A 288,358-nucleotide genomic window follows, 5' to 3' on the forward strand; every position below is an offset into this window, starting at 1 on the left:
TGAACTGCTGTGGCTTAAATTCACGTAGAATACAACTTTATAATTTATAAGTGTTGTTGATAGCGTTTTCTGTTATCCTTAATGACGGAACTCATGCAGCTAGCACTTTATTCAATTTTATCTAAGTAGAAGTAAATTAAAGACGACAATATATAGTTTGTTTAATTAAAATTATAGGAGTTGTTATGGTAGCTACGCATGCGTTTCTGCTTTTTCATAGAAAGCAAAAAAATGTTTTTGTCATTTTTGTGCTTTACTGCATAACGAATAAACACTAGGTAATATATCCAAAGTTTAACTTTAAGTATGAAAAAGAAAAAAGCAAAAAAATCAATTTTCTAGTCAGTCAAGCTGTAGTATGAACTAAAGATTTTGGGAAGTAGAGGGTTTTATTAAGATATTCACAACCAACAACTTGGAGGAATAATTTATCTTTATCCAAGTGAAGATAACAAGGACCAGAAATAAATTTGGTGAATCATTTTCATAAAAAATAAAAATTATGAAGTGGAAGCGAGTGCCAGCTACATATGACCCTTCGAACTAAACAGAGATGCTGTCTAAGCACTCCAGTTGTGCACCATTTCATATTATTAATTTTCAATGAGGGCAAAGATGTAAATATACCCTTTAACTTTACGATTTAGAGCAGATATATCCCTCGTTACAAAAGTGATGTGTATATTTACACAATTTTGTAATGGGAGGGGTATATTTGCACCATTCTGTAACAATGGGGTATATATACATTACTTCTGTAATGAGGATATATCTGCACTAAATTGCAGAATTAAGGGGTATATTTGCACCTTTGCCCTTTCAATAATGTGAACTCTTCTAGAAGATTGGATAGCTCTTAGTCTTTCAGTCTACTCAAAAGTATACAACAACAACAATATACAGTAAAAACTTATCCACATCGGATGTTTACACCAAATCAATTGATTGATGTATGACATGCGTTTGAATATATACATCTATCACTTAATCATGATTAATTAATGTATATAATCACTTTATTAAACCACTTAACCACGATAAGTTACATTATTTTAGTAGAGTGTACGCAATCTCACAGAGTGGATCTAGTCAGGATAGAAGGTACGCAATCTATTCAAGAATGTATTTTAACATATTGTGACATATAAAGACCATTTGAATTAGTTACGTGTTTGGGTAGAAGAGCGTTGTAATTGTTAATACATAGTTATTGTGTTTGGTAAAAATATATTGATAAGCACTTTTTCAGTTAAAGTGACTGAAATATCTTTTAGGGAAAAGGGTCAAAAATGCCCCTTTATTTTGGGAAAAGGGCTAAAAATACCCTTTCATTACAAATTTGGGCCAAAAATACCCCTCCCGTCATTAAAGTCTTCAAATATACCCCTTCCGTCATTAAGTTTTCAAATATACCCTTGTTTTAACGGAAATCCCCAACATAACCCGATTTCATTTTTAAACCCGCTCCATTTAAACCCGACTCAACTACATAAAAACCATATGTGACCAACTTGTTCCTGAATACTACATCTGGAGCCACTACGCACAAGAGCGGGTAACCCATATGGGTTTTTTATTTAGTTGGATCGGGTTTAAATGGAGCGACTTTAAAAATAAAATCGGGTTATTTTGGGGATTTCTGTTAAGACAGGAGTATATTTGAAAACTTTAATGACGGGAGGGGTATTTTTGATCCAAATTTGTAATGGAGGATATTTTTAGTCCTTTTACCAAAGTAGAGGGGTATTTTTGATCCTTTTCCCTATCTTTTAAGCTCTTCATAAATATTCATTGAAAGTTAAAACATATTTTTATAAGAAAAATAATGAATGACGAAATACAATAGAGAACTAATTAGGAGTGACATTTTAGCAAGTTTGACCAGCTTAATTATAAACTTAGTTAAACTTTATCATAGTCTATTTTATATTTTCCTATTTCACTTCTTAAATATTTGTAGAGTAAATAACTAATAACTTTGCAAAACCACGAGCTTAGCATAATATATTAATGCAACTTGTGAGAATCATCAATCAATATCAATATATAATATAAAGTTAGGCATAGACAATCCTATGTAGCACCTCTCTATGGCCTCCATTGACATTTATCTTTTTTCTCCTTTTTTTTTTTGACATTTTTCTTTTATTAAAGACTTAACTATATTCTACCATATTTATTAAGTTTCATTAAATTCTTTAACAACCATATTAATTCATTGTGTATAAGTTATTATATTAATTATTATAATTATTAGTGGAGACTTGACAAGCCACCATCAGCTTTCAAGTACTTCAATCATGCCTTCTCCTTTCTTATTCCTTTTAGTTACTCTTTTTTAATTTTCCACTCTATTTTTTGTGAATTTAATATTTGTTGAATGTGGTATTTATTTGACAAGTGAAATTATTGTGCCTAGAGGTATCTATTAAATTCTCTAAACATTATGGTTATAATGTCCTAAAGGCAGAAGATAAAAAACGTTAGTTCAAAAGATAAAAAACGTTAGTTCTTCTCCTTTCCCTTTCATTAATTCTTATTAATGTGCAGTAATGTGCTAATTAAGATAGGAGATAAAAAGATAATGAACTAATTTAACATATTCATATATGGTTCATTCATTTTAGCTCCACAAATGCTGCATTAGAAAATTCTCTAGTATGAGATCCAGGTATATTTCTTTTTACTTTGTATAGTAACAATTTATCTTGTGAAATTTATGTGTTAGTGAATATTTTATCTCAGTTGAATTTATTTATATGTGCTATCTTGCCTACAAATTCAAATAGACTCACTTTTTAATAGCAAAAGATTTGACAACGTTATTTACGAATATTTTGGTTGAAAACTTTACACTTTTACGTTTCATATTTATTTCTTACTCAGTATTTGCTAAATTTTGGTGTTTTATGTTATGTCATCAACATCAAATAGCCTCGCACACTCGGTGATATTTACTTCAATGTTGGATGCATTTCTTTTAAGGTAAAATTATATACACCCTCTAAATTCATAAACTTTCGTCAACTAAATTCATAAACTTTCGTCAACTCCTATTAATTTTAATTTAATTTCTTTTACAATGCATAGTTTTTTTTATTAGATTTGTTTTAGAAATTGACACGGAACGTTGGAAACTATTTGAAACTTAACGATCAAAAAAATAGAGGCAAAATCTAGAATTGATGATTTGCTTCGCATTTCTTTGTGAAATCGGACATAAGCTGTAGAACAGGACTTTTCTTTGATTGATGTAAATAAGACATTTCTTTGGTTGATGTAAATAAACTTAATTTTTAACTATATATATTTACTATTTTTTATTGATAAAAGGATGAACTTTTGATGAAAGAGGAACTTGAAATTATGTTTTTTAAGTAGGAGGATGATCTTATGGTGTAAAGAAAAAAAGTTGATTAGGAGAAAAATATTGATTTGAAGGAATCTTAAAGATAAACATGTTAGTTTGGAGGAATCTTGAAGTGTGTTTTGTCTTAAAGCTTATTTCAACTTGAAAAACTAAAATGAGTTCTTTTTTGCATTATTTCTACCCAATTGCTCTACTTATTTAGGTTCTTTAATACTATAATTTTCTTTAGCAAACAAAAACTATATATAATTATTTCTTGATTTTATGTTTTAGTTTACATCGGAGGCCAAAAAGATTGTTTTGTTGAAATTTCTACAACAATTAAGATAGTAAAGAAAATGTTTTGTCTGCAAAGAAAAGTTTCTTTTTATTTGTTTCTTATCCTTTTCTTTTTGTTGACAAAGATTGTTTATATGTACATAATTATACGTAAGAAAAGTGGGGAAAGGGAAATGACAGACATAAGAGAATCGAATCCTTACCAATAAGGTGAAAGTTCAGTTAGCCAATAATTAAACCTCTAAGATTTTCGAGATTGAGATCTAGCTAATATTAAGTTATGCTGTTTTTCATCTTCTTATTTTTTTAAAAATCTTTTGCATCGCTTTACTTGATAATTATTTTGGTGACCAATCAAAAAATATTGTGTTCATGAAAAGCTTAATCCGATGGTCTTTCACAAAATATTAAATTGCGACCAATCGTTTTAAAAGATTTATCTTCACTATTATACACCCTAAAACTACCAAACACAACATTCAATATGCGTAATTATAGGGACCAAAAGCTTATAGTAAAACAAAAACTTAAAAAAAAGTAAGTGACTACCGGTACGAAAAGAATAGGCTACGGATTAATGTTAGGAATTTTAAAAAATTGGTTAAATTTAAATATTTCAAGATCCAAAAAAGAAAAATTATTAAATTGATTTATAATTTTTTTTTGTTCTTTAATTTTCGTATTCCTAATAATTTGTTCACTTTTTTTTTTTTTATCATGTTCTGAACTATATTGATTCTTTACATATTCTCAAAGTAAATTTAATAATTAATTGATAATAATATATATACTTCTTTGTATTCTATAATTAGTTCTTATTCACTATTTCTTTATGATCTTCTTTTATATATATTTATTTATGTTGTCACTTGAGAATGTTATCTTTTGGTTACTTATTTTTATATTAGGAAGTTAAGGAAGAAAGAAAAATAAGATTTGATATGTTTTTTAAAAAGAAAATGTGCAATTGATATCGGGAAGTAAGAAATTAAGAAAAAGAATAAAAAGGATAAAACATAAAGATGTTAAAAGGGAAAAGAGAAGGAAAATACAAGACAAAATATACAAAATTAGTTAATAAAAAGCATATATTTTTTCCTATTATACGCATATATTAAATGTACAATGACATAACCATGTTGTTTTAAGATTATTTTTTATAAGAGGGAAAAAAATATTGTTTCCCTTGCATAGATTATACTACAAGTTTTTTTAGAAGACTAAAAACTCCCTTAAGTAACGAAAAATCATAGAAAACTATATAAACTAAGTGTTAATAATACAATTGGTTTAAACTTGAAATATTTAAAAAAAATAATAGAAAATTTAATATTCGAAAGTCTAATCCGTGCGAAGCGCGGTAGATTTCACTAGTCTGTAATAAATTATGTGCTTGTTATCTAATTAAGTTGCTGGAGCAAATCCTGCGGTCTCCAGTGGGTGCTTCGAATTCTAACTTCTAAGATTGTATTTCACTAGGAGCCTGTTTGGATGGGCTTAAAAAAAGCAATTTATAAAGTAAAATAAAATTTAAATCGACCAATTATTTTTTTTTGGATTTATTTTAAGACAAAATACTTTAAACTGGTCAAACACTATAAAATTTGTTTTGTAGAATTATAAGTCAATCCAAACGGGCTCTAGGATGTAACATATATTCACTGGATGGTGCAGAAAGTTTAGCAGGAAATTTGCATTATTTTTCAGTAATTAATTTCACTTTTTATGAACATGTATCTTTAATGTTTTTGTTAAATAACAAGATTCGGTAGAAATATTTCAATATTAGCTGTATACAAAAAATAAACTCATTCGAATAAACTCTTTTTTCAAGAATCTAGGATGGTGCGAATCTAGGCTGGCAATGTGACTTTCGAAGCTACTTCCCATTTGTTGTCAGCATCATCAATGATTCACTGAGTCAAGTTGATTTAGCGGAAACATGAAAATGATACTCGTACTATTAATATCAACGACACAATGACTGATACTCCTTCCGTTCCATAATAAGTGACTTTTTAGGCTTATGTATATCTCTTAAAAAAGTACTTACTCCTAAAAAATTAAAAGTGTTTTTACTAACTTATCCCTAATTAAATTCCTAGAAAAAGAAAAGCTTAATGATTCTTGATTATGTAAATAAAAATCATTTTGAAAGAAGAAGATCAATTTATGCTTAAAATCATAAAACACCACTTATTTTGAAACAAAATAAAAAATCTAAAAGTTTATGAAATGAAGGGAGTAATAGATAAGAATTTATCCATCTAGATTGTAGGGTGTTTACCCTGATATTAGTACCTCCACAATTATAAAATCAGAGAAATGTTTATAACGGTCATTATACGCAAACTTTTACCTAATCACTAGGCCAGAAAATGTTTTTTCACAAACTAATTCATAAAGTTTTCGACTTCGACCTAAATTATCTTTTCAAACCATAATAAATCTGCAAATTATCGGACTTAGATAACAAGTACATAAAAAGATAAACATTAAATAAATTACTATCAGAATAGGAAGTACTAATAATAATTGGACTTAACAGTGGTTGAAACAAAAGAATTTTGAGGCCAATTGGCTCAAATGACTGGGCCTAGATCGATAAGATCAGAGTCTCTATTTTGACTGGCTTGTAAGTTCACTCCATTCAAAAGCTCTAACCATTTTGAAGTCCAGTCAACAAACAAAACATTATCACTTCTGTGAAACATTTTCCGATCCAAATTTATCAACTATTACTTGCATCACAAGTGGAAATATTAATTACCAACAAATGTCTTGATGGGCAGTAAGTATCCATTCATTTTTAACTAGTAATTTTAAATTCTAAGAATAAAATTATCTTTATTAAGGAGCATTTTACCTCCAAAATGTGATTTTTTAAATAAATTTAAAAGAGTTAAAGACCCAAAACGAGCACTAAATATCGAGTGTGAAATAAAATAAGTAGAAATATTAATTAGGCCCTTGCCTTAACCCACCAATGTCGACACCCCAAGAAAAACGTGGGTTTGAAGGGGGGGTTGTTCTTTTCTTGTGCTATAAATACCACATCACTCTGCTTACTGCTTCACAACCATAGTGAAAGCCAGCTCAGATTTCAGAGTTCTCAGATTTCTCCTTCATACCCCATTTCATTTTCTTTTGTAAAAGAATGGCATTCCAAAAGACATTTGCAGCTTTGCTCATTGCATCAATTGCGCTTGTCCATTTCACTCATGCCCTTCAAGAGGTGAAGCCACCAGCACCAAGCCCTCAACTTCCAAAGCCACTAGGTACTGTAATATTATCATAAATAATTTTTCCATGACAAGAAGTGCTACTCCATCCGTCCTAATTTGTGTGAGGAAAGTTTTAAGTTAAATTATTTTTAGATATAGAAATGTATCTTTTTTTTTTGACAAATTAAAAAGAAAAATGTATCACATAAATTGAGACAGAGAAAGTATTGCTTTCTATATATAATTGATCACATTCGGTCTTAAGGACTAACTTTAAATTTTGAATTGGCCTCTTTTACAGATTGTGGTGGAGCTTGTAAATATAGGTGCAGCGAAACGAAACGTCCAAATCTGTGCAACAGAGCATGTGGAAGTTGCTGCCGTACCTGCCACTGCGTGCCACCAGGCACTTCTGGCAATTATGAAGCATGCCCTTGCTATTTCAACCTTACCACTCACAACAACACCCGCAAATGTCCTTAAAATTGATCGCCTTATGTTTTTCAAAATTTGTTGTTCCATAAATTAAATGTACCTGTTATGGAATTTGTTGTGTACCGATAAGTATGCCAGCTGTTGATTTTACTAGTATTCAATTTCTTCTATGTACGATTGAAGGTTCAGAGTTTTAAATGCAATATTAATGGATATTATTAATTTGATTGATGCTATTGACTCTGGTCGTCCCTTTTCCCGTACACAAAAAAGTGGGTCATTCTTTGGAGATGTTGTTAATTTGTTATGGATACTACTGTGTATGGAATGGTTCCAAGTTCCAAATCAGAGAGATATTTCTCAATACTCAGTAATAGTAGCTGACACAACCATTGGAGCAATCGATAACATAACTATTTTACATGATCAATATATTATGCATTATACTATATAGCCCATTTGTCTGGTAAACAATCTCGACCAACGAGAACCAAATGTTGATTGACATACATTTATGTCTTTTTCTTGTTTGTGTAGAAAGCGAAAAATAAATAGTCATCGAAAACTTTATTATAAAACAAAGCTGTTCTAGATGTACTAGTACAATTTGTGAGTATATAGCTTTACTTACCATTTTCCTTTCAGGCTCTACCAATTCACGTTCTTTCAGAAAAGTAGTTTTAGTACTCACTTCTAAATGACCTGATGTGAAGTATATTTGTACATTATTATCAGTACATAATAATTGAACCCAAAAGTGCGCTTCCTCCCTTCCCATTTACATGTCCGCATTGCATTTTGGACTTCCTTTTATAAAACATTAATTAATTTACTTTTATTGATCGCACTTTGAAGATTTAAAATTAAGTACTAGTACTCCAATTAGTTTGAGAAAAATTTAATAATATTGGTGAAGTTAGGAAAAAATAATTAATTCTCTCTTAATTTGCTAAAATGAACAAGTAAAAGAAAAAAATTATTTTGAAGATACTAAACAGGTAAAAGCAAGGAAACTGAGTAATGTACAGCCAACCAAAAGCTTCACAAAATAATACTATGCTTTTTGATCCTATAAAGATGACAGGGAATAGCGATTAGTAAAGTTTATGACGTCCATTTCCTCAAGAATTTGAAATGAAGTAAAGTTGACAAGTGCCAACCATATATGTCCCTTGCTGTACAAGCATTGAAGCAAAGTACATTTGGACATATTATGAATGCTCTTTTCTTCTTCTTTGTTTAATTTTTATCTTTTATGTTTGGATAAACATAGTATTGTTTAATTTAGTGTAGCTTCGGTTCATAACTTAAAAAACTCCGGTCTTTGTGACCAGGGGCGGAGCTAGAAGCCGGGATACTGGATCGTCTAACTCACTAGCTTTTGCTCAAATAATATATTCGTATTAAAATTCATTAAATATGGACAAATATTAAATATAGAATTCAGTTATTATCATTTGAATTCATTGTTTAAAATTCCAGAATTCATAGAGTTGAAATCCTGATTCCGCCTCTACTTGTAACTTCACTCACATTCATATTAATAATCTGAATAAACTGACTTTTTGGCCTTGTTCCTTATATTTATATAGTGGCTAAATCCTATATCATATCCTAGTCGAAATTGTAAAGAATCTAATTAATATCATTTGAAGTCATGTGTTATTTTTCGCACTTTGAGAGCCCATAAGTGTGTGTGTGTTTTTTTTTTTTTAATAAAAGAACAAAAAGTCAAAACTAGTGCTGGAACATCAGAGTTTGAGAATTATTTTGAATCTCTTTGGGAGACAATTATGGATGGATTGTAGTAAAGGAATAAATAAACTACTAGTTGAAGGAAAGAAGCTTGATAAGTCAAAATGATTAGCTTCATAGTAATGTGAGTTAGGTGAGAGAAGGCATCCAAGTTGGGCTCACTCCAATCAATGCATATCGCATTGAACCTACTTGCTTGCTTTGTGCAAGTACAGATCAAAAGCCTACTCACCCACAGCTGGCTGGCTGCTTTGTAACGGCGGTACTTTTCTTTAACGGGTTTAATATATACCGTCAGATCTCTTTATAACAGCATCCGTATATAATCTTTATATAATAGTCAAGATTTTTTTAAACTAATTTTTTATATTATATTTTACTTCTTTATAACAATATTTTACTTATAATAGCAACAATCAACTTTATAACAGTATACTTTTTATTAAATAACCCCCATATAACGACAATCTTTTTTTTTTTGGTAACATAATAATTAACCATCTTTATAAAAACAGAATAACTATGATTATCAATAATAAGTGTAGAGATTTAACTAAATATTTGATCTTTTAATAAACTATTTATGGCAAAGAATATCATATGAAAAAATATAATTCCATCATTAAAAGATTTTTCTAATGTGATTAAGCTTAGAATTTTGCAATTTAAAAAGAAAAATTAAATTTTATGCATTTTTTTTTGCCTATAACAGCTAAATATTATTTAAATGTCAATGTTATTATAGGTGTATAACAACCAAAAAATTCAGGACCCAACGATGTTATTATAGAGATATTTGACTGTACAAGTAAAGAATTTTTATATTATTAATATAATTTAAAATAATCGTTAATGCTCCATTTCATATTATTATATCAAATTTATTATGAAATGCTACATGTTTTTACAAGTTAATTTAGTTTGATAATATAAACAACGTTTGAGGTGCACAAAACTTAGCTGTGATCCCACCAAAGCTACTCAAAACCAAGAGAAACTATGAAAGTGGGGAATATCAACTAGCTCGTCGTAATTCAGACTCCATGTACATGCATGAACCAACTGGAAACTTTAATTGACAGCTGTAACTCCACTGCCCCACAAAGTGACCATAAGAAATCAGTCGGCTCCAGATTCTACGAGTCAAAGCGAGTTTAGTTAAAGTGCAACCTATGACTAATCCAAGGTCCTTCTATTTGGATGAATCAGCATTAATTGGATCCAATGTGTGTTGTGTGTTGTGTGTTGTGTGTTGTGTGTAAAAACATAAGTCCTCTACGGTAAGACTAGTACATCTAGTGACAATTAGGTCAGAATTTCTTATTATTTTTAATATTTTAGTTAGACAATTGATTAGTTTATAATTGAGTACTTTAATGTAGACGCTCAAACAGTGGATGAAAAATCATCTTGGTGGTCACTGTCTTTACACACACTCCAAAACTTTGATGGATCATTCTGTGTCCAATCTATAGGCCCTTTAGTAATTTCTAGCATTTTTTCACTGTGAAAATGCAATAAAATCCTATCTGCCGGATTATTTTATCACACTCTCTATATGAGATAGTAATCTCACTCCCACCATTTTAGTACAAATGGTGGGATAAAATAGTTTCGAAATTTGCTAATATCTCAAATCAAACATGGAATAAAATTAATCCCAAATTTTATCCTTGGATTATTATCCTTATCCTACATAACAAACGATCCAATATGATATGCTGATAAATGGAAATGAATGTTACGATCATTTCCTCAATGAAATTCAAGGCACGTCTCAAAAGGTAAAGAATGTCATATAAATTTTCAGAAATAATCACTTTCCCAAATAACAGTGCAATTACTTGGATAGTATAACCAAGCCATGCAAATTTTTTTGTGCGGATTACCCTTCAAAGGCACTGGTCTTTAATTTTTGTCCCTCAAATTGTTGGTCTATAATTTTTGTCCTTCACCTAATACCATGAGGTTTGAAGTTTAAAAACTGGCTCAGTTAAAAAAAAAAAAAAACGCAAGGCAGAGTTTTGTAAAATTTCAACTGAGTAAAAAAAAAATTGTCTTAAGGTATAGTTTGCCTTATGCCTGAATGCAAAACTCTGCCTTAAGTAGAGTTTGCAATCAAACTCTGTCTAATCAGGTAGAGTTTGGCTGCAAACTCTACTTAAGGCAGAGTTTGAAACTTTGCTTGAAGGTAGTAAAACTCCGCCTTGCGATTTTTTTTTTTTTTTTTAAATTTTTGACTGAGCTGGAGTTCGAACCTACAACCTCGGGTGTTAGGCGAAGGGCAAAACTTAAAGACCACCAATTTGAAGACCAAAAATTAAAGGCCAGCCCAAATGAAGGACAATCCGTGCAAAAAAAAAAAAAGATCATTTTTTTGCCCGGATTGCCCTTCTTTTGGGGTGGTCTTTAAATTTTGCCCCTCATATTTGTGGTCTTTAAATTATGCCCCTCATATTGCTGGTCTTTAATTTTTGCCCTTTGTATTGCAACTCTGAGCGCTCACGCAGAAATCATGAGGTTCTGAGTTCGAACCCCTGCTCAAGCATAAATTAAAAAAAAATTGCAAGGCAAGGTTTGGGTCGCGTGTATGTCGGACCCGGCATACTCTTGTTAAGGAATTACCAAAATTATGCCGGACCTGGCATACTCATGCCTTATGAGCGTACTTGGCATAAGTATGTCGGGTCCAACATAACTTTGTAATTCTAACAAGTTTACGTGGGGGCATACTTTTAATGGGCAAACTTTTATGCGGATCCGCATAAACTTGTGAAGGAATTACCAAAGTTATGCGGACCGGCATACTTATGCTAAGTCCGCCCATAAGGCATAAGTATGCGGTCGGGTCCGTATAACTTTGTAATTCCTTCACAAGTGTGTATCTTAGGTGGGGGCATAGCAAAATTTAAACTCGTCTTGCGATTTTTTTAAAATTTTTCGTGTGTGGGGGTTTGAACCTGGAACTCATGGGTTCTAGCCAAAGGGCAAAATTTAAAGATTTCAAATATGAGGGTCAAAATTTAAAGATCACCCCGGTTTTTTTTTTTTTTTTGTTGGCTTATAAGCTGTTTTTTTTAAGCCCATCCAAACAGGCTCTAAAGCATTTTTTTGGTCTTTCTAGAGGAGCTCTAGGATAAGTTTATGCCGTCAACTATACACAGTATATTATTGAGATATCTCACCTTATCCTAAATACCTTAATGATTCACGAACTGTCCATCTGCTATGGACTTTCAGTATGATGTTTTAACTTCCAAGTATTTCGAGGCCTTAATTACCTACAGACTTCACACTTTTTTATTTTTTATAACTTTGTTTGGTATTACTCTCCGTTCATTACGCGATATGCTATTTTTTTAGTCCTCTTAAAAAGATTTGTCACATTTATATATTACTAAAAAAATAGTTTATTTTTATCATCGAATCCTTATTTTACCTTTAGTGACATGACTTGCACTACAAGAAAGTATAGAAATGACAATAAAAATTTAATATTTGACAATAACTTAATTTTATTGTTAGTAAAGAACTTTTAATGGGCAAACTTTTATGCCGGACCCGGCATAAACTTGTAAAGGAATTACCAAAATTATGCCGGACTCGGCATACTTATGCCAAGTCTGCCCATAAGGCATACGTATCGGTCCAAGCATAATTTTGGTAATTGATTCACCAAGCATGCGGTGGGGGCATAGCGAAATTTAAACTCGCCTTGCGAATTTTTTTAAAATTTTTTAACGTGTGGGGTTCGAACCTGAACCCATAAATTTTAAATTTGCCAAGAAAAATTTAAAGATTTTAAATATGAGGGGCAAAATTTAAAGACCACCCCAAAAGAAGCATAATTGCCCAAAAAAGATAAAACAGGGGCTAATCACTTGGACCAATGAGAACTTTGAAACCGGGCTGATCCCCTAGACCTAGTCCAGATATAGAACGAATGGGGCTCAATTAAACAGACAATAGAAGCCGAAATCCCTGTTTCAAATCCTAACGGCTAGTTAGCTAACACGCTGCATACACAGAACGCTCTATAACGGTCACTTTATGTTTGCCCCTCCTGAAAACCCTATTTCACTATTATAAATTCTTCCTTTCTTTGAACAAATTTCATCTCATGTGTATTACGTACTCTTTCTGTGAGTTTCTTCTCTCTACATTTAACAAGGAAATCCTAATAATCCAACAATCAAACTTACTGCAATTTTCTTGAATGGAGACTCCATCATCAACAAGAAGAGTGACTAGATCACAAGCCTTGGCTCTTGCCAACAGTGCAAATAAGATCCCTGTCTCAACAACAAGTAAGGTTTTCTATTACCCTTTCATTTCTCAAAATTTATTTGATTTAATTTCTCCTTCAACCAACATTCATTTTTCTGTTTCTCTTTTCTTGTTCAGAGAAAAATGAAGAATCTGGAAAGAAAACAGTGGCAAAATCAAGACAAAGAACTGGGAAACAATCAGCTTTAATCGATATAACGAATGATTCCCCTATTGTTGGTCTTGCTATGGGTAATTTGGAAACCCCATCATCAGAAATGTCCAAGAAAAGGACTAATATTCAAGGCAAACACTTGAATACTCCTGGATCTGGTGAGGCATTATTGAGAGGCCAAGTTAAGACTTTGTTGCAAAAAGTTGAAGAAGAAGCCGTGCTCTCAAAAATTTCACTTGAAAATAGGCCTGTCCTTCATCTCAAAGGCATTGTTAATTCTCCTATGGGTCTTCTTGCCCCAACTCCTGCAAATACACCTATGATGGATCTGTCTGTTAATGAGTTGCCTGTTGTCACTGCATCCCCTGTTGAAGACAAGTTTGTCATTTCTCAGGTATTAATTCCATCCCCCTTAATTTTTTTCAAGAAAAGATTGATTCTTGATTTAATTTGGTTTTCATTTGATTATAGATGTTAAAGATATCTTGCTCCATTTTGTCAAGAAAGATTCTTTCTTTACTACTTTGGTTTTTCTTGTTTGATTATAGAAATTGATTCTTGCTTTGTGTTACAGATAATCAATGAGATGTTTGAAGGGGAAAAGCAGGGGAATCTTGAATCTGATAAGAGTTACGTTACAAGATCTCTGCTTATGGATTTTTATGATAAGTCAGAAGGGTCAGAATCATCATCAGTGTGTTCCTCAGTGCTGACATGCCAAGGAGCAGAGGTTGAAAGTAAAGAGAAGACACCTTCAGATGATGATAACGCGTCTATGTGGTCAATTCAAGTGAATGCTAGTACTAAAGATGACGAAGAAGACGAGGAAGAAGAAGTACTTGATGATGAAGACGAAGAATATGATGACAACTATGATGAAATTGAAGAAGATGGAGGAGATGCTGTTGATGAACTTTGTGAAGCAATTAGCAAGATTGATGTGAATGAAGGACAGAAAAAAGTGATGGCGAAATTTGAGGGAAAGCATACGCGTTTTGTGTACAACAGTGATGATGAGTTAGAAAGAGCTGAAGAGAGCAGTGTTGAGACTGAATCATCACCAGGTGTTTTGCACTTGAAGGGATTGCCAACTCCAAAAGGGAAGCATCTTCGCTTCCCCGAAGAAACTGAAGAACACACTGACTGATGAAATTTTAGCTTTGTATTTTGCTGTTTTGGTTATTGACAGACACCTACCTGCTCTGTGGTGTTATACTACTCATGAATATTTTGTTCTTTTAGTTCTCTATCGTGTTGCTGCTATGCTGTACTATTCTTTTGGTTCATATCTGATTTGGACCATTGAAAGTTAGCTGTCAAATTGAAGTAATTCAAAATCATCTCTTTCCAAAGTCACTGATTCTCTATTGCTGTTGCGCTATATTGTGAGCATTTCTTTTGGTTTATATCTGATTTTGGACCATTGAAAGTTAGCTGTCGAAGTTTACTTTTCAAAATCATCTCATTCCAATTCTCTACACTCCATTCACTGGATCGTGGTTGTCTCCACATTTATTAGCACAATTCTATATGATATTATTTGATTATTTTTTGAGTTTTTGGCATACGGCAAAAGTAGAATTGGCGGCATTACTGTCATTTGTTATGTATTCTGCTTAGCTGCACAGAGTTTTTTTTACCTCAAATAAAATTAAAAAACATGCAAGTACAGTAATTTCTTTGGCTAGATCAGTAATGTTGGACAGTAAGAAGCTGCTATATATATAACTTATCTCAAAGGATCAACTGAAGAAAGAAAAAGTTGGACGATAAAATCACAAATGCCTCATTATAACTAGTACCACCACCACAACATTCTGCATCTGCATTGTGTCAAATATGCAAGTATATTTGGACAACAGTATTTGAGTTGACGTTGAAGTTAGAACAAAGTGTGTGGAAGTTAAACCCAGTATCAATCAATTTGAGTTAACAATTATCAATCAATTAACTTATTTATATATATATAAAACAGTGAAATCCGGAATCTATGAAGGACCACCACAAGCAAAGAGCCCCTAGTGACGCTGAGGTGCAGGTTAGATACCCTGGTAGTCCAGCCGTACAGGATGAGTGTTCAATTGTTCGCCCTTGGTCTACGTGAATCAGAGGCCAGCTAACGCGTGAAACACTCCGCCCGGAGAGTACGATCGCAAGATTGAAACTAAAAGGAATTGACGGGGATTTGCACAAGCGATGGAGCATAGGTGGTTTAATTTGATACAATGCGCAAAACCTTACCATCCCTTGATAGTATTCTATAAGTTCTTAGGTTCGATATAAGTAGTATAATCACTACCTGTAATGCAAGCCCCATAGACACCTTACTACTTTCTAAGCTTTCTCGCTTGTCTTGTAATCTAGTAATTGATAGGAGAACTGCCTTTATGGATAGAGTATCTTTGGAAAGGTATCTTTCCCTTCTTTCACTAGGCCCTTTCACTCATCTAGTAATTGATAGGAGAACTGCCTTTATGGATAGAATATCTTTGGAAAGGCATCTTTCCCTTCTTTCACTAGGCCCTTTCACTCTTGAACTACTTGAACAAGGAGGGGCAGGGATATATATATAACGAGAGAATCAAGATCAAATCTGACATATTTTCAGTTTCAATTCATAATGAAATTAAACTATGCACTTCCTTTATTGTTTTCCTTAATTTTTGAAGCACAACGTGCTGGGTCTTTATGTCACCGAAAAATTAAGGACTACCACGAAATAGGGGCAGTTGCGCGAATGACCCATTTACAGACTCTTTCAGCTTTGTACAACCGACAATTCTCATTCTACATTCAATCGTGACCTTCCCAATTACTGAGCGCCGGCACTCCTGACAGATTGTCTTGCGCTACTTTAAGCTAGAACGATCACAGAAATATCATCAAAAGAACATTCAAAACCTGCTAATACTACAGCGCTGATCAAACGTCGTCGAAAGTAGCTACAAAAAAAAAGCTACACACATTCGGCTGCACTGAATAAACTAATTCCACTATTGCTGACTAAGGGACATTGCCTCTATAAGCGCCTGGAAAGAACCGGCAGCAAAAGGGATAATTTATATACACGAGCAATTAGCAATAATATTTACAGTACTATCTAGCTTGCATCACCTAAAGGTAAATACAAGGAGACTATACAGTCACTAATAATGTTAGATTACTACTAGACACCCAAAACTTGGCTTACGACTAGAAAAACTAAATTAGAAAAAGATAAATCAGAACCAAGGATGCCATGTCGGATCCATCATGCACAAGTTCCTTGGAGTAAGGGCAGCTTCAACTAACTCCGCTACACCCCTCTGCACAGATTGTGGGGGATCCATGCCATTCTCCTCCTATACAAGTAGAAAGAAGCCAAACACCACAACGTCAAAATGCAGGCATTTAGATATTAACTGAAGCTAAACTTATCTAAGCCTATGATTTCAGTTAACACACAGATATGCGGGGACATAATTAAAGAAAAGAAGTGGATGGATACCTCTTCTGAGATGTACTGTGGGGCTATTCCATTGATCCGCCCAATGACATTCTCAACATTTGTAGCGACTTTTTGTTTGAAGTCCACAGGGTTCAGACTACCTGCCCCTACAACAGGGGCCAGAGGCATCCCAAGAGGTCGTCTCCAAGACCAAGATAACAACTCATCTCGGAAAAACATAGCCAGATGATACCATAAGTGCTGGCTTTGCTGCATATGGGAATTTAAGTAAAGTTATCAGCATTGAGGAATTAAAGAAAGTGGAAAATATGATGTGTGCAGAAATAAATCTTACTTTAGGAGAGACCACAGCCTGGGCAGCCGCGCACATGGCAGAAACAACTAAGCCTTCCACTCCAAAATGAGAAAAAAACGCTTGCAAATTTCTAGTCAAGCGGAAGGGCACCGGTTCATTAAACTCAATCATTCCATTTGCATCATAAGCAGGGTGGAAATCAGTCTGGAAAATTTTTCCAGTGTTTTTAGCAAATAATATCTTGTTTGGGGACCTTCCACCAATTTGGAGCATGAATGACATAAAACTAGAAAGAGCCAACTGGATAGCAAATTGCTTTTTGAAAGCCCACATGTGATTGCCACTCGAGAGTGTTTTGTACATATACTGTGAGAAAATGCTCTCTGTGACGAAACTTTTTGTAATCTCATTATATGCTTGAAGACGGAGATCAACAACAGCATCTGGCGAAATCTGGCCAGATATTGCTTGGTTGAGTTGCTCCTTGAAAAATGTGATTGGTAAGTCCGCTTCTCGGTCATTTCTCGCACAATGGTTCTCATAAACCTCAAGGAAAGTGCTGTACATCAGATCGTCCTCTACCATGCGAACCTATTTCATGAATTCATATGGAGTTATTCCAAAGAAAAAAGCTCAGTGCTGGAAAGTTGTGAGAATCAAACATCTACAACTAGATATCAAAGCAGTTTCAGTGAAGAATGCAATTTATATCACTACATCAATTATACTACAACTCAATAAAAAATGACTGCCTTATTTCAGGCTAATAGAGCAAAAAAGGGAAAACATAACACTAATTTATGAGGTGAAGAGGATTAGTAATTACCTGTGACCACACGGGTATAATAATAGGGGTGTGAATGCAGATGTTCCGCCGTCGCGATTCCTTGTGCTTGTCAAACATCCGATTCATCACACGGAAAAGCTGCAGGATCCGCTCATCACTTCTGGCATTTGGTGTTAAAGATGTCTGAACAATAAAATGGCGCTGAGAGCCATCCGATCCAATCAGCGTCAAACGGCGGAAGCTGCTACCATGCCTCCGCACTATTGGAATATCAGCTGCCACCCTGTCTAACTTCACAGTATGATCTGGCGCAACTTCCTGAAGGAAAGGCCATAGATCAGGGAAAAGCACTATGATATCTGCTAAAGCAAGAAACAGAATAACAAGGGAAACCAAGAAACAAGTCCCATTGATTATCACGACAAGACTATTTTGTCATTCTATAACTAACTAAATCCTTGTGAATACATTTAGCATCTGGAAATTCATGTCCCAGTTCGGCCACGGGCTTTTATTGCATCACTTTTGTCCTTACACTCTACTTACATTTGAAACAGAATAGACTAAGATACTTGCCTGATCAGTGAAATATTGTCCTGGAACTTCCACATCAACAACATGAAAATCTCTCAACACCCTACTTTCATCTTCCAACTTAAGCACAGCTGGAAACCGGTCCTCCACATTGCTTTGCAGGACATTTTTCCAGTGCTTCAGTCTTTCAGTAAGATCCGAAAGAGTGGCCGGAAATGTTGCAGCACTGTCAGGATCGAGATCACGTTCAAAATCTTGCTTGTATTCTCTTACAAAATCGACATGTTTGTTCACTGCATCTGCTGAGAAACATGCTCTACACACACCAGAAAGCTCCTTCTTCAGAGACTGAGGAACTTCAGCTGTAGTTGCAGTTGGGTACTTGTAGCAACGGTGAAGTAAAGCATTAACAACTGCCAACAATCTCTCCTCTGGCAAAGTGACAAATCTGGATCCAATCTCGGTGAGCAAGATCTGATATATTTTATCAGAAGACGAATTAGCAACTCTACTTATGCATAGCTGAAAAATTAGATTTACAATGTAGGTTATCCTTTTCAATAAATCAACAAAAGGTTTATTACTACCCAAGTTGGTATTGTCTGTATGTAATAAAAAGTATTTATTAAGCCTCCCAAGAATCAAACCAATCATCCATATAAGTTTGGTATTTTCTGTTTTCACTAAAAGTACAATACAGACAAAAGATAAATCTTAACTCTGAGCCCCTACAAATGCTTCTTTTTTTAATTTTCCTTCTCTCCATATAATCCAAAATACTCCTTCATAACCTTTACAAAAAGAGAACCCAGAATTTGTTTCTCTTTCATATGGTATCAACAGAAAGGCGCACAAGATAAAAGGTTCTGAAAAAAAATGTAACATCCAATCCTTTTCCGTATCTGATAATGGATATAACATCCAATCCTTGCTACAGTATTAAAGTTTCAGAACCATATAAAGTGAAAAATGGAAGTGTCTCATCTAACCAGACATTTATTTGTGAAAAAATAAACATTACCAGTCACCCACCTCAAGTTCACTGGCCAGATTAGCGTGTTTGCTGCGTAAAGTTTCCATTATATCTTTGGCTGCATCAAAAGCACTGGCAGCAGATGCAACTAGACTCAGAGCACTATTACGACGTAATGCAGCTTGACCACCATCACTGCCTGATGAACTCTGGTGCAAGGACTGGTCATTCCCAGAGGGCATACTACTGTCTGGCCTTTCAGGTTCCTGAATTTGAGAACTACTACCATCATGTGACCCAACACCTCCTCCAGACTGAGCTCCCTGGGGAATATGATTGTCAGCAGCTGATGATCCCCCACTCTGGCCAGCCATTCTAGTATTCCCGTCCCCAAGGCCCATAGGTCCAGCTGCATTGGCACCAGAAGCATTTTGCTGCATCCTTTGCTGTGCCATTGCCATTCTACCATATTCAGACTTATTTGCGACATCACGGCGCTCAAGCAAATATGTTCGCAACCAGTAATACAATGCCTACAATTACATGCAAGATGGGATCAGATCTAGAGGTCACTAAGCATATCAAATGCCCAAAACACCAACAAACACAACATTACCTGTGGATAAACAGTAGCAACTTTCAATAGCACAAGCTTGCAATGTGGAGCTTCTGTCCTCTGCAAGGAAAGTAATAACTGCGGAATCCAAGAAAGCCAAACCCAGTGGGGTATCTGCTCCAGGTACTTATCAAATGCCCTCCCTACGGGTTCATTTGGAGTATCAAAACTGAGAAGATATAAAACCCGTGCGAGGTGGCTTCTTGAATTAGGAATACCAAATTTGATGCCTTGCAAGAAGCAGCTAACAGCATACTCTAACCAAATCTCTTCGTGTGTTTCCTTGTAAGCCTGTCATAGGCCAAAATTTTATAGCATCTTAAAGAAAAAAAAAATATTAACCAAAGAAACGAACCTGCAATAAGCAAATACATACCATATCACAATAGTTTCCCCAACTAACCCACCCCTTCGGCAGATTCTTGAAAAGGCTGATAGCATTTGAATAAGCAAGATTAGCCCCTTCGCAATCATTAAGCTTCAGCAGAAAGTCTCCCTTGAGGCGAAAGATTTCAGCTTTGTGCTTAACAGAAAAGTACTCCAGATTAGTACTGTTTATCAAATTAAGGCCACTAGTCAGCTCTCCCTTCATTTCTAAATAAGCCTTTGCTTGTTCTCTTATTTTCACAAAAGCTTCCTGCAAACACAAGAAAGAAAAATACATCAAACCATGCAGCATATCAAACAAATCAAATTTGCTTCATTTTTCCTTTTTGGGTTTTCAGTTTTTTCTTTGGGCATAAGCATTTAGAATTGTAGGAAAAGAACCAAAGTAGACAAAATGGAGAGTACGTAGTACCTGAACTTCCATGGTCGAATGTCCATACATTTTCTCCAATACAGACACACACACCTCATAAAGTCCCTGCTTACGAGCAATATGAGCAAGCTTATTGACATTCCAAGCCTTGTCACGATATCCAAGGTGATGCAACTGTGAATTTGTACTACCAAAATCCTTAAAAGCATCAATCACGCCATTATACATTTCATTCCTCCATTGAAGCAAATCATACCAAACAGACGAGCTGTCCCATTCATTTGGTATCCTCAGCCTCCATGTCTCAAGGATGTCCTTAAGATCCGCATATAGGCCACCATGAACCCCAACAGCAGAATTTCCAGAAAATTTATTTCCATTGGCAATGTCCACAATTATCCTAGCTGATTCTTGAACTTCAACTAGTTGTTGAAATTGCTGTAGAAGGGGAATTTTGGCATGAATGGACATTTCAGGTAATTGCCACCACTGTTCCAAAGCAAGATCAACACCTTTTCCAACAGTGTTTTCAGCCTCTGCCACGCCATTTGTACTCTTCTCATGAAGGGAAAAATAGGCCTGAATAATACGAAGTTTTGGACTATCCTCCACTTGAGCCTTTAGGATAACATGGTCTTTCAAATATGCCCAATCAGGCTGTTTCCACAGACTATCAAGCAATATCTCATGATTTTCAACCATCTTGCCAAAGTCGGCCAATACATCCCATTGACTAAGTTGGCTAGCACAACATAGCCACTGCTCCTCCCAGAGACACATTTCAGCTTTTGGTACTGTATTGTTATAGGTGCCCTGGGTTGCTTTAACCATGGCTTGGTAGAAGAGACTTTGAGCCCGCTGCCAATAGCCATGCTGAACCAGTGAAAGTCCAGCCCGTGTCTCAGCAGTAATTGACCGTTTCTTCCACAATCCACACCTCATATCTTCTTCATTGAGTAATCGGTAAAGCTCAGCCAGAGACTCCGAGCATTTCGTGTCATTCAAAAAAAGCATAACATGACTTTCCAGCAGGGCTAACGCAATGTACCATGCATTGTAAGTCTTTCCAATGTACTTGATTAGTTCACTAGGCATTCTAGGCTGAGGATGACTGAGCTGAAGTCCTTCCAGAAGAGCTTGCACAACATTTGGGCGATGGGTTGCCTGCTTCTTATGATAGTCCTTTGATAACAGAGTTATCATTGGCTTTGCAAGTGCTACCTGTTCTTCCTTTTGCAAAGTCACCCACACAATAGGAAACACCAGAACCCAGAGGTGATATGCAACGTTTGCATCCGTGTGTGCTAGTTCTCTCAGTGGAATGACAAGATCAGCAACCTTAAACAAAGGTGAAATCTCAATATACAAGAATGACTTAAAAATAAAAAGTGTAATGCAGACATCAGGATGTGTAAAAATTGCTGTAATACAGATCTCACAAGGATGCTAAAATTGACATTCAACTATGCAAGAGGCACAATCACCATATTAGAACAAATGACCAAGTCCGTTAAGTGTATATGACTAAAACATGCATAAACAAATCTAAACAGGAACGCAGCCCAACGATAGGAGACCCGAGTTCCAAATATGCAAGAAGAGTCACAATCACCATATTAGAACAAATGACCAAGTCCGTTAAGTATATGACTAAAACATGCATAAACAAATCTAAAAGGGAACTCTACCCAACAATAGGAGAGCCGAGTTTCAAGCAATAAGGGTAGAAATTATTAAAGCCCAGTTACAAAAGTAAGGAATAACAGGAATTTGACAAAAATGGGTTATCAAAGAAATAAATAAACAATTAACAAGGACCTGAGACAACACACCGACTGTAATTATGATCATGAGTGCTTGCGCCAGAGAGGTATATGGTTCTCTCATGGAACAATCGAGACAAATGTTTGTAATCTAAAAGAAAATGCCATTACCTGGAGCTTGCTCATTTCATTCAGAAACTGTGCATGTTTTGCTACAAAACTATCAAAGGTTAGAGGAGCCTCTTCCGAACCTTCTGGAACATCCAAGACCATTGGTTGTGGCCCTGTAGAATCACCAACAGAACCCGACACTACAAGTGGAGGCACCTTGGCAGAATTTGGAGCCAGGGTTATGGACTTATCCTCAACCAAAATAGCTAAAAGAAGATCAAGCCCTTGCTTCAGCCAAAATACATCACTCAAAGCTTCCCAGTCCTGAATTTGGATGATGTACTGCAATCTTGTGAACAACATTCTCCCAAGGGATTCATGATAAAGAGAAAAAAACTTCATTCTCGTTTCAGGATCTTTTGCCCGTAAACCAAGCAAATATTGCCTCTCTACCTTCTGAAAAACTTCTTGACGCAAAGAAAGAGCATACCTGGAAATCAACAAGGTCGTTCCATCACATGCCATGGTTAAAGCAAGCTGACATCCCTCTCAATTTGAAAAATAAATGAGTAAAAGTAAAAATGAAGATCGCTTACTTGTTTGAATCTGCACAAAGACCATAGAGAAGCTCAAGATACTTTTTGTCCCACTCTTCTGCAACACTGGGCGTGAAGTTCTGTTTATCCACTTGTGAAAGCCTCTGGAGGAAAGAAACAACATCTTTTGGAGAAAGAAAGGTACTTGATGCAATAGCAACTCCAGGTTTTGTCATGTCCTCTTCAATCCATCCCTTTATTACATCTAGTATGCTAAGCAACACAGAAGGGTCAGTACCCTTCTCAGAAAGCAGGGAGTTGAGTATTTGGGTTACAGATCGTTTACAATCTGGGATGGCCATGACCCTTCCGCTAATAAGGCCCAACACAGATTTCAGGTTGGTAATGACAACTCCAACATCAGCACCTTGACGAGAAGAAGTGACAGCAGAATCGGGATCTGATCTCTGACCCTGTAAGTGAGAGCACACCATGATTTTGTTGTCAACAAAATGAACTACTTCAAAAGAATCCCGCCTCACATACAGTTTAGACTTTAGAGAAGAATTGGGCGAGCTCAAACTCAAGAAAAATGTAGAAGATCGACTCTAGCTTATACCAAAAGACACTCAAGAATTACTAAATAAATATATCTCATATGAATCAGCAGAAACTAAATGATAATAAATATAGCATCCTGAAACATTATGCAATACCTGCCGCACATGGGAACCAATGGATGACCCCATATCTCGAGCCAGGCGCTGAAGAAGACGGACCAGATTTGCTGGCTCAATAAAGTTTCTGTGCACCTCGGCCAAGGTTTTGATTACATAAAGCACAAAGCTCACCATGCTACCTGAATTGTCTTCACCAGAAGTCTGAGGAGTTGCAACAGCAGCAAGGTGCTTCTGTATAAGCTCTTCTACCTTTTGATACAACACCTTCACATCTTGTGTTGTATTAGCTGCTTCAGGCGGAAAAGCAACGGAAACCATTTTCAACAGGGAGCACATTGACTTCCCAGCATCTAGCACTTTGTACTTGAAGCACGGTTCTAGAATCTTTAAAAAATGTAATGTTTGAGATATGGTGCACTGATCGGAAGCAGGGTCATAGTAAATGGTTCTGCCTAGGGACATACCTGAGATATCTGGTTGATATTGTTGCGGATGAACAGATGAGGTTGCTTCTCCAGAACCTTGTTCATCACATCTAGACCCTGTGCCAGTGCTGTGGAAGGGTCCTTTGACTGAGAAGGTGGAATACTGCTGAGCAGCTTCTCCAAATAATTAAATTTGACATTAGCATTTGGCCACACCTCCAAAGCTTGTGATAACAGATCCAAAGCTTGTTTGTACATCAAACTTGCTTCCTTATCTTTGGGCTCTATCACCAAGGCTACCTAATGCCAGAGCTCAAACAAGTTAACATCCGAGGACAAAGAAACCTCAAATCATTAAAAAAAAAAAAGCTTCCACTAGAATGGCATTGTAAAATGGAAAAAACAAATTGAAAAAAGAAACACAATATCCTCAACATTATGAAAAGAAAACAAAGCAAGACTTCCACATGCTCAAAATGATTCACCCCAAACCACCACCACACAAAAAACAGAGCTAGTGATTGAATTTGAACATTAAACTGTAGCTTCACACAATAAATTGTATTATATGCTATGTTCTTTCGAGGCAAGTGAATAAAGAAAAGTCCAGACAGAACAGAACTGCATCAAAGACTTGGAAAAGAAGCATCTCAGGAAACTCAGCTTGGAGACCCACACAAGCATTTAACAGAAAAACTAAAGGTTCATGACCTATCTTCTTTTAAGGAAGTGGATACAATATCCAATTCCATGTTCACCAAACAGAAGAAGCAGGCAAAGACAGGATAAAATAGAATGAAGTATGCTCCTGCCTAGAGTTTCACAAACAAATTCAGGAAAATCCATACTCTGATAAGAAAATTAATAATCATTTCCTCCATAGCAGCATTTGGCTTAAACTCTTCATCAGGTTGCCCACCAGATCCCGGAGTTTCAATATTAGGAATTGATGAAGCACCGCCAGGCGACATAACACAAAGGGATTGAAGACCAGGTTCAACCTTCACACGCTTACTAGGGTCTTCTGAGAATGAAGATCCATCTGTTGGATGCTTGGGATCAACACTACCAGCAGAAGCATGACTCAGTCCATCAGCATTTTGACCAGTCCCATCATTAGCAGGTACTATTTTCATTTCGCTTTGTCTTTGCCGTTCCCAGTTCACAACCAACCCAGCAAGTTCAATTGCAAGTCGTCTATTTTCTGCCGTGGTATTATATGGCAATCCAAGGCGACTCAGAGAGTTCACCATCTGAGGTACAAACTGTGCTCTACAACTGTAGAATAGATCTGAATGGCGAACTATGAGCTGGAATATATGGATGAGATTAGGGATGGAATGGCCCTCCTCCACGAGAATCTTTTTGGTGTAACGAATCCAGATAGGCATACGGGAATCACCAAGAGGTAATCTTCTTGGAAGTGCTGGCATAAGTATATCAAGTGCTTGTTTAACCAACATTTTATTCTCCGGCTGGCAAGTCCTAAGGAGAGCGACAAATACCTGCAGCAACTAATTTCCTCTAAGATTAGATTGCACTAAGAATATAGCACACGATATAATTCAGAGATAGAATTTAAGTTGTGTCAACCATCAATAAGAAAACCACGAGTTCTTCCATGATCCTCATAATGAGATAAGTAGAAAAGTAACAGGCATCACAAACTCATGCAAACACAACCTATAGCCTATTCTATAAACACTTACAAGCATTAGTTCAAACATTTTTATCCAATTCGTAAGCATAAAAAATATAATCTTCAACAAAAAAAGCATTTTTTGTAGCCTCACAAACTATTGCACATATGGAAAACCTGTAACCAAAGTTAGCTAAATTACAAACAGCGTTGTACTGGTTGGAGGCAATGGAATAGAAGCAGATATCTCCCAAACAGGACAAAAACATAAGAACTAATGCTTGTTTCATACAGTTTTAGCACAAATGGATTGAACAGAGAAAACACCAAAAAGCTCTCTACACAGATAGTAAGGCTACAACATATGCTTCAGAAGGCTAGCATAGAAACATATCACTGACGAGAGTACACCAAAGCAATGAAATACTATGTGTATTGATATAATGAGGTGATTGAATCTGATATGTATATATAGAAGTCGATATGCACTACAATAAAATTTCAGGTGAGATAAGGGGATTTATCTGGGAGAGATCAAGTGAAATATATAACAAATAGAACTTTACGCCAGTGACGTATTGCCTGCAGATGGCAGCGTGGAACCACCACAAATAGTGGTACCTGAAGTATAATTTTCTCTGGAGCTTGATAAGCCTCCAAGAAATGGCAGACATTAACAAATGCCCACTGTTTACTAGCACTATCTTCACGCTTCAGATGATTCCAACCGAACTTTATAAGTTCCTTCCGATGATGAACAAGGTCTGTCTGCAGATACTTGAGAAGCAGAGTAGCAAGTTGCAGAAGCTCTATCCTCAAAGGCTCATCATAATCAGCAGAGACCTACAAAGATAAATCAGGGAAGAAAATGAAATATGCCCAAAATCAGCACAAGATTAACAGTAAAAGAAAATGAACTCCATACGAACAAAAAGAGATGCAATCATTTACCTCTTCTGGAGGATCAAGAAGCTTGTCAACAATAGTTTTAATTATCGCAGAGTCGACTACATCCCAAGTCTGACCATTCTGAAATGCATGAGCTAGCATTGGAAGAATAAGCATTTGCATTACAACAACCAAATGATCGTGACCAAGTTGTCTTGATTGGAAAAGGTTCAAAAAATGCAGGAGCAGGGTTCTCTTCATGTTGGGTGGATAGCCTTCAGCAACCTTAATGGCAAGCCAACAATAAGATATCAAAATAAAGACACTTCCGTCTAGAGAAAAAACTTGATAGACAGATAGCAGACTAACAAACATACCTCAATGATATAGAACTCCTTCAAGAAGGTAAAATCTATACGAGTACGAAAGAGGAAGATGGAAAGGATATCAAACAGAACATTGATTTCAGTTTTATCATGTCGCAAATAATTCAGGAAACATTTGACAAGCCATTTGCTCTCTTTGACCTGCAAATTTGTATTCCATAAGAAAGCAGGAAATTCGTGTGATAGAGAAAAATCAAAAAACATTTGCCTGGATAATACGCCAAACCAAAAGCATCATTAGAACATCTTGGCAATATAATGAAGAAAAGCAATACTTTTGGAACCTCAGAAATAATGCAATTATCTGATCTGCTCATTAAGCAATTATTGTCTCTAGACTATTTTAAGTGGCGTGACAACAAAAAGTAAACCATCATCCTTTCCCCAATAGACTGAGGAATCCAATTATTAATTCACCAAAAAACAGCATGAGAGGGAATAAAATACGACCATAAGACAGGTAAAAACAGAATTCACTGAGTTATAGGTTTCAATACTATGAAGCAATCAAAGAGATAAAGCTTTCATGTATGTGAACCAGCACACCTTGGAAACAAACAATTATCCGGTGACGATTACGTAATGAAGAACAAAAATACCAGTTTGCACGAAAATGCAATGTAACTTGCCTGAACTAAGTTTAATTCCTGTTCATTCTGCAGACGGGAGATTCTTGCTGGTGATTTCCACATCAGTACCAGAGTATCAAAGATAACACGATTGTTCTGTAACCAGTTGGGCATCAACTTGACCAAAGTTTTCACCAAGGCAAGACCCTGGAAATAAGCATCTTGAGGTGCCACATTGGCTGAAGCTGAAGGAATAGAAGCCTCGGCTTGAGGAGTACCAAGGCCTTCATCACCAGTTGAAGTGCTTGGCCGACTCAAAGATTCTTGTCCAGCAGATGCATCAGACTTGGAAATAAATTCAGGGAAAGCACTTGCAATTATCTTTTCCGGTGATTTTGCCAGTTCTTCTCTTAAAGGCTGCCCAGCATCTGACCTTATGATGTACATAAAGCTGCGAATATATTAAACATATCAGAGAACCGTGGATGCAAAAAAGCAACGTAACTGCTCGTAACGCAACCCAGGGAATGCAATTTCAACAAGCATGCTGCTTACCGCCTGAAGTATTTAGGTTGACACAGCCGAGCAAGAAAGTAATCTACAGCAGCCGTTGGATATCGATTCAGGAACTTGGTCAATGGCAGCCTATATGGACTGTTAATCTCACTGTAAAACTGCCCAGGTGGAAGGGCTGCTTCCAAATCGATAGTCAATGTCACAAGCTCATCCAGAAACTTCCCAGCCGCAGAGGGAAGCAGGTGGAAGAGTTCGATAATAGCTGCAACCATAAGGAAAAATACGTGTCAAATACAGAAGTATATCCGCATAGAAGATACCCATGTGATTATTAGGAGCAAAGCTGTATCCTACCAGCAGCTATTTTTGGTTCTTCTCCAGCCTTCCACGCCTTCTGACACTGTGCTAGCTTTTCAGGTTCCAGCCATTTCCTAAGATGCTCCAGTAACTTGCCACCTAAGGTCACATTAAACCAATTGGACAGTAGTTCAAGCAGGCGGGCCAAACCTTGAAGAAGAGGCATGCTGAGATTTTTAGTATGGGCCAAGTTAACCAATATAGGCCTAAGGCTGCTTTGTAGAAGTTCTTTTGGCATCCTTTGCTGTTGTATGACCTACATAACAAAGACACCATGAAGGAAAGAAGAAACTAAAACTATTGAAGCAAAGTGTACATAATCCAAATCATCTGTGTGCCTTAGCGAGTAGAAGATGAGAGTCTAATGTCAAAATATGCTCGAAAATGCCTTTAAATACAACACCCAATGTTATAAATTGGCAGACAAATATCGATTTACTGTCAAAGCCCTAACTGCATTTCCGTTTTGTCAATTTGTACTTACAGTCCAGCAAACTAAAACAAGTTTTTCTCCCAACTTCACCAGTAAAGGATTGTCCAAAGGAACACAACTGTAACCAAATCACATTTCTAGCAGATCCACTAATAAGCCATAAGCATGGAAGAATAGACAAAATCAGTAAGTGACGATGGAATAAAAAAAATCCTGATGTCAGAGAGCTAAAACCAACCTGTCTCAACCCTTCCTTTGCAACAGCTACAATTTCTGAATTTCTGCTTGTCAGAGACTTGAAGAACATCGAAATAATTTTTGAGCGCAGTTCAGATTGATTTTGGGTTTTAAAATCAGCCCACGCCATAGCAGTACAGAGTAATTCAATGCAGGCTGTGCGCAGTTTGTTCAATGAGGTTGCAACCTTAGGATTCATAAATTTCATAACCCACACTGTTTCATCAGCCTCAGCTATTTGCAATGCTTCTTGCAGGAAATTGATTAGCTCCTGAGTCAACTTTAGAAGAGGAGGTCTCAAGGCCAAGCAAAAGTTCAAAGCTGTAACAGTACCCACCTGAAGATACAAGATATTAGTTCAGATGCAACAATATCACAAAAACAACTCTAGCAACAAAATTTTACCTGTTGATCAACAGTCTTCGACCGTAATGGACGCAGTATAAGAGGCTGAAGCAAAGGTTGATATAGGGGTTCAAGCAACTCAGAAACCTCACTACCTGTCCTGCTTGCCAAAAGTGCTAAACAAGACTGCACAATCTTCCTCACATTAATAGACACATTAGGATTAAACAATTCTGATGCGAAGTAGTCAACTACTCCTTGGAAGCTTTGCTTCCGCGCTTCACTATTTGCTTCATCAACATTATTCACCACACGAAGAACTTGTGTAAGCACCTGGCTGGTCTCCTCCTGCTCTTTAGTGGCATAAACAGGAAGTCTTTTGAGAACAAAAACGAGTCCACGCACAATACGCACTTGAAAAGCACACAGAGTTTCAACAGTGACTTTCCCAACCAAAGCACCAAGCCCCATGACTCCCCCCATTTGTGATTGCCATGTACATCCAAAGCAACAATGCAGAAGACGGGGCAGAAGCTGCTCAAAAACAGGGACACGAACACTAGGAGGTGGAGAATATACAGGACTCATTGATGGGCTAGAGACCATCATAGGTGTGGCAGGGCCTCCTCTTGACATCAATACATCTGAATGTTTTGAGCGAGCAAGGAATAGAAGTGTCTCAGCAAACACATTTAGTGCATTTAAAGCTGCCTTGGCATGCAGTCTATTTTCATCAGCCAGGACATCCACCAAAGCATCCAAAAAGATAAGAGGGTCCAATTCTTTCAGGTTGGAAGAAGTACTATATCTCAACTTTGCACTAATGCTGGTGCTAGATGAAAGCACAGAAGCACCAACCGGAGCGGCTGAAAGAGTACCATGGGCAGCAGAACTTTCTATATGAAATATGATGGCAAAATGACGACAGACGTTGACGACATACTCATCCTTGGAATCATGCAGATCTGGTTCAGCACTTGCTGCGATAATGGTCATAAGGAGAATTTTGAAAACAGATCTTTCAGCAAGGAGTTGAGTCTTTGTCTTGACACCCAGGTCAGCCTAGAAGCACGACAGTTTCAATCATTACTATTTAAATCAAAATGGAAATAAGATAAGAGGTTAACCTGAAATCTTTCTTACTCTCAGGCAACTACTAGATCAAATAAATATCTGATATTGCAGCCAGTAACACAAGATAAAGGAATTACCACCAACGAAGTAATCAACAGGTTTTTAGGAATAAACACAACTACTAAGTTATATCACAAACCTTTATATCAGATGTCTCTGATCTTCTCCAAGATGGATCAACTGAGGAAACTAACAATGTCGATAGCATCCTAGAAGTAAATCCATCATCAGTAGCACTACCTGGAAGATTAAGTTGAGACGACAAGCATACGCGAAGAAATTTCAGAGCTTGTTTTCTGTAGAAAGCCTCAACACTAACGCTTCTTTGCATGACAGCAGCCACCGCAAGATTTATACAACGATCTAAAGGCACCAAAAATGGAGTGGATGGTTCAAATGTAAGGATCGTACGAAGCCCATGCTCCGGATTTTCCTTGCATTCAAGAGCAAGAGGTTCTTTGAGAAAGCGCCTGTTACGTCCACCTAACTTGCCAAGGAGCTGCAGAGACTTCCCACCCCAAGGATAAGGTGCAGGCCTCAAATGAGACCATAATGCCAAAATCACCTCAGACATGACATTTGCCATGCTTGGTTCCAAAAAATCAGGATTCAGACTATCAATCCAGAATTCAAGTGTTCTTAAACCGAGACTCACTAGGTCATCACTTCCTTTGAGACACATAACTAGAGGCTTCATCAGGCGAGGAAGGTGAGGTAACAGTGAACTTAATCGGGCAGGCAGTGTCAGGCAAAGCTCCAGGAGAAGCTCCCTCATATCTTCACCATTAGGCCCCTCAAGCAAGGACAACAGCATATTCAAACAAGGTTGCAGCATAGGAATCAAGTCGCGCAATAGAAGTTCAAATTTTCCTCCAGCAAGGGCGCGGAACATTGTACGGAGGAGTTGCAAATAACCAATGGGTTTTTCAACCTCGGTTGCATTTTTCATGCACGTTTCCATAATAACGTGCACATGAGGCTGCAGAATGCGCTCACAGTCTGAAGGAGCCTTTGCAACAGCACCAAACAAAAACCGAAAAAGATGCAAAACCAGCTTTGCGGCAGGTGAATCTGGATGCTTCAGGACATCAAGTTTGCTGCTTACAAGAAAGTTAACCAGGACATCTGCAAATGGTCTAAAGACCTTTGGTGCTTGCAATAGGGTGGAAAAGATGTGGACCAACTGTGTGTTAGAAATCATGCACTCAAACAATTCAGGCATGCACAAGGAGAACATGTCCATTAAATCCCGTGGTTCCATAATAGCCAAAATCTGGGAAAAAAGGTGGATCATTTCTCTCTCTTCCTCTTTCTCCTTGAACAATGCCAAGCAATGAACACCACTTTTAAGCACACCAGAAGCTTTCCAAACCTACCAAGAGTTAAAACATAAATTGAATTAACAACACTCCTTGGCCACAAGCATCCCACAACAGAGATTAAAGTGATGCAATTGAGGCCACTAGGCAAGATAAAATGCTGCATTAGCATAATACCTCATCTTCTCTCATTCCTTTAAAAGGTTGAGGTACTGATGAACTAGATGAGGCTGAGGCAAGAACTTGAGGAGGTGTCCCCTGGGTGGAAGCCGAAACCTAAAACCAGCTGGACCACATAAGAAAAAGTAGAAATATGAAGGTGGAACTCCTGGAACAGTTAATTTTATATACCTGAGATCGGGGCAAATGTGCATGGGTGATGCTCCATATTATGGTTTTCATTCCTGAAAGACGTAAAGGTAACTAGTTACAAAGAAAAAGAGCAAACTAACTCAAATTAAAATAGAGCAAGACGGTTCAACCGGCCATGATGAATAGGGTAATGTTAGCAAATTGTTACCCATAACCAAAGTTTTAATCAGATGCTTGCAATCACTGACTTCCTTAGAGTGCTCCACAGGGACTTGCAAATTGAGTACCGCCTGGAAAAACGCAATTCACAGTCAAGAGAGAAGACCAAATACAACAATGACATTTAGTCACAGAACAATACTACTTAAGTAAACTTTCCGGCGTTCAAACTTCACCTCTAATCTATGAGCGTTCTTTCAAGCAAAGAGTAGCAACGACAGCCAAGCAAGAAAATAACCCAGTAACAGTATCACCCCAGTGTAAAATCTTTATACTAGCGGATTCTCATTCTGGGTTCAGGAGATTCATCATCTAATATATACTAGAAAGACAATGCCCACCACTCAGGATGAAGTTTAAATTATAAATACAAAGGCCGTGCACATAAAGGAGTTTTTGGTAGTAAGAAGCTTATTGTTAACAATTAGTGGTGGAAAGAGATTTTACTTTATTCTACTTAAGGCTCCCAAAATGTCTTACTCATCAGAAAAATGGAATAAAAATCAAACAATAATGTAAGTATAACTATCACATTTACACAATTTATTCAGCTTGTGCCATTGAATATGCAAATTATCAATACATATTAAAAAAAAAAGACATTAGAACTAGAAGAGTTACATAAACATCTCAATTTTTTTTTATCAAGTACATAAACACCTCAATTTTGGAGCTACGCTCAAAAGAGCTTGACAACTTAGGAAAGCACTGAATTGAGGAAAGCAAAGATATTCACCAAAATTACCTGTACTGGAAGTTCTAGTTTTGACCTCAATGTAGATCGACCTTTCACATCCTCCCCCTCTTCTAGTAGCTACATTCCAAATATACAGAGGAATTATTAGTCTGAACATAGCTGATTGGTTTATAAACGGGGAAAACTGGGAATATCCGGCACGTAAGCACATTTGATGCCATTGTATTCAGGAAGTCACTGTGAATGTTATTGAGCACACATGTATAAACGAAACTCTAAAGACAATATTAGAGAGTACTTCATAATATTCCCAAGGATACCATAGAATATTTTGTCTTTGTAGACTACTTAATTGCTTTTTTTTATTGAAGAGAATGTTTAATTACTTAATTAGAAGTAAAGAATATCTATTTACAATATTGTGCATAACCTAATACTCCTACATTGTGAGCTGTCTTGCACATTCTTTTATTAAATAATGGGCAGTACCAAGCTGATACTACAGCATTACGGAGATTAAACTGGACATAGATTGCATAAAGCTGAAGCGAATCCAAAATATCGAGCAAAACAAGAACTACGAAGTTCTTGGACATCGTTACTCAACAATTTCAAAACATGTTCTTACTTATTTATTTATTTTCTATTTGCGCACTTGATATCTGTAAGTTTCTAATGAGTTGGTTGGAAAAGGGAAGTGAATCATAACACGCAGATTAAAAATTGGATTTCATATGGTTAGCTTGAACAACCGATACTGGCGGGAATTAGGATAACAAAAAGGGAGAGCTGAACTGGAAATATTATTATTTGTGAGTTTAATAATATCCAACTTACAACCATGAAGCTATACAGGATATCAAACAAACGACTGCAACAAAGTTCAACGCTACTTTGTACATAGAGAACGAAGGAGCGATAAGTTATATGATGTTTAATGCAGGCTTTTTGTCCTGCATCTAAGCACCTAAACTTGATAAGTTAATAGAGTTAATAGAGCTAATGATCTTTCTCAAAAAGATAAGTTAACAGAGTAACAGGAAGTTCAAAGACCCTACAGAATTCCACATCATCTAACTGAAAGTTTAAATCGATTGACTACCTGCGGAATTGTACGCTTAAACGTGTTGAATTTGCCGACAAAAGCGTCCAAGATCCGACCCTAACACAAATATAATGACATGAGTACCGGTACACAAATATCTGGAGAAAAAAAAGTGGCTTTTCAAGAAACAAATAAAGTCTTGAAATATGCAATAGTAGTCCCAGACCAACAAAATCCTTGCTTCATCCATGGATTGCTGGTCGACACCTTTCTCAAAAATCGGTTCCACCTGTCAAAGGAAGATGAAGGTATCTGTCAAATTGAACATTAACCACTAGCCACCATCCAAAGGTCCAAAAAATCTAGTTACACTACAGCTGCAATGACGGAGAGCAGATATATGTAACTCTTTCAAGGAGAGAATACAGTCCTTACCAGATTTAACATCAGACGAGCACACGTGGTATGGATGCTGAGCGACAAAGAAGCATCATGCATGTTGCTTGAGAACAGGTAAATTATTCGTGATAACTGCACACAAATAAATCAAGATATACCCTTTTCAGTATTAGCAGAGGAAACGAAAACATATGCAGACGGAATCATCAGTCCAAAGATGGGGAGAAAATATAAATCACAGAAGAAATTTGATAAATAAATATTAGCCAAGGGGAAGGGTGAAGAAAAAGAAAAATCCAACTACTAATGTTCATTTGCTCAACCACAACATTCCAAGCATTAATTAATTGAAAGAAGCAACTATCAGGCAATTCGACCCCTCCCGTTCCTTATCATAAGCTTCTTTTTCTCAACTAGTCCCGTTTATCCATTAAAGTCGTTCCTTGGGTAAGGCCTTTATCCAAAGAAAACAACTGCCATAATTATAACAGAATTGAAATCATACAACCTTCCACTATGTTGAGGAACTAGGGAGGAGGTGCAAAGGCATTTCATCACATTCATTCACTTTAAATCATTTCACCAAGACTTATCTCTCAGGAAGCAATAAGAACAACAGACTACCACGGAAATCACCATGTTCTTACAGAAAAGGACGAAAGTATCAAAGCATGCAATACCTGGGACAAAGAAAGATCCCCCCTGACATGGTGAACAATCTCCGCCAATAGGCTGTAAGCCAAAGGCCTCAATGTCTCAAAGCATGCACGGCCAGTTCCAACAAGGACCCTGATGGAGTTTATTTCAAACATCAAATCGCAACATCTAACTAAAGAGAGACTTAATTGACTAATCCTAATTCATTCCTAAATTCTCACAAACAAAACAAGATAAAGTACAGTCCACAATTGCAAAAATCATGCACCAAGAAGTTATTCAAACATGCATACTTTAACGCGACTTAGTGGATTTGTTTTCTTGCGTGAGTGCTATCGGCAACCAATTTTATTTAATATTGTTGGTTATTCTCCTAATCTTGTTTCCTATCTACCCTTTCCCATTGGTTGCCAGCAAAAGGCACAGTGCTATAACCACACTTCAATAAACCTAGTTCCAAAAATTGCCCATAAGGCCCATCGCAATCCACAAATTAGATTCTACATGCTGATCAGAAACCTCCTAACAAGGAATGTATTCCCAGAAATGCCAGACTGGGTCAAAAGGCCAGTAAAGTGGTACTAATCTAGGGACAAGTCAAATGCAGTAACACTTTTACAGGTAATGGTGAGTGGGGGAACACTTCACAAACAGCTTTTATCACTAAGAATGCTAAACAGTTTATATCAACCTGATACAAGAAACTAAATTTCTGCAGTCACAAGAAAGCATGAGTTTTTTCCCAGCCAACTTCTGATTGACAGTTTACCTCTCTTCCAAAAGCGTGTCAATAAGAGGGAACAAACCCCTCTTGAAATCTGTCCCAAGAACATGTTTCAGGGCCACCAGCAGTTCCTGAAACAACAAAGTTCAGTTTTTAACTATATGCAAAAGCAAAGAAAAATCAAGTTTGCAAGGTGCATCTGAAGGAGTTTACCTTTCGGATAGACACCGAGTCTGAACATGTGACAAGCAGATTCACAATGCTTTTACATATACTCTCTTCATGCGGCTTGATGTATTCAGCAAAACTCTTCAACAGGTAAGTCAAGAAAGAAACTGTCTGCAGATTTGAAGAAAAGAAGTCTACTTAGTCTTCCCCCTCAAAATGAAAGGGAAAAGATAAGTTATCTAGAAAAGAAGTAGATAAAGTTGAACAGGAAACAACAAAATAAGCACAAACGAACCCATCTTCCAATTTATAGACCTTAAAATAATATTGAAAAATCTGGGACATCATTTTTTTGGGTGAAGTGATTAATAAGAATCTGGGGAATTTACTCAAACATAACCGCTTGTTCTTGGACAAAATTTTAGTTAATAACCATGGTGTTCATGCCAACTTGTGTTCAGTGTTATCAAAGGCGCCCGCGCACTTAAGCCCTGAAGCGAGGCTCAAAGCATGTTGAGCGCTTCGCCTCGCTTTATGTGCGCTTCAGTGTCATCATCAAGCCTCTAAGACATACTTTTCCTTGCCAATGAGCCTCTCTTGGAGAGGTGACACTAGATGATTAATATTTCACTTTATCGTAATATTTTTACAATTTCTTTGTCCATACATGTGTTACTCATGCTTATTATTATTAATCTTGGACTAAACATATATATATTTGTATTTTTGCACCATTGCGCTTTTTTTCATTAAAGCCCACGCTTTATTTGCGCTTTGCGCTTAAAGCCCCAGCTGACCTTAGAGCTTTTTTGCGCTTTTCTCTTTTGATAACACTGCTTGTGTGTACCTCAACTAATTCACCAAGCACCTCCAACCTCCCGCTAGTCCACGTACAAGATATTTCTACCCACCAAAGCTTAGAAATATAGGAAATCTTCACCTAGCGTCACTCTGATGACATTCGAACCATGGTACCAAGGTTGTCACTGCAACTCTTCAACCACTCGGCCACTTCTTTTGTGGTGTTTACCCATGGACACACTATTAGAAATCACGAGAACAATCCACCCTTGAACTCTTTTTAAATTCTTTTGGTTGGTGGGTGGTGAGGTTGAGTGGTGGAAAGACTTCTGTTTAAAATATTGTTTGTGCCAACAATAAAGGGGGAAAAGTGGTTATAGTGTAATGGTTAAAACTTTCACAAGTTACTCCCGATATTACCTTTATAACCACAAACTAACAAGAATAAAGGAGATTTAGAGGGTCACTCTATGGATCCTGTACTAATTTCCTCATTGATTCACACTCTCCCACCTCCTATCCTCGCTATTTTGTCTTTGTGTTTATCCTCAATTCATGTTTCGTCTTCATTCAGTTGTAACAGAATTTGAAGTTATTTACACAAAAACGGGCTTCCAACTTGTTTGGGACTAAGGCGTGGTGGTTGTAATTGTTGTAGGAGTTAAAATAAGTCTAATGAATCAAGTTAGGATTTTCTACCTTTCATTTCTACGTGTGTTGTGCTCAACTGAGGTAACCTGATTTGACTCGAGAGGGAGGGAGAAAAAGATGAATTGCCAAAATGCAGGAAAGCAGCAAGATATGGAGCCTGTTTGGATGGGCTTTTGGCTTATGACCTATAAGCCAAAAGCCATAAGTTAGGAATTGTAACTTATGGGTTTTGGCTTATTTTTGTTATTTTGGCTTAAAAACAAGTGCTTAAAAGCACTTCTTTATTTTACCCAAACACTATAAAAGTGCTTAAAAGCTATTTTGGCTTAAAAGCATCTAAAATAAGCCAATTCAAACTGGCTCATGATCATAAACTTATCCCGCTCAAGAGACACAAAATAAGGTAAGTGTAAAGCAAAAAAAAAGACAGACAAAAAAAAAAAGGAGAATAAGACTTTACCCAGACCCCACTATGTGGGATTTCACTGGGTATGTTGACACAAACTTTACCAACCAAGGTGATGAAGAATGAGGACTACTATTTGTTTTCCATAAGTAGTATGAGGACTACTAAATAAGCTTATGCTTTCTCTTTTTCCTATATTCTTCCTCGGGAAAGGAAACGACAGCTATATATCCAAATATGCCTATGATAAAATACTAAAATAGTACATAGCTAACCAGTAATCCTACAATAATGGCCATCTTAGGGACAATTGTAGCATGAACTACTTCAACAGTTGATGGGCTAACACTCTCCCATCTTATTACAATAACAAAGAGTAAAATGGTCCATGCATTCTACTCCTTGCCAGTTTCCAGGGAGTAAGGACAGCCAAACAGGCAGAAGAATATCCACTAAACATTGCACATCAGAATGTACAGAAGCATAAGTAGGTAATGTCAAATAAAGTAAAGGCAAAAGATCAAGAATAATAATAAAATTAGCTTCTTTTCTCCATTGGCAAACTCAGATAACTATCATGAGCAATTGTCAAACAACTTGATTATCAGAATTGGCCTAAAAAAGAGGTGACTTGTACCAATTTGCACAAAAACCAAAGAGCTCAAGTAAAAAGAGTATTTTCAAGAGATCAAAATCTCACCTTAACCTGCGCACCCTTCAGTTCGATAAAGTGAGTCTTCAAATGAGGAGGCACCTTTTCAGGACCCGGCACTGATATGGCGGAAACCATCAACGGCAACAAATGAGGTATATTTGTCTGAACCAGCCGGCTATATAACTGAAACAGGAACATCACTACCAACGGACTCTCAGTAACAATCTTAAACGATCTCGTACTGGGATTAAGCTGACCAGCACCAAAATACCCATTAGAAGTAGTCATTTGATCCGACACATCCATTGGCTTCACATCTGAATCACCCAAAGACGACACAGACGACGTGGGCATGGGCGGTGGAGGCACCGCCATAGCACCACTCTCAAAGAAATAACTTACAGTAGCCCTAAAATTCTGATAGATTTTACAAACAAAGTCCAAAAAGGGTTGAACTTCGTTTTCTAAAGTAGGCCTAAAGTTCCTCAGCAAATCAAAGATAATACGAATGCAAATTAAGCCATTTTCTTCATTATCCGTCGTAAGAACATGCATTGCCACCTTTAAAAGCTCTTGTACAAATGGCCTTAGAACTTCACTATGAGGAAGCCTATTCAGTATCTCAACCACAATATTCCTCAGCTTATGTTCAGGATTATCCACAAACTGTGGCTTTGTAATTTGATATAAAACACCGGAAAACGATCGAAAATAACATTTAAGGAAATTCAAATACTCCCCTGTGTGTGTTATCTCCAAACTATCCCGTACCTCCATTGCCATCTGTAGCCTTGTTTGAATTGCTGTTACACAACAACAACAACAAAAAAAAAACATATAATTATACACAAATAGTTAAAAAAAAAAACACAGTGAAGTGTAAAGGTAAGTGAAGTTACGGAGGTCAGGTTCTAGAAGGTGCCGAGAATGTTGATCGAAATTCTGAATTGGACTCATCTTGAATAAACCCTAAAATAAATACTTTGAACTAGGGTTTAACAAAAACGAGAAATTGAGAGAGTGATTTTATGTTTATGTATCTATAATTAGAATTGGGAGTGAAATTTGCTGTTTTTGTAGATGAATTGTAGTGAATTTTGAAAGGGGAAATTAAACTAGGGTTTTGAGAAAAAAGAAGTGAAGGGGTTTAATTGAACAGAAGGGGGAAAGTAAGAATCCCTCTCACTCCCAGTATGGAGGGTGTTGCTCCGCTCGGTTCGCGGTGGACGAGCTATTTATTTAACGTGAAAGACCAAGACTATTTTTGAGTGAAACACTCCCTGGTGTTTGTCATAATTGAAGATTATCCCCTAATGTCTTTGGTAATTCAACTTTAACTACGATTATAATTCTTTTATGTGTCAACTTCCTTCTTTGCTTGCTCTAAGTGCCTCTAACTTCCCATTGAGAAAGAATAGACGAGAAATTCACTGTGTTTTATCTTTTTATTTTTTGTTGATTTTTATTGTTAGTACTCCTATTATTGATTTTTTTATATTGAGTCAGTGATTTATATATGTTTGACCGCATTAGTTTGTAATTTATGTTGCATTTTGATTTATGAGATTCAATTTTCACATATTCAAGGTAAAACAAATGAAATTGATCGAATTAAATGATTGATATACATATTATAAGTAATCAAGACCCAACATTCAAATCAAACAAGAATAAAATAAAATAAATTTTGTCGACGAGGTTATATATCCACTAGCAGTGACCTTTCTTAAAATTATGGCATATGACGCACCTTCAATTGTATGATTGTAAATACCCGTGGCGAATGGTTGTAAATCTTGATAGATATATAAAGGAAAGGTTACTCTACAAAATAAAATTAATCCTCATTTTATTTATTCGAGGGGCTTTCTATTACCTTAAAAATAAATAGGGCATAGTGTTTTGGTCCCTGCGTTATTGCTATATTCCAATTTTGATCATTGTGTTGGTTGACTAAGCACATCAGGCCTTCACTTAACCTATGGTGTGACTTTGGTCCTTTAAACTAATAGTTAACGTAGTGTGTTTGGAAAAGTAACAGAAAGAGGGAGTTGATACGAGTCCTTTTTTCCCACTTTGTGTTGGACATTATTGAAAAGATATAATCCGTTAATTATTTAACATCTGTTAGTTTAAAAGAGCAAAATGAATCGCTTAGATTAATTGGAGGTCTAATGTGTTTAGTTAAATAACACAATGATCAAAATTGAAATGCAGCGATAACTAAGAGACCAAAAATGTTATTTGCCTAAATAATTATTAAATCAAGAACCAACATAAGCCTCTACAAAATCTTAAAATCGCTTTTGCTACTTACATTATTATTAAGAAGAATTAAGAGAGAGGATATATCTCATGTAGGGATCATCCAAATAGAAAGTATAGCCACTAGTTCAAAATGTCTATACAACAACAATGTGCCCAAGAGTATAATCCCACCAGTAATGTGGTGAGTAACAGAGTTAGAGACCTAACCCCCACCTTGAAAGGTAGGCGCTTTCCGAAAGACCCCGCTTAAAGAGAGAAAGAAGGAAAACGACACAAAAGCATCGGATAGGCCAAGCATACCGAAAACAATATGAAAACAAGAAATTAACAAAAGCGAGAAAGTCATGGAAGAAAAATCAGAAAAGAAAGGAAAGATTAACTACTATAGATAAATAAGATAAACAAAGACACGGCCCAACGAATATAAGCGATCAAATGCAGAAATCAAATGGCAATAAACAAATGAGCAAAACTGCACCTCCTATGGTGGAAGGATAAGCCACCTAGCCTTCTATCCTAATCTGAGTCCTTCACAGCCTCCTATCTTCATTTTTTATTCTTCTGTAGACATTTTGAACTAGTGGCTATACTTTCTATTTGATATAAAATAAAGACTAATCTTCAAATTAAAAGGCAAAAAAATATATGGAGAGAGAGATAGGAAACGGTAGTACCATATCAATTGTTTCTTCTAACTTTTGTTTTGTGTATTCCTTTTTCTACTTTCCAATACAGACAAGCTCCTCTATATATAGAAAAGGAAAAAGGCTTCTAGGACAAGCCATAGTTGAAAAAGGCTTCTAAGACAAGCCATAAAAACTTAATGACCAAACTAACTTTGTGGCCAAGTAAAATGGACATATAATATAATATTTACAACACTCCATCTGGATGTCCATTAATAGACGATGTGCCTCATTAAAACCTTATTAGGAAAAAGTCCTAATGAAGGAAAAAGAGTACACAAATCTAGTAATACGCTTTGAGAGTTGCCTCATTAAAAGCCTTATCAAGAAAACCCAATGGGACAAAACTTGGTTAAGGAAAAAAGAGTACAATGCGTATTTCACTCCCCCGATTGAAGACCAAGATTTCGATGTCTATGCTTCGCATTCCAATCTTGAATATCATCTTCAAAGAGTTGAAGTTGGCAAAGATTTGGTGAACAATCTAGGATTGTCACTTGAACGGACTTGTTGCATCAATATCACCATTCTTCCGGAGATCATTGTGTGAAAAATAACTTTGGTGAAACGTGCTTCGTTCTATCTCCTTTTATGAAACCTCCTTTTAATTGAGCTATGCATGCAGCATTATCTTCATATAATCTTTTGTGGGTATTTTTGTGTCACACTTCAAGCCACATCTTTCTCTGATGAAATGTATCACTCATCTCAACCACACACATTCTCTACTTGCTTCATGAATAGCGATTATCTCGGCATGATTTGAAGAAGTAGCAACAATGGACTGCTTTGTAGATCGCCATGATATAGCAGTACCTCTGCATGTAAATAGATAGCCTGTTTGAGATCGAGCTTTATGTGGATCATATAAATAACCTACATCTACATAACCAACAAGATTTGTACTACCTTTATTAGTATAAAACAGACCCATATCGCTAGTTCCTTCAGATATCACAATATATACTTAACTCCGTTCTAACGTCTTCGTGTAGGGGAAGAGCTATATCTTGCTAGCAAATTAACAGAAAACTCTATGTCAGGTCTTGTAGCGTTAGCAAGATACATAAGTGCACCAATTGCACTAAGATATGGTACTTGAGAACCAAGCTTTCATTTTTTTTCCGAGGTCGAACGGATCTTTACTCACTTCTGCCGAGCGAACAACCATTGGAGTACTTAAAGGATGCGCATTGTCCATGTAAAATCATTTTAAAACTTTTTCGGTATAAGCAGATTGATGGATAATGATCCCGTCTGCTAAATGTTCAACCTGCAAACCAAGATAAAGTTTTGTTTTTCCGAGATCTTTCATCTCAAATTCTTTCTTTAAATATTCAATTGCCTTTTGGAGCTCTTCTGGAGTTCCAATTAGGTTTGTGTCATCAACATAAACAACAATTATAACGAACTCTGATTTTGTTTTCTTAATAAAAACACATGGACAAATGGCATCATTTATATAACCTTCATTTACCAAGTACTCACTGAGGCGATTGTACCACGTTCGCCCTGATTGTTTTAGACCATACAACGATCTTTGTAATCTGATTGAATACATCTCCCGAGACTTTAAGCTAATTGCTTCGGGCATTTTAAGTTCTTCAGGAATTTTCATATAAATTTCATCAAGTAAGCCATATAGGCTGTGACAGCATCCATCAGTATAAATAATGTGACATCTTCTGATGTTTGGACTGCTGGCCCAATAAACGTTACATTTACCAAGATGCATCATTTTGCTTGGTAATTATTTCTACGTCAACATGCTTTAAGGGATGTAGAATTCAAATCCTCACAACCTTATACAATATTGCACGCTATATTGTGTCAAAATATTGTCGACAAGATATCATTTTGTATCGGTTCGCAATTTGACATAACTTACTGAGATCTCATCACTTCATTATTTTTAGGTACCTAAACCTCGCATAAGGTTTCTGGCGAAGTGTTATCTCGTCAGCTCTTCAAGAGCAATTTGCCTCCTTATTATGATTACTTGCTCCTCCCTTTTTTTTTCAAGGATTATTACATTTGGGAACCGATTTGTTATATCCCGTGTTTTTAAGACATCGGGACAATCCGATTAATTGTGATAAATTGGGGACAAAACTATTTCGGGATACAAAGTCGGGACTTTTGACCTTTGATTTTATTTTAAGTCATAATTTGTTCATGAATTTGTTGGCATGGAACATTTGAGAAAATTTGGGACCAAAAGTGGAATATGTGAAAGTTAAAAATCATGAAAATGAGCCATGTTGGCCATGTGTCTTGGAGTAGTGCCCACACATTTTGGTGGCCAAATTTAATTGGTCCAACCCACGCCATGGGCCATGGACACTGTGCATAATAATATAAGCTCAAAAGATGACTATAGTCATCTTTTCATTCCCACTTAAAAAAAAAAATGTTGAAGAACACCACGAGGGTGCTTCTAGAAGAGGCGGAAAAAAAAAACCAACTTCAATTCTAGCCATCCTAAAAATATTTTGTTGATGCAAATCCACTAATTTGAGGTCCCTAAGTAACGTGAAGCGTTGTTTGATCATCAAACCATTCGTTTTGTAGATCGTAAACCCTAGACAAATTGTGGAGTCAAGAAGAAAGAAGTAGATTTAGTTATGTTTTATGTGTTATAAATGTTGCATGCATGTTGTAGTATGTTAAAATGAAGGAAATTCATGAAATATGGCATGTCGATGATAGGTTAATGTAGTGTGTAGCGTGTAGGTGTATGTGTGTTGTGTTGTATAAATTAATTGAAGTCTAGTTAGCATTGTGATCATTGTAGAGTAAGAAATGAACGAGAAACATCTATACGCAGATGCTGGGTATATGGCGAATATGTGGTCATGTAGCATGGCAAAGAATGAATTAATATCGCTTCTTGTTTAGTTGTTGTCGTTATTAATCCTATGTTGACGATAATAGTTTAACGACTCAAATTGACATCGTAAGTGTTGTGCTGAATTGGAGACTATTGTGCAACCGATGTAATTTGTATATTTATGAGAATGATATTGTTAGAATGTGAATTGTTGTGTACAAATCATGATTTGGAAACGAGAAGTGTGTTATAGTGTGTCTCGGGTTTGGGCCGTTTTTGGACAAACCGAGCCTTGTCGATTGTCGGGAAATATTGTATAAATTATTTGAAATGTTCTTAATTGACGTTAGTATGGATTCGGGTTGTTAATTGAATGTAAAAGCCGATATTGGCTTGAACGTAAGCCATTGAATTGAATATGTTGAAAGTTGTTGAATGATGTAAAAAGAGAGTTGTTAATGTATATATTGCCTTTCTGATTGGTTATAAATGTTGCTAGGTTGGTTGTTGTTGTTGTTGTTGATTTTGGCCGAGTTAAATTTCTCGGGGGCCTATTTATTTGGGGAAATGCCGCCCAAAATTTCGTAGAATTATGGCGAAATTGAATTAAATGCCCAAAATGCCTATAGCTAATGTTTGGCATATTATGACTTATTTGTAGACTGGAGAGCCCGAGGCGTAGGGCCGGGCTTTAGCTTGAGTTTGGATTAGCGTTAAGTGCGTGCATTTATATGTAAAGCTTACCTTCCTTCTTTTTTGGCATGTCTTAGATACGACTAAGTTATGATTTGTTATGAACTTCGGGGAAATTCCATTCCTAAAATCCGAGTACGTTTACGAGTCGTATTTGCTTTTCGATGTTGGCATCCTTATGTGGACAAATTATGGTTTATATGTTTTGTATGATTGATTTTCAAAAGTTGCATAAAAATTGGTTTTAAGAGAGTGTTGTTCCTAAATGATTCCGAAAACTACGAAAGCCCGTAATTTCCCGGCATTTAACCGGATCGCTTCGATATGTTCAAAAATGATTCCGTGATGTATGAAGGTTATGTTTTCCATAGGCGGGCTTACGGTCGACACCCGTCCGTGGGTCCCGCAACTTTTTCTTATGCACTTCTGACGACTTTTGAAAGAATATGATACGACGATGATCCCGATTGCAAGTACGATCATTTTACTTACCTTTTGAGATTATGATAATGATTTTATGTATATGATTTGATGAATAGCTGTGGTTCGGAAATTCGGATTAATATGTTCCCGAGTAGTATTCTAAAGAAAATTCGATTTGACTATTGTCTCGTTACGGGAAATAATAGTTCGCTTTAGACTATTTTATTAAGTTTGTAATGACGACTATGTTTTTGATTCCCACAAGTATGTCATATGATCTTGACACGTACCTACAATTTCTAAAGTGATACTTGACATGTACTCGAAGGATTTTCGGAAGAAACTTGACTTGACTGTTATTTAGTTTGAAAATGAGATTTCGTTTGATTATGTTGTTGAGTCTGTGATGATGATTTGTGTATGTGGTTTCTCACTACTCTACCCGTGCGAGTCGTTATGATCTCTTTTTCGCGTCCCGGCCGGGCATGTATTCGTGCACGATTCTACGCATGATTCACGCGCGCCTCACTAGAGGGCGGGCACGTTATATGATACGATTATGATATGGATGATATGGGGAGGTGGCCAGATGGCAGATGATGGCCCCCATTCACCGCGTCCCTCACTAGAGGGCCGGGCACGTTATATGTACACGATATGATGATTTTACTTATCGCGTCCCTCGTTAAAGGGCCGGGCACGTTATACGTATACGTATCTCGATGGCTTTACTTACCGCGCCTCTCACTAGAGGGCCGGGCACGTATATATCTATGCGTGTACGAGATGATTTTCTCGACTCGTTTTACCGATCTTTGACGAGTCGTATACGAAATGGATACGTATGATTTATGTTTAGTGCAAGTGTTATAATTTTCTCGGTTATTATGCTACTTTTTCTGTCTCTCGTTTCTAAGACGATTTGTTTATGTATTCCATGCTTTACGATGCTCGTACATATTTCGCATCGACCCCCTTTCTTCGGGTCGCGTTTAAGCCCATGCCCGCAGTACGTACACAGTATTTTGGCGATCCGCCGGCCAGGATTTCCATCGGGCCGGTCTTGGAGTGCTCCTTTGTTCGGAGTCACATTTTGGTACATATTCGTTCGTTGTATATGTATTTGTTTGTTCGGGGGGGGGGGGGTACGGCGGGGCCCCGTCCCGTCATATGATTCCCCGTTGGTCATTCCAGAGGTCCGTCAGACGTATATGTGGGTTAGTGCCTATCCCGCATGTGCGTGTTTGTATGTTATATGTTCTCGGGGCGACCCTGTCGCCGTGGCAGCCTTTTGTCGGCTTGCATTTGTATATGTTTGGGGTCGACGCGCCATTTGATAGCCTGGCTGGCTTCGATATATATGTTTGTGTTCAAAAATGTGTTTGCGACAACTCGAGATAATCCGAAATGCGATCCGATATTTGTATACAGTAAAAAGTTCTATTTGTTTGTGAATCGGACTAATGAATGTGTTTGGGTGCTTGGGCCGGCACTAGTCACGCCACGGGTCGGGTCGTGACACGATTGGTCTACCACGCTCCTACGCATGGTGTAGACTCTGCATTCTTCGTGGACATTCAGGAGTATTTTGCATACGAAATATGAAACGGTTGGATCGCAAATGCTTCCAGCATTTTACTCAAATTATTTGAGGATCATACTGATAATAATTCACAACATATTTCCTACTTGCATATTCTTTCCCCTTATGTTAGAAAAACTGACACATATTCCTATTTTCTTTGGGAAATCCATCTGTGTGCATTTATAGTATATCCATTAATCATATAATGCACATCAAAAAGCTATGAGATGGAAATATTTTGTTCCCCAGAACCATTATGAGGGGAGAATTTAGCATAATTTATCGTCCGAAGAATACAAGTGTCGTTTGTATGCAATATATCATATCTCAGACCAACATCCGAAGTTTTGTTCTCATAAGCAATGGTTTAGCTATATAATGGAGGCATCCAACACCAAACCAGCTTAGATATAAACCAGCTTATCAAGATGAAGTGTCTTGATTACATATTCTGAAATTGTGCTTCCAACTCAATTATTTTCGAGTAAGCAACTTTGTAAATGTCAAACCGTTGTCACACATAAACATACATGTGACCGTCTTGTAAACGCATCTACTTAAGACATCATATAAGTAAAGGCCTACATTCACCTTTATATTTTTCTAATTTAGGGGATTCAATCCTAACATTAGCTGGTGTAATCAACTTATCATGAGAACAAGCAACACAAACAAATTCTTGAAGAATCTTCTAGTTCTTCAATATATTTCGAATACTCAATTAGCACATCAAATTTAAATCAGGACAATCAAAATGGCCTTGTCAACTGATAAAATTATCTGTACCCGTAAACTTCAAGTTTACCATGACAAGTGCTATTTATTTTAGTAACCTTCGAATTTACAATTGCACGAGATTTTATGTCAAAATTTCTGGTTTATTGTGACATGTGATCTCATCATGCTCGGGTAACACTTTACACATGTGTTTCCTACCCGTAATAACTTGGAGATATTCAATCTTCCAATCATTTGTAGTCTCAATATGATGACCATTTTTCTCACTAGTAAACTTCAGGTTTACTACAATTTATTTTTCGATCGTAATAATTATGATCTAGGATGAATGGTACTATCACATATAACCTCTTCGAGAGACTTCAATTTATCTATCATAATCAGATATTATTTGGACACTGCTATTGTCATGATACTTGTAAATAAATAATTAGCTCTTCTGGAACCTTTGATCATTTATTTCTATTACCAAATATTTCTTAAATACTTCTGGTACCATGAAAGCACATTTTGACATTACTGGTGTCACGAAATAAACATTGAATTCTAAACTTCAATATTTCAAAATCTCCTTCAGGGAGATTCATCATTAACTGAATATTTGTATCTAAGCGTCAACTACATAATAATCACATCCTCCAAGAACAGATACATTAATGTTTGTTTCCTTCAAAGAAAGCAATAACAACCAACCATAATATATTAATGTGGTTATAGGAGAAAGCATTCTACTCTGCTTTCTTTTGCCTTAGAATGATACTTTAATATGTTTCGACGTACGACAGGTACGTGTTGCAATGTCTTAATTTCATACCACAAAAAATAACATGTACATTCCTTGTATTTTATCTCTCCAGGAGATAAGTTGTGGTATTTGTTCATTCACTTCGGGGAACGAAACCTGATTATTTAAATGTGCTTGAAATATGACGTTCATCAATAGCTAGTTATTTTGCTCAAACAGAAGAAGAAATTGCTTCAGAGTATTTCTCAGATATTTACTAATTCTTTCTGCTTCAGGAGTAAAGCTTAAAGTTTTACTACTTCGGGAGTAAAATTTAAAGGTTTACTACTTCGAGAGTAAATTTCAAAGTCTTACTACTTCAGGAGTAAATTTCAAGGTCTCACTATTTCATGAGTAAATTTAAAATTTCAAGGTCTCACTATTTTATGAGTAAATTTAAAGTTCTATTACTTCAGGAGTAGGATCCAAAGTTCGTTACTCGAGGAGCAAATTATGGGAGTAAAGCATATAATATTCAGAATATTTCTTCTCAATTATTCTACCTCTTCTGGAGATGAATCATGATATTTTCACAATCAAGTGCACGTCTGTATTGATAAGCTTTACTAAATATTATCACATCCACTTCAGGGAATGGATCTATATTTATAGCTTTTATAAAAAATTCTCATTCTTTGGGAATGGACCACAATCATCTGAACGTGCCCTACGCATATCAAATCGTGATAGCTTAGAACCTCTTTTAGGATATTGCTGCTTCAGGAGCAAATCGAGACATATATATGACGTAGAGACTTTTTAATTTCTCTCTAACACATTACAGTTGTATGCTATAGGCGTTGATATAATTTAGCCATAACATAACTTAATTATGAAAGATCGCCACTACTGGAGGCTTGTATATCGCCTGCTAACTCTACAGGAGTTCAAGTATATCCACAATGTTTAATCATAACTAATAAGAGAGGATGAATGCCATTTTTATTCAGGCCACATGGTCAGAATGTCAAAGAACTCAACAAAGAGAACCTGATGCAGCTCTTACTTTCTTCATCTTTTAAAATATTTGCTAAATAAGGCAGAGTCTCGTGCTGATAACGTGTTATAAAATAAAGACTAACTTCAAATTAAAAAGCAAAAGATACACGGAGAGAGAGATATAGGAAACAGTAGCACTATATCAATTGTTTCTTCTAACTTTTGTTTTGTGTATTCCTTTTTCTATTTTCCAATACAAACAAGCTCCTCTATATATAGAAAAGGCAAAAAGCTTCTAGGAGAAGCCATAGTTAAAAAAGGCTTCTAAGACAAGCCATAAAAACTTAATGACCAAACTAACTTTGTGGCCAAGTAAAATAGACACACAATATAATATTTACAACACTATCAAGATTTTTGCACATCTCTTATCCCTCACTTTGAAACGCTCGTATATGTATATACTCAAATACGACCACAATGAATAAACTCTTCCCTCATTAAAAGATATTTAAATTAAATATTTAATTAAAATCATTTAATATATAACTCTAACACTACATTCACTGCACTTTCCAGTTTACAATACTAGAAACCTTTGGACGAGGTAGAAATAATATTGGTTAATAGGTTTTGGGCTGAGTTGGTAGCATTACATTAAGGGTCAGAGATAGCCCTTACTAATAGCTTCAATTCATAATGGATTAATGTTGATTCGATGTAATCACATTTTTACACCCTTATAATGAAACGTACCACAAAAAAATTAGAAATTAGCATCAGACAACTTTTGCTATTAAACAATTAAAAGCCGTCGATAATCATATTCTAACGACGGATGATCATCGAGAAATCATCTTAGCAGAGGACTATTAGCAACAATTTAATACACTACTAGAAGGCCTTTCTAAAAAATACATCGATTGATCCTTTAGTTAAATAAAAAGGAAAATTGAACATGAAGTAGTGTAACTACTCTTTAATATAATCCTCCCACATGATATGGACGATCTCTTAATATACTACCAACTTGCAGATCTTTTAATATTTGATATGAATGGTTGGTAAATATATCTACCAACTTATGAATCTTTTTTTACAAAATATAAACTTACGGGTCAAGTTTTACGTTTAAAAAATTAAAATCATGATTTGGAATCCCAAATCAAACATTTTTGGAGAATTTAGCATTTGAAATCATGATATGAAGTTATAGTTCAAGTTGAAATTTTGTACAAATTACATAAAAATGTTAATTTAAAATTAAAATATGAAATCATGATTTCATAGCCAAACGCCCACTTAGTGTCTTATGAATCCGACTGACATGTAAGAGAGAGAAAAAAACACACAAATGATTCTTCTTTTACTTAGATTATTATTAGAAATAATATGATCACCTTTTTAAGCTTGTGAGGTTTGGTTTCATGTGATTTTCTTTAAGACGTTTCATGAAAAAAATATAGAATTAAGTCTTTTTTCAGAAAGTGATGGAAAGAGAAATGGGGAAGGTAGTCTAGTTCGACAAGGTATGGAAGATCAAACCCATTAGTGCAAGGTATTTGTTTTGAGTTAATTTTCTGAATGGTCATTCAAGTTTTGAGAATTGCCTATAAAAATTATTTTGTTTCTCTTAAAATAATGAAATCACTCAACTATTACTATTTTTCTAAAAAAATATTAAACACCTCAAAACCATCCTTATCTCCTAATTGACATACCATCCCACCCCACCCCGCATTTTTCTATTTTTTTATTTTATTTTTATGGATGTATGGGCATACTAGGAGAGATAGGATTAGAAATGAAGATATCCGGGACAAAGTGAGAGTAGTCTCGGTGGATGATAAGATGCGGGAAATGAGGCTGAGATGGTTTGGTCATGTGCAGAGGAGATGCATGGATGCCCCAGTGCGAGGTGTGAGAGGTTGGCAATGAACGGTTTCAGGAGAGGGAGAGGTAGGTCGAAGAAGTATTGGGGAGAGGTGATTAGACAAGACATGGCGAAGGTACAACTTACTGAGGACATGACCTTAGATAGGAGGCTATGGAAGATGTAGATTAAGATAGAAGGGTAGTAGGTAGACGTGTGTTGCACTACTTAGTAGGTCCATAGTAGTAGTTGTAGTATTACTTATATGGTTTCTTGTCCTTCAATTTCTGTTTACATTTTGTTATTTCTTGGATTGCGACTAGTTCATTTGTATATCGACTGTAGTTGCTCCTTTTTTTCATAATGCTATATCATGCTTTTTACCTTATTTATATGTGGTAGTTACTTTCTCTTTTTTCATGTTTGCTTTATCATGGCTTTTTCGCTCTCGTTATTTTCATTTTAATACTGCTTTGATCTATTTATTTGTATCTAACCTTTTTTTGTCAAGTTTTCTCGTGAGCCGAGGGTCTTTCGGAAACAAACTCTCTACCTCCCAAGATAGAGGTAAGGTCTGCGTATAATCTACCCTCCCCAGACCCCACATTGTGAGATTTCACTGGATATGTTATTGTTGTAATAGACCTATTTAACACAGCAAGCTCATTTAACCAAGCTCATGCTTTACACTAAATAAAAGGGGCAAAGGAATTGACCTTTTTTTTGGTAACACAAAGATTACTTTGGTATCAGTTTGACTTTGAGAAATCTAATTGAATAGTATATCTAAGTAAATAAAGGTAGTGTAATAAGTAAATAAAGGTAGGGTAATTTTTTTCTTTCCATTTTGAGTTATTTGTCCTTGAATATGCAGTGTATAATTGTTTGATATTTGTCCTTGAATCTGCAAAAGGTATAGAATTTTCATCAGCATAATATTTATTTAAATATATTAATATTACTATTCTTACATTTTATTACTCCCTCCGGATAAAAAAAAATGTCCAATTAACCTATTTTTCTGGAGTCAAAAAAGTGTCCGCTTATTAAATCAAAAAATAATTAACATTATCTTTCCAGATTTGCTCCTATTAAGTACTATGTGATTAAATCCCAATACCTATTTAATTAAGGGTATCTTAGTCAATTACATATTTTTTTCTTGGAGTAAGTAGTTTCTTCAGGGGTGTACAAATGGCTAAGTGAACTCTTTTTTTTGATCCGGAGGGAGTATTATATTGTTACTCTTATATGAATTATAACATATTTTTGGTCCATTTCATGTTAAGATATAAATATTCCAACTTGTCATGTTAATATCTAGCAATATATTAAAGTAAAGCCCTAAAGTAACTCAAATTCAAATTTTTTTATAGTTTAATTTTAAAACTCTATCTATAGATCAAAATACTCCATCTTTTGATTCAAATTCATTTAGATTTCATGCTAGTTCGTTGCTTTGCCTCTTTTTTAACAGGTCATGTTTGATCGTATAAGACATGAGTTTGGGTAAATGAATTTAATGAGTTATATAAATTTGTTATTAAAAAAAAAATGGGGCTTCAACGATACTCCCTCTGTCTCAAAATATTTTTTCGTCCTTACTAAAAATACTTATCTCAAAATATTTGTTGTTTTATTTAATCAAGACGAGATTAAGTAACTTTTTCCCATTTCACCCTTGTATTAATTAGCAACATTTAAGAGGTTCTCACCATTGATGGAGTAGATATTTATTGAGGAGAGATTACATGAAATATGATGAAATATGTTAAGAGGGTAAACTAGTCAAAATACCATCCTTATAAATGTTTTGTTAAGGGGCTTGTAAATGTAAAATGCGACAAATATTTTGAGATGGAGGGAGTATGGTATGTCAACTAAGAGAGAAGGAAGTTTTTTAGGTGTTTAGTATTTTTTTGAAAAAAATAGTGATAGTTAAGTGATTTTATTGTCCTAAAGAAACGAGAGTAATTTTTATAAGCAATTCGCAAAATTTGGGTGATCATCCAGAAAATTAACTACTTTGTTTCTAAACATTAAATTTCGCAATCATGGGGAAGGACTCCGATATTGGAGTCACACATAAGATAAATTAATGTCAAATATCCTTTCCTTTACTTCTAAACGTTGCGACAAATACGATAAAATGTTAAGAGATGTAGATTAAAGTCAAGAAGAAGGTATACGTAGATACATATTTCCTTTTTATTCGTTTCATTTTCTTTTGATTTTTTTTAGTGAAAGGAGACCCTTGCCTCTTGGCATGAATGTCTATATACTTTTTTATTCGATCCCAATTATGTGCCATTTTCCACCCTTACTTGATAATTACACTTCTATTTCAATACGATCAAGATTGTTTTTGTTCTAATCAATTCAATCTGGACAACCAATATATAATCATAAGAGTATTTTCTTGATGTCCTTGAGCTTTAGTAAACTCCTATGATTTTGATCGAGACTTTAACATGAAAACAGACCCCAACGTGTGTGCATTTTCTTCTGTCAAATTAAAGTGATCTCTGTCAACTACTACTACTATGTAGTTATACAGGAAAAAAGACTGAAAAATATACATGTACTTAAGTGGGCTCCCCTGAAATGGATCAGGAGGGAGGTCCATTTCAAAACAACGAAGTTTGGGTCCCTTTTAAGGTTCACTTCTGGTGAGTGTGGCGGCACCAACACTTGCAAAATCTCTTTCACAACTATACAGTATATTGTTTTTTTCCTTTTCCAATACTTATCTCTTTGTTTTGGGAAATTGTTATTGCTGTAAGATTTAAATGGGATGGTTCAACCACCAAACAGACCAAATATAAACAGTAAATATATCGCCATCAAATAACAAACAATGATTTACATATATATCTTCTTGTGAAGTGAACGTGAAGAAATGAATTCCCTCCCACCTAGCTCCAATAACACCCTTAGTTCCTTCCTAAAAATGATTATCATGACATTCTTTATTAGGTAATCCTAGAATTATCCTACCAATTTGTAACAAACAACCTCTTCCTTCGTCGTCTCATATATAAACCCAAATTGGACAAACCAAAATGCGACAAGACAAAATTTCGTCGTCATCTTCATTAATGCAGTTAAGGTGGAGTTTTTAGCTAGTCTCCTTTTGATCATTATTACTGCACAAATATAATAGAGAGAGGAAACTGAGTTATTTTCCTTGCATAGTGACAACTGGAAAATGGAAAGGGAAGAAGGAGTGGTGGTGCGGGGACGTGTGGAGATTGACACGCGGCAGCCTTTTCGGTCGGTGAAGGAAGCAGTCATGTTGTTTGGGGAAAAGGTGTTGGCTGGAGAAATTCATGCCAAGCAGCTTAAAGAGGTTTTTTTATCTTTTCTCTAAGAGCCCGTTTGGCTTAGCTTATAAGCTGTTTTTAGTTTTTTTGAGTGTTTGACTGGTCAACTTATAAGTCATTTTGTGCTTAAAATAAGCTCAAAAAAAATAATTGAGCTCATTTGGCTTAGCTTATCTAAAGCAGCTTATAAGCTAAAAACAGTTTATAAGCCAAAAAAATAAGTTGGGTTACCCCAATTTTTTTTTTTTTTTTTTTTTTGGTTTATAAGTTGTTTTTAGCTTATAAGCTGCTTTAGATAAGCAAACGAGCTCAATTATTTTTTGGACTTTCTGGAGCTCTAGGATAAGTTTATACCGTCAACTATATACAGTATATTATTGAGGTATCTCACCTTATCCTGAATACCTTTATGATTCACGAACTGTCCATCTGCTATGGACTTTCATTATGATGTTTTAACTTCCAAGTATTTCTAGGCCTTAGTTACCTGCAGACTTCACACTTTTTTATTTTTTATAACTTTGTTTGGTATTACTCTCCGTTCCATCACGCGATATGCTATTTTTTTAGTCCTCTTAAAAAGGATCTGTCACATTTATATATTACTAAAAAATAGTTTATTTTTATCATCGAATCCTCATTTTACCTTTAGTGACATGACTTGCACTACAAGAAAGTATAGAAATGACAACAAAAAATTTAATATTTGGCAATAACTTAGTTTTATTGTTGGCAAAGAATTTAATTTTGTTGCCATAGTATTGATTATTGTTGTAAAAAGTATTTTTGGCAACAAAAAAAAAAAATTGTTGCACGTTGTTGCAATAACAGCCGTTGGGAAAAGTCTATGCAACAAAAAAAAAATTGTTGTCAAAAGTACTTTTTGCAACAATAATCAATCTATGGCAACAAAAATAATTTTGTTGCCACATATATTTTTTCTTGTAGTGTTGTTGGAACTCACTTATATAACAGGTTCACCTTTTTTCAGTTTTTTTTTTTTTTAAAGAAGATCAATCATATGAAAGAACGCGTGAAACTTTCAATCATACATATATATTTCATTTTATTGCATGTTAATAGTAAAGGTAATATAATTTTGATATAACATTGCTTATGTGTTAGTAAAAGTCTTCCGTTGCATCTTAAATTTTTTGTCTGGTCAAACATTGTACACAATTAAATTGGGATGAAAGGAGTAAAACTGAACTCGAGTATTAACACTATAGGCACTAAAATATACTGTAACTGTATTTTGCATAGAATTTTGTGGCATACTTCTGGCGGCATGACAAGCAAACTTTCTGCTCTTTGCATTTTAGCAGTATATTAAATTATATACTATAGTAGTACTCCGTAATTAAGGTGGTGTTGTGCTTGGTTCATCAGCATTCAGTGCAGACCAAGGCAAGTGATCGACAAAAGCAGCACAAATTTGGGGCACCAAGAGTTGAGCTTGAAGAGACAAAGCAAAGTCTCCAGAAAGCTAAAGAAGAAGGAGATTTCATGGCCCATTGCCTTCAATCTCTTAGAGAAGAGTTGGAACTAACAAGAAGAGAGATACAGCAGTTGAAGACAAGAGATGTACCCCAGCAGAAAGTACCGTCAGCGGATCCCGATGAGATTGAAGAGCTAAAATTCATTGAGCAACCATCATCAAAAGTTGAAGTCAAAACACAGACCGGAGAAGATGATGATGATGAGATCGAGTTCCAGAAGAAGAGGTCAGTCAAGTTTGCTAGTCCCCCACTGCTTACTAAGGTCATTGACAACAAGGAAGATGTTAAGAATGAATATGAGACAAGTCCTTCACAGCTCAAGAAGAAATTGAAGAAGAAGCCATTAATCCCTTTAATTGGTGCATTGTTCTCCAAGAAGAAGGGAAATCAGGAAAATTGATCTTAACTTGTCTCCCTAAACATGTGTTGAGGTGATAGGAAACTAGCTATGTTACTCTACCAGTAAAATTCAGCTTCTGGCCTTGTTTTGAATAAGAAAATGATAGAGGTCTTAAATAAAAGATCTGTACCATTTTATTTCTAAGCTATTAAGTCTGTTACTCAATGGTGTTTCCTCTTTATTAGTCAATCTTTTTGATTTATTCGTTCAATTTAGAAGCGATCAACAAGAAGTTGACTAATTTCTATATATAGTACTAAGTACCTATAGTATCTTCATGACTTTATATAAGTGAGAAGCTGGTGCACAGGATTCCAAGGAATCATATGATCTTGTTCATTCTTTTGGTTTTTGGGTTCATAGATTTAATTTGCAAAAATAATTCTCTTCAACTTCTCCATCATCAGATACACGAGACTAGAGGGCAAGGAGCATCATATGTAGAATTAACTTACTCTTATTGACTGCAAAGTTGACCAGACATCTTATACTATATCAATCGAGACTCTAAAAAGATAACGGGCTTTTTTTTTGGGCTGTCAATCTGAGAAGCCCCTAAAGTGCTCTTAAATGGGGCAATTTGCACGATTTTTTGGGGATGGTTTTAATTTTTGTCCCTCAAATTGCTGGTCTTTAATTTTTGGCCTTCGCCTAAAAATCTACGGGTTCCGGGTTCAAACCCTGCTCACTCATAAATTTTAAAAAAAAAAATCACAAGATAAAGTTTGGATTCACAAGGAAGAATTTGCCTGCAAAACTTTACCTTAACGCAGAGTTTGCTACCTTATAACGCAGAGTTGCCTTAATGTAGAGTTTGCTGCAAACTCTACCTTAATACCTTATAAGGCTACCTTAAGGCAGAGTTTGCCTTCAGGCATAAGACACCTCCAAAACTCTACCTTCGTTTTTTTTTTTTTTTTAAAAATTGCGAGCGGGAGTTTGAACATGATGCCTTGGACTGCCTAATTCTATCACGATACCATCAAGCCTAGACAACTCAAAGAATACCTCTGGACTAACAAAAACACAATCCGCCACTATGTTATTTCTTAATCTCACCCCCAAATCTTTACTACCAGTTCCGCTCTTACCAATGACAACCTCTGCAGAGTGTCTTGCGAACTCTCCACTCCGACCCACCAAAAATCGGCCTTAAAAGATGACCCAACAAACATAATCAAACCAGATCTGTGGCGTGAAGAAAAAGGGGAAGGGAAGGGCTTTTCCAAATCTGTGGCGTAAAGGAGAAGGGGAAGGGCTGCTCCTTTTATTTTCCAGAGGCGGCTCTGTTCTGGATGAAACAGAGAAGGGGGGAAAGGGCTGTCCTTTTAAATTTTCAGATATGGTATATTTTGTACTTTTATACTTATATTTTGTAAATAAAGAAGAGTATCCCTATGTTTTGTAATATAGGGTATTAACTAGTATTATTAAGTCATTTTCTCTTCAGTTAATTCTTAATTTATGCAACTGTCAATAACTCAATAGGGAGTAATATGTGATGTAATGCTATTTCACCCACCCAACTAAAAATACTAAATTTTCATTTTGAGTTGATAATCTCGTGGTTGTTGAGATGCAAGGTCTGAAAATCGTATATATCCGTGTATGATTTCTTGACATTGTGCTAGAACTAGAAATTCGTGTATATATATTTGGGAACCCTGAACGTGCATGATTTGATCGAGCAATTGACATATATTATATCTGGAAGATTTTATCTCATATCTTTGTTTGATCTCACAAAACACTGACGCTTCCTTGATTCAGAGCAACTATTTGCCATGTTCATTGAATGTTTCTAAGTGAAACACAAAAGTAAAGCTGCAACTTCAAAATTATCCCACTTTTATATATATTCTCGGGTCTAATCACAAAACAATTACTCCATAAAATTAGCACTCCTTTCTGCGAGAACATGTACTACAATTAATTATTGTAAAAGTCCGACATGAAATCCAATTCAGAAACAAATGAAGATTTTCGTTCATTGGTGTACAAATCTTGTGTAATTTTCAAATTCTCATTTTTCAAGAGCTACACATTACAAAGTTTTCTAATCCTTAATTTTTTTTTGTTTTTGTTATTTCGTCACCATCTTGGTTTTACGTAAGAGAATGGTGGAAGAACATTGAATGTCGATTAGTGATGGGATGGAACAAAAACCAAGGGAATAGTGTTATATGGTCGGTAAGTCGGTTATATTGAATTGAATATGGACGTAATGGTGAAGGCATGAATATTTATTTTCGTTTATAAGAAAATACTGCAACCATTCTCCTATCTAACTAGCCTCACATGTATACATGTGAAACTCTTCCACACAAGACAAGGATTTTATTAGCTCCCATTCTTGTCTCAATATTTTAAAACCATGAAAAAGTTGGAAAATTTTAATTAGTCAATGAGTGAGTGGACCAGTAGTTTAATTAGTTGTCATTTCGTTAATAAATTCTACACAATTTAAAGTTTAAGTTGCTAGATTTCTGGAGTAGCCTGTGGCTTTTGAGTGTTGACTTCAATGTGGTTCACAGCATTTCCAGCAAGATTTTCGGCCTTAATAGTGGCCCTTTCGTATATTTTTCATAACCAGTTCTTTTTGCCCACAAATAAGCATATAAAATTGTTCTATTTACGTTTTTTATGTAAGAGTATAAATATAATTAAACAATTCATTAGCAGTGTCGACACTACACATGAGTTGATGACCTGAAAAACATAAGTATCTATTCGATATGTTTTAATTAATATTGTTAGTACATTAACTATACTCTTTTGATAAGGTTAATAAACGGTACTATCTAAGTATCAATTGCAGTATTTCAATTTGTGATAGAAGTAATGAAGGAAATAACGTCTACTTTATGTGACAATGCATACACTACCATTTAATATTTTTGTGATTTTTGTCACGTTTATGAAAATTAAAATTTCTCTTTCTACCTTCCTTTTCCAAAAAGAATTTGTAGGTCTATCACGCCACGTAACGATTCCTTAATTATTATGTATTTAAAAAGCTCTAACTGATCTCTTTCTTCATTTTAATTTAATTTTGTGAGGTAAATACTTATTCAAATTGAGTGTAGATACTAAACTAATAAATACAAGACACGTGTTTTTTTTTATGTATATACATTTTTTCCTTAACTACTTTTAAGTAATACTATAAATTTTCGCTTGAATTTTTAATTCACATGATTACATTACTTGATTTAGTATAAATTTACCATTTTGTGCCATCGTGAAATTGAAGAAAAATCTTTTAGATTATTGCCTTTTGAGTTAATAAAAGTTTGAGCAGTTATTTCACTTGGTGGCTGCGCCTTAATGATTATGCAACTTTGTCGTGAAGCAAAGTGCAAAGTGCAAATTGGGCAAATTAGGTACTGCCACTAATTAATTGAACAATCATGTCTTGGAAAAGTAAAAAACGGAACATATCATGTTAACCCCAATTTCATATTCACACCATCTTTTTAAACTAAGCAATCATCGTTTTCTTCATAATGATGCGGCACTTGCCCATTTGCCAAACTTTCAAATATTTGCCTTAACAATATTTTAAAACCACAAAAGAAAGATTCTCCTTTTCTTTTTTCATCTTTAATTTAAAATTAAAATGCTCTGACTCTAAAAAAATGTGACCAAGTGATCAATAAAATGAATTGAGATTCCAACTTTCAACGAAGGTAAAAACACTTGGATGATTTCTTCTTATATGTCCAAGCTTTATTTGTCTTTGGTGAGAACTACCAGATATTCTATAAAATTAATTGAAATGCGCAAAATAAACTCAAATAGTTAAAATTATACCAGCCCATCAATCTTTCTTCGTACTATAATATAAACAGCATGTGCTGGGAACTTTGCTAATAGATTCCCACACATTATATTATTTTATACACAAGAAGAAAACCTTTGACCATCCAAAAAAAGCCTTGATCATTATAACTCATTTTGATGGAGAAATCAAAAGGAAGAAGATCAAGAAGAATGAAGAACCCATTTTGCATGCCAAAACTCAGAGGCAACAACTGCACCCGAAAAAGTAACCAAATATCATTGCTGGATCGATTCCGACAAGCTGTTTTCCGATTAATCATGTTATCTGCTATGTCCAAGACCACACAACAAGAGCAACGATCCAATTCATCACCTATTTCTTCACATAGGTCTTATTATTCACATGAACATCATCATAGTGAAGCTGTTGCTGACTGTATAGAGTTCATTAAAAAGTCTGCCACCAATGATGAAGGCGCTGACGGTGACTCCTCCGAGGTTATCTTTCCTGTGCCTGTTATGTGAAAAAGATTAGTATTATTATTACTGTATCAATTAGGGACTTCTTTTTTTTCTTTTTCTTTTTTTCTTTTCACCATTTTTTGGGGGGTTTGTGTTTAAAAGTTGGAGGCTTGATTTGAGTCTTGAGACATAGATTGTAAATTGTTGTGTAATGGAAAGATACAGCAGAGCGAAATGTAGGGATCCTTTTGTTCCATCTTCTTTGCCTTTTTCTTTTAAAGCCATCCGAAGTCCAGCATGACTTTCTTTTCCTGTGGATTAAACTTGTAAAAAATAATAAGAATCTGTACGATCAATTCTTACGAAACAAAAGTGTAATTTACCATACATATATAAATATGTAATTCTTCTTTTGATCAAATATGTAAAGCGTTTAAGTTCTATCTATGAATAATTTAAAAAAATATTTATAAAATCTTATTAGTTGAAATTCAACTAAAAATTAAAAATCTACGTTAACCACAAGATGATTAATTTAAAAAGACGGTGAAATACTCTTACTAAACATGTAAATATTTGTAAGTGGCTAAGATTCAAATTCATGTCTAGTGTCTAAACTATGAACATCTAATTTCATACCTTTTTTTTGTTCGGATTGCCCTTCTTTTGGGGTGGTCTTTAATTTCTCTCCCTCAAATTGGTGGCCTTTAATATTTGTCCTTCGCTTAACACCTAGAGGTCCTCGGTTTAAATTCAGACTCAGTAAAAAAAAAAATCGCAAGGTATAAGTTGGGATTCGCAAGGCATAAGTTTGTCTTAAGGCAAACTTTTACCCAAAATAAAGTTAGGCCTTAAGGTAGATGTTTGCAAAATTCCAGCGCTTTTTTCCTTAAGGCAGAGTTTGAAATCCAACTCATGCCTTAGCCATAAGCTGGAAGTTGGGGTCCAACTTATGCCCTGCGAATCCCATCTTATGTCTTGTGAAATTTTTTTGATTTTTGACTGAGCGGGGAGTTCGAACCCACACTACAAGAAGGTATAGAAATCGCAACAAAATTTTTTTATATTTGGCAATAACTTAGTTTTATTATTGGCAAATGGTTTTTTTGTTGCCAAAAAATTTAATTTTGTTGCCATAGTATTGATTATTGTTGCAAAAAGTACTTTTGGCAACTAAAAAAAAAAGTTGTTGCAATAACAGCCGTTGGGAAAAGTTCATGCAACAAAATAAATTTTTTTTGTTGCCAAAAGTACTTTTTGCAACAATAATCAATCTATGGCAACAAAATTTTATATTTTTTCTTGTAGTGCCAGAACTAAGGGGCTTTTAGCCAAGGCCAAAAATTAAAGACCATTGATTTGATGATTTGAGGGTAAAAATTAAAGGTCACTCCCAGCGAAGGGCAATCTTGCAAATTGCCCCCATTAAAGCTACACAAACTACCCATAAACACCAAAATAATTACCCTTCGAAAACTAATTACACGAATGCCTATTCAACCCTAAACCTAAGGGAGAATTGGATTTTTGGTCCTTTACAAACTTTATTTAGTTTTATGACCTTTTTACAAGCGATCTTCATTTTTTACACATAAAAAATCTGGAGAAAAACACATAAGAGATTGGAAAAAAAATATTTTCTTCTATTCAAATTGTAAGAGTGCAAGAGATCCTATTTTCACCTAAATTAATACCCGCATATCCATGCACACATTTTTTTTTTATATTATTATAAACATAAGCTTTGTCTTTATGCAGTGAGGTGAGGATAAAGCCACAACTTTGCCTTTATCCTTTAGCTTTTACTCAGGAGTGCTATATTTTTTTTTTTCTTCATTGTTTTCCGTTTTATCTTTTTTTATTTGTTTTTTCTTTTCTTTTTAATAGGGGTGGGCATAAACACCGAAAACTGAAAAACCGGACCGAACCGAATTAATTCGGTTTTTCGGTTCGGTTTTGGGTTTTTTTAAATAACAATTTCGGTGTTCGGTTCCGGTTCACCGGTTTTTCGGTTAAACCGATTTTTTTTTTTTTTTTTTTTTTTTTTTTTTGAAAATTTACTACATGAATACAATTTTTTTTTTGGGAAAAAAACATAAGTAGACAATAATATTACAATATTTACATACTCTTAGCAACTAAATGTTATTAAACATTACATGACAAGTTAAATGTTTTATAGTAAATCAAATTGCTATATATAACGAAACCCTTCAGACGTGAATAACTCCAATACCTATTTGTTGTTCATAGTATAACTGCTTTTATACAATTTCATACTTTCTCCTTATTCTGCAAGATTTTTTTCCAGCGTTTTTTTCTTACCTTTTCTACTTCCTCCTTATTCTCAACTTCTTTCATTGTTCCATAAAAAATAAAATCTCAGTTTTCATTTAACACTATAGGATATTGAATACAAGTATACTAATAATTTGAGTGTTGATTTTTATTATATATAGTATAATAAAAATGTTATACATAGAATAATATTCATATAATTTGTTTCACCTATTATAATAAATTAGATATAACTCACATAATTTAATTATACACTATATAAAATTTTATATACCTCGTATGATTTTATTATACGTTGTATAATACATTATATTTTGTATATAGAAGATATTATCTTGTATGTGTGGATGATCACTATGGTTGGATTCTAAAGTCATTAAACCTTCAAACATTTAGTCTAGCGTAAACCTCCGTAACTCGAAGCAATCAAGAAGGAAAAATGAAAATAAATGGAGAGATGTGTAATTGCTAAAAAAACCGAATTAAAAAACCGAAACCGAACCGAACCGAACTTCAAAAAACCGAACCGAACCGAACTAATTCGGTGCGGTGTTCGGTGTCCACTTTCAAAAAACCGAAACCGAAAAACCGAACCGAACTTTGAAAAAACCGAACCAAAAAACCGAACGCCCACCCCTACTTTTTAAAGATAAGAATATTAGCTAATTATTTTTAGGCTAATAAAATATAGAAAAACTAAATAATTAGACTACAACAAGAAGTAATTAAGAAAATACTGAAGTTACTAATTTATTAAGATTTTAATTAACAGAAAATATATTTTTATGAAAGTAATTCTTTTACAAATGAAAACAAAACTTTTATTTAAATATGAACCTACCTTTTTTAGTTTTTCTCAAAATTAAAATTTGCTCAAAATGATATAAAAACTAAAATATTAAATTAATTTTTTTTTTTGTTGAACGAATGAACTTGTCCTCTATGAAACCATGTCAAATATGATACATATCATGTTAGTGTCACAGAGGACTAATGGGTTTTTTAAGGAATGAATTAGTTCAGTGTGATACGCTATTAGTATATGATATATACCACGTGAGTATCATAGAAGACTGAAAAGTGTTTTTGTTTTTGTTTTTATTTTTATTTTTACTTTTAAGGAATGAATCAATCTTTGTGATACCCTGTCAGTATATGATATATACTGTGTGGGTATCATATATGATTGAGCTCTTTTTTTGAAGGAACGAATCAGTCATCTATGATATCTCGCGAGTATATGATATATCATGTGGGCCAGTCATTCATGATACTGTCGATGTCGATATGTATATATACCATGTGTCAGATCATAGAAGGTCAGCGATGTTGGAATGAATCTGTCATCTATGATATCCTATCAGTGTATAATATATTTCAGGTTGGTATCATAGAGGACTGGGTATTTTTCTTAATGGAACAAACAATCAGTCTTATGATACCATGTCAGTATATGATATACCATTTGAGTATCATAGAGGACTGAGTAGTATTTTTTGAAAGAATGAATCAGTCTTCTATGATACCTTTCAGTATATGATATATACCGTGTGGTATCATAGATGATTGAGTTGTTTTTTTCTTGAAGGGATGAATCAGTCCTATATGATATCCTATTAGTATATGATATATATCAAACCGGTATCATAGAGGACCGAGTGTTTTTCTTGAAGGAATGAACCGCCAAGCTGGTATCATAGTATATTGCAACAATATACTTCAACTGCTACTGATTTGATATACTCTGTATGCCAGAACAAATTATTTTTTGAGAAAAAAAAAACATAATATATTAGTTATTCTTCTTATTGATATACAAAAAATAAAGAAGCCAAATGATAATAGAATTAGATTATGAAAATCACCATAAATTAAAAAGAAGAATAAACAAAAAACAATAAAATAGGTGAATGAAATTAGATTATGGAGACAAAAGAAAAAAAAGAAATAAAAATTTAAAAAGAGACAAGAAATGAAGAAATTAAAAAAAGAAAAGAAAAGAAGATTGGAAAAAAAAGGAGCTAGAATTAACGATGAAATCAGATTATGGTGAAAATGAAAATAAAAGTTAGTATGATTAGGGGGAAAAAATATATGAACAAAAAGGAAGAAAAAAACGAGAAAAAAGAAGAAGAAGAAGAAGAAAAGAAGATGAGAAGTAGAGAAATACAAAAGAAAATAAGAAAAAGGGGACCATTACCTATAAAAGCTACAATAGGTATAAAGGATAAATAATTTTGGGGGTATGAAAATAAGGAGGGCATGGAAGGGTAATTAATTTGTGCGCAATGGGTATTGGTGTTCTTTTCCCAACTTAGGAGGAATTAACCTAAATAAATGACCACTCACTCAATCACTTAAATTAAAGCATAACTTTACCCCGAATAGACATAATTTGCTACAATATCATGCCTTGTGAAATTATTATTTTTTCACTTTGTTGGGATTTGAACCCGAATCTCTAATTTCGTAGACGAAGCGAATAAAAATACTTCAGCTCGCAAATTTTCATTAAATGAGAAGTAGGGATAAAAATTAAAGTCCACCGATTTGTGGGACAAAAATTCAAGACCTCCGCGCAATTTTTGCTTTAATCCCTAGTTGGGTCAATAAAATTTGAGATCAAATGGTCCGAGCGGCCCAATTCTAACGGGTCGGGAGTTATCCTAGAGAGAAGCCCGGCATCTCCCCGGTCGAGTTGTCAATTGTAAACTTCCGTCAATCAAAAAGAATCCACAACTCGCTAGTCACCATGGCAGGTACAGTAGAATTTGTGAAGCAAATTGACTTCTCTTTCAGTTAATTCTGTTGTTTGTTAACGATGCTAATTAATTCTCAGGTGGACAATCTGAGAGAGAAGACAAGGTCTCACTAGAAACCACTGAAGAAATCCTACAAAGCATGGAAGTCGGCATGACATTTCGCGACTACGTTAGTTTTGCAACTTTGCACAATTCTTTGTTTCACTATTCATAAGCTTACACCAAACTGATATTTTAAAAGCTGGAAAAACAAATATTGTGTCCCTAACTTTGTATTATTGTTCATACTGGTGCTCGTTGATTACTTCAAAGATGATATTAGGTCCAGAAAGAGAATGTGGTTGCATTATGTGTTATGTAACTGCTAAATCCAATAGGACAACCCTAGCCCAATAGCTGCTTGACCTTTAAATTGGGAAAATCCTCTTATCTATTTAGTTTAAAGCTGTTGTGTTATCATCATTTATGATTTTGATGAGTACTAATACATAACAGCAGTATACCACAAATGGGGTCTGGGGAGGATAGAGTGTACGCAGACCTTACCCCTACCTTGGGAGGTAGAGAGGCTGTTTTTGATAGACCCTCGGCTCAAGTAAAGCAGAAGCAACATCAGGATAGCAAGAAAGACTAAAGCAGAAGAGCCAACAAGTAGTAGTAGAGACTAAGAACAAGAAATATGTGAAACATAACAGCAGTATACGCCTTCTAATTTGAAGTTTTGCATTTGTGGCTGTTAAAGTAGTTCAAGAATTTGGTTGTGAACAACAACCTTCTCTTACTCGCTCCATTTCCTGAAAAAAGAGAATGTACATAGGCATGCATTATAGATGCATAAATGTTTGCTTCGATTTGATTAGAGTTCTAAGGGCCTTTCAATTCTTACATTGAGGGTCGTTTGGTTCATGGACGAGTTATGCAATGATTGTAATATAAGATTGTCGTGTGTGTTCCCATATAAATTGTGTAAATGTTAACTATACGTAGAATTTATTCCAGAAACTAAATACTGTATTACCAATTTAGAGTTGTATTAGTAATACAAAGTTCTATACTGAAAACCGATCATTGTTGTACTAATAATTTAGAATTGTGCCAGGGATTATTTTTTCTTATATGACAAATAGAATGAGGCCTAACAGAATATTTTAGTCATTTGATCATTTGTTAATTAACGTATATTCTGGTCAATACATTGCGTCTAGTGAGGTAGAATAACGGTTTTATGAACTATCAAGAGGTATGGTGTGATCAACTTGCAACTTTTTCTAGTTAGAATCTGTAGAATCTGTATGACGTATTTACAGCTGCCTACAAATTTATTATCTCCTGTTTGTTGGATCCGTGAGTGAGAAAATTCTGTTTGCTAAAACAGCTGCTGTTCCTCTTCACTAAAGTGTCTAGGCTGTCTAAGCAATTAATAGTGACATAGATTTTGCCTACATGCAGAGTGGTAGAATCAGTTCGATGGATTTCCATAAGACATCAAATTATCTGGTGACTGCCAGTGATGATGAGTCCATACGTCTATATGATGTTGCAAATGCAACGTAAGCATCTTTGCTTTGGCTTTGTTGGCAGCATATATGCTTAAACTTTCATACTTTCTGTATCATTGCTCCTTGGTTCTTTTGGTAGGATGTGCTACAGTTCTTTTAGTCTCTGAATAAGTGATACGTTAGAAAAGTTAAAAGTTTTCTCTTTCAAGATCTCAACTTACAATATATTTTTATATTCCTTCCCTGCCCAAAAAGAGCAATTTTTTTAATAAAATGGCGTATTGGTTGTCAAAAAATGATATGCTGCACCCAGTAACCATTTAAATTCCTTTCACATCTATTAATCATTTCCGTTTGGGGATTGAAGTCAGCCTCTTTTTACTATTTACAGATATGAGCTAAGATCCTTATTGCCTTCTTATTCATCACGTGTTAGACTGGCTGGGCTCATAAAAATTAACTTATACATTTTATAATTATAAGTTAGGGTGGCTTCTCATAGGAACTTCTTGTTATAAAAAAGGGCTTCTCTTAGGAACTTGGGCAAAATGCTCTTCTTCTGTCTTCTTTTTTGTTGGATATGTTTTCTTTTTGTTAAAATGTCATCTTGCTGTTTCCTTCTTCCAATGTTGCTGGAGATGCTATGTAATTTGTCCGTCGCTGCAGATGTTTGAAGACTATTAATAGCAAAAAGTACGGGGTCGATCTGGTTAGCTTCACTTCTCATCCTACGACTGTGATATACTCATCCAAGAATGGGTGGGATGGTATGCACCTTATTCTAAGATGATAAAATTCCTGTGAACAATAGTTGCAAAGCAGAACAAGTGACTTACTAATTTGTCTGATGGACTGTTTCAGAATCTCTGCGACTTCTTTCATTGCATGACAACAAGTACTTGCGGTATTTCAAGGGTCATCGTGACAGGCACAGTGCTAAACAGTATCAACTTTTATCTGGCTTTCAATGAATATCAATCCTCAGTATGAAGTCTGTATTTGTCTTGCAGGGTCGTCTCTCTTAGCTTATGCTCTAGAAAAGAGTATTTCATCTCTGGCTCGCTTGATCGAACTGTTCTACTTTGGGATCAAAGAGCTGAGAAATGCCAGGTAAAGACCTCATTGACATTATTTATCCATACCAAATGTTTTCTTCATTTATCTGATTAATGGATAAGTTTACTGTTCTTAGGGCCTTCTTCGAGTGCAAGCAAGACCAGCTACTGCTTATGATGAGCAAGGCCTTGTATTTGCTATTGCCTTTGGAGGATATATAAGGATGTTTGACGCACGCTATTATGAGAAGGTTTTGCATTTGATACATGAAATTGAATTACTGGTTTGATATGCATAATATTTGTCCATTGCATCTTTAGCTTTCATTAATTTGTCGAAAGTTAACTCTTTGAAGGGACCTTTTGAAATTTTCTCTGTTGGTGGAGATGTATCTGATGCTAACACCGTTAAGTTCAGTAATGATGGGAGACTTGTGCTTTTGACAACTATGGACGGGCATATTCATGTGCTTGATTCGTTCCGTGGCACACTTGTGAGTTGTTTCCATCCTTAAGTTCCAAAAGCATTTGGATTTTTGTTCAATAGTGTTGTGACTAAATAGGCTGTGCATTTACTCTGATACTTCGTGCAGTTATCAACGTATAATGTACAGCCTGTTCCAAGTAGTTCAACGCTGGAGGCATCTTTCAGTCCAGAAGGAATGTTTGTTATATCAGGTAATAGATTCGTCATGATATTCATGCTGGGCTCTCGTAATCTAACACTTCTCTGGCTTGTCCTTTTTGAACTTTCCAAATATTTGGTGTATTGGCCATTCTTCTATTAGCCGGAATGCAATTTTGTGTACTAGTGTTGGGTCCTGATAATAAGCTTTGCTTCTATTGGGTGAGGTTCTGTTTGTAAGTGGTGGGTCCGCATGGCTGGGGTTGCGTAAATGGAGAATATTGCTTGAATTTGACTGACTGCTTGGTTGATATCTGGAGATCTCCTATAATAAGAGTTAACATTGTGTGTTGCAGACTTAATAAAATAATAAATATAAGTGTCCTCTTTCCAATAGTTTAAGCTTTTAGATGAGATTGTCCCGTAAGCCACCATGGACAAGAGCAGAAAGAGGTTTTGTGTTCAAGTCTCATTGCCAATCATTAAGAATTTTTTTCCTGAATGTTTGACCAAAGAAAAAGAATGATGTGTTGCATGCCTAAAATATATAAATAGAAGTATCCCCTCTCTAACAGTTTAATTTTTTTGATGAGATGGACGCATAATTCAACATTTTTCATGAAAGATGGATAATGTTAGGAGTGATCTTATTCAACAGAGGGAGCACGTAGCACGCACAGGATATAATGAGAAAAAATAACTTAAAATGGTTGTCATGTTCTCCATAGACCTCAAGTATAGTATATGTAGACCTCAAATGCAGTAGTCCTAAGCGTAACAATGTGATGATTGAAGTTGATAAAAGTACATTTGGTAGACCTAAAGTCACATGAAAGGTAATTGTCTCAAAAGACCTACAATCTCTGAGAACCACTTCAAATTTAGCTAAGAGCAGAATATAACAAAAACAAAGGATCCATATAGGTGATAAAACTATTGGGAGGGATAAGTGTAGCATACGCCAACAGATTTGTGATTGAGGCTTAGTTGATTGATTGACAAAACTGTGAATGCTCGTTGACTTGCATGTAATGAGTTCTTACCGGCAGAGCATATAATTTGCTTAAAATTTCCTCCTCTTTTCCTGCATTAAATTAAGATCACCTTTATCTTGTATCTTTTGAACTATGTTAGTACATTAGTGAGTCTCTTCACAAGCACATTCACAGAAAGTACCCCTAATCGAAGTGGTGCACTAAAAATAACGAAAATTTTGTGCGCAGTAGTTAGTCTGAGATGATCTTAAGCCTCAACTAGGAAATTAGTTAAATTTTTCTAGAAGAACTTCATTCAACTTATGATAGGAAGGAGGAGAAAGAAGGAAGCTTATTCAAGAAGGAAGCTTATTCATTTATTGCTTTAGTTAGCAACTTGTCTTTTGGTTGGGTAAGTAGTCTAAGAGCCCGTTTGGATTGGCTTATAAGTTGGCTTATAAGCTGTTTTCAGCTTTTTTGAGTGTTTGGCTGGCCAGCTTAAAGTCATTTTGTGCTTAAAATAAGCTCAAAAAAATAATATTAACTAGTTTATCTAAAGCAGCTTATGCTGAAAACAGCTTATAAGCCAAAAAAAATAAGTTGGACTACCCCAACTTATTTTTTTCAGCTTATAAGCTGCAAACAGCTTTAAGCTATAAGCCAATCCAAACGGGCTCTAACAGCAAGAATCACTTCATATATTATAACCTGTGAACTCGTGAAGCTGCTTAATCCTACACCAATGAGTTAGGGCAGAATCCAAACACAGAAGGGTATGTGGATGTCAGATTCTTTTGTCCTATAAATGCTTTAGATGAATAAGGCCAGTTTGTCTATAGCCAATTAGACTCATTTTGTTTTTCTTTACTTTATCCGCAGATGCATATCCTAATGAAATGAGGTCATGTTAAGAGTTTTATAATTATAGAGTTGTTTTTTTCAAGCAAATTTATTTGTTTATGCCATTTATCTCCCAAAAGAAAGAGAAGGTAAAATTCAAAATATAACATGTTGCTTTGAATTATTTTGCAGGATCAGGTGATGGTAGTGTCTATGCTTGGAGTGTCCGGAGTGGCAAAGAAGTATGAACATAACCTTGTTCTGCTACTATCGAAAGATTTATATTTGCATGCGATAAGAAGTGTATAGCCACCTATAATTTAATTATTTCTGAGGGAGACTCACGATCAGTAATCTTAGAGGAGGTTAATGGTGGTATTCTCTGGCAGGAAACTTTAATTGTAACTAAGAAAAGGAATTGAGAAGGAAATAGAATGCTTATGGACCAGTTTTTTATTTTTGCTAGTTTTTGGATCAGTCGAGCACTGCCTCCTTTCCTCACCCCCTCACTTCTCTATTGCTTCTCTTGCCTGTTTGTGTTTCCTGTTTACAATTAGTAAGTTCACTTCTCTTGGTATCATGCCACATTTGCGAGAATGGGATGACCAATATGTTGTTAGAATAAATTTTAAAGTTGAATCACTTGTTAATTATCAGTTATAAATAGCTTGAGAGAGCAAACATGATGTGAAAATAAGTGGAGATTCATAGCTAATAGTGAAAGGGTGAATGCATCACTTAAATTTAGAATTGGAAAAATAAAAAAAGATTTCAAGCAGTTGCTTCCATACAGAAGCAGTGAAGAGTCTTAGTTAGAAGAGATCTTCGTATGTTCATTAATTTTGCTTGTATTGACTAATCTAATTCTTCTATTTGCATCTCTTAGGTAGCCAGTTGGATGAGTACAGATACTGAACCACCTATGATCAAGTGGGCTCCAGGAAGCTTAATGTTTGTGACCGGCTCTTCTGAGCTCTCATTTTGGATCCCAGACTTGTCAAAACTGGCATCTTTTGTGGGAAGAAACTAGAGGAGTTTCATTCTGTTGTCCATGAGTTGGGAAGTGATAGAACAAGGCCACCAAAACCCGTTGGATTGTGCCTCCTGCGCATTGTCTGCATGATGTTAAGGTTTTGACAGATCATAATGCATGCTCCTCAGAGTGCTTTCTGAAGTAGAACACTGGACGATCAGGTACTCAAATGTTCTTTTATGTGGAGCTCAAAATTTCTTTTCTACGTGTAGTTTTCCACAAGTTAGTTGTTGCACGCTGTCAATTGTTTTATGTTGAGACACTGCCATGTAGTGATGCCCCTGATTCTTACTGCTTAAAGACGTCTGATCATCCAATCCTCTATTTTGGTCTTCTTTACAGTGGCGTGGAGTTGACAGGTTTTGCTCTCTCAGTTGTGTTTATAGCATTAGGTGGTGCTCTGAAAATATATGCGAAATGCTTTGAGCCATAACCATACCTCCAAAATATGAACCAACTTGCTGACAAGAAATTGTTCAGTGCTATATATTGGTGACAATTATGGATGATACCTCTGCTCTAAGTAGTTGTCATAAGTTCATCATTGTGGTGATCTATTTTTGTCAGGATCCCTCTCTCTATCTCTTTTCTAACCCCATCATTCTCTGAAACGTGCTATTGCAGCCTATACGGATATTTTGATGTCCATAGTTGCTGAATGAAATGGTTGTATAATACAACAACATCATACCAGTGTCGTCCCACAAGTGGGTTTTGGGAGGGTAGAGTGTACACAGACCTTACCCCTACCTTGTGTGAGGTAGAGAATAAATGGTTGTTAGAACTGGCGAAAGAAAATGAAATCTTTTAAGAACACTTGCCCCAGTTATTGGCCTGACAGGGCAAATGGTAAAGTCTTTAGGTGTTTCAGATAAGTTCTTGAGTTTGAGCAATACTTTAGCCTGATCATGTTTACTTTATCTGGATAAGGGTAGAACCCTTGGCTCATCTAAGCAAGCCAAGCCTATGTCATTGAAATCTGTAGTTTATAAAGCAAATTGGGGAGTCTAGATTCCATAGAAGGTAGGACAGCTTTTGGTAGTTTGTTCTTAAGCACGTAGCTATAATATATGTATGTGCTATTATCCAAGGTTGTAACCTAGTGATCAATGAAGTGGGAGAAGAGTCATAAGGTCTCAGTTTCAAATCGCAGCAGAGGCAAAAAACACTAGGTGATTTTCTTACATCTGCCTAAGTCTTGGTGGGCACTGGGCAGAGCTAACTGGTGGAATATCGACGTAAAGTATTGGTGGGCACTGTGCAGAATTAACCGGTGGAATATCGAGGTACATACAAGCTAAACTGGGCAGCACCGTCATCCAATAAGGAATTCTATGTGCAATTAGTTCAGGAACTGGCAAGATATTATGTGTTTAGAACATTAACAAGCACTGCAGTAGTTGAAATGTCAGAGAGCTAACGTCTGCATTTTCTTCCTTTCTTTTGCTTACAAGTCCGCTTGTGAATGCTGCATAATGCCCTGGGTCTATCATAGTACCATAATGACAATAGTTCGTTGAAAGCTCACCCTTATCTTTCTCTCGCCGAGGCAGGCTCGTGAAAGATAAAGATACCTCCCTTTTTTGCCGAATGATGCAACTTAGAGAATAAAAGTCCCCTTATGAATGCTGCATAGTGTAATGGTTCTGTAATAGTATAAATATGAAAATAGCTCGTCGAAAATATATCCTAGTTGATATCATTGACTTCTGCTGTTCTGCACTGTATTGATGTTCTGTCTAACATAATTGCAGTGTCGGCTACAAGAAAAATCAGTAGTTGGGAGGTGGAAGGATTGGTCAAGCTGAGAACTATGGTGGTATAGTCTTATTATTTAATGATTTATCATGAAACTTTGTTTGATTGTTTGAAGATCACATAGTGTTTTGTCACGAATGGAACTTTTAACACTTTTGAGTGCTCTCATATGATTAATGAGATTGCACTTTTGGGTGCTCCGCCTCCTAGTAAGTCTCGATTCATCCTGCTGTGTCTGGATATGCACGCAGCACCTGCAGAGATGTTCTGATGCTGTACTGCCGATGTCTTTAGCTGACTATCCTCTACCATTTCTAGATAAAGGAAAAGAAAAGAGGAACTTGATATTATTGATAGCAGGTGTAGTGCTGTAGATAAATCAGATGGTATTTCGATATTTGCTTCTTGTAAAATACTTTATCTGACTCAATTATTTTCCTGATGTTCCGTGCCTATACTTGAGTTTTACTGTTTCCTGCTCTATTGTGAGTTTCAATAGCTTTGTTCACTTACATTTCAGTTGGCTATAACATAGGAGAAGTTTATCAAAGTTAGTTTTTATGGTCCGTGATTCTTTTTTGTTTGGAGTATGTCGTAATGCTGATTTCTTCGGATGAATACTTCTTGTTAGGTCAATTTCTTTGTGTGGAAATTGACCGACCATGTTAGTGAGTTTGAATTATGTCAAGACGGTTATTGATTGGCTTAGAGTTGGTAGCTCCATACTTGATGAAGCATAGCAGAGGTGAAATTGAAACAATAAGTGAACGAAACTGAAATCTGGCCAAATTACAAGTATGTTAGCAAGTGAAAACTGATGCTGGTTCTTGCCTCATCTTACTTGTAAAGGACATTACGTACAAGTGGATTCAAAAAGTTCTAAAGATCATACTGGATCCACAACTAAATCTCCAAGTATCCATGAACTAGGAATAGAAGCATTGTCCATAATTTTCTCCAAACACATGCTCAGTAGAAGTTCAAGAGGACAGTGCTCCAAAGGGAATGAGGGTCATCAAAACCCGTAAAGCATGAAAAATTTGTCAAACCATATATGGGAAAGCATCCCACCAAAATCTTTGTGATTGGGACTGGCTTCATAATTATTGAGTGAGAAAAAAAGCTTTTGAAGGCAGTGGGGGCCAAGGGAGATGGAAGAAAATTCACTACAATGTGAATGAAGTGTTATGTGTGCCCATCACCGTAACTGGCCTGGACCATCGACGTCAGTGGCCCACATGTCAGTTAGATAGCTTTGTCTGTTTTTCTTTCGAGTCTGGTGACTTGCTTCTTCAAGACTCAGTTTCTTTACCTGTCATAATTATCTCCATTTTTCGGGTCGGACCAGGGCTGCTTGCGTGGGATTGAGTTTGTGGGTAATTTCATCTAATTGCTAAAATAAAAAAAGAAAATAAAAGATATATAAACCAAGGTTAGAGTAATAGAGTAGATAGAGATAAAAAACGTGGGAGGATATTTTTCTTTTAATGCAACTGGAAGGAAATATTTAAGCGGTAAAAGACAGATTCAAGTTATATGAAGTTAGTAGAAAATGAAATAATTTTTTTTTTCTTCACAAGTATGATCTGAGAACTTGATGGGTTCTTCCGAATGGCGTAGGCCACTAAATAGCTAGGATCCAAAATTCAGTTTCTTGTTGAGAGATCGCAATTATTTATCTATTCTTTTAACAGATCAAACTTTAGACATTGCCTTTGCATTTTTAAGTGGTAAACTTTATTGCCTGATCCTATTTACCTCTGAAAGGAAGACTTCACTGTTAGAAGGGATATATCAAATTATAGATATTGTACAAGATCAGTTTCTAGGGGAATAAAGGACTTTGCCTTTACATACGTAATGTAGAGCAGAACACTTGCATTATCCGATCATACGTTATCGGCTCAGTTGTCAAGGGGATATATAATTCAGATTACCCTTTATTGTATGGTACTGCAGCATTTCGAATTTCAGTAGTCACACTCCAATTGAATTTTCTTTTTCCCATAAACTATTTCCTATAGAAAATAAAGGGAAGAATAGCTGTGGAGCCTGCTGGCATTGGAAAACACAGAGCTATTAGAGAGTGAAAAGGAGCATGTGTGTATGAAGAGACAGGCCAAGAATTTTCTGATGATATTTACGATGAAAAAAATATACTACTAGGGGGTTCAAACCTCAAAAAATATACTACTAGTCACTCTATATTTTTCTTTCTGCTCCAAAATAACGGCCGCATTATATTGGGGGCAGGACCAGGGAGTCACTCAAAATCACAAATTTTCTAACAGCTCATCATTTTGCCATTGCAGTTCACGATAAAAAAGAGCAGTCTTATTAAATCATGATCATTGGAAAATCTTTTATAAAGTGTACTATTTGGATTGGATGAGATTGGATATCAAGAAGCCAGCCCTGACTAATTCACTCACTGTCACTGACAGCCTTTTTACTCTATAGCCTCATTAGCACTTAGGATTTCAGAGCTAGGCACCGCCCCAGGGTGGGGGACCCCATTGGTATGTCTGTCGCCTAGGCTTGTGCACGAATCGGGGTTAGATTTTGGCTATCATCGCGTTAAAATTTCGAATTTCGGCTTTATAAAATTCTCAACCAAACTCGATCCATTCTAGGTTCAATTCGATTCATTTTTATTATTTCGGTTCGATTACACAAATCAATTTGCTCTGTTTATTCGAAATTTAAACAAGTAACTATTTCATTTCAATTTTAGAGTAAACATAACAAAAAAAATGAGATCCTAAATTTGCAGCCTTATAACCAAGACATTAATCAAGAAAAAATCATAAACTTGCAAGCATAATAGCATATAAATAGCAAAATAAGAGCTTGACAACTTGTGCAAGCATACAAATCCGCCAACACCACATTACATATACTAAATTAATAATCCAACATCTTGTAATTTGCAAGCAAACAAGCATAATAACTCAGTTTCCATCCTAAAAAAAAAAAAAAAAAAAAATCTAATTTGTACACGCTAAGATCAAAGAACAAACAAAGCCATAGGTGGAGGCAATGGCCAAAAGGCAAAGATGGCTCGTGAGAAGAATGCTAAAAAGTTGAAAGGCCAAAAGGGAAGTCAGCTTGAGGCCAACAAGAAGGCCATGAATATTCAGTGCAAGGTGTGCAAGCAGACATTCATTTGTACCACTTCTGAAGTTAAATAAATATTACTTCACTATTAAGTATTTTGCGTATATATAGTTAGACTATTAGCGTATTAGTCACTAGTGGCATATAAATTCGGTTTGTTCGGATCGATTCGGTTGATAATTGAAGCCAACCGTATCCGAACCGTTAAACCGTAATACTTTACAATTGCATTTGTAAATCGAAATTGAATTATATTATCCAAATTGAATTATCCAAATTGTTTTGAATCGATTCGAAAATTCGGATTGAACCGATTTGTGCACAGGCCTACTGTCGCCTGTAAAAATCCTTGGAGATCACTGCTTCCACGCGCCCGCCCTTGTCTGTGGTCGAACCAAAAAATAAAAAATAAAATTCTCTTGCTGTTTGGCACAAAATCAATGAATAATAATATAAAAGTTATTATGTGATAAATTATAATCATGTAATGTTAATGGTATAAGTAGTTACTCTGTTTGAACTGCTTGATAAAAGAACATACTTACTTCGTCCCATAATCAGTGCCATCTTAGCTAAAAATACGCATATTAAAAAAATCAATAATGCAATCTGAAGTTTACTAAATTGCCTCTATATAATAAAAACAAATTACTTTTTTCTCTTAATTAGAGCATGCACAAGTAGTGATCCTTTTGACATTGGGAATCCAACAATACCAAGTTACTATATAGTTTTTCCAATCATCATTTAGATGTTACTTTTAATTTATCAGTTTCTGTTTAAGGATAGAGTTAGAAAAAGCTAGTCAATTATGTCTTGATTTACTAAGATGACACTTACTATGGGACAAATTTCTTTAGCTAAAGTGACATTTATTATGAGACGGAGGGAGTATTTGTTTTTAGATACTCTTATCCATATTCTATTTAGCAGATTTAATGCGTATTGTTATGAATAAGATAAACGGCCTGGTCATGGAAGTTTTGATGCAACAACATGTCTGTGATGCTCTTAGATGTTCAAGGTTGTACACCCGCTACACCGACTGTTTAACTATTCCGATAGGCTCAGATAATCTTTGGGATTTCATCACGATAGCGGTAGGTCATTGTAATTATTGGTCTTTAACGAGGAATTCCTAATAAGCATGAGTCATCAGCTCGTGTTGATTACATCTTGCCCTTCATCCACACTGTCCGTTCCTACCAATTGATGGCCCGTGAACTGTTCGGATGCGACGACGTGCACGATTCGCTGTCTGCAATGTCGTGACAAATCCACTGTACCTTATTTTAGAGGAAGGAGATTCGTAACTAGGTTTCCATGGGTGAACATGCGAAAAAATCATTGTTGAAACCTACAAATCAAAACGCAAACTTGTTTAACCAATGGGGAGGGGCGTAGTTGGGTGCTTCGTCCCCCTCTATACATCTTCATCCTATTCCTGGCACGTGTTCACGTGAATGCTGGGTGACCCTAGCACGAAAAACAACGAGAATACTAAATTGATAGCTAGCCTCTCGCGCCTTATTCACGCAGTGTGTATGGGAGGACGTGTGCTTCTTTTTTGTTCTCAATATTAAATTTCAGAGACTATATGTTAATTGTCATGCAGCTTTTATCTAATAACAACCAAATGCTGTACAAGTATAATATATCACAATTATATACGGAGAAATAATTTTGTTGTATTTCAAACTAAATTTTGTATAAGTATAATATTCACAATTATATACGGAGAAATAATTTTCTTGTACTTCAAACCAAATGATCCCTTATAGTGCTCCTTATTACATCTTGTAACGCAATTCTTTAAGTTAAAGACAAGATAATATGAAGTTTTAAATATAGAAAATGTGTTTTATCTTTATAGAATGTAAAATATGTCATATAAAATGAAACCAAATGAAATGATAAAGTAGTACGATTTGTTCGATTAGTAAACATCATGGCATGTTGCAAAATCTTCTAGGAAAGGGAAAGGCAAGGCAACTATTGGTAACCTAAAGTTTGGAAACGTCATTTCAAAGTCTCGTGAACGTCCATTTTAAACACAATCCTAATTCCTTTCTAACGTAGTTTGTGCTTGTTTACCTCTTTATTTTTCTTTCTTAGTATAATATTTTTCCCCATGGATTTAAGTTATACACATTGGCAGTGTAAAGATTTTTTATACTAATAGTGAATTTTAATTTGTTGTATAGCAAGTTATGTACCATTTTTACGGGGTACTAATTAATAAACAACAAAGAATCTACTTGTAGTTACCGAATCAATATAAATACATTTTTTTTTTATCGTCAATGCGTACTTAAACTCTTTTTCCATTAGTTAAAAGGGGAAGGAGAATTCACTTTTAAGTAAAATGGTCAATGGTCATCCAGCCAAGGCCAACATCAAAACCCTACTATAGATTATTGACTACTACTATAACAATAAAAATACCAAAAGTCATTTCAGAAAAGAATACCACAATCTGGTATTCCATATGAGAGAGATGTAAAACAGACATATTCAAGGCACGCATAAGATGATTACTTCAATGATATAGACACTTTGTTGACCAAATTCTAAGAGCAACAAATATGTAGACTAAATAAGACAATTCTATAAGTTATGCTCCGTATGGTATATGCGATAACCAATAGTTGCACATATATTGCTTCTTATGATATTGAGTGATTTAATTATCCGCTATCATAAAAATTTCTTCTCCGAGATTTTCTTCAAGTTAGATTCATTCTGTCCTATTCTCCTCTTCCTCCTTAAAATTATGGATGACCAAATCCAATTTGGTGAAATCAGCTACTTGATACTAACAGTAATTAGGGTAATTGTTAAGTACCTAGGGATTAGAATAGTATATATTAACATTTCCCTCCATGGGCTACCATAATTAACAAGAAAAAGCTGATACAAGTGAAAAGAGATTGAGGAGAAATTAAGAAACAAAATCAGCAATGCTGCAAAGATTAATAGCAAAAGGTATTCAGCAGTTCAGCAATAATTTATTACTATTAATTTTTAAACACAACCCAGTGTTCGTGGCCTGGCTTGAGCGCGTATGAGTTTAGCTTTTATATCCGGATAATATAAAGATTTTTTACGTTTTGTATGAATTTTGAGTCATATAGATCGTTTGTGTATCGAAATTTTATACTATTATTTGTTAGAGTAAATCCCACTTTACCCCCCTAACATTTAAAGGTTGAGAAAAGATACCCCCCTCACATATTGAATGGGAATGATAACCCCCCTATCCAATAATTTTCGGTGAGGATCTTTTATTTTTAATAAAGATCTTTTTTTCTTTTTCTTTCTAGAATTAAATACAATATATAACTCTTGTTATTGTCCCATTCACCTATTCTTCTGAAAATAATGAATAACAACTGCTTGAAAAATTCTATTAATAAATTTCAAGCTATATTTCCTTCATTATTATTATTATTATTATTATTATTATTATTATTATTATTATTTTTATTTATTTTTTTTTGGTTTGGGGGACTAGAGGGCCAAGATCTTAATTATTCAATAATCTAAATACAGCCTAGTATTAGTACCCCCGCGAGCGGATGATATTACAAGACACTAATATATGTTACATTGTGATGTCGCTTGTTTGAGTGCATTGTATCATAACAAAATGTCAAGTATCATCTAATTTTCAATATAATATACTCAAATTAACGATATTTCTGTGAAATTAAAGGAAACAAATTAAATATTTTTAAATATTATTTGATTTAATCTTTAGATTTAATACATAATGAATTTCTCTAACCCTTTTCTCATTTCTTACCGTCTAGCCGTTGGTACTCCGCATCTTCACGGAGAATTCAGTTTCACCGGGTCCATGTCGAAAATCTGCCTATGGTATGTCCAAAAAGTTGGGATGTTGTACATCGACTAAAAGAGAGGGGGGAGGTTCCTAGATCGCTATCAGATATTACTGGTGGTTATTTTTGTTTTTCTTACTATGATATTTTAATTATTTTCTTTTTCATTTAGTATCTTACGTTTAATCAAAATAATATCATATATGATTTTAGTCGTGATTTTGAATTCGTCCAAAATATAAATAGAAACTTTCTCTTGTTACTTGTCGTAAGATATATTAATAAATTTAATAATTACTACTTAGCACTATTTTACATAAGCAATTGAATTATCTTCTCTTTGGTTTCCAGTCCACCAAATTTTGTGTTTTAATTTTAATTGTTAATATATATATAGACGAAAGATTCAAAACTTGGATATATAGAGAAAAATATAAGTAAGATTTAACAAAGATTAAATCTCGTTTCAATGGCTAGTTTAGTGACTTTTTATTATTTTTTTGAAATTAATTATTTATTCTCATCGGAAAATATTGGATAGGGGGGTTATCGCTCCCATTCAATATGTGAGAGGGTATCGTTTCCCAAACCTTAATTATAGCATGTAATATGTCTTGTTTCCAAGATTATAAATCTCACATTTGAAGAATATTTACTGTAGGCTATAAATATTCTCTGGATGGCCTGATAGTGTAATTTGCTTTACACCAACCATGTAGATAATTTAAACTCAACTGGTGTTTTAATTTAAGATGCTATGACAGGTTATTTACTTTATTTCCTGGGTTCACATTAAGCTTAACATACACATTAAGCTTAACATAAACAATTACCTGATGTTATAAGTTACTACTTTTATTTGATGGTGCAAAAAAAAAAAAAAAATTACATTGTGATCGAGTGCACAAAAATTAAATTCTTCCATTACTGATCATCTTGAATTCACAGTCTCAATTAATGTTTAGGCTTAGAATATGAGGGTACCATAAAGGCTAGAAACCCATGGCATGTTTGTCCTATATTGCCGTAGGTGTAGGTACAAACAGTACAGTATTGCCTTCGTACTGTCTGCAAGTACTAACTCAAAACTAAAATTCCTCCATCCATAGTAACAGCAAAAACTCATAAAATTGCAAGTTGGTGCCGAGAACTTCGAATCACATAATAAACTTTCCGTACTTTAATTAACAACATTAGTACAAAGTAAGTACCAACTAAGATTAATACTACTAATTAACATTACCATATGGTCCATAGCTAGGCACACCAAATTAGTGCTAGTGCTAACATAAGACTAAATTAAAGAAACCAAATACCGATCCTAAATTTAGGGGAAATTAGAAGGTGTGCCAATGAACGAGTTGAGACTGAGTTCAAGAGCAGCCAAGTTATTGTGATGATCATCTGAAGTACGGTGGTAGCATTCTGTGTAGCTGCTACAGAAACTAGAGATCATGTTCTCTTCATGCATGGGAAATAGTGGCAGTGTTTCTAAAGCAGAGGCTCTTTGGTAATTTTCTTCTTCTTGCTTCAGTTGTTCCTCATCATCTAGGGTTTCTTCATAATGTTTCTTTTCAAGAAAAGGGTAAGCTGCTGGACAAGATGTCATGTACGGATCAACCCCAACCCATGTAAAATTTTGATGACTCATTGATCCGTCTGGTGATATTGAACAGTCCTGTTTGAACCATGAAGAACAATTAGAAATTTTGAATTCTAGTCCAAGATCTTGTTTTTACTAGTTTAAAAGTTACTAATTTAATACTCAAGGAGGTAGAATAGGAATTTTTTTTTTGCATATGATAAGCTCAGAATTGTGGAACATCCGAAAAAATTGTTCCTTTTAGTTTTTTTTGTGTCCAAAAGAAAGTATTACTCCAAACTTGAAATATGTTTTTCATTTGTGTTATTAGAGTTGGTTTAAGGTGAAAAGAGGAAGTAGAGAAAAGGGTATTTAATTTTTTTTATAGAGGATTAACCGGCAAGTCTGGGAAAAATGTTGTCTTGATTATGGGGCTAGCTATGTCCTTATATTTTTTTCTCCATTTCATGTGTACAAGAACGAAACATGGTGAAAAAAAGAGTAAATATAAACAACAAAGAATATTTACACCAACATTGGTGGATTGTCATCATAGCTTGAAACTAGTTTAAAGGGGTTTCTTTTGGGGTGGGGGGTGGGGTGTTAATTATTTTCCTGATTAAGTTATTGATAAGCACCAAACTTACCCTAAAGCTCTTCTCCATAGCCAAAGTTCCATAACCATAGTTGCCATTCTGCCCAACTGCTAGTACACCATGAGAAGAAGCTGATGGACAGTGAACACCTGCTTATGAAACATGCCCTTAGAATCATCCACAATATTACAAAGACTTTAACTTATATACATGTCTTTTAACATGTTATACCAAGTAGTATGTTTTATTTTCCAACACAGAGAGAGTGAATCTTCATCATAATGCTAAAAGTGAGAATCTTTTTTTTTTTTTTTTTTTGACAATATGTTGATGACCAATAAATTATGTACCTGGATGAGTAGTAGTGTTGTTATACTTGTGGTCATCAGCAGTAGATCTCCAAACAGGTCTCATTTGCATGGGGATATTATTATTATTATTGATATCAGTGGCAGAGGCAGCAGCAATGAGCCTCTTCTTTTGCCTTTCACGAGCTTTATGGTTCTGAAACCAATAAAACACATTCTTGCCTTCAATCTTTCCGTACTGTCTCAACTTAGCAGAGATCCTCTGAATCTGCTCAGCAGTTGGTGACCTAACTCCATTGTTGTAGTAAAGATCCTTCAATATTCTTATCTGGTCACTTGTAGGTGTCCACCTAGTACTGCTTTGCCTGCACATGAAACTGCTGCTGCTGCTGTTGTTGTTTTTGCTGCCACCATCTTCTATGTTGTTGTTTGTCATATGTTGTTGGTGAAGATAGTTTTGTTGTTGTTGGTGTTCCATGATAGGTAGAGCTACTACTAGTACAACAACAAGAAGAGAACAAAGGGATGTAGACAAAAGAAACAGATAAAAAGTGAAGAATGTGGCTATTAGGCTAGGTAGGTGAAGAATGAAGACTGAAGAGTGAGTTACATGGAAAGAATAAGAGAATTATAAAGAGAGTTTTTTGGAAGTGTTGTGGGGAGGAGGGGGCGTGGGTGGAGAGGGGATGGGGGGTGGGATGGGGCACATGGAGGGTGATAAGGAGAGGAAATCAGAGGGATATCTGGGAGAGAAGGACTGAAATCGACAGAGCAAAGGGTAAGAAGGGGAAAAAAAAAAAAAACGTATGGGACAAAAGAGGGGCTAGAAAAAGGTAGGATTCAGAGGAGTTTGCTTGGATGAAAAGGCAATGACAATAAGTTATGATGATTATTAAGTTGGAAAGAAAAAAGTATGCTTTATGAAAAGACAGAAGAGAGTATTAGAGCTTCTTCTCAATGAATGAATGAATGTATAATATGTTCTTGTGATTTTAGACTTCATTTGGGGGAATTCTTCTTTATGTGGAGATATATGGTCTCTTTGTCTCTGGTTAAATTGTGCCAGAAATTTAGGATATTTTTTGTACTCTAGCTAGTACTTACAAAAAGGTTAGTAGGGCAAAGTTGTAAATTTGTATATGCGGATTGCTAGCAATTAAAAGCATGAGGAGGACAACAAATATTCCCATTTATAAATACAGAGCAAAGATTCAAAAGTTTACTAATTTGCAAATGATGTGTGCTTGTTTGCATATAAATGCAGCTGCTATTGAGAGGAAGCTATTATTAAAGCCACATTCTCAGAAGTAGCATTAATGTCAGAGTTTTCTGCTAGTTGAAGCACTTGCAAATATCCAACTGATCATTCGTGAACTTCTTCAGCAATTGGAATATATATATTATCTTCCCCATTTTTAAGTTTTTGCTTTCTTTTCTTCTCTATTTTGATATAATACAATGCATCTTCCTCTTTTTTTTTTTTTTTAACTTCCCCATCCTTCATTTACCCATCGGTACGTACTGCCCCAAAAGAAATCCTATACAACAGCTACTAAAATGTACAATGCGTAGTAAACAATTTTGCTCTCAAAAAGTGTGGCCTCTCAGTAAATGAAATGGATGAAAATAACTGGAGACTAGAGTTCATATTTACTAGAGACAAAATACTAGGGGAGTAATATATTTATATCTGCTTAAACTTTGATAAATAGAATTATACAATATATGTACGGTGGAAGATAGCACGTATTCTGTGAAATAACGGGATGCGGGTAAACTAACCCAATCACCATTGTTATACCAAAAAAGAAAAAAAAAATGTAAATCGATTTTATAAGTATCATCATATTCTTAATTATGAGTCTTACCAAATTTTCAAACCGAGCTTTGTGGGTTTTCTTTCTCTAATTAATTTGGATAGGACCATGCAAGTATATTCATATTGACGTGCATCATTACATTTTTTTAACACTGAATATATATCATCATTCGTCGCCTAATATATTCAATTGGGATAATAAATAGGTTACGAAAAGTATACACACGAAAATACCAGCCACAGTATGTATTGATGAACTTTTTAGGGAAAGAACAAGTACAAAGGTAGTAGTGAAGAGAGAGAGAGAGAGAGCGAGAAGGTGAATGGGGTGGAAAGAGAATGGAATTAGAAGTGATGGCAGAAAGAAAGACCGGACATTGAAAGCCATGGCATATATCACATCTACATAATTCATAATCTGCAGCTATGGAACAGTAGAGCACGCTACCCAATATTAATTGCCACAACATTTAGGGTGGTTTGGTAGCTGGTTAGGATTATTCAGATATTAGTAATGCATATATTAGTTATGCAGGTATTAGTAATACAGGTATTAGTTACGAAGGTATTAGTAATTCAGGTATTAGTTATGCTAGTTATGCATAAATTATTTCTTTGGACGTTGGTTTGTTATATTAAAAGTTAATAAATATTATATACTTCTTAAAATTAAAATTAAAATATTATTTATTTAAAAAAATATTAAAATATTATAGTAAACATTATATTAAAAAATTATATAAAAATATGGTTTAGAAAAGGAAAGTATTTAAGTAGGATATGATAAGGTTAATATTGTCTTTTCAACTTCTTATCCATGTATTAATTATTCCGTCCTCTACCCCGCATAAAATAATATATAGATTCCCTCATAACTTATACATGTATTAGTTATGCGGGTTTCTAAATTGCAAACCAAATGTCGTACTAATTTTATACATGAATAATTTATTTCCGAAGTAGCTATCAAACGTGTTATAAGCATGCATAAATTAATACATGAATAAGGTGTCTCCTTACTAGCTACCAAACATTGTGTAACACCTCGTACCTCTTAACTAAGTTAGAACCAAGATAGAAATGTTGGGATTAGAAATTTGTCTCAGAATGGTAAAAGTACATCTACGGTAAAATGTACGGGATGTACTTCTTGAACGTACCTCACATGGGAAAATCAGAAGCCACTAGAATTTGGCATTCTTGGTACGATCTGAATGTACGGGCTGTACTTTTTGGCAGTACAATTATACGGGATGTACTTTAAGGTACGGGCCGTACTTTTCATCACATACCTCACAGACTAAAAATCGTAGTTTATGAAATTTGGCCCATGAGGTACGCCCAGATTGTACGGGATGTACAATATTGTACGGGCGTACATTGTGCCTGTACTTTTATTAGACGGGCGAACATTGTACCTGTACTTTCCCCGCTTCAGCAAATAGCATAAATTCGGGATTTCAGTTTTTAATCCCACTTTTCATATTCCCAAGCCCTAGCACAAAGTTCTTTTGCTCTCACCATTAGAGCACATCAAAGTAAGTCTATTCTAAGCATCCCAAGTGAATTCCAACATATATTCTTGAGTATTAAATAGGAATTCATTGTTCTAAACCTAAGGTTTTCAAGAAAACCAATCATAAGTATTCTAGACTAAGGCCTTTGGATTTCTTCTTCAAGTTCAGACCTTTTTACAAGTTTTGGAGCGATTAAGGTATGTAAGGTTTCTATCTACGTGCGAAAAAATCATTGTTCTTCCCCACGCCACGTTCTTCCATATTATACGAAAGTTTACCAAAATTAGTGTTCTAGACATGTTCATGATAACCTTAAGTACATGTACCATAATATACCATACTTGTATTAATAGTTCGTCATTGTGTTCTTAATATTCTCTTTTGGTTATTGAGAATCTGTCTGTAATCCACGAAAACCCATACTTTGCATTTCATGGGTTCTTAAATGCAAGATATGAAATTATATGTTTATTTTCATGAACTTTCTACGTGCTTCCATGTTTTCATACAAGTTATACTATATGTCTATCTTCATATTACAATACAGTCACGAATCATGTTTACAATCATGTTTATATAATTCATGGGCTACTAAGCCAATTATATCTATATTCATATTTTGGGAGTTGCACAGATTACCGAGAAGGTTTCATACCTGAATCTACGTATGCCAGCGTACAATAAGGATCGCTCCGCCCAGTTAGGACGATTCCTTTATGTTTACCTGTTGCGGGTTATTGAATCTATTCATGTCATGTTCATGTCTTGTACTCCGACAAGGTACAAGAGGGCTTAGCTGATCGGGCAGAGATCAGATGCCACGTGCTTACGTGGTGGTTACATGTCGGTTATATTAATGCTCTCTCACAGATATCTTTACAGACTTAAAATATCTTATTCATGTTATACATATTCATGTCAGATGATATTCATATTCATGTTCAGCTTACAGATACAGTTTCAATTTCAGTTATGTTAATTCATGTGCCATGCTTATTTCATTTAGTTACTTTACATACCAGTACAATTAGAATGTACTGACGTCCCCTTTTATGGCCCTGCATTTCACGATGCAGATTTTCAGGACGACGGATCAGCTCGTTAGGACTTTGCACGTACCAGCTATTGGTGAGCTCCATGTCATTCAGGGTTTTATCTTTATTTATTTATTGTCAGTTATGCAGTAAAGGTATGTCGAGGGCCTTGTCCCGGTAAACAGTTTAGCAATCAGACTCATGTCGGAGGTTTCATAGACTAGACTAGATCAATTATGTCATGTCAGATGTTTAGAGTCGTATAGCCAGTATTGACTCAATACTCATTATATTTTCAGACAATTTTCGCATCAAGTTTGAGCAATATTTTCATTAGTATTGTGATGACTCATGTTATTCATACTATTCATGTTTTAAAGGGTATTCTGCACTAGTACATGCCCCATGTTGATTCAGTAAGCCATGTGGTTCGCTCGGTCACATACAGCAAGGCACCGAGTGCCGTGTTACGCCCAAGACATGGTTTGAGGCGTGACACATTGTATAAATAATGCAAAAATTAATACATGAATAACTGTGTAGCTACCAAATGAATCCTTATATATTTATACTACTCATGCACAAAGGGTACCTAATCAAGTATTATGGTGGGATGAATAAAATTTCACTTTCTTCAATCAAAGGTTTCATGTTTAAATTACGAGAATATAATAACTTTAACAGGGAGTGTTTTACCCCTTTAATGAGCTTTATACAGTACAATTGTGAGAACCCTAAAATGGATACTCACCATGGGGATGAAAATAATAATAACAAGAACTAAGAAGCATACATAGAGAGATCCAAGTACATCTGCACCAAATAAAATACTTACCTTAATTAATTTGTGTGATGTATTTTTATTTTTAGTCTGTCCCAAAAAAATGATATATTTTTATATTTATTTAACTTTAAACATCTCATTTTATCTTAAGATAATTCACACTAATATATATGTACCTAAGATAATTTCCCCCCCCAAATAGAAAAAAGCAACGATTTTCTTTTTACTAGTTCTGACTAGATTTGAACCCTAGTCCTTTATGATTTTGATCTCACATCATTGATCAACGATTTTCATAATTCTGGTTTAAATATGCAGGTCTTGTATTTATCGGTTTGATATAAATATCATATGTTATAAAAATTTGGGTAAAGAAAGAAAAATACTTATACCAAGTAAAATAATTAACCTTGAGGGTTTTTGTTATGTTTGGTCCAAATGACAATGAAAGATGAAGCATAAGAGAGCGGAGGAAAGAGCATGAGTTCAAAACAATGGATGTTTAATTAGTGTACACGTGTCATCCATACACTAATCATATAATTTATATGATAAAATATAATAATATAATAAAGGGAAAGGGTCAAATATACCCCTTTACTTTAGTTTATTGGCTAACTTTGCCCTCCGTTAGCTAAAGTAGTCAAAGATACCCCTCCCATTACAAGTTGGGGCCAAATATACCCCTACCGCTAGCAAAGTTTCAAAAATCCCCTGATTTCTAACATATTTCCACATAAACAAGTCTAGTGATTGGAATTGGGTACATGGACGCCACATGGCATTTAACTTATTCGATGTGATGCATACGTGCCAATTTTTTAAAAACAAATTTGTTAAAAATGGCTTTTATTAAAAATCTGATTTTTTTAATTTTATAAAACCCGCTTCTTAAAAAAAAATATTCTGGAAAATTAGATTTTTTATTAAAAAATCTGGAAAATAATTTTTTTTAAAATCAAATTTTCATATTTTTTAAAATTAATCCAGATTTAAATAAAAATTTGGACACTTTGTTTTTAAAAAAATACTTTACAGTTTTCCAGATTTAAAAAAATCATTTTTCAGATTTTTTAACTAAAATATCCAATTTTCGAGAATATATTTTAATTTTTTTATTAAAACAAAAAAGTTTCAGATTTTTAATAAAAGCCATTTTTTAAGATTTTTTTTTTAAAAAAAAAAATCAATTTTCTAGACTGTTTTTTAAAAAATTGTCACGTAGGCACCACATAGAATAAGTTAAATGCCATGTGGCGTCCATATCACCCAATTCCAATGACTAGACTTGCTTATGTGGGAATATGTTAGAAATGAGGGGTATTTTTGAAACTTTGCTAACGGTAGGAGTATATTTGGCCCCAACTTGTAACGGAGGGGTATATTTGACTACTTTGGCTAACAAAGGGCAAAGTTGGCCAATAAATTAAAGTAGAGGGGTATATTTGACCCTTTTCCCTATAATAAAACTCATAACTAACTTATTATTACTCCCTCCGTCCCATAATAAGTGTCACCTCAGAAAAAACACGCATATTAAGAAACCAATGATGAAGTGTAAAGTTTACTAAATTACCCTTATGTAAAAAAAAAAATACTTTTTCCTCTTGATGATTAAAGCATGCACAAGTAATTCATCTTTTGACATTGGGAATCTAACCATCATTATTTAGAGTATTACTACTTCTTTTGCCTCTTACTAATCCTATCTTCCATAGGCCAAAACTTTCATTTTCACGTGAAACTCAAAATTTAACATTGTGAATCCAACTTTTGGCCTTGAATAAAGAAACTTGTCATTTTTTGTCCAAGGGCAAAGATGGAAAAAATTAGTCAATATATGCATTGGTATCCTAAGGTGATACTTATTATGGGATAAATAAATTTGGTTAAGGTGACACTTATTATGAGACGGAAGAAGTACATGTTTAAATAACAACACCAAATGTACATTAATTAAATCCTTGAAAGAATCCGTCACTTTCAGCGTATCGCCGCATATTATTAATTTTATGTTCATTTCACCAATAGACTGCAACTAGACCCGCAACTTCTTTCTCCCATTACCTGATTGGAGTCTAAAAATAGCAGGTTCTTCTCTTTTTCTTTTTACCCACAAAAGCCGTATCACTCTTCCTTTTTTTTAAAAAAAAATTGACATTAAATTTTAATAAGGTTTGATGTGATTTTTTTTTTATATAGAAATAAGTTTAGTTTTAGACTATATTACTTTAACAAATTTCATTACTAGTAATATATGATATAATTTAATTTAGCATATTAAGTATGAAAAATATCCATATAAATACCACTGTATAAAACATAGCTGAGCGATTAGTTTTAGAACATATTTATCAAGGGAATTGGGTACTGTCTCTTAGAGTTGATATATTAAATCTCAGTTTTGTTGTTCTCGGCTCTTGATTTGTAGGATAGTCTTTTCATTTTGCAAAAGTTCATTTTAAAAAAAAAAAATTTTTTTTGCATGTCCCATACTTGAAAGTTGAAACCATATCGTTTCTATTATTTTATTTTATCTTATACAACATTTAATATTTCCAATAATTCAAACTAACTTAACATATTTAAATTGATTTTTATATATGTAATGTTTTCTATATCAAACATGAGGTGAGTTCGAGGGTTGTTGTTGGGTGGAGTAGCGGGTTGGGGGGTGAGGGTGAATATGAGGTGTGTTCGAGGGTTGTGGTTGAGAGGGTGGTTGGCGTGGGGTTAAACGGGGAGGGGGGTGTTGTGGGTTTGAGGTTGGGGAAGAAACAATTAATATAGAATACAACTTGTGGGACTTGTTTTATCTATTTCTATTAGAAAAGTTATTTTTCTCATTTTTAAGGAAGGAATTAAAAGGTTCCCGAAACTTTTGACCAACAACATGAGTAAATTTTTACTGTATAATCTACAATTTTTTCTTTTCGTACGCTGTCTAATTATACTCTTTTGGCCTCCATAAAATTTCCTTTTTTCTCTTGTTCCGCTAGACCCAGAAAATGGAGCGTAAATTTGGAGTTTTTGTTAAAAGAATTCCTCAAGAAAAATATTTTCTTTTTCAAAACTACGTGTTTGGTAAAAATTTTGCAAAGAAAAATTTACCCTTTTAGAAGTTTCAAGAACTTCATACATTAATCTGACGAGAAGTAATGCACTGCGGTTAACAGATATGCGAATAAATAGAGAGAAGGAAATTAAATTTAGATGTTCCTCTAAAAGAACTTAGAGGAAATTAAATTAATTGGGTCTAATAAATAGGGAGGGAATATATATACTCTCACCTCGAATTCATCGTGTTGCAGTCTCATTCCATTTTTCCTTCGATTCTGATTGTTAACAGACCCACTCTTTCTTGGGAGTTCAACTTTTGAGATTGCACTATTTACGTGTTCTTCCTTTTTCTGATTTTGAAGCTTACCATCATTACATTTTCCTTTCCTTACCATGCATTTATATATTGTTTCTTTCTCTCAGCTCTAAGAAAGGAAAATATAAAAAAGAAAGAAGAGAAGGAACTAATGCAATAAGGATTTATATGAAGAATTATACCTTGATTGACTAAGCTTTTCGGAAGTCAAAAGTATTTTTAAAAAAATATTTTATTTAGACTTTAAGATGTTTGATCAAGCTTTTAGAGAAAAAGATAATATTAGTATTTTTGAATAGTAATGAAAACTGTTTTTCAAAAGATGAAAAAAGTACTAATTTTTTAAAACAAGCACTTTTAGAACCTTGTCAAGCACAAAATGTTGCTCTAACATTGGTAATTTTTTTTTTTTTAAAAAAAAATTGATTACACAAACTACTTCTTTCAATAATTTTGAATAAAGTCTCCTTTAAAAAGTATATAAACCTTGTTTTTTGTGTGTGCATACTACATATGAACATATTATTAAAATTAATTCTCGAATTTAGTAAGAACCTGGTATTACCACTCCTACAATCTTTGTATAATATTTTTTAATACGATCTTTGTGTATCTGGTCCGTAAACCAACGTCTCCTGATAGTAAAGAGTGATGCCTATTCCCTTGGCCAGATTTTCTTTCAAAGTACATGAGACATTGATTTGCTAGTAAAGCTCAAAATCAGTACTCTTTGATCTTTCTTTATATTATTATTTTTTAAACGAACCGAGCCTCTTACCTCATCACTAGCCTTAGCAATTCTTGACAAGTACGTGTATTCCCTTTTCTTGCGGGTAATCATAATGTATCCTAGTATTAGTCGATAAATAAAATATACTACTATAATTTTGCCATAGCCTTTTGCAATATCTTTAAAGATTTTCCTAACATCATCTTCAGATCTCTCTCTACCTTCTTTTTCTACATATTATTATGCTACAAGTCTCAATTTTCTTTCTAGCTTTCTTGTCAATTAATTCATGGAAAGAGCAAACCAAATGCAGAAAAAAAAAAGGGCAAAAAACATATATGTACATGGTAAGGGGATATATTTACAGAACATGACGGTATTTTTCAGCTTACAAAATATATCAATAGACTTGTTACAAAATCTATACGAATTAGGTAAACTAAAAAGAAGCAAATAAAACACATTAAATAAGGTAAGGAAATCGTTTTACTTATTTTATCCACTTTTCTCTTTCCATTCAAAATTTAGAGATATAGTTCCCTAATTTTCTCCAACTTTTGCTTCCTTATTTCATCCACTTTTCTCTCCCCATTCAAAATTAAGAGATATTGTTACCTAATTTTCTCCAACTTTTACTTAAAAAGTCCATTATAATTGGTAATTTTTATATACAAAGTTCATACACCAAAAAACATATATGTCTAATTTTCGTATGCAATATGTATAACTGTATAGATTCTTATAATTTTTATATATGAAATATGTATAAAAATTATATGAGTATTTTGATTATTATAAAGTACATATAAATTGTATAAAATCTAATCAAAGTATGTATAAATTTTGAGAAAAATATGTATAATAAACTTGTAATTGATACAAACCAGATTCCATACAAAGTTCATACACCAGAAAATAAATATATATTAATTTTTGTATGCAATATGTATAAATGTATAAATTCGTTATAATTTTTACGTATGAAATATGTATAAAAATTGTATGTATATTGTGATAAAGTATATATAAATTGTATAGAATCTGATCAAAGTATGTATAGATTATGAGAATGTATATATGTATAATAAGTTTTCTGATAGATAACCAAATTCCATCCACATTTCATATACATATCAGTTTTCAACATTTTTAAGACTAATTGATATCGAATTTGTTCGCATTTCATACACATTATGCCGCATATATCTAAAAAATGACATATAGCAGACTCCATACACATTTCATACATATATTAGTTTTCAACATTTTTTAAAACTACAGTTTATATAATTTATACAGATTTTCAAAACACACAATGATCATATATATCTCAAAACGATAAAAATCAATTTTTATGTACAATTAATACACAAGTTAGTAATCAAAAATACTTTGTAATATTGGTTTGAAAATTTATACTAGGAGAGAAGATGGACTTTAGGTGAAAATGGTGTCTATTGTAGAGGGAGAGGGAGAGAGAGAGAGAGAGAAATATTTTAAAAAAGAAGAAGAAGTTGAATGGTAACTATTATAGAATTAAGTTAACATTTAAAATCAGATTTTTTTTTCCTTAAAAAAAGCCTAAAATCGTGGGTATCCCATTAAGCCCAAATTGGATATACTTTGTAATTTTGTTGGTATGTTTTGTAAATAAGGAAAAGTATCCTTATATTTTGTAATATAAAGTCTTAAATAGGTATTATTAGGTCATTTTCCCAAAAAAAAACCTAGCCGCTAACTTTAAATTCACTATTTGAATAAGCATTTTTTTTTATCTTAAGAAAAGAAGCAAATATTAGGGCACTGCAAATTTTGATGCGCGTGAAGGAAGTATAACTTACTATGATTAGATATTCCCACGTACTATAATATATGGCCACATATAGTGGTCCATTGAAGGAGAAATGTTTGATGGAAATAGTTGCTTTTGATGTACTTTTTTCTTAAAGTTTTCTCTCTTTTGTTGAGTTTTACTGTGGAGTGTTCTAGGTAGGTGGCTACGAGTTTAATGCACACTCTAAAGTTTTACCAATACATGTAGTATTACTATTATATAGAACCCAGACCAGCAGTTGGAGTTTGGACCACTACCAAATATGATTCTTTCTTTTAGTTCTATATGAATTTACCATTTAAAATATGTTGTTCTAATTAATGCTTTAAGTTGACTGAAAGTTCTTGCAACAGAGGACCACATGACATTTGTTCCTAGCTAGTTCTATCTCCTGTCCATATTATATCGTGTTTCTAACTTTTATATTTAGTCCAAGATAAGCAATTCTTCACATAATCGAGAATATATTAAATGTTATTTCCTTTCAAATTTAACCTCATTTAGATAAGTAAATTTTAACCTAACCAAGAAACCATATTTAATAAGTACTATTTAATTAAGAATAATTTAGTGAAAACATGTCTTACTTTGTAGGCGTGAGTGAATTTCTTAAATGGTGTACCCAAGCTAAAAACATCATGTAATATGGATCCGAGGGAGTATCTCTTTTACTTCGCAACTAGTGATTTATCGAAGAGTTTAATTTCAATACCGTGAAAGAATTTTCATAATGTCCTGCCGTAATCGGCTATAATAGTAAGAACACTAACCTGAGTATCTGCAACAATAATTTTTTATTTACATGATCTACATATTATTGTGAAATTTTGTTTTAATTTATGTATTGCGTTGGGTACTTGTATGGTTAAATATATACTGATTCTTAGGTGATTGAAAGCACTCCGTCCGTTCTAAATAGATTATTCCATTAGTTTCGGCATAATCAATTGAAGTCTTGTTAATCTAACTAGAAGTAATCCGAAAATGAAGATGAGATAACCTTTTGAATATTTTTAAATTCGAGTTATCTCTTTATTATAAATAAAAGGATGAAATCGTGAAGTCTAATCTTGTTTTAGTAAAATGGTAAAAGATACGATTGAATTTTATAATGAAAAACTCACAATTTTAGTATAATAAAATGATGAAGGCAAGATATATATATATATATATTACTAAAAAGGATCAAAATTCCTATTTTGTAGGCACTTCAATATGAAGGAATGTTTCCGCTGGGCAGTTAAATTCTTGAGCCCATTGCAATTGGGCTGGCCTTTTTAACGCTCTAAAGTCTAATCATCACAACATGAATTTAGCTTGGAGACTCGGACTGTGAGACTAGTTTTGCAATGAATTTCTCCTGGAGACTGGGACAATTTGACTAATAAGTTAGTGTACTTCCAGTATAGAGCAATTATCTAGGACTCTTGCATTAGCTATCTTTTTATATTTGAAAGTTATGTCATCCTCTATACCATTTGCTCTTTAGCAAGGGAAGGAAAAGAAAAGAAGAATGATGATGGGGTCAAAGTGGAAAACCTTGGGTGCATATTGCTAGACTAGTTCCTTGACAATTGTAGCATGTTTTTGTTTACATTCAGCAGACAGAGATATGAAGAAGATGGTAACAACAGAAAATTTCCTAACTTCCAACAAAAAACATATAGTCTTACTTAGAACAAGCCTCTACCTGATAGCTGCAGCCATTTCAAGTTTTCTTCTTATGATGAACATCTTTCGTCCTGACAAAGCACTTGTATTTAGAGCAAGCATAGTCCTTATAGCCCTTGTGTCATTTGGTCTTATGACTTACGCAGCCGTTTGTGTTGCATGCTTTGCCTTCCTCGGACCAGCCTGCTTATAAAACGGGATGCTTTGTGCATCAGACTACCCTTTTTTTAAAAAAAATTATATTTTTTAAATTATGAATCAGCATTTGTTGAAATTTCAATGAGTTTTCACATATATATTTATACTAGTGAATTTGTCCGTGCTTCGCGCGGTTTCAAGAGATATCGGGCGATTTAATAGAATATTTAATCGAGATAATTTGTTTCATGTATATAAAATGTAATTATATAAATATATATACACATTCACTCAAAAATTAATTATATTGTTAACTTTCAATTGTTTTTTATACAATATTTTTTAAAATTATCATTTTTGTCAACTAAATATATATTTCACTTGATATTTGTAAGTAGCACTCCATTAAACTTCTTGGGGGCGAAAAGATGAGGTTCAAGAGTATGTATGCATCAAACCTTTCTCTTGTTTTTGTAATACCAATTTCTCTCCAATTAAAGTCCCAAAACCTATTTATTTCAATAGCATGAAATGAATTAATATTACTATTTCATTATAATTGCAAGAAAATGACTTATCACCGTAATAAAATGATAAGAAACTATATTCGGAGAACAAAGAAGGAGAAGTGACAGCCTCTTTTATATACTTACCTTCCATACAAATTTTTATTGCTTAGTTCAAGCAAGTCGTTAATTATCTTGTATTGTATGCCATTAATAAGTTAATATGGATCTGTCCAGATTATTTACGCTACTCTTGTTTATCACCGCCTGCAATTTATGGAAAATGAAGAGATAAGTGAGAGGAAATTATTATGAACAAGAAAGTTAATATTTTCTAAAAAGATTTTAGATTATTGATGGGAAAAAATGAAAGTTGAACGCTGCATAAGCATTTAACCGGGAAGAGTAATCTAACGTGAAGGAGGTAAAGAGTTTCCTCCTTAATTCATTTAATTAACATGGAATATATAAAGGCATGAAAAGAGAAAAGTATCAAAATATTAAATAATTTTAGAGCTTTGAAAATAAAGTGAATGGAAAAATGGAACTCAAAAATAAAAAGACTAAGAAAGAAAAATAATTTTTTAAATCAGAAAGAGGTGCCAAGTCACTTTTACTTGGCCACAAAAGAAATGTTAATTTTCAAAATGCTGTAATTGCTTTGATGAGAGAGCTCACTGCTACAACAAAGACAAAATTTCAGAAGAAAATAATTAGAGCAGCAATAACAGGGAATGGCCATGAATAAGAAAAACTTTGGAGAAGTGACACAAGGCTGCGTCTGGAAATATTAGCCTGTTTGGCCAAGCTTCTAAAATCAGTTTATTTAAAAAAAAAAAAAATTAAAAATACTTTTAAAAAAAGCACTTTTGAAGAAAAACAGTTTGTGTTTGGCCAATTAATTAAAAAAGCACTTTTGAGCAGCAATTAGTGTTTGGCCAAACTTTTAAAAAGTGTTTCTATTTGTATTTTTCTCAAAAGTATAACAAGTGCTTCTATTTGTATTTTTCTCAAAAGTACTTTTCAAAAAAGTGTTTTTGGGCAAAAGCTATTTTTTTTTAGCTTCTGAAAAACTGCTTCTGCTACTCCCCAGAAGTACTTATTTTCTCCCAAAAGTTTGGCCAACACCTCACTTTTTTTTCAAATAAGTACTTATTGAAAAAATAAGTACTTTTGGAGGAAAAATAAGCTTGGTCAAATAGGCTATATGTTTAACCACAGTTACTCTTAAGAAACGTTATCAGCTCACAGGTAAAAATAATTTGGAAAAAAAAAATTGCACTAATCATGGATAAAAGCTAACCTCAACTTCAAAGTCATATTCTACTTTGATTCAATTCTATCAATTTTCTACATCTTAATGTTGTTCCTGATCTCCCTGAAAACTCCAATAAATTGTTTTACAAACTCTACTGAAAAGTAGGGATCTAGTAGCTCAGTTGGTTGGCTACCTGAACTTTTACCATGTTGGTGAGGGTTGGAATCCCCACGTTGTAATCCCCTCCCCATTTCCCCTTCCCCTATGTAATAAAAACAATTTAAAAAAAAAAATTGAAAATAAACGAAATATAGAAAGATTTCACTAATGCTCACAACCAATCAACACTCAAAATCCTTAAATATCAATTAACAAAATGGACTTTAAAGAAGAGAAGGAAATAAAAACTAATTCTAACTACTCATAAAATTACGAGTTGTTGATTATTTAATGCAATAACACATCTAGAATAGATTTAGGGAGCACAAAAGTTATCATAATAAGTCTAAATATTAAATGCTTTCCCATTTTAAACCTGAGGCTATTAACCCCAACCTCAGTTAGTCCTCCGGCCTCATGAGGGTGGGCCTGGATGGCCCTTGAGGTAATAAATACTTAAAATAATTAATATAGATTTATCCCAAAAATATATAAAATAATAATAAATAAAAAAAGATCAGGGAGAACTAAAAAAAGATTTTTCATAACTGAGCATAACAAGATTAGAGGTTCTTTTGAAATAAGATCATTCTATTTTAAGACTTTAATTTATTGTCAGTCATGTACTCTGACTTTAGGGCTCTTATTTGACCCCACTCGCGTTTCTCATCCTGAAGTATGGATGCATGCAACGCTCCGTGCATATATATTGTTTGGACAAACTAGATGTATATAGGGACACAAAAATGATATTCATTAATCAATATTATGATGAATCCAAGAATGTTACGTTCATCCTTTGACACATCACTAAAAATACTGAAATTGATGCATCATCAAAATTTTCAATGTGTAGTATAACTAGGACTCTTTAGGGAAAAATGTGACGACTTTAGCTCTTCAAATGAAAGTAACAATTACCTACATAAGTTTTAACACATTTTATTCTTTAATTCTTAACAATTTGAAGAAAAAAAAATCTTATTCACATCTAACATTTAAAAGTTTTCTTCCTCCGATAAATAACTATCCCATAAATTCTTTTTAAAAATAAAATTTGCAAGGTTAACCACTACCCACTTGAGTCTTAGTTGGGCTAACATTTTGAAGGCCCTTCTCTCTAGAAGGACTGGTTTGGGAGGTTGAACAGGGCTTGGCTAGTCCATTTTGACATCAATTTTTTTCTCCTTAGCACGTATTATATGTAATTATGTTTTTGTTTCCTTCGACCAAAATCTAGCTTTATTAAATTGAATTGGTCTATTCGGCTTTGTCAAAGGGTTTAAGGTTAAAATTTAGCCAAGATGTCATTCTCGGAAATTATGACCTAGCTAGAGAAACGGTTGAGATATCATAAAAAAAAAAAATGAGATCACGGCCGACGACAAGTTATCATGGTGATATCTCTACCTACAGGACTAGAGATTTCAAGATCTAGGTTCAAGGAGATCAAATAAAGTTATAATTGACGGTTCAACATTGTCAAAACGAAAAACATTTGGTGCATTTTCATGATGGAGACAATGTTTAGTAACAAGGATAAAACGCTAAAGATATTTAATAACGATGCCTGTGAACTCCCTATTCTAAAATTAGAGTTGAAAAGGGATTGTTCACCTTCGATCCCGGCTGATCCTCTAACAACTTTTTACTTAGTCCCGTAATTTTTGGAAGCCCAATTTGTGAAAGAAGAGTCCTCCTCATCTTTACTTCTTATTTTTGCGATAAGCCATTCCTATTTACGTAGATATCTTGGCCTTAGACCCCGTTTTGCGACTGTTTTTGACTTATTAATAAATTAAGATCAATGCGTGATCATTATGAAAGAACGTAGATGCTATAATTCTTAGGCTCACTTTTGAATCACATAGGATACCTTTGGTGTCAATATGTACATAAATAAATATACGAGATTCGAGTAGCCTCACCACAGTTTTAAGACTTTGGGGCATTAAGCTATGCACCCGACTTATAGCTTGTCTGGAATATATTTCTATGTCATTTTTTTTCTTCTATAACATAACTCGGGCGACTCCTCTAAAGGGATTCGCTAATGGCACAAGAGAGAAATTGCCAATTAACGATACGGATTCCGGATGCCCGATACCAGAGGACAAAAGAGCCATTCCCGATATCAGATAGATGACGACATAGTCAAAGTCTCATATTTAATGTAGTTGAATGCAATTAGCTGTAGTAAATAGGTGCCCAAACACACCTTAACCCCGTTAGTTAGCGACTCCTATTTCTTTTTAATTTGTGGTAATTAAACTTTTTATAATTAATCGCCAAATTAGGTAGTTACAACCACAACTAAAAACACAGAGTCAGCTGTCAAGATTATAGCAATCAAAACTCCAACCTTAAGTACTAAAGCATAACACCAAATAGCCTCACTACACATAAACACATGTTCTAGAAGGAGAAAGATTGCATTACATTAAGCTCCTGATATTTACAGATGCTCTAATGAAACAAGTAGCACTTATTAATCAAATTCTAATATTCAAATTGACATCAACATGAGTTATTACAAATACGGAGCAATAATTAATCAATGTGATTTAGCATTTTACAAAAAGAAAGAAGAGGCTATAGAAAAGCAGTTGAGATAAGTCATCAATCTATGGCTGCATAAATGGCTGAGTCTCTGGAGAAAAAGGGGTCTAATAACAAGCATGAGGACAAAGGACAGAAGTAATGGCTACAGCAATTAAGCCTGCTCTAAATAGAACTAGCGTTTGTTCTGAACGAGAAATATAAACAACAATGTTAACCATGAGAAGCAAACAAGCAATGGCTACAGCTATAAAGAAAAAACTTGCTGTAAGTATTTGTCTTTGATTGGAAAGTAGAGAATCTTCTGGTTTTTTCATAACAATTTTTGCCACATGTAATGAAAGACATGCTATAATTGTTAGACAAATAGCCTGTAATGCTAGCATGGCCTTGTCTAGCTATTTGCCACTTGGGCTCTTCTTTTGGCAAACATTTTTCAATCGACGACATCTTTTCTTCTAAGTTATTGGAACTCTTTGATGATGTACTTATAAATGTAAAGAATATGAGCAAAATAAGAAACTTATAAAGACGGTGAATTGAGTGTAGATGATTGTATAATTCGAAAATAATAAGATAACGTAACTAACGGGATAACCCTAATTAATAAAGACTCTTCCTAGATCTTTATACATCTCTTAACATCCTTCTTCAAACTATATTACACAAACCTGAAGATATTGGATGAGAAACAACAAGGGCGAATATATTGCAATTTACATAGTCAAAGGTGTTGGATTTCTCCTTTTATTTTTGCGAAAATTAAGAATCGATTGTTAGATTTCTGCAACAGAAAAAGAAATAGACAAATAAGGTATTGCATGGCTACCAGACTACTAGAACTATATAAAATATTTTGCACTTCCAATTTCTATTTTTTTGGTTTCTACTGGCTCTTTTTTTCTGCTATCTTCGATCACTGATCGAGCACGATTCATCTTATTTATATATTTCTTTTATATGTGTTTATCACTGTAAATATGAATATCTTGTATGTCATTTTTTCTCCTACTTTTATAAGTTGTGCTCATTGAAGACTAGATTGATTTTCTTATAGTTCAGTAAATTTTTTTTTTCTCTAGGTGCATTTTTTGTAGATAGTTAAAGTTCAGGTTTACTTCTATGTAGCTTTCTTTGTTTTAGATTTTGAAAATAAATACTACTCCTATTAAACAGTCTAAGCAATTGTAACAAGAAGATTGGAATCCTCCTCAAATAGTAACAAGAGTGGATTTTCTAACGTTTCTTATGTTCATCTCGTACGGTCCAAATCTACTTTACGCAATCTATATTTTTCTAATTATATTATTTTTGCTTTTATGCTACTGGTGAGACAACTTAATTAATTACTATTATTGAGGTTCTCTTTTATCTTTTATTAAATAAAATTATTCGAAATAGGGATTTTGATCACTTTTAATAAAATATAGATCTTTTTCTCATCATTATACTGAAATTGTTAGGTTTTCATTCCAAAATAAGCTTAAATTCGAAATATAAGTTCTATATATCGTAAAGAAAAACTCCTATTATCAATTTGTCAAAAACACAATAAATCTAACAAACCCATTTAACACCCTTTTTATTTTTTTCAAGTATGTCTGCACTTCAGTCATGCATATATGATTGAACTACATGTTAAAATGGGCTGAAGTATCAAATATGTGAGTATGAGAAAGAAGAAGTGACAAGAAGCAATCCCTAATGTCTGACTTTATCCAATAAGTGGATATTCGTTCAAAAAAAAAAAAAAAAACTCTCGATGAGTACTACTTGAATGGAGCGACCAAAATTGGACATCCCATGAAAATTTTACTTCATTATCTACACTACAAAATATTGGAATATACGTTTTTTTGTTAGAAAAAGAATATCATAATTTTGTTATTCATAATCATAAGTATTAACTGAAAACTGAAGTTTAAAAGGGGTTTCCCTCATGATCAAGTTACGCCATTGTCATGAGTTACTCCCTCCGTTTCAATTTATGTGAACTCATTTGACTGGACATGACATTTAAGAAAGAATGAAGACTTTTGAAACTTGTGGTTCAAAATAAGTCTTGAATATTTGTGTGGCTGTAGATCATTTCATAAAGTGAGTTTGTTTTCAAATTAGGAAAGAGGTCATTCATTTTGGCACGGACTAAAAAAGAAATAGGTTCACATAAATTGAAACAAAGGGAGAATTATTTAAAATGACAATTTTATCATTTACAAACCACAAAATTCATTTGTGAGTTTTAAGCTTATAAGAATCCTAAGAATGGAATTTTAAATTTTCACTTTAATTCACCGATTACTACTTAAATATTTGGTGATAAACATGAATATTATAATCATAAGTTTCATTTTTTAAATCTTAATTTTAATTATTTAGAAGTATATATATAAAAATAGACTAAAAAGATAAGACCCGAAAATATGAATTTATTTTACTTATAATCATGTGTTCGAAAGAAGGATGACCGGATAAATGGTTGAGATTTACAAATATACATTAAATTAGACAGTGTTTTCAGAAGTCACTACATTTTTGTACAAAATCCCTAATGATTAGCATCATTTTCTTACTCATTTGGTACATTAATGTCCTTACTGCTTGTCTTAGTATAGGTCATCTTCTTCACAAGGATGAACTCTTCATCTTTCATGTATTTCAGGAAGGTTTGGACAAAAAGCCACCGCTCGTAAATGTTCTTTTGGACGTGAAACCATCAAGTTGGGGTCTATACCTACCCCCGGCCCCCCACGAATAGGTGGTTTGATTTAAAAAAAAAAAAAAAAGTATTTAAATATCAAGACAGCGTGCCAGTGGTTCCAGTTGGCAAAACAAAGGAAATTGATACTCCTTCCTTTTCTATATAATTGATGTTTCAGGCTTTTTATATTTTTTTAAAATAGGTGATGTTTTAGGATTTAAAAAAGAAATTGATCTCATTCTTCCAAGATTACCCTTATTTACATAATCAAGAATTATTAAGTAGTTTTTTTTTCTAAACATTTTAATTAGGAGTAAGTTAGTAACAATACTCATAATTTTTTAGGAGTGACCACTTTCTTAAGGGTATGCACAAGCTAAAAAACCACTTATTATGAAACGGAGGAAGTATATGTGTAGTGAAAATTATAGTTGGCCCCATATTTTCAAAAGGAGTTGTGCTCTACTTCTTGATCACGGGGGAAGGCAATTAACTGGTCTGAGAGCCCGTTTGGATTGGCTTATAAGTGGTCAAACCAGCTTATAAGCTATTTTTTTTTATTTTTTAGGTGTTTGGCAAACCAGGTTATAAGCTAAAAAATTGCTTAGAATAAGCTAAAAAATAATAATAAGTGGGGCTACTCCAAAAAAAATAAGTTGGGCTATCCCAAAAAAAGTGTTTTTTGGTCATACTAGTTTATAAGCCATTTTTTTTAGGGTCTTTCACATATATATACATCTTAAGGAGAAATATTTACGAAACGTGACAATAGTTTTATATTTACAAAACATAACATTACAAATCCTATACAAAACATGCTTTATATTTAAAAAAAAAAATATTTTTAAATTATTTTTTATTTTTTAAAAATCATTTTTTAAAAAAATATTTTTTTATTTTTTAAAAAAAAATATTTTTTTTAAATTTATTTTTATTTTTTAAAAAAATTAATTTTTTTTTTTTTGCTCAAAAACTTATGTATGAAAGTTGTATGAAATGTGTATATCTCGCTCAAGACTTAAAAAGTTTGCTCAAAATTTAGTGTATGAAAAATGTATGAAATGTGTATATCTCGTTCAAGGCTTAAAAATCCGCTCAAAATTGTGTGTATGAAAACAATATGAAATTTGTATCTTGCTCATGTCTTAAAATTTCGCTCACATTTTCATGTATAAAGTTCATGTTAGATTTCGTAAAATTAATACAACTACAACAACATTGTATATAACTTTGATACAACATTCAAGACTTAAAATAATCGCTCAAATTTTTGTGTATGAAATGTGTATATCTTGCTCAAGGCTTAAAAAGTTCGCTCAAATTTTATGTATGAAAAACGTATGAAATGTGTATGTCTTGATCAAGGCTTAAACATTATGCTTAAAATTTTATGCATGAGAATGGTATGAAATGTGTATATCTTCCTCAAGACTTAGAATTTCATTCACATTGTTTGTATATAAATTTCATATTAGGTTTCGAAAAATTAATACAACTACAACAACATTGTAACAATTTTCATACAATATTCAAGGCTTAAAGTTTTCGCTCAAAATTTTGTATATGAAAATTATATTAAAAATTTTGCTCACACATACACATTTCATACAACTTTCATACGTAAGAAATATGAGGTAATTTTTTAAGCCATTGAGCAAAAAAAAAAATTAATATTTAAAAAAATATATATAAAAATTATTTTTTAAAAAAATAAAAATATTTTTTTAAAAAAAAATATTTTTTTTATAAAAAATATATATATTTTCTGGAAAAAAAAATAAAAAAACGAAAAATATATGAAAATCCGTCATGTTTTGTAATATATCGTTATGTTTTGTAAATAAGGAAAACTATCGTTACGTTTCGTAAATATTTCTCCTTAACATGTATATATACGTAGTTTTCCCTTTTTTTTAAGCTAAGCCAAACGGGCTCTAATATATTTGTCCAAGATGGAAAAGGTATGTGCATGAAACCTTCAGGTACAACAACAATAAAGCAATAATACCAAATAAAGCACAAACAATACATAATACCAAAAAGGTCCTTATAGTGAAACAGGCATGTTGACGGAGAGTTGCCTGTATTCCTCTTCTTACATACTAGTAACTAAAAAAGTTTTTAACTTTGTACAGCTCCCTTAAGCCATATGTAGTCTCTTTAATTTTGGAAGATGAATAAAATACGTAGTTGGTTTTAAAACATTAAAACACAGAGGTTTCGAAAACTAAATCTTTCAAAGCTCATCTGTTCAATATAGACTTTTATAAAAATCCAAACAATCCCTTTCGCCACCATTTATATAAAATTCTGTTTCCCTAAAACAAATATACAACTAATAAAATAGAAAAATTTAGTCACTAATAATTTACCCAACATAATTATATAAATAACAACAACAACAACAATAACATGTCCAGTGAAATCGCACATGGTGGAGTAAGGGGATAGAGTTCGACGCAGACCTTACTCCTGCCTTGAGAGGTAGGGAGGCAGCATAATTAAATAAACATGAAAAAAAAATCAAGGCATACATATATTTGGTGCAGTTAGATTACCGAACAAGTACTAATCAATTCAGTGAAGTTGACATAAAAGCAATGTATTATTTTAATGAATAAGCAACAGAAGAAGTTTAAGTAATCCAAAAATCTATTACCGAGTCATCTTATTCACTTATTGGGAATCATAAAAGCATATCTCAGTACTCAAATTTTTATATCTGAAAGGAATTTTCAAGAATTAACAAAAGTGGCTCTCCAGGAGTTGTAGCATGGAGTTGTTGTTCAATTCTTATGAATAAGAACCGTACATGCAACATACACCAAGGCAATAACCACAAACAGCATAAATATAATGGCTAAAGCCAGAATTATTGCTCTATATACAAGATTTACTTGGAGATGTCGTGTATAATTGGGTTCAATCACACAAAGCCAACAAGAAACGGCTGCACCCAGTAGATAAGAGCTTATTATAAGTAGAGATATTTGGTCGGAAAAGGAATCTTCTTTTTGCTTGATCTCAAAAATTAACCTGACTGCATATAGTGCAAAAATGCTTATGATTACTAGACATATATACTGGAACCTGTAGTAGTAATAGTAGAAGTCTTTCTCTGCCCAGAGGCGGATCTAGGATTTAAATTTTATGGGTTCAATCTTAAGATTTTTAGCATTGAACTCATTATATTTTTAAAGTTAGGGGTTCATATCTACTATTTATTATAATTTTGGTAATTTTTTACATATAAATTTAGGCTCCGCATCGAAAGTTTGGGGTTCAGTTGAACCCCCACCTTATAGGCTAGATACGCCTCTGTCTCTGCCAAGCCGCTGTTAAAAAGTTAATTTTTTTGGATTTTTACACCATCCACCCACAAGACCCCATCGCCCCCTCAAAAAAAAAATTTCTTTTTTGATTCTCTACACCCACCGCCGCACGCACCCCTTTTTCCCCTCCCGAATTTTTTACTTCATATTTAATTTTACCTTCATAAAAAAAATTATAAAAATTGAAAATTTTCTTTTTTGATTGTCTACACCCACCCCCCTCCCCGCACGCACCCCTACCCCCTCCCGAATTTTCTACTTCATATTTAATTTTACCTTTATAAAAAAAATTGTAAAAATTGAAGTTTGTATGGTTAAAAATTAAAATTTTGTAGGGGGTGGTGGGGTGAAAAAGTAAAAAAGAAACTTTTAAAACTTTTTTTTTAAGAAAAAAGAAAAAAAATTGTTGGCGGGGGGGGGGGGGGGGGGGGAGGGAGGGGGAGGGGCGGGGGGAGGGATGTGGTGGTATAGAAAACCCAGAAGAAAATTTTAAAAACTTTTTTTTAGGCGGGGGGAGGGGGGGTTGGTGGGGTGGGGGAGTGGGTGGTGCATGGGTTGCAGGAGTAGTTGGGGTTTGGTGGTTGAAGGGTGGGTTGGGTAGGGGTGGGGGTGGGTGGTGCATGAGTTGCGGGAGTAGTTGGGGGTTGGTGAAATGTCACTTGTGAACTTGTTTTTCCTACTTTGATTAGGGAAGTCATTTTCCCCATTTTTAAGGAACTTGTTTTCCTAAGGAAAATATTTTTCAAATTTTTTGACTAAACGAATATGAGAAAATTGGAAAACATTTTTTGTTTTCCTTCATACCGAACACACCCTTAGTATTAAATATTCTTGAAAATAGTCAATTTTTTAACCAAAAGAACATGAGAAAATTGAAAAATATTTTCTTCCTTCATACCGAACACTCCATTTTCCTTACACTCTACTCCTTACTACAACCTACTGAAATGGCGAACACTCCTCCTCCTCCTTCTTTGCCGGGGCGGAGCTATAGTGTTAAAGGGTGGTTCAGGCAAACCCAGTAGCTTTTGCGTAGACCCTATATTTTTACTATAGAAAAATAGTAAAGGTAAATATTATTTACTTGTGAACTCACATGCACAAATAAGCAGACGGTTCAGTGATAATGCAGAGGCTAGAGAAGCTCTCTCTTTCCAGAGATGTTGGTTCAAAACCCCACCAGTGCATATGTTTTTTTTTTTTTTTTCATTTTTTTGCTATAATAAGCAAGATTACCTTTTAATTCACTTTTTAAAATTAGAAGAACATATAAATTGAACTCATGCAGTTCTTTTCCTTTGGGGGTAACTTTTTCCCCTTTTGCCATTATACAGAATTTCTTTTAACACTTTATATTTTAACAACAAAATATAAGATTGACAAATTAATAAGCAAAAAGCAAACCGAATTCTCCCGATACTTGCTGCTACCATTCCTTTTCATCATTTTTTTCACAAAGCGAAACCGAAAATTAGATTTTCAAAATATATCAAATACTGATACTTGTTCGTTAGTTTGACGGTTATTATCAGGGGTGGCTTAAGGGTGAAGCTAGTAAAACCTTTGCTTTAGCCCCCCAAAATTTTTACGGATGAATTTTATGTTTTTTTTTTTTAGCCAATATTAAAGATTGTAAAAAGAAGTACAAAATTTATACAATAAAAGAAGTGAAATACAAAATTTATACAATAAAAGAAGGGAAAAAACTATGTACTTTTTAAGAGAAATATTTTAGAACTTTGAACTAAATTACTCAAAATCTTCATATTATTAAATAAAGTTTTTACAACAACATCTAAGGTAATGTATTTAAAATACATGACTAACATCTTATTAACTTGAATTAATCCTCACTATCATAAATATTAATAATAATGTTACTATGTGAAGTAAATACAACAATTATAAAAAAAGAAAAAGAAAAAAAAGGCAAGACTAGATTTTCTTTTTTACGTATGTGTATATATTTAAGGTCTCGGATTAAAATTTAGCTTTAGGCCATTAATTTTATTGAGACGCCCTTGATTGTTATACATTAGCTTGAAGTCGTTGTCCTGTCTTAAAATTCCGAACCCAGACCCCAAATCTTGGCTCTGCCTCTGCTTCTTCGGACGCTCTTCCTCCTCCTCCTTCTTCCGTTGACACACCTCCTCCCTCTTCCGACGCTCCTTCTCCTCCACAAAGGATTGTCCCTTCTCGTTCTGCCATTGATGCTCCTCGTCCTAGTACTTTCATTCCACCAAGGATTGAACTTCCTCCCGTTGGTCCTGTCCCTCGCTATGTTCCTCCACCCTATGGTCCGGCGAGGCTTCCTGCGGGATGGGTTTATTGGCCGATAGTCATATTTTGTATTGTCATTTCTCTTTGTGTTCTGGGTTTGGTTATACATAGGCAGTGGCGGAGCTAGGATTTTCATCTACGGGATTCAAAAATTCTAAAAGGTAACCACACGAAGAAGTCAGGAGATTCAACATCTACTATATATACATAATAAAATAATTTTAACTTTGAAAATACACTGTAATTTTTCACCGAGGGGGTTCGGATGAACCCCCGGAACTAACGTGGTTCCGCCCCTGTGAGTGGGAGATGAGTTCCTTTTTTTTGTTGCGATTATTTTGATTGCGGTGATTGGGACCCTCGTTCCTGGTTGTCTAGACATGGCCCGTTTTGCCGCAGATCCAGCTCCAGAGCCAGCCCGTGATTAGTTCACTTGCCATTGTTATTTTGGATAGCATGGCGTTTGGTTTCAGTTCGTATGTCCTTTTTTTTTTTTTTTTCAATTTCTTAAAGCATGGGGAAACGGTGAGAAGTTTGCTGAAGATAACAGTAATAGTTACGTAATGTAGTAAGAATTCTCTTCTCTCTATTTTATGTTGAATCGGAAATGCTAATGAAAACTCTTTCCATCTTTTAATTTATCTTTCTCTCCTTCGAATTGATGTTTTTTGAATTCTGAAACCCCCTTATATTATTGGAAAGAGGACCCTAATATTTATTAGTTTTAAGTCTGCAACACACGATGTTAACTCTTATTATAGGAGATCTCCAGATATCAACGAAGCAACCAGTCAAATTCGAGCAATATTTCTCCATTTACGCAACCCCAGCGATGCGGATGGCGGACCCACCACTTACAAACAGAACGACACCTTAGTACACAAAATTGCATTCCCACCAATAGAAGAATGGCGATACACTAATTATATGGAAAGTTCAAAAAGGACAGGGCAATATTCTTCTATTGACTAAGTCCATCTTAAATCTTGAATAAACCCATGTTAAGGGAACTTTCTGATTACTTTGTTTTTTGCCCTCTTTTCTTCTTAGCTTCTAGTGAAAGTTTCTGAATATGTGGTGGTTGAAAAACTAAATTTAGTGTTTTCTTGAAGTCATGTGGGTATTTTGTTACCAGTGCAGTGTAGTGGGTTTGAATGTTGTTGAAATTGAAATGCTATGTGGGATTAGTTTTGCCCATATTTTTTTGTGCTTCTAGTGAAAATTTCTGGGATTCGTGATGTTGAAGGCTGTTTAGCTTGACATGTTTTTTCAAAGGGAAAAGGGTCAAAAATACCCATCTTCTTTGGAAAAAAGGCTAAAAATATCCTCCAAACTTATTTTGGGTCAAAAATACCCCTCTCATGCATAAAGTTTTCAAATATATTGCCTCGGGACTCAAATTATCTTCCAAAATAACTCAAATCATTTTTTAAACCCATTCCATCATTTAAACCACACCCAACTAAATAATAACCCATAAGATCCTTATTCCCCCAATTACCTCAAACCTACGTATTGGGGGAATAAGGGATCTTATGGGTTATTATTTAGTTGAGTCCGGTTTAAATGATGGAACGGATTTAAAAATGCTTTTAGTTATTTTGGGGGATAATTTCCGTCAAGATTATGTGATATTTGAAAACTTTAATGACGGATGATTTTTGACTCAAAATAAGTTCAAAGGATATTTTTAGCCCTTTTTCTAAAGTAGATGGGTATTTTTGACCCTTTTCCCTTTTTCAAAACCAGTAAGCTGAAGAGGACTTAGTTTGTGCTAAGTTTGGTGTTTTCTTCAAGTATAGCATGTATTTTGTTATCAGTGTAATGTGGTTGAGATGGTATCTGGGTTTTGTTTTTTCCCCTCTATTTTGTGCTTTTAGTGAAAGCTTCTAATTACTACTCCATATTGTATAATGTAAATCTGATAGTTTTCTTTTTAAGTTTGATAGTTTTCTTTTTAAGTTTGCTAGCATAAAATTACTAATGGTATAATGTAATTTTCCTAGTAGGCGTTTGGACATGCAATTTCATCTCATGAGATGAAATTAGCGTTTGGACATGCGATTTCATCTCTAATTTCATCTCATGAGATGAAATCCCAAATCATCCAAAAAGGCATGATTTGGGATTTGAAATCATGATTTCAAAAAATATAAATGTAAAATTTGATCGATACGTTTATATTTTGTAAAAAAAGACCCATAAGTTGGTAGATATATTTACCAACCATTGGTATTAAATATTAATATGCAAGTTGGTAAATATATTTACCAATCATGTTTACTATGTGGGAGGATTATATTAAAGAGTAGTTACATTACTATTCATGTTAAATTTTCCTTTTTATTGAACTAAAGTTTGATTAATTGATGTTGTATATTTTAGAAAGGTCTTCTAGTAGCGTATTAATTTTATTATGAACTATGATTTACTCATTTGGTAAGATTATATAAGAATTGAGAAAATTTTGATGGTTTTCACAACTTGTGGGGTTTTTATGTTTATAAAAAAAACTGTAACTTAAGAAATCCAAATTGCATGTCCAAACATAATTTCATCTCATAATTTCATATCATAATTTCATCTCATGAACTGAAATCATGTTTAAACGGCTCCCTAATTTCACATGCTTCTTTCACTTGTTTGTCTAGAACTATGTTCACTGTATACATGCTTGATTATTTAGGTTCTCATTTCTCTATTATAACTTATACGTTGAATTGGAAATGCTAATGGTGATGTATTTTTGTCAGGACCCCTCTCTCCATCTCTTTCCTAACCCTGTCATTCTATGAAACATGGTATTGCAGCCCATACGGATTTTTTGATGTCCATAGTTGGCGAATGAAATGATTTTATAATACTACAACAACATCAACATACCCTGTGTGGTCCCACAAGTGGGGTCAGGGAGGGTAGAGGCGTACGCAGACCTTACCCCCTACCTTGTGTGAGGTTGCGATGAAATGGTTGTATAATACTGGGGAAAATAAATGAAATCTGTTAAGAACACCTGCCCCAGTTAGTAGCCTGACAGGGCAAATGGTGAAGTCTTAAGGTGTTTCAGAAAAGTTCTTGAGTTTGAGCAGCACTTTAGCCTGATCATGTTAACTTTATTTGGATGAAGGGTAGAACCCTTGACTCATCTAAGCAAGAAGCCTATGTCACTGGAATCTGTAGTTTATAAAGCAAATTAGGGAGTCTAGATTCCATAGAAGGTAGGACAGCTTTTGGTCAGTTTGTTCTTAAGCACTTAGCTATAATATGTCTGTGTGCTATTATCCAAGGTTATAACCTAGTGATCGATGAAGTTGGGGAAGAGTCATCAGGTCTCAGTTTCAAATCACAGCAGAGGCAAAAAACACTAGGTGATTTCTTTAGATCTACCCAAGTCTTGGTGGGCAGAGTTAACCGGTACCCGGTGTAATAGTTGAGGTACGCACAAGCTAACCCGGACACCACCGTCATCCAAAAACAATTCTATGTGCAATTAGTTCAGGAACTGGCAAGATACCACGGGTATAGAATATTAACAAGCACTGCAGTAGTTCAAAGGTCAGAGAGCTAACAACTCCATTTTTTTCCTTTCTTCTGCTTACAAGCCCGCTTGTGAATGCTGCAATTCCTGGTTCTATCATAGTGCCATAATGACAATATTTTGTTGAAAGCTCATCGTTATCTTTCTCTCCCCAAGGCAGGCTCGTGAAAGATAAAGATACCTTCTTTTTTTTGCTGAACGATGCAACTTAGAGAAAAAGAACTCCTTATGAATGCTGCATAGTGTCTTGGTTCTGTAATAGTATAAATATGAAAATAGCTTGTCAAAAAATATATCCTATTTGATATCATTGAATTCTGCATTTTACTGATGTTCTGTCTAATATAATTGCAGTGTCAGCTACAAGAAAATCTGCATTTGGGAGGTAGAAAGATTGGTCTAGCTGAAAATTGTGGTGGTATATTCCTATTATTGAATTGATTTGTCATGAAACTTTGTTTGATTGTTTGAAGGTCAAATAGTGTTTTTGTCACGAATGGAATGTCTTAACACTTTGAGGCTCTAATATGATTAATGAGATTGGACTTTGAGGTGCTCTGCCTCCTACTAATTATCGATTCATCCCGCTGTGTTGGGAGATGCGGCATCTGCAGAGAGCCAGAGACATTCTGATGCTGTACCACCGACGGCTTTAGCGGACTATCCTCTACCATTTCGAGAGAAAGGACAAGAAAAAAGGAAATTGATATTACTGATAGCAGGTATAGTGCTGTAGAATTGCTTCTTGTAAATATCTTGATCTGACTCGATTATTTTCCTGATGTTCCGTGCTATACTTGGGTTTTACTGCTTCCCTGCTGTATTGTGAGTTTCAATAGCTTTGTTCCTTTACATTTCAGTTGGGTTTCAATGCAGGAGAAACTTATCAAAGTTTTCATGGTCCGTGGTTTTTTTCCCTATAGAATTCGTTCTATTACGCAGTGCTGATTTCTTAGGATAAATACTTCTTGTTAGGTCAATTTCTTTGTGTGGAAAGTGATCGACCATGTTAGTGAGTTTGAATTATTTCAAGACGGTTATTGATTGGCTTAGAGTTGGTAAGCGAGCGACCATGTTAGTTCCGGACTCGATGTAGTAAAGCAGAGTTGAAATTAAAACAATAAGTGAACGTAACTGAAATCTGGCCAAATTACAAGTATGTTAGCAAGTGAAAAATGATGCTGGTTGTTGCCACATCTTACTTGTAAAGGACATTACGTACAAGTGGATTAAAAAAGTTCTAAAGATAATACTGGATCCACAACTAAATCTCCAAGTATCCATGAGCTCGGAAGAGAAGCATTGTCCATAATTTTCTCCAAACACATGCTCAGTAGAAGTTCAGGAGGACAGTACTCCAAAGGGAATGAGGGTCATCAAAACCAGTAAAGCATGAGAAACTTGTCAAACCATATATGGGAAAGCGTCCCACCAAAATCTTTGTGATTGGGACTGGCTTCATAAAAACAGATTTATTCTCTTAAATATTATTAAAATAACTAAAATAAAGTTATAATAGTTAAAGTCAATTTTCAATGCAATATGGATTGAAAGAAACCAGAGGTTGTTTGAGGCTAAGAGCAAGACTGTGGACTCTTTGGCAATGGATGTGGCAAGAGTGTGGACTCTTTGGCAAAGGATGTGGCTTTCTCTGTACTGTTCGAGCTCCTACAGGGCTGCAGCAGCTCATTTATAGCTTGCAAATTTAGTGATTGCTATATCCTATACTTTGTAATGTTGTTTTAAGTGTTTTTGATAGACCTTAGCTGGCTGAGTTGGCTTAGCTAAATCTGTAATGTTTACATTGGTGATCAACAAAGCTGTTAGTTACCCCAAAAAAAAAAAAAAACAAGAGAGACACAAAATTTATGGAGACTCGAGGAGTATAAGTAAGTTTCTTTTGGAGAATGTTTTCGGACCAAATACACCTCTTGGTTTCCAAGCTTTGCTTTTTTTTCTTTCATATTAATGGAAATAATTACTAAAATGATACTTATATTTCTCCTTCGATTAAAATTAAATCAACGAATAGCCAAAAGAGGTACCTAGCTTTTTGTGCAATCCTAAGCCAAAGTTGGAGGAAAAAGGGGTTATATTCAACCTATCAATTTCTTGTTTAAATGCTCCCTTGGCTAGATGGAGCATGCATGCATTTGTAGGGATCTAAGTAGGCACAGGTTGGTTATTTGGCCACTGAAATTTCAGCTTGTTAAGTGGGTTCAAATCCCCTTCCCCCTATATAATAAAAATATTTTTTTTTAAAAAAAAAGAGCATGCATGCATTTTCCCAGACAACGCAACAGTTTATGGCTTAATACATCGACAATCCTTTAAATTTGTCAGTAAATTTCATTTAGACAATCGAATTATGGTTTGTTCCAACTGACACGATAAAATATTTCTATTAGAAAGTTTCGGTTCAATTTTATTTTATTTATTTTATTTTTTATTTTTTTTTATTTTTTTTTGCGTGTGTTCTCAAATGCCCATTATTTGGATAAGTTAATCACTTAAAATATGTCAACCTCTTTAGTTATACGAACTAATCTCAATAAACAGTAAAACAACAGGCATATTCCGATTGAGGATTATGTGTACAACTAAAGGAAATTAAATATTTTAAGGGATTAACTTATCTACGTAATGGACATTCGAGATCACAAGCAAAAAGATTTCTAAATTTGAACCAAGGGTATCTAATAGAAACACTTTATGTTCATGTTCTCAACTTGAACAAACAGTACTTGTTGTCTAAATGAAATTGCATTATACCAAAGTTTAATAGCTTTTGCATGCCTTTGGAATTTTGGATTAGAAGTACATGTGTTACCCAAAAATTGATAAGAAGGGAGCGCAAGTTTTATTATTTTGATAGTTACACAATTAATTACTATTTCTGTTTCAGAATGATATGTTCTTGTCATTTTGTTTTTTCTGTTACGTGCATAAAGGCACGACCGGTATACTTGTCTAACTTCTTGTATAAAGTAAATTATTGCATCAGAAAATACATTGATTGTGTAATATTGAATTCTTTAAAATTAAATATCCATGTTACACGCTCATATGATATCAACCTAAGCGTTAAATGACAATTCTTGAAAGATTCATTATGTATTTTTGTAGAATGGTATATAATTTAGCCCCGAAAGTTGAGACTAAATTCTTGTGACACACTCGTTCATCACGTGCTGCAACCTTTTATGTACTCAACCTTTGTAGAGTGTGTCTAAACACACCGCTTGATCAATTATTGTCTATTTTTTCTGAACATGTGTAAAAATGAAATTGGATTTGTTAATACAGTGTACTAGATCTTTCTCTCATCATCCTATTATACTAAAATTGTGAGTTTTTCATTCCAAAATTCAGACGTATCTTTTATCATTTTACTAGAATAGGACTAGATTCCAAAATTTCATCCTTTTATTTATATCAAGGCACACATATATTGGCGCGGTTAGATTACTGAACAAGTACTAATTAATTCAGTGCCTTTATCAAAAATGAAGTTGATGACACAAGAGTAATGTATTAATGAATAAAATAACAGAAAGAAGTTAAATTACTCCAAGAATCTACTACCCAAGTCATCTTATCGGGAATAATAAAAGAACCTCTCAGTACTCAAATTTTTATATTTAAAGCGAATTTTCAAAAATTAGTATATATATATATATATATATCATGGAGTTGTTCAATTCTTATGAATATGAACCGAACATGCAACATACCCAAGGCAATCACCATAAACAGCATAAACATATCTAATGACTGCAGCCAGAAACATTGCTCTAAGTACAACATTTTCTTGGGGATCTAGTGTATGATTGTTTCCAGTTATTACCACACAAAGCCAAAAACTTATGGCTGCACTCAGTAGATAAAAGCTGAATGTAAGTAGCTGTATTTGGTCGGAAATGTATCTTCTTTTGGCTTGATATTCATGTACTCCCAATTTTTTATTTGTGCATGTATGCATATGATTACCAGACAAATAAACTGGAACCTGTATTAGTAGGCCGGCTCACCTTTCTTTGCCAAGCTGATGCTGTTAATTTTTTTCAATTGACATTTAATCTTTATCTTGCTAATTAATGAACTGCGCCGATGTAAAAAATGAATGGAATAGAGATCAAAATGTAGGGTTATAATTTCACACGATGACATATATTGTTCAAATATTACTAATAAGAGAGAATCTTGGTGCTATCCATATCTTCAAAAAATTTGAGGATGCACGTTTGTTAGTACTAATCTTTAGGTATGTATGTGGCTCATATCAACGAGTATAAATTTTCTTAAAATTACATTAGAAAGCGTTTTGGAATTGTGAACTATTTTTTTTTTTAATAAATATAATTTTTTTTAAATAAAGTATATTTTAATCATATTTACTTAAGTCGATAATATTTTAGCCATGTATGTGTGTGAGTGATGAGTGGAGAGGATGTGAGATGTATTCTGATCAATGCGTGTGAAATGGAAATGTATTTTGGTGAAAAATGAACGGGCCATAACCAAGTTGTCTATACAAATGGGCCTTATACCTTATCGGACCTTTGTTATAAATTGACAATGAGCACCAATGATAATGGAGCCCATCCATGCCATGACTCACTTGGTCAAAAATTAAAGACCAGCACAAAAGAGCCCAAGTGCTTATATGGTATGAAAAAAGATATTCTTTCAAGACCATTTTCCAGTGTTGGTAATTAGGTATACAAATGATATATAGAAATTGTGTAAGATGGAAGATATCTATGACAAGAGAATAGTATTTGGTGACATTGTTGAGTATTAAAAGCTATCGAACAACGTCTCATGTTGGTTGAAACAAGTTATAAAATGTAAAAGTAAGTTTTGAGTATTAAGTGAGAAAAAAATATTTTTATCTTCGGGTGAAATATATTTTTCTTCGAGAAAATATTCTACAAATCCAAGGTAATCAACTATTGTAAAATTATTTCACTAAGAAATATTTTCATCAAACACACCATTTGCTAAAATTGTTTGAGCTAGACCTCAACTTTTATTAATTCATAATTTCATATACCACGACTATGGTCTCCTGGCCCGGTTTGTGGGAAAAATGCTTACACTCGAAGTTTACACTAAACAACTAATGACATCCATTTCATGTGTCTTCAATATACTCTTTATCACATAACTATGGCTAGTTAATCTTATCCTCGCCTCATTTTACACTTAATTAACCAAAATAAATTAATTTCATTGGTGTGATGTGACCGAATGTGAGAATGTTTTTGCGAATTTGTGGTATGTATTAGCGAACCCTCCGTGCTGAATTTTCTTCACTTGGTCAATTATCATAGGATCAAATGGTGGTCATCTGAACGGGTTATATTGTTATATCTGGACTTTTTCCAAATCCAACAATTGGGACTTCTGTGCTCACTATACGGTTAGCATGTTGCTTAATTAATTACTAGCATTGAATTTGGTACCTTTTCTTACGTGTTATGTGAATGTGTGACAGTCTTACAGTCACTTTGGGGCATTATCTCATAATCCTTGCCAGTAGCTTGACTTTTGCTTGTCGTTCCGTACTAGCATATGCATTCACTTATGACACAGAAGTTATAGATTATATGAAAGAAATCGTCCCTCTCATTTGCCTTTCCATAATCTTGGATGGCATGCACGCGATATAGTTAACACTAGGTTTTTTTCATCTGTTTTGACAGCAGTCTTGAAATTGTTACTACATTTTAGAATGTCTAATGTTTGTATATGGTCATGTGCTGTATTCTGTTTACATGTTTGTGTTTGTTAAGTTGCATGTACGTGTATGTGTATGAGCAAAGCTCATCATCAAGAGGCAGTTTGTTCTGAGCTTCCACCTATAAATTCCACGGCCACCGCTAAAAAAATCAACAAGGACAAATCTGCATCAGCTGCCACAAATATTTCATGGAAATCTTTGAGCCAACAAGTAGAAAAAACAAAGACACTCAGATAACACAACTTTGCTCTCAACGCTTTCAAGTCCAATACAATAACAATACGAATCCTAGGAGAAAATAGTAAGCACCAAAGCTTATGCGCAAACAAATGTAACCTATGACATATGAATAGTACACCATGTAAGCTTCACCTATACACGATCAAGGTAACACGGGTGGACACATTTCTCACAAGATATATTATTGAAGTAGAGCGAGTCCAGTTCAGCAGGGTTTATCCAAGCTGCCAAGTATTTATTTGCATAGCTGCCTCATGCCATTACAGCTGCAAATTGGAAGACCACACCTACATCGGATCTACTATCATATCAGCCCATCTCTAGCTTTAGATCACACCACCACTCTTCCCCACTTATAGCTTGACTGTTCCTCGTTCACATTCAATACTTGGTTTCCCGTATTGCAAATGTAGATCAGAGAGTAGGATTGAGCTTCTATTTAAGAAGATATCCATCAAATGCAGTAGCAAACAAGCAATCTCCCACAATTTTAATACTTTAACAACTCGAGAAGATGAGAAGACCCGAATACCAATAACCTTGTTAATTTTAGTAGATGACGCGGACCAATATACAGAAGTCAGAATGTGCCTTCAATTTTCCGTATTCGCCCCAACCCACTGCCTGTTTGGAGGTCCTCGTCGATATCGACCTGTGTAACGGGGCTCTGAATGCCTTCTCATTGGCATCTTTACTCTTTCCATGCTCTCTTCTTGTCCCACTGACTGTTTTCTTGCGGAAAACCTTGGCCTAGAGGAGCTTGATTTCTTTTGTGTGTCTGCTTCATATGACACGGGCTGCAACCCTTCTAAATCATGCTCAGAAACATATTCAGTTGGTCTTTTAGCTTCGTCCATTCTTCTAAATGTGATTGAAATCCTATGTGAAATAAAGGCTTACAAGATGTTAGCATATTACAGAACAAAACAGAAGATTTAACTATGACTCGAGAGTTCTGAACATTCAGTGGGTACCTCTTAGCAGGCACAGCTGGCACACAGTGTTTAGCTACATCAGCTCCATTTCCATTCAAGACCAGTACAGATCTGGGAGTAATGTAATGTCATTAATGACCAATCTTCCTAATTTCAATAGTTATGAGAAGAACACACTCACTTACCCCACTGGCAATGGTATTGCAATTGCACCAGCAAATTCACCGGGACCCACTATTTTCAAGTTGGATCCGAACACAATGTTGCACTCACTAAGAAATGAAACAGTACAAAATGGGCGCACAAAATCATGATTGTCAATATGTGGTGGTATGCAATCGCCCTCTTCATAAATGTTGATAATACAGCTGTCTGGAACACAAGTCGGAGGCATCACATGCCACCTTACAAGCCTTCTAATCATGACCTTCATAAGATCAGGCAATGGATCAACAGTTGCACTTTTGAGGATCCCTGGGGAATTGCCACTTTTATCCTGCCATAAAGAAATTTCAGTCATTATGCCACCCTTGATTAACCCATATGCCACAACTCTATCACAGAAGAAGGCTGTAAACTGGACAGGGAGGGGGAGGGTCTTTACTACAGATTCTTAAATTGTGATCTAATAACCCATAATTTGAGGCACTCAAAGCTACAGTTTTGAGCCACTGTGTGTGTTGAGGGTGGGGGTGGGGATGATTCTGTGTGGAGAGGGAGCGATTAATATAAGATTGTAAAATACTTACTAGTGCATAGTTGTAACAACAACCAAATTGGATTGTCACACGCCCTTTGCCCCTCATCCATTTTGCTGGTGCAGTATACGTCCTCCCTAAACAATCACAATACACAGGTAAGAGCCATGAGATAACTAAAAATGACAGAAATAACTTAAGTACAAACAAATTCATAAAGAAAATTTTAGGAGGAAGCTCAAAAAAAAAAAAAACCTCCATCATCACAAGTATAAAGGAAAAGCAATATCAGATCAAACTAATTGATGAAGTGAGTCAGAACTCACAAGGAAGACAAATTGACACTGAACGAGGGTAATTACTGAATTAGAATAGAAGATTTTTTAAGGAAAAGTCGTGGAACTACTTTAGGAAATTTTTCAAAAAGTGAAGGTGCAAGTGTCATTTTTACAGAAAAGACAAATTAACCAAACGGAATAAATGTGCACCTTGTAAAACTACTTGCACATTTTTCCAAATGAAAACTCATAGTTATGCCTCAAACTTCATTTCTGCAACTTCTTCTTTCCTATACCATACTCAACAAAATTCTATGATATCTTTGTTAATGTTTTCAACCAGGAAACAGTTTCTAAGCTGAATCGAAAAAATTTTGGTGCTAAAATCTAGTTATATTGGTTATTTTACTGTTAAAGCAATTGACCTTGAGCCTAACTCAACCTCAAAAGCTAGCTCAAGGAGTGAGAATTGCCCAAGACCATATAAAGTGACCAAGTAACCCTTGACCCACCAATGTGGGACTCCCAACATTTACAACTGTAAAAGCAAGCTCTTTTTCTTTTAGTTTAGGCACATTAAATAAGCAAAGTTATCCTTATTACCGTAATCCTAATTATGGGCTTCTGGCACACCATTAAACGTATGCTATAGAACTCCTATGCGATTAATCTAGGTGTGTGCAATGAATTAGAAACATCTGACATTAACCCTAGCCGTTTTTTAATATTTACTTCAATTCCGAAAAAAGGAAGAAGAGATTTCTCATGCCGCATATTATCACATTATATAGATATCAACATCTATTTTCCTGTTGACAGTTAATCTGATTTCTTGAGGGAAAAAAAAAAAAGTTGACACTTAATCTGATACATAGAACTATTAACCAATTCTCTTTTTCTCAGTCCCTCTCTTTTTTCTTTCATCTTTTTAATGTCTGGTAATTAACATAGAGGATTCTGTGCTATCAATAAGAAAAACCTAAAATAGGATAAACATTACTAAGATAAGATTCCCCATTTCAATACGTTTGAAGTCTAGAATGCCCAAAGCAGCTAGCTTTAACATACAACGATGAAATGTTTCAAGTACTGTAACTCTCAATAACAGACAAAAAGAGAAATTAGGTATCCTTGAAAGAAACAGAACGGCTAATGTTGAATCTGAATGAATCCAATATCCTCTCACTTAAGTAGTCGGTGAGTTCTCCTGCATAGGATTCTTATAGTAAAAGATACCTGTAGGTAGAAAAGGTGCAAGCCAATGCAATAGATTTGTCCCCTCTCAAGACAATCCAAAATCTTTTTCTTACTTTTCTGATAGTTAAGCTAATGCACTAACTCACTCCATGTCAATCGCCCTACTTGAAAGATATCGGCATCTAGATAGCATAGGACCTACAAGGAATTGGATGACTATCGGCCAAAATGAAGATAAAGGCATGAACAGCAACACTAGCATCAAAAAACTTCATTCCATAGCTAAATTGTTAGAAAAACTCAAACTGAATCAGAATCACCAATGGTACATCTGCCATTCTACAGAACCAAGCAGTCGTGTAACGAACATGCAATCAAGCAGAATTTCTTGAGCGTGCTGTGTGATTTCTGTTAGACTCAGCCAGCCGTACCACCTCACAAGGAAACAAATATTAATTTGACAAATAATCTCGTATCTATGCTAGAAATAAAGAATTTTTAGCCGTCTGGCCAATGAAATGAACTGCATCCAATGATTGAGGTCAAAAAGAAAAAAAAAAGGAAATCAATGAGGAAAATAAAGGGAATATGCTAGTTAGTACCAATCATCGAACACCAATAATATTGTAATGTTAACAAAAGTCTAACAACAACAAAGTGGATTAAAACTGAGTGCTCTGGTTCACACAAACACCTGCTTAAATTTCAAATACATTTGAAGCTTAAACATTAACAGCTGGGCAATATCAACCAAGCAACTATGCTTGCTATAAACTAGTTGGGCCCAACAAGGGATGCAACGCAAGGAATTTCAGACTATTGTACGTTGGACGTCAACCTATTGCTACCTTACTCCTTTCTTCCGACTTGGATTAACTATGCTTTGCAAAGCTCAATATGACAATAAAATTCATTTGAGGAAAGGGAAAAAAAAATGATTAAGAGTTATATCAAGGGTAAAACAAACCTTTCAATTCCCCGTTCTTCCCCATCTGGTCAAGCTTCTCCACATAATTAACTATTCTAGTTTGCTCAACTGCGCTAAAGACTCCCTTATGTAGCTCCAGTCCACCAAGTATATTAAAGATTTTCCCGTTCACCCTCTCCAAACATATAAAGTCCTTTTTCCTCTTCACATTACAGAATCTAATGTACTCTCGCTGCTCCCTTGACAATTCTGTTTTTTGCTTACTCTCCGGGGTAGTAATTTCTTCTTCAGACATACCATTCACCTGACTACTCAAGGCAGTTGACTCACTCACTTCCTCAGCTTGAAGTTCATCCTCCTGAGCCATATCTGCCCATGACATCTTCACTTTAGGGGTAGTCACAGGTAATGCTTCACTTGTAGATACCTCTCCAACAGGCTGAGATAGGGAATCTGCACCCTCTATACAACTGTCAGATGAATGCCTGTCCACAGAAAGCTCCTCAAAGGGCTCCCCACCAGCCCCGTCTTTCCAACTCCCCAATGAGTTAGTATCTGCATTATCGTTCAAGTCACCACAATCATTCCAACCTCCAAGCGAATTGTTGTCACAATTCTCTTGGTTCCCATTACAGCCATCCGAATCACAACGTTCCGGAGTCGAAACACTCATATTCTTCGGTTCCTTCAAGCATTCCGCATTGCCACCAACTTCTGCAATCATACCAACAAAGTCTCCGATCAGAAAAACTCACTAAATCAACAACTTTACACTTCAATACTAAAGTATAACCCCAAATACATAAACAAGACAAATCAGAAATCAGTTTGTTTGGCCCCATCATTATCTACCAAAGATGCTAATAATTTGCATATGTTATCTACAACGATCTTCATAACTAGGAATTATATAAACCAACGAAACTTAATCAGATAATTAATATGAATTCTCTGTACCTATTCACACTCTGTTCAGGTTCTTCATAACTAAATAATTTCCCAAAAAATGTATACATCTTAACCAAAAACTAAATAAATAAACAAACCTGAAATAACACGCTCCCCCTAGAGAAAAAAAACTCATCCAAAAGCACATAAAAGTTGGGCACTTAATGAAATATTTAAGTATCAGTATATGAAATATCTACAATCATCTTCATAACTAGTAGAATAATTATATAAACCAACAAAACTTAAATCAGATAATTAATATGAATTATCCGTTATCTATTCGCACTCTGTTTAGGTTCTTCATAACTAAGTAATTACCCAAAAAAACATATTCATCATAAATTTTAACCAAAAATCAAATAAAAACACGCTCTCTCTGGAGAGAAAACTCATCCAAGAAAAAGTAAAGCACATAAAAGGTAGGTACTTGATGAAATTTCTAAGTATCAACATATAAAGTAGATAATAATATATGAATAGCTAACACATGCATTAACACATATTAATGTAAAGAATACAAAGGACAAAGAGAAAGTACTAAAACTGAGGGATCGGATGCGATCGGAGAGGGTATGTGTGCAGTGATGGCAGAGGTCACGTGAGAGAAAGGGAAGCCAATTGGACAGAAACTCAGAGGCGATTCGGAGTTCATCAACGTCGTAATTGAGTAGGAATGGATCGTCTTTTTTGTGAGTTCGTTGGTTGTCGGACATGGCGGATGAGTCAACTAGGTGAATTCAAGACGAGTGGATGATTTTTATTTTGTCAAGTTTGCTTAGAGACTACGGCGGGTTATTATTAGGAGGGCTGTTTTGTCAATTCATAATGGTAAAGATTAGGCGGTTTAGTTTCCCAACACTACCCTGATAAGTAACTCTAGGAGAAAAGTTTTATTCCTGGTACGTGGAAAGACAAAATTTGTGTGAGACTCCACTCATACTTTGCCAAGTGAATTAACGGGCCCCACACTAAATAAAATGGACGAAAGTCCCATCTCTTACTCCTTTTCCATCTGTCTCTCTCTTCTTTTCCAAAGCTTGCTTTTAACGATAATAATCTGACAAAACTCAGCTTGCTTTTCCTTCTTCCATTTTTTTTGTGCTATTGTTTTTCCAAAATTTTCTCTTTCCTTGTCTTAATAGTGAGGTTATTTGTCGAGAAATTTTGTGGAGAATTTGTCAAGAATGGAGTTCATTGTCCCTTATACCCCCTTGCAGAGAGAAATTGGTCAAACTGTCATATTTCACTTTAATCATTTCATTGTCATTAATCTTTTAGTCACATTACTCACATATCAAAGACTCTTGGGTTACAAAGGCCCAATTGTTATGAAAATATTAACCTGTGGATGTCTATTACTCCTCGACATATAACTCTTACTACTTCAGGTTCATAACTCTTGTAGAAGTAACCCCATTACTTTATGATCACTACTCCCACACTTTATTTCTATAACACCCAAATAGTTACTACAAGAAAAATGATAAAGAACAAAAGCTTTCTTGGTATGATTGGGAATATGGTAAGTCACGTCTCTTAACTTTTTTCCAATTCTTAAGTAAGATTATAGTAATAAATCTGTAGGCCCGTATGAATGATATTACCAATACCTGTTGCCTATCATATTTTTACACTGTGAGTGAGTATTATACAACCAAATGGATTGTGCGTCGAAGATGTCGAGACTAAAAGTGGATAGCAAGAATTGAGGAGATTCCAGTAAGTATATGCTATTGACATGTCGTTCTTGATATTTTTATTATGGTTTGCGCATTTCACAACTTTCATTATGAATTTGCTTACTGACAGTGGTATTTATAAAACCGTAACATGAGAGACGAAAAATATTGAATCTCAAATGGTCTTGTGTATATGAGAAATTAAATATGAAACTGTCTCTGTCTAGTACCTAATTAAATAATTGATGAAATTTGAAGTCATTTTTAAAAACGGTATGGCCGTATACTTGATGATTTTAATGGAGTTAGATTTAGTTAAGGATATTTTGGTGGCTGCAGGTGAACAGCCAACGATTGAACCATTGCGGTTGACTCGAAATTTTATTTCCCATGATCAGACTACTGCCTTATAAATTTAGAAGTTTTTGTTGATAATATTTTGTCATTTTTAATTTACTTATGCATTTTAATCACAAATTGATAATAATTCTTAAAGGTTCGAGTCCTATTTGCCATTGGTTGAGGGTAAGACGATGGATTCAAGTCCCGTCGCACTAAGAGGGTAAGACATTGGGTTTGAGTCCCGGTGCACTATGATGATAATATAAGATTTTGGGTTCAAGTCCCATCGATTTATGGCAAATACGCCTTTATATGGATAAGACGTTGGGTTTGAGTTCCGATGCATTATATTGATGAATGTGCATTTGATGTAAAATCGTGAAGCCCGTCTCACTTGATATGCTCCATTCCGTGAGGGGAATGTGGTAGCAGTGCATAATAAGTCTAAATGAAAACAAGTGGTAAAACGAATGAACATGGGCGTGGCAGAGGACAAAATAATGTTAATCATTATTGTGGTAATTATAAAAGAAAGAATACTATGTGTTCTCCAAATGGTCCTTCAAACAGGTGAAGGTAATATTTGTCATCAATATGGTATAAAAGGTCACTTTTGGGGTGGTATTTAAATTTTGCCTACACGCGGTTGTCGTCCGACCTAATTTGATAAAATTTTAAATCCTCCATCAAAAGAAAGGAATACAATTTCAAAGTGATGTTGAGGTGGGTCTATGGATATGATAAAGATAATGGGCTTATAATGAAAATTTATGAAGCACGTATATATGATTATAGTCCATTCCTTGAAGAGAATGTGACTTGTGATAAGCATCGTAAATGCTCGCCCATTTTTAAAGTAATATTTGTAACATTATGGATAAATACCGCAACTCACCTCTACGGGAGGTTTGAGAGGACGTGCTCATGTATTATTGGATAAATACCACAACTTACCTCTACGGAAAAATTTATTTTAGTATAAATGGTCATTGGTCACGTACTTTTAGTACGTCACAAATATTGTGGTATGTCTTATCATGAAATACCAAAGGGTAAAAGTAAGAAATAAGTCTTGCTTATAAAGGTTTTGACCATGACCATAATGACAATTACTCCATAAAAGGAGATGTTCATCATACATATGGATTATGAAATATGTGGTAGTACATAATTAATTGAGAGTTTTGAAAAAGCTAGTTTGTTACTACCCGGAGGAATGAAATTGTTCATAATATTGGTGTTGTAGTAAGTCTCAAAAGAAACTTTTTTTAAGTTTCAAAGGCATTGGTCAAATATGAATTATATTGAGACTATAAATTATGGGAAGGTTTAATATCTTCATATTACTAACTACAACTATAGCGGGTAAATAAAATGTATGTGTAATGTTGCCCATTTTTCCTCCGAATTTGTACTACATAAACACAAGCATGATGGAATCACATGCTACGGAAGTTGGCATGACAGATTGGTCATCCGGTTCAAATATGATGCGAAAATAATTGAGAATTCATGTGGTTATATATTAAAGAAATAAAATATTCTTCAAGAGTTCTCTTGTGCTGCTTGTTCTCATGATGACAAATTGGTTAATTTACCAGCTAAGGTTGGGTTTGTATCCCATAATTTTGGAATGTATAAAAGGTGATGTATATATATGGGTCCAGTCACCTGCCATGTGGACCGATTTAATATTATATGATTTTAATAGATGCATCTATGTTATGGTCACATGTGCATTTGGTATCAACTTGAAATTTGGTTTTTGCAAGGCTGTTTGCTCAAATTTTTAAATTAAGAGCACCATTCCAAATTATGAAATGTTGTTGATAATCTTTGGTTTATATCCAAGTTGGTTTAACAGAAATTGTATGCCTCATTTATAGCTAAACAATTGGTTATGAGAATAAACTCCCAAAACGAAATTTGGGATGAGGTATGTTATATGTAGCAACACTTGTACACATCAAGCCAACAAGTTATAATAAGTTCTCCTATCATAATTGGTTTAGGGTCATGAACCAAATAATTCCCATCTAAAAATTTAAATGTGCGGTATATGATTTAATTGCTCCACCGCAACGCATAAAGATGGGTCCCCAAATAATGTTAGGAGGTAAATGTTAGATTTCCTAACATTAGGGGGAGGGATGATAAGCGGCTGGAAAGTAAGGTATATATAATGAATTATCATTGGTATGATCCACGTTGAAAGGATAATTCAAGTTAACTGCCAGACGCATTTACTGCTCAAAAGTGAATATTATATTCCAATTGCAAATGTTCCAATTCCAATTAGAATTAGGACTAAGTCTATGGCGATAGACCAAGATAGATCGATTCCAAAGATAAAACTCTTTGAAGAAGGGAGAGAAAATGATCAAGATGGTCTTACTAACGAGGCAAGTGCTTTAAATAGCACCACGACATAGCATTTCATACAACCTTTGGTTAGGTTCGTGTACCTGAAAATGATGAAAAATAAAGAGATCTCGATAAGTTATGTCACATTGAAACTGATATCAAATGACCGTCGACGGTATCTTTGAAATAATGTAGCACTCAACATTAAATGCTGATGAGGATCTTGAATTCAAATCTATCAAAGAATGTGGATAGATATAATGATTGGCCAAATAAAATACGTAGTTCAAATATATTTTGTTTCACTTGAAAAAGTGATGTTTTGGACCTATAGTCCAAGGACCTCAAGGTATAATGTCAGTGGGGTACAAATGAATTCTTGTGTGAAAAGTAAAATAAGAAATAAAAACCATAAATATAAAGTACGGCTTGTGGCTTGTGGCATAAAGGTTTTTCGCAAAAGTCCTGACATTATTGTATGGAGATGTATGTATTCTCTTGTGGTGGATGCAATGGGGTTTCTTATCAGTCTGGCAATACATGAAAAATTTGAATGCGTATAATGCATTGTTGTCATGTCTAGCTAGACAATGAAGTTTATATGAAAATCCTTGAAGGATTTAAAAGGTTTTAAAGCGATTCCATTGAGTACCCCAATGGCCATGACATCGCTTAACATTAAGAAAGATCAATTTCGATCTCATGATGGTCAGAAAGTACCATGTATTTGTGTAATTGGTGCACTTATATTTCTTGCTCTTATAATTCATAAGATAATATTTTTATTAATGTCTTTGGCAAGATATAATTTTACTTCTACGTGGAGATACTCGAGTAAAATCAAATATTGGTATAGATTTATTATTTCTAACCATATTGTCAAGGGTTTGTTGGTTATGCAAATGCAGGGAGATTATATGCTCTATGTAACGTTCGATGGCACGCAAGTTATTTATTTATATATGGGTGCTGCCATATTGTTTTGTTCTGGTAAAAGTCAATTATTTGCTATTTACACAAATCATGCAAAGATAACAATGATTGTGAAGCAAGCAAATGACAAACTGATATCGGGATGAGCTCAACGATGTAACATCTTTGTGGATATGAGTTGGTCACAAAGACATGACCAATATCAACACTTGGAAAGTTGGTATATAAGATCATCGGAAGGCATCATCTACAAGAATTGATACGTTGAAGGTGGAATAAATAAAACACGTCTCGCTGAAAGTTGTTTTCACACACGATCTTCAAAGGAATGGTGAAAAGATATTCAAGAAATTCAAGTGACAATTTGCGTGGGTTGAACCTATTTGTAAAATGCACGGCATGGTCAACCTCAACATTTGGAAGGAGAATTTACTACTTGTTTCCGTTATACAAGATTTGAATGTGTCATCTTCGAAATATCAAATGATGTTATTATCAGGGGGAGTAAAATGCGCGCTGCACTCTTTTTTCCTTAGTTGAGGTTTTGTCCTACTGAGTTTTCCTGGCAAGGTTTTTAACGAGGCAACAGATAATGCGTATTACAAGATATGTGTACTCTTTTTCCTTCACTAGGATTTTTCCTACTGGATTTTTCCTAGTAAGGTTTTAACGAGGCATATTATCTAAAATAGACATCCAAGGGGGAGTGTTATGAAAATATTAATGTGTGGATGTCTATTACTCCTCTACATATAACTCCTACTACTTCAGGTTCATAACTCTTGTAGAAGTAACCCCCATTACTTTATGACCACTACTCCCACACTTTATTTCTATAATTCCCAAATAGTTACTACCCATGTTTATGACACACCCTTTGGTGTTCTCAATGTATTCCTATATACAGTTGGGTTGTATGTAATAGTTTGTGACTTGAACACATTTGGATGAATAAGAAATCTCTCCTCTCTTGTCTCTCTATTTCTATTGTTTACATCCTTTACTATTGTTACTCTTTTAGCTTAATTTTACAACACCAATAAACTTTAAATTTATTTTTAACTTTCATAGTTAATAATATTAACTTTCATAGTTAAACATAATATAAGGTAGCTAAAATAAATTAATCGAGGATGATATTTTTATTTAAAAACTTGATAATAGTTAAACTATAGGTCGATCATAGTTAATCAAATCATATAGTAATGTCTTGTACTAATAGATACTTAACTAATCATTGGCTTATCACATAGTTATCTAACTAAACTAATATCTTGTTTTTATGTATTTAAAAAATTAATTTATGATATTATCTTTAATATAATATTGTTAGTATGTCCCTCACGATCGATCGGTCGACTACTGTAGTCGGCCGACTGGCATAGACCATTTGAGGGACTCAATCCTATTATTGTCTATGCCGATCAGTAGATAGTCGACCGATCGACCAAGACCGTTTGAGAGTCTCATTTTGCTTTGTTCAACCTATCTAATTTATGTTGAGGACTTTATTCATGTTAATTGCTGGGGTATAATTTTGATATATAATAAAGATAATTAAATAGTGTAATAATTTTGGTTTAATTTTGTTTTGAATTATTTTAAAAAATTAAATCATTTAATCTTTTCCTATTTAAAAAAGCAAGACAAAGAATAAATACAAATATGAGTGTATACACTTTTGTGACCATGGTATTTATTGTTTTTAGTTTAATATTCTTTTAATCAACTTAAAGAAAAAATAAGTGAAATTTAGGTCAAAGGGACCTTTTTGAAAAAGCTTGATGAAAATATTAACTTTTAAAGTTATGGTTAAAAAGTAGTGGTGTTTAATTAATTGAGATAAGTGTTATGACTTAAAAAGGGTTGTTAATAATATTAACTTTCATAGTTAAACATAATATAAGATAGTAAGAATAAACTAATCGAGGATGATAGTTTTATTTAAAAAGTTGATAATATTTAAACTATAGTTTAATCATAGTTAATCAAATCATATAGCAATGTCTTGTACTAATACATACTTAATCAAATCTTTGGCTTATCACATATTTATCTAACTAAACTAATATCTTGTATTTAATAAATTAATTTATAATATTTATATTTAATATAATGTTGTTAGTGTGTCTCTCATGGTCGATCGGTCGACTACGTAGTCGACCGATCGGCCTAGAGCATTTGAGGGACTCAATCATATTATTTGTCTATCTTTGATCGGACGACTACAGGTAGTCGACCGATCGACCAAGACCATTTGTGAGTCTCAATTTGCTTTGGTCAACATATTTAATTATGTTGATGACTTTATTCATGCTTATTGTGTGGATATAATTTTGATACATATTAAAGATAATTAAATAGTTCAATAATATTTGGTTTTACTGAAAAAAAACCCCCAAAAAAAAATCGAACCGAGACAAGTTTTATTATTACATATATACAATATCATAATTTTAATAAATAATTTTAAATACTTTATATACTTTTTGCTAAACAATTTATTTATCTATAATAGGCTAATGACCTTACACTTTAAGCTCATTTCTTAAAAGAAATTAATGAACCAAAACTCACTTATTCAAAGAAACAATTATGAGTTTTACCTATATATTTCTTTTGTATTTCTTAACTTTATTCACTTGATTATGATTAAAGTTTATAGATCTTAAGTCATTTTCTCCATAATTCAAGAAAATTATAGCCACCGCAATAAAAGGTTGATAATGAATTATAAGTTGAAAAAAGATGAAAAATTCTTTTCTAATTGTAGGGGAAAAGAAAATGAAAGAGAGAAATACCATTAGGTTTCTTAAAAATCGAAAAAACCGTACCGATGGGTGTGAATTATATTTGGTTTTGTTTGGTTTTAATAATTAAAAAATCGACTAAGTTAGTTTGGTTTTAACCAAAAATCGACCCAAACCGAACCATGAACGCCCCTACCAATATTGATAGAAAATAATACTCCCTCCGTCCCAAATTGGTTGATACTTTTCGCTTTTCGAGAGTCAAATAAGTTGTTCTTTGACAGTAATTTTTTCATATATCTTTTAAATGTTTTAAATTATTAATTATGGTGACTTATATTACTTTTTACGTAGTTTCCAAAAATGTAAATTTTATTTTGAAAAATTTAAAGATTCTATGTTCAAACACACGGTCAAAATTAAGAAGTTTGACTCTCGAAAAGCAAAAAGTGTCAAATAATTTGGGACAGAGGGAGTATGTAAATTGTAAAACAATCATATACATACAAGGTACCCCCAATATCATTGAGTTTTTTTTTTTGAAAAACAAAATGAAAACCATAAAGATTAGAATGGGGTCTCTGTAGTTGGGAAATTGACATAAATAGAAGGATAAGGTAATCAAAACTATCGTGCCTCTCCTGGCCTCTCACTTTGATACTTCAACTAAGCTCCCTGAAGGCAATGAAATGAAGAGCACCATGCTCTCTAGCTACCCAAAACACTTCACTTCCATTCCAATACTACTTACCTTCAAATCTCAACATCTTCATGTAGTTCGTTTTCCCATCAAATGCAGCAGCAGCAGTGATAGCAACAATAACACAACTAGCATCAATGAAAATAGCAAGGAATCACAACCCGTTACACCACCAATAACACCACCAAATACGGTTGAGATTCGATTCAGTAGACGTCCGTCAAAACGAAGAAAGCAGAAGGAAGAAGAAATGATGAATGCAAGGAAACAAGCTGTGAAACCTAAGCCTCCACCTAAGGATTGGGAATCCATGAATCTGACTGAGAAGGCAATTGAATTATATGTGGGAGAAAAAGGACTTTTGTTCTGGCTTAACAAGTTTGCTTATGCTTCTATCTTTATTATAATTGGGGGTTGGATACTTTTTCGATTTGTTGGTCCTGCACTCGATCTTTATCAGCTTGATACACCTACTCCTCTTGCTCCTGAGTCTATGTTTAAAGGTTCAGGAGAGAAACCTTGATCACTGCAAAGTTCAAGTTTTGGATGAGGAGAATAAGTTTTCTAAACTTTCCCCTGTATGCTATAGTCCAAATTTTGTAGTCCTGTATGTAACTTGAAAGCTAATAGATTTAAGCAAATAAACATGCCTATACATACGGTCTCCTGATGGAAACTATAGCATTCGTTATATTGCTTTCACTAGCCAAAACAGTTACTTTCGTATCTGTTAAAAGAGGAGGGAAAAGTTCAGAGAACCTAAAAATCCATCAAACTTATTTTTCTCTTTTTATCCGGTGAGCTTCATACTTAATTCTTTTCTTTTTATGTATATAAAATATAGTAAATGTTGAATTCCTCTTCATGGTTTAATTACTTCCTTATATTTTAAATCTCCTTGAAAATCTTGTCTCTGCCACTGATGTATGTGTTTTATTGGAAGTTTGGAACTACAGTTATTTCGCAATGGTGCCTGCTTGTCAGGCCTGTTAATTTTGATGCTATATGAAACAGAGTTCAGTGTTAATCGAAGTACTTTGTGTTGTTTGCAATACCAAGATTGGAAAATTTAAAGGAGTAATGACTCATGACTAGTTGACATTGGTGGCTGGATAATGGTTCTACTAGTCAATAGCCTTAGGAAGATATTCTGCGCACTGATTAGCTACCAATGCGCTCCTTTTTTTTTTTTTTTGGTGGTTGCGGGGGTGGGGGGTGGGTTAAGTTACCAATGCACTCCTGCTCCGTTTACTTGCTATATTCTCCAGAAAATCAACACCTGGGCCTGATGCACCTTTTTCAAACATCGACAGAGTGAGACAGATAAACCATCCCATGAGGAGAATTGTGATTAAATATGATTCCATCCTGGCCTAAACGATCCTCCTATCTCTCTCTTCTAATTGTCATTTTACTTTAGAGATGTTATTAAATGTGTAGCGTGCCCTATGTTTAATATTTCACAAATTAAAATGACTATGATACATCTTGTTGTGTGTTAATTGTGTAACGCTTGAGGCCCCGACTTGGAGCGCTGGCCCGGTAGAGTGCCATGAGGGGTGACCAACTAGGTTAGATGGGTGCTACGAGTGGTGACCTGGATTAGAGAAATGATGCTAGTCGTAACCAACAAGGTCATTGGTCCTCAAGCAAAAGCAAATGCTATTTGTCAATTGTCCTTTATTGATTAAAAAGAGAAATTTTGTTATTCACTGCATAAACAACTCTCGCTTTAAATAAAATCTCTATATACCTACTTCATGAACCAAACAACCCCTTAAACATATATTATCTAGTACTCCAATGAACTTAAAATTGTCAACCACTAATTTGTGCACCCAATGACATAAGAAAACCTAGGATGGTTCTCTTTGTGAACTTAAACATTGCATTTTATTACCTGAACTTTTTGTTAAAAAAAATCACGTCCCTTTAAGTAATCCAAAAGTTCAGATTGTCAACGGAAAAAAAGGGGAAAAAAAGAGTGATGAGCATATTCCTTCCCCCCCCTCTCAAACGATTGATGAGCATAAAAAATAATTATTTTCATAACTTTCTTGTTCATGGATTAAAAATATACTAGTCATTTTTTCATTGACAAGAGAGAGCAAGCATAGTTGGATAATTAAAAAAAGGAACCACCTTTCATAAGCGGGAGACTTTTTATTGGTGGCAAAGGTTAGAAGGAGGAATAAGCATCAAGATTCTCGTTAATTACAGTTCCAAATACTTCCAAAAAGTTGGTTCGTTGAAGTAGAGAAATCAAGAATCAGATTGTTGGCATCATTCATTGCTGACTTTGCACCACCTGATTGGCAGCTTCTCAATAAAATTTTTGGTTTCTACAATTATTTATAATCACAAATTTACATATTCTATCATCATTTTTCACAATAAAAGAAAAAGACAAATCTCAAATATGCCGGTTTCTCATCTATCTCCTGTATTTTGCTGATTGTCCAGATACCCAAATAGCATATATAATGCAGCCACACGAGAAGTATAATTTAACTCGTTATCATTATCGAGTCTCTAATCATTCGTCATGGTGGCAAAAGTTGTTCCTTGTTATGTGTCCATTCAATTTAAAGAACGACAAGTCTGATTTTATTCGAAATATTTTGGTGAAGAGAACTGAAATTAAATGGAGAAAGAACCACACAAGGATAAAAGATGGGTCTGGCGGGGGCTGATCCTGGTGATCGTGGCTCTCGTTCTTGCTGCGGTCTTATTCAGTTTCCGCAAATATTTTCATCGTTCTAATTCTTCAGTGGCAGATACTAGCCAAGTGGTTGACAAATATGCAAATGCTCTTAGTATAGCTATGCAATTCTTCGACGTTCAGAAGTGTAAGACGAGCTATATTATATTCACATTGGTCACTTAATTAGTCCTAAGTTTAGTAAGTACTTATTTTGATTTATTAACTGCAGCTGGAAAATTGGTGAATAATAAGATTGCTTGGAGAGGTGATTCAGCTATGGGAGATGGAAGCGAAGTGAATTTGGATTTAAGTAGAGGAATGTATGATGCTGGAGACCATGTGAAGTTTGGATTTCCAATGGCATTTACTGCAACAGTTTTATCATGGGCTATTTTGGAATATGGAAACCATATGAACATGGTGAATGAGCTGGAAAGTGCCCAAGAATCCCTCAAATGGATCACTGATTTTCTTATTAATGCCCATCCTTCTGAGAATGTCATGTATATTCAGGTAGACTAATAACCTTTGACAATTAAGAAATATTTTCAGTTTCTCCTAAGTACAATTTTGAACTTCCTGTTGTATCTCCTATGTGAAATTATTGATCCTTCATTTGCACTATAATCATGTAGAACCTCCATTTGGACTAAACTTCAACTTCCTATAAGGCTATAAGAAGGCCTTCAGTAATTGTTTTTCTAAGTATATAGGAGTGTTATCTTTCTAGGCAATTCAAATGACATTGTTCTAGTTTTGCTGAACTCATGCAGCATGTACACAAGTCCCAACCCCTTGCCTAATTAAAGAAAACAAGAAAATATTGCTTAATGAAGTGCCTTTTCTGTTTTTTTTCTACAAGGAAGGTGGGTGACCCAAAGCTGGATCACACGTGCTGGGAAAGACCTGAGGCAATGACAGGAAAAAGGCCTCTCACACAAGTTAATGCATCATATCCAGGAACGGATGTTGCAGCTGAAAGTGCAGCAGCAATGGCAGCTGCATCTTTGGTGTTCAAGTCAATTAACTCTGCCTATTCAAGAACTCTGCTTAAGCATGCCAAACAGTTATTCAAGTTTGCTGATACTTATAGAGGTTCGTACAGTATCAGCATTCCCAAAGTGCAAGAGTTTTATAATTCTACTGGATTTGGAGATGAACTCTTGTGGGCGGCTGCCTGGATTTATCATGCTACCGAAGACAAATCTTACCTTAGATATGTGGCCACAAATGGTAACATGTTTGCTAATTGGGGAAATCCTTCTTGGTTTTCTTGGGAAAATAAGTTGGCTGGAGTTCAGGTATTGTACGCATACATGCACTAAGCTACATATATTCCAGAATTCGAGTTACACCTTAGCTGTTAGAACTGATAGTATCTGTTTGTGCACTTAGCATGAAGCTGGAAAAATACGATACTTGGAAACACTATGAAGAACACGAAATCTTGCTTCTATTTTGCATTGCATCTTTATCTTTGTTAAATTTAAAATAGGTTAAGGCCCATAACTTGGTGCAGCATGTGCCATGGTTCTCATAACAACTACGCATATTTTTACCTTTGATTCAGGTCCTACTATCAAGGGTCAATTTCTTTGGTTCAAACAAAGATATTTCAACTGAGGCAAGTCTTTCTCTCCAGTTGTACAGACAAACTGCTGAGACCTTTTTGTGTGGACTTCTACCTGAATCCCCGGAGTCAACCTCTCAACGAACAGCAGGTATTGAGTTCCTGTCAGCAAGTCATTTTAACATTATGATCTTTTTCCTTTTAGAAAGAAAGGTTGGTGTAATAAAACTATAATTTTGTCGCAGATGGCCTGGTATGGGTTGACCAATGGAATCCATTGCAGTATTCTGTGGCCTCTTCATTTTTGGCAGTTGTTTACAGTGATTACATGCTTAGCTCCCAAACATCAAATTTATATTGCAACGGGAAGCTATATGAACCAACAGAGTTGCGCAATTTTGCAGTTTCACAGGTATGCATTTGCTTATTTTAAGGTTCAATTTTCCTGATGTAAAATGGCCTGGCCAATTTAACATGTCATTTTCTCATAAAGGCTATTCCAACATGTCATTAAAATCCTTTTATCAGTTCCATTAGAACATTTTCCTACTACAGCACATATAGATGAAATAATCCCTTAAACAGACTAACTATTGCCGTATGTGTAAATTACAGTTCTGAGAAAATCGATCAAAAGACATTATGTTCTAACACATTCATCATTTCTTCTTTTGTTATAGATTATGCTTTTAACGGTTCAAATATCTTGCAGACTAGGCAGCTTCTGTTTTTATCATAGCTTGATGAACTTCTACCTATTTCAATTATTTAGATCTTAGAATTATTTCTTCTTGAGATGCTCCTACAGTAGATTTTTTTGACTTTGGATGCATTACATGTCAAGTCCATTAAACCTCTATGTCATAATGAACTTATTATTTTGTTTACAGTTGGATTATATATTGGGAGACAATCCAATGGAAATGAGTTACCTTGTTGGTTACGGAAGTAGATATCCTCAGCAAGTTCACCACAGGGGTGCTTCAATTCCAGTGGATGCTAATTCTAATTGTAGTGATGGATTCAAATGGCTTCACACAAGACACCCTAATCCAAATGTTGCAGTTGGAGCTCTTGTTGGGGGACCATCCCTTAGTGATACATACACGGACTCTCGGAACAACACTAAGGAAAGTGAACCAACTACCTACAACAGTGCCCTTCTTGTTGGACTCATCTCAAGCCTTATAACCTCTTCTTCACAAGTAGAGTCATTTGTGAAAAACTGAAAAATAAACGCCAGCACTGTGTTTTCCCTTTTGACTCAACACATGTTGCCTTAACTTGCATCAGACAGCCAGCCCTCACCAGGCTGGTGGCCTAAACTATACTCTATTTGGATAGGGGCGGACGTAGAGTGTGAGTTGTGCTTCATCTGAATCTGATAAATCAAATGAGTTGTGGTAGATCCCAAACTTGAACTCATAAAATTCAAATCCTGAATCCACCTCTGTATCTGAATAGATATGTCCCTATGAGAGACTACATTGTCAAAGGAAAGAATTTGTCGAAATGTACATTACTAACATCCTTCAACCTAGCACTAGCACCTTTTAGTTGTGAATTGTGTGGAATAGTAGGCATCTATATTTGCTCATGCCATGTTTATCTTTCAGTTGGGCATTTTCTGATTCTTAGTTTCCTTGCATTGGGTCTTCCTATGTAAATACCTGAAGAAAGAATACAGTCATCCCATTCAGGTGCAGTAACAGTATTTAAGTTGAAGCATGTAATTTGATTTGCTTGTAGTGTAAATGTGTAATGCCCTAACTTTTGTTCTTGTTTGTCTACCTGAGCTATGACCAAGGATACAAAAAAGAATTTAACTTTTATTGACTGACGGTGTAATAAAACTTCTAAAATATCGGTGTAACTTAATGTTTTTAAAAGGTACCTGTCTTATTTTTAAGTGACATGATAATTTTAAAAACTTTTACACAGAAAATATATTGAATTAAACTCTAAGAACAAGTGCAGCACTGTTAGTATGTTACAGAGAATGCTTCTGTATTTAAACCTTTGTAAACTCCTGTTCATACTAGTAATCGTAAGAAAACATGGAGGATACAAGAAACTACTATAAAATTTAATATAGGCCGGCTGGAAAACAAAAAATAAATAAAAAATATTTTAAAAAATTGATTAGGAGAGGGCATTCATCCTTTAAAAGATGTTGGGGCGTAAGCCTCACCGAACAAGGTCCCACATATGAGGCTCAAGACGTTTTGCAAGTGCTTTGTCTAGGAGCAAGCTCAGAATTAATTTTAAAAAAAAAATGTTTAGAAACAATAATTGGTAGATAAAAAGTTCAATAGAACAGGACACACAAGCTCCAAATTAATTCCAAAAAAAAAATAAAAAATTAGAAACAGTAATTGGTGGATAAAAAATTCAATAGAACATGACATAAAATCGTAAGTATTTTTTTTTATCGCATTTTATCTGCTAAATCAATTTTCGTGGTTCAATCATTTTATGGACTAAATATAAGACCCAAAGGTCCCCACTATAGTTTTTTATGAAAGCTTAAAAGAAATCCGACAAGGAAAAGGCAGAGACAAGAAAAGCAAGAAGCTGCCTTTACCAAATTCGGTTTCAATGAAATGAAATTTTTCATTGATAATTTTCCATAAGCATTATCAACATAATTACCTGCCAATTTGTCTAGCCCCATCTGAAGCTCCCAAAATTCCCCTCAATTTTGGCAGGTGCATCTTTCTCTATACCTTGTATTTTTTGGTTCTGATGTACCTGCTTACTTTGTCTTCCTATTTAAACTGTGCATAATTGTTTAGATAAATAAATTACCTTGATTTCCTATCTATTTCTGTTCCAATTCATTTGAATGCTGATCGGAATTTGATGGGTACCGGTAGGAAGGGTTTAATCCTATAATATAAGTTTAATGAGAAAATTGTCCCTTTCTTTATCTGAAATTCTAATTCTTTTACATGACTTTTTTTTTTTTTTTTTTTTTTTGATGGGTTCCTGTTTCTTGGATTTATGATCTTGATTAGTCGAAGAAACCATTTTGACAGTTGGGTTTTGGACTAATATGGATGTACTCAGTTGAGTGATATCTAATCTCCCTGCCAAGTTATTTTTCTTACTTTCCTCTCGTGGTTATGCACAGCTTGCCGCGAATTTGTATAACTTTATAGTGATCTTAATAAACTTTATTTGGAAATGCTGTCTTTATGGGGAGTTTATGGATGAAATTAGACTGCTTAAAGTTTGGATGTCAAGCGAAATTCTATTAGTAGTTGTTTACATAGAGGTAGATTTAAGATTTAAAATTGATATGCTTTTTGGATATGGGAATTCCTCAACTAGTTCCAACAGATTTTAGCTTAACTGTTTTTATCTGAATATTTTGCTCAATGCATGGAAGTGATTAAAATCATCTTGGAAGGACTTTTATACAATTAACCTTTTTTATCTGAAGGTCGAGAATTGCATGGTGGTGATCAGAGTTAAACTTTTGATATGATTCCCATGTGGTTCATTTGACCAACTGTCTTCTGCTAGTTACTAGTCCCCGATCTTCCTAAAATTATAATTTTATAGGTTCCTGAACTCACATTGTACTTGATAAGGTGATGGCGGGTGCAGAAGGTATTGATCTCTCAGATTTAAAATCCCAATTGTCTCAAACAGACGTTACTTGGAAGCTGGAGATGGAGAAAAGCCAGTCCCAAGTGGATGCTTTGCAAGCAAAACTTTTGGAGGTAAAAGCTTATATTCAGGGATCAGAAGAAGATACAAACAGGGAGTTAGATGTTCTATGGCATAGAGTGAAAACTGCTTCAACATTGATGACGTACTTGAAAGCTAAAGCCAGGGTCATGGCTGTTCCAGATTTGGCCCATTCTTCATGCGGTATCAAAGAACTAGATGGAGTAGGTCTTGTTGATAAAAATGGGATACCATTATCCAGTTGGTCTAGGGATGTTGATCTCTTGTCTTTTGATGATGCTGATGATGAATTATGGATTAGACTTTCGAGTAAACATGGTCGCCTTGATGAACAAGATGGATCTTATATGAGTGAATTACTCAGAAGCGTACAATTGGTTACAGATGTTATGGAAAGTCTTGTCAAGAGGATTATAATGGCAGAATCTGAAACTGCTATAGAGAAAGAGAAGGTAACAGTAGGTGAAGAAGAGATTAAAAGGAAGGCGCTCCAGATTGAAAACATGTCTACTAAGTTAGAGGAAATGGAAAGATTTGCTCTGGGTACAAATCTTATCCTGACTGAGATGAGGCAGAGAGTTGAAGATTTGGTTGAAGAAACTTCTAGACAGAGGCAGAGAGCTGCAGAAAATGAGCAGGAGCTTTGTCGTGTTAAGAGAGACTTTGAGTCTCTGAAAACCTATGTCAGTAGTCTCATTAGTGTGAGAGAAACAATTCTATCATCAGAAAAGCAATTCCAGACAATTGAAAGGCTTTTTGAGCGGTAAGTATTCCCCTTTCATCCAAAGAAATTTCCATAATCATAACATGCTGACCTACGTGTTTCTTTATTTCCTGGCTATACAGTGTGTCTGTGATGCATGAAGTTTACTATTAAATATATTACTTTTCTCACTTTCATAGCACTGCATCTTAATACTTGCCGTGCATACAAATGTCCAAGCACAACTTCTTCCTGTGTGTTCGAATAATACTTGCCTTGCGGCTTGTGTATAATTATTATTTTTTTTGAGTCAAAGGTAACCATAATTATTGAAATACAAATTCACAAGAATAAATTAACTGCATATCATTGGTGTGTCGTTTGGTAAAAATTATTGTGATAGCTCCATTAATTGCTTCATTGTTTCTCTTGTTTGGCTGTTTATCCTTTCGTGTGTGTAGGAGTAATATATTTTTGTGTTTCACCTTAAGGCAAGTGTTGATTTAAAGGGAGTGCAAGCATGGATATTCATTGTTGTTTAAGTGTTAAACTTTTTTTTCTTCTTCTTTTGGGTGTGGTTGATTTAGATCATTAATACCATGCTGGACTCTTGGACAAGCTTAGTGCTTTAACGTCCCTTTTAAGCAATCTGGCTATTGTAGGATCTTGTTCTTGTAATGATCCAGGGCTGTCATATTTCTCCTTTTTTATTATTCTCCAGGCTTGGGTGGGATGGGGATCATTTGAATCTTAACAGTGTTGGTCATTGTTCAGTGCTAAGGGCTGGGACCATTTGAATTAACAATGTTGGGCATTGTTCACGTGATGTTTTCGGGGATAATTGCAGTAACTTCCAGATGTAAGGCAGATATACCATCTGAAAACTCTCTAAGGGGTGAGAATTAGGGAAAAGATTGAGAAGTGATTGGAAAAGCTTGATTATTCAAGATTGGTTGGGTGTTTATACTAGTTTTTCGAGAATTTATACTAGTTACTAGCTTACAATAATGTAAGATACTGATTCTAGGGAATAAAACATATCTTAATCTATGGTTGATGTCTCCTCATGTGGTTTTAGACAATTTTTACCATATGAGCTAGCTTTTGAGGTTGAGTTAGGCCCAAGGTCCATTTTTAATATAAATATTTGTGAGAAATTAGAACAATCAGTCGAAGGAGCAGAGGTTAGAGCCTTTATATAAAGTGCATGTGCTCTAATGGCGCAAATTGGCCAAAGAACACAAAACTAAAAGAATTTCTCAAATTTTCATAAAATTAAAGGGTAATTATAAAATTTCTCAATTTTTTTTTGTATATGGGTGCCGAGAGTTGCAGAATGGCACCACAATAACCATATTGCCCATCCTGGTTATGCTGTGATGGCGCACTGGGTGGTTACATAGCAGTCCAGAAACTAAAGAATATCAAAGTATAAAAACAGCTTAATGATGCCAGAATGAAATAGTTGAGAATTATTAGTCTCATAGAGACCACAAAACAAGAAAGAAGGTTTTACTGCTAATTTGGAACACCTTAATCCAATATAAGGCAATAATGGGTGTCAGATTCATCAATTTTAAAACCTAGCTCTCTCAAATTTTTATTAATAGAAAAAGTTATATTCTCTATCTTATGATATAAAGTTTATTCTTTTTCTTTTGAGAATGTTTGTTCTTTTTTTTTTGGGTGAAGTAATTAAAATGTATTAGAATGGCATCAAGAAGATGCAGAGGTTACAACTAAGCATGGAAGAATGTTTGTTCTTTTTGAGAATGAAGTTGAATAATCTTTTTCTAATTGATAATTAATTGAAATTTAGAACTTTTGAGATGCTAAATATTCGAAATGATAGCTTCATTCGCAATATCCTGCATTTCATTACTCTGTTACTCAACCCAATTAGCATCTTTAAGTCATTGGGTAGCTGTATGACCAAGCAACAAAGTAGTACAGAACAAAAGAGAGCACGGACTAGGATGAAGTTTCATCTGATTGTAATCTAGCGAATACCACTAGTCCTTCTAGATTTATTTGAGCTAATATAAGCTTTAAACTTTGTGCTCCTTTTTCTGCTGTGCTCCGGCTCACTGCTCTTACAACTAGCTTAGTGGGATTTTGTCAGGTTGGCTTTCCCAAATGGTCATGAATCATAATTTTGTAATCCATTCTACTGCTTTGGTTTTGAATTACTGCATTGTTTTTTGTCTGAAGACTTGTTCGTCATCTAATTAATGCATGAATATAGAATTCTGACCACCATATTAGTGGTACATATTTATTGTGTAGTATTCATCCTCGTGAGAATATGACTGCAAAATTTTCTTATATCCCAATCGGCACGAAATGTTAAAGCTGGAATAATTCGATTAACTAATTTTTCATCATCCGGGAAATATTGTGTGCTGAGTTTGTTTTATGTAAACCAGGCTGGTCGCCAAGACAACACAATTAGAGACTGAGAAGTTGCAGAAAGAGACTGAAGTACAAAAACTGATGGAAGAAAACGTGAGGTTGACTGCTCTACTTGATAAGAAAGAGGCACATCTTTTAGCCATGAATGAACAATGCAAGGTTATGGCACTAAGTGCTTCAAATATCTAGTTCAGTGTGTTTAGACCCTTTGTTTTTTGTGTCTTTGTCATGTTCAATGATCTCACCTGCTGGCCCTCCAGCTTAAAAAGGTGAATGCAGCAACTGAATTCTGCAAAACTTTGTATCTAGTAAATGCAACTTTGAGAGGAATCTTTCTACCCCCTTGTTGTCTTGTACTGTCTCATTGATAAAATGCACATTTGTTTTTAAATCTAATGGAAGAATTAGATTGCAGCCCTGTTTGGTGCCTTGTCTTGTACATCTATGACGAATTCTGTTCATTTTTCTTTTCATTTTAGTGAGGATGGCAGTCAGACAATGGTATTGATATAATGGTATTTGTTCTTTTTCCATTTTTTTTGATAATTGGCATTGGTATTTGTTGTTGAAGTATGCTGCGCTTCAAGAATAACGCCTTGCTCCAATGCCTAAATTAGTGATGTACCAAAGTTCAGTTTGAACTGGTGGGCACGCACAACAAAAGAAAAAAGCACCTTGATTACTTGATTAAACATGTATGTTTTATACATCTTTTCAATCTCTAAGGTGTTTGGTTGCCTTGAACTCTCAAATCTCACGTGTAGAACTTCTTGATTCAGAAATATTGTTAATGCAAGGGACATCACATGACAACTCTCTCTTTCAATGTCTTTGATTCAAGTGAAACTAAAATTGGTGAAAGAAAATAAATAATTAATTCAGTCGTGTATTGTATGACTCCATGTATATGCTAGATAGAATAATCACATCAATTCTCTTATTTTTCGAAGTGCAAGGCGAGATGAAAGGTCTTCTTTTCTTTTATTTCTTCCCCTCTAAAAAAAGAGATTTGATGTTTGGGCACTATCTGTTTTTAAATTTAAATTATTTCTGATTATTAAAATAAATGATTAAATTAATTATTTCAAGTATAAAACAAAACAAAAAGTACTCTCTTCGTGCCAAGAAAGAATTACACGTTTCCATGTACAACCTTCATCAACAATCTTAATTTTGTATTTAGAATGTTGAAAAATACAGTCACATTTAGAAACTGCATAAAGTCACTAAGCATTATAATTTTTTATAGTTAAAAGTATTTTTAAAAGTTCAATAGTATCATACTAATTAAAAGCAAAATAATTTGACTTTGCAAATAATAGTAATCCTTTTTTGTTAGGAAGGAGATTCAGGAGCACTTAGAATTAATTACTCCAATAAGAAGGATAAATACTTAAAAATTAGTGAAATTATCTTAGTCCAAATATGATAATCTTAATAAAATTCACATATGATAATGGTTCCTTAATTCCGTAGAAAAGATGGAAAACCCAATCGGTATTTTGGAAGGATGCGAAACCAGAATTAGGACATTCTTTGTTGCATGCAAATGCAATAAACTGTATACTAACTTATTACCCCAAAACCCCATGCGTTTCTTTATTCCCACCTGATTTCATTTCACCCACGCAAAAGTTTCCCCTTTTCCTGTAAAACCCTAATTCCCAATTTCCTCAACGTTAGTCAAAACAACCTTAATTTCCTTAACTAGGTTGTTTTGAATGTAAAAAAAAAAAAATGCCTCTCAATTCGCCTGCCATGACGCAGAATGAGAGTGAGCTAGGTGAAAATGAATCTGATCCAAGGTCACAGATCACCAAAATTACTAACCCTTCTGAAGATTTTGAGAAAAAGGCATGTTTTTTCGTTTACCTGATAAACTTTTTAGCAGCCCTTGTCGGTATTTTGTTGGTGTATTCTATGCTTCTAACCCCTATGTTTGTGCTAATGTTGGTTCAATAATGTCTCCTGTTAGGATTAGCACTGTTGCAGATGACAATATCGTACTATTCATTTCACTTTTTATCTGCAACCGAAAAGTTGGGGTTAGATGCCCTGTTTTTGATAATTTTGTGGTGCTTCTTCATTTTTCATTCAACGGGATACCATAATATTTCCTCATGTTGCTTATATATGTGAGTTTGATGAAGTTTTCAGTGTTATATGGTACTCCTTCCCTCCCTTCACTTTTACTTGTCACGTTTCCCTTCTCGAGAGTCAATTTGACTAATCTTTAGAGCTAAATTGAATTAGATTAATTCAATATTTTAAAATGAAAATTTGGATGTTCAAAAACTATATGAAAAATATTGGAAGTTGCAATTAGTCTCATATTAATATGGTGAAAAAATATAGTAGTAAAATTATGTTGGTCAAAGTTCATGTAATTTGTCTCTCGATAAGTGAAACGTGACAAGTGAAAGTGAACGGAGGGTAGAAGTACATTGGTACTTCCTTGATATTTATGTCTATTGTAGAAACATTTGAGACTTGCGCATTGACCAGTGTTCTCCTCACCTGTCTTCTTTCTTAGCTAGATATATAATTCAATTAGTTCCTGGTGTTACACAGGCTTCAAGCAAGAGACTGAAAGATGTTGAAGTTTATGTCCCAATAGTCTATGGAACAATTGCATTTTGGCTCGGCAGGAAAGCCACTGAGTAAGTGGACATTCTTTTTAGTGCATTTATTTGCTCAGAGTACCATGCTTCTTGAGACAAAAATAACATATGGGTTTGTCAATCAGAACTCAGTCGCATAGGTGGACAATATATGTTCGTGGGGCAACAAATGAGGATCTTAGTGGGGTTATCAAGAAAGTTGTTTTTCAATTGCATCCAAGCTTTAATAATCCTGTGAGAGTGGTAGAATCACCGCCCTTTGAGTTGTCAGAATGTGGTTGGGGTGAATTTGAAATTGCGATATCCCTTCACTTCCACGATGATGTTGGTGAGAAGAAGTTGGATTTGTAAGTTCTTCACTCTGTGCATTAGCTTCTTTTTCTTTTTAAACTTTGCCAGGCAGTGTAGATATACTTTCACTGTTTTCTCTGCAGGTATCATCATTTGAAGTTATATGCAGAGAATGAGCCTGGTCCCCAGTCAACAAAGAAACCTGTTGTTGTCGAAACCTACAATGAGGTTGTTTTCCCCGATCCTCCTGAGGATTTCTTTTCTCGTATCCAGAACCATCCTGCAGTAGTCGTGCCACGGCTTCCTGCAACGTTTAAGTTGCCTCCTGGTAAACGTCTTCTTTACTGAGATCTTTAGGCGCTGCTGCTGGAGCTACTTAGTCCTTTCAGTTTGTAATTTTCTACTTTATGTTTAGCACCAATTGAGGATCTGCACGAGTCGAAGAGAGGTGATACAAAAAGCCATCCTCTTAGTCAGTGGTTCATCAATTTCTCTGAGGCCGATGAACTCTTAAAACTCACAGCAGCTCGTCAGAGGGTGAGCTTAACTTAACTATCTCTCTCTCTCACACACACAAACATATGCAGACATGTTTGGTACATCTAAACTTTTTTGTGCATCTAAACTTCTTTGTGTAAAAAACATTCATTCTCATAGATAGTAGAAATCGTGTGTGGCTGTTCTACCTCCCTTGAGGGAAAGCTGGACGCTTAGTTTTAAAATACTGAAGCTGAGAAGCAACATATTGTTATTTAAGCTAAATTATATATTGGTGACGGAAGCACCCAAAGGTGTGGCCTAGTGGTCAATAAAGTGGGTCAAGAACCATGAGGTTTTGGATTTAAATCCCAGTGCAGGCAAACACACTAGGTGATTTCTTCCCCTCTGTCCAAGCCTTTGTGGACAGAGTTATCCATTATCTATGTTGATGGAAGGTAGTAACTGACCCGTCAAATTAGTTGAGGTGCGCACAAGCTAGCCCCAACACCAAGGTTATGAAAAAATATATTGGTGACATAAATTATGTTAATTCAACTTGAGAGTGTTCACTTTCATCCCTATATAAAGGGCAGCCCGGTGCACTAAGCTCCCGCTATGCGCGGGGTCCGGGAAAGGGCCGGACCACACTTTCATCTCTATATAAAGTTTGTATTTTAACTTTTCATTTTTGGATGAAATGTAGACCAGAAGTTTGTTCTCCAACACACATCGGATGAATGAGACTTATGTTTCAATATTTTCCCTTAAGCTTTAATTTCTCTTCACAGTCATTAGTTCTCTAACTTGTGTCTTCAGTACTAGAATCGAATTCTCAACTTCCATCTGACCTGGATAAACTGTCTTGTCTAGACCTGAGAGCGTCTTTTTCTCCTTTAGACGGTCATTAGGGTTTTAAGGGGAGCGTCAAGCATATGAATGCTTTTGGTTCTTAAGAGACCTAGTTCTTTTTGTTTATCAGAGAAGTAGATGAATACTTTCACTAAAAAATGACGAAGAAGAAGAAAAGCAAATGATTCCTTAACAAAAAAGAGAAGAAGAAGAGAAGCAAATGACTAGTTAATAAAAATAACCCAATTTCAGCATGGTAACGATAATGGTCAGAGCTTCAGGCATTGGCTACACTGTGCAAGTTATTCAAATCCTTAATAGAGGAAGTCATAACATTGCAAGTCACAAGTGTATATAAGTGCCTCAAAATGCAGTAAGTATATGTAAAGGCTTCAGTTTGAAGGAAATTAGTTGCTTTGTCAACAAGTTTACAGCTGGCAACAACAGCCTTCTTACCTTGATCTCTTCTGTGTGGTTTGCGAGCGATTGTACAGGAGCCGGGTTTACCCTGTGCGCACCCAAAGGGTAGTGGCTGTGGGTTCCCTTGTCATAAAAAAAGGAGTTTATAGTATGAGTAGTTTTCTATCAGCTAATTGATTGGACATTGGTCTATCAGCTAATTGATTGGATATTGGTCTGACAGGTGCAAGCTCACATTGTTAAGCTGAGGAGGCAGTTGAGTGTGATGGATGAGCTACCCCCGACACTCAAACTGGATTCTGATTAGAGTATGTACATGATTGGTCGGTCGCATAAAGAACTTGTGATGTTCTTTTGTACATGTTGACAAGCTCAGTTAGTGGAAGTTCATCTTCTTTCTCCATCCGCGTCTCTTTGTTAAAATCTCCACTTGATCCCTCTACTACTCCCTACCCCACCCCGTTCCCCTCCTTTCATTTCTATCTCCTCCTTATGCTGTGTAGGACAGGCTGTGCGATGTTCTGGATAACTTCTAAGGATATTTTCTATAACATCTAGCATAGTTGTGTTAGTCTGGTGTCACTGTAAAGAAGAATGTTATCGCGTTTATGGTTAAAATCTTGAATTGGTGCAACTGCTCCCCCAGTGATAGGTTTTCACGCAATGCTCATCAGATTATTGTTTTTCATGTTTTAAATTTTTGACTTTTTCGGTTGGACTACTCTTCACATTGGTAGTTATGTGACAGGTCTTCTCAATTTTAAGTCTTCTTGATTTTAACATGGTCTTTCCACGTCCATGTCTCATTAACTATGCTCTTGTTGTTTCTGATATCTGTGTGGGGTTGCTGTGTGAACTATAGCATATACTGTGCAGTCAGCTGTTTCTTTTGTTTCTATATGTGAGACTATGCACTTGGATAAGTCCTTTTGACTCTACTTATTTTCTGTAACACACTTCCATTTAATGTTACGCCATCAACTTTTTGCAAAGAGAAGCCTGGGTGTGATAAATTATCTTTTTTACTAATGGTGTTGAATAAGCATGTATAGATACTCTCTGGTTGATGTTGAAACTAAAGAACGACATTTCAATTACCATATTGCTTTTGCTCGTGACAACCTTTCAACATATTTAGTATCAATAGTAGAACAATTCTTTAGCTGCTGAGTTTTGCCTCTTTGTTATCTGGTAGTGAATGGCAGCCTATGAGACCTTTTTTTCCCGTTTTGTACTCAGTCCTGGTACTTAACGCTGACAGTCTAACGTGTTTATCCTCTGCAAGAAGGTAAACTAATTAGCAATAGCAGTACTCTCAAGTACCTTTTCAGTTTTGGTGGTATGATTGCATAATGAATATATAATTAGCTGGTGAAAATAAGCAGCCCTACTAAATATCATCCAAGGCCCCATATAGAATTGCTGTTCCAGAAGGCTTCAACTTGGAAGCAATAGTTAAGAGTGTGACGGTCATTTTGGAACGTTATATTAGTGACCAACTTGGACATATATGCATAGATCTTTTTCATTATTACAAGGGAAATCTTGTGGGCTAGTGTCGTGGTGGTTCCTTTTTTCATATTCAGAGCTTGGATAAGAAAGAAATAAGAGTTTTTTATGAATAGTGTGGTCAAAATCCATAATAAAGTCTAGCCATAACAACCTTATTGATTATTTTAATGCATAACTATCTTAGTTGCAGATGTGTGACGCTTGGAGTTATCGTTCATGATCCCGTCCCTTGAAGAATTTGTGATTTGTTTCCAGGGACTTGAAAATTCAATTTCCTCGTTAAATTCTCCGATCCAAATGGCAGGGAATTTTCATATGTATATATTTTCTTGTTGAAGGAAGCTCTGTGTGAATCACTTCGCTTGGGAAAGGACAAAGAAAGGGTCATCAATAATTTCTTTTAGTTAGTAATTTGACTAAGACTGGCTTTCCTCGAGTTTCAAATTGAGGGACATGTTTCTATTAAAATTTTCAATCTTATTCTACCTTTTTTTCTGATGAAGTAAGAAGTTTCCATTAAGAAAGGCAACTGGGAGGTGCCATTTTACAAAAGCAAAAGCTTTTGAGCAAAAACAAAAGCTAGTAAGCTTTTGGAGAGGAAACTAAGTTAGACTATGCAAGAACCATGGAGCTAACAGTCCAGGTAATTATCAATGCTATTAACAGGGGAGTGAAAGCTCCAACTGAACAAAACTACTAAACATCTAGCTTTTAGAGTATGAAGAGCAGTTGAAATCCCATCAAAACACCTGCGGTTTCTCTCATTCCAAGTAACCCAAAAAATGACGGCAGGAACCATCTTGCAGACCTTTTTGATGGCTTTGTCAACTCTCCAATGATTCAATCTTATTCTGCTATGTTTAATTATATGTAATCTATTATCATCGGCTGTCTAGTTGTAATTGTTAGTGTGAGATTACTGCTCAATTTCTCTAAGTAATTTTTTGTGGTTTCCTTAAAATTCACTAGAAATTAAACAAAAATTCACACTTTCCGATATTCGTATTTCGAATCGTACAAGGTAGGACAAATCAGGGCTATCATTGCTGTAGGAGTTGAGAACTCAGATGTATTAGCAGCCTCCGTCTTGTTTCATCTTTACATGAGGTCACGAAAAAACAAGAGTAACATGGCTTCACATGCTTACTCAAGTTTTACGTTATCGCTATCTACACGTAGGAAATGCTATTTGCTTGTGTTTTAATAAGTTTGTTGGTCCTTGCCCTCTGCTGATTATTCTCCTAGCGTCTATTAGCCATTCTTTAGACTTTACTACCGCATTTTTAAACTATGCAGGGGCTCAAAGCGGACAATATCACTAGAGGCTAGGTTGTTAGTTATTCTTGACCCGAAACTTCATTTATTTCTAACTATGGAATCAAATATGCGGAAGGGGAGCATTGGCGTAACTGGTAAAGTTGCTGTCATGTGACCAGAAAGTCATGGATTCGAGCCGTGACAATAGTCTCTTGTAGAAATGCACGGTAAGGCTGCATCCAATAGGCCTTGAGTCCGGCCCTTCCCTGGAACCCGCGCATAGCGGGAACTTAGTGCGCTGGGCTGTCCTTTTTTTATGGAATGAAAGATGCTTATGCATCAATACCTATATTTTTAGGTTTTACTATTATCAAACTGGAACTGAAATTTTTTTTTTTCTAACTAATTTCTAAACATAGGCCTGGGATGATTTATTTCTGAGAATATTGGAAAACTAGCACAGACAAATAAAGGCAGCTTCTGGGCCTCAGCACATGTGAAAGACTGAAAGCATGAAACTTTTTATAAACTGTCAGCAGAATAGAAGACTGAATAATAGTTGTGCTCGTTTGTTATTTCAGAATGCATGTCTGCTTTGGCATTTTTTTCCTTTAAATCTTTCAGGTAGACATTAACAGTACGTCAGTTTCTGTATTTATGTGCTTATTATGTTGATACTGAGCTTCAGCAGGGTCACATGCTAGGTTTTATGATGTTGAGACATTTCATTTTCACCTTGCTGGCAAACAACAGACGATGCTTTCAAAGGACTGGATGAACAAGTACAAGGATATGTCTTAGTTGTCATAAAGTGGACAAAAAATATTACTGTGATTTCTTTTTATCTGATCAGGGCGGAGCCACAACAGAACCAACAAGTTCTGCATAATCCAGTAGGTTTGGCCCAAATCCTACATTTGTAATAAGAGATTCGTCTAATATGTATAAATAATTTATTCAGAACCTAGTAAACAAGAACGTTTGTGGTTTAAAATCCATGAACTTAAAATCCTGGATAGATAAAAGTATCCGATGAAATAGTTAAGATTGACCTGACACCGCCATTATTAGAAAACAAAAAACAAAAGACTGAATGAAGCAGAAAACTGGCTTTTCTTTTGAGTGACAATTCTAAATGATTAGTCGATGAATGACACTTACTATAGGATAAGTTATTATGTCGAATCAGGAGTTGCTGTCCTTGGCATTTTTAAAATTCCTAAATTCTCTTATTCCACATAATGAATTTTATTTTTTGTTCTTGCACCAGTATAGGATCAAGTCACTCTGCATCAATTCACATGATACACGTCATGTAGAATAGACAAATCTAAATTTAAACTTAAACACATCTCAGCTGTATGGTTTCTCACTCTTAAGAGGGACAAGAGTGGATAAGGTCATAATGAAATTCCTTAGGCGAACGAAGATGATTTTATTGGACATTGAGTGGGTTCACATTTCATTTGTCCATCAATTCTTTCTTTCGTTATCTCTTCACTAGAAGAATATTGCAATCTATATACCTCCACAAGATGAGCCTAGTGAAGTTAGGTGGGAACTAGAGTCGTGGAAGACAAATTAAAGGTAACGTTATCAAATAGTCGATCAGTTATATAAGTTTAACATCGGATATAACAAGTTTATTAATTGAAGATTTCAGATTAAATGCTCAGCTCTACCGCCCATAATAGAAATGAATCCTTCTGTGGTGCAAGAAAAGAGTCAGGCGGCATGTGAGGAGGCATATTACAGAACTAATATGATTGAATAAATGAGTTCTCGCTAATTACTTAATTTTAAGACAGTATATTGACACCCATAATCCAACAACATGGTAAAAGTAGGAGAACTCCAAGTTGGTTCACATCATCTCACAAGATGGAAAACATTTAGGGTCAAATCTAGCTATATCAAAGTTGAAAACTGCAGTACATTAGTTTGTCATCTCACTCTCAGTGCTTTTACCTTTTGTACAGACTAGTTGCATGTTCAATCCTAGGTGATACTTTGTGTCCCCAAAGTGAACATTTCAATCCTCTCATAAAAATTGATAAAATAAAATAAAAAATGAATCCTACATGAACATAAAAGTAATAGGGGATCATTATGATGAGAATTTTGTTGTCGTTTCATAACTTAAGTGACATTCACGTGGGTAACAAAAAGTGAAAGAAAGCAAACTATATTTCTGAAAATACGGTCAATCTCGTCAGTCTTTAGTTTAATTGCTGCTTACGCTCCCCTAAAGAAAATTATATACTCAATTAACGACTATAATTCTCATCTTATGGGTTGTTGGGAATAAATTTGGATGTGTATTAAAATCAAACTCCTCAAAGAATTGAGGATTTTGGAACATTTGACTAAGACTTAGGGCCATGAATGGGACTGGCACTGATGAAATAGCGCTGTCATTTATACTATTTTTTCAAAAAATTTGATGATTGATGTCCTTGGCTGTAGGGTGATTTCTGACTATCTAACGTGGTGGTCCAATACTTCTATGGAAACTTTGTTATTGTCCATCCATCGTTTTTATAAGTTGAAACATGAATCAAATTGGCAAAAACAGGGGTCCTTATAGTTGTGTACAAATGGTTTTAAATGTTGAAAATCATTATCTCAATAATGCAGTACTGGAGTATTATTTATTACTCTAGTGTTCTATATTGTGTGGTGTTGACTTGTCTTTAATCCAACACCATTGGCAACGTCAACCCATATTCTATCCTTGTTAATTTTAGAAGAAAATATTTGTCCGTTGATAATTACGAGTAGGGACACGTGCCGGTGCCATGTGAATATGATGCTGTTGTAAAACTAGAGAGCAATGTATTTTGGTAGATTATCATCAAATCAGCTAAAAGATAAATGCTCCAAATTTATATTCTCATTTCTCTTTTGAACCCGACGAGACATCAGTCTGACGCATAAAGAATTACATATTCAATAATTGTTATTCACCTCAACAACGGCAACAACAACATACTACATACCCAATGAAATATCACAATGTGAGGTTTGGGGAGAGTAACGTGTATGCAGACCTTACTTCTACCTCAGAAGATAGGGAGACAGTTTCCGAAAGACCCTCGGCTCAAGAGAAAACATGACGAGAAAAGATCAGATAAGCACAAAAAGTTCAAAGTAATATGCGAAAAAGCCATGATAAAAGCAGTCTGAGAAAAAGAAGCAATAGATATCAGAGATAAATAAGATAATCGAAGTAGAAGAAACAACATATAGTAGCAAGAATCAAATGACAATAAACTACAGATCAAAGCTATGACTACTAGACAAGTAGAGGTGTCGAAAATGGTGCACTTACCTAAACCAAACTTAAAGGGCCAAAGAATTAAATAAGCTAGGACGGGCTGACCCTTTTAATTGAAAGGCCTGTAAAATGGCAACCCAACCCATCCCTAAGCGGGCCGACGGGCCGACCCTTTAAGTTTTTTCGTCTTCCGAAATAACATTTTCTAAGTGATTTTTGGTACAATTTGAACATGAAACTTTTGCAATATGAAATAGAAGAAACTTTTGCAATATGAAATAGAATCTTCTACCACCCATTCTTGCGCAAATCCATATCACAGAAGAAGAAAAAAAAGAACAAATATAAATTATTATTTTTAATCATTAATTCAGATCACGTTCAAAAGAAATTAAACATAATATAAATTCTAAGACTGAAAAATATTACTCCACTTTCTAATTACTACTTAGTAGTAAGTACATTCTTTTTTCTCGTTACTTTTTATTTAATTTACTTACATTTTAAAAAAAAATTATTTATTTATTATTCTTTCTCGCCTTCAGGCCGGCCACCCCCAACCCCCGAGGCCGCCCGGCCAAGAGAGGCCAAGCTTCGAGCCTCACTTTTATACGCTAAAGAAAATCTTAGCTCAACCCTACTTAAATAAAGGGTTGGCCGCTATTCACGGGCCCAAGCCCATATTGATAGCCCTACTAGTACAAAGTGATACGCGGCACTACCTACTAGCGTTCTACCTTAGTCTGAGTCCTCCATAACCTTTTATCTAAGGTCATGTCCTTGGTAAGCTGGAACTGCAACATGTCCTGTCTAAGCACCTCTCCCCAATTCTTCTTCGGCTCACCTCTACCTCTTCTGAAACCATCCATAGCCAACCTCTCACACCTTTGCTCTGGAGCATCTGTGTCTCTTCTCTTCACATGTTCAAACCATCTTAGCCTCACTTCTCGCATCTTATCCACCACCGATGTCACTCCCACCTTATCCAAGATATTTTCATTCATAATCCTATCTCGCCTGGTGTGCCCACACATCCATCGCAACATTCTTATTTCCGCAACTTTCATCTGTTGAATGTGAGAGTTCTTGACTGCCCAACACTCCGCCCCATACAACAAAGCCGATCTCACTATCACTTTGTCATTCACGTCATAGATTATAATTTGTTACATATCTTATAATAATGGAGTAGTAATATTTTACGTCATGGATTCATGTGAGAAGAAATAATATAATTAACGGCAAAGGAGTATGATATTGTCTCTAATTGTAATTTTACTAGATGGCCATTTTCATAGAATGACATGTAATAATTTGTACAAAAAAAAAAAAAAAAATCAACACTCCCCTGGGTCCATTCTATTTGTCATGTGTTTTTGTAACACGTCTCTTAAAAAAATATTAATTAAAATGGTATACTTATTTATTATTTAATCTCAATTTAATAGAGTTGATTTCTCATATGATCACACAACTAATTAAGAAGTTATTACTCAAAAAGACACTTTCTTTATTGAAGGAAATTGGAATCAAGAAGATGTGACCATTTGAGAAATTCACCCCAATTTAATACTACTTTCTTTTCACCACATTAATGTCAATTCACATTTATTAAGTAAGGGTAAAGATGAAAACTAATAATTAATCATATCTTGATTTTTTCAAATAACAACTAATTTGGATTAATTATTTTTAGTAAGCACGATAACTAAATGGACAGGAGGGAGTAGCCTTTTGACTTTTATAACTGGCATAATCATAGTTCACAGGAATATTAATATGTAGTAGTACTAAGAAAGGGAAGGATTAACGATTTATTCAGTGTGAGATATCACATTACTAGAGAAATCTGAATGTTGTCCGAATAAAGTGGCTTCAGCTGTTAGAGTATCGCTTTCATACTGCGAGAGTTATTAGTTCAAATCTAATAATTTTAATTATCTAAAAGGCTAACATTAATGCATATTTGAGTAAATTAAAATATTAGAGAGTCCCTAATATTTTCAACTTAATGTTTAGGTACTAGGTCTCCAAATTGAGTAATGTATATGGGAAAACGTTTTTTTTTATTAGATTCATAGAGTTATATTTCTTCCTTTTCTCTCTATTTAAGGAATTTTCTATATTCAGCCTCTGTTAGCCACAATAAGAGATGAGATCACTTATTTTTTATTATAAAGAAAGAAACGGAAGAAACATATGACACTGTTATATAAAGGCGTAATAGACAGAAACAGACGGATTATTTAATTGGAAAGTCACACGAATACAACTTTTTCAAATAGTAATTAAAAAGATTACAACTATTTTCAAAAGATTACATAAATACAAATTATTTATAATTTTAACTTCTTAATTATAAAAATATAAATTTTTACATTCTTAAAATATTAATAATACTTAATTTTAGGAGTTACTACCATTAATGCATATTCATTTTTTACTTTCTCTTTCTTTCAAAATCATTAGAATGTAATTTTCCAAATAAACATAACAGAATCAACTTCAAATCCCATATTCCATCTACCGTTTTAAAAAGACTTTTTTTCTTTCGTTTCCTCCTTTTTATTCTTCTTTTTTTAATTTCACTTGATGATGATTCAATTATTTTTTTGTGACTAAAAGAAATTATTTGAATATATTAATATTAAGAAAAGTACATGAAAAGATATGGTATAAGAAGTGTACATGAAAATATACCTTAAAAAGTATATGACATATTCAAATTGGTGTATTTAACTGAAAAGATGATAACAAAAATATTTGTGAATATAATAGTAGAAATTAATATATTTAAGTTTGTATATTATATATAGTATATAATATAATAATATTATTTGTGTATATAGTATATAATATTACGATATACCTAATATATGAATATATTACTCCATGTGCCAACCAATTGTACTCTACAATAACATATAAAATATACAATATACAATATATAGAAAGAATAATATAATTACTTATGGATTACCACCAAAATAACATCTTAATTAATAATTGACACCCTATCCCATAAAACGTGGCTTCCTTTCTGCAAGATATTAATTATTCAATTTTTTTCTCTCTCTTCCATGAAATAGGAAAATTAACTCAATTAAATTTATATTTGTATATATTTAATATAATAAACAACATGTGCCTAACATATACAATAATGTATGTTTACTATACATAACAAATTATTTTATATATAGTATATACTAGTTAATATACATTGAAAATAATATTATATATAGTATATAATGGTGAAATATACGTAATATATAAGTACAAGAATATATAGTTGTTCAAGGAATTGTATAATATATATCATATAAACAGTAGTGTACTATTTTATGGATTAAAATGCTAGCTGAATATATTGGGATGTTTAGAAAAGTAATTAATGTATTCTGATATTTATTTAATTTGATTATAACTAATATAGGAAACTCCTTATTATTAGCCCTTTATTCATAGCAACATTGTTTTATTTATGGTATAAAATCAAACATATACCCTAAATATATAATATATATTGTACATTATGTAATTTAGTTAATAGTTATAGATTACGAAATATTTTAATTAATTACTTGTATTTATGTAACTTCCCATTATTTAATTTGGTAACATCTGGAGTATATACGGTCCATTTTGTACGTAGAAAAATATTTTTCATAAAAAATGTTTTATGTTCGAAAATACTTTTAGGTGATTTCCAATATTTGGTTGGATATACTATAAAGCTTGGTGAAAGCCTATTGAAAAATTCAGTAAATATATAACAAATACGATTTGGGAATCCATTAACAAAGTGTGTTGTTGGTTCAGTGCCAAAAAAGGAACTCTTAAAGCTTTGCTTCTTTTGATCAAGGGGGGTTCGAATGATGGAGGCCGGTACTTCTTATTGCTAGTTAAAGATCGACAACAATGTCTACGCATTGTGGTATTGATAGATAAAAAAATAATTTCCTCTCTTAAGTGATAAAAAATATTTTCCTCCTTTTGATTAAAAATATTTTCTTTAGAGACAAGTGCACAACGTTTCAACAATTTAAGATGACCAAATATGGAATTAATATTTTTCAAAGGGAAAACATTTTGACAAAAAAAAAAAAAAAATCCCCCTACCAAACGCTGGTTCTTAAGTTAGGGTGTGTTCGGTACGAAGGAAAACATTTTCCGGAAAATATTTTTCAATTTTCTGATGTTCGTTTGGTCAAAAATTTTGGAAAACATTTTCTTTAGGAAAATAAGTTTCTTAAAAATGGGAAAAATGACTTCCCTAATAAAAGTAGGGAAAACAAGTCCATAATGCATTCCACCAACCATCCAACCCACCCCCCACTCCCACCACCCCACCCCTACCGCACCCCCCGCCCCACCCCACCCCTAAAAAAAATTAATTTTGTTTTGAAAAAAAAGTTTTGAATTTTTATTTTTTGCACCACCCACCACCCACCCCACCGCCCAACCCCGCCCCCACCGCCCCACCCCACACCCCACCCCAAACCCCTCCCCCCCCCCCAATTTTTTTTTTTTTTTAAGTTTTCTTTTTTGATTCTCTACACTCACCCCCTATCCCTCCCCCCCTCCCGAATTTTCTACTTCCTATTTAATTTTACATTTATTAAAAAATTATAAAAATTGAAAGTTTGTGTGGTTATTGGAGGGCGTGGGTGGTGTAAAAATCCGAAAAAAGTAAATTTTAAAACTATTTTTAAGATTTTTTTTTTTGGGCGGGCGGGGGGGGGGGGGGGGGGGGGGAAGATGTGGTGGTTTAGAAAATCCGTAGGGGCGTAGTTGTGGGGGTTGGTATGGTATGGGTACGCGGGAGAGGGGGGGGTGTGGGTGTTGGGCAAGGGAAGTGATGTTGTGGTTTAGAAAATTAAAGAAAAAAATTAAAAACTTCAATAAAAAAATTTTGGGGGTGCGTTGTTGTGGGGGTTGGTGTGGTATGGGTTCGCGTGGCCGGGGGGGGGGGGGGGGGGGGAGGGGGATGTGGTGGTTTAGAAAATCCAGAAGAAAAAAAAAATTGGGGGTTGGGGGGTTGGTGTGGTATCGGGTAGTGGGGCTGGAGTGGAGTTGTGGGACTTTGGTGGTTATTTTTCTGAAAATATTTTCCACCAACCAAATGAACATGAGAAAATAAGTAAGAAACTCACTTATTTTTCGCTACCCAAACGAACATGAGAAAATAAGTACAAATTCACTTATTTTCCAAGAACACATTTTCCAGGAAAACATTTTTCTCCATACCGAACACACCCTTAGTGACAAATCATTCTAGCGTGTTTAATTATCCTTTTTTTTTTCTGGTAGTGACACATCATTCTAGCGAGTTTAATTATCTTTATACTATACATTTTAGATTTGACAGAAAATGAAAATGACATACTTTATGAGTGGTTTCTCAAATGATACGAAAGAAAATGATTACTTGTTAGAAATTGGTAATGTTAATTACGAGCATAAACCACAGGTTTGATATTAAAGCCAGAAGATTCCACTTAAAAATTAGTAATTAAACCTACATCCTTAGACCTCAAGTGCAACGAACTTGAATCACGAAAAGTGGCTCCGACATTTTATTTATTTTTAATCACTCCGTGGTTTTCTTTGCATTTCTTTCAAAGTCCACTTTTTCCAAAGTGGACTCTAGAACCCCCAGTATTTGACTTTAGAGCCATACATATACACTTTTTATATTATATTATGCATTAGGTCAACCTAATTAGATTTGTTTAAGACTACGTTATTTTTACAACTGATTGATGTCTCCTCCGTTTTCAGTTAAGTAGTTCTTGATAAGTAAATTGCATTTCATTTAACATGTGTGTGTGTGAACTTTGGCACAAGGAATGTTTCAAGAGTAATGGTCAATGAGGTTTAACATTTTGTATATGAAGTCATTTGCTTAAAGCCCAAAATAGCACCAATTTGCTGGTTTGTGTTTCTTTTAACGGGAAAAGGCTCAAATATGTCATCAAACTAACGGAAATGGCTCATTTATGCCACTCGTCAATAGTTTGGCTCATTTATGCCATCACCTCAATAGTTTGGCTCATTTATGCCATCGCCGTTACCAAAATGGCTCATCCATGTCATTTTTCATTAACGCTGAATTACAATAAAAGGATTTAAGTTGTCTTTGGTTTAATTAAATGACGTGAATCTCTAGTTGGCGGCCAAGTGTCATATCTGATATTGTAAACCGGCGTTAATGAAAAATGGCATGAGTGAGCCATTTTGGTAACGGCGATGGCATAAATGAGCCAAACTATTGACGAGTGGCATAAATGAGCCAATTCCGATAGTTCGATGGCATATTTGAGACTTTTCCGTTCCTTTTAAAATCTCCTCAAGAAAATCTTAAGTTTATTCCTGCTCACAAGGATTTAGTCAGAGATGCAATAATATTCTGCTGATACTGACTTAGAACTTTGGATTTGCTTGAGAAAATCTAATGTACAAGGATCATATGCTAAATGATGGGTCATTTTGAGCATAGCTCAAGTCAGACCATCTAAAAGCTTGCACCAATTTTTTTAATTACCAATTTAGATTGTATATATATCCCATGACCTCTCAGAAATTTCATAAAAAGTGCTTTCTAGAGATCCCCAATGACCAATCCTCGCATGAATTTCTACAACCTACGAGAGGACTTATCAAAACGTTAAAACATATTTTATTTAGTTCGCTTTATTTGAGTAAGTCATGATAAATAAAGAAAAATCGGGACAATTATAAAAGAATAGACAAATAAATAAATAAATAAATAAATAAATAAAGCAGTTGAATTGGACGAGTTCGATTATGACATGTACGTTGTATAGTCCAAATTAACCCACCTATTTTGATCCAAGTAAAACATTGGGGTTGCTTTGTACAAATAGCTAGGTTATTTGTGTTATTATTTAAGTTTTGATCTCGTTTAAATAAATTGTGAAAAGATAGCTTTGGGGGCAGAACTTGGGTGAAGTGCTAGCATATCTCTAGAAGTAAAGATGGATGCAAATCATGGCGAATCACTAGGAGTTCAGTCAAATTGTTATGCTAATGGATCACCATGATGAATGAAGAATTATCACAAGTCATAATAATAACTCGGAGTTTAGTACAAATTAATTTTGACTAATCCTCAGAAGTCTTTTATGGATGAATTTGTCACAAATTCTGACAAATCATCAAGACTTAAGTACAAATTGATCCAGATTCCAGGCTAGAGTGCTTAATATAAGGTGAGTAAGTAGGGTACAAGATCAATAGGAGAAATTAAAAGAGGGCCTCAATGTCCTCGTACAAACGTACCCATGATAAAACCATCCATTACCTATTTAGTTCCTTTGTCCCCACTCCCTCCACATGCCTTTGTTTTTCAACTCTCCCTCCATAAATACTCCCCCCTTTCTTCCCATTTTTCCTCACATCCCAAACATTCTATTTATTCTCTAAGTAAACTTCCTATTTCCTTACACGCTGATCATCTCTCCAAGATCTAAAACCAAAAAAATGGGTCTAAAGAAAACAAGCAGCAAACACAGCACACAAACAGCAGCTTTGAAACAAATGATCAAAAGGTGTTCCAGCTTTGGAAAGAATGAGAATGGTTTCCCTCATGATGTCCCAAAAGGACATTTTGTTGTGTATGTGGGAGAAAATAGGAGCAGATACATAATTCCTATTTCTTGGTTGACATATCCTGAATTTCAAAGTTTGCTTCAAAGAGCTGAAGAAGAGTTTGGATTTAGCCATGAGATGGGCATAACTATTCCTTGTCATGAAGATGATTTCTGCTCTCTGATTTCCATGTTCAGATGAAAAAGTTCAAAAGCAGTTCATCTTTCTTCTTCTTTTTTTCCCTCTATGATGAGAGTTTTTAGGTTATTAAGTAAATAGTTAAGTTTTTACTATTTAACTGACAAAAGGAAACCCGCATCTTAGTACTCGTGTGGAGTTTTTGGGTTTGTATATTGGATTCATGTACTCGATTGGTACTTTCATCAGTGGTGTGGATTCTGCACCCGTGGAAATTAAATCTCTTAATTGCTATTGTTCCAAAACAATATCTGTTCCATCAAATTTTCTGCGTTCTTTTCTGTTTTCAAGACTCGGGGATTACTTATATAAGTTATATACATTGTCAGCGTAAATAATTTTATAATGCGATATATAAGAGCTCAAACAAATAGCTCAACAATAAAATATATGTCGCGTTTTATATATGGGGTGTTGTTACTATATAAAGTCGAACAATATTTACTTTCACAGCGACTTTCTCAAACGTATCAAATATTTAACATACGGAAGTTCGTAATTTAGCTTATAGTAATATCTTTTACGTAATATAGTCTATATATATTGAAGTTGGAGCTTGGACGGATCAGATAATTTGATCATTGTACTTATTCTGTTTTAGCTGCATTATGATTGAGAAATGTTAATCAGCTCTTGGAATTCCGCTACTCCTTAAGATGGCAAAGATAGAAATGCCAATCTAAACAGAGTATAAATTCATTCCTTTTCCTTCGGTTACCAAGAATTTTAATTCTCACACAAAGAAAAAAAGAGATGACCATTCAACTTGACTTAAAGTCAGCCGATACAGATCACCGCTTCTTTTTTAAATTAAGAGTAAATGACGAAATATATAGATATTAATCAACGGTTCTGACTTTTAAGATTTCTTTTTTCTTTTTGCAAAGATGTCCCGTATGGTTTTGCACATACTACCAACGGCTAAGTAACAAATAGACTTAACTACCTTGATAGACCGCTAACGACTTGCTTCTTCAGTTTTATGTTTACACGATTTAACTTATATCAGTAAATATTTTACTATATTATCGGTGTTATTAATATGTTGTAGTAAATTATTTATCTTATATGTTAGATAACTACTATAATTCACATTTAGTCAAATTATAGCTTCTAGAAAAAGTTTTGTAGTAATACTTTGACATAGATAGCTGACATTCAGCTAATTTCCAAATGAAATTTTTGCTTAACTTCCATATTCTAACGCGTTTACTACTATTCTACCAATAACGTTTTGCTAATATGGCACAATCAAGGTGTCCCATTACTTTTTAAAAAGAAAAACTGACCTCCTTCAAAATGGAGAATATATAGGCACCTTATCTTGGGTGTTTTTCCTAACGTAAGTAACTTTAATTGTTTTAAATTTTACTTAAGCTACTTTTAGTTAGAGTAGTATTATTTCTATGTTTACTGCTCTGCCAAAATTCCCAATTTAAATGTTCGCTATTTCTTTGACTAACCATATATTATTCCCTTAACTTATTGTTACTTTCTCTAAGAAAAGAAAAGGTCTTAATCCATGTTAATTATTGTTAAGAATAATATTAATTAGTTTCAATGATACAATCAAGAAAGCTTTTGATCTGATAATGTGATAATTTAGCAAGATGTCGAGCCTATGCTGAAGACACATCCTTTTTTAGCACATGCTTGTAGGACCACTATGAGTATATTCCTATAACTTATCAATAAGTTTAATACTTTAGAATTGTAAAACCAAAAACTATATAATTTTGTCGAAATGCTAAGTTTCTTTTATGGGACGCATGAGTCAGTCGAAGACAAATTGAGATTGAAAGGGAGACAATGGCACGCATGTGAACAGTTTTATTAACGAAAGGGGCAATGATCTCTCACATCATCTTTTATCATTAAAATTAAGATTAGCTAGGCTTTAAAAATTGTTCTGATGACTCAACTAATTCTTTTAGTTTCCTTAGATTCTTAGATAGATTTTTGTCTAATCTGTTTTTTCTGTTGTAATCATCTGAAATGGAATCAGTCTGGTGTTTTGCATTATCGATCATAAAGCTAAGTGCCACTGCTCATTAATTGTTGAATAAATTATAGAAGGAATTGTCAGCTGCTTTGTGCTTTGGTTGCATTCCTATTTTGCCTTCCCCATTCCCATCCAAAATTAAAACATATATGATAACAGTATGATAAAAAGTTGGAGTTTTGATTATTTTATTATGTGTTTGATGCTTTTACAGTTTATTAAGTATGTTTTCTTCTATCTACTATTCCTTCCAACAAGTCCAATAGAAGAAGAATTTCCTTTCGGTGGCGTTTGGATGCAAAAACCTTAAAAAACAGATAATATGTACTCGAGTAACTATTAATTTTGGTCTTGTTTTATTTTTTGATAAAGGGTGTACACTCTTTATCTAGTTTTATTTAATTTTCTTTTTGGTTTCTGGAAACAAACATCTCTGTTTGTATATTATTTTCTGAAGAAACATCATGTGTTTATGTTAGTTGTCTTGTTTTCTTGTCAAAATAGGTTTTCCTCTTCCTATCCTGGATGGAAATAGATGCCATGTTTTACTTTTCATTTCTTCCCCTTTTCAAATATTTTTTTTTGAAGCTGCATTTTGTCTAGATTTATGATTTAGAATTTTGGAAATTAAGAAAGAGAGAACTATATGGTAAAGGCACCGCCACTAGATGAGAAAAATAGAAGTGGTAGTCCTCAAAAGAGCTAAAATTGATTGACACCCTACCTTAAGACTCCACAATCTAAAGAAGACATTTTTCTCATGACAAAATGGTAGCATTGTCAAAACAATACTTGAGACAGCATTAAAAGTCGGTGTCCCAATATGTACTTACCTAAAGACCCATACATGTTCTACTACTGAATATTTCAATATTGGTAAGCATTTTATGCTATATGAGAAGACATTTGCGCAATCGGAAACTGAAATTCACACATGAATGCCAAAACGCGGGACAAATTCAGTACCACCGTACAAAGAACAGTATTTTCATTGGCTATCATTTAATATGAGGAGACATCAACTTCAATGATTCACTTAACAACCCCTCGAGTATCACAAGCCACAGAAAAGTTTTTATTATTTGCAAGACAAAGCATATCTTGATGGACCATTTTACCAGTTCGTTAAAGATTGGAGAAGAAAAGATATGTTCCAAGTGTTATTCAGAGACATCACACCTGCATTAATGAATGGTCCATAGATTTTTGTTTATGGCTGAGACTGTTAACAATCGTTACTAGTCGGTGTCTCAGTGCATCTATATTCTTTAAAGTGGAGAGGAAGAATGAGCATCAGAATGAGTGGTTGTAAGCCTGTATACTACTCCAATTATATCTCTTATCCTCACCTAATTGGTAGCTTACAAAAGACCTGTCCAGCTTTACTACACAATTTGAATCAGACCTCTGCCTAATATCTTTTGTCCACCTGCGCCTAATCAAACTCCCTCTTCTGTTCCCCCCCAAACAAATATATTTTACTGTGTTCCCTTTCTTCTTATCATCAAGAAACAGAGTAGGAATCGGATAATTTTGCCACCAAAGCTTAGGTGGATGAAAAGAAATCCCTTAGCAAATTTTGTCTCTACTGGAATTTAAGCTCTATTACTTAGTGTATTTTGTCTCTACTGAAATTTAAGTCTTGACAGGTCATGATTTCCATCCCACGTCATTGATTTTAAGCCACATTCTAAAATGCATTAATATGACCATATGTGAATAATGGCACAAGAAGTATATCATAATAAATTGACAATTCTAGATTAACTTCCTTGGAAATGTATTAGATTAGTGTTCAAATTCACGTCTTATTGTAACAGTTCAAAGTATTGTTCAGACTATCAAGACTAGTTATTTAGAAGAAAAGAACATTTCTACACGGTGCTAGAAGAAAGTACAGGTGCACCTAAGTTTATTCACGTATTCTCCTCCGTTAGCATGCTGCTCTACTAGGATACACGACCGATCCTTTAACTGTAAATGAACAGCAGAAGCTCTTGATCCAGAACTCGAGATTATATAATGATCGATAATTCAACCCAAATATATGTTTTTGATCCTAACAAAGATGTGATTTGCACGCATCACCCATTATCTCACCTCAGAAAAGATAGACGAAAAGGAAGGCCTTCAACATTGTATTATTAGGGTCCATCAAAGCCAAAAGGTACAGTTCCAAGCACAGATAGTGAGTCCTCAAAGAGCTAAAATTGATTGACACCCTACCATATCTCCACAATCTAAAACAGACATTTTCTCATAACAAATTAATGGTGACTTTGTCAAAACTACTTGAGACACCATTTAAAGTCGGTGTTCAGATATGTCCCTACCAAAAGATGCATTCATGTTCTACTAGGGTACTCCTCTGCTGTAATCTTGAAAATATTTCACATTTTATGGCAATATGAGAAGACATTTGGAGCTATCGGAAACTGAAATTCACACAAAAAATGCAAAAACGCGGGACAAATTCAGTACCACCGTACAAAGAACAGTAGTCAATTTTCATTTAATATGAGGAGACATCAATATCAATGATTCACTCAACAACCGCTCAGGTATCACAAGCCACATTAAAAGTTTGATTATTTTGCAAGACAAAGCATATGTTGATGGACCATTTTACCAGTTTGTTAAAGATTGGAGAAGAAAAGATATGTTCTAAGCATTCTTAGACATGCATTAATGAATGGTCCATAGATTTTTGTTATGGCTGAGACTGTTAACAATCATTACTAGTCGGTGTCGCATATTTCTTTAAAGTGGAAAAGAAGAACAGATTGAGCATCAAAATTAGTGGTTGTAAGACTGTATACTACTCCAATTTAGATCTTGTATACTACTCCAATTTATATCTCTTCCCCTCACCTCATTGGTAGCTTACAAAGAACTGTCAATCTTTCCACCACACAATTTGAATCAGGCCTAATTCATAATCTTTTGTCAACCTGCCTAATCAAACTTCCCCGTCTGTTCCCACCTAGAATGTATTCTACTTTTACTTTGTTCCCTTTCTTCTTATCATCAAGAAACAGAAGTAGGTATCGGATAATTCTGCTACCAAAACTTAGGCAGATGAAAAGAAGTCTCTTAGCTCTATCTATCACTTAGCGTGTTTTGTCTCTACTAGAATTTAAGTCTTGATCATTCATGATTTCCATCCCACGTCATAAATTACCAAGCTGCATTCTTGAATGCAGTAATATGACCATAAGTGAATAATGGCACAACAAGGATATCATAATACATTGACAATTCTAGATTAACTTCCTTGAAAACCTTAGAAATGTGTTAGATTAATATTCAAATTCACGACTTATTGTAACAGTTCAAAGTAGAGTTCAAATAACCAAGACTAGTTATTTTGTAGAAAAGAACATTTCTACTCCGTACTAGAAGAAAAGTACAGGTGCACCTAGGTTATTAACTTATTCTCCTTCTAGTTAGCATGCTGCTCTATTAGGATACCTGACCCATCCTTTTAACTGTAAATGAACAGCAGAAGCTGATCCAGAACTCGAGATGCAGATGTAATAATCGATCTCACCTCAGAAAAATGCAACCATGCAAAATAGTAGTGATAGTACTCAAAGAGCTAAAATTGATTGACACCCTACCTTAGACTCCACAATCTAAAAGGGACATTTTCTCATAACAACTTAATGGTGACTTTGTCAAAACAATACTTGAGACACCATTTAAAGTCGGTGTCCCAATATTCCCTACCTAAACATGCATTCATGTTCATATTTATGCCAAAATCAGAAGACATTTGGAGCAACCGGAAACCAAAATTCACACATGAATGCTTAAACGCAGGACAAATTCAGTACCACCGTACAAGGAACAGCAGTCAATTTCATTGGCTAGCATTTAATATGAGGAGACAATCAACATCAATGATGCGCCTAACAACCCTCAGGTATCACAAGTGATGGCTTTAGCAACCACAGAAAAATTTGACTATTTGCAAGACAAAGCATATGTTGATAGACCCCTTTTACCATTTGTTAAAGATTGGAGAAGAAAAGACTCCAAAAGATATGTTCAAAAGTCATCAGACATGCATTAATGAATGGTCCATAGAAGTTTGTTAATGGCTGAGACTGTTAACAATCGTTACTAGTCAATGTCTGAGTGCATATTCTTTAAAGTGGAAAAGAAGAAGAGATTCGGCCTCAGAATCACTGAGTTTAAAATGTCTACTCTAGTGCAACTTATATCTCTTTTCCTCATATTATTGGTAGCTTACAAAGACCTGTAAGATTTCCACCACACAAATTGAATCAGAACTGCCTGATATCTTTTGTCAACCCGCCTAGTGCCTAATCAAACTCCCTCTTCTGTTCCCACCCTCGAATGTTTTTTATGTTTACCTTCTTCCGTTTCTTACTTTTTGCTACTAATAAAACGGTACCAGTGGTGTCTGAACAATGGTGCACAGTTCAACTATTACACCAACTATCTAGTACCTCCCACCAATAACGGGTATCTGAGAACTCTGCCATCAAACCTTAGGCGGATGAAAAGAAACAGCTTAGTTGTTAAGCCCTGATCTGTGGTGATTTTCTTCCCACGTCATTAACTGCTAGGTCAAACCCCTGAATGCAATAATTGACGACTAGAATAGCCTCCTTGAAACCTTAGAAATGTAATAATGTTCAGATTCACATTATCTTTCAACAGTTCAGAGTATATTTCAAATTATAAACACGAGTTACTTAGAAGAAAAAGAACATTTCTACACAGCACTTCAGCAAGTGGAACTTTAGTTTCCTAATTAACCCGGTAAAACTATAAACTTAGAAACATGGAGATTATGGAATGTGCAATGCGTGAATTTTGGAGTATATCTTGCTGTTTTTTCCATTCAATTATAACTTTCTCTTAAATTATTGGATTAATACAGGTGCACCGTGTTATTCACTTATTCTCCTCCTTGTTTGTGTGCTGCTCTACTAGGATATTATACTAGTTACGTAAGGCTCGTGCTAAGCCCGGACCCAAACTCAAGATATAAATGTAGTAATATTTTATTTAAAAAAGTATAATCTATTACCTATTTTCTTACCGCATAATTAACAATTTAGCGGCACGTTAAATATGTATTGTTGATAAGTCTTCATTATTATTAATGCTCTTTAGTGAACTTATTAGATCATTTGAAAAAAAAAAATTATTCATGAGAAAGGAAGGTTGGCAGAAAAATTATCAAATACAAAAGGACACAAGCGACTCGACATTCTGTAAAGTAACATATTTTAATTATGTAAAATAATTACAACTCGGTGAAAATCATAAATTGAAAAATATTGACATTTTTATGAATCCGTGAGCATATAATTTTGTATTTATAGATAGAAGTAGATTTTTTTGGTATTTATAATTTTTTAAGTTTACTCATAATATTTCATGTAACAATAGGTTATGCTAGTTAAATGTTGTGATTTAATCTTAGTTTTAGACTAAATTAAGAAAAGAATTAGTTTCATTAAAGGAACGCCAAGAATTAATTTAGTTCTTCATATATAGTTTATGCTTAAAAATATTAATTCTAAGTTAAAATTGCAATGTACAGTACTTTTTGTAATTTTAATATCTAAATTTTAATTTTAAAATATTAAGTTGATCTAATTCAATTTAGCTTTATAATTTAGTCAAATTAATTCCGGAAAGATGAAAAATGTCACATAAATTAATACAGGGGCAAGAGTAATTAGTAAGATCTAGTAAATCTGCAGTTCAAAACGATAATGCGGCTTTGTAATTTTAATATCTAAATTTTAATTTTGAGATATTAAGTTGATCTAATTCAATTCAGCTTTATAATTTAGTCAAATTAATTCCGGAAAGATGAAAATGTCACATAAATTAATACGGGGGCAAGAAAAATTAGTAAGATCTAGTAAATCTCCAGTTCAAAACGATAATGCGCCTCCATAATTGCCTATATTTTGCAAATATGTATAATAACAAACAATGTAAAAGGTAATTTAATAATCCTTTCAGTTCATATTATATGGTGTTTTTAAATTGGGCTAGCAAGTAAGAATCATTTAACTAATATACCTTAATTAAATAGTACCTACTTAATTTGATCTTTCGGTTATGTGAAAATTCACTTATCTAAATAACAGAAATTTGGTATAAAGAAAAACTATTAATAAAGAAAAAGAAAAGATTCACAAAAAGTTAATGCACTACAATTCAATATACAAGTGCCCTTCTTTTGGGGTAATTAACAAATTTTCTTTTTTCATATTTGTAGTCTTTAAATTAATTTGTCTTTAATTTTTGTATTACAACTTTGAAAAACTATTCGAACCCCCGTTCAAATAAAAAAAAAAAAAAAAGAATTACAAAAAACTACTTTGATAACAAAGTTATGCGATGCTTGCAAAACTTTAACGGGCAAACTTTTATGCCGGACCGCATAAAAAGAATTATCTACATTACGCATAAGCATCGGGTACGCATAACTTTTAATTCCTTAATGGGCAAACTTTTAAATATCAAAATATGCCAAGTCTTTAAGGCATAATTCCTTCACGTGCTGTACTTGGATTGGGGGCATAGCGAAATTTAAACACTCCGCCTTCGCGAATTTTTTTAAAGATAAACCTATGGATTTCGGCGAAGGGCAAAATTTAAAAAAAAAAAAAAAAAAAAAAAGAGAGGATAAAAAATTAATTTAAGATAAAGAATGAGTCAAAAAAAAAAAAAAAAGAGGATAAGCTAGGAAAAGAAGAAACAAAGCCACGTCTACCAACACTCTAGGGTTAAAATTCTTGTGAGAACTACATATTGCATCCTCCCTTATATATAATTACAATATTTTGATTATGTAAAAATTCACTTATCTAAATAATGATTAAAAAAGGGATGTAAAAATTCACTTATCTAAATATTGAAAAAATTTTATAAAAGCTCTCGTATGGGAGAACTATTGACATACACTCTCCTTGCCACATGTGTATTTACCTACGTGTCAATTATATAAAAAAAATGATTCGAATTAAAAAAAAAATACAAAAGCTTTTTTTTTAATTTGAAAATTTGATTTTTTTATCATATAAAAACATGGATTAAAAAGAATTTTCTTTAAAAAAAGGATTTTTAAAACCCTTTTTAAAAAAAAATTGAAAATTTGTAAAGACCGTTTTTTGCAAGAAAAAAAAAAGCTGAAAAATGATTTTTTTTTTAAAATATGGAAAAATGGATTACAATTAAAAATATACTTGATTATTTTTTTAAAATGTCTTAAAAAATCTTGATTTTCATGATTTCATTTTCTTAGGACACTTTTTATATTTTCAAAATAAAAATTGTTTTTTCTTGATAAAGAAAAAATGAATTTTTAAAAAATTTTGAAAAAATTAATTATGTGGAAAACCCTTTTTTTTTAAAAAAAGAAGACTAGATTTATTTTCAAATTTCAAGAAAAGCGATTTTAAGAAAAAAAAAATTAAGTTTTCCCCTTTTTTGTGTATCTCTCTCAAGTGAAACCATTGGACTATTCCGTTTTAAATAAGTTTAGGGGGGATGAAAGGAGGTGTATAAAAATTTAGGATCCTATAAAAAACTATTAATACCTTCTCAATTATATAAAAAAAATGATTCAAATTAAATGTAAAAGCTAAGAATATCATATAATAAGAACCGAAGGAAGTAAAGAGCAACAAAAGATTAACAAAAAGTTATTACAATTCAATATAAAAATTACATATGATTTACTTAAGATAAAGAATGAATACAAAAAATGATAATAGGCAAGGAAAAGACAAAACAAAGCAATGTGTAGCAACACCATTAGATTAAACCTTTAGGATAAAAATTTGGGATCCTCCCTTATATATATAGTAGTAAAGTAAAATATACACCAATTACATATCCTCATAAAAATTTGATTTATATAGTATTAATTAAAAATTTTCTATGACTGAATATATATATAATATATATATATATATATATATATCACCGGTTACCTCACTGGTATGCCTAAGGTCCTACTCATACCTGATTTCTCCTGAAACCTAAAGTTGTTGGCTTAGCGTGCTGCTACTTCAACTGTGACAGGGTGTGAACTAATTTGATCAAACGGTTATTAGGGCAAATTCTTTGCCGGGTTGTTGACCTGTGGATCAAATATGATCCAACGGATCATTTTTACCCGTGTTACGTGTAGGCCTTTTTTTTCTTTTTCTTTTTTGCTTTTCATCTGGAAATTTGACTTAACTACCAATATTTGATGATACTTTGCAATTGAGTCACCCAAATTTCCCGAGTATGCATGTTATAATTCTTATTACATCCACGCGATATAAGAATTAATTTCATTTATATCATATTAAGTGGAAAGATAGAAAATTTGACTCCAAGTTGCCCATAAAAATGCTCAATAGAATATCTTCACATTACGAAGTTTTTATTTTATATTAACACTTATTTCAATTTACTATTGTGTTTATGGAGAATTCTCTTTACCTCGTGCTTATATTTCACACTTATTTTATTTCCATTTAATGGCAAGTATTTAATACTCCATATGACTATTCACCAATACCACCGAAGTTGACAACTTTATCAGTCTAATGCAATGAATTTGAACTTATTCCAACTTAAGAACTAATTCTAAGTTTTAATCAAATTGCAGGCTTACTCATTTCAAGTAATTGGACTGTCTGGACATACTCTCTAACATATATATACACACACACATCTGAAAAAACTAGGTACTAAGTTGCAAAATGATCTCAATGAAAAAAGTCTACATGATAACTTTACTATTCTATTTATAAAACATTTTATATACGTCATAGAAGTAGTTTAAAGAGGAGAAATGACAAAAATGATCCTTTATATTTGGGGTTAGGTTCAAAATAGTTTCTTAAATGGCTTAATGCATATGCGGCCTTCTAAACTTGTCTATTTTTTTTATTTTGGCACCTCAACTAAGTATTGTTCCTATTGAACTCCTGAACTTAGCCTCAAGTGTGTCTATCAAGCACAATCCGACTTACATAACATATATGGTAAAGAACCACTACTTAAACCAATCCAGTTTTGATTTCTTATTTTTCCAATTTTAGTTTTCAGTTTTTATTTTTCAGTTTTAGTTTTCAATTTTGATTTTTTATTTTCCAGTTTTGGTTTTTGATTTTCCAGATTTTTTTTTTTTTCAGTTTTGGTTTCTTATTTTTCAGTTTTAATTTCCAATTTTGGCTTATTTTTCAGTTTTAAGTTTTTATTTTCAGTTTTAGGTTCCACTTTTAGTTTTCAGTTTCTATTTTCCAGTTTTAATTTTCAATTTTGATTTCTCAATTTCCAATTTTGTTATTTGATTGGTTTAAGTGGTGGTTCTTCACCATATATGCTATGTTAGTCGGATTGTGTTTGATAGACACACATGAGGCCAAGTTCAGGGGTTCAATATTAACAACACTTAGTTGAGATGCCAAAATAAAAATAAAAAATGATAAGTTTAGGGAGCCGCATATACATTAAGCCTTCTTAAATATTCATGAGCAGTTTTGGTTCTCCAATTTTGCTAAATGTAAGCAATTTTAGTCCATAAATTTGCCAAAGTTAACAATTTTGGTCTCCATAAATATTTAACAAATTACGATATGTGAACTTGACCAAAAAATATATATATATATATAAGGAAAGTTCCATCAAAAAATAAAATCGTTTAAGAAACTACACCTCAAAAAAGCATCAAACTCCAAAAATAGACTAAAATAGTAGTAGAAATAAAACCGTGTCTCCAAATGTGAGATCAAGTTAAATCCTTCTTCTTTTTTCTTTCACATTTCCTATTAAATCTAACTACTAATATTTCTTAAATATTCCAGAAAAATAAAAAATGATCACTTTTGACAAACTAAAAGGATCAAAAACTGCTCAAAAAATATATTTAAGAGATACATTTTGAACCTATCCCAAACATATCATTTTTCTATTTAACAAGAGTATCTGCTTTCCTTTTTTTTTTTTTTTTTTTTTTTTTCGTGTGTGGATAATATATTATTTACTGATATTCAACTGAGAGTTATTACACGTATCACATCTCATAAAAACAGAGAATTGGGAAATTACCAAAAAGCAAACAAAGACAAGCGATCGAACGACTGAAACTAACTCCGCCTCGAAAAAAATCTCACCGGAAAGTAGACGGAACCGTCCGGCTTTCGCTTGCATGTGTTACAAATGAAAGTCGCTAAGGTCAACAACGTCCTTTCATTTCCATTTCTTTCTCATTTCATTTTCACAATCATTCTTTTAGCATTGAATCCAGTTGTGAGCATCAGATTCCCAGATCGGATCCCTCAGGTTGCTAATGATGCCTCCAATCAGGCATTACAAACAGCAGTTTTCGCTCTCGGAAGCTTCTGGAGGTCAGAAGCGTCATTTGGCTGCCTTAATGGTATTGTAAGAACAACTGTCGGTTATGCTGGTGGTTCAAAAGCTAATCCTGAGTACAGAAATTTAGGCCATCACGCTGAATCTGTACAGGTATTTGTTTAATAACTGAAATTTCAGCCACATCATGTTTCTGTGTTAATTACTTGTTATTAGAAATTACTCGTGCCTGTGATCTGTTGGAACATTTTCTGGTATGTTGACTACATGGTCAAAATAAGAATTGACAGTTAAAATTAGGTTTGTGGGTAGACAAAACCAGCGCATTGTATTTTATAATGTACTACATACTTACTGTAGTAAAAAATATATTGTGAAGCATTTCTGGTTATAAAGTGGAGTTTTGAAGTGATTGTGTATGTTTATCAGTGAAGAGAGGATTAGATTGTAGGGAGTAGAAACTTTTTGTGGTTATACAATAAATTGTGCCGAGCAAGTAGCAAGTTTGATCAATTTTTAGTCGCAAAGGTGTATACGAGGGACAAAAAATGCTAACAGCTTGGATTACACTTTTTACGAGATGATAGGAGTGAAATTAGCTGAGGTGGGAGACGAGAAAACATTATTCCAATCAGGGGTTACCAATGCAAACTATATGAGAGTTAGCTAATACATATCTTACTCATTTTATTGTCTGGCTGAGTTAACACCAGCTGTACTTAATTGATGTCTGGATGACCGGTTAGTCCCATTCTAATTTGTAGTTGCAGACCTTTTGTAGCTGTCTTATAAATGCAATATGAATGGAAGGGTTATAGTAACATGCTAGCATATTGTACACGCATGCTGCTCACCGAACTGAATGAATACGAAGGGGTATAGCGTAAAATGTTTATGCAAGTGCTTTATTTGAAATTCCCCTGCTCCTGTCCATGTCATTGCACGTATAGTAGATATGATATCTTTTTGTGCCTTTTTGGATTTGATATATATGTTGGCGGATTTTTCTATAGCTTTTATTTGGTGATAGATATAACTTTTTAAATTTATTTCTTTGAATTTTGTGGATAGTGGTTGATGTGATCTTGTTTTACAGTTTTCATTTCGTTGACATGGTAGTCTTGCCTGAAAAGAATGTTTTAGGTTCTGAACGAGCTTTCCTGTCCTTTGTCTAGCCTAACCGAACATGTTCCATGGTTTGTTCCTGATTTGGTTCAAATAAATTGCTGATAGGTTGAGTGGCATTTAAAAATTTCTTATCTCGACATTTACAATTTAAATTTTTTGAATGTTTCAGTTATCTCCTATTCAACTTGTTCAATGTACTAAATTTAATTTCTTGTAGGTCGAATATGATCCCCAAGTAATTGGTTTCAGACAACTATTGGAGGTCTTCTGGGCTAGCCATGATTCTAGGCAAGTCTTTGGGCAAGGTCCTGATGTGGGTAACCAGTACCGGTAGGGTCCTTGACTTCAACCTGGTTTCCTTTTACTTGAGACTGAAGACAAACATGAAACATATGAATAGCAACGTTATGAACTTGCCTAGTGCAGGTCTATTATTTTCACAACCGGCACGGAGGAGTCAAGATTGGCTGCTGTTAGCAAAGAAAGAGAACAATCAAAGTCAAAGAGCAGCATTGTAACCACTCAAATTCAACAGCTTGAAGCTTTTTATCCTGCAGAGCCTGAACATCAGGTCTAGTATCCATAACTAAATTATGCTGATGCTACTTATCATAATTTCTAAGGGGTTTACTACTGAAGGTTTGTTGCACTTGCTTTCTTTATTGAAAAAAGGGGTTTAGTACTGAAGTTTCTTGCCATAGTTGATTCTTACCTCCTTAAAATTCGTAGAGCATTTTTGATGGGCATTCAGGAGATGCATTGACGCAATGCCCCTCTTGGTAGTTCAGATGCAAAGGGGAAGAAACAGAATGGGTTTTATCTGGAGTGATATGACAAATATATTTGTTTTACCGAGAAATCCTCGAGCGTCAACTGGCGCACGGTTCGGAAATGGGCCCATCTCTCTACCCCTCTCCGCTTAAATAGAAAACTTTTGTCTGCAAACAGTGTTCGAACTCGTGACGTCCGCCTAACCTGCACACACATCACGAGTTGACCCCTACCACGAGACCAAAACCCTGGGAGCGTCATCTTTGGAGTATAAAAGGATTGCAAAAACAATGTATAGTGCCTTTAGGAAGATTATACAAGGTAATCAGGAAATAAAAATGTCTGCACGGAAAATTTTAGTGGGGCGTACACCATATTGGCCTCTTTCCCCGTTCTCATGTTAGTTTTCTGTTTTGTTCTAGCCACTGAGGGTCTATCGGAAACGTTTTGTTTGTGTCTATTGAGGGGAAATCTTTTTGTGAGGAACTGTCAAAATGTAATGCTCAAAAAGAGTCTCTATAGGACTACTGGAGAACCAAAAAGAAAAAAATAGTAGTTCCCCTTGTTCGTTAAGGTAAATAATTTTATTAATAATGGAAAAAGCTCCTGTAGTTAGAGCATCTACATCAAAGTATGATTCTTTACAGACATACCCAATCTTCTTTACAAATTGAAACCTCATGGGTGCACCAAAAAGAAACTAGGAATAAGAAGTTGTTCCTCAAATGTACGTAGTTATTCTCTTTCCCATCAAAGGCTCTCCTATTTATCCCTTTTTGGGTCTTTGACAAAGATTCATTACTGGCAGCAAAGTGTCTCTGAACGTTTGGTTTACTGGAGCATTTGGTTTCGCAGTTTGTTACAACATTTAGATTTTGAGTAACTTGAAAAAGAAAGTCTTTCTCTTGCCAAACGTTTTTCTTCAATTACTTTAGGAATGAAATCAGGAAACGAGAAAAAATATTTCTTTCTGAAAAAAGAAGACCCGGAACTTCCCCAGAAACAGGACCACCTTTTTCGTGATTTATCATTTATTGATTCATGAATCATGTGAACTCTTTTTTTTCCTGTTTATGGAAGTATTCTTCCTGTTTTATCTGATTGACATTGGTCCAATGATAATTTGAAGCACATGATTGACAAATCACTACTGTCCATTTTTCAGAAATTTGAGCTTAAGCGGAATCCCTTCCTACTCCAGTTGATGGGAAACTTGCCTGAGGAGGAGCTTGAGAGGTCAACACTGGCTACAAAACTAAATGGCTATGCAGCAGAGCTTTGTCCATCAAGAATCCAAAAGCGGATTGATGCAAAGATCAATGATATTATTAAGAAAGGTTGGCCCATTCTCAGAGAAGTTTAGGTATACATCTCAAGGGTATATGAGATCCTGCAGACCTTTGTTAAGGTGTAGAAACTGAGAGTTTTTTTTTTTTTTTTGCTGAGGTGATGTCTTGCAGATGACAGAATACCCTGTCATGCAAATTTCATCCTACATTATAGAATCTGATAGCGAGCAGAGACCTTTTTACAGAGATTAATCAAATTTGTTTGTACAATCAGAATGTTCAGTATAGGTTGATTAAACTAGACCGAGCGGAGACCTTTTCACGGAGATTGATCAAATTTGTTTGTACAATCAGAGTGTTCAGGATAGGCATCGTTATGCTCAGACTGTTGGGACCTTAAAATCATGTTGTTGTATGCACTTTTTATTCTATGTATGCTTCGCAACCAAGTTATCATGTTGCAGTAGTTGCAATTTGCAAATACATAACCTATATTTTTATAATCAGGCACCACCTTTACCTGATTGAATTTTTTTTTAAAATAAAAAATAAAAATTGAGCAATTTTCAGAGGGTTCAAGAATAAAAGCTACAGTATCTTTTACTATCTGTCTTAAACTGCTGCAACCGAAATATTGTATAAGTTTGGATTTGATTGCCCAAAGATGAATGGAAGTAGAAGCTGAGGTTAAGCAAGCTTGAGGATTTAATAACTTTTGGATCTCAAGTGGAAATGCTTTTTTCAGTAGAAAGTGAATCCAATTCTGTCAAACCAATGTACCAATTAGTTTGCTTCTTATCCTTTGTGTTTGCTTCTAACTTTTTATGTGACAACTGAAAGGAATACGAGGGAATTTACAAGTGCTCCTATTTATCGTCTCATGACACAATAAACATCAAATATGTCCCAAAAAGTTGTCCGTGCTGCTTCATTATGAGATTTCTTCTATTTGCACTATGGCAACAAATTGGGATCTTTAGACAAATAGCTGAACTAATTCACTGCTTAAATTTTCATAGCTGATATACATAAATTAGACAGTAATTATATACGGTTATACACATATCATACATGAATTATATATATAAATATTATGCACCTGCTCACTATTTTTAGTTTAAGCGGTTGGATGGGAAGCTATTAAGGTTAATGCTTCTTGCTTGTTTTCTTCTCTTAAACAAATCATGTTATCACTATTAATTTACTCCCACCTTTAGTGTAGAACTCCTTTTAGGTTTATTTAATCCAGGTACTGGTAAATCGTTTAGATCTTATAGTTGGTTATCTTTGACACGATTGTTCACGTTTCATAAAGCAGCAATTCTGCAAAACCTGTTCCAAATCCATAGCTTAGAATCTGTCAAATCTTTATCACCCCAATAGCTTGGCCAAACAGGCGTTCCCTACCTGTGTAGGTTTCATGATACAGGTAGGGAGCGCCTTCTCCAGAAATGAGCCGTACACGGCTCGAATCCATACACCGGGTGGTAAACCAAAAAAACACAGCGTCTTAAAGGGTCATATGTTTTGTGGCGACTTTGCTTTTTGTCCATTAAGAATGCATTGTGAAACAATTTTGCAGCTCTGAATCAACTATAGTTCATTGCATATTGCGGTCTAACCTGTTTTATATATGTCCAGTAAGCTAATTACTAGTTTTGTAGATGACCTTATCGGTAATTGATTTCTTTATTTGTCCAGACCAAATATGCAAGTTTTTACTTCCGAAAGAATCTGTCGTTGAGAGCGACGCTGATCTATCTCTCTGTCGTTTGAATTGTCAACACAAGGACCAAGTCCTAACTCAGGTTCAGCCAATTGGATTTGCATTTAACCCTGGCGTAAGATCAAATATCCGACTGAGCTTGTCTTCTCTACAACTGACTCGGATAATTATGAGCTACGTTAGACTCTCCAAAAATGTTGTCGCAACTCAGATTCTCCAAAAGTAAATACTGTTGGATAACCCCACACATACCCATGACGTTTCCGAAGAATCAACGCTTATGAGCAAATTAATTTTGAAGATCAGTTTTGTGCATCAAGCAGCCAAGTAAACCGGCTAGGGTTGAATTGTCATGAGGAAATTGCCTTTAGACCGAGTCTCGAGTTAATGCAGAATTGTAGGAAATTGTGCCCATTACTAGTTTATTATATTTATTTCTCTTTCCAGTTGTAGTGGTGGGACCACGCAACATCTCTCTAACTTATAGGGGTGCCTTGTATCCCCATTTATGTAGTACTACTCTATTCATCTTATAATAAAGTTAATCATATCCCATTATTAATGTTACCCAATATAATTTTCACTTCCTTTAAATTTTAAATGCATTAGTCAACTTTTCTCTTTTGAACACTTCATTATCTTTCTAATTCCCACCAAAATAGAAAAACCAAATAGCATCTTAAATTCTTTATTGATATCAACATGCGAATTATGTATGTTACTTTTATGTTTTCAATTCTACAGTGGGGGGAGTGCTATAGTATATTGTGATTGCAATTGGGAGATTTCTTAGAGCAGAAAAAGGTTCATCAAAAACTTGTCAGAAGAAAAATACATAAGAAAAAAAACGATTCATCCAACTTCAATGTTTCATTTCATAGAAAAATCCTTCAAAACTTTTCAGATAAAAGCCAATTCTCATTCTAAGTTTTTAATCTACGTTTAAAACGGCTACGCTTTAAAATTGCCCCAAGGAAAACGAAAACAGAGTTTGTACGTTTAAACAGCTGTGGCACTAGTTTCCTGTATAAAAAGAAAAGGTTCATGTCCTACCAGTAAGTTCCCCAGTTAACTTCATTCTCTTTGAACCCGGAGCTTCCAACATCCCCCCAGACCTCCTTTGTCCAGACATATCATGCAGAAAGGGACAGGAGTTGCCATTAAGGCATCCCCTTGGTTTACCGAAGAAAGCACAACGCTTCTGAAAATTCATGCTACCCTGATTTGGTTTTAAGTTCTTTAACAATTCTGCATGATCCAGAGGATTGCTACTCTGTAACAGTTCATGATCCACAGATTCAGGATTTTCTCCATGTTGCTTGATCAGGGACTTGTAGTAATTGATATCCTTATGAAGCGGGGCAGGACTAGTCATCGAGATGAAAGGGGATGTATGTCCAGTATTTGGTGAATGCAACGAAACCACATCACATTTGGAAGAAGATGAAGGAACCAACTCAGAATTAACCAAGGGCTTCCCTCCTACATTGTCGGGTGCTCCATATTCATTAATCAGTTTCTTTATCTTTTCCAAATTTAGGTGTGAAGTGGGGTGAACTAGTGGCATATTCCTCCTAATGTCTGCAGTTCCTACATGAGGAGGAGCCCCTTGTTCATTAGCCAAATTACTTTTCATGGATGTGTCAGGTTTATTGATCGCCATGGGCGCAGATTTTGCCATTGGCATTGGCCCAAATATTGGTCCAGATCCTGCATGGGGAACTTGGTATTCATTAATGGGCTTGTTAATTACCTTACCAGTTACCTGCTTATTCAGAGAATCCGCTGTTGACCTTGGGGTGGTACTAGAAGGAACAATAGGGTTTGATGCAGCGCCAGTTTTAGGATTGGTAGCCCCTCCCTGTTCATTCATCAGCTTCTGTATTTGTTCTGGATTGCTGAGAAGCTTAACCAATAGGTCGGTATCAATCAGACTACCCTGCTCTTGACTTTTTGCGAGTGCAGCTACAGTTGTGGCTACAGCAACCATCAAATCACCACCCTCAAAACCATGTGGCATCTCAAGGATAGATTTTTCACTAGCAGGTGGATATGAACAAACTTGAGTTTTGTGCTTAGGGACACCCAGATTTTCACTATTTGATTGAGATCGGGGGATGCAGATGCCATTAGCAGGTAGCTTTAAAGAATTTTGATTGTTGCACTGGGTAGCAGGAGTGTGGTTAGCTAGGGACTTTGGCAAAACTTCAGCCTGGTGCTGAGGAATGTTGGGATTTTCACACGTGGATGGGAATTGAGTGACAGGGTTGTCATTAGCAGGTGGCATTCCAGAAACTTGAGACTTGAGCTGTGAAACAATCTGGTTTCCACATACTTTTCGACATTTGGGCGCATGGTTCTGATTAGCTGGCAAGTCTGGAGAAAATTCTGTCTGGTCTGGAGTGCTGAGAAGTTTACATGTCAGCGGATACTGGAGAACAGAGTTGTAGCTAACAGGTGGTTTAGGAGAAACTTGAGTTTTGTGCTTAGGGACACCCAGATGTTCACTCCTTGATTGAGATCGGGGAACGCAGATGCCATTAGCAGGTAGCTTTGGAGAATTTTGATTGTTGCACTGGGTAGCAGGAGTGGGGTTAGTTAGGGACTTCGGCGAAACTTCAGCCTGGTGCTGAGGAATGTTGGGATTTTCACATGTGGATGGGAATTGGGTGACAGGGTTGTCATTAGCAGGTGGCATTCCAGAAACTTGAGACTTGAGCTGTGAAATATTCTGGTTTCCACATACTTTTCGACAATTGGGTGCATGGTTCTGATTAGCTAGCAAGTCTGGAGAAAATTCAGTCTGGTCAGGAGTGCTGAGAAGTTTACATGTCAACGGATACTGGGGAAGAGAGTTGTAGCTAACAGGTGGTTTAGGAGAAACTTGAGTTTGCTCAGATCCCTTCAGATTTTGACATTTTAAAAGATATGGAGGGGCCGATTGCACATTAGCAGGGCATCTGACAGAAAAAGGAGATTTGCTAGGAGGTTTCTTGGGATTTTGGAAGGTTGACAAAGACGGGGAAAAGGATTTTCCATTAGCAGGTAGCTTTTGAGAAGTAACTATACTAACAGATGATGAGGGACTGTTAGGTAGACATGCATCTGGCAATTTGCTGCTGATGTTTTGGGCTGGTGTTAAATGGGATGAAACTTCGACATCTTCTGCTTCTTCAATGCCAATGATTGGAACCACTTGAGTTTGGTTATCGTCATAATATTGGTCCAGATCCGACGAGGTGGAAGGACTATACGCCGCCAATAGGAGAAACAAAGGATTACAATCAAGTAAATTGAGACAAAGAAGCTATAAACCTAAGAGCTAATCCAAAAATTACATACTTGGCAGGAATTGCAGACTGAGAAGGATAAACCGCCTCAAGCACTCTCTTTTCCCTACGCTCCTGATCCTCTGCTTCTTTGCTTTCTTCACCAGCAACCATACGCCATTTCTCGTTCAAATTAAACTACCAATAACAACATTAAATGGACGATTACGACAATGTGTGTGGAAACTAAGCAAATAAAGGCACCTTCTATCATCTAAAACTTCTATTACCTTGGGAGGGCATTTCCATTTAGCCAGACGAATGAGAGGAAGCCTCTCTTTTGACTGCTTCAGACAATGTCTTCCTTCAAATGATGGTCTAATAATACCTGGTGGTGACCGCGACAGCTGAAGATGATGTTGAGATCCCCTACCGACTTTTGATGGGCAATCCTCTTGTAGAAAATGTTTTACCTGTTGAACGGTAAAATATGCAAACTTGCTAAGAAGAACTTGGAAAAAAATAAAGCATGTCAATGTTCTTGATAAGTAAAACTGAAAGCATGTCAATCTGACATGTCCTTAACAAAATATCACACACTTAGAATATCTCCTCAGGAAAAAAAAAAAATTACAGTAACAGCACAAATCCACTTCTTCATGTCCGCTGTACCTTCAGAAAGTGGGGAACAGTTGTCAATTAACAACTCAAACATTTAGGTGCCTCTGTACTGTACTGCTATGGTCCTCAAAAGCTCAAACAGCAAATTTGATGCAATCAATGACCACTAAGCGTGACCCTTGAACAAGGGATGAATTTTTACCAAACAGGGGTGTCTTAAAATAGTCACCATAACATTGATAGATTAGAATAGGGATAATCATTTAAGAAAAAGACTATTTAGTATATGATGATATGCGTCACAGACACCATCCCCATTTATTTTGGTTCAGCATCATCTGATCTTGAAGTGTCATTAATAACAGGAAAGATAAACATTTGAACAAGTTCTTTTCCAGTGGTGGATCCAGAATTTTAAGCTCGCGGGGGCTCACTTTCTTTAAAATAAAATTGTCACCAAGCACATAGTATGAGTGCACAACTATTTGAATGCAACAGTTAAAAAGGCTAATGGAAAAACTACAATTAATGTTGTGAAAAAAAGACTTCTAATCACAATCACAAATATGAGAAAACTACGGTTAATATTATCATTGTAAAAGAGACTTCTAGTCACTAAGTCACAAATGTACTCAAGGATTTTTATATTTTGAAAATGATGAATAATAACATCATTGCTCACAGTTATAAATATCTTACGTTCTATATTAAAATAAACAATCATTTAAAATGTCACCACTTACAAAGTTCATTTTTATGTAGTTCATGAATGAAAGAGCTCGTTCCACATAAGCAATTGCAACAAAAAAATAGAGACTCCTAGATAAATAAATAAGCAAACACTAATCAAGTGCTATAAAAAGAAGGAAAGGAGGAAAGGAATGAGATATAGGAATAGGAAAAGTGAAAAGAAAAACTAAAAGAAAAGGTAAGCAAGAAGTCAGCAGAGAAAAGAAGTAAAAAAGGAAGAGGAGTGAAGGTTATCAAATTAAGGAAAGAAGAAGATTGATGGTTATTAAATTAAGGAAAAGTAGCAGATTGCTATATGAATAAAAAAGTTGACGCAACCGGAATCAAACCCTCGTTAGGCCTCCGCGCACTCAAACTTCAGACGTAGAACCAAAGCATCCATATGACTTTATGGCTTATGGGTGTTGGCGAATGTTATATATCTGTGTTTTTAAATTTCCTATAGAACTATGCAAAGTTTGTGTCAGGGTTAACGGGTGCTTAACCACCCGAACGCTAATGTAGGTCCGCGGTCCTCCACAAATGAAACAGAAGCATGCCGTTCATCTATCACATATTCATTTATAAAAAGGCCACATATGGCAGCTGTCTTTAATTTTCTTTACATGATTTATTATAAGTGAATTTTTTTTTTTTTTTTTTAAATCAGATTATTGTGATAAGAGAACTACTGCCCTTTTCGTCTTGCTTCATCGAATAAGCTATTTTACTCTTTAAGCATAAAATATTTTTTTGCATTTGGATATTTAAGTAGGAAAATGATGCTTAAGAAGATTAACTTGCCGATATATTACCCGAATTTTTCTGTTGATCAAGTAAATAGAGCATAAGTACAAATTCTCTAATTATTCAACACCCGTTTATATTTCAATCTAGCTGGCATAAATTCCATATTTACCTTATAATATGGTCTTATACGGGGAACATAGAGTTTAAAGTTTTTCCAGAAGATTAACATTAAAAGTTTGTTCTTTCCACCAGAGCCATCTTTATCTGATGGGCAAAATCTTACGTAGTTCATTTTTTTCTCATCAAAAGTCGTGAAGTTTTCCAAACATGGCAATTAGCAACTAAAACTTTCAAACTTATGTTTGAATATGACTAAATCGGCATGGAAATGCCATCCCAATTGTTTTCCTTTTTGACTTAGCATGAGTAAGTTGGAGTTTAAAAGTGCATTTAACTATGGACGTTTGATCAACAGATAGATCACTGTAATAACTTTTAGGATAAACACTTCTTAGCAATCCTTTAGGTGTGATGAATTGGTGGAGAAAAAGTTTTAAGCACAAAACAATGGAAAACCAGCAAGGAGGTGGGTTAATCTACTTGAAACTTTGAGATTATTGCATAGCACCTGAGCAGTAGATTTTTCATGTAAATTACCAAATATTTCGAACTTCAACGGAGAATACAGTATCCAAGCTGTGGGAAGTGGGCTTTGGAAATCGTAGTAAGTATAAGTATCATTATTTTCCTTCAAGTTCACTCTGTTTACAGATCTTGCAGCTGTAATTTATCTCAAACATGTTAAGAACAAGCACCTTTGCAAGAATATACAATCCTAGTTCAAACATTTATCAAGGTTCCTCCTCCTCCCAGCGTTACCGTTTATTAGGTATGCTGTTGATATCCCCAACAAATATAAGACCAAGAACAAAACTGATTAAAGTTCTTGTCATAGGACTACCTTGTGGGTTTTGAATTGATATGATTCCAAATAGGGACTTTTTTTAATGAATATTTAGTCTGATCTGCATCAAGCTGCATCTTTCTTTTAATATATTATAGCCCACTCTAAATCTTTTGCAGAAATGATACAAACACATCAGTTTAATAAACCTGCTCCTCTCCTAGTATTGATCCCATTTCTTTTCATCCACACATGTACCTAACATGCTGAGGTCTTTGTCTCTAATTTTAAACTGATTTGAATACATGTAAGTTTCGTTTTTTAACTATTTTTTATCAGTAAAAGATTATTTTACTTAAATAGCGGCACTAATGGGTGCTTAGGCGTTTCAAACAAAGCATTTACGTTTTTTCTTTATTCTGAATATGTGAGCTTTATGTTGCCTTCTTTAGTCCTGCCACTAGATAATACTTCTTTATTTCATTCTACGTTAGATAAATTTAAGTTCCTCTCAACAAGTTAGATACATGCATTTACATTATTCGATCATGTGTAATATAAAAGCTTCAGTAACTGCTTACCTTAAAAATAACATAGGCAAGTTCAGCCTTCATCTTGAAGATTGAAGGATACTTTGTCCTTCTCATTTAATGTTGTTGGTCTTTAGTCTTGCCACCACATATTTATCCCCTACGTCCCAATTTACACGAGTCTTTTCATATCGGGACGTCCTAAAAGGCTTGAAGCCATTTCATGTTATATACAATTTTCACAAATTCAAATTCAATAGATTATTTAAATCCTAAACTTGGATGAGATGTTTTCCATTTTAAACTTATTTTGACTATCGCTATGATATATCCTCTACTATCACTAATATACTATGCCAGTTAAATTGATATCTTAAACTCCTTGTCCAATCAACTATTATTAAGTAGGAAGTACTTATTTATTTCATTCTTCCTTCCAATAAATTTAAGTTTCTCTTGACAAGTTAGACGGATATAAGGTACATTGTCCATTATACTATGAAACCAATTCAAAGCAGATAACCTTTAACGTCTCATCCATCTTCCCAACATGGATTCCTTTAGAAGTCCAACCCTTCCATAACCACGCAATGCTAGTCAATGAAATAACTTTTACTACTTCTCTTGGTGACATGATTCTTTGGTTTGTTCATTTGGCTCCTTTCTCAGCTTCAAGTATTATATATTTTTACACAAACCCTCTCTCACTCACTCTTTGCAAAAAAAAAAAAAAAAAAAAAAAAAAAAAAGTTAAAAAAAAATAAAGATTTCATTTTTTATATACCGTTGGAGATTTCTTTCGGAGGTTTGGAATAAACCCACAATGTATGTTGATACGGCTTAGTGAATATCAATGTAGTCGTTTGACTTATCTGAAAAAATGAATTTTTGCCTCAAATTTTTGTAGTTACTGTACTTACTAGTGCGAAGCTATAAAGACAATTTTTTAGATATAATTCAATATGATTACTAATAGAGAAGCCAAGCACCAAGCACCAAGAATTATCACTGACATATGCTCTGGTGTTACCCAATTACCAAAACACTATGCCACTTAAAATTTGAATTTAGCAAATATTGATGACGACCATTACCTTTCTACCAAAACGACAAATAACAAAGTCAAAGCTCGAATGAAAAATCAGTGGTCGCTACGTCTTACTAACGAACCCTAACAGTTGAAAGCACTTCTTGGCTACCAGAATTTTCTTTTGTCTACATCCACTTCAAGTATAACCTATATAAACTCAACCAGTAACTCAACGCCATTGACTCCTTCCATCAAAGCTAAGTTTCAGAATATTATTTTTTTGGGTAATTTTAGTTTCAGATTTTATCTCATCCTTTTCTTTATTCTTTAGTCCTTGTCTTGTAACCCTACCATCAAAATCCTTAATTTCCCTTTCCAGATTTAAAGTCTGCAAAGATGCAACATTTTTCAAGATTCCAGCCACTCATGCATAACAAAACATCAAGCACCCAAAAATAATACAGGTAACCCACAATTGAACCAGTAAACCATTAAAAAAAATCATAGAACCCACAATTAAACCAGTAAACCATTTAAAAAACAACCAATGGAGTAGGATTCTGCAAAGAAAATTCATCTGTATGTTTTTCTGCAACAAACACACATAAGACAACTTCCATATCTATGTATACAAGAAACAGAGACCAAAGAAATAAAAGTAAACATCAAATTCATGCACAAAAAAAAAAAAAAAAAAAAAAAGAGTAAACAGAGACTCTATGGAGTAATAATGTTGTATATACCTGACGAAGATTAGGTCCAGTAGCCCACGACACCCTGTTTGATTTCTTCATTAATTCAATAAAATCCCTTAATCAGATGATTTATTTATCAGATTAAAGAAGAATCAAAATTCCTTTAAAGAAAACGAATTATTTAGGTTTATTAATGCAAGTTTGAACCCTAGAATAGTGTGGTTTTATGAAGGAGCAGTTACAAGCGGCTAAGGGAAGTGATGTATTTGTATTTTTGGCTGCTGCTGGAAAGAACGTTACACGTCTTATCAGGTTTTTGCGCTTTGACAGATCATTATATACTTTGTCCTTTTATTTCCCTGATGAATTGTATTTATTTAAGATTTTATTCTTCTTTTTCTATTTGGATTGTGAAACCGAAACGTACTTTGGGCTCCACTTTTCTTCTTTTTTCCTTTCTCACATGCACGATTTCGATATAGAGTCGTCTTTGTTAGATAGACTAAATTCTGAAACTTCTTGATATAAATTTGAATTTAAATAAGCTTCAATGTAAATATCGAGCACCAAATGAAAGTTTCAAATAAAGTATATTATACTTCTTTCAAGAAGTAAGGATTTTGTCGGCTATTTATTCTTAAATCTCTTTCACCCTTAACTAGCTAATTCGTTGGACGTCAACAGCGGAAATGTTAAAAGCAAGATGTGAACATAGTTCACGCAGTCAAGCTGCAAAGATCTCTTTCTGTTCAAGAGCTTTTGTAACAGCTATTGGAAATGTCTGTAAAAGAACATCTGTGAAGCTTTTCTCTCTTTACCCACAGATGAAATTTGTTTGCTAAATCGATTGTTTTTGGAATATAAATGTAGTAAATATTTATTTTATTTTATTTGCATCTTCCTATATGCTAAAGGGCAAAGGTCCAAAATTACTTTTATGATCATTAAGCCGAGGGTCTTTCGAAAACAGCCGTCCTACCTTGATAGGAGTAAGATCTGCGTACATTTTACCCTCCCTAGACCCCATGTTGTGGGATTTCACTGGGTTGTTGTTGTTGTTGAAACGGTTTACTTTTGTCATTCATTTAAAATAGAGATCAATCATGCCCTCATCATTACAAAACTGATACATATTTTCTCGTATTTTCCTACTCAGTTAACTTAATCATAAAAAGGCCAAACCCATCGCCAGCCCCATGTGGTCTCAGTTCTTTCGGCAGGCAACCTCGATCTTTGTTCATTTAGACACCTCGGGTGGACAGGCGATGTTTCATTTAGACACTTTTTTCACAATCAGCTAAAATTGCAAAATGAGTGTCATCCACTCGCGAATGACGTGGCAGGGTGACTAATTAAAATAGGACATGTGGCAATTGGATGTAAAATAATAATTTAAAAATCAATTACAAGATAAAAGAAAAGGAAAAAAATTATTTTTCACCAAAATAAATAAATAAATTACCTACTTTTCTAAACCTCCCCCCACGCACCCCACCCCTCCTTCCCCCTTTCTCACACCTCTCTACTGCGCACCATTTTTTTCTTCTAAAGGCTCCATTTTTATTTTTTTGTTTTCATTAGATTTTGATCCATTTTGAAAGCATATAATTCAAATTTGGCACTAATCTATAGCCCCAATTCATTATTTTTTTTGTTTTGTTTTTTGCGGTCCTCGATTCGGAAATGATTTTCGAATTTGAAGCTTTAAGTTACGTTAATGGCGAGTTCCTCAAATCTCAACCAAATAGAACCAAATTTCGGATTCGAACTCCTCGCGACGTTAGGTTCTTTTGAGATATCACCCACGAAAATGGAGCCGTTTGAGGCAACCCGAAAATTCAAATTGGAAGCTTTGAGCTTGACAATGGCGCTTCGACTTTCTTCTTCAATGGAGATATGCTACGTTCGGGAAAAAAATGCGGTGGGGAAGTGTGTTTTAAAAGAAAAAAAATGTGACCTCCATGGAAGGAGCTTAGAAGCTCGGAAAGAGAAAATAATTAAATCAATTAGGTGCGCTAAATATTGTTCTTAAGAGCATTAAGAACTTGTTCATGATGTATTCGGGAGTTTGGTTGAGAATCAAAGTTGTTTGAATGATTTTGGAGGTTTGGGTTTGATGAGGAACTTATTGCACGGTGAAAAAAAAAATTGCAATTTGGTGGTGGTGTCAATTTGTTAATTTGTAGTGGAAGGGTTTGTTAATTTGTTATCCTTTGTTATGCCAAAAAACTTATCCGGTGGTGGTGTTGCGGTGGCAAGTTGATGGTTTATGGTGGAGGAAGTGTTGGAATGAAGAGAAGGAAGAAGAAGACATAAAAAATAAAAAAAATCGTAAAATTAAACTCTTCACGCGCACTTTTTTTTGTGTGAAGGTCACACAATTTTCCAACTCAGCGAAAAACGCCTAAATGAAACATCAGTTGCCCACCTGAGGTGTCTAAATGGAACAAAGGTCACTTGAGGTGTTCAAGTGAAAGAAGTGGACGACCACAGATGTCTGACGATGGGTTTAGCCTCATAAAAAATTAGGGGTTTGCAATAGGATCTTTTTATGGTTTTTGTTATTATATAGTAATAGAACGGGGGTTCACTTTAAGTTGTAGAAAACAACAATTTAAAAATTCTAATGAAATTCAAAGATGCAACCAATCTCGGGAGATTTAAGTTATTAAGGCTTTATTCATGCCCTGAAATAATTATCTCAATATTCTTTTCACATTTTGAATGAGATCGCGAATTTCTTTAGTTTTAAATCGACCAGATAAAAGGAACTGGTCATTGCATGAGTTTTTAAAATATCCAAAAAATGACATTCAATTATGAGTGCATGAATATAAGTGTCTATCTACCATGCATACAATGACTTTTTCACGACCTACTGTGTTAATTTACCTACTAAAATATCACCCGTATATCTAAAATGCCTGCATCACAATTACATTTTTGTTTAAATTGCAAAGTAAAATGAGCTTCTAAATGCGATATTTCATTAATTATTTTTTTAGGGTTTTGACTAATCACTTGAGTCTCAATTTCATATTTTCATACATGAAAAGAACTATAACTTCTATTACATCATATCCTGATCTGTGAGTGAGATAGATATTAACTTGTGTAAACGTTGATACGTAACTCTAAGCTATGTTACCGGGATATTTCAATAGATTCTATAAAAGTTCGTCAATTTATTCAATTCGTGCTAAATATATATTTGCTTTGTGCAAATGTTTATACATAACTCTAATTGGCTTCAGATTTTGTATTTCAGCTACCAATTGTAAATAGTGAATATTGGGAATGACTCAACCTTAAAAGCTAGCTCATGAGGACAAGATTACCCAAGATCATATAAGGAGACCAATTACCCATTTCATATCCTTTCTCTATTCAACCAGGTCTAGCCAACTAAGGATAATTACAAGGGGAAAGAACACCAATGGCCACTACACATAAAATAATTATCCTTTCATGCTCCCCTTACTTTCATACCGCAAAAACTATTTACCTTTCCTACCCATTGTAGCTTTTGTAGGTAATTGTCTATTTTTTCTTCTTTTCTTTTTTATTTCTCTACTTCTTATCTTCTTTTCTCCTTTACTTCTTTTCTTCTTCTTTTTTTCGTTTTTTTTTCTTTTTCCCCTTTTTTGTTCATTTATTTCTTTCCCAAATCATACTATTTTTATTTTCTTTTTCACCATAATTTGACTCCATATTTAATTCTAGCTCCTTTATTTTTATTTGTTGCTCTATTTTTTTTAATTTCTTATTCCTTTTTAATTTCATCTATTTCTTTTCTTTTTATTTTTTATCTGCATAATCTAATTTCATTCACTTTTTTTGTTAGTTTTATTTATTATTCTTTTTTTATTTTTGGTGATTTTTGTTTATTTTTTCTCTTTTTTTAAATTTCATTTTTTCAAATTATTTTTTTCTTTAGTTCCTGTTTTGTTTTCATAATCCAATTCTACCTTTTGGTTCCTTTATTTTTTTTCTTTTATTTTTTATATCAATAAGAAGGATAACTGATTTTTTTTCCTATATCTCAAAAAACAACATATTTTAGCATATAGTATACCAAATCAGTAGCAGTTGAAGTATACTATTGCAGTATATTATGATACCCACGTGGTATATATCATATACTAACATGGTATCATAGGGACTGTTAGTTCATTTCTTAAAAAAAAAAACACTTAGTCCTTTATGATACCCACATGGTATATATTATATACAGATAAGGTATCATAGAACGTTGGATCATTCCTTCAAAATATACTACTCAGTCTTCAGTGAAACCCACATGGTATTATATAGGACTGACAATCCATCCCTTAAAGAAAACATTGAGTTCTCTATGATACCAACCTAGTATATCATGTACGAACAAGGTATTATAGATAGCAGATTCATTCCAATACTACTTAATCCTCTATGATGCCCACACGGTATATTCATATCTTTGCCAGGGTATCATAGAGGACTGATTCATTTTTTCGGAAAAAAAACTCATCGGTCCTGTATGACACCCACACGGTATATTCATATATTGCCAGAGTATCATAGAGGACTGGTTCATTTCTTCAAAAAAAAAAACACTCATCGGTCCTCTATGACACCCACACGATATATTCTTATCGCAATGTATCATAAAAGACTGGTTCATTTCTTCGAGAAAAAAAAACACTCTTCAATCCTCTATGATACCCACACGGTATATTCATGTACTATCAGGGTATCATAGAGGACTGATTCATTTCTTCGAAAAAAATACTTCTCAGTCCTCTATGATACCCACACGGTATATTCATCTACTGTCAGGGTATCATAGAGAACTGGTTCATCTCTTAAAAAAAAACACTCTTTAGTCCTCTATGATACCCATACGATATATTCATTACGTCAGTGGTATCATAGATCGGTTCATTTATTTGAAAAAAAAACTCCTCGGTCTCTATGACACCGACACGTATATTCATATACGCCAAGGTATCATGAGATGGCCGGGTTCATTTATTTGAAAAAAACCTCCTCGGTCATGATGATACCCACGCTCGTATATGCATATACTGTCGGGAGTATCTGGCAATTCATTTATTTGAAAAAAACACTCCTCGAGCTAATCGGTTCATTTTTTCCAAAAATTCATTTTTTCCAAAAAACACTCATTGGTCCTCTTTGATGCCCACACAGTATATTCATATACTGCCAGGTATCATAAGGGCTAGTTCATTTCTTCGAGAAAAAAACACTCCTCGATCCTCTTTTATACCTACACTGTATATTCATATACAGCTAGGGTATCATAAGGACTGATTCATTTCTTAAAAAAAAAAACACTCCTCGGTCCTCTATGATACCCACATGGTATATTTATATACTGCCAGGGTATCATAAAGGATTGATTCATTCTTTCAAAAAAAAACTCCTTAGTATTTTATGATATCCACATGGTATATATCTATGTTGACACGGTATCATAGAGGACTAATTCATCCCTTCAAGAAAAACACAACTCGATCCACTATGATACCCACATGCGTATATATCATATACCGATGGGTATCATAGAAGACGTATCTATTCCTTCAAAAAATACTACTCAGTCCTCTATGATACCCACATGGTATATCATATACTGACATAGTATCATAGAGGACTGATAGTTCATTCCTTCACGAAAAAAACTCAATCCTCTATGATACCATCCTGGTATATATCATATACTGAAAGAGCATCATAGATGCCAGATTCATTACAATATTACTCGGTCTACTATGCTATACTGATAGGGTATCATAGATGACTAGTTCATTTCTTAAAAAAAAAAAAAAAAAAAAAAACTCGTCAATCCTCTATGATACCAATATGGTATATATCATGTACTATATACTGACAAGGTATCATAGAGGACTAGTTCATTCCTTCCAGAAAAACACAACTCAAATCTCTATGATACCCACATGATATATATCATATACTGACAAGGTTTCATGAATGACCGACCCACGTGATATGTCATATACTCGCAAAACATCATAGAGAACTGATTTATTTCTTCAAAAAAATAGCTCAGTCATCTATGATACCCATATGGTATATATCATATACTTGGTATCATAAAGACTAATTAATTCCTTAAGAAAAAAGAATTTATTAAAAAAATACATCAAATAGAGTTCAAGTCTAATTTTGATATTTTAATTTATATCATTTTAGCACGTTTTATTTAAAAATATTACAAAAAAAAAGATATATTTTAGATATAAAATTCGTTTTCATTTGTAAAAAATAATAAATTATAAACATATACTATTTTCTATTAATTTAGATTTTAATACATAAACTAGTGACTTTAGCATTCTCTAATTATTTATTATTGTAATCTAATTATTTAATTTTTTATATTTTTATTAGTTTAAAGTTAGTTAGTTAATAATTTTATCTTTTTAAAAGTTTATTTTTATTTTTTAAAGAAAAATATAATAATAGAAAAAGAAAAAGGAAGAAGATGAACTAACCCAGAAAAGATAAACAAGACTTAAGAGAAAAAATGAATTAAGAAAGGAAAAAAAAAAACGAAAAGAAGGAAATAAATAACAGAGATGTCGGCAAAGTACATCTACGATAAATGAAGGAGAAAGGATAGACAAAGATAAAAAAAGATTAAAAAAAAAGGGCACAAAAGGACAAAAGCAATAAAGGAGCAGATATTTCATTACCATAAAAGAATCAAATTTTAATATATATTTAAGAGGACGAACACTGCTATGATTTATTGTACAAAAATAGTATCTAAAATTGTACTCTGGTAGTGTAGGCCATTTTGGTTGGCTTTTGCCTTCCACTGCTATGATTTATTGTACAAATAGTATCTAAAATTATACTGTCTAGTGTGGGCCATTTTGGCTGTCTTTTGCCTTTGGACCAATTTAAGTAGCTACTAAACACGTGTAGCTTCATTTCCAGAAAATTCTAGCCCTTCGAATTTGGAAACAACTCAAGTTTCTTTGCCAAATGTAATACTCCATCCGTTTCATAAGTGTTAAAAAAAACCATAAGTATTATCTTAAAAAATTTTATCTCATTTTCTACCCTTAGACAAATATAGTTAAAGTAAAATTTAAATGATAAACAAAAATCGCGGTAATTTGATATTTTTGGATTTTCTTACCCGAAAATATCTCACGTATGTGTACTACTAATATATAGAAGTGAGAGTTAAGAGGACGAACACTGCTATGATTTATTATACAAACAGTATCTAAAATTGCACTGTATAGTATGGGCCCTTTTGGTCGGCTTTTGCCTTTCACTGCTATGATTTATTGCACAAATAGTATCTAAAATTGTACTGTATAGTGTGGGCCATTTTGGTTGGCTTTTGCCTTTGGACCAATTTTAGCTACTAAACAAGTGTAGCTTCATTTCCAGAAAATTCTAGTGTTCGCTCTAATCACGAATAAAAAGTAATATAGGGATAATTTGATAAACTTCACATTGCATTATTAATTTTTTAATGTGTACATTTTTAATTATAGGGATAATTTGATAAACTTCACATTGCATTATTAATTTTTTAATGTGTATATTTTTAATTAAGATGACACTTATTATGAGACGGAGGGAGTACATAGTACTGCGCAGGGAAGAAGTTTCAAAGAACCAGCAGTGCAAGAAACTAGCCTCTGTAGACTAAACCAACCGTGCGATTTCTAATTAGTCCATGTGGTTGCTCCAACCTTAGCATCTTATCTAATTAGCCATCGAGCATGAAATATAAGATGCCAACTTCATGTAAGTCGAGCCTAAGGACATCCATTATCTATATATAAAAAATAATTTTAACCGTATATAAATAATATAATTTTCCGCCCAGGGGGTTATGTGGCTCCGCCCCTGCATCACAAGATGCATTTTGTAAATATTATTCCAAGAGGTTTTTTTTCTTTTTTCTTTTTGAAAACTGGTAAACTGTAAGAGAGTTTCTGGAAAAACTTTAAGCCTTTTTACCTCTATCCTGTCACTAAAATTTATTTGTAATGCAAATCACTTGAAAACTAAATAGTTCTCTGATCAGCCTAAACTGATTTGGATGATACATTGCAACTCTTGAAGTATAAAAAAAGGAAATTCAAATTAATAACGTAGTTTTCCGTTTGAAACAAATTTTATTTCCATAATAGATATTATCATTTTCTGATTACAGGCAACAAGGAGGAAGTTAAGAAGTTTAGTTGGAGAACCACAAAGGTAGGTGTCAAACATTGTAAGTTTTCATTAGAATTTAGAAATGTACAGGCTCTAAATTTTTGAACAGGTAGTAATTTCATCATTTATTGCATACACAGGGAAAATATTTCTCTGCTACTTCATTGAACAAATAATCTTATTGATGTTTAGGTAATATTGTGCTCTTATCTTTAATTCTTGAGAAAAAAAATATCAAAGAATGAAACTAATTAGTCTATGAAGTGTTTGATAAAATGTCCTTTAAGAAGACCTTGCCGGTTACATTTTTGATCTTCCGTAGGAATGCTTCACTATTCAAGTTTGTGTACATTGGATTGATATATTTCAACAGAAACTATGTGTTAGAATTTGGTGATAATTTGGTTCTTGACCATAAACTTCACAATTTAATTGTTTTTTCTTCGTCTTCTTCTTTTAGTTTTAACTATATAGAAGCATGGGTTTAGACCCATGCTTCGTCGTCCGTCCTCCATTTAAAAAAAAAAAAAAGTGTGGGCCCCATACTAAACACCAACCAATATTTAAAAAAAAAAAAAAAAAAAAAAAGTGGAACCCACCATCTCCAAACTCACAGGAAAAAAAAAAGTAGGCCGCATATTAACAAAATCAAGCAATATCAAAAAAAAAAAAAAAAAGTGAATCCCATATTAAAAAACAAACAATATTCATGTAATTTCCAAAGAATCTCATTAAATCAATAATGATGGATTCATTGCCACATGCGTATCAACCATTAGTGGGAGCAAATGAAATTATTGTACAGCAAAAAACATAGACATCATATTATTGCTTTTCTTCAAAAGGTTAAGTAGCCAAACCATACAATTTTCTTTCTTTTATTATATTAGCCTAAGATGTAATCTAGATATTGAATTGTTGTATTTGCTATTCCGCCATGTTATTTATTTGTTATGTTTACTAAAATAAATATACTTAAAATACTCATATTTTAAAATAAGATAGAATTTAATTATTTTTTCATTTTTTCCTTACTTTAATAAATGTGAAAAGAGATTAATGTCATAAAAGAAAAAATAATATTAAATGGAGATCAAATAATTAATAAGGTAAATTAGTGAAATTCTAATTCTAATTGACGTTTCCTTAAAAAATCGTGCAAAAGATAACATGACAAGTAAAATGAGCTAAACTAAAAATATTTACCAAAAATTAAAAAATAGTAGTTCTTCATTTAAATAGAAAATTAAATTTCTACTTTGTTTCATTTTAAACATGTAAAATTAATATAATAATTTGAATTAGAATTATCCAAATCAAAATTTGATAAAAAAAATAATAGGTATTGTTTAGGCCCAATCTACATACATTAACAATAAAATATTTTACACCTTTAAATTAATCGAATTAAAATTCAAAGTATCAGTTAAATAAGACAAACTACAACGTTATGCTTAAATATTACTATTGTTTTATCTCAAAAAGAGGAAAATAGTTTCCTTTTAAATAAGTCTTCTCTTTTAAAAAGTATTAATAAATTTTTGCCAACTTTGTATTCGTAGCAAACACTAATATAATAAAGTTTTGGATACGAAGCACAAACTACAATGTTATATTAATCGTGTTTTGAACATTATATATATATATATATATATATATATATATATATATATATATATATATATTTACTACTATAATTATATAGAAGAATTTAATTACTTTTTCAGGTTTATATAAAAAGAGATCGTCGTCCGTCCTTTGATCCCACTTTTTTATTTAAGGGCAAGAAAATCCTTTGTGGTCCCACCCTCTTTTTTATTTAAGGCCAAAAAATGATTTATACTTTATATTACCAACTCTTCTACAAAGTAGATAGAAATACTTTATTATATTTTTATTTTTCTACTATATAGAAGCATTTTACCCATGTTTCGTCGTCAGTTACTCTTAAAAAAAAAAAAAAATAAGGTGGACCCCATACTAAAAACGTCAAGCAATATTAAAAAAAAAAAGGAAGGAAAAAACGTGGACCCCATCCTCTCCAAACTCATGAAAAAAAAGTGGACCCAATGTTAAAAAAAAAAGCAATGTCAAAAAAAAAAAAAAAGGTGCACCCCATATATTAAAAAATCAAACAATATTCATGTAATCCCCAAAGTATCCCCATCAAGTCAATAATAGTGGATTCATTGCCACATGCGTAAAAACCCATTAGCGGGAGCAAATGAAATTATTGCACAGCAAAAAACATGGACCTCGTATTATTGCTTTTCTTCAAAAGGTTAAGTAGGCAAATATATACAATTTCCTTTCTTTTCTTATATTAGCCTGAGATCTAATCTAGATATTTAATTCTTTGTATTTGCTATTCGCCATGTCATTTATTTGTTATGTTTACTAAAATAAATATAATTAAAATATTTATACTTTAAAATAAGATAGAATTTAATTACTTTTTCATTTTTATTCTTACTCTAATAAATGTGAAAAGAGATTAATATCAAATGGAGATCAAATAATGAATAAGGTAAATTAGTCAAATTATAATTCTAATTCACGTCAAATTATAATCCTAATTCATGTTTCCTTAAAAAACCATGCAAAAGACAACATGACAAGTAAAATGAGCTAAACCGAGAATATTTACCAAAAATTAAATAATAGTATTTCTTCGTTTAAATAGAAAATTAATTTCTACTTTGTTTCGTTTTAAACATGTAAATTAATTTAATAATTTGAATTAGAATTATCCAAATCAAAATTTGATAAAAAATAATAAGTATTTTACACTTTTAAATTAATCGAATTAAAATGAAAAGTATCAACTGATGCTTAAATATTGCTATTGTTTTATCTCAAAGAGAGGAAAATAGTTTCCTTTTAAACAAGTGTTCTCTTTTAAAAAGTATTAATAAATTTTTGCCGACTTTGTATTCATAGCAAACACTAATATAATAATGTTTTAGATACGGAGCACAAACTACAACTTGTTTATAAACCGGACATAGTTACTATCCAAACACAACTACATACACATAGATATACTATAATCCAAAGTGTTGCACACAGGCATAGTCCATCTAGTTCATTTAGAATTCCTTTCCTTGAGCTGTTCCTTTACTGTTCTACACAACATAGCAATGACTAATTGTACAAAACGTAGAATGCATTGTACTATAAACTTGGCCGTATCTCATTGGCAAATAGTTTCTTCCCACTTCCATTGTCTGCACGTATTAAGCCTTTTACCTCTATTGGTTTAGCAATTTGGGATAGCTGCCTCCTTTTCTATTTTTAATAATTCTCACATAATAATTTGGTCTTCATATGGTTTTTTTTTTAATTTTATTTTTTAATAATTAATGTTACATTTGAGAAGTGTAACATTAATTCTATCTCTTATGTGTTTACTTTTTAGATCCCCACGTATCTGCAGTGTCTCAATTGTCCTTTTATTTCTTTCATTTGGCATATACTCCATTTGTCTCAATTTAAGTGTCTAAGTTTGACTAGATACGGAGTTTAAGAAATAAAGATAGACTTTTGAATCTTATGGTTTTAAACTAAGAATGTGTATAATATAATAAAATATCCTTTGAATAGACTTTTGAATCTTATGTTCTAAATTAAAAATGTGTATAATATAATAAAATATCCTTTGAATCTTGTGATTATAAACTTGACATGTAGGATATTTGAATTGTCAACTTACTAAATATAAAAAGAGGTGGACATAACCAAAATAAGAAAAAATTTAACAGCAATTGAGAAATTAAGGGGAAAATAAAGAGGAAAAGAAACAAAATATAGAGACTCGCTAAGGAGAATCGCTGTACCCGTTGCAAAATATACAAACCATAAAGACTAACTAAAGTGAGTAACCAAATTAATCACAAAATATGGAGACTCACTAAGGAGAATCGCGGTATCCTTTGCAAAATATACAAATCATAAAGACTAACTAAAGTGAGTAACAAAATTAATCATGTTGGGCCCCGTGCATCGCACGGGCAAATATTAAAAGATAGACTTTTGAATCTTGTGGTTCTAAATTAAAAATATGTATAATGTAATAAAATATCCTTTGAATCTTGTGATTATAAACTTGATATGTAGGATATTTGAATTGTCAACTTACTAAATATAAAAAAGAGGTGGACATAACCAAAATAAGATAATTTTAATAATAATTGAGAAATTAAGGGGAAAAATAAGAGAAAAAGAAACAAGATATAAAGACTCACTAAGGAGAATTGCGATATCATTTGCAAAATATACAAACCATAAAAACTAATTAAAGTGAATAACCAATTTAGTTATGTTGGGTCCCGTGCATCGCACGAGCATAATTTTGTAGTTTATAATTTATAACTATATAATAAGTGTAAGTCTATAGGTACGACGAAGGGCATTCTTGTAAATACCTCTATATTTAAGGGCAATGGTAATTTAATTCTCACTTGTGACACGTCTTCCACCGATTCTTCCAGAACTTTTGGCTCCAACTTACATCAATGGGAGCTAAAAATTAAGACCCATCGTATGGCGAAGCTTTGGGTCTCACATGACGACCTACTGTAAATTGACACCTCCTTTGGGTTATATCCCTTTGTACCGGCATGATCTACTGGCCGCCGATGAGCTTCATTTGGATATCTTTTTTTTTTTTTGTTTGACATTTCTTTGAAATTTGCAATTTTGTTTGCTATTTGCGTTGTAGCCATGTTGCATGACGACTTTTAGCACTCTTGGTACATTGACATTACTTATATTTTGTTCTCATCATTCTCTTCGTCTTCCCGTTTTTATTTATAAAATCTTTTGTTCTTGGCACGGTCTTTTGTTTTCAATTTTGTAGGTGTCTTATGTATTAGCATTACAATTACTTAGAGGTAAAAGAACAGTAATTGAAAAAGATGAGATATTGGGAAGGAGCAAAAGGAGGCTTCTTATCCCAAAAATCTATTAATTTGCGAGAGAAATTACAGTGCAGTTGTATTGCAGGTATCCAGAACTTAATTTAAGTTTTAATAACATATTTATCCTTTACTATGTGTTTATCATATTTAATGTTGGTCATGTGTTGTTATTGTTTAATAACAGTTGTGTTTTCTATGTTCATATCGAAATAAAGCTTTATTTCTTGATAGGGAGCCTTAAAACTACCGATCTATTTAGATTTTTCAGAGTAGACTTTAACATTGATCTAAAAATAGCGAGGACAAATTTAACGTTTTTGAGTAGTCCAAAAATTTGGACTACACTGAATAATTTGGTATTGACAGCGGTTGGAGAAAACAATAGCAGTTGCTCTGCCCACTTCTTTTTTATAACGTGCTCACCAGTGTCAGTCGCAACCTCCGCACACTAGACCTTTATATTTCCCTCATCTCTCTAAATGTTCACTGATGAAATTCTTATACCATGTTAGAATAACACACAGATAGACTTATATTAAGTAGGTGTTGATTATGAAAGGAGATTTAAAAGGGGCGAGATTTTACGATGGACACATATTCCATCTCTTTTGTTAACTTTCTTAAAGGATTCTACACATACATCTATTCGATTCAACCAAAAAGGTATTGGGATTATGATCCCTTCTTTGTTCGATGGGTGTAAGCTGTTGATTTACCGAAACATGAATACTTTAAAGGTTGTACAGATGAATTTAATATTTTTCTGTCTGTTGATATGTCGTATAACAAGCAAGATGATTTCAAGGTGATACGAAAATTAAGAGAGGAGAATACAACGGCCTATTTCAGGGAATACACTTTAGTAATGATGAAAAATGCATCATAAAATTCTTAGGCCAGTGAGAAGAGAAAGGTTGGTCTTTTCCTTATTTGCTTTGTAATATTTTCATAATCAATTCTTGTGTTATCAGCTTCTCAGAGTTGACAAGTTGCTCATTGTGGGTTGTGGAATTTTATAGTCATTGGACAACCCTTTACGAGGCTTGAAGATTGAAATCCATACATTTCTATCAAAAAAATGAAATGAACTTGTTTCATTTGTCTGTAGAGGTCAGAATCAGCTAGATATTGGAAATGAAGAATATTTTTAGGACTGAAAGTCAGCATGGTCTACAATTTAAGACTGAAACCGAGAAAAAAATGAAATGGACATGATAACAATAGAATATTAAGGGGTTCTTTCAGCCATATTGATTTTACCTTTTAGTGGCGTCTTAAAAGTGCAGTCAGTGGTGTGTTGTTAACCATGGTATAAGTGGCTAATATAGTAGTTTTGAAAGCTATATTCAAGCTTCCCACCTGTTTGATTCTAGGTATACTTTTGTACTTAGTTTTCTTCTTTCATGTTACCATATGCTTTAAAGTTGAGCGGTTGAGCAAAAGTCAATGCCTATCATTCTAAAGAGAACTCTTATCCTAATCTTGGATAAAATTCAACATACTATGCTTTGTTGATCACCTATCACATGTTTATTGATGATCAATTCATAAGATTCGACAAATCATTTGATTATTTGTCAGGAGAATCAATCCAAGATTTTGTTGTGAATGCAAACTTTAAATATAGTAATAGTAAATCATGATGGTAGAATTTAGTAAAAGATTTTAGTAGATGTTTATCGTTCTTCGTTTATGGGAAATCATGGTGTTTCATCATCGAGTGATGTGTTTTTTAGTAGTTTAATGTAATTATACTATTTAGAACATGGTTTTAAATTTTTAAATCCCATAAAGCGAGACTATACGAAGACGTACAATGAGCGATCTCAAGCCTCCACGAGCATGCACACTCTGCTCTAAAGAGCGCGAAAAGAGCCTATGCGAGAAAGTCCCAAACTTGCAATGTATGTTCTTTGGAGAATTATGCAGAGCTAATTCTGATTTAGTTGTTAATACCGTTTTAAATTTCAGAATTTGGAGTATAATTTAGTTTCATCAGTCTTTGTTTCTTGCTGCTTCATCTTTCTTCTCTTACAATGGTTTCTTCTTATGCATGTCCCCCCCTCCCCCTTCCTTTTTTTTGCAATGGATTAATATTAGCTGATATGTAAGTTCCCCTTCTCTTTTTTCTAACCCTTTGTAGTGAATTTTCCAGCAGAAGCATGATAGAGATTGGTTCAAGGATTAGATTAGAGTCAAGTGGTTGTTCTTGATAGTCCATATGGGTAAGAGGATGCTATGCATATAGCAGATAGGCATTCCTCCAGTCATTACATGGAGCTTTCTAAAGGAATTAAAATTTGAATTTTTACTGCATACACCAGCAGGAAGAGGATCATGAGATAAAAACAATAGGTACGAGCATATGTTTGCCATTTCTGTTGTCCTTGTATGTATGATTTAACCATGTGCTTTTGAATTTACTTGTTCATTGCATGTTGATACCCCCTCTAGGTTAGTTTGACCTTTTTCGCTCTGATTTTCATAGTCAGATTAAAATTCCGAGCCGATTCAAAGGGAAAATCATCAATAATGCAAGTCCAAATTAAGAGAAGTAAAACAAAGGTCAGTGTATCTATTTATTACATAAATTTACATGTATGATTTCAATGAGTAAAATGTATCCCATTTATGTGGGCATGCTTTGATCCTTCATTACTCTATTGTGTACTACTCTGTATTACACTAATAATAACACACGGCCTGCTTAACCTATTAGTTAACCAGTTGAACTTTCACTGAAGTTAAGAGGCATATTTGTTTAAATCATAATATAATGCCTTATCCTAGGTTTATTCTTATTTTCTACTCTTGCATTAGCTTCTTTAGTTTTGTAACAGTAGGTTCAGACACTTTTATTGAATATTACCGTAAAGGCTTGCGGAATAATAGTATTTCAAAGGGCCGCACTTTATATATATATATATATATATATATATATATATATATATATATATATATATATATATATATATATATATATATATATATATATATATATAAAGTCGGCAAGTTAGCTATAGTTGTTCAGTTTCCTAGAGTGTTCTATGGTGCAAGTACATTCTTATAATTTGTGTTGCTTCATATTTACTTTGACTAGAGAGAAAAGAGAGCAGGAAAATAGAAAGGAGCAACATGATACTACTTCATTGCTCAAGATCAGTTCTATCTAAGCTGACATTGAATAAAGCACAATAACAGAAACATCTATAATTGCTTACAATGAAGCTGTTTGCAATCCTTTCTTCAACCCCACTCGAATTGCTTAGGATCAATTTTTTTCTCCCCTCTAATTTTGCTACTTCTTTGTCACAGGCGAATGAAGGTTTTAAAATTTTGATTTCGTAAAAATGAGACGCTTCTTCAACTTGGACTAAGGTCTTCCTCAACGTCTTTGGACCCCTGAATTGGCTTTTGTATTAGTTGGAACGCTAGAACATGAACAATCTAACTACTCTTCTGTCTTTATGGTACTACTGGAAGCATGTTCAAGACTAAATTGTACAACTTTGTTATGCAAATGAGTGTGTATGCTATGAACCAAAATATTTAGTCAGTTTGATGATGCTTCCTTCTTTGGGATAATCTTATTCACAATTAAAACAACTTTGAACCTTTTGGTAAACTGATGTCTGGCACATGGGGTTTCGAGGGTTATAATGGGCGAGACACAAAACAAGGTAATATTAGATTGTGTTTTCTTTTGGGTTTCGAAGGGTCGGCACAGTTTGATTTTTCAGAGAAAGTCTTATGAATTCAAGAATTTCTTTCCTCAAAAGGTTCATTCTGCAATTTGTGGGTGTAATTGTTTAAATTTAATGTCTTTTATTTCATTTAGTCGGAATATAATGGCCGCTCAATTTTGATTGACAGATTTTGAAGAAAGTCCACCACTTTTTGTGAAGAGGTAATTTATGTGTTCTATTCACGCTGTTGAACCATGAATAGCTCATGCTATGTGTTTCTCCGAATAGTCATATGCCCTACTGATAGTTTTGTACCTTTGAAAGTATCACCATTTTGTTCCTATCATTGTTGAACTTTTTTTTGTGCTGATGTTATATGCTCCGCTATGATGCTAAATAGTTGTAATTGATATTTCATGCTATATCGTATCAGATCTGTGCGGTGTAGGAATAAAAGTTTAAACTTACAATTAAACTTTCATAAATTTTGTGAAACACTTGGAAACTGATGTCTAACAATAAAAGAAAGGTGGATATCAACACTAGAATTGGAATGCAGAGAAGCTTTTGGGGGACTTATAATACGATTCTATTGAAATCGGCTATTTCCGGAAGAGTCTATACATTGTAAAAAAGCAGATTGAGTACCAAAACAGACCATTTAATATCTTCGGAACAATGAACATCATTTATCGATTTTGTTTATTTAGTTATTATTTATGATATCCAGGCCTCTTCCTTTGGACAAGTGATAACATTTTGTCATTAAGCACAATGTAGTGTGTCTTTGTTCCTGGTATCATATACCTCTATAATTTTGATCTATTTGTCTGTTGTTATGTAGTATAAGGATGGTGTACAGCTTGATTGATTGCAAAATTGCAGAGGATTCTGTTTGGGGGGCAAGAATGGTTCATGCCAAAGGAAACTCTCCTGTTAACAAGGAGTCAATCCACAAGAAATTTTAGACAAGCCAAACTCACAGCTTTGGCAACTCAATTTATTTTGTTATTCCATCTTTTACGAGGGATCCAATGCTCACTCATTGCATGCTTACTTCGAAAATGAGAGGAAACAAGGTACCAATTTTTTTGCGTTTCAATGGTCTTTGCGCAAGCAACATTACTTCATTTGTAAAATAGTACCTCAGATGTTCTATAGAGAATTGTGTAAAAGTGAAGACTGAGTAATTTTACGCACTTCCTAATAAGAAAAATAATAAGCTTAACATTTTATATTCCTACTACCACATTTTCAAGTCCTTAAACTTTTCGCATGATTGTTCTTCTTTTGTTCCCTAAACTTTAGTTTCTGAACATGTGATGGTCTTTGCTTTTAGTTCCCAATGAAGTGCCTTCATGTATAATAGACAAAATATAGGGAAGAAGATTTATTTTTCTCTCTTTAAAGGTCTAAGCCAGCGATACTAACATTTGCAATACAATTAAATGAAACTTGGATGGCATAATGATAAGCCTGCAAGATCTGCTCTCTATATCCTTCTATATTTTTCTTTTCTATTCCTTTGTAAATGTTATATTGGTTTCAGTTATGTTGAAAAGCCAACAAAGTCGTCAGATGCATGTGGGTTTCTATTTTGAGATCTATATAAAGTGGTAAAACATATTGATTTCTTGATGGAAAATGGGTAATTTCCATTTCTTGGATACAAATAATTAGATCAGACGAACTGGATCTGTTGTGGAGTTATTCTGCAATGAATTTCACTTGATCTACCGTCTGATTCCTTTTCAAAAGGCTTTGAATAGGGTACAATAGTTTCGTGATTTATCAGTATTTTAAAAATATATTAAAAAGAAAAAGAAGAAAGCTTTCTTTTCTGTTGGAAATTGGAAACGGATGTGTCCTTCATAAAACTTCTTGGATTTCTGGGTACTTATATGAGTGAAATATAGCGCAGTTGAAAATGAATATGTAACATGAGCAAATCTTGATTAATTTGACTTGATTGAGGAGTTCCAATCCCCCCCCCCCCCCAATGTGGGATATGAGACATTAGAATTATATGGTGAGAACGTATATAGTGTTCGATCATTTAGTTTTGGATGCTTTCTTCTTTTTATACATGTACTTATCTCGCTAACTGCATTATTATCAGTTAGAAGTAATATTGCTTATCTCTGCTCTATTTGTATTGACAGTTAAATAGAAATAGATGATGATGAATGTTGTTTGTGATGATGGAACTGGAATGATGAAGGCCTTTGTCGGAGCTAGGATGAACGCTAAAGGGATTGAAAATATGATGAAGTAAACCCAAGAAGAAGTCAAGGGGATACAACATCTACTATTTCTAACCTTATATATAGTATGATTGTTCGCCGAAGGGCGTTTGGATGAACCCCCTTGCTCCCACCTAGCTATGTCACTGGATGAAGCTCAGTTCTCATTTGCTTACTTTAACATATGTGAAAAATGGATCTATGTTAGTTAGCAGCTCTTTTGTTAGTAGTTAATTTTTTTCCCTTGGTAAATAATTTGGCTTCATGAGTTGTGGGTGAGACCAAATTAAATAGTAAAAGCTAACTTTATCATCTATTGTGGTGATTGACGAATTTGTTATCATTTGGTATGCCAGTTGGATTTTATTTTAAATGTTAGATTTTTGTGTTAGATTTTTTTTTTTTCGTGTTAGATTGACTATCATGTGTCGATAACAGCATGACAACTTTAGCCTTTAGTTCACTAGCGTCTTCATCATCTCGATCGTCAAGCTGTTTTTACGTCATACCATTTGTTTAGAGCCAAACATGTTAACAAAAAAAATAATTACTGGATTCACTGGTTTATACTGAATATTGTACTTTACGTCCTTTTATATTATCTTCTTGTCGTAAGAAGGATAAAATATATTTTTGGCTCTCTTCTATCTGTGTTTCAATATCTTTTAATTGATTGGTGTTTACTTTCTATCCAGTCTGCAACTACTGTGCTCTAACAAAACAAACAAACGAGATACGCATGTATATATTTGTTATCAGTGGTTGAAAGCTGTAGATGGTGTTGCCGGAACTGAAAAGATGTGCAAACTAGCGCTTGAAGAAGAAGATTTTTACGAAGACTTTCACGAGGCACTCACTTGAGATCAAAGTGAGACTCGATGACAGTACCAGAATTTAAGCTCAGAAACTAATGTAGAACTTTGTTCCTAAATCCAAGAAAAACTATGAAGTGTTAATATGTTGTACGCATTTCGCCGAAGTTTCCTCTTTTAGTGTTTTGATATTGAATTTCTTTTTATCAATCTTGTGAAGTGCTAATAATACAAACTTACCAAGGATGGTGTCGGGCATAGGCATCTAGTATATAGTTATATAGAAGTGGGACTTGGTAGGTATGAACACTGCAACATAAATTGTACAGTAAGCATTATGAAGTGTACTAAAAAATTGGCTTATTCTATCTGGTATTCACTCTTATATTCTTTTCCTCTCCGCACGTGTACTTGCACCATCTCACCAGTAAGAAATACACCATCTCACTCACTCATGCTCACTTTTGCCATCAAACTCTTCTTTTTTTATATTCTTAAAGTTTTTTTTATATCTTTTTCAAAAAGGAGCTAATTATGTGGTAAGCTTTTTAACGGGCAAGGTTGCATATGATCTTAAACTAAACATTGTATATGTCAAGTACCTTTTAAATTACAAGTAAGTAAAGAAAATAAAGAGATTAATTTAATTCATAATGAAATCTTTGTTCAATGATAATTATTCTTCAAAATAAAATCAGATTTCACGTTTAAAATAAAACAAGGAGAACCAGATGAAATATTTAGTTAGGTGGAAAGACTTTTGTGGGTTAAGATTTGATCTCAATAATTCTAATTAGTACCCCTTTGTTTCAATTTGGTTGTCTGATTTTTATTTGACATGAAGTTTAAGAAAGTAAAAAAGACCTTTGAATCCTATGAACTTAAATTAAGATTAAGCAGAATATATCAAAATGTCTTTTAATCATGTGGTCTTAGACACGCCAGATGGAAAGTTGAAATTAAAGAGTTGACAAAAAGGAAAATACGACAATCTTTTTTAAACAAACTACTTAAAAAGGAAAGTAAGAAAAACAAATTTAAACAGATGGATAATTCATTTTCCCATAGTAAAAGACTCAACAATGATACTTACCACACCAAGTAGAACCAGGCCGGATCAAGGGGTTCATCGAAACCCCCTTCGGCGAAAAATTACATTGTATATACAATGTTAAAATTATTTTTTATATATAGATAGATGTCGAACCTCCTTTAATTCTTCGTGTGTTTATTTTTTTTTTTTTTGAACCCCTAGGTAGAAATTCTAGCTCCTCCATTGAGTTGAACTAATAAAATTTAACTTTATGTGAAAATTTGTAATTAATCATTTTTAGAATGTTTGCTTTAGAATATAAGTTAGTGACCATAAAAATAATAATTAAAGTTCATACTAGAAGGACAAACCATTTGAAAGTATATTACAAGAAAAATAATATTAAAAGAGAGAAAATAATTTCTTTCCATTTACAACATATTTCTTTAATTCACAAATAGAAATTATATGCATGAAATAGAAGAAAATTATCACTACATGTGTAAGATAGACCGCATCAACCTTTTAAGAATTTACTTAGGTTTTGTAACTCTCAATCTTTTGTGAAAAAGGCTAGAATAATTGTATATGTTACGACTCCAATTTAGTGAAATTCAGTTATGATGCTTAGGCATACTATTATTACTTTAGAGCCACCAGCTTGCTGAAAAGCCTAACTAGCTAACATAGAATTAAATTGTCTAATTCAGGTCTTTCTCATGTTTGGTCCCGTGCGCAGCACAAGTAGACACTGAGAGGGACGAACACATGCATTTAAAATTGTACATATGGTGTCTTAAGAATACTTTCAAGTTCTTCATTACCTTTTCTATTCTCAATCTTTTCATACCATACGTATACCCCTTCTATAAAGACATGTATAGTGTACACAATACACTTTATATTATTGAATTGCCTTTTTGCTTCACTCATTTTTCCATTGCTCCTTCTTTGTTCCGTTATTCGGTTTTACATTTCGTAACACTTTATATTTCATTAAGGAAAATCTGGAATCAAAATATTAGTTTTCCCTCATATTCAACTAATTTTCTTTTTCCCATCAATGAACAAGTTCCATTGAAAGATTTCTATCATATATTCAAAAGAAAATGATTTAAAACAGATGAAACTTACTTGCATTAACATTAACGTTAGAAGGTATATTTAATTTGTAAACTCAATTTTTTAATTAAAATTAAAGTAATTGTACGTAAAATACATTTTGTATATGTTGTTATATACTCCTTCCTTTCACTTTTATTTTGTCCACAGTGGACTTTGCATCTCTCTTAAAAAATAATAAATAAAGTTCATATTTTATTATGATGTCCATATTAATTGGTATATAGTCTTAATGGACTTGAAAAATGATTTAGAATGAGTAATTAATGCTTTAGAATGAGTAATTAATGCTAAGGATAGGGGAAAACAAAATCTCTTGATATGCTAAAGTGGACAAGTAAAAACGAAAATTTATTTTAATATGATAGACAAGTAAAAGCGAACGGAGAGTGTATACTAATAATCTTTTTACAAAATACAAACCAATAACCAAATTAACCAAGTTGGGCCCCGTGCATAGCACGGGGATAGTTTGCTAGTACTTACCTAAGCAAAGGTCTCGTACACATAGGCCACAACAGAAATGTTAGGCAACTCGGGTAAATTGTTCGGCTTAATGGGCATTTCGGGTAAATAGTTTATATGGGCCAAACTTCGGTAAATACTTTGCTCTTTTGGGGCAGTTTGTGTAGCTTTTTCTAATTACAAAGGGTGTCAAATATGGCTCGAAAGTTGATGTCCCGCAAGGCTCCTTTGCTTCTATGTAATCTGAGAAGAATAAAAGGCCCAACATTTGTGAAGCCCAAAACCTTCTGAATATACTTGACCAGCCCATTCCTTTGAAAGACCAAACCATTCACATTTTAGCCTTTTTGCATTATCTTCTTCGATGGTCTCTTTCCTTCTCCACCACTATCAATTTCTGTTCCAACACCAATAAAGAAAAAAGAAGACGACAAAATTGAACTGAAAAATAAAAAATAATTAACTTGGTAACGTAGCTTGGTGGTTGTTTTATTCTTTCCAAGTGTGTATATAATCTTCCTCAATTTTCTTTATGTGCACTAACCTTAAGATTTTCTCAAAATGGAACTTGGATGAAAGATACAAGGCAGATGAATGTGACTCTGAGATTCTATGAATATTTCATTTCCTTTAATGCTACTAACATGAACATTATTCATAATCATAATTGAAGAAAAATTGCTCTGAATTAGCCTGCTACTTTTTAAATCATTTAAATGTATAACTTGTGCTTCAGCAATTAATTTTGTTTTTATTAACCTTTAAGGGGTTTTTCGTAAAATTAAAAGGATATTTAAAGGACAAATAATAACTCAACTATTCAACCAACATGTGCTAAATGAATGTAAATTACTTTTAAAACTGTACATGTGTTTGGAAATTACTGTATAATTACTGGATCGTGTAATTGTTATCCTAAAAAAATATATATAATAATTATAAAGACATGTTTGTTTCCCTATAACATAAGTATAATTTCAATGTCATATTTAATTGCACAAATATAATTACATAGTTATACATTATAATTACATTATGAATGAACAACCTTTAATGTCTCATCTTGACTAGTAGTTGTTAAAAGAAGTTATCCACACTAAAATCAATGTTTGTTTCTGCTAAAGTGGTAAGAATTAACAACTTGTTCAATTAACCACAAACATCATTAGTCATCAAGTCTTTTTCTTCTTTTCAAAATTTTTAATATGTTGGTTTTACCTGATAAAAATTACTAAATTTTTTGTTGTCGTTGAATCCTTAGAAATATTCTGAGTCCTACATTGTGGGTGCAGAGATGTCGCGGGTTGTCCTTATTTTGGGGTGGTCTTTAATTTTTTCCTTCGCTTAAAAAGGTGGCTGAAAATCCCTTGATATTCTAGATTCGAACCCCCGCTCCGTTAAAAAAAAAAAAGAATCGTAAGACAAGACTTTGTAAAAAGTACGCATATGTGGACATTTTGCCTTAAGGCATAAGCTCTAAATGAGACTTTGCCTTCAGGCATAACTAAAAGTTTGCCTTATACGGCAAAGTTTGCCGGAGAGTTATGCCTTAAGGCAAAGTTTGCCGCATAAGACAGACTTTTTGCAAAGTCTTGCCTTGCGAATTTTTATTTTATTTTTATGACTAAGCTGAAGTTTGAACTCAAAACTTCGAAATATTTATGATAAAAATTAGTGACTAGCCATTTGAGGGGCAAAAATTAAATACCACCCCCAAAGAAGGGAATTCGTGCAAATCTCTGTCAAATATGTGATTTTTTTTACTTGCTCCGAAAATTCCTAGAGGGAAAAAAAAAAACAGAATCAGAATCAGAAGTCAGAACAAAATATGTTTGGTAGCAAGGTCATTTTAATTATTCTTATTCTTTATTCATAAAAGGAAAATAAAGAACTTCTCATTTTCTTTTAAAACCTTGACTCCATCTTTATGTGTTCTATTTTTTTCTAGTCTTCACTGAATCATCTCTCTTAAACAAAATTAATTCTAAAATAACATTTAAAACTTTCCAAATCTTTCTTTCTCCACGCAACGTGTATTTATAGTCCGATATTTTGGAATTCTGTTTGCCTCTCATTACAATCAAAACAAATCCGCCCTCAAAACACCTGATCTCAAAAAATGGCAGGCGAAAATGGAAACTCTAGATCCAAAATTGCACTGATCACTGGCATTACAGGGCAAGATGGTTCATATCTCACTGAACTCCTCATTAACAAAGGTTATGAAGTCCATGGGCTTATACGTAGATCTTCCAGTTTCAATACACAACGTATTAATCACATATACATTGATCCACATAACACATATAAAGCCAAAATGAAACTCCATTACGCTGATCTCTCTGACGCCAGTTCTCTTCGTCGTTGGCTCGATATTATCCTCCCTGACGAGATTTATAACTTAGCAGCTCAATCACACGTGGCAGTTTCTTTTGAGATCCCTGATTATACTGCTGACGTGGTGGCTACCGGTGCTCTCCGCCTTCTAGAGGCGGTTCGTTCACACATCTCCGCCACCGGAAGGTCTCGTTAAAATTTATTCTCCTTCTACTTTATGATTTACATTAATAGTAAGATATTTACTTTCTTTTTAATCTAGACATATTTAATAAGTATTTATTAAGTCTAGGATGATGTGGTGTTTTATTTTCAGTGTAATGAATTAATTCTCTCTTCGACTTTAACAGGTCTCACGTTAAGTATTACCAAGCCGGGTCATCGGAGATGTTCGGATCTACACCGCCGCCACAATCGGAATCTACTCCGTTTCACCCGAGATCTCCTTACGCTGTTTCCAAATGTGCCGCGCATTGGTACTGCATTTCCATATCAAAATAATACTAATATTCAGACCCGTTTGGCCATGAGAATTATTCAAAAAAAATTCGGAATTTTTTAATGTTTTATTTGAAAATTAGCTTGTTTGAAAATTTTTTAAGAGTTATATTTGGAAAACACCTAAAATCTTGTTTTCACATTCAAACAATCAAAATATTTTCTTGCAAAAATTATAATTGAACATAGCTCCAACTTTAAAAATTCCAAATAAAGTGAAAAATATTTGATTTTTAAGGCCAAACACCTACTTAATTTGCATGAGTTAGTGGTGAAAGTGTATATTATTTCTTCGGGTAACTTATGTAACAACTATGACATGTTGCACCACTAATTAATTACCTCACTAAGATTTAAATATGTACATGTTCTATCTCACATAATATTTCACTGTTCTCTAATTTACTCTATGAAATAATTCTACACCTATATATAAAGCTGCTTCTTCTATGAGCTGGGAAATGAGAATATTATAGTATTGTGTAGCGTGCATGCCAAAATAATATTTATTTTTTTTCAATTGTAATTTATAATATTTTCACCAACAGGTACACAGTGAATTATCGTGAAGCCTATGGGATATTCGCGTGCAATGGAATTCTCTTCAACCACGAGTCTCCTCGTCGGGGCGAGAATTTCGTGACGAGGAAGATAACCCGGGCTGTAGGGAGGATAAAAATCGGGTTACAAAGCAAGGTGTTTTTAGGGAATTTACAGGCTTCAAGGGACTGGGGTTTTGCTGGGGACTATGTAGAAGCAATGTGGATGATGTTGCAACAAGAGAAGCCTGATGATTATGTAGTGGCTACTGAGGATTCGCATACTGTGGAGGAGTTCTTGGAAGTTGCATTTGGGTATGTGGGGTTGAACTGGAAGGAACATGTGGAGATTGATAAGAGGTATTTTAGGCCATCAGAAGTTGATAATTTGAAGGGAGATGCAAGTAAAGCGAAGAAAGTGTTGGGGTGGAAACCAAAAGTGGGATTTGAGCAATTGGTGAAGATGATGGTGGATGAAGATGTTGAGTTGGCTAAAAGAGAGAAAGTTCTTGTTGATGCTGGATTTATCGATGCCCAACAGCAGCCTTGATCACGTGTTATATGCTTTTATCAATTCATCTAGGAAAGAAAATATTTTGGCTTAGTGTGTTCTTGTTCCACTTTGTTTATTTTGATTGTTTGAATTTATCTTACCAAAGTTACGTGATAATGAAAAGTCAAATTTATGTAACAAAATCATTTGATGTGATAAGAGTGTCAAGTTATTTTTCTCTCCTGTTTTGCCTTTTATTTGATAGCCACATTTTATTATTTTCCTTATTTTTTTTTCTTTATAATCATATTAGAGATGAATCTACAATATAACATTTGGGTACACACGAATTTAAATTTCTATATCTACAGCTTTAACGGATTTTATTCTCAGTATTGAAAATAATGGGTTCAAATAAATCACGACTATATAATTGCATATGTCCTTGTTCTCTGGGTGTTTGGATAATATCGGTTGAAGTTTGAAAAAAATAAAGACTATCTAAAGTTGAAGTTGAAAAAAAATGTTTGGAAGATTTGAAGAGAAAAAAAAAAGAGAGAAATTTTGTGAGTGACAATTTCACTTGAAATACTCCTTCAATTAAACCATATCTATTTCGAATTAAAATTGAATAATTATTGTAAAGCAAGCTACTATTTGATTTTTTGCCTTAAACCAAAAAGCCGTACTGAAAATTTTGTTTCCGTTTTGGTTTACTAATTATTTATCTATGTTGTTGATTTGTTCAAAAAATATCGAGCGGGTGCGTGTAAGATTCTCCAAAAATAGTGTATTTTTGAAGAATCCAACACGAGTGCGGCATTCAAAGTAAAGAGTCCGCGCAAGTTAGATTGGTACTATCCCAAAATGAAAAAAACAAATTATGATTTTTAATAATCGAACCGGACCGATAACGTCCAACCGTACTTTTGGGCACTCCAGGTACTCATATTCTTCCTTTTTTCTAAAAGATGTTATCTTTTGTTCTTTCACAGAATTTTAGACAACTTCCAGCTTTTTTATTTTTTGATTACTTCTCTTAAATATTTAATAAACATGCATGGGTATACTTTAGATCTTGTACTTTATAATAATTTTATATATATATATATATATATATATATATATATATATATAAAAGCGAAAAAATTTATACGCGCGCTCTCTTTAATCAAGATTCATATTTATCTTTATCCCGAATTTTTCCATTTTTTCCCGTTTTCAACACTTCAATTAAATAAATAAAGTCGTTTGTTTATCCTAATAAGCATTATTTGCAACAGGTTCCTATTATAGCAAGACATATAGAAGCTAAACAGCTCACCGGTTCAAATCAACACCTCGGTCTTTTAATTTACCTTCGTCAATGCCTATAACAGTTCTCTTTGAAAATTCTTCAGTCGATTCATAGCGCCAGAAATTAATGAATAGAAAAATTCTGCTCATCGGCCGCGTTGTCCCAAACCAAAATTTGAAGGCTTTCAATTGTGGAAGCGAAGTTTACCGTATGCGACAAATATACAAATGTCTAATCTCCCTCTTTAATGTTTGCTTACCACTAACAACTCCCTAGAATTTTGTTCAATCAAATCATGCCAAAGTCACGTATATATATATATGCCATATACTGCTGCTCTGAATTTTTTCCCATATATAGTTGCAGCTTTCTAACATTTTTGTGCCATTTTTTGTTCTCCTAGGTAGATTATTATGATTATATACTTTAAAAATATTTTAGGCCCATTACTATAGGTTCATTGCTTTCAAGTTTGAATAGTGCCTTTATGCGAATTCTTCTTCTTTCACATTATTCTCATTTGAAACGTATGTCAATTCATATCATTGTCTCAGTTGTTTATATGCATGCTTAATATGAACTTCAAACTTATTTTTCCCAATCACGTAAATTGAATATTGGTAACCTTCTTCATTTGTATTCTTTAGCAGTTTACATTGTGTATTATTAATTTTGTGCACAAAAGAATAGGAGTAGTACTTACGTAATGTATAGTAATGGAAAGCGCACAGCGCAACAAAAGCCTGCAAGTTGTTCCTGTTATTTTGCGAGATTCAATACACTGAGATTCGGAAATGTCAACATTGAACTTTTTAAGACGACTTCATGAGAATCCTATTTGAGTCCATTTGAATGAATTTTTATGCTTTTTGAATGAATTTTGGTGTGAATCATAAGAAATAGCTGCTAAAGTTTTGCTCTGGGAGAAATTTCTGGACGACTCTTAACTTGGATATTCTTCAAGCTTTTTTTCTTTCTATGTGATTGTCCGGGTGTGACAGTAGTTTCAAGTGATAAGATTTAGGAGTTAAGGTATGTGTTATGTTGATATATTGAACAGACCATTTATGTATTTTTTAACCATGCATCTCGCTTATGGTATGAGTTGATCATAAGAAATAGGCAGAATATATGATATAATTTGCTAAAGTTTGCTCTAGATCATATAATTCATTTTTGTATATAAATTTTGTTATAAGAAATAGATAGAGCATGGAGCCAACCTGTCCAAAGAGCAGGACTTTTGAGTCTATGATTTTTTTCTGATAATAATAATAATATCATTATCTTTTGCATTTCAACCATTCTGAAATATTTAGTGGATTTAAAGACAAATGTTTTCAGAAAGAAGATTAAATCACATTTTCACTATATTTTAATATTCAAAAATATCTAGAGAGAAATATAAAAAAAAGTTTTCAATAAAATGGATGAAAACTTGAAATCTAATATATTTGGATTTAGAGACAAATGAGGATTTCACTTTTCACTATTTTTAATATTTATCAGAAAAAAGGCAGGCTAATACGGATAAATTAACAATATAATATTAATATTTTATATTAATGTATTAAATCTGTAGAGCCGTATTCAGATTTGGGAGCGTGTTTGATATAGTTTCACTACATTCGCGTTTTAGTGTATAATTTCTATATTATTTGTTAGAGCAAATAAATCGTGAATTCTGCCGGCTATTTGGGTAATGATCCTATTTTTAAAACGCTGTCCTTTTACTGGTACAACTCTTCTCTAAATAAATTTTATTGACATTGAATAAGATGAAGAAAACTTTATGCTATATTTGGGTCTTCTGGCCTTCCATGTTTACCTATTTAATACGAAATTGGTTCAGAAATCATGTTACTTTAAACACACTGCAAGACTTAAACTCACCATACTAATCAACTTAAAACTCATTAATCTTCCTATTACAATCCAAATCCACACAATTTCTTCACCGAATGTGCAGATACATCAGCTATTACTCATAATCAAAGTTTAAAAAGGGACAAACGAAGATGGTTGAAGGAAGAAAAAAAACCTAATTGGTTGTTTTCTACTTATCAAGTGAAAGCAAAAATTGATTTTATGAACGTGCTTCAAATGCAATCGATTCCCGACTCTGATTCATTTGCAGTGTATTCCCCTGCTGTGTTAAAGCTACACAAAATGGACCATGAGTTATAACACGAACAATTCTTCTGACAGTAGTATATCTTTTTCTAAACAAAACCTTTTCAATCAGATGAAGAAAAACTATGTACCGTTCTCCTATCCCTTGCTTCAAAACATTTTCATGTCTAAATCATCTTTTACTACAATGTAGTGTTATTTTTGGCTTTCACTGTTACCTGTGGGATGAGCTACGACAAATTGTTTAAGAGATGTATTAGTTTAAGCATATTTACAAGGCAAAACGAGAATCAACACACTAATCTATTTAAACTTTTTTCACCGCCAATTTCAATTCTCAAATCCACACAACTCCTGAATGTCCATATGAAGGAGATATCTCAAAATTAAGAAGAAAAATAAAAATAAAAACTAAAAATTAAATAAAGCATCAACACTATGACTCTCTGACATTTCAAGTGCCAATGAATGAGCAGTCAATACTAGCTGAGAAGTCGATCCACATGCTTCCTATGCAATTAATTTCCTGACTATGCTTCCTGTGCAACAATTTTCCAAGTGTGTTTGAAACCTTGACCAGTTGGACAGAAGATAAACTACGGGTCATGATGCTCAAACAGGTTATGTACACTGGGGATAGATATGTTATAAGTTCCGATCCAGCCTCTGCACTATTGCTTCTCATCTGCTTCAGCTTGCACAATATGTATGCTACTGCTATTGCTTCCTGTATCAGAGGAAGCTGCTGTAAATGGTTTGATAGATGATCGAAGCGATTCTGGTCCCTCTGCAGAAATCCTCTTGCACAATGCATCACAATTACTGATTACCTCCGTCAACCTCCCTTTTAACACCCCAAGTTCAACTTGCAAACCATGTACTGCGTGCAATTCAAACATTGAGTTAAGAAAACAGCATTCGCTCGCTAGATTTTTGAATATTGTGAATCAGATAGCATATGGACAAACATTTAACTTAATCTAAAGCTCCACCCTATAGAAACCCTAGTGATTCCCTGGGGCATTTCTTTTCTCATCTGCTTCCGGAAATTGGCAATAATAATACCTTCTGATAGATGCTGTGAAGTTGTTTTCATTGCAGAAACAGAGTAATTGAAACGTTGAAGAAGCTTAACAGCCAATGCATCTGCAACTTCTATTTTGTTTTCTATTTCTTCCTGCAGCAATTATCCAAGGAATCTACTTAAAAAAGATATCCGAGCTCTTCTTCTCACATGAAGAAGAACCACAACAAACAACAAAAGCTTGTAAGCATGATGAAGAGCTTCAACATGCTAGCGTAGGTAGGCTGACACCTTGGACATAGGACTTAATGTGATGAAGAGAGCTTCAAAAATCCTAGTGTCGAAAAAAACACCACGACATGGATGGTAACATTGAATTCTCGTCATAAGGAAGCACTTTATAAATGGTATACAGCCATCTGTATACAAGCCTTAGTACAGGAGGTGGCAAGACAATTCCCGACCAAGGTACAATGGAAAAAATAATGATGTAGCTACAATCAAACACAAGAATAAACCTTGCATTATCTATTCCCACATTTTGAAAGCTCAGTCTGATGATGATTGATGTGCACTTGTTGATTCAAAAGGATACTGTCTACCACTGACCTAGAGGGCATTTAATTTTAGCAACCAACTTTGGGAATTTATGTATGCCTGAAACGTTGAGGAATATCTATTAATCAGATAGTCCTCCCCCCGTCTGACTTTTGTAGGGGTAAGGTCTGCGTACACTTTACCCTCCCCAGACCAGACCCCACTTGTCGGATTACACTGGGTATGTTGTTGTTGTAGATAGGACAAACCACCCCAAAAAAAAAAAAAAAAAAAAAAAAAAAAAACTTCTGTGTGTGTTTGTTAATAAGAAATGACTCACAAGTGACCGAGTATTTTTTGAGAATGGTATCATGTCTCACAGGCGACTGTGTTTTGATACTAGTAAATGCATTAAGAATAGAATGTGTTGTGTAATTACACAGTCTAACTCAAACTGATACAAAGGTACATTTCAACCTGTTCTAGATCCACTTTTAAATGGATGCAACCACTGCCACAATGGAAAATGGCTACTGAAGCATTAAGTGACCAGAAGCACATGATAATAGTTGAGCAAACCTGTCTTTTACAGATCTTCTGGGCCTTCTCCTCTTGCCACTGGCGATATACAGAGAAGAGCTCAAGTAGAACTTTTGGATCTACGCAACCTACAACAACAAAGAAAGGAATATCAATATTTCACCAGCAGGATAAGAGAAAAGATCATACTTTTTCCTGATGACAATTGTTTATCAGGAAAAAAAAAATTATAGTGCAACAGGGATTGGAGAAAGTGATGGTCAATGCTACCACTGGCAATGAATTTTTTGAATTATTTTATTTAAAACTTTTTTGATATCTCTTTAGGAGAGGACAACCCCTATTTCTCCTGATAAGTTAAATGTACTCACCCTTGTGGGTGTGATTACTAAATAACAAAGTAAATGGTTAGCTGTGTGGCTTTACATACTACAAACAAGTTGAAATCACTCAGATTTGCTTAAAGGTGGATCAGACTCATTGAGAAGGAGCTAGTTCGATCAAAACATACGTATATCTAATCTCATCCACGATCTCCAAAATTTGCAGCGGTCTTTGTTGGAGCTGATTCGATCAAAACATACATATATCTAATTTCACTCACGATCTCCAAAGTTTTACGCTGATCACCAAATATCCCTCAAATTCATTGATGAATAAGTTTTTGTTGCAATGTTAAGTCTGGCAAACATCTAAACAGACATTTAATCATGTGTGCTAGACCAGATCTAAAGAACATTCAATTGTTGGGCGATTGCGATTCAAGGGAAGCTTCTGTTGTAAGTCATTGGTTATATTTGACACTAAGGGGAAAGCATGGATTCTCCACTTACCATCTTTGAAGCTCCTATGCATGTCTCCATCAAGGACTTCCACTACCATATTCAGGTGCACCGTCTGATGTTGGTGTGCTACAGGTTGTATGATTAGGTTACTTAGCCAGTCAATTTGAGAATTAGTACAGGTTTCTCATAAGAAAAGGTTCTGAAGCAGCAGCCAAGTGAGCTCTAAGCTGCTTAGCAAATTTCCATCTCTTGAATCAGTTCATTGACCCCTGTCTTCAGTACCTCTTCATTTCCTAGTTAAACCACAACCCATTTTCCGGTTTGTTTTTCTTAAGTTCAATTAAGACAAATCACTATCATGGATTGATGCAGAAGACGCCTAGTTCAGGTTTTAGGCACATTCTAACTATTTGCACAAAAAATCATAGTCCATTAGTGTAGATTTGAAACTCTAGGGAAATGGTTATCATTAGAATCATCATAACTCCACCTATGCTCAGAGAGCATAATTGATCCCAACCCCGTACAAAGGAGAACACAGCAACTAGTTGATGGCCAGTGTAAAAATAGTTGAATTTATAATGCATCCTCATATTAATTCGATCAGTCGTGGTCTTCTAGGCATATGCTACATAGGCGCAGGGGCGAGCTTTAATTTGACCAAGAAGTTCCATCAAGTTGCCTCCTGGGTGTGAGAGCGCATAACCAAGGGTTCTCACACCATGGATGAATTGATTAAGGCATTTACAACATACACTGGCACCTGGATGTGGTGTTAGAAAGGAAAGAGGCCCAACTTCTCCCTGGATGGATGAGGTAAAAAAGATAGCCAAAAAAGTCTGATACGATAGGTAATTAGGACATAGGTCGTTTACAACAAAGTCAACAGAACTAGTGAAAACGTTTGTTGATATACTTAGTCTACAAGACACTAAGTGGACAGAGTCAAATACTAGACAGATTGGCAATATATAGGAATGGATGTGGTTAAGTGGTCCCCTACACTACTCTTGAAGAGAATTGGGGACATCATTATCTCATTAGGATAGCGTGGGAAAAGAGAAAATCAGCATTATTTAGTGCCTATGCACCGCAAATAGAAATAAACAAGGAAAATGACACTAAATCTTAGGAAGATACAGATACTTTTCTCCAAGGAATTCTAATTCTACATGAAAAATAGAGAATAATCAAAGATCTAAATCAACATGTGGGAAATATGGTGTTAGTTCGATTGAGTAAATGGGGACGAGAGAAATTCTATTTTACAGAATGTCAAGGCTTATGATTTAATTTTAGTTAACACCTAACTAAAAAGGGGAGTCATATTTGATGACGTTTAAGCATGGAACTAACTATACAAAATGAAAGCCAAAGATAAAGACCTCAAGGGTATACCAGGAGGCCTTAACCAGCCAACTAGATTGTGGTCTTGGATATGACGTGAAAAAGTGGAATGATGAAGGAGAATAGTTACATCAACCATGGTGAACAATTAAAGACACAACTCAAAGTATTTACAGACAAGTTGTTGAAAGGCCACATGTAAAGATTGTAAGATTATACCACGAGAAACCTTAACTACTCAACCTAGACTGTGGACCTGGATATGAAGGGTAACTGAAGCATAGACTTAGAAGCTGAAGCACATATCTTGTAGGCAAATGACAAGTGGCTTAAGAAAGTAGCGGATAAACTTCTAGGTGTGTCTAAAAGCTTAGCACCCTAACCAAAAGAGTCATAGTAGTGAAATGAGGACTCGTGCCAAAAGTAAAGGACGCAGGAAGACAAAGAACTATGTAAGTTAGCATGACTAAGAGAGGAGGGATAAAACTTGAACCAAATTAAATGTATTAGAGACAATCTTCAACAAGTCTTGACAAGGGATAGTGAGATAAAAGAGGTATGAGGATGTTATTTCGATCAATTGCCTAAAACAAATCGCAAGGGTACCTTAAATTTGTTGCAAGCTGAAACCTTATCTAGACTCATAAATCAGGTATAGTAAAGTAAAGGATTCCATGAAAAACATAAGATTGGAGAAGCAGGTGGTCCAAATGGTATCCCAACACAAGTTTGTAAATGCCTTGAAGAAGTTGGAGTAATACGGCTAACCAAGTTACTAAATGTTACATTAAATAAAGAGTACCTTAATTCGATACATGCCAATAGAGGATATATTAAAAGATGTGGATTATTGTGGTGTTAAACTTAGTAGTCAATACCATGAAACTTTCGAAGAGCGCTATAAAGCATAAACATAGAGACATTATAAGGGTGACAAAGGATCCATAAGTTTGGATCTATGCTAAATGTAAATTGAAGGATGAAATTTAACAGACTCTCTCTACTTACTTTTTCCTTTTGTAAAAAGCTTGATATATTCTCTTGATTTACTGTCCATTTGAGGAACTTTAAAGTAGTTTCTATGTCCAAGTAACACTACCACAGTCCACTTGCATCACAATGTTTCAAATATTAACAGGCACACACACATATTCTCAAAACTTGAAATTGACACCCAAATGGAAATTACCTTTATTCGAAGAGGACGATGATTTTCTCACCAGAATATCAGTCAGGCTACTCTCAGCTGGTGGCGATTTTAGTATTGGAGCAGCCTAGTCATACAATAAATGATGGCTTAAATCTTAATAGCTATCAAACGAAAACAAAAATTCTGAAGTTAGAGAAAGTAAAACTTACAATTTGGAGAGATTTTAGCCTCTCCAAAATAGGATCAACGCCTTCTACACGCTCAGAAACTGTGGTGATCTCATCAATTGGCCTCTTCAGTCATAAGAAAAATTTAAAATTATAAAAGGAGAACAATTTGAACTGAGATTCACAAGAAAATGTTGGTAAGAGGAAGAAATACATGTGAGGTGGAGAGAACTGATTCGGATGCACCCATTGATAGGGTACAACAGCTACGTAGAACACCGATTTAACTTCTCCTTGGAGTTCCAGACGAACAGTAAATCGGAAATTTCTAACGGTTAAAACTTCACCGGTAACAACTGTGTGCCGGGAGGCCGTTCATATATGGGCCTGAGATGGGGTCAAAATGCTCGATTGGTTACTCTTGTTCCTGCAGGTAACCGAGTGATGCCACATAGCCCATAGGTGAAAACTCCAGATATATAGTAATGTTCTCTCTTTCTTCTTTTTCCTAAAAATAAAAAAAAATAAAAAAAGAAGCAATTTTATCTATTTTTCGTATAAAATGTTTTTGCCATTTTTTTCTTCATTTAATATGTGAAGAAATTACTACTATCAATATTATTTATTCATAAACTATTAATAAGAGGCGTGCCAAATGGATTTTTTTTCATTTTTTATTTTCTAAGTCAAATAGCAATAATTAAGTACTTTGTTATAAAAAAAAAAAAAAAATTAACTTTAATAGGTTATTTTCATAAGTTGGGTGATAATTAAAAAAAAATTGAACCCTGTATTTCTTAATTGATATTTGTTAATTTCTGATTACAAGCTGACAATGTGGACGAAATTAAGAAGTTTCGGCAAGACAACCACAAAGTTGGGTGTCAAACATGCAACTATCTGTCAGAAGTTAGAATTGTTAACTGATGCTTTTTGATTGAGTCGTAAAATACTTCCAGAAATTGTCTTTTTACTACTAACTGACTGGGTCTTTTATTATTCTTGAACAAGACACTTCACTTAATAATGCTTTTCTCACCATCCACTCCAGATACAGAGACAGAAACTCATAAGAGAATTTTCTAAATTGTGTTAGGAGAGAGGGTGTAAGAGGAAGATTTGTAGTCCTCGCTAGAGTGAGATATCTATTGTTCATACATTGATTTTCTGTAGATGAAGCAATAACTGAGGTTTGTTATGGTAGTATGTAACTTCGCCTATTTTAGCTGCAAACGTGCATGGTAACAATGGTAATGTGAGGAAACAAATTATACACACTTCTGTCACATTTCCTCCATCAATGAAATTGCTATTTTCGCTGTTTAGGCAAAGCTACTTGTCACCCAAATCACCATATTCATTAAACGTATTTTGACGAAAGCAAATTACAATACATGATATGTGGCCGTTCTGATAAGATGAATTGGAACTCTGAGACAGAGACAGAGCTCAAAAAATGCGAATGAATACCTATTAGCGGTATATCTCCTGCACAGTATGAAAGTACACTTTCTTTCATCCACAACACACTTTCCCGACAATGCCTTCTCCATATTGTGAGGTCCCAATCCAACGGGCACATATAAGCTATTTCAATGTGCTGTAGCGGTTTGTGCCATGTTTAGCCCAATGATCTTTCAGGTCAAGTGGACTAGACAGGTCATAACCTTGAGCAGCAAGACGATTAAGCAATTTACTGAAGGCACCGCCACTCATCTTACGGCCACCCACCCGGGAATAGCGTTTGTTTGATATTTGAGGTAATGGGTACATAGATATGGTAGTTGTACAGCAGGCTGACTGCCACCCACCATGACCCCATTTATAGCATGGCTGTGGAGTCCCAGTACAGGAGCAAACTGGCACTGGCATGGCAGACTCATCAAAATTGATTTGGTTCAACCCCAAATTATCTTTCCATGATGTGAGCTGTGTATCTCCTTCCTTATCACTATCCATCTCTTGCAGATTTATCCAATCATCTGATGTTGTAGCAATGACCTGCATATTTAAACTTTCTGCGCCAGTTTTACCCACTCTTGGTATCTTGGCTTGCTTATTGTGTCTGCTCTCTTTAGGTCGCCTGACCTTTTTAGGAATCTTTGCTTCAGAAGTATCTGTGTCTTTCAAGTAGCCAGCTGCAGGATCTCCCATAGAACCATGAGCAGCTTCAGCTAAGGTTCTATGCATTTGCTGTTGGTTATAAACGTGCTTTGCACCACTTTCAGTTCCATTTCCTGGTGAATCCGGAACCATGTTGTCATCATTTGTAGAGCTGTCCTGCAATCGAAGAGCAGCAACGGCATCGTCCCTTTCTTGAATCAAAGCATTACGCTCTGCAAGTGCTGCATCTCTCTGAAGCATTGCCATGTCTCGCTCTGCAAAAGCTCTCTTTCTCTCCTCTAGTGCCATATTCCGTTCACGGATGGCAGCATCCCTCTCGGCCATGATGGCCATGTAAGTCTTTATAGTAAAGTTATTGTGGTCCTTTATTAAAAGAAAAGAATCATTAAGCACATGGAAAATCAAATCAATTAAAGATTAATGCAGTAGCCTGTTCAAGAAAAATTATTTTAGTTGCCAGTTAAGCTACAGCACGATGAGCCATGAGGAGGTTCTACTAGTTATCTTTTTGGTGATTATGCAGAATAGGTTCAGTCAGGTTGATTAATTTGCAGTGGTCAGTGAAACCCAGTCAAAGAGATTCCAAATCAATAACTGATAATCACTGCTAAAATACAGTACTAAATTTAAAGTCTTTAAACAAAGGTACTTGTAGATTCTTTTGTTTTTGATGAAAAACAAGCCACCTTTACAAAACATGATTCTTCTGATAGAGAAAAATGCAAAATCCAAATATATAAAGTACAGTGTCATACCATCCTTAGCAAATGCTAGAAACCCATCTTGAATGTGGCCGTTTCTGCAGAAATATAAAAGAAATCCTGTGTAATGATCTCAAAGCAATCAAAGTTATAGATGAATGAATGCTGCACATCAGTCACAAACCCAAAATTTATTGATTTCAAGCTTTCCCAGAGACAGGAACTTTATCTTATCTCCATGTATTCTATCTAATATTACTCATGATTAAATCCGTGCATATGCCAAGAAAAGGACGCAAATACAGGTTTCCACACAAAAAGCAATTTCTTTCTTTTACCATCTCTGACTTCGTTAAGAAGTACTGACAAACTCAGGTCAATTTTTTTAACAAAGACGTGCACTTTTAATGTTAAGTTTCTATCCACTTTATCTATTTAATGTTACTTGCTATTAATTCTAATTCCCAACTCTATAGGCGACTTAGAGCCCGTTCGGATTGGCTTATAAGTTGCTTATAAGCTGTTTTCAGCTTTTTGAGTGTTTGGCTGGCCAGCTTAAAGTCATTTTGTGCTTAAAATAAGCTCAAAAAAATAATTGGGTCCGTTTGACTTAGCTTATCTAAAGCAGCTTATAAGCTGAAAACAGCTTATAAGCCAAAAAAAAATAAGTTGGGCTACCCCAACTTATTTTTTTTTAACTTATAAACTGTTTGCAGCTTATAAGCTGCTTAAAATAAGCCCATCCAAACAGGCTCTTAGCTAGGGATAGAACGAAATGAAAACAAAAGATCCATTCAAATTGAGATTAACTTAGTTATTAGTGTACGGCTAAGTGTTGAAATTTCCAGAATTCATAATTTGCCTTAAGAAGGCAAATTATTATTTTTAACCGAGAAATCCCCGAGACGGTGAAGGACCAATGGCACACAGATTGAAACTCGATATATAGTGGGCTCACCCCACTACCCTTTTTTTGCTACAATAGAAGGGCTAACCCCTCTACCCTTCTACACATAAATAACAAGCTTTTTGTGGCAGGTTCGAACCCCGAGGGTAAATAATATATTATCGGAATGAAATAGACTTGAGTGGAGTGGAATGGATATAGAGTATTCATATATTTGAGGTTAACACAAGTTGATTGAGTTACAGAGTATTCATATATTTGAGGTTAACACAAGTTGATTGAGTTTTATGCAAAGAAACCAAGGAAGCAAACACAGGTTTCCCAACCCAAAGCTAGTTTTCTCTCTTTTTACATCTCTTACTAGGTAAGAAGGACAAACAGAACTCGCATGCTTTTCTAGTATGATAATATCACTCACAGATTATTACTAAGGGGAAAATGAAGTTACCTGTTGTAAATATAATAATAAGCAATTATTCCTCATTCAACAAAGCTGAGTTTGGCTACATTATCCTCTATAGCCAACAATAATAACAACTATGCCTCAATAAAAAACAAATTGCAGCTAGTTACGACAAATTCCTATATCTCCTCCTACTGCTCTCACAATTGTGATGACTCCCCTATACATATCATATTTGGCATGATCTGGTAAGAATCCTTTAATTCTCCAACACGTCCAGCAACAGACTTTTCCTGACACTTCATTATTTGCTATTTCTAGGTCAATGGTCAAAAGCGGTATAGGCTGTGAATCGAATCCCTCTGTCCTCTAACCGAATTAGCGCATCTTCCTTTCTCTTTGTTGAATAGTGGAGCTCCACTCCAGTGAAGCAAGACTGAATCCAGAGAGTTCGATCCATGTACTCTAACATCAGGTCAAGATCATTCTTCCTCTTCTTATTAATTTTCATCAACCTTCTTAGCAAAAATATAGCATATGTTGTAGATGTACCCAGCATAAACAAAATTGGTTCTCTGACACCCTTCTGAAGTCCCTAAAAGTCTATATTCTATCACTCTTTCCCAAAAAAAATTCTATCATAGGACAGATATGTTGAATAAGCTATGACCATTCCAGTTTATTAGGTACTAAATCATTCCAATACAACTTTGCTTAAAAATAATTCATTTCATAAATGTGAGATACCAAATAATTCATGGTAAAAATCGTAAGTAAGGTAAGAATGAGACCAATAAGTATACCTTAATCCCAACTGGTCTGGATTACCTATATGAATCCCCTTTCTTTCAATTGTGTTCTGTCCTTATTAAATTCGCACTGATTGACATTATAGGTCGCCCTAGACACATTTTCTCCACTTAATTTTAGGTCTACCACATCATTGTTTAGCAGTGCTAATTCTCATACTATCACACCTTTAGATGTGTCCACAAAGGTCTACATAGAACATGGTCAAATCTATCTTAGGTGACTTTCTCTTATTACATCCTCCACGTGTACTACTTGCACCCTCACATATGGAACTTGTCCGATATCTCATGATTACACATCCATCTTAAAATTTTGTGACATTCATGTTTTAGATATGTTCAGCCATCAGGCTCAATATTCACTTCCATGTAACATATTGTTCTCATCATTCTATACAACTTGTCTTTTACTTAGTTAAGCATCTTTTTATTGCATAGTACCCCTCATATCATTCCTTCATTTTATCAATTTTAATTTTATGAGTTCCATTTTCATTTATTACATCATTCTCGTGAAGACTGAGTTGAGTTCTAGAATAAAGCAAAGCCTAGCCTCTACTATACAAGAGCACGATTTAGCAAACACTTAGGTTCAACAAGCAGTGGGAGGAGAGCAATATATAGCAAGAGAATAAATTAGCTCATTTAACCAAGAAACTTCACTGTATCACTATATGTAAAAAGTGTAAATCTAATCAAATCAATAAACACAGCCACTTGACAGCTCAAACAACCTAGTCCTTGAGGTCAACCACACCCCTTCAACCTCTTAAATCCACATTTCAGAAAAATAACTGTTTCTAACTGATGTACAACAAGCTAAAAAACAAAAAAACATAGATCAAATGAAATACACAAAATAAGATCGAAAGACAGAGTCAGAGCAAATAAGTAACAAAAATGCAGTTCAATTAGCTAGGAAATAGAAGAGATCAAACAACCGAAACATGAAATTGGAAACGCCTTTGGAAACTAAAGCTTACAAGAGGGAGAGGGGAGAAACGAGCTTAGCGAGAAGAAAATTGATTACAAGCGATGCAGAGCTCAGAGATTCGATTCCAAAAGCTTCTTTCTCTTGTCTTTTTATCTCTTTCTTTTTTCTTTTCCTTTTTTTTTTTTTTTTTTTTTTTCCTTCTTTCCGATTTGTCCAGCTGATAGATTCAGAGAAGATGCTTATGCACTGTCCAATCTTAAAATTAGTGCCAAAACGGTGTCGTCTTTTTGATTGTGATGACTAAACACGGCGTTTCGGCATTTGACTCGTTGGGTGCATCACCGATCATGTTCCATTATGAGCTTGCGTCGATCCCAATATTTATACAAGAGTTACGGTATGGTCCCCAAAAATAAATTATTTGCGACAGCTTACCCACTTAACTATTTTATCATGCACTATAGCCGTTGATTTTTTTTTTCTTTTTGTATATGGATATCAACAATTGACTGGCACTTGACCGGGGGAAAATTATGATGTCGAGTGTTTTAAAGGTTGTCTTGCGAGTATGCTATAGCTATTACACATGAAATGGATTTATCACCACATGTCGGAACAAGGTTATTATCATTAAAAAAAAAATATATATATATATATATATATATATATATATATCCATCCAACCAATGACTATCTACATTAATTAGTATAAGGCCTATTACAATCAGGGTAAATATGAGGTTCTACAACTTATTATAGCGTGGGTGAATAATATGCCACTAATTGTCCTCTTTTTCCCTCTTATTGTGATTTTTCTTGTTAATATTGAAGGTACTTAATCTAAATGGCATAATTGTCTTATCACTTCGTGCTCGGGGATCAAAAGTTGGTCAATTACTAAAACCCATTATTTGGGATGCATGCAGACAATACAAGATATTTGGTTACACTGTTTCCACTAGAACTATATATATATATATATTAAAAATAAAAATAAAAAAAATATATATATATATATATATATATAATATATATATATCCTATTTTTATGAATATATATATTATGTTTCCGATTAATATAATAACGTATTCAAAACTTTATTATATTAGTGTTTGACAAATTCAAAATTTGCAAAAATTTATTAATACTTTTTACTTGTTTAAAAGGAAACTATTCTCTTTGAGATTAGTATAAGTTGCCTATTACGATTAATTTAAAGGTGTAAAATATTCTATTGTTAATGTATGTAGATTGGACCTAAAGAATACTTATTATTTTTTTAATCAAATTTTGATTTGGATAATTGTATTCAAATCATTACATTAATTTTACATGTTTGGGTGAATGATTTTCTATTTGCCACTATTTTTTAATGAATGTCCTCTTTTTCCTTTTTGCAGTTTTTTTAAGGAAACTCAATTATTGTGATCTCCATTTAATATTATGTTTTCTTTTTACGATATTGTTAATCACATTTATTGTAAGAATAAAAATGAAAAAGTAATTAAATTCTATCTTATTTTAAAATATAAATATTTTAAGTATTTTATTTTAGTAAACATAACAAATAAATGTCTTATCTGCTTAAATTCGTAGATCTTCTAATATAAGAAAAGAGGAAATTGTATGGATCAAAAGAAAATAATAATTGGTCCATATTTTTAAAACCCATTATTTGGGATTCATGCAGACAATACATGAATATTAGATATTTGGTTACACTTTTATTTTTTTTTTAATTTTTTGTCTTGTTTAAGGGGTCCACTAGAACTATATATATATATATGTGTGTGTTAAAGCTGTCACAAAATAGTAATGAATACAATTACATTATGAACTTACCAACTAAAAATCCTAAATTTGCTTATACAATAAACATGTTTTAAGAGAAATATGTTGCAATTCACTTAAAAAAAAAAAAATAGAATAGCCTCAGAATATCTTCATTCTATGCACCTCTTTTGTAGCATCACGACATCCTAAATTTGATTTAAATAGATTATTCATAAATTTTTGTAGATTAGCTGCATAAAGTGAATGAAAATATCAAAGTTAACTCAATAAAACTGGTTAACTAGTAACTACATTTGTTTCTTATGACTAATTATCTATATCATTGTATATTACAGTATAGGTTCGTATTTCCATCTTTGGCATTCATTATATGGGGAAATTTTATGCCTAATAGAGTTGGTAATTATATATGTGTTCAGTAAGCATAATTTCTTCAGATTTAAGATTTTTTTGTGCTTTTTTCTACCCCCAAAGGGTGCACGCAGTTAATTAATTATCTATACAGTGCGTTTTCTTTGTCATTCTAGACAATCTTAATTATTACAGTATATTTGGCCTTTGATTTATAACTAGATTGTAGTAATACAAGTTTATCGCTTGTTTGTAATCTATTCATTTAGAGCCGGTTTGGATTGGCTTATAAGTTGGTCAAACCAGCTTATAAGCCATTTTTAACTTATTTGGGTGTTTAGTAAAATAGAAAATAGCTTAAATTAAGTTAAAAAGTGCTTAAAATAAGCCAAAATCAAGAAGTTGCTCAACCCCCAACTTATGTTTTTGGGCTTAAAAGCCATTTTGGTTTAACCAACAACTTTACCCTTTTATCCCTTATATTTTCTGTTAATTCCAATACTACTCTTACCTCTAAAAACCCTTTAAGCACTTTTATCCAAACACGTAACTGCTTATTTATAAAATAACTTTCAGCACTTAAAAAATACTTTTAAGCACTTCTTAAAAAGCCACTTTTTTAAGCTAATCCAAACGGGTTCTTAATAATGACCTCAAAGTACATGCAAATGACCATCATTTTGCTTATTTCCAGCCACATTAGATTCAGCATTTCCTTAGCTTCAATCCCCAAAAATGATCCATGTCAAGATTCAAACTGTCTGCTTCAAAAGTTTAATCCCAAGTTTAAATAGAAAACACACCCTAATACACCCACAGGCCAAAGTGAATGGAAAGAAAAAAAACAGCACCCAGTATTTGTTTCTAGATAAGAATAACAGCTCTGTCCAATTCACAAGCGTCTAGATTACATCCACGTGTACTCACATGATTAATTATTAGGAAAAATAGCAATCCGTGTCACCCTAAATTAGCCAATCAAAACGTAGACACCTGTTTTACCAGGATCATTCCCCACTATAAATTGGGTAAGTGGTCGCATTCCAGAATGATCACAGCGAGTTGTTATTCATTCACGTTAATTTTGAGGATCGTGAGAATTTAGAAGATGTCTGCAACCGGAGAAGTTGAGAATCCCGCCGTCAAGCAGACGGAGAAGCCTGTTAAGGAGAAAAAACCTAGAGCTAAGAAGCCTAAATCTGCCAAAACTGTTACTCATCCTCCTTACTTTCAGGTATTTTATCGCTGTTTTTACATACACTTATACATTTTAATATGGGTGATTCAATCAATAGTTGTTACTCCCTTTATTTAGTATACCTAATTGGAGAATGGAAATATTGCAGATGATTAAGGAGGCTCTGTTGGCTCTAAACGAGAAAGGTGGATCGAGTCCATATGCAGTTGCAAAATACATGGAAGACAAACACAAGGATGAATTACCAGCGAATTTCAGGAAAATTCTAGGTCTTCAATTGAAGAATTCTGCAGCAAAGGGAAAGCTTATCAAAATCAAGGCTTCATACAAGCTATCTGAGGCTGGAAAGAAGGAAACTACAACAAAAGCATCTACCAAAAAGCTTTCCAAGGTCGATCCTAAGAAGAAACCTAGAAGCACTAGGTCCACCACTACTGCAGCGAAGAAAACAGAGGTTCCAAAGAAAGCAAAAGCTACACAGAAATCGAAAAAGGTTGGAACCAAGAGGATGAAGAAGGCTACTCCTGCAAAGGCAAAGCAGCCCAAATCTATCAAGTCACCTGCTGCTAAAAGGGCCAAAAAAGTTGCAGCTTAGATATAGGAGGAATAATGGTTTGCTTTGTTGTTAGTCTGTGAATATGAAAATGAAGCTTTTACTTTCAGTCGTGTAGTTTGTAGTGTAGGTAGGATCAAGTTCCCTTTCTTGGGTTTGCAGAAGTTTGGTTATGAACGTTTGTATCTCTGTGTAATTAAGGTCTTGTTATGTTAATAATCAACTTTTTCTTCAACATGATTTGTTCCTCGTTGCATATTTTTAATATCGTTGTTTATTAGAACTTGTTATGGACATTAATGGCGTGCTATAATCATTGGTGGATCAAGGATTATCAACTTAATTGCTATAATTGAATGATTAGATATATGATTATATGGCTAGGTCTTTTCCAGTTTTTCTTGTAATTCCTTTTATGTTCCATTTTTCTGTGGTCTTGGAATGAATGGTACCTTCATGCCAGGCTCGCTTCTAGACATTTCCTAGTTTCAAAGGGGCTAGGAGAAGAAGACGGTCTGGAATTTTCCACATGGAGGTACATATTTACACGAGGGCGTATTTGTAATTTGATGACGAAGTAGAGTGTATTTCTCACAAACTATCCAATGCTAAAAGGACGGTAGGCTACTCCACTAGATATTTTATTTCCCGCGGTCCCACATGATGTTCATTGTTGTGAAAATCTTAGGGGTGGTGTGGTAGATAGATATTATTTTATACCATTTAAAAGATAGTATAAAATAATTTCGGTATAATTGGGATAAGAAGGGATATCTCATCTCTTGGGATAGGATGCATTTTATACTTTGTTTGCATTTTATACTTTGTTTGATATAAGATATAAATTTATCATGATATAAAAAATTAGTGTTGGAATATTTCAGCTTATACCATGCGCCAAACGACCCTCAGAGGATGATATTAAAAGACAGTCAAATACGGTCGGTTCTCACACTTGTATCAGTCGTGAGATTCACGTACTCAAAGTTCATCTAATCCTAAAAACTGAAGGAAAAAAAAAAAAGTAATCTAATTACTCTAATATTTTTAGGTAGGTAAATAATACGTGTGAGCTAACAATCACATATAGTTTTCGAAGTTTTGAAATAACATAATATCACTTATAGACTAATTTTACATTTAAAACTAGCAAATTAGTCCGCGCGAAAGACACAAATAATTTAATAAATATTATATATATGTTAACAGTTTTCATACCTAAAGCAATATTTACATGTTTAAACCAAACAAACAAAAAAACAATATTACATGTTACAGTCAAACCTCTCTATAATGATAGCATTTGTCCGGAAATTTGATCATACTATAGTGAGGTCTTTGTTATGTATGTATACTGGCATTTGATGTTTAGATCTCATTTAGCTGTTATGAATAAAAGTACGCAAATAATTATTTTTCTTATACTTTTTATGTTATAAATAAAAACAATATACTTGTTAATTTTAAAATTTCAATTGATTTTAATATCTCATTAATTAAAAATTGAAAAGACTAATAAATTATTAATAAATTCATAACTAGTTGTACCATACCGATAAAGAATTAAAATTTAAGGAACATATGTATTTAAATTAATTGAGAATTTAAATATTTCAAGTTTGACGTAAGAATTCTACAATTGTAGGTTGTTTCGTAAATTCCAGTCTCTTAGTGATAATATAACGCTTGAGTTGACGAATAATTTTCTCCAAACATTCAGGAAAAGGGGGTTCAATATCTTTTCATTGAAGACTGTCGAAGAGCTTACAACACTCTTTTATCTCGCCTCAAGTAGCAGTAGGTTGAGGCTGTTCATCAACCTTTTAATTTTTTTCATTTATATGTCCGTACTTAAAATTTACTATGTGCATGACATTAATGATGATCACCATAAATATTTTAAGATTTTATTTTTATAAATAATATATTTCTTATAAAATCTTATTACACAATATTTAAGTATGACCATCATAGAGAGGCAATTTTACAAAGAGTGTACTGCTAAGTAGAATGTTGTTATAAGTAGAATGTTGTTATAGAGAAGTAAAATATAACATGAAAAATCGATTTCGGAGAAAATTAGGTTGTTATAGTGAAATGTTGTTATAATGGATGTCAATTATAGAGAGGTCTGACTGCACATGTTATCCACAAAAGCTTCCAAATGGCCTGGCTTTTATAAATGGACAATATTTGTAAAATTAATATGCACATTTAAGTCAAGATTTTTATATATTTATTGGGAGTTTCTCCCTACATAAAAAATATATAAAAATAACAAAAGAGAAACAAAATTACACCTACTCTACTGTTTCTATAAATACGCAGACGAAAAAATTGATTCCATAGCCAAAAAACGTTAAGAATTCACATGTAATCATCTTCTTTAGATCAATATTTATTCTTGCAATTTACAATGACTTTAAAATAAATTATATAAATACGCCGTTTCTCAAAGTTAAAAAAATCAATCTTTAAATTAAACATACATGGGTCTTCTTCATGTATATAGAATTTTTAATATTACTTTATTCTCTCTCCTTCCATGTTGCTTTATATTTATCAATTTTCACGCGATGCATATTTTTGGTAGTCTTCCTACCTCCCAAGGTAGGGGGTATATGCGTACACTCTACCCTCTTCAAAACCCACCATGTAGGAATATATTGGACATGTTGTTGTTGTTGTCGTCGTCTAAAAACTTAAACTTAACAAACACCAAATGGAGGATATTTTTCAATCATTAAATTGCATTCCTTTTAAGCAATCAATTATAAATTTTGAAACTTAATTAGTAGTTAGTAGACTTCCAACTATAAATTACTAATTCGAACCAAAAGAAACTGTAAAATTACAACAATCATAAATCCATATAAAAATTAAACTTAAGAGGCATCATAGTGGTACATAGGAAAAAAAAATAAAGAAGAAAATAATAAAATACTCACATCATTACAACCTTAATCATCAGGAAAAAAAAAGGGAAAAATATTGAATCAATATATAACTTTTCAAGCTCTTGTCGATATCCACTCTCAAGAGCCTTCTGCTTCTTCAAGTCAAACAAAAGCATGATTATAATGGGTCGAGTCTCATGAAACAAAAAATATGAATTTTATACTTCAAACCACAAGTTATTAATTAATTTGAACGAAACGAAATACAGACTTGCAACAATCATAAATTCATGTAAAAAATTGAACTTAGTGGGCATCATAGAGGCACATAGGAAAAGAATAAAGAAGAGAATAATACTATGCACACATCATTACGACCTTAATCATTAAAAAATAGAAGGAAAAATATGGAATAAATATATAATTTTCCAAGCTCTTATCGATATCCACTCCCACGAGCCTATCACAATTCAAGAGCCTTCTGTGTCTTCAAGTCAAACAAAAACATGAATGTAGTGGGTAGAGTCTCATAAAACAAAAAATATCAGTTTTATACTTCAAACCACATGTTACAAATTTGAACGGAACGAAATTACAGACTTACAACAATCATAAATTTATATAAAAACTGAACTTAGGAGGCATCATAGAGGTACATAGGAAAAACATAAATAAAGAATAAAATAATACTATATACACATCATTACGATCTTAATCATTAAAAAAAATAGAAGGAAAAATATGGAATCAATATATAATTTTCCAAGCTCTTATCGATATCCACTCCCACGAGCCTATCACAATTTAAGAGCCTTCTTCTTCTTCTTCTTCTTCTTCTTCAAATCAAACAAAAGAATAAATATAATACTACAATGAAAATGGAAAATAACCTTGGGTAGAGAGTCTCATGAAACAAAAATTATGAATTTATATAGATAAAAATGAAGGAATGCCATAAGGTATCTTAAACTTTTAAATTAAATATTTAGGGTTTATGAATATGAAAACTTGAAGAACATGAGAGCTATGCATATTATTAAAATTAGAAATTTAATAGGTGAGTTATGGAGGTAAAGTTTTTGAAGTAAATAAAGGGTGAAAAAGACAAATAAAGAAGGAGAAAGAAAATTGCAAATCGTATAGCATTACTACGCGGGTCAGCTTAAAAGAAAACGGACACAACCCTCTTTTATTAGCTGGGCTTTATTAGGCACATCAAACCGAGTAATATTACTATTTTTTTTTGTTTTCAGACTTCTTTTCCATATTACTCCATTGTATTAAATATATTGAAGTAGAAAAATATAGAAAAAAGATAAATATAAATGTTAGTCATAGAAAGGTGCCACATCAACATACCTATGCCTAACTTTATCATATATAGATTATATAAAGAATTCGTGGTGCCTGCTTGTGACACATAAAGCTTGCTTTTCATGATTACTATGAAATAAATGGGTGACTCAATTTACTGAGAACTTGAAGGGACAACATCTTTAACTTTTATTAAATAATTATAAATGAAATATTTCAAACATAACCTGATAGTTGAATATGTACGAATGACATAGTAATAGAAAAAATATTTAACATGAAATTGACTAGTAAAAATGAATTTCAATTTTAACAAAAAATACAAGTAATAAATGAGATAAGACATATAGAATTTGGTTCTCTAATTTTCATGTAACAAACAAGGTTGAGAATCAAAATAATAGAAAAGAAAAAAAAGGTAAGAAATTTTAATTTTATGTGCAATTTTTGCTTTGATTTTCAATTACTGCAATTTTTTTTTTTTACTACGATTCATACTACAACTCATAGTTATTTTTGACATTTTACTACTATATAGAAGTGTCACGCCCCGAACCATGGCCTGGGCGAAACACGGCACTCGGTGCCATACTGCATGTGACCGAGCGAACCACATGGCTTGCTGAATCATCATGAGGCATACATGAGCGGAAATATAGCATGAACGTGATGAGCTTTTATAAAACATGAGATGTCATAATAATTTAATGAAACACTTGTTTAAATCATAAATGCGGAAATAACATGAGTTGAGCCAAAGATGGCTAAACACCTCACATGTCTAACATAACTAAACCGACTAGTCTATGAAACCTCTAATCATGAATCTTGTGGAAAACGTACTTGCCGGGACAAGGCTCTCAAAGATACCTTTAAATGCATGACTAGTAAAATAAAGATAACCGACTAAACCCCGAACAAGATGGGGCTCACCAATGAGCCGATACGAGCAAATCCCATCGAGTAGATGCGGCGTCCGTAAATACGTACCGCATCGTGAAATGCGGTGCCCCCGGCAATAAAAGGGGACGTTAGCGCACATTGAATGTACTTGGTACGTAAAGCAACCGAATGAAATAACATGGGACATAAAGTAATAAAGATAAAACCGAACGTGAAACCGAAACCGGTTATGAGTATGAACATGAATACATATATAATATAAAGTATGAGTAAAAATATCATAAGTAGGGAGAGCAATAACTTATAACCGATACATGGTTCGGTGCTTGCGTCCCGCACAGTAACACCCGCGATCCTTGCGGTGGAACATGAGATTTAATAAAATATGAAAGGATCAAATATTATGAGATATCGTCCTAGGGACATGGGTGGAACGATCCTCATCCTACGGTGGCTACGTAGTTTCGTGCTATCTCGAAGCCTTCTCGGTAATTAAAACAACTCCCAAAAACTTGAACATGTAAAATAAGTGGCACTTCACGTCCACGGTTTTCATGAATATAACTTGCTTGTATATGGATATCATGAATCATAGCTTACTTGCATGAACTTGTAAAACATGTATAGTATTTTCTTGAAAATAGCATAATATATCATAAACTAGCATGCATGAACCCATGGAATGAGATATATGGGTTTTCATGTATTACGGACGGATTCTCAATAATCATAAAGAAATATTAAGAACTCAATGGTGGAATTATAACAATTCATACATAGTATAATCATGGACTTGGACCTAGGGTTATCGCGAGCATGGTATAGTAAACCCTAGTTTTAGTAGAGAATCATAATTTATGGATTATGAGGCGTGGGGAAGAAACAATGATGTTCCCACACGTAGATAGTAACTCTACATACCTTAGTCGCTCCAAAACTTGAATTAAAGACTTGAGCTTTGAAGAGGATTTCCAAAATCTTGAATTCTTGAACCTTCGAGATGGGTTTTCTTGAAAACCCTAGGTTAGGGATGATGATTTCTTGTTTAGATTACAAGGATATATATTAGAATTGACTTGGAATGATTAGAGTAGGCTTACCTTGGTGTTCTTGATGATGGGAGAGAATATAAGGTCGTTCTAGGGCTTGGGGGTGTGAAGAATGAAGTGAAAAAGCCTTAAAACGAAGTTTTATAATTGTTCGGACCCATTTTACGCCCTATTTTACGTCCAAGAAAATTATACGGACCGTATGTATTACCGTACATCCATTCCAGTGAATTGGGCTTTGGGCCAATTTTACGGTCTGAATATACGGCCCGTATAATTTTACGGCCCATATATTCTACCGTATATCTGAGAATCGTTTTAGTAAAATGGGCATAACTTTTTGTAGAGATATCCGTTTGACCTCCATAATATACCGTTGGAAAGGTATTTCAAAGATCTACAACTTTAAAGAAGGAAATTTTCCCAAATTCCTTATAGATTTTTCCGTATACTCATTTTAATTGAGACGTGGTGCAAACTCACTTAAAAACACGCTCCGTAGGGTAGCTTCCGACTTTCCTTTGCTAAAGGACTCTTCTCATGTCTTTATTGGGTTTCAAACTCCATTTATACACTACTCAAATTGGGTTCATGATACCCTTGTCTTATGAGTCAAATCTTAGCCCGAATGCACGAGGTGTTACAAGAAGCATGGGTTTAAACCCATGCTTCGTCGTCAAAAAAAAAAAAAAAAGGTGGGCCCCACATTAAAAACACCAAACAATATAAAAAAATTAGGTGGGCCCCATACTAAAAACACCAAGCAATATTTAAAAAAATAAAAGGAAAAAAAAAGTGGACCCCACCATTAAACCCACGCTTCTATATAGTAGTAAAGTAATAGTAGTAAAATAAGATATAATTTAATTACTTTTTCATTTTTTCCCGTACTCTAATAAATGTGAAAAGAGATTAATGTCGTAAAAGAAAAAATAATATTAAATTGAGATCAAATAATTAATAAGGTAAATTAGTCAAATTCTAATTCTAATTGACGTTTCCTTAAAATACCATGCAAAAAATAACATGATAAGTAAAATGAGTTAAACCAAGAATATTTACCAAAACTTAAAAAATAGTAGTTCTTCGTTTAAATAGAAAATCAAATTTCTGTTTTGTTTCGTTTTAAACATGTAAAATTAATTTAATAATTTGAATTAGAATTATCCAAATCAAAATTTGATAAAAAATAATAAGTATTGTTTAGGTCCAATCTACATACATTAACAATAGAATATTTTACACCTTTAAATTAATCGAATTAAAATTCAAAGTATCAAGGCGATGCTTAAATATTACTATTGTTTTATCTCAAAGAGAGAAAAATAGTTTCCTTTTAAACAAGTCTTCTCTTTTAAAAAGTATTAATAAATTTTTGCCAACTTTGTATTCGTAACAAACACTAATATAATAAAGTTTTGGATACGGAGCACAAACTACAATGTTATATTAATCGTGTTTTGAATATAATATGTAGTCACTCTTAAAAAAAAAAAAGTGGGCCACATACTAAAAACACCAAGCAATATTAAAAAAAAAAAAAAGGAAAAAAAATGGACTCCACCATTTCTAAACTCATGTAAAAAAAAAAAAAAGTGGACCCCATATTAAAAAACCAAGCAATGTCAAAAAAAAAAAAAAACGTGCACCCCATATTAAAAAATCAAACAATATTCATGTAATTCCCAAAGTATCCCCATTAAGTCAATAATGGTGGATTCATTGCCACATGCGTATCAACCCATTAGTGGGAGCAAATGAAATTATTGTACAGCAAAAAATATGGACCCCATATTATTGCTTTTCTTCAAAAGGTTAAGTAGTCAAACCATACAATTTTCTTTCTTTTCTTATAGTAGCCTGAGATCTAATCTAGATATTTAACTGTTATATTTGCTATTCCACCGTGTCATTTATTTGTTATGTTTACTAAAATAAATATATTTAAAATATTTATATTTTAAAATAAGATAGAATTTAATTACTTTTTCATTTTTTTTCCTTACTCTAATAAATGTGCAAAGAGATTAATGTCGTAAAAGAAAAAATAATTTTAAATGGCGATCAAATAATTAATAAGGTAAATTAGTCAAATTCTAATTCTAATTGACGTTTCTTAAAAAATCATGCAAAAGACAACATGACAAGTAAAATGAGCTAAACCAATAATATTTACCAAAAATTTAAAAATATTAGTTATTCGTTTAAATAGAAAATCAAATTTCTACTTTGTTTTGTTTTAAACATGTAAAATTATTTTAATAATTTGAATTACAATTATCCAAATCAAAATGTGATAAAAAAATAATAAGTATTGTTTAGGTCCAATCTACATTCATTAACAATAGAATATTTTACACCTTGAAATTAATCAAATTAAAATTCAAAGTATCAACTGATGCTTAAATATTGCCATTGTTTTATCTCAAAGAGAGAAAAATAGCTTCCTTTTAAACAGGTCTTCTCTTTTAAAAAATTTTAATAAATTTTTACCAACTTTATATTCGTAGCAAACACTAATATAATAAAGTCTTGATACGGAAAGCACAAACTACAATGTTATATTAATCGTGTTTTGAACAATATATATATATATATATATATATATATATATATATATATATATATAATCACTATCCAAATACAACTACATACACATGCATACACTATAATCCAAAGTGTTGAGCGCACGGGCATACGCGGTCTAGTCGAAAATATATGTAATGGCCTTATTTTTGGTCGTTAATTTGGATTCAAGAGGATTTACTATCCTGTATTTAATAAGCTGAGGGGGTCTTATTTTAAGTAAAATTTAATCAAATTTTTAAGGAATAAATTATCTTTATAACATGGAGTAACATAAATAGGATAGAAAAAGGAAAAGTTTAAAAAAAAAGCATCCTCCATAGATATCAGACGGGTCGATCCGGTAGACTAGTATCCCGCAACTTCAATTCTCCATCCCGCAATCTCTTTCTCCGCCGAAATCCATCAGTAAGTTTCTTTCTTTATATTTTGCTCTCTCTATCTCTCTCCCCTTTTATAAATATCCTCCAAAACCCTAATTAGAATAGTTTGCTTTGTGCTAATTGGTAAAGTTATCAACTTTTCAAATCTTTCTTCATTGTCTTACTCTTAACTGCATATAAAAATCCGAATTCTGCAGTGCCTTTTGATTTCTTTCAAGTTAATTTTACCTTCTTTTTTGCTGTAATTGCTGCTTCAAGGCTTTGTGGTTGCCCTTGATGTAATTGTCTGCGGATTTCTAACAAAGAAAAAAGCAAAATATTAGGCTAAGAGGTGGAATTTTTTCATTTAGGTTTGTGAGTTTCAGCACTTTGGGGAAAGTCAAGATCTATGTATTTGTCAAATCCTTCTGTTTATTCAAGTTAACAATTTTGACTCCTGATAATACAGAAACTAACAACTAATAATTTGAAATCAATTAATTTTGAATATCTCGGAAATCTAAACCATCATCCAGATTCCAGACTGTCCCTTGAGTTAATTTTAGACAACTTGGTAACTAAATTTGTTTTTATGGTTACCGTTTTGAGATGGAGTTAAGACATGAGATCATTGTTTTGAGCTTTATGTTCAATTAAATACCAAAAACTCTACTTATTTTCATGACGACTTACTCTCCCATTTGATTGCTTTTATGTGTAGGCATTACGGGTAAGCAAGCGAGAAATTCTCCGTCCTTGATAGCTTGTCTTCTTTGGGAGTTGGAATCAGTGTAAGTTTGGTGGATTTTTGATGGCTTTGAAGTTTCTGAATAAGAAGGGATGGCACACGGGGAGTCTTCGGAATATTGAAAATGTATGGAAAGCAGAGCAGAAGCATGAGGCTGAACAGAAGAAGTTGGAGGAGCTCCGTAAGCAGATTGGGGAGGAGCGTGAGCGCAGTGAGTTTCGCCAACTCCAGGAACAAGCTGGCTTGGTTCCCAGGCAAGAGAGGCTGGAATTTCTTTATGATTCCGGATTAGCTGTTGGCAAGGGAAGTTCTAGTGGGTTTGAATCTTTGTCCAAGCCGACGGAACCTGTAATACCTGCTGTAACAACTGCCGACTCCAGTTCGTCTGCCAAACCGCAAGCATCTACACCAGGAGCTCTGTTTGAGGACAAGCCACAATCTTCCAATGATGCTTGGAGGAAGCTCCATTCTGATCCCTTGCTTATGATTCGTCAGCGAGAGCAAGAAGCCCTTGCACGTGTGAAGAACAACCCTGTCCAGATGTCCATGATTCGCAAATCCGTTGAAACGATGAAGAATAAGGATAAGGTGCGTGACGAGAAAGAGAAGGATGAACGCAGACATAAACATCGAGACAAGAAATCAAAGCATCACCACTCGAAGTCTAAGCATTTGAGGAATTCTTCACCTAGACAAACCTCTGATCCAGATGAAGACTCGAGTGAAGATGATTCCAGGAGAAAGAAAGAGTCTTGCAAGGACAAGAAGTTTAATGAGCGGGAATCGTCTCTCTTACGAGATCCTGAAGGAGACAATAACATTGACAGAGAAAAAACTAAGAGTAGTCATGGTAATCCTGAAGCTGCGAAATATGAGAGGCAGACAAGATCTGATCCACCAAGGCATGAATCGCGTGATAAGTCTCGTGGGCAGACAAGATCGGATTTACCAATACACGAATTGCGTGATAACTCTCGTGGGCAGACAAGATCGGATTTACCAAGGCACGGATCGCGTGATAACTCTCGTGAGCAGACAAGATCTTATCCACCAAGACCCGAATCACATCGTAACTCTCGTAAGCCTGTTAGGCTTTCTGAAGAAGAGAGAGCTGCCCGTCTAAGGGAGATGCAGAGAGATGCTGAGGTGCATGAGGATCAAAGATGGAAAAGACTTAAGAAGGCAGAGGAAAAAGACGCTAAGGAAGCTGTACATGCTGGCTCTTCTGGTGGTAGGAATTTTCTGGACGCTGCTCAAAGAAGTGTTTATGGTGCTGGGAAGGGCGGAAGCTCCACAATTGAGGAAAGTGTTCGTCGCCGAACACATTATTCGCAGAGAGCAGCAGCTTCAGAAGGCAATGCTTTTCGGCGATAAAATGGTGGGACAAAATAAATGAAGTTCCTGCAGAGTTTTTCCATAATGAATCACTGCATGTAAACCAAATGTATTTCATTTTGTCATGCTTTTTATCTGTTATCATACTGAACGATAATTCTGGGATGAGGGTCAGTTTGAATATGCTAGTTCTCATCTTATCACAAATATACTTGGTGTAACAGAGATCGTGAAATTGTTCTGTGCAAAAATTTGTTTTTAAGGTGGCTGGCTAATTACTTGAGCTGTGAGTTTGTGCTGTTCGATTTTGATCAGATTGATCTTGTACCTTGATATCACTGTTGGTACATTTCAGCTGCAAGGAAGTCTGCACCAACCACTGGCAGAATCAGGATATCTCCATTACTGTCTTGGAACTGTATTGCTTAGTGTTCGATTCCTCATTCATCTATCAGGAGTAAATAAAACCCAATAGTATAGTTTCTAATAATGTACTTACCTTCTGATCCTCAAGCTGAATTTTAGTGCCTGGACTGTGAAAGCCTTCAAGGTAAATCACTTATGTCAATAGTAGTCCTCCTTAACTTATTTGCTTAATCCCCTTCACCATTGTCATCCAGCTTTCCTTGATCTATTTTTAATAGTTGATGACAATAGTGAGTTCTTCAATTCCATATTTGTGTTTTGGTAGATTTGAGGATACTCACTAACTGTTTTGTGCTGTTCAAGGGTCACAAGGAGGCCTTTACTTGTTCTGTTTGAGACTGCAGTCTTGGTGATATCATGGTTATCCTTGATGGAGTAGGGTTCTATTTCATTCTTTATTTATGTCAACATACATCAAGTATTACTTGATTCATCTGAAAAAATTCAAATTGTTAACTTCATTTTTCTCACGCTTATTTATCAATCAATGCTTGATTCATTGAAAACTCAGGAGCTGAATCAAGCACGTGGTGTATTCTTGTGGTACAATTTATAGCTTTTGTGTGTACATATGGTTTTTTGGGGCCCTCTTTTTGATATGAATGTTGGATTCCTTTTAGTGCCCTTGATCTTTTTGAAAAAGTATTTGCTAGTGCCCTTGATTGGTATGTTTTCACAGTTTCTTTAATGCTTCCCCTTTTTCTTGTATAACCAACTTCTACACCTCAATCCCAAGCTGGTTGGTATTGGCTATATGAATCCTCACTTTCTATTTTGCTTCATTTCAACCTATTGTATCCCAATATTCAATAATTTAGATTCTAACAATAGAAGCCCTCTACATTCTCTACTAACATAGAAACTTGTAACAAGATTAAACAGACCCCTACTGATAACTGAATGTTGGACCTAATGTAAATTTACGAACATTAATAAGCATTAACCCCAACTAATTTCTGTTGTCTATATGGGTCTTTTTATTTCATCATGATCTATTATTCCCCAAGTCTGCAAGGATTCGAAGAGATTGTAGGTCTTTTGAGATAACATTCTTCCATTTGATTATAGGTGTGTCTTGTCTCATTTTTTTCATGTGGCAGGAAAAATGCATTTGTCTGCTAAAATTAGTGAGAAGAACTCAGTAAGGTCATTAATGCTAGCATGATCCTCAGTTGTGGTAGTGTCAATTTTAGAATATATGGGTTTTGGGCCATCAATATTTGATTGTTCACAGTCATGGAACTTCATTCTATTATCGTAACTGTGGGAAATGGTATATTAAGGCCCTACAATTGGTCATTTTATTTCGATTTTCATCTCTCATCAATGGGATTTATTGGTCACTCCATGTGTTTAGTGTGATTCAACCTTGCACTAAAACTCAGGCAAAGCTTGTAGTTTATATTTCTGTTGAAGGCTTCACTTTTGCTAATTTTATGGTTTACAGTGGTTTAGCCTGGTGTTTAAGTAGGCTAATCTTTCTTGTGGTTCTCTTGTCATTTGTGAATTGTGATTGGAGAATCTCGGGGTTCTGGACTAGTAAGTACATTGTGTAATGGGGCATGCATTTGAGTGTGCATAGATAAAAATGAACTTATGAAGAATGAAAGAAATATAGAGTTGGATGTTTGGAAAATGGTGTAATAGATATGGGATGGTTGAAATAAACAGTGGCAAGCAGCATTCGACAAAAATTAAAACCCCCCTCCCCCCAAAAGGAAAAAAAAGAATGTGTTTCTTTGATATATTATACCACATCAAATTAACTTGATATAATATACCACATCAAATTAACTTACCTTCGTATTCCTTTTTCCATTTCATGCTAATGAGGTGGTTAGAGGGTTTCTACAACAGCTAATATGCCTCAATGTCAAACAAGTTGGGGCTAGCTATATGATTCTTGTTGTCCATGTCGCTCCATTTGAGCTCATCTCAGGCTGATATTATACAAAATAAAATGGTTGGAGAGTTTTTAGTGGCAGAAAATTGTGATGATATGTGACACTAACTGTTTGGCTCTATTTTAAATTAGTACTATAGAGAAAGATGTCAAGAAATGTGGAAGTGAGTCCTATAAGGAGATTGGCTGCCAGCATAAATTCCCCAATGGATTTAATTGCTAAGAAGAGAGGCATAACTCCCTTCCTCATGCTGATTATCAGAAAGTAGGGAATGTATTGACTCAAGTGAGAGGAATGGAGGACATACAAGATTTAAGAGGAAGAATTTTAGGTCTCATGCCAGATAACTTACCTTAATTATTATCACGTTTGAATAAAAAAATTGATGTCTGAACAAGGTACTTTAATTACTATTAAGTTTATGTGTGCATGTTGATAGGTTAATTGAAGATACACTGTGAAGCATTATAAAGTAATTCATCGTCGGTTGTAATATGTAATGCTTCTTGTACCCAAGATTGTGCAGGCTATGTCTCTCCTTGAAACTACTTTTCGGATTACTACTGTAGTACTGTTAAATGAGCTTATGTGAGTGATGATGCATTATTGGTTAAATGCTTCTGAAGCTTTTGCCTCTCTTGCTTTGCTGCAACTTTGCAGCAAGATCACTTGAAAAGACAAAGCTGTAAGAGGATAAAGAAAAGTAAAAAAGAGGAAATGATCACTAGAATAACATATGAATTTGGTCATTGGGAATCTGATACACTGATAGGATCATCAATGTCTTTCTTTAGGATAAAAACTAAATGAATTTAGCGTCCGTTGATCCTTTTGTGACGGTACTTTTTGCTTCAGCATGTCTGTTAACACTGTCACATCATCTAATTGGACTGAGAAGTTATGTTTTATTCTTGCTGTCAGTTTGTCTCTAGTTTTACTCTGTAGTTCATGTATTCTTTTTCGGTGCCTTCATCTTCTTGTGTCTGTTGATGTACTTCATTCAGCCGTAGAGAAAAAGATGTACTTTGCAGGTATTCTTATGTGATATATCAACCTGTGACATAAATTGGGAATAACAGTTTGGTGCCTAAAGAGAACTCCTCATTCCTTTTATGCACTCTGATGGACACTAGAAGTCACATGCTACTGGTGATGCGGCCAAATTTGGCCAAACCTCTCAAGTAAAAGGGATCTTCTTTACTAGTGGTCCAATTGCATATGTGGATGACAGCCCTAACCATTCTATTTGTAGCTCACCTGAAGCTAGATGGTTAAGGTTATTGAACTGGGTTAAACTTGTAAATACATCGAAGCATTATTTGGATTACTTATAAGCATGTATGACCCCCTCCCCCCTCTCTAACCCTTGTATATGATTTGTAGTGAAGTTTCTAAGTTCTTAAAATGAAGTGAGATGGTATGATTTCTTACAAATAAGCTGTTGGTGGCAGACTACTAATATTTTAGGCATGGACGGCTTTAAGAATTTTGGAATTTGTGGCACGTATTGGTTGAATGAGCAATGTTAACCTCTCTCCAGTAAATGGAAGGAGTTACATTAATTAGGCTCATTATGCAGCATCTTTGTATGGTTGATAGCTAGTAACTGTACCAAGTGCCAACCTTCCTTTTTATTATCACCACGCGGTTCCCACTTTCGTCATGTTTCTTTTGCAATTCTTAGATTGCTTGCTGCATCTATATCTGATGATTGGTAGTAGTGCACATGTTAATCGTGCTGACAATTGTGAAAACATTAAAGGCCTCCAGTGATGAGCTTTGATTTGTAGAAATACATAAACGGTTTTTGATTATATATTGGCCAATGGATTTTAGAGTCAGTTTGGATGAACTTTTATTATCTTGAGATAGGACTATTTTGCTGCATCTTTTCCTGGTCCCTGATCTTTTTAATTGCCTGAAGAGTGCTAGGAATTCAGCTTCCATCAGCTTCCAGGTGTATCCTGAGCACTCATTCCTGGACACCACTTCCTGGACGCCACTTGGTTATGCTGAGTACTCAAAATGCTAGAATTTTAATTGAATGACCATTTACTGCCTCAACATGGAAGTTAGATTGAAGTCTCTTGGATAATATGTTAAAACATTCTTTTTCCGACAAAATCTGCCACTAAGCTTTGACAAGTCTCTAACTTGCTCATTTTGTGATGGGCCCAGTCACCTCCATTCTTCCCAACCTCTGGCAGTCAAAGCTATAAGGAGATGTGCTTCGGTCTTTCCATCGATTGAAGCAGTAGGTATATATAACGCATGCAGCTAGTAGGCAATAGTAGGATGTAAGCCCTAGTGGCAGTGGTACTTTGGCATACTCAACCGAGAATGTGAACTCGGTTTCAGGATTTGGATATTGCAAAATGATTATTATTGGTTATACATTTTACACATGATAAGTCCTTACTAAGTTGAGAAATTATATCCGCCAAATGCTTACGGGTAGAAGAATGCGTAGAACCAAAAAAAAAAAAATATCGCTTGCTTTATTGCCTAACTATGTCACCATGAGTGATTGTTACTGTTTGCAGGACTGAAGGTGATCTTTTGGCCACACAATGTGTGGCAACCTGAATACGTGTTAAACACATTCTCTATTGTTTATTAACCATTTATGTGACGGTTTTGGAGATGCAAGAAAGCTATCTAGAAGTGAGGACGGCGTGGAAGATGGTGGCATTATTATGCTCATAAAATATGAGAGATTACTAAATAATTAATGATAAAAAGTACTGGTACATGTCTGATGTGATATGCCTCGAGTAATTAGCAGCATATATGCAGATATAACTTGGGGAAGAGGCATGCTTTTCCCCCAGTTGTTGTTCAACATATGTAAGATAGTTTAGGATAATACTAAAGTTATTTGGATAATCATTTACTATTAGGGTAACTCATGATTGCAGTTCGGTTTTCTAGGTAAAAAGAAAAGTTGTCATGTTTCCTTTCATTAATTAATGGAGCATGAGTAGAGTATGATAAAATGGACCTCTCCCTTTCATTAATTAATGGATTTAGTCCTTTAACTATTCAAAACTTATCAAATTTGAGTACAGTATTTGATACCTCATGAGATTAATCGTTAAACCATTTCTCGTTAAACCATTTCCTATATTTCTCTCTCCGCTTTCTTTTCCTCAAGTTCGTTATCTAATCTCAACTTTTTTCTCAGATCTCTTTAGCCTGTGGCGTGATACCTTTTTGTACCCCGTTGAAGGAGGCATTATCATATGTTACTGTTTCTGGCATTTCACCTACTCCAGTTCATGGACTATCCTTTTTGTACCCCATTATCATATGTTACTGTTTCTGGCTTCCAATCCCCCCCTCCCCCACGACCCGTCTATTTCTCTCTAAAAGAGTGATAAACTGAAAAAGTGAAATACAACTAGCTTAAACGTAACTCAAAGTGTGGGCAAATGAAAGACAAAAATGAAAAAAAAAAAAAAAAAAAAAAAAAGGTGAACCATTTGTTCCTTGCTACCATCTGGTACTTGAATGGAGAGACATGATTGGTGAGAATTCATATAGTCGATTTAAACTTGTTACGGATTTAGCCGTAGACATGATTGGAGAGAATTCATATAGCCGATTTTAACTTGTTAAGGATTCAGGCGTAGTTATTTTTTCTTTGTTACTTTACCGATAAAAAATAATTGAGGTTTTAAGTTTGGACACACGGATTAAGATATTCACTAACTCCTAAAAGTTAAAGAAGGCTTTTGACTAACATACCCGTAATTATGATTTTCTTTTCTTTTTAAATTGACAGAATTGTTGTAGGGATATGAGAATGTGTTAAGGGCAAATTTGAAAAAGAAAAATAAGTACTTTCTTGGTTTTGTGAAACATCAATTATTTCGGATCTTAAATCAATTATTTTGGACGGAAGGGAGTATCATTTAGTATTTGATATTTTATAGAAGCTAGCTGGCATATTAGCAATTTCAGTTTAGCAATTCGAGAAACTTGAAAAGCATACCACACATTTCTAATTATTTTGCGACATTCAGCAGAAGATTAGAAAAGAAAGATGAAAATCAAATCCAATGTGATCGTAAACATCTTCAAGTAGAATGCATTCTCCACCACTAAAACTAAAAAGAGGAAACAGAAAGTAGAAGAAAGAACTTCAGGACATGAGCTTAATTGGTTAGATTTTGACACACAAAAATATATTCTAAGCTTTATTGTCGGTTATACTTTTTGTCAACATGTCTCTAAGGTTACAAACATCAGAAGCACGTCGAAATGACAAGGTTATTAACCTTTGGCGGTTTCCGTGATACGAAGACTGATTGGTAGCAAAGACTAATTGCCAAATTTAAAATTTGGACTTGGCATCTGTACGGCACTAGGACGACAACAGAAGAAACAAGCAGGGTCATATTGTTTTGTTTGTAGTACTAAATACTAAAATTCAGTAATTCAAAAATTAATTTGACCATCAGTATTTGACTACTAATAAAATATTAAAAAGGAACTATTTCAAGTGAAATAGTATTTTTCATACTCAAATTTTTAAAGTGAAATTTATGTTCAATTACAATTCGGACTTTCCAATACTCCTTTTCAATTTGGCTTACAATATTACTTTTTTCATTTTCAATCAACTATTGTCCAAATGCCTGCTTTTAAGAGTTTGAAATGAGACAAAGCATGCAAAAATAGAAGCCATGGTGATGGTGCACACAGCGCATGCTAGCCAACACATTGGCCCACTATAGCATATTTCTTCTTCTCTGCCTTGCTATTTTCTATTACATGCCATTTTCTTAAGCTTTCTTTTTTTCATGATCAATCTAATATTCCCTTTAAACCATTAGAAAACCTGTCCCAATTGGTCAATTTTCTGTCCTACCATTGTCATACACCTACCTGTCAAATTAGAAGAAAAAAGAAGAAGAAGAACGTTATGCACTCTAATTCTTGTTGGATTTATTATAAATTAGATGCTATAGACATAAACGACTCGATTGACGAAGACGACGATAATTAACTTGAGTTTGCAAAATTAGAAAGATGTAAGAGACACTACATGGCAAGACCACTTAACTACTTAAAGTTGTAATGATAATTAATGTACCATTTGGTGAAAGAGAAAAATGAGAATGTTCTCTTGTTATGTCCCTTTTGTTGGATAAGTTGTAACTTTGTATTTTTTGTGGATTGTCAAAGTGAAACTCTGCAAAAGACAAACAGGCCAATGAGAATGTCTCGTTTCATATCCTTGCATTTGAAGTAGATTTCTTGCCTTATTTTCAGAATTTATTTTTCCAAATTACCAAGTCAGGCTGACTAGAAAAGGCAACATGTTATAAGTTATTTTAGCCTAATGGTGTGGGTACTACGTTTATATAGAAATTAAGCTCCTTGGTTAGTAGTTCCACTTATAATTATATTTATGTGACATGATAATATAAATTTCAATTCATTTCACGTTGGTTTTTGTTACTTTCAGCTCTTCTTTTAGACTAAGATTTCGCAATGTGATTCGTTTTTTCTTAGATTAGCTTCATCCTTCAATTCAAATTAAATTATCTTCTACGTGATTGTGTATATGAAGCTAGCTAAACGATTTTAAATGGATATAGAATGGGTAATTATATAGCTGAACTGCTGAAGAGATCTAAGAGGAAGAAATATAATACCAATATGCAATGTAAAGTAAAATGTTACCGCCTCAAGTCAAAATATGGTGTCCCTTCGGGGACATCAAATAAAATTGGAACAATACATAGTAGCATGGGTCCTGCGCAAGGATGACACACATCAATCGAAAAGTTAAAATATGATTAAACACGAAATTCACCCATATCACATGCATGTATAAAGTTTTTTATTAGTATTAATTCTCAACTCCTAATTTCTTCATGAAATCGATTCCTTCATGCTTGAACATCCTTGCGATTCTATAAGCATTATCTCCATAATCAACTCCACCGCGATGGATTCTCTTCACTCATTAATTTCACAAATAATAATTTTTACTTACATGATATATATATGTATAATAGTTTCAAATTGATTTTCCCCATTTTCTTCTTCATTTGTCAAATAAGTAAACGCCAATATCACAATCCCTAGAGCTCGAACTCAAGATCTCATTCAGCTTGGGCCCTTCTCCCCTATCACTCAGCAATAACAACATTCCCAAATCTGAACAGCTGTTATGATCTTCATATGTTGTCTCTTCATGATGATTATCATGACTCAATTGAGAAGCTACAAATTTGTCAAGTGCCCTCCAGTCAGCCGTTACATTTTTGCTGCCATCGTCTTCATGATTATTGTTGTTGTTATTATTGTTATCAGAGACGAGTGACATGGAGCTAATTGGCCTTTTTAGGATTGGTAGAGAGGGGCTTTCTAGCTGTGGAAGCTGTACAAATTGTGAATCAGAATTTGTATATGCAAAGTTGAGATGATTTTCGGCTGCTTCCATCTCTTGCTTGCATAGTAGATTATTTTGTAGCATATTGAAATTTGAAGGAGGAGTCTGCCTTGTGATGTATTCAAGAGGATCCACAACTGAGCTAACTGCAGTAGTTGCCTCATCATAAAAATAATTTGACTCCCACCCTTCAACCATGTTGGTCTTTGTCTGCCCAGTAATTTTCTTCTTAAATGCTCTACACACCACCCATCCTTCTTCCTGCAACAGTTCAATAAAGTAAAATATTAGTGATAAGGATTTAACTTTTATACAATGTAAACTTCACTAGAAAAAGCAGGAACTTAGCTACGAAACTCGTCGAGAAAGACAGTAGCTAATATGATTTTTTGATAATCCATGATCCATCGCTAATCCGTACTTAACTAGGATTAATGAAAGATTTTTTTTTATTTTTTTAATGGATTTGTAGAGAAAGAATTTTTATACTATTAATGTATTTTAATATATTGTAGCACGTAACCCTGTTTTATTTTCTAGTTTACTAATCCCACTTTGAGGTGAGTTGACTCCATGTATAGAAGTTAGACTCAATTAATTATAGTTGGTAATGATAATCAGTAATTCATCCAATTGGCTTCACTGTGATTTACTTTTTGACTTGGTTGGTAATAAGAAAGTTCCTAAAGTTTATGTACTGTTGGGATAGAAACACTTTCTTTTTTTCTTTTATTTTTAGTGGAGTGCATATCTGAATTGTGTCGGAAAGATATAAGAAGATAGTCAAAGGGGTTGTAGGTAATAAGATGCTTCGAAAATTTCATTTCTAAGGGCTGAATGAGTGAAAGCTCATTGACCACATAACAGGAACTTATAAGGAAAGCACACTTGATCACATTTGCTTCAAAAAGTGATGTCTTTTTGACTTTGAAGGTTTTGGAAATGATCTTCATTCTACATGTATAGTTAGATTTGCTAAATAAAAGAGTGTGCATGTAATGAACAAGGGATTTTTCTTGCTGTTTTTGACTTAGAAATGTTTAGAAGAAAAGTTTCGTTCTTGTCTAATGAATACCTTTATAAAATTTGCTTTCTGTCGACCGAGGCTATTCAAAATTTCCACTTTCTTAGGTATTCCAAAAAGAGTATAAGTTATATACACTGTTAATATAAATAATCTGTTACATTACCAAGCCATGAGAAGATTTCTACAGATAAGCTTTCTTAAAATGTGTGATTTGTGTTCTTGAAAATAAGACAGATTGTATACTACAAATAAAAGGTGACCTGATAATGTAAAAATACTTTACATGTACTAACGGTGTAAGTAATTTAAACTCTTTCAGAAAAGAGAGTTTTCGTGATATAAGAAGAGATCTAGTTTATATTTGCTAGTTCTAGAGATCCAGCAGGTGCCCTTGAAAAGATACATAAGATGAAAACTGGATAGACTTAACAACAACAAGAACATACTCCGTGTAATCTCACAAATGGATAGAATTAAATTAAAGATTAAAGTACTTGCCTGTGGAGGACCATTCTCTTCAGATTCGAGACGATATTCATGCATGATCCAATCAGATTTCTGGCCATTAGGTGCCCTACCCTTATAGAAGACAAGTGTTTTTCTCATGCCTATAAGGTTTGATTTATTGTACACTGCCTTGTCTCTTCCTGTTGCCTTCCAAAACCCTGCCATTGTTGCCCTATTAGTTCTGGTACCTGTTGGATACTTCTTATCCTTGTGGCTGAAGAAATACCACTCGTTCTGCTCTTCATATCCGATCCGGCATTTATCTGCTCATAACAAAAATAAAAAATAAAAAAAATTGAGTATTACGGAGTGGATTATTGAAAAATATGTACTGAAGTAAGATAAGATTCTCTTGCTTTTGTCTTGTCTTTACTCTCCCACCATCCTTCCGTCGCCTGTTCACTCAGCTCTAATACTTGAATCTCGTTTTGTTTGAAGTTTATTGGACATGAATGAACTATAAATAGAAAGAGAATGAAAAGAGACAATATTTTTTTATTCTCCCGTAATTGACCCCTAAGCTCAAAGAATCGGTCGATCAACTCTAGCCTGAGCTTCTAGTGAAAAGCGACCTTATGGTTGAAAAATATAAGAACTTTTCTTCATTTCAGTGTTGATTAAGATTTCTTGTGTAAGAAACCCTAGACATGAAAACAAGATCATACCTTGAAGATCCCATGGCTCGATTCTGTATAGATCAATGTCTCTAATAACATCAAGATCAATCTTTTGCGATGCGATTTTCTTTCTAAGATAGTATCCAACGAGCTCTTCATCTGTTGGATGAAATCGAAATCCAGGTGGAACGCATGATTCATTTGTATCCATCACTGATTAATTTAGTTCTGCATAAAATTCAGCACCAAGAAGACAAGATCATCAACACATAAATATATATAATTGCACCTCCTTTACTCCAAAATCATAGTCAATAATAACCCATGGGGCACGAAACAAATAGTAGCCATATAGTGTAATATCTATATGAAAAGCTAAAAAGGTGAAGTTAAGTGTGTATTATGTAACCCTACAAATGGAAAGGTGGCAAGAGTTTTCACATGTAATCATCAACCATTTGGTGGTAAGCAACACTCAAGAGAGTTTTATCTATATAAATGAGCGCGTGTTAGTAGTGTAAGACCTACTATTTTTTTGTATTTTTTTCTCCCGTGTGTGATATGATTTTAATTTAATGGTGGGGTTAAAGAGGAAGAGATGAAAAGGAAAGAAAAGAAAACAAAATGATGAGGCTGTGCTGTCGAGAGGGATGGAGAGTCAGCCCTTTCTTCGGTAATTTTCACGTCTGATTAGAATTGAAAGAAACGGGACAAGTAAAAAAAATCTGAGCTAATGATGGTGTCTTGTGTAGTTGAATTATACTGAATGATGGATCAAGAACGGGCTCTTCACCTCTATATTATTATAAAAACAATCCACTGTTACCGCACATAATGGTCCTCATTAGAGGATTAATTAAATAAAAAGAAAAATAACAATTTACCAAGACAACATGACAAATTAAAGAATACATGTCGTGGAAAGTCAAAATTAAATTGTTTGTTGAAGAAAAAACAATATGAGAAAAGCGTAAAAAGCTAAAACATATATACTTCCTCCGTTTCAATTTATGGAAGTGCTTGACTCGGAATAAAGTTTAAATTGGAAGAGTGGTTAAACAGCCAAAAAGTATTTGTTGTCTGGTTTAGCCTAAAGAAGGGTTGAGGGACGAAACGGGGTGTGTGGAGGATGGATGACGTTAAACAATACTAGTATTATGCACGCTTTGGTTTGAAAGGAGTAAAAGTAGGAGGCAAAAAAGAAATAGCAGGGTTTTGTGGGATAGTCAAGCCTGCCATAAAGAGCATGTAAAGAAAGGGAAAAGGAAACAAAAAGGCACTAGGCAGTGTGTGAGTGTGGGGAAATTTCGAACGTTTGGAGGAAGTGAAATGGTTATCATCCCAAAGATGTACTAATCTGAACCACTTGTCTGTTTGCCTAGAATGAACTTGACACATTTCTTCCGTAGGTGCACAGTGTGCTGGAGTCCGGACCATTCCATTTTCAACAACTTAATAAGCAGAGCAGAATAATGTATGGAAGGTAAGGGAATTGGAAGAGATAAGGTTCTTATTCATCTCTATGAGAGACGGAAACACTTCCTACAGGATTAATTTTTTTTATTCATTTTGTTTAGAGTGACAAATTAATGAATCTCAATGGATCGTGGTAGCAAGACTTGCATAATTACTTTGGTTTCACAAAAATCACACAACACAAGAGCATGCGTGAAAACCTCCCACACAGAAGAACAAACTCAAATGCAATCCTTAATATGGTGCGTAGTTCAGGTCTATTGCAACTGCTCGGCCAAGGCAAATATATGCAAAATGGGAAACCATGGATTGAGATGCAAGATAAGGGACTGTTTACATGAAATATGGTCGAAGTGTCAGCAAATTAGTCCGAATACCACGTTAAACAAACAAAAAAAAAAAAAAAAAAAAAAAAAATAAAGGGGTTCACTGCCTCAGTACTGGAATAATATGTGAACCATATATATGCTTTGCATGACATGCATATCTAAGTGATGTAAACGCTTATATTATACCTGCAGTTATCTTAGCTTGATCACTGGAAGCTAGCTAATGATTGGTTTAAGGAAATGGAGAGTGATCTTGGAAGAAGAAGACAAATGTAGAAGACGAAAAAGAAAGGAATTGAAAAAACTGAAAGAATATTGGAGAGAGAAGTGAAGTTCGACATTAGGATTGAAATAAATGGAACTATTAAAAGAGAAGGAGAAGGAGAGAAGGGGGGGGGGGGTGCGTGGGGATGGGGGTGGACCGCTTAATTGCGCATGGGTTGAAGGTTGTCCCCATTGTTGACGTCATCGCCTTGTTTCCACCAGAAAACCACCCCTCCCTAATTTCCCTCAGCATATATGTTGAAAAACATGTTATCTAATGAAATTTAAAATTGAATTCCCTCGATCTCAATTATGTGTTGTAACTTCTTTTTAATCTGTTAAAAAAAAATGTCATACTTTTTTATTTAAAAATAATTTTAATTATAATTTTTTATTTTTACTTTTAATGACTTATTTTAAATTATACATTCAAAAATTTCATTTTCTCTTTTTTCATCTAAGGTTATAATTGGGTACTCGTCAACACATTACCATAGAAAAACATTGACCCGAAATCGGTAATGAGAAACCCCCTCTTTCGGGAGCCTTTGTTGATTTCTAGAAGCATAGTGTCATTAGAGAAAAACACTACTAGAACATAGATTTTTTCCACCGACATTCAGTAGGAAATTTGTGCTATAAAATATAATTTTAACTAGAAATAAAGGTTTTTTCCACCGACATTCAGTAGGAAATTTGTGTTATAAAATATAATTTTCTCATCTCATTCCCACCGAACCAGTTCAGTGGGAAAACGCATCGTGAGAAACAAGTTCCATTGAAACACTGGGAATTTTTCTTAATTTTTTTTGTGTGAAATATTACTATTTAGATTTTTTCCACCGACATTCAATGAAAAATAGTCACTGAATATTTTCCAGTAGGGCATGAGCAGAAAAATAAAGATTTTTTAGCAGTGGAAGCGCTTACTCCCATGAGATTGAGATGCAATTAATCAACCGGCCAGCCAATTACCTTTTCTTTTGTCCTATATGTTCACCTCAATTACCTTAAAATGTTTATCAAATTGAAATATTTTTGCAATATCTGTCACTTGATCAATGATTTTGCAGCCGCGTTTAGCTCACTTAACTGCTTCATGCTCAATTGGTGAAGGGCTGGTGTCACTTTCAAAGGGCATTTTCTGGCATTTTAGCTGCCCTTCTTTTTTCTGAGTGTAACCAAATGATTAAAATCGACAAGTATTTTGAGGAAGGAACTATAGGAAAAAAGGCAAAGCAGAGGTAGGCTTTTGGAGAAAATCAAAGTGGCTACCACGGATTCGTCAGAATGCGTACTACTACTTTCCGTAGAAGATAAACAAAGGAATACGATATCATAATGTATAATATTCCCAAAAATCTTATGCACAGAAACAGCCTTTACTTATGAAGAACTATGCTGAAAGGTTGGCTTCCACTGCACACGGCCCACTCTCCACCTCACCTTCCTTTTACATACTCCAAAAATAGATAAATAAGAAACGAATTAAATTGTATGCACTGACATTTTACAAAAAAAATATTTATACATATTAATATATTTTAATCAGTTATTTACGTTTTAGGTTACCAGATTAGGTTTAATACTGACAATTATCATTGTTACAGATTACTTTTATCTTATGATGTTACAAAAAAATTATAAAACCAACGGTGCGTAGAGGTTAAACTCAATAAAATTGGAGAATCCATTTGACCTCTAATTGTTTAATTTTTTGATAAACTTGTCAAAATACAAGTGAATATGGTTACATATTGAGATATATATATATGTGTGTGTGTTACTACTATATATAAGGGACAACAAAAGGGCTTTTGTAGTCCTCACAAAACTTTCCCAAAAAAATGTCAAACTTTTCAATTAATTACTTCTAGGTCCTGATCTTATTTTTTAAAGTCAAATTTATTTTTTGTTCTTATGGTCTACTTTTTAAAAGCTGTTGAACATTCTGCCTTATTTACCTATTTTTTATTCGGTATCCGGTACCCGCATTGGGGCTCGCCTAATCCAGATTCGCGTCGCATAGGTCCCAATCGGGAGAAGCACTCCCTACCAAGGATTTTTTCATATCCAAGCTCGAACCAGAGACCCCTAGTTAAGGGAGGACCAAACCCATCCGCTGCACTTTATTTTTCCTGTTGCTTTCTTATATTAATCTTATTTATTAACCTAAAAAAAAGTCATTTCTTCACTAGATATTCTTGTTTCTTGTTGCTCTTTGTTTTCTTCTTTTCATTTGTTGCTTATTATAGATTTTTACATGTAAGCATTTCTTTTACTTTATATTTGTCTTATGAAATTTGAGAACTTCTGAAAATTCTTTTGCTCATATGTAGGCATTTCTTTTACTTTATATTTATAATACTCTAATGAGCTCATATGTGTTTACCAAGATTAGTACAAAAATGACTTCCAAATAGTTTTAAAAATTATTAAATGATGAATGTTGAAAATGAAGACAATATTATCAGTCAAGATCGGATTATCTTTAAAATCTCCTGTTTGGTTAACTAAAATTAATCTTTTAAACGCAAAATGAGTTTGAAGTAGGGCGGAATTAGAGTGTTAGCTACTGATTTGATTGGATTCGGTAGCACTTTGGTTCAAATTCTGTTTTTGTCTTAAAAGTTCATTAACTATGTATAAATTATTAATTTAGAGCTAATTAACTTAAAAAAAATTAGGATTCAAAACTCATATATTTCAAATTATGGCTTCACATTTAATTTGAAGTAAATAATTTCATCAAAATAAAAGTTAAGATATTAAAGGAGTGAAATAAAAGTTTTACTTTTATATATTGAAAATATACTTATTTGAAGTTTAATTATTACAAACATAAATTATATTTCTTTAATTTAAATATTACTTTTTCTATCTGGAGTTGGGCCCGGGCTTAGCACGGGCCTCATGAAACTAGTATATATATATATAAGGGACTATAAAAGAGCCTTTTTAGTCCTCACAAAACTTTCCAAAAAATGTCAAACTTTTCAATTAATTACTTCTAGGTCCTGATCTTATTTTTTAAAGTCAAATTTATTTTTTGTTCTTATGATTTACTTTTTAAAAAGTTATCGAACATTCTACCTTAGTTACTTGTTTTCTATTCGGTATCCGGTACCCGCATTGGAGCTCGCTTAATCCAGATTCGCGTCGCATAGGGCCCAATCGGGGGAAGTGTTCCCTACCAAGGATTTTTTCATACCCAGGCTCGAACCCGAGACCCCTGATTAAGGGAGGAACAACCCCATCCGCTGCACTATATTTTCCCTGTTGCTTTCTTCTATTGATCTTATCTATCAACCTAAAAAATAGTCATTTTTTTGCTAGCTATTCTTGCTTCTTTTTCTCTTTGTTTTCTTCTTCTTCACTTGTTGCTTATTATAGATTTTTACATATAAGCATTTTTTTTTACTTTATATTTGTATTATGAAATTTGAGAATTTCTGAAAATTATTTTACTCATATGTAGGCATTTCTTTTACTTTATATTTATACTTTAATGAGCTCATATGTGTTTACCAAGATTAGTACAAAAATGATTTCCAGATAATTTTAAAATTTATTAAATGATGCCATATATGTTGAAAATGAAGACAATATTATCAGTCAAGATCGGGTTATCTTTAAAGTCTCTTGTTTGGTTAACTAAAATTAATCTTTTAAACACCAAATGAGTTTGAAGTAGGGTGGAATTAGAGTGTCAGGTACCGATTTGATCGGATTCGGTAGCACTTTGATTCAAATTCTGTATTTGTCTTAAAAGTTTATTAAATATGTATAAATTATTACTTTAGGACTAAATAACTTAAAAAATTAGGATTCGAAACTCAGATATTTCAAATTATGGCTCCTTATTTAATTTAAAGTCAATAATTTCATCAAAATGGAACTTAAAATATAAAAGGAGTGAAATGCAATTTTTGTTTTTATATATTGAAAATATAATTATTTGAAGTTTAATTATTACCAACATAAATTATATATTTTTTAATTAAAATATTACTTTTTATATTTGTAATTGGGCCCGGACTTAGCACGGGTCTCGTGAGACTAGTGTGTGCGTGTGTCTCTATATATATAGACACTAGTCATATGTGATTTCCTTTTAAATAACCTAAACAAATATTACATTGTAATACGTAAGCTAAATTCTCCAAATTATGCATGATTTTTGGTTTTCAATTAGAAAGGAAAAGCGGACTAGTTGAGACTATATGTAACTCTATGCTTTCTTTTAAAAGGTGGACCACCATTAGTTAACTCGGCTTATATAACTTTTTGACTCTGGTATAAGCAGGATAGTATAGCCGAGCTATTTGCTAGCTAATTCGTGGAATACACAAGGAAATAATCTCCCTACGCTGCTACCCCACTCTAATATGAAAATTTAAATAAAAAAAGAAAATTGGACAATCTTTGATGGTATTTCTCGACAAAACTCGTTTTCCTAGTAGAAATGTAAGGTGCGGTTTGGAATATTTTGATGGAAACTCGAGCGATTAAGACCAAATGAAACGCAAGAAGAAATATTTGAGTGTTTAGTGACAATGACAGATGCAGTATATCAACAGTGAGCATGATCCATTGTTCTTGATTTGAAATAATATTTACTTTTACAAGTTTTCATTTATTATAACCATAATGTTTCATATTCCCCGATTTGAAATTCTAAATCGTCTTTATTTAGCAGAGCGTGACCTTTGATTAAGAAAGGTAAATAGATTGCTACTGTTAGGATAAGGGGATGAAAAGCATCCATCAATCTATATATATGGTCGGCCAAAGTTTCCATTAAAAAGGAACAAGTCAACAAGTAAAGTACTAGTAGTAAACTAAAGATAAAAAACCTTTTTCCGGTTGTTATTATATTGTTGCTTTTTTGTGGTACTTGTACAGAAGAAGGTAAAACCCATATGAACTGGCTTCCAATAACGTAGAATTTCTGGCTAAAACATCAGTAACTGCACTTTTACAATTACCAAATTCCCTTAATTAGGACGGCGCTAGGAGTCGCTCTAGAGTTCCGAGGTTAAGAATGATTATGTCACCTCTCGTGACTTTTATTGGATTGGGTCCTCCCAATGGCAAAGTCGGAGATGTAAAATAGACGGGTTAAAATTGCTTGAGTTGAAATGAATTGAGTCAAAATAGTACAAATATCATAGGATACGATATTTTGATACTGCTATATAATTTCTACCTATAGTTTTAAATTTTGTGGAATGTTTACTCATTTCAAACCACTTCAAATACAGTGTGCGAAGTAAGACTTGAATAATACAAAATCACATTAAAAAGGCTTACTGTTATTGTATCACCTCTTTTAAGATATTGTATTGGCTTTCAACCCTTAAGTTTCATCTTCAAAAATGTCCTTAATCTATTGGGTAAAAGATGTTCTTAACGTATTAGAAATGACTTAAAAATGCCCTTCTTCCGTTTATTGGATCAAATTTGTTCCTCCTTTCACCTATTAGATTAAAGATGTCCTTAACGTATTAGAAATGGCTAAAAAATGACATTTTTCCTTCTATTGGATTAAATGTACCCCTAACGTTATTTTTGGGCTTAAAATTGCCCCTCTTTTAACAACACAATTATACTACATTTAATTAAATTTTAATTAAACACATAACTTTTATTTATTGACTTATATAAAATTCTCACCTGACCCAAAAAAATCTAACCCATCCATAACCCAACCCAAGACAAAACTCATTTTAAATAACGCAACAAAGCGACAAAATCATTTTTCGGCTCCCGTTTTCAACCGGTTTGTGTAGTAGAATGGCCATGGCATGATGTCTTCATTGCATATGGCAGGAAAAGAATAGCAGAGTGTTCCAAGCAAAATAGAGAAATTCTGAGGAGATAGTCAAAGAGGTAATTGAAGAGATCTTTGATAGATGCAGCAAGAAGGCCAAGCTAGCTATCAGCTATTGAGCAGGATTAATTTCTAACCATAGGGGGCTGATTAGAGATGTTGGTGGTGTTGTTTGTTTCAGTTTCTTTTTCTGTTTGATATAGTTTGTTTCAGTTTCTTGTTTCTGTCGATACGTACATTAGCATTGAGTTGCGATGTATGCCCCAAGTCCCAACTCGCAGTTTTTGTTTTTGAGTAATCCTCTACATTCTTTCATTTGTAATAAAATTTCGTGTGGATCAATAAATAAAGGTTACTCGTTTAACTAAAGTTTAATTAAATGTTATTTAATTATGTCATTAATGAAAGGACAATTTTAAGTCTAAAAATGATGTTATGGGCAAATTTGATCAAATAAGTGGAAGGAGGACAGTTTTGACTCATTTCTAATACGTTAAGGACATTTTTATCCAATAGGTGGGAGAAGAGACAAATTTGATCCAATATATAGAAGAAGGAAATTTTTGAATCATTTCTAACACGTTAAAGATATTTTTGACCTTTTTCCAAAATAAATAAACTATCGTTCAATTCTATTGCGAAATTATTTCTACTTTTGAGACTCGTTAAAAAAGTCTCATAGGAGTTATTTAAAGTCCAAAAAGTTGCAAAATTAAAAATAGGTGAAGGGAAAGAGGCGGCAGGTGAAATGAAGCTGGTTGATCGGGCGGCTAGTAGTATGTGATATGGACTAATTGGTTGTACATGTCAAAGGGTGCGGTCGGCTGTGACCTCCCATCATGCGGCGGACCTCATCATTGACCCCATTCAACTCCCATGGTCCACACCATCTCTCCAACCCCCCCCCCCCCGCCCCCTCCTCCCTCAGTATAAGTACTTGATAATTCTGATAGTATTAAAATTTAAGTGAATGAAAAGAAATTATGGAGCGTTTTTTACTTTTATAAATTAAAATGTAAATTTTAGTTTATTTTTTCACTCGCTTCATTGATTATTATGTCACACTATTCTTCTCCTATCTTAACTGTTACAATTATTTGTACACATTGCATAATGTTTAGAGCCTTAAAGTTTATTTTTCTTAATTGAGAATTTAATTAAATAAATGTAAATGTGTTATGCTTAACAACTTAAACATTTAAATGAGACATTCACCTATTTTCATTTCCATATGATACAAAATAGATAGAGGCCTCGAGTTTGAATCTTACCGCCACACATGTCACCACTGATTACCCATTATAGTAGGAAAATTCGTGTGCTTAGCCCATGACGAAAGAATCAAAGTCATACGAAGCGTATTGATAATAAAATTGACTATATATTACTTTAGTATCTCTCACCCGAACATGTGTTCAATAGCAATACAAAGTGTATAAAAAAGTAAGCAAGCCATAATGCGAAAATACTCGTTAGCGTAAAGAGCAAAAGGAATATCCTTGAGGCGGGGTCCTCTCAAGATTTTCGACATTTGACATTGACTTTCCTCCAAACACCCCCCACCCCCTGTCGGAAAATCCCCTTAGGATAATATAATGGGGTTTAATTAATGTAGTAGTACTAATTGAGAACATAACAGCTTACCCTTTAGTTAAGTGAAATTATTGACTTATGGTTACATGGTGGTAGGTGAAGAAGAAAAATCACACTCCTAAAAACTCTGTTTGTCTGTAAATCAATGGTCCTAACAAACTTCACCATTATTTCCACGACCAACACAGTTGCATTTTATTGCCTTCCCGCTTCACTATACTTGTATATTATTATATTTAGAGGTGTGAAAAACAAGATTCTTTTCAATAAGGAGATTTTTTTGGGGGGTGGGGGGTGCATATGCATTATGATTACAACTCTTCTAGGTAGCAATACTACATATGTCATTTTACAAAAGAATTGAACATATCACTTTTCGCGATTATAACATCTTACCATAAAACTCATGATTAAAATTCAAGCACTTTTTACCACCTTACAATTAGCAATTGTTAGAGACCCTTAGCATCACTAGAATTAATTTCGATTTAAACTTTACTAAATTTACTTTTTGGAGTTACTTGCCTTCTCTAGAAATGAGATGTTGATGATTGACCATCATGCTAAATTAAAGTGGATATATCCTGTATGCCTAATTAATGGACCATAATATTATTTAAAAGTTACCAAGTTACTGTTAGTGACTGATTGATTGATAACCATATAGATGTTGTCATGTGTATATCATCACTAGGAGAACAAGCAAAACTTTCTTGAGAGTCCTTTGATATTACACTCGATGCCCTTTTAATTCTAAGAAAATAAAAGAGTAAGGTTTTAACAAGAGAGGATTATGTACTTTCAGGGCATTTGGTAAATAGCGAATTAGTGAGAAAAAAAACGTTTAAATGTTTTTTGCAGATGGAAGATCTTCAGATTAAGCCGCAAAAGTTGCAAGAATTTCGAAGGAAAGTGGCTCACTCTTATTTTGATTTGCTTTTACCTTTTAAACAAATACATGCACGAAATGTTTTTCTCTTTTCCTTAGTATGAATAATTTACATTTCTAATTATAGAAACTTCAAACATCTAGTTTTCTTTATTTGCCTATAATCTTTTTTAATTCTAATTTGGAGCTAATGAGATTATATAGCTAGGTACAACTTACCAGCAAAATGTGGGGAGCAAGGGATATTTTGGAAAAAACCTTAAAAAATAGATTGTTGTCATTTGTCACTTTCAAGAAGGAATGTTCCATATACCTATTTAGATGGGAACATGTCAATTTGGAAATTCGTGGGAGTGAGAATATTATTAAAAATAAAGGAAGATCTAAAGAACAAAATTGACAATAAGTATGTGAATTAATTAGTTCATTTCAAGGGGAGGTGTCCCTCCACAAATTGTTGGGAAATGGGCCATTTCTGATTGAGGAAGAAGTGAAGTTGAGAAACCGTCGATGGTCACACGAGAACTTTTTTTTTTTTGTGTGTGTGTGTGTGTGTTAATTAGAGTGAAAAAAAATGACGAATGGCCTTGTTCATTACAGTATGGTTATGGCTCCAACACTGCCCCGTGTTAAAGAGAGTTTCTTATAATTTTATATAAGTGGGGGGTCCAAAAAACCAAAATGTTCATTGTTCCTCAATGATAGCACTTCCCAATTGACTAATTACATCTAGCTATTTCTTCTTTTGCTTGCACTGCTCAGACAGAAATGTGTTTCTCTTTCTTTTACTTACTTTATTGTTTGGTTCAATTTCTAGATCCGTTTCTCTTTTGCCTTTGACAAGCCATGTTTTATTCTCTCCTTTTTTTTTTCGTCAAAAGTTGTGATTCTTTTTTGTTTCTTTTTGATCTTTTCTGGTTACTGAACTTTCTATCTTAATCTTTACTTACTTACATTTGGCAAATGGCAAGTACATATAGGCTGGCCGATAAGGTATCTTTAATATTATTAGCCATGATTTTATGAAACATTGGCTGGCATTTTCATGGACCACAAACTTCAATTAGTATCAAAGAATTTCTACAAAGGAAATGACATTTTTAGTAAGAAAACTGAAACGGTAGTAGTAGTAATATTTTTAACAAAAAGTTGAAACTGAAAAGACTTTATAAAAGAATGTTGAGACAATACCGTTACGTTTATTGTCTCCCAGCTAACTTTAGGTACAAATAAGATACGGGGTATATTAATAGTCATTCCTTATTAAGTTGATTTTGCTTATATATATATATATATATATATTACACTAATTCGGTCTTTCCTCTCATCACTAGATTAAGCAATTGTAGTAATTGGCAATAAGTGGCGAAGACACGTATATTGTTTGTCATCCGACATTGTTTCACGGAATAATTTAGTTAGATGTATGTATTGTACACGGTTATATTCTTTAAAAAAAAAAAAAAAAAAAAACTCATACAATAGATTGATGTTGCTCAACGAGATGCGCCAACCTCTGGATGTTTTACTCCTAACCCCTTAAGGTTTTGAGACATGAGTGTAACCTGAGTCTCGATTAAGAATGGTATAAATAGTCCACAGAACAATTTTATAAAAGATAGAATTTCTGGTCACAAAATTAGATACTTGAAAAATAATGTAAGAGGCTAGGCCTATAATATTCCTCAGCCACAAATTAATTAAAATCATGCACCACCAACAATGGTTGTGGTGTAGTTGCTGGTACGACTCCATCCTTAATTAAGGTCTCACGTCGAGCCCCTTTGGGTACGGAGTCACCATTATTAGGGAGTGCTTTGCCCCCTAAAGTGGGACTACCCGGCACGAATCCGGATTAGTCGGGCCCCAATGCGGGTACCGAATACCGGATGGTAAAACCAAAAAAATAAAAAATAAAATTAAAACCATGCACCAGTATAGTGGTGATAATAGGCTTATAATATCCGCATACGTAAAATTATGCGTATGCCACTGCAATACAACCTAAGTATATTTCCTTTTACTAACTATGTGTGATGCAAATGAAAACAAATTTAGCAATGCAGAGAGATATACGTGGAAAAGCTTCTTTATGATTAATTATTTGTTAGTAATGCATCTATTTCAGTAATCTCTTTTTCTTTAATTTCCTCCGGTCCCCACAAAAATGGCTTCAGAAGCACTTCATGATCTCAGTCGAACGTGGGGTGTGATGCTTCATCTGTATAGCTCTGCTATAATGTCAATACAGAGATCACAGCAATTCCTTCCTTTTCTTTCTCTACTTTAAAACTACTTTTTATATATTGTCTTACATAAGTTGCATGAGAACATTCATGATCAGTTACCTCCAAGTGCTAGTTGTTACAAGCTTCGTGTTAATGGGGAAAAATGTAATACAGAAGCTTTTCATATTGGCCGTGCGGGTGGAGCTTTTGTAATAAACACAATAATGATGAAAAGTGAAATAATTAAGTGGATGCCTGCTTTTTTTTATCCACCACTTAATTACTGCAATGTTTTGCATGTCAAGCAAAGGTTTCAATTCTCGAGTGTCCAATTCACTAACTCGTTGTCCGGTTGAAAAGAAGTTTGTGAATTTTTTAATGAACTAGGAGATGTTGTTGTGGTATGTACAAAGTAATTTGTAAAAGGGATAAACTGAACTAAACTAAACTAAGTGATGTTACTCGATTGTAATTTTCACGTACATAAAGCAGTGTACTAATTTGTGTTTATGATGAGCTTTCAATTACTTCCTCAACCATGCATTCCTCGCTACTAATTATTGTACCACCAGTTAATATTGGTTGATGTTCTAATTAGTTATATACACTTACACCGTTAGAATAAGGAATTTTTACACTATTAGGTTACCTTTACCTGTTATAGCGGGTAATTTGTCTAATTTTTAAATTTTCAAATCAACATTTTAATAAAGTTTGGTTATAAATATCATTTGAATGACTTGATGGTGTAAACAAGTCCTTACACTAACCGTGTATATAATTTAATAGGTCATGGATTTTAGGAAAGAGATTAATATTCATTTTTCTTCCTCACGACAACTTTCTTCTTGTCGAGCTTGTTAATTATATTATGTTAATTTATAATCAAATGAAATGATTTTTTTTAATGGAATTTTTACTTGCCATAGCTACTCCTAAGGCTAATTATAGATAGTAACTACCTTTTTTAATATTTAAGTTTAGTAGCTACATTATTCAAAATTTACATTTCCTAGCTACCCCACCATTTTTAATTAAATGTGCTGCCTCATAATCCCTAAGTTTTGCCTTTTTAGCTTCATGCCCACCAAGTGTATTTTCAGTATATACAGCCGTTTTCACACCTATTTTCAGTGTATACAACCGTTTTTTACTCAACAGCGATTTTGTATTTCGTTGTATTTCGAAAACGCGAACGTGACCAGACTCAACAGCGATTTTGTATTTCGTTGTATTTTTGTTATATTTCACCGTATTTCGAAAACATGAAAATGACTTCAACTCAACGTGGATTTTGTATTTATTTGTATTTCGAAAACGCGAAAATGATGAGAGAAATATAACAAAAGCAGTTACGAATTGTAATTTTGCAACTTGTAGCTATAAATTGTTAGAACCTATTAAAAGGTAGCTATTTGTATAAGTTTTACTTTTTTTATTTCACCTTTTCACTCTATCACTTCCAACTCTCTCTACACGACATTGCCGATCCTAAAAGCATCCTGAAAATTGATTAGTTCTTTCTGATTTAGTTTGAATCATTATTTTCTACAAAAATAACATACCAATTTAACAGCCCAAGGTCGCTATCAACAGCAAGTTTAGCCCATTCAGCTAACAGAAGAACAAGGTCCAGCTTGCAGAGGGCGGCCCAATTAAAGTCGTTTAACAAAGGGCAATTTGCAGCATTGTCCTTCGCTGGGGTGGTCTTTAATTTTTGTCCCTCAAATTGATGGTCTTTAATTTTTATCCTTCGTTAAAAATTTCTTGGTTACGGTTTCGAATCCCTACTTAGTCAAATTTTTTAAAACAATTGCAAAGTAGAGTTTGGATTCGCAAGTCGCAAGGCAAAATTCTGTCTTGCGAATTCAAACATCTTTCTTTTTTGAAATTACAGGGTCGAACCGATTTGCAAGGCTCGTGATATTAGGTGAAGACAAAAATTAAAGACCACCCCAAATGAAGGACAATCCGCTCAAAAAAAAAAAAAAGTTTAACAAAGGGAAAATGGCATGGTAAATCAACCCCTATATACAATTGGCATAAAATAACAGTCATTTTAAATATCGGCATAAGTAGCCAAAACCAATACATAGTGGGATTGATATAAATCACCTTACAAACAGAATATAAGTTGAGATTGTAAAACAATATATATATATATATATAAGAGAGAGGTTGTTGGGTTCTCCTAAATTAAAATCGTTTAACAAAGGGCAATTTGCAGGATTTCCCTTAGCTGGGGTGGTCTTTAATTTTTGTCCCTCAAATTGGTGGTCTTTAATATTTTGTCCTTCGTAAAAATTTCGTGTTTTTGGGTTTGAACTCCAGCTAGTAAAAAAAAAGAAGAAATTTTCGCAAGACGGATGTTTGGATGTTTGCGAATCCAAAATTCCTTCTTTTTTTTTTACTGACCTGGTATTCTCGCCTAAAACCTCGAGGTATTAGGCGAAAGACAAAAATTAAAGACCACCAATTTGAAGGACAAAAACTTAAGACCACCCAAATGAAGGACAGTCCGCGCAAAAAAATAGTTTTACAAAGGGAGCAGAAACGGCCCAAGGGGACTGTGGTTGCTCTTTCCGAATAGGGGAACTTACACAAATACTAGTAAATATACAACTATTTTTTAATTTACAGAATCTACAAACTATATCCTATAAATGATAAAAGCAAAAAATCAATAGATATGGTCAATTTAATATAAATATGTTAACAAATTTATACATGTTATTTTTTTCCTCATTTGTCCCTACAAATTCTCCTTTCCTACCTATTATTAATAGTATGATGAAGGCAATAATATTAAGTATTCAATTTTGTACCATATTTATACAAGTTATATTTTTTCCTTAATTTGTCCCTACAATTTACTTTCCTACCTATGATAAATAATATGATGAAGGCAATACTATTAAGTATTCAATTTAGTACCATAATTAAACAAGTTATATTTTTTCCTTAATTTGTCCCTACAATCTCCTTTCCTACCTATCCTTAATAAGATGATGAAGGCAATAATATTAAGCATTCAATTTAGTATAAATATGGTAAGAAATTTATACTAGTTATGTTTTTTATCTTAATTTGTTCCTATAAATCCTCCTTTCCTACCTATCATTAATAATAGAATTAATAATATGATGAAGGCAATAATATTAACTATACATATACCATATATACTAAACATAATATACTATATACTATATTAAAAATAATATACTATATATATGCATATATGTGCATCGATATACTATATTAATATAAGTTAAGCAAAGTGCATTGACATACCATATAAGTTAAGTTAAGCATATAAGTGCTCGATATACTACATATTTTATGAAATACATCAATATAAATGTACCTCTATATTGATATTTTAGGAATGTAAAAAGTTGTATTTATGTAATTAAAAAGTTCAAATTTTGAAAGTTGTATTTGTGTAATTTTTTTAAAGTAGTTGTAATTTTTTTGTTATCATTTTAAAAAATAGTATTTATGTGACTTTCCCTTCCGAATACTCCAACACCTATATTTTGACCCCTCCTTATTTTGTTACTTTCTAATTCACTTGGGTTACCTAGGTAGTCCAACCATGAAAAACTTTTCCCAAATATAAAGTATTCTCTACAATATTATGTACATTTCTCTCTATATAAATAAAAGAAAATTAGTCTTCAGTTTGGGAACAAAACCAACAACAAACGAATGACAGATAATTTAAGTTGGTTGAATTACAACCTATTGTTTAACCCAGTCTAATCAAACTTATTATTGACCTGACAAGCTTTGGAAGGTAGGATTGACCCACTTAGTCTTTCAACTTTTCTTTGAGCCGACGGTTTATCAATAACAACCTCTCTGCCCTCCCAAAACTCCATTGTGTGGGAATACCCTGGGTATATTGTTATTGTATCCACTTACTCTTTCAACTCCCTTCAAACTTATTCTAACCTGTTCATTCAACACATTTAAATTTGAGGAAGTTACACATTGGCCGATGAGTCAAAAATATTTACATCCGTTAACGGATTTTCAGATGGGCGGCTATTTATGTTAGTTTTGCTTTGAAATAGATTTGCCGTTTGCTGGACGAAGCAGATACAATTAGGGGTGTTCATGGTTCGGTTTGGTCGGTTATTGATTAAAACCATAACCAAACCAATTTAGTCGGTTTTTAAATGTCTAAAACCATAACCAAACCAAATAAAATAATAACCACCGGTTTGGTTATTGTCGGTTTGGTTCGGTTTGGTTGAATTTTTCAGTTTATGACTAGTAGCCATGAGACTTATCAGTAAATATTAAAAAGTTGAAAAAGACATGTCTTTTTTTTTTGTTCAAACGATATATTTTATTTATAGTTTAAGGTGGAATAGACATCATAGAAACATTTTCACTATTAGTGATAGTGCCGTACTCATGTTACTCAAAGTTGCTAGACTATTACATATAAAGCTAAAAACTAACTAAGTAGTACGCACCATTTTTATCATCTTAATATAACGGAAATAAAGTAGAGCATAGGAGCTTTTAGTTGTTGTTACAAACATACATATTAATTAAACATAAAGACTACCTAAAATTAAAATGAAAATATATGAAATAAAAAAAACTTTGTGTAATGATCCCAAACTTTGGGCGGTACTTGCATTTTGCCCTCAATTCTCCCATTTTATTAAAAAAAAAATTTCTGTAATGATACCAAACTTCAGATGTTTTTCTATCATTTGCTCGACTACAAAGTTGTTAGTATTAGAACATTACTATGTGCTTGAGTTGCAGCAAATGCTGATGTTACTGAAGTATCTTCTATAGGAACCTCCAAATCTACAACTTCTATCCTTTTCATATGAAAAATATTAGAAGTTTAGGACCCAGTCGAACAAGAAAAAAAAAGAAAGGTATAAATTCAAAAAGAAGAAGAAACAACCTAAAATCAAATGGCCGACAAAGAAAGGCTAAAAATTTAAGTTAAAGACATTAGACTCTAACGCGAACATAACACTTAAAGAGTTAAAAGACTTAAAGATATGGGCTTGAACATATTCTTAAAAACACGGGCCTTAAACAATCATGTGAAATAAGTAGACCGAAATCAAATTAATGATTAAAAGGTATAAAATATTTATAATTATTTATGAAAAACTAATATTATACATATAAATAATTATAAAATTTATGTATATAATTTACGTTATTTATTCTTTATTTTTTAATATAACCATAACCAACCCAAATATTATGTCAAACCAAATGTCGATTTTTTTATTCGGTTTGGTTAAAATTGGCTAGATACAATTACCTTTGAGTTGGGCATTTAGGACTGGGGAGCCTTCGAAGCCCAATAAAGAATAGTATCCATAAATCTGGCCCATGAACATATAGCCAGCCCATAACTATGGCACCTGAGACGAAGTTTCCTGCGCGACGTGTCCAAGTGAATTGGCAAAACAGAAGGTGTGATTTGAGAGCGACAGTGCAGAGAAACGAAACCAGAGCCAAAAGACAAATACAAGGACGCAAAAGTAAAATATCTGTTCGAAATTCCGATCGGTCACCGTTGAAATCTGTGAGTAAATTCCTTAAAGGAAACAATGGCATCAACTTTCAGCGGTGATGAAACTGCTCCTTTCTTCGGTTTCCTCGGTGCCGCTGCAGCACTCGTTTTCTCCTGTAAGTTCCATAAATTAACCAAGCTTTGCATTTATTATTCGATTCAAATGAATATGAACTACCCCTTGTCTCAATTTAAGCGACTTACTTCCCTTTTTGATCCGTCCCAAAAAGAGATTATCTTTCTATATAGTATTAATTATGTTCGATAATTCAAACATCCTAAGCCACAAGTTTATAACCACAAGATTCAACGGACATTTTAGTACATTATATACATCTTTAATTAGGACCCCACTTGTGAGAATATACCTCCCAAGGTAGGTAAGGTCTGCGTGCATTGTACCCTCCCACACCCCACTTGTGGGAATATACCGGTATGTTGTTGTTGTTGTTGTATATACATCTTTAATTAGGACTACAAGATTAAAAACTTTCTCTTTATTTCTTGAACTCCGTGCATAGTCGAGGTAAGACACTTAAATTGGGACGGAGAGAGTAATAGAAAATTATGGATTCGTTATTGTAGGTATGGGAGCTGCTTATGGAACGGCGAAGAGCGGTGTGGGAGTGGCGTCGATGGGAGTAATGAGGCCAGAGCTTGTGATGAAGTCAATTGTGCCTGTTGTTATGGCTGGAGTGTTAGGTATTTACGGTTTGATTATTGCTGTCATTATCAGTACAGGGATTAACCCCAAGACCAAATCGTATTACCTTTTTGATGGATATGCCCACCTTTCTTCTGGTCTGGCTTGTGGTCTTGCTGGCCTGTCCGCTGGAATGGCTATTGGAATTGTTGGTGATGCTGGTGTTAGGTAATTTCTCAGTCTCCTGCTTCTTTAATAGAAAAATTTCCTTCTTTTGCACCTAAATAAATGGCTTGGGAATCGATGCCCTTGTAATGTAATTTGCGCTAAATTATGGTAAGTTGATCCTGACTGAAGTGAATCGAGTTGGATCTTTCCTTAACTGGACTTACCTCCTATGTCATGTAAGAATTTTAAAACTTACATGAATGTCCTCTTATTTGACTATCTAGTAAATTGACCTTGTTTGGGGGGTGTTTGTCGAGGCGCTCTACCGTTTGTATTAGATTCTCTTTGCTGTTGTTGCTTCTTAAAGTTCTTGGGTTCTTAAAGAAGGTCTGGACTTTGAATGTTATCTGATTCTTCCTCGGTGTTTGGTGAAAGAGTGATTTTGTTGTACAAGAGTTGCATCTTCTTTTTCTGAAAATACATATTATAAAGATTGTATAAAAGCTTTATCATCCAAAGAACTATGGTAATATGAGCCAGCTTAATTACAACTTCCAGATGGTGCCATCAGAAAACATCAATCTCTTTTCTTACTTAGTATCCATATGGGAAAGGCATACTTTACTATTATCTCAACAAATAAGGACCTCGTCGGCACCAAGCGTTAGGACTGGCAGACCATCACTCAAGGTTGATACTAATTATTATAGGTTCAATGTAAGGGGCCAGCTCCCTCTCATTCTCTCGTTTCATGTCTCGCTTAAAGCTTCTAAAGTCTTGTTTTTTTTTTTTCTTGCACTTTTTGCTTTTAAAAATACTGAATGTAGTCAATAGTAATCGTTCTACTTTATGCATTATTGCACGAAAGAATTTAGTTGGAACTTCCATTTCAAGCAAAGAGTTTTGTGTTATCTGAACCTTTTTTTTTTTTCGTCCTTTTGATAAGTGGTTTTGACTTCATTCAATCAGTTGATCTATCCAATTGCAACCTAATACTTATGTATGTGATAGTTGGATTAGAAGGATTAGCCGTGTAACTTGGATGTTTCGAATTTTGAAGTGTGAATTCTTAAAACTAGCATTATCTTTTCTATATTCATTTTTCAGTTATCAAAAAAAAAAAAAAAAAAAAAAAAAAATCCTCAAACTAGCACAAAATTAATCAACTACTTGAGATGAAATTGGCTGTAACTTATCACATTGTAGCAAGCCTAGCAAGTCGTTAACTGATATGAAATGGAGGACCCTTTTATTGCTTTTATAAGATTTTTAGCATAATCACAAAACCTAGTTTTCTGTTACCCTTTCTCTATGAAGATATCACTATGTTTTTCCCACACATGCTGATTTCTTTCCATTAATGAATTGCAGATGGTTTTGTATCCACTTTTTCTAGAATTAGTAGTTATTTTAGTAAGGAAATAAAAACTGCAGTATTGATACTTGATGTGAAATCAAGGTATAAATATGACTCTCATGTCTCATCATGAAATAAGTGTGCAACTAAATCAGTTTTGGCATAGATAACTATTATTGTCATTCAGAAATGTTTATGAAGGTGAAAATTATCGATCGCTAAACAGTTTAGTATCGTCGTGAAGTAAAATCCCTCTTTCTGTTTGTGATTCCCCTTGTTACTGCTAAATTTATGTTCTTAGCAGGGGGGGACCTTTTATTTGATTGTTTGAGCTAGTACCTCTCATCGCTTGATCTAAAGTAGCATTACATCGCTAAACAGTTTAGTATCGTTGTGAAATAAAATCCCTCTTTCTGTTTGTGATTCCCCTTGTTGCTGCTAAATTTATGTTCTTAGCAGGGGGGGATCTTTTATTTGATTGTTTGAGCTAGTACCTCTCATCGCTTGATCTAAAGTAGCATTACCTTCTTAAGTTTTCTCATATGCAAATTTGTATTTAATGTCTCTAAGTCCTACATACTAACGTTATTTTTATTTCCCAGAGCAAATGCACAACAACCAAAACTTTTTGTTGGTATGATCCTGATTCTTATTTTTGCGGAGGCATTGGCTTTATACGGACTGATTGTCGGCATCATCCTTTCTTCCCGTGCTGGCCAATCTAGAGCAGAGTAGAAGATAATGTATTTCCAGGTTTATGATGGAATCTTTTTGCATCAATGTGCTGACAGTTTGGTAAGCCATGCTAGTTGTTAGGTGCATCTTTTGCTTTTTCTTTTACTTTTCCGTCACACGTTGTGTGTTCCACTGGTGATTGTAGATTTGGACACTGTCTTTCCCTGTCTGCGATCAAGAGAACGCTCTCTCAAATTTTCAGTTACTGTATTTTGCAATAATGAGGAGCATCCTGTTGCTTGAATGCTGATACAATTGTATTATTGTTGTTGGAATGTATTGATACACCTCAATATATGAAATCTAACTTGATTCATTGTTGTAGCTGCTTGAGTGATCATGCAAAACTCTGGGCTTTTGCCATATTCTTGTTGGCTTTTGCTTGTGTATCACTTTGATCTATAAAAATTGGCAGAATGAGCCTGTACAAGTGAACGAAACTTCAATTATTGAATATAGAGTTGTGATGTAGTGAATTGGGTCGGAAAGAGCGATGGATTAGAAGTATTGGGATTGCCTTTTGTGTTATTTTGCTTCCTCCGAAAACATCCTTTGCTTTTCATGTTATTCTACCTGCTAAGCACATCCATAGTGTTTTTTCGCGATATAGGATCATATTTGTAATTTGTGGAATTTGCTGCATTACATGAGTTATCTTTTGGATCACTGGTGGAGCTCTGAGTGTGAAGATGCATATTTGTAATGGTGACACAACGTTTATGATAGACACGACCGCGCTAGAGTCATAATCATTTTCTTAATTTTGCGTATAGCTGCCTTGATGGAATTTCAGAAGAGGGGGATGTTTTCAGAAGGCGTATTACTCGTCGGCAAAGAGCAGCACATGAAGTTTAGGGATATTTTGGGCGAATTTGTTACTTGCATTTCAATAACGAACTTGATTGAGTGCCTTATTTTACTACGTTTCACAGGGGAAAACAGGCCTGCCAGACACAAATTTCTAAACCAGCTCGTAAAAGGATTGTATAAAATGGCAGAAGCTACTGTGGGTTAATCTTTGTCGTTATCTCTTCTCGCAGAGGAAATTTCAGTTTAAACTGCAGCTTCAAAACATTAGAAGTGCTATTCATGTAATATTTGAAACTACAATGAATGTCTTATAGTTTGAAACCTCAGGAGAGTAAACTAAATTTTTTAAAGCATTTTCGTTTAGACAGCATTGGTTAGATTTCTATTTGGTTCCTAACAGCGTCCAAAAGCTGTATCATTACTCGTGTGGTAGCCCTTGTCACTATTTGCCATAAGGTTAAAAGACTTTGTGCTTGAATTTTGACAAGTCACGGGTGCATATGACTGTTTGTCTGTGCTCTGTTTATGGGCCATTCCATAACCAATTTTTTTTTTTTTTTTCCTACCAAACATTTTATGGCTATAACTTATAATTTCACCTTTTAAGGAAAAGGCCAAGATATTTGTCCCATAACTTTGATAATATGCCATTGAACTATCGAAATGGGCTCATTTACGCCACTCGCCATGGTCAAGATAGTTTGGTATACTTTTAATGGGTTATGCATAAACTTTTGAATGAATTATCGAATTAGCTCATCCACGCCATTTTTCATTAACTTGTCTTGCGAATTTTTTTTTAAAATATCGAAGAATATGACACTTAGCCTCCAATTAGATGGTCCATGTCATTTAATTAAACCAAAGACAAATTTGTGCGTCGGGTTTTAGTTTAATTTAGGATTTAGTTTGTGTTGGTTTAATTAAACGACGTGGACCTTAATTGGTTTAGTTTGTGTGGTTTAATTAATCCGATAGTTCGATGGCATACCGAGATTGTAAAACCAAACTATCGACGATATAAGTGGCGCATAAATACCATTTCGATAGTTCGATGGCATATTTGAGCCTTTTCCGTAATTTCAAATACCGACTATACGCTAACAAACTGCATGATTTATATACTTAGAAAGCAAATTAAAAAGTGAAACAAACCCGTAGGGACTGTCCCAATCTGTTTTTGACGTTTCAAACATTTGCACAGGTATTACCGACATTTTTATCAGGGGAGAATTTTGTTCAACTTCAAGGAGCTACTCATCAACATTTTGGTACATAAGTTTGTTGTAATAAGCTTTTCACCCAAAGTAGTTTAAATTACACTTACTTTTCATAAAGGTGGTGCTCAACCCAACTATGTACACTCAATTATTTTATCAGGTATCTGATACCTTTCACCAGCAAAGATATATCAGTTAACTCGGCTTAAGCAGATAAGAAAAAATCACTTTTAACACTTTTTGTCTATGTTGAGTTTTTACCCTCCATGTTTTCATCCAATGTTGAATTCACATTTGTCGCCATGTTTGGATCTATCTGCTGAAACATCCAATTATTAGAGGCTACAACATTATTGCAATGTGTAGCACTCCCAGCATTGAAAAAGATAGTAATGTGGCTCTCCGCTGTATAAGAAGTTATAATACAATAAAAACAAATAGAGTGCTTTAACGGTCACCGCAGCTGATTACTGATAACAATATGATTAACACAGATCTCAACCTCGTGCCATCACAAGCATGCTACTATATTTTATTAGGGGGAATCATTTTTTATGTTTCACATCTACCATAGTCTTGTAGGGGAAAAAGACCTCCACATTTACCTACTTCCTTTATCCTAGAGACAAATAAAAACCAAGCTAAGTAGAAATTGGTTGTAATTATTCACTCACACAATGTGGGATCAAATCGACAAGAGAAATCTCATGCTCATCATGTTGCATATGTATTGTGAAAAAGAAAAGAAGAAATAACAATGGGAAAGACCAGTGCGAAGCGAGACCCCTTCATCGAAAAATCATATAAAGTTTTTTTTTTTTTAATATATATATAGTAAATGATGAACCTTCTCTATAAAAATCATGTTTCCACCATTGGAAAAGACATAAAAACAATGGTCACCCCCACAAAATGTTGGAAATGAATTGATTAGGGGGGTCACCATCACAATCATTTTCTTCCTTTAGTCTCTCTCACCCTGGTCTTGTTTCAAAAGGGTCCAACACCCCACCCCCACCCCCACAAAATCCCAGATCCCTTGACTTTTTGATCCCTCATCATCCTTGGCTATTAAACTGTAGGGTAGAGGATTTTATTTGGCACCTTCCTTCCTTTCATTTTCCTTGTTACTCCACAGAAAACAAGTACACAGAAATAACAATTACCCAAGTCGTAGTAGTATTCAAATTTCATTAATGCAAGTGAAGGGTAGGATGTAAAATGCACACAGCTTAAGGCATTCTTGGAAGTAGCATCTCTTCTTATTTTTTCCAGTGTGTCTCTCTCTACGCATACTAGTAATATCTTATACATTCAACGGCTATATTTTCAGTACCCCAAGAGATACCTTTTAAGCACTTGATAGCCACGTGATAGAACCAGACTGGTATTTCCTGGCTTTTTTTGTTCTTTCTTTGGCGGGAGAGCTCATCTTGTAGTCCCCACCCAACCCATTATCCTATTCTCTACTTGCATTTTAAAATTGCACAACTGTCCAAATCATTTGACTCACAAACACAATTCCAACATGTTCTTTTTTTTTTCTTTTTTCCTTTTTTCCTTTTTAACTTTGACTTATTAATAGCACTACATTTTGGCCCCCACGCCAAAGTAGAGAAATCCCAGCCCGGCCGGCACGGTGGGGTGAGCTGTTTTAATAGGATAAAACAAGAATCAAGAAAAGAGGCAATGAAGAGAAATATTGTTTCTCATTTACCTAAATAAAGACCTACAAAAAATTACGTGAAAATTGAACTGCTAGTGCTAGCTACTGTTGCATTGCATTACAAATTTAATCTCACAACTTATAAAGCTAATAATAAAAAAGGGGAAAAGAATTAGAATGAACCTCGGGTTACAACATGTGGGTTCAGGGCATTCAGGCGGGTGAAGGTTGGCACGTGGGATCGGCTGAAGACGCGATATCAGGGCCCACACGACAACCTTCGAGCATGAACACAATGTCGGTCATAGTGGGTCGATCAAGTGGGTCAGGTGCTGTGCATAGCAACCCTACTTTAATTCCTAGCAAAAACTCTTCCCATTCTGATGATTCGGGGTCTAGTTCAAGCAATCCTGGCTCTAATAGTTCTGAAATTTGCCCTCTCTGCAATTGCCTCTTTACCCATTTCACTATGTCCTCATCTTGTGTGAACATTAATGGCCTTTTTCCTGTTAGTAATTCCAGCAACACAATGCCAAAGCTATAAGCATCTGATTCTCTTGTGGTTTCTCCAGTTAATGCTGCTTCTGGGGATATATAGCCTAGCGTACCAACTGGAGTTGATGATGTGGAGGGCTCGGCTGGTGTAGCTACTAGAAGCTTCCCTAGGCCAAATTCTGAAAGATGGGCTTCAAAGTCTGCATCGAATAGGACATTCTGCGGCTTAACATCTCCATGAACCATTGATGATGAGTGAAGGAAAGCCAAGCCCCGAGCAATGCCAAGTGCAATGAGGTGGCGCATTGGCCAGTTGAGGACATGGCCATCTTGGTGGGACGCTTCTTGGAGTAGTGTTGCAAGGTTTCCGTTAGGCATGTAATCATAGGCAAGTAGTCTGAGGCCAGGCGGGCCAGCATAGTACCCGCGTAGAACTGTTAGGTTCCTGTGCTTCACCTTGCCAAGTGATTCTGCCTCTTTCCGGAACATGTTCTCATTCAGTGATCCATTTGAAAGTCGACGAATTGATAGCACCATTCCATCATTGTAACAGGCCTTGTAGACTACTCCATAACGTGTTCTGCTTAGCACATGTTCCTCGTCAAATTCTCTAGTTGCTTCAATTGTTTCAGCGAGTGTGATTTTGTCATTGAACATAACAAGTTTGGGTCCACCATTCTCGCCACTGCCACGACCACCACTGGTCCTTGAACTAGCCCTTGCAGGACTATGCTTCTTTTCTCCAGCTGCCTTTTCTTTGAGCTTCCTACGCCACCTCAAGAGGTTGTAAGTATAGAAGCAGCAGCATGATAAAAGGAGAAGAGCTCCACTAGCAGCCACCGCAACGAACATAATCAATTTATTCCCACCATTACCAGATGTCTCACATCTTCTTTCCAATGGCTCCCCACACAAACCCTGGTTGCCAGCATACCCCAATGAGTTATTAAAACGGGACCCTAACATCACTGGAATCTGGCCTACCAAATTATTGTTCGACACATTGAAACTCCCCAAGCTAGAGAGCGTGGTAAGATTAGCTGGGATTTCTCCAGTGAAGTTGTTAGTAGAGAGGTCAAGGACAGTCAAGTTTGATAATCTGGATAGCGACTCTGGTATGTTCCCTGAAAGATGGTTCAAGTCTAGCACGAGCGATGTCAGGGATGAACAATTGGCAATATCTATTGGGACTTCACCCGTCAAGTTGTTTCTACCCAAATCCAACACACTCAAGTGGGAGAGACGTCCTAGATCAGCAGGTATTTGGCCACTCAATGAATTTGAGTGCAGATTTAAATTCTCCAGAGCAGAGCAATTGCCCAAGTCAGGAGGAATTGAACCATTTATGTGGTTGTTAGACAAAGAAAGCACAACTAATGAGGTCAAGAACCCAAATGTAGATGGTATATGGCCAGAAAAGGAATTGGAAGAAAGATTCAAATATTGCAAACCCAATAAGCTACTGAAACCTTCGGGAACATTACCAGACAACTTGTTTTCTTGCAAAGCTATAACCTGTAGATTAGGCAAACCAGCAAGATCAAATGGTATTTCACCTGATAAATTCTGTCCACTCAAATCAACAACCGTTAGCTTATACAAAGTCCCAATGCTGGAAGGAATAGTGCCTGAAAAGCCATTTTTACTCAGATTCAGAACTGAGAGCTGCTGAAGATTCCCAATACCAACCGGCACACTACCGTTAAGCTTGTTTCCACTGAGATTCAATATGCTTAAATTGCTCAAACCCATTACCTCCTCGGGCAAGCTTCCGTTGAGACCATTTCCTCCCAAGTTCAGATTTTCTAGATTAGTCAAATTTCTAAAACTAGAAGGAATGGTACCCAAAAACAGATTACTTCCCAAGGATAATGTCTTCAAGCTTCTTAGCTCACCTAAAAACATTGGAATTTCCCCCGTCATTCGATTCCCTTCAAGATCAAGAACTTTCAAGTTACTACATTTCGTAATCTCCAACGGAACAGCACCTTCAAATAAATTATTTACCATTCTCAGTTCCTCCAATCTCCACAAATTCCCAATGGCACTTGGAATATTCCCAGAGAACAAATTCCACGACACATCAAGTGACGTCAATGCAGAATTATTTCTCAAAATCAAAGGAAATTCACCATGTATTTGGTTATGTTGAAGATCCAAAATTTGCAAGGAACTAAAACATTTAACCGACTCTTGCTTCACAATATTCGTGAACCCATTGAAACCCAACTGAAGAATCCTAAGAGAAGGTGGATAAACCGAAACATTACAGAACAAAGAAACTGGCAATGAACCAGTAAGATTATTATGTGATAAAGATATCACCTGAAGCTTCGGTAAAGAAGCAATCCCACCCGGAATAACACCCCTAATAGCATTTCTTTCAACATTCAAATGAACCAATGATGAACAATTAGCAATTGCAGAAGGCAAAGTTCCAACCAAATTGTTATACCCAAGCCAAAGGTATTGAAGCTGTTGAAGCTGACCAAGACTCGCTGGAATTTCACCGGAAAATCGATTATCAGAAAGATTGATTAAAAGTAACTGAGACAACTCAGACACGTTCCTAGGAATGTGTCCTGAAAACAGGTTTGATGAAACATCAAAGTATCGTAAACTCCGAGGAAGTTTAAAAATTTCACCAGACAGTTGATTTCCAGCAACATTAAAGATTTGTAAATCAGTAAGGTTGAATATTTCCATTGGAAGTTGACCAGAAAAATCGTTGTTCTGTAGAAAAACAGAATGCAAAAGGGTACATTTGGATAAGGAAGAAGGAATAGTTCCGTTAAAGTTGTTAGAACGGAGGCTTAACGTGCGCAGCATGCGTAGGTTAGCGATTTGTGTAGTGAGGGGTCCACTGAGTTGTAAATGAGGGAGACGAAGTTCACTGACTTGGTTCTTGTAGCAGAAAACTCCACGCCAATCGCATGGAGCAAATGGGGAAGAAGAATCCCAGTCAGTTAGTGCATTAAGTGGGTCATGAATACTGAGTTTGAAAGAATTGAGTGATTGAATCTCCAAAAGGGTTTGTGGGTTTGGCTGAGCAGAGCATAATGTGGAGAGAAAAAGAAGGAAGAGAAGTAGAAAAGCAGCCATTGAAGAAGAAGAAAGGAAGAGCATTGGGCTTAGGGAAGGTTAAAAGGGAGTGTAACTATGAAAATGATAGTAAAGGAGGGGTTTTGAAAGTGAGAAGATGAAATGGTGTAATGGCCATATGCTGCTTTGGAGCACACACAGACACACAGTGAGAAAGAGAGAGTGAGGAAGGAAGTGGAGAATGTTGCAAGTGCTTGTGAAGGAACACTTTTCAAAAGAAGGGGCTAATGGGCCTGGCAATGTGGGTCGCTACTTTCTAACCTCTTATGGGTTGAATCATTGGACCCTGTTGCTGTCTTATCCTTCCTAAATTAAAGAAAATTACAAGTTAGTTACTATAGCAAATATATTACTCTCAACTTTTCAAATTGTTTGTTTTAGTTTATTGGGTACGAACTTTAAGAAAATAAACAAGGTTTTTGAAATTTTATAGTCTTAAATAAAGTTTATATAATTTATCAAAATGTCCTTTAATTTTGTGATCTTAAACATGTAATGTGAGATGTTGAAAATAAAGAAGTAAGTATATTATTAATTTAAATAGACTAAAAAGAAAAGTAAGATAAACAAATTGAAAGAAAGTCACTACTTCTGCAATCAAAGTACTACTAGTATACTTCCCCTATCCTAACTTATGTAGTACTTTTTTCGCTTTCTATAGTCGATTTAACTAATCTATGAAGTTAAATCAAATCAGATCAACTTAATATACTTTAAAATTATAGTTTAGATGTTCAAAAGCTCTACAAAAAAATATTATAGATTGTATTTCTTCTTATGTCAATATAATCAAAAAAGTATATTTAAAAATATTGGTCAAATTTTATATAGTTTGGATCTCGGCAAGCAAAATGTGCACATAAATTGAGACAAAGGAAGTAGTACTTTTTATGTGTGGTGCTTATGTTGGTCACATATTAATAACTTTAGAGTTTTTTTTTTTTTTTTTTTTTTTTTAGTTAGATCCACATGCTTTAGATTAGGTTTGGTTTTTTCAAGTGTCATATACACTGTATATTATGTTGCTATTAGATTATAACTCACTGAATTGCTTTGTCAACTTTTGGATCTTGAAGAGACAGTAAACTCAAGAGTTTGGGTTTTTATTTGGTATAGTGTTTGAAAAAATGGTTTTGGAGAAAAGTTGTTTTTGAATTAGCTTGTGAGAAAATATTTTGCACAACATTTTATTAGTCTTGGAGAAAATGGGTTGATTCTAATGCTAGAAAATTAAATCTTTGTGGCAAAATATTCAAACTTGATCCCAAATGACTCCATATTATAATCAAAAGTTGTCCAAAGTATGAGTTGGCAGCATTATTATATTGAAAAGTGAAGTGAGTTTTCATGGAAAAATGAAAACAATAGAAGAAAATGCACAGTAACCTTTTGCGGTTGTAATTGTCAATGCATATAATGAGGCATAAATTATGATAAAGGCCAATATATAATAATTGGGTGGGCCAAGTGTATTAAGTTACTAGTACCTGCATTTAACTCAAATTAACTTTTGTACAACGACAAATTACAATAAAGATGGTGTATCGCTGGTCAATGGTGAGCTGTGAGTTCCTTATATTCTTATTAAAGATGTGTTAAACTCCATATTAATGCTGCCCTACTTTCTGGTCCAGTAAAAAATTTGGCAGTCGTTACTGGTAGTTTTTTACTGTACTAGTCTCTTATCTGTTACCTTTTCAACTTTAATTCCCAAATTAGCTGACAATTGGCATTTTGTACTTTGACTTACTTTTGAAATGTGAGCTAATCAAATGGAGGTGGAAAGAAAAAAGCAGACGAAAATCTCTACTAGGGATTTTGTTTTGCGTTTTCAGTGGGATAGTTCAAATGCTAAAATGTGCAGAATACTTTCAAACAGGGTATTGTACAAGATTCATCAAGGCAACTTTATTCTTTGTTGACTCTTGGGAGCCTTTTGGACATGGTTTGAAACCATGGTTCGTTTCAAATCATGTTTAAACATGCAATTTGGGTATCTTAAGTTGTATCTTCTCTTATAGACATAAAAACCTCACAAGTTGTAAAGACTATCAAAACATTCCCAATTCTTATACAATCTTACCAAATGAGCAAGTCATAGTTCATAACAAAATTAATACGCTACTAGAAGACCTTTCTAAAAAATACAACATTAATTGATCAAACTTTAATTCAATAGAAACGAAAATTTAACATGAATAGTAATGAAGTTAGTAGACATAAATAAAGGTAGACATAAATAAAGGTTAGTGGAAGTTAATGAGGTTGGTAAATGGTTGGTGGGAGTAATTGTTAAAAATATCTACCAACTTATGGGTCAAATTTTATATTTAAAATTTTTGAAATCATGGTTTGAAACCCCAAAATCATGGGTTTTTGGATGATTTAGGGTTTGAAACCATGAGACAAAAATGTTGTCCAAACGCTGGTTTCATCTTATGGTTTCAAACTGCACGTTCAAACGCCTACTTCTTTTGGAAAATTTTAGGTATTGCCTTTGTGAGTTGGTAGGACCACAAAAACATAATCACACACTCCGGCGCTTTTTAAAAAATATGTATTTAAAGAGTACTTGTGAACTGGAAAAGAGGGGGAAATGAAGATGAAAGGAATTATAGAGGAATTGAATTATGATAAAACTGTAATTATTAGACAGCAACTCTTTAAAATTGTCTTATATTCTCTTCCTAAAAACTATAGACATATTGAAATGTGATAGCCAACAACAGTTAGGTATTTGAAATAGTATGTCTTTGTCCAATTTCTCAAAGTCTCGGGTTTCATAAACTCACAAATGTTAGTCTGGATCTTAAGTTTGATAAAATCGTGAAACTTTCACTTAAAAGATTAAGGTTATTTTTGTAAAATAAAGTTTAAGAAAGTAGAGATTATGTCTTATCACTTGCCTTATTGTTTAGATCATCTAACTCGTGTGTAATTAATTAGTATGAGTCGATTTAACCAGTATTTGCTCTAGATCTTCACATATATTTTTTTTTTTTGACAACTATTCACTCTTTGACATCTCCTTTTTCCTTACAAGGTAAGTAATTTATTTAAAATGATAAAAAATCTTTGTTGATATGTATTTCTTGAATTAGTACAGGTGTCCTTGTGTTATTGCTACCAATGTTCCGCGAGGACAGGTCAATGGCCAAGAAGACGTTACAATTTCACCTTCAATGCACAGATTAGAGTACAATGAAATTATGTAGACTATTGCATTATAAATAGTTATATAATTATTAATCCCAGTTAGACCTTCAAACTTTTTCACATATAGTCTTACTCAAGGCTTTGGTCCCAAATACCAATTACTATATTTTCTTTTTTGAAAACTTTGTCTAGTGATGCAAAATTTAGAGTCTAATTATCACTATTAGGGAGGTTTCTATTTAATTATCTAACATAGCAATATTTTACTAACTATATAAAAAGTAAGGAATAGAGGCTTGGGTCGCTTGAGAAGGCGAATTTATTTCCCAGACAAGAAAATGGAGGAGCACGAGAGTGGAGCAGTTGAACTGAAAACCAATTTTTTTTAAAAACATAAAGTTTATTAAACATTGACACCCATTAAAAAGTTCCGAAGCTTTAAACTTCATAATCGGTGTTGCAAAATTGTTACTATTTGTTTGGATTGGGTGTTGTTGCAAATATTGTAAATATACTTTGGAGTTTATATCTCAATTTTGAGGGGTATAGTGAATATTGTTGGGCCTATTTTATAATTTACTCCCTAAGAGTAAGATTCCTATGCCCAAACTTATTTGCATATATACCATGAAAGATTCCTACGGGAAACTTAGCTAGTGTTTGGTCATAGATTTTGGGACAATATTTTGAAGATTTGTTTTCAAATCATTGTTTGGTCATAAAATTTTGACAGATTTTGAAAACACATCTTTAAAATTTCAAATTTCTAATTCAAACCTGTTTTTGGACCAAGATTTGTGTTTTGGCCTTTTTAAAGCTTTTAAAAACTACCTCAAATTTTTATATTTAATAAAAAGCCCCGCCTATTTATGATTCAACTAACTGTACCTACCATATATCCTCCATTAAACCGTATCTACCATATCTGCATACAATTGAAGCATTCTCTTCGACCCTCTTCTATAAAGTGAATCAGCTAGCTGCGTTGTGGCCCAACAATAGAAGAAGAAACCCTAGGAAAATTGCTATGCCAACCGCAGAAATTCTTGTGAAGATAAAAATTTGAAGGTAATTTGCTAAGATCTGTTAATGTTTTGCTTGATTTATATGATTTTTCTTCAAATTTGTTTTGCTTGATTTGTATGAATTTTTCTTTAGATTTGTAAACTTTCCATTTCCACCACATGGTATATTAGTGTAGCATTAAATAAATTAGTAAATATTATATGTTATTATCTTTTTTGTTGAATTACGTTTATTTCATTTTGGTAGATAAATATTACGTTGTTGACGCTGGTCTTCGGAACGCAAAAGGATTTCTAGCTCCATACAAAGGAATACGATATCATTTGCAGGACTACAGAGGGAGTGAAAGAGAGCCTAAGAACGGGAAAGAGCTCTTTAACTATAGGCACGCCTCTCTACGCAATGTAATTAAAAGAATTTTTGGTGCAGGGAAAAGTAGATTCAGAATACTACGACAAGGCATGAACAACTACGAATTTGACACGCATGTGAAAATAGTTGTAGCTCGTGCCGTGTTACATAAATTTTTGCATGAACACCAAAATGGTGATGGAATATTCACTGAATATGAACACAATGATCTGGTTGTTGATGAAACTAGCAAACAATCGATTCAGAGTAACGTTGCTTCATCGTCTCGGTCATCTGATCTGGAAA

The 288,358-nt window shown here is 34.0% G+C and overlaps 22 protein-coding genes, 1 long non-coding RNA gene and 1 pseudogene across 31 annotated transcripts; 15 read left to right on the forward strand and 9 right to left on the reverse strand.

Moving 5' to 3' along the window:
* Positions 1-6,707: 6,707 nt before the first annotated feature.
* On the forward strand, positions 6,708-7,544 carry LOC132046447 (gibberellin-regulated protein 11-like). The gene is made up of 2 exons (XM_059437075.1): positions 6,708-6,927; positions 7,175-7,544. The coding sequence occupies exons 1-2, from the start codon at positions 6,807-6,809 to the stop codon at positions 7,354-7,356; spliced, it is 303 nt and encodes a 100-aa protein (XP_059293058.1). The 5' UTR covers positions 6,708-6,806; the 3' UTR covers positions 7,357-7,544.
* Positions 7,545-13,137: 5,593 nt separating this feature from the next.
* Positions 13,138-14,856, forward strand: LOC132046448 (uncharacterized). The gene is made up of 3 exons (XM_059437076.1): positions 13,138-13,370; positions 13,468-13,898; positions 14,079-14,856. The coding sequence occupies exons 1-3, from the start codon at positions 13,280-13,282 to the stop codon at positions 14,649-14,651; spliced, it is 1,095 nt and encodes a 364-aa protein (XP_059293059.1). The 5' UTR covers positions 13,138-13,279; the 3' UTR covers positions 14,652-14,856.
* Positions 14,857-16,381: 1,525 nt separating this feature from the next.
* On the reverse strand, positions 16,382-40,202 carry LOC132046449 (uncharacterized). 3 transcript variants are annotated; one of them, XM_059437078.1, is made up of 35 exons: positions 39,889-40,202; positions 39,035-39,792; positions 36,522-36,647; positions 36,354-36,439; positions 35,608-35,716; positions 34,964-35,059; positions 34,755-34,817; positions 34,586-34,645; positions 33,532-33,600; positions 32,776-32,857; positions 32,607-32,659; positions 32,433-32,531; positions 31,076-32,308; positions 29,863-30,864; positions 29,459-29,794; positions 28,785-29,043; positions 28,470-28,692; positions 27,975-28,365; positions 27,337-27,486; positions 27,023-27,244; positions 26,693-26,914; positions 25,281-25,946; positions 24,472-24,732; positions 24,044-24,391; positions 23,388-23,800; positions 22,852-23,281; positions 20,957-22,255; positions 20,534-20,794; positions 20,158-20,448; positions 19,601-20,074; positions 18,607-19,042; positions 18,074-18,348; positions 17,287-17,838; positions 16,992-17,201; positions 16,382-16,845 (listed from the first exon to the last, which is right to left on the reverse strand). In XM_059437078.1, the coding sequence occupies exons 1-35, from the start codon at positions 39,944-39,946 to the stop codon at positions 16,726-16,728; spliced, it is 11,733 nt and encodes a 3,910-aa protein (XP_059293061.1). In that variant the 5' UTR covers positions 39,947-40,202; the 3' UTR covers positions 16,382-16,725. The 3 variants fall into 3 exon arrangements, with proteins under 3 accessions (XP_059293061.1, XP_059293062.1, XP_059293060.1); XM_059437079.1 differs by having other exon boundaries at positions 18,074-18,352; positions 18,611-19,042; positions 25,281-25,937; positions 39,889-40,201; XM_059437077.1 differs by having other exon boundaries at positions 18,074-18,352; positions 18,611-19,042; positions 39,889-40,201.
* A 14,455-nt stretch (positions 40,203-54,657) lies between these two features.
* Positions 54,658-57,372, forward strand: LOC132046450 (WEB family protein At3g51220-like). The gene is made up of 3 exons (XM_059437080.1): positions 54,658-54,917; positions 55,004-55,157; positions 56,521-57,372. The coding sequence occupies exons 1-3, from the start codon at positions 54,871-54,873 to the stop codon at positions 57,028-57,030; spliced, it is 711 nt and encodes a 236-aa protein (XP_059293063.1). The 5' UTR covers positions 54,658-54,870; the 3' UTR covers positions 57,031-57,372.
* Positions 57,373-66,161: 8,789 nt separating this feature from the next.
* LOC132046452 (protein ANTHESIS POMOTING FACTOR 1) lies at positions 66,162-72,696 on the forward strand. The gene is made up of 11 exons (XM_059437081.1): positions 66,162-66,332; positions 66,413-66,504; positions 67,785-67,885; positions 68,501-68,601; positions 68,696-68,777; positions 68,845-68,944; positions 69,027-69,140; positions 69,246-69,383; positions 69,483-69,567; positions 71,521-71,570; positions 72,215-72,696. The coding sequence occupies exons 1-11, from the start codon at positions 66,326-66,328 to the stop codon at positions 72,356-72,358; spliced, it is 1,014 nt and encodes a 337-aa protein (XP_059293064.1). The 5' UTR covers positions 66,162-66,325; the 3' UTR covers positions 72,359-72,696.
* LOC132046453 (uncharacterized) lies at positions 72,377-113,852 on the reverse strand. The gene is made up of 3 exons (XR_009412703.1): positions 113,739-113,852; positions 74,106-74,386; positions 72,377-72,510 (listed from the first exon to the last, which is right to left on the reverse strand). It is a non-coding gene; the product is annotated as an uncharacterized LOC132046453 (long non-coding RNA).
* LOC132048273 (protein WUSCHEL) lies at positions 81,691-84,144 on the reverse strand. Its single transcript, XM_059439178.1, has 3 exons — positions 83,607-84,144; positions 83,308-83,405; positions 81,691-82,756 (listed from the first exon to the last, which is right to left on the reverse strand). The coding sequence occupies exons 1-3, from the start codon at positions 84,040-84,042 to the stop codon at positions 82,406-82,408; spliced, it is 885 nt and encodes a 294-aa protein (XP_059295161.1). The 5' UTR covers positions 84,043-84,144; the 3' UTR covers positions 81,691-82,405.
* Positions 113,853-118,757: 4,905 nt separating the features above from the next.
* On the reverse strand, positions 118,758-124,616 carry LOC132046454 (RNA demethylase ALKBH9B). The gene is made up of 6 exons (XM_059437082.1): positions 124,312-124,616; positions 122,862-123,536; positions 120,471-120,556; positions 119,907-120,217; positions 119,761-119,832; positions 118,758-119,665 (listed from the first exon to the last, which is right to left on the reverse strand). The coding sequence occupies exons 1-6, from the start codon at positions 124,484-124,486 to the stop codon at positions 119,380-119,382; spliced, it is 1,605 nt and encodes a 534-aa protein (XP_059293065.1). The 5' UTR covers positions 124,487-124,616; the 3' UTR covers positions 118,758-119,379.
* Positions 124,617-132,449: 7,833 nt separating this feature from the next.
* LOC132046456 (uncharacterized) lies at positions 132,450-133,196 on the forward strand. The gene has a single exon (XM_059437085.1). The coding sequence runs from the start codon at positions 132,531-132,533 to the stop codon at positions 133,062-133,064; it is 534 nt and encodes a 177-aa protein (XP_059293068.1). The 5' UTR covers positions 132,450-132,530; the 3' UTR covers positions 133,065-133,196.
* Positions 133,197-134,552: 1,356 nt separating this feature from the next.
* LOC132046455 (endoglucanase 2-like) lies at positions 134,553-139,128 on the forward strand. Its single transcript, XM_059437083.1, has 6 exons — positions 134,553-135,390; positions 135,475-135,758; positions 136,112-136,546; positions 136,816-136,966; positions 137,061-137,227; positions 137,706-139,128. The coding sequence occupies exons 1-6, from the start codon at positions 135,186-135,188 to the stop codon at positions 138,042-138,044; spliced, it is 1,581 nt and encodes a 526-aa protein (XP_059293066.1). The 5' UTR covers positions 134,553-135,185; the 3' UTR covers positions 138,045-139,128.
* A 197-nt stretch (positions 139,129-139,325) lies between these two features.
* LOC132046457 (uncharacterized) lies at positions 139,326-144,044 on the forward strand. 5 transcript variants are annotated; one of them, XM_059437088.1, is made up of 3 exons: positions 139,326-139,523; positions 140,261-141,274; positions 143,641-144,044. In XM_059437088.1, the coding sequence occupies exons 2-3, from the start codon at positions 140,415-140,417 to the stop codon at positions 143,813-143,815; spliced, it is 1,035 nt and encodes a 344-aa protein (XP_059293071.1). In that variant the 5' UTR covers positions 139,326-139,523; positions 140,261-140,414; the 3' UTR covers positions 143,816-144,044. The 5 variants fall into 5 exon arrangements, with proteins under 5 accessions (XP_059293071.1, XP_059293070.1, XP_059293073.1 ...); XM_059437087.1 differs by having other exon boundaries at positions 140,383-141,274; XM_059437090.1 differs by having other exon boundaries at positions 140,473-141,274.
* A 1,189-nt stretch (positions 144,045-145,233) lies between these two features.
* On the forward strand, positions 145,234-148,960 carry LOC132046458 (transcription initiation factor TFIID subunit 14b). The gene is made up of 6 exons (XM_059437091.1): positions 145,234-145,480; positions 146,198-146,286; positions 146,373-146,594; positions 146,682-146,866; positions 146,954-147,075; positions 148,511-148,960. Exons 1-6 carry the CDS (start codon positions 145,364-145,366, stop codon positions 148,592-148,594), a joined length of 819 nt encoding a protein of 272 aa, XP_059293074.1. The 5' UTR covers positions 145,234-145,363; the 3' UTR covers positions 148,595-148,960.
* Positions 148,961-161,738: 12,778 nt separating this feature from the next.
* Positions 161,739-162,395, forward strand: LOC132048274 (auxin-responsive protein SAUR50-like). The gene has a single exon (XM_059439179.1). The coding sequence runs from the start codon at positions 161,840-161,842 to the stop codon at positions 162,146-162,148; it is 309 nt and encodes a 102-aa protein (XP_059295162.1). The 5' UTR covers positions 161,739-161,839; the 3' UTR covers positions 162,149-162,395.
* An 11,842-nt stretch (positions 162,396-174,237) lies between these two features.
* Positions 174,238-178,169, forward strand: LOC132046459 (peptide methionine sulfoxide reductase A5). Its single transcript, XM_059437092.1, has 4 exons — positions 174,238-174,668; positions 175,861-175,973; positions 176,070-176,214; positions 177,580-178,169. The coding sequence occupies exons 1-4, from the start codon at positions 174,363-174,365 to the stop codon at positions 177,775-177,777; spliced, it is 762 nt and encodes a 253-aa protein (XP_059293075.1). The 5' UTR covers positions 174,238-174,362; the 3' UTR covers positions 177,778-178,169.
* A 2,111-nt stretch (positions 178,170-180,280) lies between these two features.
* LOC132046461 (zinc finger CCCH domain-containing protein 30) lies at positions 180,281-188,279 on the reverse strand. The gene is made up of 4 exons (XM_059437093.1): positions 188,006-188,279; positions 182,989-183,171; positions 182,772-182,896; positions 180,281-182,677 (listed from the first exon to the last, which is right to left on the reverse strand). Exons 1-4 carry the CDS (start codon positions 188,054-188,056, stop codon positions 180,472-180,474), a joined length of 2,565 nt encoding a protein of 854 aa, XP_059293076.1. The 5' UTR covers positions 188,057-188,279; the 3' UTR covers positions 180,281-180,471.
* Positions 188,280-212,231: 23,952 nt separating this feature from the next.
* On the forward strand, positions 212,232-214,551 carry LOC132048275 (GDP-mannose 4,6 dehydratase 1). The gene is made up of 3 exons (XM_059439180.1): positions 212,232-212,968; positions 213,133-213,258; positions 213,829-214,551. Exons 1-3 carry the CDS (start codon positions 212,565-212,567, stop codon positions 214,367-214,369), a joined length of 1,071 nt encoding a protein of 356 aa, XP_059295163.1. The 5' UTR covers positions 212,232-212,564; the 3' UTR covers positions 214,370-214,551.
* A 3,477-nt stretch (positions 214,552-218,028) lies between these two features.
* On the reverse strand, positions 218,029-223,719 carry LOC132046462 (uncharacterized). Its single transcript, XM_059437094.1, has 6 exons — positions 223,507-223,719; positions 223,335-223,418; positions 223,165-223,249; positions 219,883-219,971; positions 218,808-218,919; positions 218,029-218,622 (listed from the first exon to the last, which is right to left on the reverse strand). Exons 1-6 carry the CDS (start codon positions 223,540-223,542, stop codon positions 218,414-218,416), a joined length of 615 nt encoding a protein of 204 aa, XP_059293077.1. The 5' UTR covers positions 223,543-223,719; the 3' UTR covers positions 218,029-218,413.
* A 909-nt stretch (positions 223,720-224,628) lies between these two features.
* LOC132046463 (barley B recombinant-like protein D) lies at positions 224,629-225,833 on the reverse strand. Its single transcript, XM_059437095.1, has one exon. The coding sequence runs from the start codon at positions 225,747-225,749 to the stop codon at positions 224,880-224,882; it is 870 nt and encodes a 289-aa protein (XP_059293078.1). The 5' UTR covers positions 225,750-225,833; the 3' UTR covers positions 224,629-224,879.
* A 6,528-nt stretch (positions 225,834-232,361) lies between these two features.
* LOC132046464 (histone H1) lies at positions 232,362-233,305 on the forward strand. Its single transcript, XM_059437097.1, has 2 exons — positions 232,362-232,553; positions 232,666-233,305. Exons 1-2 carry the CDS (start codon positions 232,428-232,430, stop codon positions 233,110-233,112), a joined length of 573 nt encoding a protein of 190 aa, XP_059293080.1. The 5' UTR covers positions 232,362-232,427; the 3' UTR covers positions 233,113-233,305.
* A 9,099-nt stretch (positions 233,306-242,404) lies between these two features.
* LOC132046465 (uncharacterized) lies at positions 242,405-244,547 on the forward strand. Its single transcript, XM_059437098.1, has one exon. The coding sequence runs from the start codon at positions 242,993-242,995 to the stop codon at positions 244,301-244,303; it is 1,311 nt and encodes a 436-aa protein (XP_059293081.1). The 5' UTR covers positions 242,405-242,992; the 3' UTR covers positions 244,304-244,547.
* A 7,722-nt stretch (positions 244,548-252,269) lies between these two features.
* Positions 252,270-257,289, reverse strand: LOC132046466 (NAC domain-containing protein 37-like). Its single transcript, XM_059437099.1, has 4 exons — positions 257,143-257,289; positions 255,200-255,379; positions 254,522-254,797; positions 252,270-253,257 (listed from the first exon to the last, which is right to left on the reverse strand). Exons 2-4 carry the CDS (start codon positions 255,360-255,362, stop codon positions 252,653-252,655), a joined length of 1,044 nt encoding a protein of 347 aa, XP_059293082.1. The 5' UTR covers positions 255,363-255,379; positions 257,143-257,289; the 3' UTR covers positions 252,270-252,652.
* Positions 252,307-252,403, forward strand: LOC132048445 (U6 spliceosomal RNA; annotated as a pseudogene).
* Positions 257,290-273,216: 15,927 nt separating the features above from the next.
* On the forward strand, positions 273,217-277,399 carry LOC132046467 (V-type proton ATPase subunit c2). Of its 3 annotated transcripts, none has more exons than XM_059437102.1 (4): positions 273,217-273,439; positions 273,909-274,194; positions 276,094-276,244; positions 277,159-277,399. In XM_059437102.1, the coding sequence occupies exons 1-3, from the start codon at positions 273,361-273,363 to the stop codon at positions 276,224-276,226; spliced, it is 498 nt and encodes a 165-aa protein (XP_059293085.1). In that variant the 5' UTR covers positions 273,217-273,360; the 3' UTR covers positions 276,227-276,244; positions 277,159-277,399. The 3 variants fall into 3 exon arrangements, with proteins under 3 accessions (XP_059293085.1, XP_059293084.1, XP_059293083.1); XM_059437101.1 differs by lacking the exon at positions 277,159-277,399 and adding an exon at positions 277,000-277,131; XM_059437100.1 differs by lacking the exon at positions 277,159-277,399 and adding an exon at positions 276,372-276,539 and having other exon boundaries at positions 273,218-273,439.
* A 2,555-nt stretch (positions 277,400-279,954) lies between these two features.
* On the reverse strand, positions 279,955-283,762 carry LOC132046468 (probable LRR receptor-like serine/threonine-protein kinase At4g36180). Its single transcript, XM_059437103.1, has one exon. It carries the CDS (start codon positions 283,541-283,543, stop codon positions 280,136-280,138), a length of 3,408 nt encoding a protein of 1,135 aa, XP_059293086.1. The 5' UTR covers positions 283,544-283,762; the 3' UTR covers positions 279,955-280,135.
* Between the last annotated feature and the right edge of the window lie 4,596 nt (positions 283,763-288,358).

The sequence above is a fragment of the Lycium ferocissimum genome, chromosome 2, assembly GCF_029784015.1.
Source record: "Lycium ferocissimum isolate CSIRO_LF1 chromosome 2, AGI_CSIRO_Lferr_CH_V1, whole genome shotgun sequence".
Taxonomy (NCBI): Eukaryota; Viridiplantae; Streptophyta; class Magnoliopsida; order Solanales; family Solanaceae; genus Lycium; species Lycium ferocissimum.

Excerpts from the sequence above, each read along its gene's own strand:
- LOC132046447 (XM_059437075.1), top strand. The coding sequence starts at position 6,807 with ATGGCATTCCAAAAGACATTTGCAGCTTTGCTCATTGCATCAATTGCG. Across the intron at positions 6,928-7,174 it reads TCAACTTCCAAAGCCACTAG|ATTGTGGTGGAGCTTGTAAA; the intron begins GTACTGTAATAT and ends CCTCTTTTACAG.
- LOC132046448 (XM_059437076.1), top strand. The coding sequence starts at position 13,280 with ATGGAGACTCCATCATCAACAAGAAGAGTGACTAGATCACAAGCCTTG. Across the intron at positions 13,371-13,467 it reads GATCCCTGTCTCAACAACAA|AGAAAAATGAAGAATCTGGA; the intron begins GTAAGGTTTTCT and ends TTTCTTGTTCAG. Across the intron at positions 13,899-14,078 it reads ACAAGTTTGTCATTTCTCAG|ATAATCAATGAGATGTTTGA; the intron begins GTATTAATTCCA and ends TTTGTGTTACAG.
- LOC132046449 (XM_059437078.1), bottom strand. The coding sequence starts at position 39,946 with ATGAGTCCAATTCAGAATTTCGATCAACATTCTCGGCACCTTCTAGAA. Across the intron at positions 33,601-34,585 it reads TTAAGCGTACAATTCCGCAG|CTACTAGAAGAGGGGGAGGA; the intron begins GTAGTCAATCGA and ends TTTGGAATGTAG. Across the intron at positions 18,349-18,606 it reads ATATTTCACTGATCAGGCAA|TTGCGCCAGATCATACTGTG; the intron begins GTATCTTAGTCT and ends TCCTTCAGGAAG.
- LOC132046450 (XM_059437080.1), top strand. The coding sequence starts at position 54,871 with ATGCGACAAGACAAAATTTCGTCGTCATCTTCATTAATGCAGTTAAG. Across the intron at positions 54,918-55,003 it reads TCTTCATTAATGCAGTTAAG|TGACAACTGGAAAATGGAAA; the intron begins GTGGAGTTTTTA and ends TTCCTTGCATAG. Across the intron at positions 55,158-56,520 it reads ATGCCAAGCAGCTTAAAGAG|CATTCAGTGCAGACCAAGGC; the intron begins GTTTTTTTATCT and ends TTGGTTCATCAG.
- LOC132046452 (XM_059437081.1), top strand. Across the intron at positions 68,602-68,695 it reads ATCCAAGAATGGGTGGGATG|AATCTCTGCGACTTCTTTCA; the intron begins GTATGCACCTTA and ends GGACTGTTTCAG. Across the intron at positions 68,945-69,026 it reads AAAGAGCTGAGAAATGCCAG|GGCCTTCTTCGAGTGCAAGC; the intron begins GTAAAGACCTCA and ends TACTGTTCTTAG.
- LOC132048273 (XM_059439178.1), bottom strand. The coding sequence starts at position 84,042 with ATGGAACACCAACAACAACAAAACTATCTTCACCAACAACATATGACA. Across the intron at positions 83,406-83,606 it reads CAACACTACTACTCATCCAG|GTGTTCACTGTCCATCAGCT; the intron begins GTACATAATTTA and ends TTTCATAAGCAG. Across the intron at positions 82,757-83,307 it reads CTATGGAGAAGAGCTTTAGG|GACTGTTCAATATCACCAGA; the intron begins GTAAGTTTGGTG and ends TGGTTCAAACAG.
- LOC132046454 (XM_059437082.1), bottom strand. The coding sequence starts at position 124,486 with ATGTCCGACAACCAACGAACTCACAAAAAAGACGATCCATTCCTACTC. Across the intron at positions 120,557-122,861 it reads GAAGAACGGGGAATTGAAAG|GGAGGACGTATACTGCACCA; the intron begins GTTTGTTTTACC and ends GTGATTGTTTAG. Across the intron at positions 119,666-119,760 it reads CCAGCTGTGCCTGCTAAGAG|GATTTCAATCACATTTAGAA; the intron begins GTACCCACTGAA and ends TATTTCACATAG.
- LOC132046456 (XM_059437085.1), top strand. The coding sequence starts at position 132,531 with ATGAAGAGCACCATGCTCTCTAGCTACCCAAAACACTTCACTTCCATT.
- LOC132046455 (XM_059437083.1), top strand. The coding sequence starts at position 135,186 with ATGGAGAAAGAACCACACAAGGATAAAAGATGGGTCTGGCGGGGGCTG. Across the intron at positions 135,391-135,474 it reads ATTCTTCGACGTTCAGAAGT|CTGGAAAATTGGTGAATAAT; the intron begins GTAAGACGAGCT and ends TATTAACTGCAG. Across the intron at positions 137,228-137,705 it reads GCAATTTTGCAGTTTCACAG|TTGGATTATATATTGGGAGA; the intron begins GTATGCATTTGC and ends TTTTGTTTACAG.
- LOC132046457 (XM_059437088.1), top strand. The coding sequence starts at position 140,415 with ATGGCGGGTGCAGAAGGTATTGATCTCTCAGATTTAAAATCCCAATTG. Across the intron at positions 141,275-143,640 it reads ATTGAAAGGCTTTTTGAGCG|GCTGGTCGCCAAGACAACAC; the intron begins GTAAGTATTCCC and ends TATGTAAACCAG.
- LOC132046458 (XM_059437091.1), top strand. The coding sequence starts at position 145,364 with ATGCCTCTCAATTCGCCTGCCATGACGCAGAATGAGAGTGAGCTAGGT. Across the intron at positions 146,595-146,681 it reads GGTGAGAAGAAGTTGGATTT|GTATCATCATTTGAAGTTAT; the intron begins GTAAGTTCTTCA and ends TTTTCTCTGCAG. Across the intron at positions 147,076-148,510 it reads TCACAGCAGCTCGTCAGAGG|GTGCAAGCTCACATTGTTAA; the intron begins GTGAGCTTAACT and ends TTGGTCTGACAG.
- LOC132048274 (XM_059439179.1), top strand. The coding sequence starts at position 161,840 with ATGGGTCTAAAGAAAACAAGCAGCAAACACAGCACACAAACAGCAGCT.
- LOC132046459 (XM_059437092.1), top strand. The coding sequence starts at position 174,363 with ATGAAAGTCGCTAAGGTCAACAACGTCCTTTCATTTCCATTTCTTTCT. Across the intron at positions 174,669-175,860 it reads ATCACGCTGAATCTGTACAG|GTCGAATATGATCCCCAAGT; the intron begins GTATTTGTTTAA and ends AATTTCTTGTAG. Across the intron at positions 176,215-177,579 it reads CTGCAGAGCCTGAACATCAG|AAATTTGAGCTTAAGCGGAA; the intron begins GTCTAGTATCCA and ends TCCATTTTTCAG.
- LOC132046461 (XM_059437093.1), bottom strand. The coding sequence starts at position 188,056 with ATGAAGAAATCAAACAGGGTGTCGTGGGCTACTGGACCTAATCTTCGT. Across the intron at positions 183,172-188,005 it reads CTGGACCTAATCTTCGTCAG|GTAAAACATTTTCTACAAGA; the intron begins GTATATACAACA and ends ACCGTTCAACAG. Across the intron at positions 182,897-182,988 it reads AATGGAAATGCCCTCCCAAG|TTTAATTTGAACGAGAAATG; the intron begins GTAATAGAAGTT and ends TGTTATTGGTAG.
- LOC132048275 (XM_059439180.1), top strand. The coding sequence starts at position 212,565 with ATGGCAGGCGAAAATGGAAACTCTAGATCCAAAATTGCACTGATCACT. Across the intron at positions 212,969-213,132 it reads CACATCTCCGCCACCGGAAG|GTCTCACGTTAAGTATTACC; the intron begins GTCTCGTTAAAA and ends CGACTTTAACAG. Across the intron at positions 213,259-213,828 it reads TCCAAATGTGCCGCGCATTG|GTACACAGTGAATTATCGTG; the intron begins GTACTGCATTTC and ends TTTCACCAACAG.
- LOC132046462 (XM_059437094.1), bottom strand. The coding sequence starts at position 223,542 with ATGGGTGCATCCGAATCAGTTCTCTCCACCTCACAT. Across the intron at positions 223,250-223,334 it reads GGCTAAAATCTCTCCAAATT|GCTGCTCCAATACTAAAATC; the intron begins GTAAGTTTTACT and ends TTGTATGACTAG. Across the intron at positions 218,623-218,807 it reads TTCACAGCATCTATCAGAAG|TACATGGTTTGCAAGTTGAA; the intron begins GTATTATTATTG and ends AATTGCACGCAG.
- LOC132046463 (XM_059437095.1), bottom strand. The coding sequence starts at position 225,749 with ATGGCCATCATGGCCGAGAGGGATGCTGCCATCCGTGAACGGAATATG.
- LOC132046464 (XM_059437097.1), top strand. The coding sequence starts at position 232,428 with ATGTCTGCAACCGGAGAAGTTGAGAATCCCGCCGTCAAGCAGACGGAG. Across the intron at positions 232,554-232,665 it reads CTCATCCTCCTTACTTTCAG|ATGATTAAGGAGGCTCTGTT; the intron begins GTATTTTATCGC and ends GAAATATTGCAG.
- LOC132046465 (XM_059437098.1), top strand. The coding sequence starts at position 242,993 with ATGGCTTTGAAGTTTCTGAATAAGAAGGGATGGCACACGGGGAGTCTT.
- LOC132046466 (XM_059437099.1), bottom strand. The coding sequence starts at position 255,362 with ATGGATACAAATGAATCATGCGTTCCACCTGGATTTCGATTTCATCCA. Across the intron at positions 254,798-255,199 it reads CGAGCCATGGGATCTTCAAG|ATAAATGCCGGATCGGATAT; the intron begins GTATGATCTTGT and ends TGTTATGAGCAG. Across the intron at positions 253,258-254,521 it reads GAATGGTCCTCCACAGGCAA|AAGGATGGGTGGTGTGTAGA; the intron begins GTACTTTAATCT and ends TGTTGCAGGAAG.
- LOC132046467 (XM_059437102.1), top strand. The coding sequence starts at position 273,361 with ATGGCATCAACTTTCAGCGGTGATGAAACTGCTCCTTTCTTCGGTTTC. Across the intron at positions 273,440-273,908 it reads TGCAGCACTCGTTTTCTCCT|GTATGGGAGCTGCTTATGGA; the intron begins GTAAGTTCCATA and ends TCGTTATTGTAG. Across the intron at positions 274,195-276,093 it reads GTTGGTGATGCTGGTGTTAG|AGCAAATGCACAACAACCAA; the intron begins GTAATTTCTCAG and ends TTTATTTCCCAG.
- LOC132046468 (XM_059437103.1), bottom strand. The coding sequence starts at position 283,543 with ATGCTCTTCCTTTCTTCTTCTTCAATGGCTGCTTTTCTACTTCTCTTC.